This window comes from Meles meles, chromosome 20 (assembly GCF_922984935.1).
Source record: "Meles meles chromosome 20, mMelMel3.1 paternal haplotype, whole genome shotgun sequence".
NCBI lineage: Eukaryota > Metazoa > Chordata > Mammalia > Carnivora > Mustelidae > Meles > Meles meles.
The window spans coordinates 13,639,725-13,904,527 of record NC_060085.1 but is presented as its reverse complement, the minus strand read 5'-3'; the positions used below and the strand labels follow the sequence as shown (position 1 = coordinate 13,904,527).

Below are 264,803 nucleotides of genomic sequence, written 5' to 3'. Positions count from 1 at the left end.
GTCTGTCCATCCACCCATCCATCCATCCATTCATTCAATAAGCTTGGACTGCATGCCTACCACGCGCTCTGCAAGAACTTACCACATCACAGTGGACCCAGTCAGAACCAGGTCCCATACATGCTTATAGGTCCCTGGGTCAGGGCTTGAACAGAGAAAAGAAAGTTATCTTATAGCTAGGGCTTTAAGGGATGTGTAGGAGTTTGCCAGGTATGAGTGGCGGGGCAAGAGCATACGAAACAGAAGTTAGAGCATGTGTAGAATTTTAGAGGTAGGAAAGTACGTTTGTGTTTGCAACACATTCCGGAGCCCACTGGGTCCTGAAGCAGGGTAACATGTTTGCACTTATGTGCCAGACATTTTACTCCATTAGCTCATTGAATAAATCTATGAGGTAGATAATGTTATTATGGTCACTTCAGAGAGGAAACTGAGGCTTGGAGAAATGAGGTCATCAGCACCTTAAGTGGTAGAACAGAATTGAACCCAAGTAAGTCTGATTCTAGGTCCAGCCTGTGGCAGGCACTGACTGTCAGTCTCACATGGGTACCCCTCCTTCCCTAAACAATCTCATTCAACCCTTTTCTTTTTTAAACGATTTTATTTATTTATTTGAGAAAGAGAGAGTGTGTGTGCACAGGCAGGGGGAGGGGCAGAGGGAGAGGGAGAAGCAGACTCCCCACTGAGCAGGAACCCCCCTTGCCCCCCCACCAAGCAGGGCTGGATCCCAGAACCTGGGATCATGACCTGAGCCGAAGGCAGATGCTTAACTAACTGAGCCACCCACGCATCCCTCATTCAACCCTTTAAACTATGGTGGCCACTACTGTAAAAATTACATTGCATCAAACTTTTTGACGGTTGCCTGTGCCCAGGAAGGGCTGGGTTGTCTCTCTTGGTAGTGAGGTCTCCATCTCTGGAGGCATACCAGGCAGAAATGAAAAGTCCTGGGAAACAGGATTGGCCTCCTGCTATCCTTCATTATCTAGGGTTGTTCAGCCCAACTTCCTCCCCGGTCAGTTGCTGGCCACGTGCTGTCTAACGTCCTTGTACTCCACTTCCTCTCTCTCTTTTTAGCCCTGGCATTCTTCCTCTATCCCGGTCCCTCCTTCTTAGCTCCCTCCCCTGTGTCCTGGCTGCATGTGGTTTCTTGCATTATTGCTTTGAGCAATAATAGGATTGGGAGTGTCACTGTCAGGCTCTATCTCACTCATCAGGCTGGGAGCTCAGTTGGAGGCAGGGCCAGGCAGAGGCTTCTCTGGAGCCCTGACCTTTTGTAACACATGGCTGAGTATCCTGGAAATGCATGATAAAGGCTTCTGAAATGAGGGTGAAAAGCCCCTTCGTCCACCATTCATTTATTCATTGATTCTTTCATGTGTATTTATTGGTTGAGTTAGGACTTGAATCCAGGACCTTCTGACCAAAATCTGTGCTCTTCCTTCCTGCCCAAGGGTGTGAGTTATGATTGTGGCTATTAATTCTAGCTTGTCTTAAAGGGCCCTGAAGTGTGAGAATGTTCTCCACCAGGGTGTCTGATTTGGGAGGAAAGGTCATCCCCAAGGATTCTGGGGGCTGATGTTTTCAGTGTTCTGGAGTCCTGAGGTTTTTCTGTTCCAGAGTGTCACCCAGGTGGATGACCCCCAAATGGGAAATGTGAGGAGTGTCTCCCCAGCTGTGAAGCATCTGGGGCATCATTTCTGAAATCCCAGGCACCAGACTCAGGTCACTGTCCTTCTGCCTTTGTCTACACCCAGCTCCATGCCTCTTTCAAGGTCATCCATCCCTAGAGGGATCAGATGACAGCATTTGTGGGGGAAAACGGAAACCTTATCCCTCGAGACTGCTGGACACCCTTGTTTTCCTACCCTGGCAGTTCTTTTCTTTTCTTTCTCTCTTTTTTTAAAACGTGTTTCTGAAGGTTTAACATAAGGCATGGGCAAGTTCACAAATGTCTAACATGGAAATTGACAAGGATGATGACCCTTTGGTCAGGATCTAGGACATGCCCAGCTCCTGGCAGTTGCTTGGACTTCCCAGCTGATGCTCCCCTCCCTCAAGGCAGGCACTGCCCCAACCTCTATCATTATAGGTGAGTTTTACCTGGTTCTGAACTTCACATAAATGGGATCACAGAGGGTGTCCGTCCACCCTTGGATCCTGCTTCTCTTATGGCAAGGAGCAGGTGTTACTCCTTTTCATGGCTAGGTAGTAGTCTCTGGTCCCATTTTTTTATGTTGCAGTAAACTACATATAACACATAACTTATTTTAACCATTTTAAAGTATATAATTCAGTGACACATAGTACCTTCAGTTCACAATGTCTTGCCACCTTCACTGGTACTAGTTCTGGAACTCTTGCATTCCCATTAGCCATCACTCCCCATTCCCCTCCCTCCAGACCCTCGCAACCAGTATTCTACTTTCTGTCCCTATAAATCTGTCCTGGACATTTCATACACTATCTGGCCATTTCTATCAGGCTTCCATCACTCAGCATATTGTTTTCAAGGTGCAAGCATGTTGTATCCACGTACGACTATTTTACTCCTGACATTCCTGGTTTATCCATTCAACCACTGGTGGACTTTTGGGTGATTTGCACCTTTTTGCTATTGTGACTAGTGCTGCTGGGAACATTCGTGTACAATTTTTTGCTGAATACCAGCTCTCCATTCCCTTGCGTGTATGCCTAGGACTGGAATCTCTGAGTCACATGGTAATTCTATGTTTAGTTTTTTGAAGAGCTGCCAGACCCGTTTTCCACAGCGGCTGCACCATTTCACATTCCCGTCAGCAACGTATGAGGATTCCAATGCCTCCACGTCCTTGAAAAGACCTGGATTTTTATCGTCATTGTCGTTACTATTCTTGTTATTCAAAGCTCTGGGTACCAACTTTATACCGTTTGTCCCTTTCACCTGACAGTGGACATTGGGTTATTTCCGTTTGGGGCTATACTGGATGAAACTGTTTTGAGCCTTTTTTGGTACACGTCTTTTGGTGACTATACCTCATTCTCCCCCCTCCCCCCATAAATACCTAGGGGCGGGATGGCCGGGAGATGGGGTAAGAGATGGCTGGGCTGCTTTCCCAAGTGGTCTGTGAGGTCCATCCATCCTCAGCAACACTTTGATTTTAGCCTTTTCAATATTTGCTTTTTCCCCCTGCCCGTCCTCTACCCCTGTCACCAATGCAGTACAGCTATCAACATCCATTAAGCATGTGTATTGAGAACACTAGTTCTCAGTGCGGGGGAGGGGAACAAAACTGTTGGTCCTGCGTGTGCATCACTCCCAGTCTGGGATTGAAGGAGCCTGAGGTCCCCGGGGCTGTATGCTTTATATATTAGTTAATTTTACCCTTGCAACAATTTAGGACAAAATCTCTGAGTAAACACATTTAATAAGTGGGCAAGAGAGATTGGGAGAAGTCAAGGGGCCGATTCGGTGTTCAGTACCCTGGCCAGGATGTGAACCCAGGACGTCTGACTTCAGGCCCTGCAATACTTATTCATCATTCGTTTGTTCATTCATCCCCTCCGGAAACACTTCCTGATAACTCTCCTGTGCCCCTAAGAGGTCTCAGTCCTGGTTCCCAAGGAGACTTCAGTATGCAGGAGGAAGAGCTGTCCATGGATGTCCCCTAGCCCGGGGGAGTCAGGGTTGGGCTGGAGGGTGGGTTCGGGAGCTGGAAGAATTGCGAGTAGAGGACTGAAGGCTTTGACTGGGGAGAGAGAGAAGGTATCCTCAAAAAAGGGACATTGGAGCTAGGGTTTTGAAGAGTGCATAGGAGTTCATCAGGCAGATGATGTATTCATTAATTCAACAAACACCTCCAGCCAAATCCTCTTGTGCCAAACTCACCCTAGCCTGTTCCCAAGGAGTCCCCAGGCTGGGGGAGTCAGAACCACACAGATTCCCCAAAAAGTCATGGATGAGGGGCAAGGAGAGGTGGAGCATAAGTATGCCCTGGAGGAGAGGAATATGGGGCCAGCAGGAGTCTCCTGGGAAGAGCCTGTGGCTCCAATTCCCTCCCCCAGAGCGGAAGCAACAGGTGCTGAATAGTTTTTGCTTTGGAATGTATTCCTTGGGTTAAATGAGGCCACGATGGCTTGATTCTGCCTCAAAGAGATGCTTGGGCCTGGTCCAAGCCACTTCCCAGCAATGCAGTGTCAGTTTCCCCAGGTGATATATTTGGAAGGAAAAACAACTAACCCCTCCCTATGGGCCTGGTGGTGGAGTGGTGATGGAGGAGCACTGAATTGTTGCTTGTGGATGGAGATCCATGCAACTGAGACATTTGAGACCTGTGAATGAAGCAGGGAGGTCCCAACCAGATCTGGAGAGATCTAGGAGGACTTCCTGGGGGAAGCAGCACTTGAGGCAGGACTTGTGGGAGGAGAAGGAGTTGAGCACAAGTATGGGACAGGGAAAGGAGCACCTGGAGGAGGAAGAGCACTTCCTGTGGGGGAGAACAGCATGTGCAAAGGCTCTGAGGCCAGAATAGACTGGGTGTGTTGGAAGAGTACAAGCCCACAGAGTGGCTGGGTGGGGTGACTGGGAAAGGCAAGAGGGTGTAGCTGGGAAGGCTAGTGGGGGTTGGGCCACCCAGGCCTCCGGGTCACAGGAAAATTTGTGGATTTTAGACTGAGGGCCATGGGGGGGGGGGCATGGAGAGTGTGGGAGCAGAGGGGACATGGAACACAAACTATAAAAAATGACCATGAGCTGGTTCCAAGCATTTTATAAGATTAACGCAAGTCACTACCCCATTCCATTGTACAGCTCAGGAACCAGGAGTTGACAGGGTAAGTGACATGCCCTGGATCACACAGCACGTGGCAGACCAAGGATTTGAATCCAGATGCCCTCAGTTTTAGGGGCTGGGCTCGTGAGCACTTAGCCAAGAGCAGCCCGGTCCAGGTGGTGGCCAGCTTGCCATCAGCTCCTTCTGCAAAATCGTCAAGATGTGGCACGGGAAGGAGGGGAGTTGTGAGTGAGGGAGGCTGCATTTTGTTTGTGTTTAATCCAGTCCTCTGCGAGGACCCTCAGGCCCTCCAGCAACCCCACCCAATTAACGCAAAGACGCCAGAAATGGCGATATCCTCCCATCTACTCCCACCTGCACTGGATCCGCCTAAACCGCACCCCCAAGACGGATTGGACGGGACAGCGTTACCGACACCCAATGGTAGCTCAGGATACAAGTTCCCGCCCCTTCCTCTCCCTCAGGCCACTCCCCAACTCCGCCTCAGGGCAGTCCGTAGAGTGAGAGCCGGTGGAAGGGACGTGGCTGGTTGTACCGGTTTAGGTCCCTAGGTTTTGCAGAGGACCATGAAGTGGTACTTCGAGCCAATATTGAGCACCCCATCTTCTGAAATGACACGCGTCCCTTCCTTCCTCCCACACACGTGTGTGGAGTGCATACTGTATGCCAGACCCTGTCCCAGGCCAGCAGTGGTCCTGCCTTCAGGAGCTCCTAGCTCAGTATTCTCAAGAAGGTCAAGGGCTCCCTAAGTTTTAATACCAGAGTCATTCATTCATTATTCCGCTTGATATATGTTCTTGAGCAAGAGGTGACCTGTTCGGATGGCTTGCAGTCTCGGAAGCTGGCTAGAGGGGACAAAGATGGGTCCTAAGACAGCTTCCCAACCCCAGGCAGCGCCATGTCCTTAGGTCCAGACCTGAACCAAGTAAAGCAGGCATCATTGTACTCGCATCTCCTATCCCACTAATGACCGGGTCAGGAAATGCAAAGTCGAGGATGACACAAGGGTCAAGGTCACGGAACCCAAGTCTGGCAGTGTTAAATCCCAACTATGTCTCTTCCGAGTTGTGTGACTGCCATGTGCCTCAGTTTCCCCAATGTTTGAACCCCCTATCATAACAGCTTCCGCCCGATAGGGTCTCTGTGAGATTAAATGATTTACAGCATGAAGCAAAATTAAGCTCCGCCCGTGCTAAACTCTCACCTGGTTATCTATTCTTGTAACTTATCGTCTTACTTTGGAAATTGATTGGCCACAGGTAGCTCATTTGAGTAGACAGCTGGCAGTGACCCAGCTGGGGTCTTCCCATGGAGCCCACATCCAACCCCACAGACCTGTTTTCTGATGCATTGATTTTAACCCCAGTAAAGCTGACATCCTGTTCCTGAACATAATTAAACATTGATTCATTTGGGCTTTGCTGTTCTCCTTTTGCATTCCGAATCAGTGTGTGTATATCTGAGTCGCAACATTTTCATAGGACTCTGGAGTACTTGGGAGCTCTGGGCATGAGGAGTTGACACAGCCCTGCCTGAGAGTGCCTCAGTGGTAGTCCTAGAAGCATGAGAGGCCGAAGCCCTGAGTTCAAGTCCAGCTGTGCCATACACTGCCTGTATACCTTGGGCAAATACCTGGGCATCTTTGATCTGCAGTTTTCCCACTTGTAAAAGTGACAGCATGACGGTCCCCTGTCGAATGTTCTTAGACACCCATTACCACCACCCCACCCCGCCATGTCTGGGTTCGAGTCCACCGGTCTCCAGTCGAGCTGTAGCGGGGAAGCAAGATTCAAAGAGGTAGCATGAGTGAGGGTGCAGCCCTGGGCTGGCGCACAGCGAGGGACTTGTTTGAGGGCAGTGGGGGCAGCAAGAAACTGGAGGCTAGAGAGGGCAGAGGCGTTAGGTTCCTACTGATCCCTCCCCTGAGCTGGACCCAGGGTAAATAGCGGATGAGCCTCATGTACTCTTGGCTTTCTCACATTAGACATAAACTACCTTGGCTCCCAGAGTCATTTCTTTGTGCTTCCGTTTTCCTCATCTGTAAAATGGACACGATGGTACCTACCTGGTGGGATGGCATGTAAGGTACACAGGAAGAGCCCAATGATTATTGAGAAGGAGTTCTTGTTTTGTTTTAAACTATCATTGTAGGGGATTTGGGAGTACAGGGATTAAGGACCCCAGCGGGCTGCCAGAATTTGAATCCCAACTCTGCCATTCACCTGCTTGACCTTGGGCCCCTGGCTCACATTTTGACTCTGTTTCCCTCTCTGTAAAATCGGTTAAGAGGATTAAATGAGTGAGCATTTGTAGAATTCTGCGCAGTGCCAGGCTCCGCTAGAGAAGGTTCCTGCCTGCAAGTGGCCCTCAGCCTTGGGATTGCCCTTTGGCCCAGTGCTGCCACCTGCTGGTTACTCTGGAGACTTTGGACTGAGCTCCGCCTCCGAGCCTGGAGCCCTGACCCTACTCCCTCTGGACCTATCTCATCTCTCCTTACTTATTCCGGGTAGTCCCTCACTAAACCCCCCAGGTCAGGGCTGGGAACTTGCAAAGGGCCAGCACTGCCAGCGTCCCATTAGCTCTCTAGGAAGTAATTACCTTTTTAATCCCTGTTTTATGAGCGATAAACCAAGATTGTCCTCATTGACTTCTCTTTGTGATCACTGGCTTGAGGGCCCCAAGTAGGTCCGGCAATAGGTACAGCCTCACAGCATTTGCGCTCACCTTCTCCTCTGCCAGGAATGCCCTGGAAGAAGCTCTGCCCATTCCCCATTAAAAAGCTGAGTTCAGGGCGCCTGGGTGGCTCAGTGGTTTAAGCCGCTGCCTTCGGCTCAGGTCATGATCTCAGGGTCCTGGGATCGAGTCCCGCATCGGGCTCTCTGCTCGGCAGGGAGCCTGCTTCCCTCTCACTCTCTCTGCCTGCCTCTCTGCCTACTTGTGATCTCTATCTGTCAAATAAATAAATAAAATCTTTAAAAAAAAAAAAAGCTGAGTTCAGTAGGTGCTGTGGAGGGGGAGCTTTCTCATCTAAAGTCCTTGGCATAGGAGATGGGCAAGTTTGGTCCTTGGGAATTGCCAGGAGCTCATTGGCTGGGAGGGGTGTGTGTGTGTGTGTGTGTGTGTGTGCGCGCGCGCACGCGCGCGCAGGCACGCGCGCACATGCTCATGTTTGGTGTGTGGGGGTCTCTACCTGTCTGTGATGCATGGCAGGGAAGGACTTGTACTTCTCACCAGTCTGTGCACTATCTCCCATTATTTGTCTTTCAATGACTTCTTCGTGGATTACATAGGATGGTGAAGAGAGTGAAACATCAGAAGCCAAGTAAAGAGAGATGGAAAGACAGAGGGTGAGGATGAGTTTGCAGAAGACTTGAGTGCGGATGCATAGGAAGAGGAGCCGGGGAAAGAGGGAGCTGAAGAGAAGAGAGTGTAAGAGAAAGGTAGAAGCAGCATGGCGTAATTAAATGGAAGGCTGGGATAGCTCAAATAAATAGCTTTGGAATTAGTAGAGCCGTTGGTGGGGGGGCAAAATAGGACAGTGGGGCTTAAAAAATCATTGGATCTGAGTGATCAGTTTATCAGAGGCTTTGGCAGATAGAGGGAGATGACCTGTGGGTAAAAGAGAACAAGAGAGACCAATGCACATCAAATATTGAGAGACTGTAATTCACATCAACAGATTAAACAAGAAACTTTATATAGGCCTTCCAATTGATTCATGAAATGTAATTACTAAAATTTATCACCCATGTATGACACAAGCAAAAAATCCTATCAAACTGGAAATAGAAGTGGACCTCTTTGACGTGATTGTCCGTTAAAAACCTCCAGCAGGGGGCGCCTGGGTGGCCCAGTAGGTTAGGCATCTGACTCTTGCTTTTGGCTCTGTTGCTATCTCCCAGTCCTGGAATCAGAGCCCCCATCAGAGGGGCTCTGTGCTCAGTGCTAAGTCTGCTTCGGATTCTCTCTCCTTCTCCCTCTCACCCACGCTTTCACGCTCTCTCAAATAAATACATACATAAATAAAATCTTTAAAAACAAACAAACAAACAAACAAACAAACAAACCGGGGCGCCTGGGTGGCTTAGTGGATTAAGCCGCTGCCTTCGGCTCAGGTCATGATCTCAGGGTCCTGGGATCGAGCCCCGCGTCGGGCTCTCTGCTCCGCGGGGAGCCTGCTTCCTCCTCTCTCTCTGCCTGCTTCTCTGCTTACTTGTGATCTCTGCCTGTCAAATGGATAAATAAAATCTTAAAAAAAAAAAAAAAACAAAGAAACCAAAAATCTCCAGCATATATATTTAGTGGTGAATATTGCAATGTTCCCTTTAAGATGGGCAGACAAGGCCAGGATGTCAATTATCATGGTGTCTGAGATTGTACTGAAGGTTACTGGCCTGCAGCATAAGGCAGGAAAAGTAAATGAAAGGTCCAAGAATTGGTAAGGAGGAAATAAAAGCGTCTTATTTTTCTTTACTGTGAAGGGAAATTTAGATTAAGTTGAAGAATTTTAAATTAAATCCATAGACCCAGAAAGAAGATTGGTGGTTTCCAGGGGTTGGGGGAGAGGAGATGGAGAGTGACTGCCAAGGGGGACAGGTTTCCTTTAGGGGCGATGGAAGAGTTTTATTACTAGATAGAGCTAGTGGTTGCGGGGCGCCTGGGTATCTCAGTGTGTTAAAGCCTCTGCTTTGGGCTCTGGTCATGATCTCAGGGTCATGGGATCAAGCCCTGCATCCGGCTCTCTGCTCAGCAGGGAGCCTGCTTCCCTTCCTCTCTCTCTGCCTGCCTCTCTGCTCACTTGTGATCTGTCTGTGAAATAAATAAATAAATAAATCTTAAAAAAAAAGAACTAGTGGTTGCACAACATTGTGAATGTAAAAAATGCCACTGAATTGTACATTTTAAAATGGTTAAAATGGTAAATTTTGGTATGTGTATTTTGCAGAAATAAAAAAAGGATTTTAAAACTAAGAGGTTCCAAGATACTACTGCTCCTGGAGGTGGAGCATAATTCTCTTGTCTTGAGGGTGGGCTGGGCTTAGTGATTTGCTTATAAAGAACAGAGTAGGGAAGAAGAAAAAGAATACCTTGATAGTGGATAAACTTGGCAGACAGCATGTTACCCAGATGATCAAAGTTAAAAATCCCCTGTGATGTCACATGGGTATCAGGGACTTCTGGTGACAATAAGGAAACCCCATCTCTGTGATCTTCCCCCCAAAGCCCATAACCCCAGTCTAATAATGAGAAAATGTCAGATAACCCAAATCAAGGGACTTTCTGCAAAATACCTAATGAATACTCTTTAAATGTGTTGAGGTCAGGAATAAGGAAAGACTAAGAAACTCATGTTTATCAGTTTATCACAGTGTACTATCACATTGGTCTCACATTTAGGCAGAGACCAAGGAGATAAAATGACTAAATGCAGGGTAGGATCCTGGAGTGGATCATCGACTAGGAAGAGAACATTAGTGGAAAAACGAGTGGAATATAAAGTTTGCAATTTAGTTAATAATAAGTGCCAATGTAAATATTTTTCTTTTGAAATGTATATCTCGTAAGTAAGTACATGTTAGGTGTTAACATTAGGGCAAGCTAGGTGAAGAGTATATAAAAACACTCTGTACCTTTTTACAGCTCAGTTCCTCTACAACTTTCTGTATATCTAAAATTTTTTCAAAATAAAAAGTTTATTTAAAAAATTAAGAGATTCGGGGCGCCTGGGTGGCTCAGTGGATTAAGCCGCTGCCTTCAGCTCAGGTCATGATCTCAGGGTCCTGGGATCGAGCCCCGCATCGGGTTCTCTGCTCCGCAGGGAGCCTGCTTCCTCCTCTCTCTCTGCCTGCCTCTCTGCCTACTTGTGATCTCTGTCTGTCAAATAAATAAATAAAATCTTTAAAAAAAAATTAAGAGATTCTGTTCAGAAAATGATTCCTAAATAGAATGAAAACAAGCCACAAAATTGGAGATTTTTTAAAACAACACACATTAAACCAACAAAGGATTCATATTTAATATGGTTAAAGAGCCACACCAGTAGGAAATGACAGTCACATTTTATTTATTTATTTTTTTAAAGATTATTTATTTTAGAGAGAGAGAATGCATATGAAGGAGGAGGGGCAAAGGGAGAGGGAGAGAGAGAATGTCAAGTAGACTCCCTGCTTAACTCAGAGCCCAAAAATGCAGGGCTCAATCTCACGACCCTGAGGTCATGACCTGAGCCAAAATCAAGAATCAGATTCTTAACCAACTGAGCCACCCACGTACCCTTTTTTATTCTTTTTTTTTTATTTATGTGACAGACAGAGATCATGATTAGGCAGAGAGGCAGACAGAGAGAGAGGAAGGGAAGCAGGCTCCCTGCTGAGCAAAGAGCCCGATGCGGGGGCTCGATCCCAGAACCCTGGGATCCCAGGACCTGAGCTGAAGGTAGAGGCTTTAACCCACTGAGCCACCCAGGCGCCCCACCTTTTTTATTCATTTTTTTTTTAAATGTGACTATTGGGGCATCTGGGTGGCTCAGTTGGTTGGGTGTCCTACTTGTGATTTCAGCTCAGGTCATGATCTCAGGGTTGTGAGATGGAGCCCTATGTCACTGGGCTCCCTGCTCACTGGGGAATCTATTTGGGATTCTCTTTCTCCCTCTGCCCCTCTCCCCCTCACATGTGTGTGCTCTTTCTCTAAAATAAATAAATAAAATCTTTTAAAAAGCGGATAAAAAACTTGAAGCATTTCATCCTAAGAAGAAACCAATAATCACATGAGAAGTTCCCCCTCGTGAGCAGTAAGAAAGCAAATCAAAACAAAATGAGGCACGAGTTCTCCCCCTTCAGTTTGGCATGATTCAAAAACTGGGAGTTGTCCAAGCGTTGATCAGGGTGTGGAGCAACTGAATGCTTATATGGTGTGAGTGTGATAAAAATAGTTGGAGGCATGTCAAAAAACAATTTGATGTTATCTCGTGAAGCTGAGCATGTGGGTGTCCTACAATCCAGCCATCTTACCATGTGCACCAGCCTACATTTCTGAGAATGACTATAAAAGTTTGTGGGGTTTGTTTTTTTGGAATAAACTCAAAGTGGAAGCAATCTTAAGGTCCACCAACTGGAAAGTAGATAAATAATCAAAGGTATAGTAAACCAAGAGGATACTGTAGAGCTGTGAAAAATGCATCTATTTCAGCACACGCAGAAATGTAGGTGAATATCAGAATATCATCAGAATCAAGTTAACCAAACAAGTTAGTAAAATATGTGATCATTTTATTCTAGTTACATAAAGTCCCCAAACACACAAAATGAAACCGTGTATTGTTTGTTGATAAATATGTGGTAAAACTGGAAAGAAAAATAGGGGATGAAAAAGAACATTTAGGTAGTTCTTCTTTCTGAGGGGAGGGATGATGAGGTAGGGGAGAGGCCCATGGGGTCTTCCACTGTGGTGGTAATGGTCTTTACTCAAGCCTATCATTGCTGCCTTTTATTCCTTACCTAGAGCTGATCAGTATGTAATAAAAATTGGAAAAGCAATGAGAGTTACAACAATGGGTAATAATATACATTACTATTCCAAGTTCTTTCAGTTGTTAGCTTACATAACATCTGCAATTCTGTGAGGCAAGACCTGTTATTGTTCCCATTCTACAGATTGGGAAAATGAGGCATAGAGTGGTTACATGACTTGCCCAAGATCACACTTGGGATTAGAGGTTGAGATGGGTTTTAAGCACAGACCTCACTTGCAACTAACTCCATGTACATTCTGTGTTTATGAAAATCCTTCATGTGTGCTGGGGGCAGGGGATTCTGTGGGGCTCAGCTTCTAGTGCTGTTCTAGACACTGGAGATACAGAGTGAACAGGTTTGTAGGAACTTGACCCACAGGGAACTGCCCAGCTAGCTAAGTGGGGAGCCCTGGAGAGCAGAGATGTGTTGGAGTGAGGGCTGAGTCATGGGAAGAGTTGATGGCTGAGGAAGTTCAGAGGGTAGGGTCCATATGGGGAAGTCAGGGAAGTCTTCCTGGAAGAAGGGATGTTCAAACCGGGTATTGATGGATGAATAGGAGTTTGCCAGTTACACAAGGGAGTGAAGGATGGGATCCATTCTGAACGTGTGCAAAAATCCACAGGCTGAGTGGCTTAAAGAGTGAAACAGATACTCAGAAGGAGACCTAGACAGGGAGTGGCAAAGACACAGACTGGACAGAGAGAGGCTCAGAGGGAGACACATGACCAAAAGAGACAAGGAGATAAAGAGGTAAAGAGCGACACAGGGAGAGAAAGAGATAGAGAAACAGGCAATGAGAGACACAGACTTAGAGACAGAAGAATAGAGGGAAAGCAGAGAGACAGCAGAGGACTCAAGAGAGAGCCAGAGAACCCACAGAGCGACTCCAGGAGAGATGAAAACACGCAGAACCAGTAGGGAACCTGAGTGGGGCTGCTCTCTGTCCCTCTGGTCGGGAAGCCCTGGGGGCGGGGAACCCTCACCCGGCTCCGGCCCTTTAAAGCTCCCCCAAGCCTGCAGCGCCCCCGCCCCATCAGGCGTCCCTGGGCTCCGCCCGCCAGCCCCACATCAGCACCACGTCAGGAGCTGTCCGCACCCCCGGTGCTGAACCAAGATGGCCGGCGGCACAGGCCGGGCCCCGGCGTGAGCAGAGCGTGGGCTGCAGCCCCGGCCATGCCCTAGCCCAGTGGCCGCTAATCACTACCTAACAAAGCCGGCCCGCTGGCGACCTCGGAGACATGTCTCTACTTTGCGTTGGAGGTAAGAGGCAGGGCTACGGGGCTGGGGACCCGGACGAGACTCGGGGTCCGTGTGGATGCGGCTGGATTTCTAAGGGGGTGACTCGAGTACACGCGGCTTTGAGACTTTTGAGAGGGGAGCCAGCCCTTGTAGACACGTCAGGGCGGCTGAGGGGGTGATCCGTGCAGATGTAGCTGGGTTCTCAGGGGTTCCAGGTGGCCGCTGCTGGGGGTCGTACGGACGTGGCTGAACGCGGAGGCCCTTGTGGACGCCAGCAGGGACCTGAGGCTCTATCTGACTCCCTAATCTGGACTGGGGAGTCTGTGTAGACCAGGTCATTAGGTGTGGAAGGGGCTGGGCTGGGTAGTTCGAATGAATCGTATAAGGTACTTGGAAGGAGTCCTGTGCAGTGAACTGGCTGTGGGTTCTCAGGAACGTGAACTAGCCTCGGAATTCGAAAGGGAGTGCAGAGGGAGGGGTCTCCAAGACCTGAGCATGTAAGATTTGGGCAAGGGGGTTTAACTATCAGGACAACGGTGAGCTCTAGGAATCTCCCAACCTTGGGTGTAAAGAGTCCTGGGAAGAGGCTGGGGAAGACCCTTCCCTACGTCCTAGGAGGGTTGTGACTAGGGTCTGGGGGCGCTTTTCGCGTTAACTCTTTGGATTCCCGAGTTGGGGTTGGGGGAATCGCCTGAGGGCCTCCCCCACTCCCCACCCCCTCCAGCACTCCGAAACGCGAAACGCATAACCGTCCTTCCGCATAGGGAGCCGACCCCTCGAGGGTGCAGTGCAGGTCTGCACCCCTCCCAGCATCCTCACCTCACCCACTTTGCGCCGAAGCGAGGTAGAGAGAGGTGGGGTGGAGCTATTTTGGGGCCCGAACGCCATCTGCACCGAGGCCCACGCCCAGGCCCACGCTCTGGGTTGGGGTTGGGGCGGGGGGAGGGACACAGGAGGGACATGATCGTTGCCCCGGACTTCTGGGGTGGGGGCAGACCCAGCCCGTCAGGACTCGTGTGTCCCGAGCATTCCTGCTAAGAACTCAGGCTCTGGGAGACCTTGGGCGGCGGTGGTTATGACGAACAGGGGCTCAAGTCTTATAGAGGTCTCAACCTTGTGTTTCAAGGACTGGGGTCCACCCCCCTCACTCACACCTACTCCCTCCAAGAAGGCTGAGGTCAGGGAAGAAGTGTGTTGGTCAGGCCTGAGATGTCCTTAAGCTTCGAGAGACCTTAGGCAGCAGGGATTGTGCTGTGTATGTGAGAGAGAAAGAGACAGACCGCTGAACACCGGCTTCCGCCTGGACCCCAGTGAACAGGCCCAGATCTGGGAATCGCCCCCGCCGCCCCTCCCCCCTCTTCCCCTCCCCCTCTGTCGCTCCATTCACAAACCCTGCCCCGCCCGCTCCCTGCCGCGGGGCGACTTCCAGAGTGCTGTCGCGCGGGGCTGGGCAGGCGTGGACGCGGGTGTTCTTAAAGGGGCAGGGACCTGCTTTTTCTGAGCTCTTCCCCAGCTGTACCTGATGGTGACAGAAAGGCCCATAGATCAAAAGCCAACTACCCCCTGACCTAAGGAGTTAAGGGAGTGGGAAGGTGCAGGGGATCCCCTGGAACCGCCAGGGGCTAGGCCTAAAGGAAGGCGGAGGTGAATGTCCAAACCCCCTACTGGCCTCTTCCCCTCCTCTAAGTTGCCTAAAAGTGGGGGCCAGGAGGTGGGGGGCGGCATCTGGCACTGGAGGAGGGGGTCAGTGTGAGTGTTCCTGGCTGATTCTCTTCTCTACTCCTCCCACCCCCACCCTACCCTGCCTCACATCCTCCAAGTTGGGTTCCACGAGAAGGTTTGCCTAGTTGTGTGTGTGTGTGTGTGCGCGCGCGCGCGCGCGCACGCACGCGCGTGGAGGGGGGGAAATCTCACCATTAACTCTGACGCAAACTGGAGGCTGGACTGCGGAGGTGGTGTGAAGGGGGGCCAGTAAGAAGGGTGAGGCTTCCAGAAACAGAGGCCTGGGGGAAGAATTGTGTTGGATGATTCTGTGGAACTTACAGGAAGGGAATCACCAGCAGAGCAGAGGGGTGTTGGTGGGAGGGGCAGGGCTATGGGTGTGGTGGAAAGTAAAGCCCTGAGCTGTATGGTGGGTGGAATAACACTGAGAGGGAAAGGGAGAGGCAGAGGGGGAGACCAAGATAAATGGAGACAGAGTGAAATACTAGGGGGGAGTGATGCCCAGAGTGGGGAGGCCAGGGGGATGAGGGGCTGAATGGGAGGGGAGAGTGGGGAAGGGAAGCAGTGGAGCTGGGCTGGGAGGGCTTTCCATGGGTCTGAGCTCCTCCTTGGAGATAAGGAAATTCCTATACCTCCAACCAGAGGTCCACTCTGTACACACATGAACTGGAACGCTCATACACAGACAGTCTGTATCAACAGTAATGCCCAGGATCCATCAAAGCTCCATGAAGACCACATGCCTGTGAATGCACACGTATAGACACATGTGCACATTCACATGTGTGTGCGAACACACACACGTATATGGGACACAGCCATTCTGCCACATAGACATGGCCCCCGAAATATAGGCAAGTGTGTTCACATGCATGTACACAGACATGTGTGTATCCAAACATGCTTGATGCATGGTCACAACATCCATGTGACATAAAGATCCATTCATGCCCTGACATATAGGCACATACCTAGGCATACCTGTTAGGACCCCAATCTCAAGAAACACACATGTGGACGCATGAGCACATGCCAAGGCCTCATGCATACACACATGAAGACACTTGCCCGGACACTCAAAGCAGCCCCTTCCAGGAGGTGAATGCTGGTGAGTACACACAAGTAAACAAATACACATTCCATATTGTATACTCCATATACAAGTGTATAACACACACATCCATACACACACAACATATGTTTCTAATTGACATTATCACCTGCAAGTCCTCATATACCTAAACTCACACATACTAGCATGTCCCACATACAGTCACACTGTACTCCCTGACACATATGTACGGATCATCCCCTGCATTCAGATGGTACAAGTAAGCACATGTGTGCATGTATACACACCTGCCTGCCCTGTTAACACTAGCAGATACACATGCAAACACACACACATGCCAACTCTTGCATACATACCTGAAAGCAAGACATAGGACACCACCTAATATAAGTCTTGCCTCTGCTCCCTCTCATTTCTTTATCTTTGTGGAGTCCCAATGCCCCCCTTCCCCCCACCATCCACTTGCTAGGGCTTGGTAGAGTCCTGAGGCTGCAAATGCCACGTACTACCTGGTTCCTTCATGAATTCATTCATTTATTTAATCAGCAAGCATTAGCTGAGCACTTACTCTATGCCAGGCACTGTTCCTGGAGACCCAGCGTTACTCTGGCCTCATGCTGGTGGAGTCAGAGTGGGAGGAACAGGGAAGGGCTGAGGGAGACACGGAAGGTGGTATCCAGGGCTCTCTTCCTTTGGGAAGCCTGTCTTTACCTGCGGCCCCCCATCCAACATTTGCCTGGGTCTCCAAAGATAAGGGGGAGCTAAGCAGAAGGTAAATGGTGCTCTAGGTGGAGGGAACAGCACATGCAAAGTCATGGTCGTGAGTATTCAGGTCTAGAGCTTCTTATGTACCGTACAACATTTTGCCAGGCCACTCAATGTTTTTAAAGGCTCCCTAAATATTTCATGAATGAATATTGCATACAATTAGCAAATTCATATGAGGATGAGTTTGCCTCATAATTAATAATATCAACAACAAGCCTCACTTATCTGGCATTCTACAAGTATGGTGTCGAGGACTTTTTGCCCACTGCCTTCTCTAATCCTCATAGAAACCCACTTTACAGATGAGGCAAACCAAGCCTCAGGGAGGTTCAACAACTTGCTTAGTGCCACAGAGCCAGAAATGTAGCTGTCTGACTCCACAGCCTACTGGGATTTGGGGGTGAAAGTTGAGCCTCTTCTTGGAGGAAGGGAAGCCAAGTCCCTTTCATGGGATGAGAATCTGTCCTAGGATCACCTTCTTCCTTCAACCACTCAATAAAGAGATGTGTCATTTCTCCCTGATTCATTGTGGCTTTTCCTCTGCTCCTCTCCCAGGAAGCCTCCATAAATCCCTCTGCTCCTGTCTGCCTTGTTTCTGATACCATGTAGCCAGGCAAGTTTGTATCTGGGTCTTTGCTCTCACTGTACTCATAGGATGCTCTCCAGGGTTGGCTCTGATTCTTCTTCAGGACTGCAATCTTAGCCCCTTCCCTAACTTGTACCTCACTTTCCTCCCACATACAATGCAGTTCCTCTCTGAGGTGCCAACCAGGACATCCCTAGTTCACCAGGCCTGCGTTCGAATCCCTAAAACCACCACTTCCTGGCAAGCCCTTTATCCTCTTCATTCCTCAGTGTGCCCATCTGCAGAATGGACACATTAATAGTACCCACTGCCTAGGTTTGCTAGAACTCCAGTGATATGAGGCACGCAGAACCTTTGGCACAATGCCTCATCTGTGGAAAGGGTCTGTAAGTGTGAGCGGATGATAGGAAAAATCGATGATGGTGTTTTTATTAATGGGGACTAAAAGCTTTCCATGGGTGTAGGACATTTCCTGAGAGCTCACTGCGTTCTCAGGCCTGAGGAGGGCTCAGTAGTACACAGGATGTAAAAAGACGTACCAAGTTCATTGGAGGTAATTGGGCAGGGACAGGGGTTCAGCACCGTGGACAGAGCAGGAACAACGCCCTCCACACCATGGACAGCGCCCGCCTGTGCCGATGGGGCTGATCTAGGACAGGGCTGCTGGAGGAGGAAATTCTGTCAATACTTAATTGAGCACAATTTAATGAGCACCTACTATGTGTCAGGCTTAGTTCTAAGTGACAGCCCCTGGCAAAAATACAGACAGAAATCCCTGTTAAGGTTCTTGGTGTGTTTATGTTTTACACCGAAGTCTTCTGTCGGGCTCTGGCTTATTTCTGTCAATGGAGGGTAAAAGCCCTCTCTCCCAGTTGAAAGCCAGTGGGGCCAGTGTCCTTACCACAAGGTTCATGTAGGCCATCGACATTGCATATAAAACCACCAAACATCTTAAAATCGATTTCTGAATTCTCTGTTTCCCTTCCCTCTTTCTCCATCTTGTAGTGTCTTCTGACACCCAGTAAGCATGTCCCGAAGGCGGGTTTTCAGGCACTTCCCTTGGTGGTTGGCATCTACTCTTCACCTGCCCCCACTCCAGGCCTGGAAGGTCATGGAGGAGGTGCCCAAAGACTGCAATTTGTCTCAATTAGAATCCAGGTTCATCTAGACCTGCACACTTAGAACCCCACCAAATAATATAAATAGTAATGATATTGGTAATGGTAATTATAAAAATACTGGTCATGACAGTATAATAAGGCCGATTCTAATAATGATGAAAAAGAAAGGGGAGCAGGAAGAGAAGGGAATATGGGAGGAGGAGGAAGGGGAGAAGGCCCTACTTCGCTCCATTTTCCAGATGCAGAAACAGAGGCCCAGAGCCTGGTAGAGCCTATGGGAGTCCCCAACCTGAGCCCCGGCTCCCACCTCCACAGATTCAGCGCTGGCCAGCATCTGCCTATGTAACCACATTAATCAGTCAGGGCTGATGGGGCCCCCAAGGGCCATGCAGGCTGCTGACAGTTGTGAGGCAGTGTCTCCTGCTGGCTTGTCAGAGGGGAGGGCCGTGGGCACCTCCTCCACCCGCCACTCCCAGCTGTCGCATCGCCCACGCCCTCTGTGCCCACTTTATAAATAGCCTTGCGCGTGTGACTAGGAGCTGGTGGGAGAGGGGTGGTGCTTCCGCCCCGGTGACCCCGATACTGCAGCTCGGCTCCAGCTCGAGTTCCAGCAGTGCCAGTGAGCAGGGGGAAAGTGGCAGGGCAGAGATGTGATGACTGTGGTGGTGAAGGCGACAGTGACTCAGATCATTTACTGCCTGGAAAGACGGAAGGAGATGGACTTAGTCCCTTTTCAGAGCCCCAGCAGCCCCTGCCTGAGTCCCCTCCTCCTCGGAGCCCCACCTCTGATGACACCTGTTCCTCTGCCTTCCTGAGTCCCCTCCCCCACCAAGACCTTCCTTCAGCTCTGGAGGTTTCTTCCTTAGTCCTCTCTCTTCCACCCCCTGCCCCCTACCCCATATCCCCTCTGAGTGTGCCTCTCCACTCTGAGCCCATTCCTTGATTCCTCATTTCCTTCTGAGTTTACCCCTCCTCCCTCTGAGTTCCTAGTGATAAACACATATTGAGGTCTTCATTCTGGACTCGCTGAAGGGACCTGGGAGCCAGAGCCTGGCTTCAGGTAGAGCACCCTCCAATATCACTCCACTGCTGGTGGGCACCAACTGAGCTCTGGCCCAGGGAGGCTTAAGGAGGAGGAAAGTGGGTAATCTGAGGGAGTGGGGGATGAAAGAGACAGAGACAGATGGAGAAGGGAAGGAAGAGAAACAGAACCAAGAAGAGGGAAACAGACACACTCCATCCCCCACCAGGAAAAGAGGATGGAGGACAGACCTTAGATGATGAGCCTCCTCTCTGAGCTCTGTCCCTGGTCTGTAAAAAAGGATACAGAACAGGAGCTGCAGGCCAGGGCCCAGGCCAGGCCTGGCTAGACAACAATCAGCCCCTCATCTCTTCCTCCAACCGTTCCCTTCCAACTCTGCCTCTTCTTTTTGCTGGCCCTCCCCTGTGGACATCTGTGTGTCTCTCTTTTTCTGTGTCTCTGAGTTTCTGTCTCTGACTCTCATGACTTGTTGTCTAACCCCTCCTGTCTGCTTCTCTTTCTTTCCCCATGGTGATCCCTCCATGTGTGGGTGCCTTCCTCAGCCTGTCTGTGTCTCTTTCACCATTCTTCTTCCCTGTCCTGCCCCTGCCTCTGCATCGTCCCCACTCCCAGCTTCACAGTCGCCAGGTGTGCAAGCAGGAGCTCCCCTAGGAGGGAGGTCTGTAACTCCTGCTGGGTATATTCCTAAGTGTCCTGAGCTTCACTCAGCCCCAGGGGTGAGAGGGAGGAAGTTGAGTTCCCTGTGGGCTGAGTGAGGCGGAGGGTATGAGAGGGGGCCAGTGGGACAGAAGCTGAGCATGCCTTCAGGAGAGGGGCCTTTACATGTGAAGTTATGTGCCTTGAATGAGGAGGTGAGAAAGATAGCACACGGTCACGAATTTAGGGGTGTGGGAGAAAGGGAGACAGAGACACAAAGATAAAAGACAGAGAGAAAGCCAGATCTAGAAAAACAGAAAGAGAGAGATGGAGTGAGAGAGAGATGGAGGCCCAGAGAGGGGGATTCACTTGCCCAGGTTTACACAGCACTGTAAGCCGAACCTGGATTCACCTGACTCCATGCTGAAATGGTACCCATCGCTCCCAATGTTCAGCCAAGGGCTTTGTCTGCACTCTAACCTCCCAAACCCAAACCCAGGTGTGATAAGTACGATGCACAACCCATTTGCATTTAAAGTTTCGGTTTTCTTGGAGGCTTTGGCATTGGCATAGGAAGATAATCATTCTCTCTCTTGTTCTGTAACTCTAGGGAGCTCACTTAGTACTTCTGAGCTACAATCCCCCCCCCCGTCCCCCGCCCACCAGACACGTACACCGTCTGTCTACAATAGGAACAAACAGTATTTATGGCAAGTGTTTAGAACTACTCCACGTCCCTCACCCTTGATGGGAATTCTCTCTTCTCTGGTTTCATTCGGGTGCTTTTGCAAGACAGAAACTCAAGTGATGAGGACAGAGATATGAAGCCAAGATGGGAGGCCATGGCATTTTCCCAGAAAAGGGCTGAACTTGACTCTCAAAAGAAAAGAAAGGATAGAAACACAATTTTGTTTCTAGGAATTTATCCTTCAACTTACTGCATATACTCTTCAAGATGCACTGAGAAACAGAAAGTTTCTATAGAGGGTGTAGAATGCTGCCATTTGTGTAGAAAATAAAATAATGTACACACGCACACAATTGCTGAATCAGAAACCGTCTATCTCTAGCACTACAAGAAACTAGTAATATGGATTGCACCAGATGGGATCGTGAGGACTGGGGTAGAAAAGAGCCTTATTCTCATTGTATGCCATGGATTTTGTAAAATGTGCCTGTACTGCCTACACAAACAAAAATGTTCATTGAAAAGGAGAAAGGGAGAACGGGAGAACTGTAGAAAGCAGGGGAAAGAGCTCAGTTTGGGAGCTGGTTTTGGGTGGAGACAGAGAGTGAATGGTAGAGAAGGATGGTGGGGACAACTCCAGGGTACGAGTGATGTTGAAAGTAAGTTTAATATCCTGTGAGAAAAGCCAGTAAAGAGTGGAATTGCTTCAAGTCACTGTGAGTTGATGTGAAACATAAAGAGACTGAACCACATGGGACCCTGATGCATATTTGGGTTTCACCTTTCATAAACAAGTTGGGCTGGACAAGCTGTGTGGGCACTCTGGAGCCAACTCTCTGGACTGTTCTGTTCCATCTCACCCAGTCCATTTTGAATGTTAGACCTCAAACTCCTGGAGCACTTGGGAGGACAGACTGAGCTGGATAATTGGGGGAGAAGTCTCACTAGCCTGACAGGTGGAGGGGGTCATTGGAGATTGTCTTTCTCCTCTCTTTATCCCTCTCTCCTTCCCCAACTGGTCTCTCTCTGCTGCAATCCTGGAGGGCTTCCTGTGGGAGGCCCCTCTTATCCCCTGCTCAGCTCCTTCTTTGGAATCCTGTTCAATTGTGGGTAAAGGCACAGCTGGAGGTGGGGGAGCTTTGGGCGAGTTTGATGGGGAGGGATGAGGGACAGAAATTATGCCCAGGATCCAAATTTCTTTCAACCCCTAGGTCTGCCTGTACTCATCCATCTGATGGCTTCTTTCTCTCCCTCTCATCCCTGCCTCCCTCCTCTCCTTCCTGTTTCTCTTTGTCTCCTTATCTCTTTGTCTCTGTCTCTGATCTCATCTCTTGATCTTGCTATTGTTTCTGTTTTCTGTTTGGTCTCTTGATGTGTCTCTTTTGCTCTCTATCTTTGCCCTTCCTCTTTGGCTCTTTCTTTTTGTGTCTCTCTCCTCTCTGTCTCCCTTGTTACATTTCTATTTTGGTGTGTCTCTCTGTGTCTCGGTCTCTCTCTTCTCCCTACTCTCTACCCATCTCCCTTCCCTTTCTTTGTCTCTCTCCACAGTCAAAAAAGCCAAGTTTGATGGTGCTCAAGGTAAGTGGCCTCTATTCCTGCCCTGTCCTGTGTTGTCTGTCTGTGTCTTGGAGAGATAGCAGAGAGGGTCTGAGCCAGTGATAGGGGACTTGGGCTGCATGTCTGCTGAGCAAAACAGAGTGTCAGACTTGGCCTGCAATCCCAAAGTCTCCCCAGCCATCTCCTGGAGAATCCAATAGAGGTGGTGTTCACCTTGAGTCAGGGGCCCTTCCCATGATCCTAAGAGACAGGGTGGGGATACTTAGATCTGTCTACAGGTGGGAAAAGTGAGGCTCAGAGAAGTGAAGGGAGTTTCCTACTGTCAATTTTGTTCCACTATCTGGGGCCTCAGTCTTCCCAGCTAAAACCCCAAAGCTATTGTACCCATAATTTATAAGCAGCAAGATTAGGCATCCCAAAATTCCACATCTCCCTTTACCAAGGCCCTTCCCTTGGGCTCTACGGGACTGGCGGGGAGGGACTCTGGGGTTTAAGCACAGAAACAGCTCAATATATTTGACCTCGTTATTGGGCAGAAGCCCCAAGCACACAGAGACCCTGAGGGATCACAGCAGGGTCCTCTAGAGCTTGAGAATGGGCACAGAGGGTCCCCCAACCCCTGTGTTGACCCCCACTCTCACCACCACAGAGAAATTCAACACGTACGTGACCCTGAAGGTGCAGAATGTCAAGAGCACGACCATCGCTGTGCGGGGCAGCCAACCCAGCTGGGAGCAGGATTTCATGTTGTGAGTCTGCAGTGACTGGGCTAGCATGATCTGGCACCTCGCTGGTCCCACAGAGCAGAGCCGGACACTTGCATGTCGTCTGGGACTCCACTCCCTCCTCCCTCGGCCCCATGTCCAGCCATTAGCATTGCCTCCAAAGCACTTCCTAAATCCAGTTGCTTCCCTTTATCTCCATGGCCACCAGCCAAGTCCCTGCTGCCCGCCAGCCTCCGCCCCTGGCCTCCTGCTGCTGCCCGCCTCCTGCCTCCCAGCAATCTGTTCTCCTCCAGGCAGCCAGGGGGATATTTTTAAAACTGCAAATCACATCCTGTCACTCTCTAAACTTGCCCGTGGCTCATGGCTTGTGAACCTCAGGAAAAAACCACACTCCTCTCCACAACACCCTCTTTCCAGGCCTGGCCCCTGTGACCTGCCAGTATCTCCCTCCATCGATGACTCCTAGCTCATCTGCCCCAGCCACCTCCCCCTCTGGACCATTCCCCCAACATGGGTAGCTTTTCCCCATCCAGGACCTTTTCGCTTGCACTTCTTTCTTCCCCCCTCCCTCCAGCAGGGTCCTTCTCGTCCTTTGAATCTCCACTGAGTCACCTCCTTAGGGAAGCCCTCCTTGACCACCATCCCCAAGCTGCCATTGGAGAGTAATTTCAGTCCTAGCCACCAAATATCACTTTAGTCATTTGTGTGATTTCTCGACACATTTCTGGTCCCTGGTTCTGGACTGTGAGCTCTAGGAGGGTAGGGGCCAGTTGGTCTCTGTCTCCGCTGTGAGTCCGCTGTGAGTCCCGTGCCAAGGACAAGGCCTGGCACACAGCAGATGGCTCAATAAATATTTGCCTAACAACTGAATCAACTCAAGACCTGGACCCTCCCCTCAACCTGGAGCCACTCAGGGCCTCATATTACTTCCCATCTTCTCTGATGATGACCAACAAACATGTCCTATGCCCTCTTCTAAGGCTTTGATTAAATCCGTTTTCCCCACAGCCCTGGGAGAGAGAGTGCTAATCTAATCCTCATCTTACAGAAGAGGAAACAGAGGACCAGAAAGGCCAAACCACTTGTTCAGTGTCACACAGCCTATACTCGGCAGAGCTGAGATTTGGACACACACAGCCCTCAAATTCCTGGGCAGTGCTTGGCTGGGGACTAGCAGTGGTGGAGGTCATGAGAGAACTCAGAGTCAGGATCTTGAAACGGAGGAGTTTGGGGAAAGAGGGGAGGGGAAGAGCTGGCCCTACAATTCTAGGGAAGATGTGAAGGGAAAAGACAGTGTAGTCCCCCAATCCATGAAAGCCAGTTGCTGAATGACCAGGTCACTGCTATATGCCAGGAGAACATTCATTAAGATGAATCTTTGGTAAATTGGTAAATTCAGTGAGCTGGACATTCACCAAAGATTTCCCCCCAAATCTGCATATTTCAGGATGAGTCCTGCAAGGGAAGTGCCTAGAGATGGTATCATTCATGTTCTCATGGGTGTCCCCATATGATTGAATAGAGATGACCCCGGGAAGGATGGAGACATCATGAATACCCTCATCATGGGGTAATAGGGAGCCACGGAGGGTGTCTGAGCCAAGTACTCTTGGGGTCTTGAGGGCTCAAGGAAGGGCCAAGGGAGTTGGCGATACAAGAAATGTGTGATGTATTTCCTCACTCCTTCCTTCCCAACTTGTAATCCTGGTTCTGCTGTGATACCCTGAGCATGTAAATTAACCCTTTGCTCTCAGTTTCCCTTCTGTAAAACAAGAACCGCTGTGTTACCTTCCTGGTAGGACTCACCCAGGCCTGGGTTTGAATTTCACTTGGCTGTGTGTCCTAAGGCAGGTGAACTGAACTTTCTAAGACTTTACTCCGTCACTCTTACCCCGTCATGCCCCTCCCCTCTCTCCACAGCGAGATTAACCGCCTGGATTTGGGGCTGACAGTGGAGGTGTGGAACAAGGGTCTCATCTGGGACACCATGGTGGGCACCGTGTGGATTCCCCTGCGGACCATCCGCCAGTCCAACGAAGTGAGTGGAGGGCCGAGGGCTGGGGAGGAGGGCCTTGGAGGGGCCCAGAGGCCAGTGGCCTTCACAAGATGAACATGCATCTCTCTTCCCCAAGAACGTTTGTGATGGTGGTTCCAGAGTCACCAGGGTCTGAACTCCTTCCATCTTGTTGCTCTGCCTTTCTCCCTGAGCAGCCCAGGATGGCTGCTGGAGGATCCCCATTACATCTGCATTGCCATCAAGGGAAGAAAAGGTGGCAAGGGAAGGGCCTAACCTGGAAGCTGCTCACAGCACTTCACTCACATCCTATTGGCTAGAACTTAGTCACGTGGACACTTAGCTGCCTGGGAAATGTAGTCTTGAGCTGCACAGCCCTGGGCCCTGCTGAAAATGTATTTGTTTTCCTTTTTCTTTTTTTTTCTTAATATTTTATTTATTTATTTGGGAGAGAGAGAGAGATCACAAGCAGGTAGAGAGACAGGCGGTGGGGGGGGGCAAGCAGACTCCCTGCTGAGCAGAGAGCCCGATGTGCGGCTCTATCCAGGACCCTGGGTTCATGACCTGAGCCGAAGGCAGAGGCTTAACCCACTGAGCCACCCAGGAGCCCTGAAAATGTATTTCTATGGAAGAAAGGAGAAGGGTTATTGTGGGTAATTAGCACTTTGTGCTGGGAGAAGGCTACACCAGTCCTGAAGGTACTAGACAAAAACCTTTGCCTCCTCCCTCGCCTCCTGGCCTTACATCTCACTCCTTCCACTCAGACCTTTCATGCTGAGCCCACCGGGATTTTAACCACCCTAGGACTTTTCCTTGTCATCCCTGCTTATCTCCTTTGGGATGCCTTCTCGATGGCACTCGCTTACCTTGCCAGCCTCATCTCCCCTGCCCCCCTCCAACTTCCACCCCTTGTAGGCCCCAAAGATGGTCTCTGAACCTTCGCATGTGCTGTTCCCTGGGCTTCAAGTATCCCTTCCATCACCCTCTAAGCTCAGCCCTCATGGCCTCTCCTCCAGGAAACTTCCCTAACTTCCCTCTGAATACCCCAGCCCCATCCCACCCCACCCCACCCCTGGCTCTGCCCTGACCTCTCCAGGCTGGAGATGCGTGTGTCCTGCTCTGTCTCCTGTGACCGCAGGACTGGTTTGTTCACTTGGGGTGGGGGGTTTTCCCCTGGATGGGCACCAGGACTTTTATTTGAAACTAGGGCCACATATGCCCATGACAGATGAGGCATAGCTGTGCAAACTTGGGACCACCCCTGCCTGGCCCCACAGGGCCTTCTCTCTGGGTCCCTGCCTCTGGGTTTCTTGGACCCACCACGTTGCCTTGGACCGGAACCTTCTCTCTGAGTCTGTTTCCTTGTCTGTAACGTGTGGGCATGACCCTTGCTCTTGGGGTGAGGGTGAGATGAGGGGAAGGCATCTTCTGTGAGAGTCGGGGGACTGCTGGTCAGCATGTAGTGGACCCCTGCTCCACCCTGCATCACTTTGGACACTGTCACCCCCACCCCAACCCCAGGAGGGCCCTGGAGAGTGGCTGACATTGGACTCTCAGGTCATCATGGCGGACAGTGAGATCTGCGGCACCAAGGACCCCACGTTCCACCGCATCCTCCTTGACACCCGCTTCGAGCTGCCTTTAGGTGAGTGTGGGGTGGGGGGACACAGGATCCTCACCAGACCCAGGGGAATGGCCAGGGTTGGGTGGGTTCAGACTGCCCTTCCTTCTGAGGATGAAGTTTCCTGTCCCTGGAAGAGAGAGTGTCCCAGTTGCCGCGAATCAGAAGGGCAGGCACGTGCCACGTGCGGAGCACACCACAGCCCCCCCCCCCAGGTCACCAAGGGCCAGCAAATCTTCTGGACCCATAGGACTTGGGTCTGAACTGACCGGGGCTGGTCCTTGGTGAAGTCTTAGACTGCAGGGTGAGCTGGAGATAGGAGGAGAGACAAACAGAGACAAAGAGACATGTAGAGAAAAACAGCGGAGACGCAGAGAGGTCTCTCTTCTTCTCTTGGAAGCAGCTCAGTTCTCTCCACAGCATTTTGCCAAGAACCCATGGCTTCCTCACCCTTGGAATGCTAGGAGGCATCTCCTGTCTCATCTTCTGTTCATTCCCAAGGCAGCTCTGGGGCAGGGGAATGGGAAACCACCTTGTCTTCCCTTCCTCTTCCTCCACCCCCTTGAGACCAGCCCATAGACCAGCAGGCTGCCCTGGCTGGAGGCTGAGGGGCAGGGAGGGGTTCCAGACTCACAGCCAGGACTCTGCTCCCAGACATTCCCGAGGAGGAGGCGCGCTACTGGGCCAAGAAGCTGGAGCAGCTGAATGCCATGCGGGACCAGGATGAGGTGAGCATTGGCGGGGGGACTCTGTTCTCTTGGGCCTGTCCCTCCCTCTGTCTCCCACGTCCTCTCCTTCCTGTCTCTGTTCTGCTCTCCACTTGTCTGCCTCTGTGTCTCTAACTGGACAAAATCAGAGCCCCCTTTGGTGCCTTCTCAAAGCACGGAGGACATCAAAGAACACACAGTCCACCAACGATGAAATGCTTTCAATCCGCTGGAGTCCTGCCCTTGCCAGATACCCTCAAGGAGACACAGGGCCCCGCAGCAGCCCTCACCTCCGTTCTCTGCCCCACATCCCTCAACTGTTTGGTTCATACTTTTGGACTTTTCAAAGTTCTCCCCCACCAGTTTGGTCTCTGGGCCCCTGTTCTTCCATGGCAACCCCCTTCTTCTTGGCTTTGTATCATCACAGTGCAAAGACCCAGCGGGGATCAGAAGGCAGCCTTTGAAGGCGAAGCCTGGGAAGAAAAAGCAGGCGAGACCAGAGCTCTCTTTAGTGAGAGGTGGAGTGCCAAAAGGCAACCCCCACATTATAATAGTTTTTGTCCAACCTCATCCCTGACCTTTCTTCTGCTCCTTGCCTCAGTTTCCCCCACCGTTCTCTCTTTCTTCCACTTCTGTTTCTTTCCCTCGTCTGTGGTTTCTTTCTTTTTCTGTTCCTGTTTCTCGCTGTTTCTGTGTCTGTTTGTGTGTGTGTGTGTGCGTGTGTGCATGTGTCTTTTTTTGTGGACATCTGTATCCTTCTCCTGCAGACAGTGATTTGGGAGGCAGGGGTAGTCAGGATGGAACAGAGCAGAGGACCACCTTGGTCGTCTGGCTTCTGGCCCCTCCTGAGAACAACTCTCTCTCCTTCCCTCCCTCTCAGTATTCATTCCAAGATGAACAAGACAAGCCTCTCCCTGTCCCCAGCAACCAGTGTTGTAAGTACATTTCAATTCCTCCCTGGGCATCAGATGAAACCTCATCCCTTCCCCACCCATGGCTGTCTGTGTAACAGGCCACCCCCCACCCCCGAGGAACAGATCCTAAGAGCACACAGTATCTGCTCGCGGTGCAGTGGAAAGAAAAGATCTGGGGCTTGGATGTGAGTCCTGCCTTGCTCTGGGGTCACAGGCATGCCGGTGTCCCTTTCTGATCCGCAGAGTCCCTCTCTTTAAAAGAGGACATTTGACAGTGCCCTCACTCTGAGGGCTGTTGGAAGGGCACAAGAGAGTCCTACTAGAGATTTGAAAAACACTTTGCAGACTCTTTAATTCCATTCATCAGACCCTGAATGAGGACCTTTCCTGCGGCCCCCCACAGACCGCATCCCCCCAAGCAGCCCACAGTCTGGTGATGTGAACAGTCTTGCTAACACAAATACAACAGGCACACGTACAATGGATGAAGGCTGTTTCCTCTGCCCATTTTCTTAGATAGAGAAACTGAGGCCCAAGAGGAGAAGTGACTTGCCCAAGGTCACACACCCAGCAGGAGACAGAGCTAGGATTTGAACTCGAGGTCTGAGGGGCTCCAGCTTTGCTTTTCTTCCCACTGCTCTGCGTCTATGGATAATGCTGGTCACGTTCCTCTGACTACTGCCTCTCCACCACGGCTGAAATTCTCGGGAGTGTTTATCCTCCTTGGCCCTGTGGATACTCAGAAACATCCAGGCCAGTTCTGCATGGGCCAAGGAGATGTCTGTCCCCTAAAAGCGCCCTCTGAGTTCCCTGGAGTGGGGAGGAAGTGACAAATGGTACAGTCTCAGGGCAGAGCCCCACCTGACATTTGACCCCACCTTTTGACCTCTTTCTCTTTTTCCATCTGCTTGCCCCTCCCCCTTTCATCCCTTCTCACAGTCTCCCCTATATCCATTGTCGAACCCCCATATGCCCAGGATGGTAATGATGGAGCCCGGTGGGCGGAAGGGCTGGGGGACTGCAGTTGGGAACCCCATTTCCACACTAATTTGGGAGTGCTATTGAGAAAGTTCTCTGACTTCCCTACCTGGGAAGGGGTCATCGCTGCCCTAAGAAATTACTAACTCCCTCCCTGGTGAATGGGGTCCCTGGAGGGCTGGGGGGGGGCGGCGGACAGTGTCAGGCAAGTGGAGGCAGGCGCAGATGACGAAGAACAAACACTTGAGCAGTTGGACTGGCCCGAGGGTTGGGTTCAATTTGGGAATGGAGACCTACCCCCCTCACTTACCTCCAAGTTCTCTTGCAAATGTTTCGTCACCGCCATTTCTTGGAGGAGGCAGCCAAGTGTCAGAGGAGACAGGATTCTGGTCCAAGGCACTTTTCCAAGATGCCACGTGCTGAGGATGAGGGGATGAGGGAAGATGTGGTTCTCTTCCTGGTCCTCAGAAGCTGTGCGACTTTAGACTGCTCACTCTACCTCTCTGAGCCCTGTTTCTTCACCTGTAAAATGAGCAGAATGATTAAAACCCACCCATCAGTGGTGTTTCAAAGTTTAGGTTTCCAGTTCAGTGTTTCTTTCCTTGTATTCTAGAAGGGGGAGGGAAAGCGTGAGGAGTGCTCACTCCAGAGTTCAGAGTCAGAAAACTCTGGGCCAAAATGCCCCCTTTATTACTTCCTGGCTGAGCTTATGGCCTCTGTGAAAAATGGGGATATCCCACCTTCCTCCCAAAGTGATGATCGAAGGTGTCACAAATGTCAGTGGTTAAAGTGATATTCTGAGAAGATACTCAGGGCAGGAGGGGACCGGAGTCCTGGGGTGGGAGGGGGAGATGGGGAAAATGAGGAGGATGGGGGAGTCCCCTCCCCATGCCCCCCCTCCGCCTGCTCCCTTTTATTATCTCTGCCCCTTCTCTTTGTAGGCAACTGGAATTATTTTGGCTGGGGTGAGCAGCAGAGTAAGTACTCAGCTTGATGTTCTGGGAGGCCATGGGGAGGTGGGTGCCTTGGCCACCCTGAGGCCTCCGCCCCACCACCAAGGACGCAGGGAGCCTATGACGGACACACTGGGGCCTGAGGACTCGCAAGGCCCTTCCTGTGCCCTCCTGTCCCTTGACATTAACGTCTGTCTTGAGGGTCCTGCTCTGTTTGGTGGGGAGTGGGCACCATTATTGGGGTGGACGGACTCAGCTGGGAGGAGTGGGCCCTTAGACCAGAGACCTGCCTGTCTCCAGCTGGGCACTGTGACTCCTTCCCCCTGTCCCCCATGTATAATGTCATCTCCTCTCCTGTGACTCCTTCCTCTTTTTGTCTCCCCATCTTCCTCCTCCACCTGGGAATGGGCCCCAATGTCACTTGGCAGCGGTAGGTAGGGGTCAGAGGGTCTCAGAAGGAGCAGCTGGGCAGGGACCCCCAGGCACTTATCACTCCAGAGACCTCAGCTTCCAGAGTTCCCTGCCATCTTCCTCCAATTTAACTCCTGGTTGAAGGAAACAAGTAACCATCCCCGACTGCCCCGTAACTCGATGCTCGATGCTTGCCTCCCTGAGCAATAAGCTCATTTTCTCTATGTCCTGTCCCTTCCAGGGAAATCTAGTCTTCTAGCCTGAGTGTGAATCTACCTCCTTCCCCCTGCCCCACCCACTGGGTGCTCAGATCCTGATGGACAACTTCCACTATGTCCTCCCTTCAGGACCAGGGAAACTGCTTACAAATACTTTGATCCAAAACAACTTGTCAAAAGCCAACTTGGCCTAAATAGGCGTTTGGCAAACAAGAATTCTTGGTTAACAAACAGTTTACCACAAACAAACAATGCAGTCAAAAACAAGCACATTTTTGGCTGAAACCAATTTGGCAAAAGCTGATAATTATGACAGTTGGGTCATTTCGTTAAAACCAGAGTGGCTGGAAATGCCTATTGGGAATCAGGCAATTTGGTCAAGAACTATTTGGTAAAAAGCAGAGTCTGGGTGAAAGCAGAAAGAATCCAGTAGGAGGCAATTTGCCCCAAAGCAAGACAGTTCGTCAGAAAAAAATTAATAATTTGGTGAACACGCCCACAGCCCCATGCAATTTGGTTGGAAACATCTTGGCTCAGTCAAGGACAGTTTGGTGGAAAGAATGCCCATTTGGCTTAAGACTATCTACCCAGGTAATTGGGTAGAAAACGAGTTGGTCAAAGGAGCACTTTGGTGACACTGACGAATTGTCCAGAGTCCCCTTGGGGGATTGTCTGGGTTTCAGACCCCCCCCCACTTTCATGGCCTCACAGTTACACCCTGATGCTTGCAGATCTGAGCCGTGGAAATTCACATCTGCTTCTGCCTAAAATGGCAGCACCGGTGGCGTACAACACATCAATCGGATGGCAGCCACAGATGATGGGGACGGGATAAAAAGCCTGTAGGTCACAGTGGCCCAAGTCAGCTGAGAAACCAGGAAGTCAGAATTACTTTGGGAAGGCTGCCTTTGTTCGCTGAAAATGAAGTTAAGTTTTCTCAAAAGGCAAAACAGGTTTGGGAATGAATCCAATTAGTTTTCTATGTGAAGGGTGAAATTAACTTTTTCAACAGTTTACCACATTTTCAAAAATGGACCTATTTGTCAAATATATAGAAACGGACACGATTAGTTGGAAAAAAATTAGAAGGTTAAAATAATAAGGCAAGAAAACCATACAAACATCTGGGAAATAAGCAAAAAAACCTTATGAGGATAAAAAGGGACAAGCCACCCCTTTGGCAACTAAATTGATGTCACAGACAAGAGCCATAGGCCACCCAGTAAGGGGTTTGATTTAATTTTTTTTTTTTTTGCAGCCCATTTGTTTTCGAGTGTTGCTTTCTATTTTATTTTATTTTATTTTATTTTATTTTATTGAGAGAAGGAGAGAGAGCATACGCTAGTGTGCCTACATGCAGGCGGGGACGAGGAGGGGCAGAGGGAAAGAATCTTATGCAGACTCCCCACTGAGCGCAGAGCCAGACTGGGCTCCATCTCATGACCCCAAGTTCATGACCTGATCCAAAATCAAGGGTGAGACACTTAAGTGACTGAGCCACCCAGGTGACCCTCATGTTGCTTTCTAAATAAATTGAGTCTCTCCCATGCCACCACAATCTAACATCCTTCCACACTGTTCCCTTTTTATCAAGGAAAACAAACCAAATGAAAACGTCCTTCAATTCTTATAAAACACCTGAAGTTCAGCAATTCCACTCTGTTGCATTTTAGCGATAGATTCTGAGTGTGGTGATCTTGCTACCTAAGACTCTAACCCTTTCTGAGGGTTACAGTATCTGTCAGAGCCGCTTCTTTGTTCCTACACATGTGAGTTCAGATCTAGGATCCGCATCCTCGGACATCATGAAATCTCTGAGTGTTAAAGGAAATTTATACTCCACCTTGTCCTCCTGATCGCCCTCTAAACATCCCCTGGAGTGTTTGTGTGACTCACTGCCTGATGGAAAAACTCATCTTGTTTTAGCAAAGTCCATTTTCACATTTGAGCTGAAGGACATCCTCCAATTTGTCCTTGTCCTCCTCATATTGTAGGACCTACTTGGGACCCCCGACTATGAACCCAGTCTGACTGGCAAAGCAAGGTTTTCGCCTCCCTTATCCTAAAGCCTCTATTTCTATTAACATGGCCCAAGAGCCTTCATTCATTCTGGCAAAGATTCCTCTTTTTGGGTTGGCGGCCAGTGAAGACTCCTTAGTCTGAGAAGTCTGAGAGACTGCATTGGCTTCCATGGTGTACTCTCTCTCCCTCCCCTCCTCACTCTCTTCCCTCCCCTCCTCTCTCGTCTAGATGATGACCCTGACAGTGCAGTGGACGATCGTGACAGTGACTATCGCAGCGAGACAAGCAACAGCATCCCACCACCTTATTACACTACATCCCAGCCCAATGCCTCAGTCCACCAGTATTCTGTCCGTCCACCACCCCTGGGTTCCCGGGAATCCTACAGTGACTCCATGCACAGTTATGAGGAGTTCTCCGAGCCACGGGCCCTCAGGTGCGTGACCCTGGAGAAAGGGATCCGTGTGTGTGCATGTGCGTGTACGTGACTGTGTGCCCCAGAGTGGAGAGAGGAGTAGGGCACTTGGACGAACTGGAGGGGGAGATCAGTGGGTCTAGGAAAGCGGTGTCCGTACTTTCTTTTAGGTAATAGAGTCCTTTCTTTACCCTTGATCTTATAAGAAAATCTCCCAACCTGGTTAAAGGGGATCTGCTTGGGCTGAAGGAAGAGGGATACATCAGGAGGACCCTGAGAGGTGCCCCCGAAATATGGGGATGCCTTGGCGCTCCCTTTAAAGGCCCTGGTTTCTGTGTACTCTCTAACTGGGCAGGGGAACTGCGGGTAGGCGAAGAGACGAGAATTCATGGAGCGTGGTGAGGCATAGTGACATTGAAAGGACCCCAGCAAGCAGCCGGCTCATGGTCCTGCCATGGCACACCCGGTCCTTCCTAATGGCCCCACTCTGTGCTTCTGACTGGTGGCCACGGGCACGGTGACACAGGAGCTGTACCTTGAAAGTAGGCTGTCCCATATCTGTCCCCTAGGTGGGTCCCCTGGTCCTCACGGGCCATGCCACTGTCCTGTACAGGGGGCTGGTCCTCAAGCCTCAGAGGCTGACCTTCATGCCTGCTGTCCTTCCTCGCTGTCCCCATCACCCCAGCCCTGGTTTCCAAACAGAACAATAGCAAACACGGTATTAAACAGACTGAATATTTGTAAAGCGCTTAGAATGGTATCTGTAAGTGCTACACGGGGACTGTTAGATACAAGGCACATGGAGCTAACCATGCACCTGGCGCTGGACTGGCACCTTCTCTTCATCATCTCATTTTATTCTCTGGGTGAGAATACTATTGGTCCCATTTGGTAGACAGGGAACGAAAGCACAGAGAGGTTAAGTCACTTGTTTGGGGTCACACAGCTGGTAAGTCATACGGACTAGTGTTTATGGGGAACCTACTGGATACCAAGCAGTGGCCTGGTGTGATTTTTGGTTGTGGGTCTTTTCCCTAAATATTTGTTCCCGGAAGGATACATCTCCTTCATGAAAGTATCTCTTGCCTTCATTTGCATACTCAAGGTGGCTTCATGCGATTATGGGAACAAAGTTTCAATGTGTTGGAAACTGCTGAGAGTAAAAGATATCAAATATTAATAAACCATTAACTCTTTCAAAGAAGGAAAAGTCCTCTCTTGGAGAAAACGAGCTGGAGAGTGACCATAGCATCAGACCCAGAGAAAATGCCAGGAAGTGTTTGGTTGGAGGAATCTGTCTACTGTGAGCATTCCTGGAACAGAATGGAGTGGGGAATGTTGGAGAAAGAGGAGTCTCCTCCCCTCGTGCTGTGGTCAGGCCACGCAGGGGTGAGGGGAGACCTTTCAGAAGGAGGAGAGGACGCAGAAGCAGAAATGGCTGCATTCCCCGGAGAGTGACTCAAGCCACACTCCCTGAGCATCCTATGGCTATGCTGCCTAGTGCTGGGTGATCCAAAAGACTAGGGATACAGAGCCAGACACAGACATTCCATTCCACAGGTCGGGGCTTGGCTGTAAGGAGGGATTGGACTGGATACTCTAAGAGTGGGGAAGGGTAGGGAGGGCTTCCTGGAGGAAGGTGCCTGGGAGATGGCCCTTGAAGGATAAATGAGTCCAAGGCAGAGGAAATGGCTCAGCCACGGATTGGGGAGGTGCAAGGTGCCAGATCGTGCAGGAAGGCCCTCGGGTGGCTAACTCAGGGGCATGGGAGCCAGGGGAAGCATCTGAATGGGGTAAGAGTTGTGTTGGGACTCAGTATGTCAGAGCCAGGATGGGAGGATGGCCCCAAAGCCAAGCCTGTGACAATGTATGTGGTGCCTGAGTTTGCAGGTGGACACTTCCAGAGCCATGTTGGGATCCCAGTCCCAGGCTGTCCCCTTACCAGGGGCCCCAGAATGTGCTGGACTGGACTTCAGGGGTATTCATCAGCGGTGGGACTTTGGAGTCCTTTCCACCCAAGTAATACCTGCTGATCCCCCACCTGTCTCCTGCCATCTACAGGGATGAGCACCAAAAAGCAATCAACTAAAGTCATAAACCAGCAAACATTGGCTAGAGGGAGAAACCCCCACTTTGGTTGCTACAGCACCCCTGGAGCTGTCTGGGGAAAGGGGTTGCAGTCACTGAGAGTGGAGGAAGTATTTAAGGCAAGCAATGATGTTTGCTGGGTGACTGAGTGAATGATTATAAGGGGGATGAGGGGTGGCCCATGTGTCATGCTGCCCGCCCCCAAGTAGAGATAGAGATTTCTTCCTAGTCATGCCCAGCACGATCCGGGGAGGGGGGGCATTTTAGGAGCATATAAAGACCTGACTTGGCCAGAGGGTGGGGGAAACTCACTCAAAGAAGGGACATTTCAATGGGCACCAAAGGATTTTGCCCAGAGGTGGACAAGAGTATAGGATTTTGGGGGCACCTGGGTGGCTCAGTGGGTTAAAGCCTCTGCCTTCGGCTCAGGTCATGATCCCAGAGTCCTGGGATCGAGCCCCGCATCGAGCTCTCTGCTTGGCAGGGAGCCTGCTTTCCTTCCTCTCTCTCTGCCTGCCTCTCTGCCTCCTTGTGATCTCTGTCTGTAAAATAAATAAATAAAATCTTTAAAAAAAAAAGAGTATAGGATTTTGGAGGGACAATGAGAAAGCTAATGTGGCTGGAGCAGGGGGAGAGAAGGGAGCTTGGAGGGAGAGGAGGTGGGGAGGCTGGAGGGTTTGGGCCACGCTGGGTGTAGTCTGGGTGTGCCACATGGCACAGACTTTATTCCAAGGGCTTTAAAAAGCTATAGTAGGGTTTGGAACAGGGAGGTATGTGATCGCATTTATGACTTGAAGAAGTCCCTCTGTGGTTTCCATGGGAAGCAAGTAGGTTGGGGAAATGATGTTGGGGCTGCACTTGGTAGAGGCAGCGGAGCCTGGACTAGGGTGGAGCCCAGGGTGCAAGGAAATGGATGCATTTTGCACGAGTTTTCAAGGCAGAACTGGGGAGACCCACTGCAGGGCTGGCTGTGAATGGAGGTTGAAGCAAGGAGTGGAGGCAGAGAGGTGTGGGACCCGGGGACATCAAGAGCCAGGTGTGGCCATGTGCAAGTTTCAGGAGCACTGTCTCCAAAGGCTGGAGATAAGGGCACTAACTGGGGTCCCCAGCACATGAAAGGAGCATTTGCAGCCTCCACGGTGCATGGACAGGAGTGATGCACAGTAGGTCCTCAGTGAACACTAATGGCATCCATCGAGTTTCCTGCCTGTATCTCCAGACTGGAAATGGCCCGGAAAACTGAAATTTTTGTTTCTTCCATTCATGGCTGTGTTTCCTGGTCTCTAGGGCAGAACGTGATGCCCGGTAGGGGCTTAACTGATACTGGGTGAATGACTGGGTGTTGGAACCTGTGTGACTGGGGCTGGGTCCAGTGGTGGCTCTGTGCCTCCGCCGCTGAGCCCCGGCTGGTTCCCACAGCCCCACCGGCAGTAGCCGCTATGCCTCTTCGGGGGAACTGAGCCAGGGCAGCTCGCAGCTGAGCGAGGACTTCGACCCGGACGAGCAGAGTCTACAGGGCTCCGAGATGGAGGACGAGCGGGACCGGGACTCCTACCACTCCTGCCACAGCTCGGTCAGCTACCACAAGGACTCCCCACGCTGGGACCAGGATGAGGAGGAGCTGGACGAAGAACTAGATGAGGAGCTGGATGAGGACCTGGAGGACTTCCTGGAGGAGGAGGAGGAGCTGCCTGAGGAGGAGGAGGAGCTGGAGGAGGAGGAGGAAGTGCCTGATGACATTGGCAGCTACACCCAGCGGGAAGAGGTGGCAGTGGCTGAGCCCAAAGACTTTAAGCGTGTCAGCCTCCCTCCGGCCGCGTCGGAGAAGGAGGAGAAGGCTCCGGCTGTACCTGCTGAGGCCCATGACGTGGCCAAGGCAGCCCCTGAGCCAGCCGCCCCGGAGGAGGTGGCAACAGCCGAGCGGGCACCTGAGCCCGAGCCCTCCAAGTCTGAGGAGAGGTAAGGGGAAGGGACCAAGGGGCTGTCACGGGGTCAGTGGTGCCGTGATGGGGTCAGCATGGACCTGGGGAATGGAGGGGAGTTTGTCCCAGCGTCGTGGCTGGGGAAGCAGAAGGGACACTGATGCCGTCAGAACGGGTACGGATGGGCCGTTGTGTCTCTGAAGGGCCAGAGAGTCCACGGAGGGCCTGACGTCACTCCAAGGACTGGGGGTCAAGGGAGGGCCGGCCCTGGAGCCTCATGACATCCCTTGCCTCAGTTTCAGGCGACGAGAGGATGAGGAAGGCCAGGAGGGTCAGGACTCCATGTCCCGGGCCAAGGCCAACTGGCTTCGAGCCTTCAACAAAGTGCGGCTGCAGCTGCAGGAGGTGAGTGAAAACCGCCACCTGCCGGGTCAGGCCCATGCCCCGCCCACACCCGTGCGGGGACCAGACTGCTCGCCTCCCCGCCACTTCCGTTCAGCTCCCACCTGGGGCCAGTTCCCAGGCCCCGCCCACATGAGCCACGACACGCCCATGGACAGCTTGGCCACGCCCACTCCAGCGCCCCCTCTACCTTGTCTGCACCTCATACATCCTGGTCTTTTCATGGCTCCGCCCACACCAACCTGGCCCCACCCACACTCTTCTCTGTCCTCCCCCGCCGTTCCCCGCCCAGTCCCTGTCCAATCGGACCCCTCTGTGGCCCTAGCTACACCTTGGCTTCATCTGTCTCTGGAGGGGCCGTTCTGTGTTCTCACCCGTGCCTGCCTGTCCTCTTCCCCAACCAGCTGGCCCCACCAAGGCCCAGCCCAGTCTCCCCCATGCCAGCCCGGAATTTTGAGGGCTGGGGGAGAAGGAGAGGTGAGCCGGAAGATGGAGCTAGGTCATGGGTATAGCCATGTCAGGGGTCAAGTTCATGGGTAGGGGTAGAGGTTAGGGATGGGGATAGGGCTAGAGGTCAGAGTTAGGGCAGCAGTCAGAGGTCAGAGTTAAAATTGGTGTTGGGGGAGGAATCGATGCCTGGGATAGCATTGGGTACCAGTGTCAGGGCTGGGCAAAGTTCTGAGGTCTGGTCAGAGAAGAAATTAAGTGAAAGATAGGTTAGCATTAGGGTCAGGATGGCTGTTCAGATGGGCAGCAGGATTGAGGCCATTCATTTACCTCTTCAACTGCTCAGGCCACCCTAGGCTGGGGACAGAGCAGTGCCCTTATGCAAGTGGCCCTTCCAAACTGGTATGAGGCTGGCAATAGGAGATCCTAAACAAATTCCCAAAGTCCTAGACCATCACACATCACAGCCGCAGAAACTCCAAATCAAATTTCTTATGTTTTAAAACAGAATTCTATTTTATCTTTAACGAAGTACTCCACTCACATGGTTCTAAAGGCAAAGGGTAGAAAAAAATGTGCAGCATAATGTCTACTGAATAACTTTCACTAAGTCAGCAAATTCGATGAAAAAAAACCAAACCCAGTAGCTATTCTTATAATGGAACCAGCCATAGAACAAAAAATAAATAAATAAACATGGGCAGACTCTCTGGGTTTCATAGAAGGAGCATAAAACTAATGCAAGACAATCAGGAAGACTCCCTGGAGGAGGAGACGCTGAAGAAGTGCTATGCAAAATCCTTCAATAATACTTCCGAAGAGAGGGCTGGACTCTCTCCAATCTTTGCCCACCATGCCACCCTTTAGTTGCATTGGAGATGGGGGTGTCAACCCAGGGTCTGCCCTGAGAGCCAAATGACGAATGGAGGCTATTCGGGTGCAGTAGGTGGGAGGGCATACAACGAGCTCACACAGCTCAGGCAAAGGCCCTGGGGTACAAGATCAGATGAGCAGGTGAGGCTGGGTGAAGGACAGAACCTTACGAGGGTTTGAACCAGCCCGTGAAAATCCCAGGACTATAGAGCATGAACACAAAAGAGGTGGGGAGCCTACCCTGCCTTGGGGAGAGGCTCTCTCACAGTGACCGTATCTCTCTGTCTGTCCCACAGGCCCGAGGAGAGGGAGAGATGTCTAAATCCCTATGGTTCAAAGGCGGGTGAGTAACGGAATTGTAGGGGTAGGAGGAAGTTTTGAACATAGAGCTTGAGGCTGCTTTACATCATAGCCTCAGCCCCGTGAGGGAAGCAAGGGGTTCCATTTATTTATATATTTAAGATTTTATTTGTTTATTTGTCAGAGAGAGAGAGAGCGCTTGCACAAGCAGTGGGAATGGCAGGCAGAGGGAGAAGCGGACTCCTCCCCGAGCAGGGAGGCCTATGTGGGACTCAATCCCAGGACCCTGGGATCATGACTTGAGCCGAAGGCAGACACTTAACTGACTGAGCCACCCAGGTGCCCCCAGGGGATTCCACTTAGACGGGGGACAGAGCGAGTGACAGATCGGGTGAAATCATGTAACCCCAGACAGAAACCAGTAACACATGGAATCCTTACAACAAACTGGGGAGGCCTGCTAGCCCTATTTTACAGGTGGGGAAACGGAGTCCAAAGAGGTACATGCCTTGTCCCAGCTGCTTGCATTATTCAAGACCACTCCCCTCCCCCTGCACCCCCTCCCTCACTAGAAATAAATGCAGGATAAAGGAGAAGTCTATTTCCTGCAGTACACCTCTGTAATTCTGGAGTGAAATTTTTTTTTTGCTTTGATTCTGTTTTCATTGTATTTATTTATTTATTTTTAAAGATTTTATTTATCTGAGAGTGAGATAACGAGTGAGAGAGAGCACAAGTGGAGGGGAGAGGGAGGAAACAAGCTCCCCGTCAAGCAGGAGCCCAGTATGGGGCTCAGTCCCAGGATCCTGGGATCATGACCTGAGCTGAAGGCAGATGCTTTAACCGACTGAGCCACCCAAGCGCACCTCGATTCTGTTTTTAAATATCTCAGATTATTGCTGTGGCTGCTGGCTCTCTAATGATAATGATTTGGTCTTACATGGAGCAATTTGTCGTATCCAATTTCTTAAGTTTCAAATTTTCGGGGCTTTCTTTTCCTTCAGCGTCTGAGTGGTGAGGTTAGATGTAAAAGACATTTTTAAAATTCCACTAATGTTCTAAAAATAGCGGCAGGAAGGTGACTGCCTTCCCTTACACGTCCCTTGCACACAGAGGCATGAAGACAGAAGCTGTCGCTCCCAGATGAGCAGGTGTCCTGGGTGGGGAGCCTGGGATGCAGAGACTGACACGGGGGTGTACGCGTGCTTTATGCAGGAAGTGCCCTTAAGAGAAATCTGTGAGGCAGGCAGGGCCAGGCAGGGGAAGCAGCCAAGCACAGGTGTAGTTCAGTAATCAGCACACCTCTGCCTGATAGAGCGGGGAGCACTGGTGTATGAATAGCGTCCCAGGGCTTGTCCCGAGTCATTGATGCTGCCAGGCATCTCGCTCACTCGACAATGAGAAGCTTCTGGAGAGGAGCCACACCTGAATCCTCTTTGAGTTGAGAGCAGCTCTCAGTAAAGTGATTTTGTACAGGGCACAGATCTCGTTCAGATCCACCAGCCATGCCAACACTGCCAAGAGGCAGTAGCCTAGATCTCCAGTTCCCCTCTTCCCATCAGCTTTGACATCACTCCTTCCAGAATAGATTTTAAGAATTTATTTATTTATTTATTTAAGATTGTGTTTATTTATTTGACAGAGAGGGATATAGGAGAGAGGGAACACAAGCCAGGGGAGTGGGAGAAGGAGAAGCAGGCTTCCCGCTGAGCAAGGAGCCCGACGTGGGACTCGATCCCAGGATCCTGGGATCATGACTCAAGCCGAAGGCAGATACTTTTTTTTTTTTTTAAGATTTTATTTATTTGATATATAGAGAGAGATCACAAGTAGATAGAGAGGCAAGTAGAGAGAGAGGAGGAAGCAGGCTCCCTGCTGAGCAGAGAGCCTGATGCGGGACTCGATCCCAGGACCCTGAGATCGTGACCTGAGCCGAAGGCAGAGGCTTAACCCACTGAGCCACCCAGGTGGCCCCCCGAAGGCAGATACTTAATGACTGAGTCACCCAGGTGCCCCAAGACTTTATTTACTTATCTGAGAGAGAGAGAGCACAAGCAGGGAGAGAGGGACAAGCAGACTCTCTGCCAAGCAGGTACCCCGACATGGGGCTCGATTCTGGGACTCTAGGATCATGACCTGAGCTGAAGGCAGACAACTAACTGACTGAGCCACCCAGGTGCCCCATTCCAGAATAGATTTTATTTTTTTTTAAGATTTTATTTATTTGAGAGCGAGAGTGTGCACTAGTGGAGGGGACGGGCAGAGGGAGAAGCAGGCTCCTGGCTGAGCAAACCGGATCCCAGAGTCCGGGGATCATGACTGAGTCAAAGGCAGATGCTTAGCCGACTGAGCTATCTAGGCGTCCCCAGAATAGATTTTAAATATGCATATCTATTTCCAATTTTGAACAAAAGGAAAGGTTTCATGTTATTTAGTTTTGCTCAATTCAAATTTCCATTAAACGTAGGCAACAGCATCATCTCCCCATTTCCCAGATGAGGAAGCTGACATCTAGCATCTTCATTCCCCAGGGCCACTATAGCAACCTACCACAAACGGGTAGCTTAAAACAACAGAAATAGATTCTTCTACAGTTCTGGAGGTCAGAAGTCCAAAATCAAGTTGCTGGCTGGCCCCTAGTCCCTCCCATACCTGTAGGGGAGATCCTGTCCTTGCCTTGCTGGCTGCTGGTCGTTGCTGGCAATCCTCAGGATTCCTTGGTTTCTAGATGTGTCATTCTAAACTCTGCCTCTTGTCACATTGCTGTCACACTAGATTAGGTGTGACCTCATCTTAACTATTTATATTTGTGATGACCGTATTTCTTTCTTTTGTTCTTTTTTAAAAGATTTTATTTATCTACTCATTAGAGAGAGAGATCACAAGTAGGCAGAGAGGCAGGCAGAGAGAGAGGGGGAAGCAGGCTCCCTGCGGAGCAGAGAGTCCGATGCGGGGCTCGATCCCAGGACCCTGAGATCATGACCTGAGCCGAAGGCAGAGGCTTAACCCACTGAGCCACCCAGGCACCCCAATGACACTATTTCTAAATAAAGGCACATTCTGAGGTTCGAGGGGGCTAAGACTTAAATGTATCTTTTTGGGAAACAGAATTCAACCTTTAATACCCAGGGAGATCAAGTGTTGTCCGGGCCTCAAGTGATGTCTTTTGGAGGAAGGGGAGAAGCCTGGGCCCTTGACATCCCTGTGTGTGTCTTGCAGCCCTGGAGGTGGCCTCATCATCATTGACAGCATGCCAGACATCCGCAAGAGGAAGCCCATTCCACTCGTGAGCGACCTGGTGAGCGCCTGTGCCCTCTCCTCCCCCCGCAGAGCAGGTCTGCTATAAGCAGTGCTCAATCTGCACAACTGCCCATGGCAGACCTGGGACTGGGAGCTGGCAAGGTGTTCTCTGGGACTAATGTAATCTGATTTCTACCCTTCCTGCTGCATGGACACTTCAGGCCATGGTGAGTGATGGTAACCTGGGCCTCTAGTCTCCGTCTCTTCTCCAGGAACCCCCCCTCCCAACTAGGATCTTTCAACTGACCCCAACCCATGGGTTCTAGGGGGAGGGGGATGACCCTGCCATGTCCTGCAGTTTATGGATGGGGGAGAGAACAGGTGACTCCCAGCCTTGGTTCATGGAGTGGCTGGAGATCATGCCAAGTGCAGCTCCTGAGTCTGGTGTGTGTGTAGGGAGGTGAGTCAAGGGTGTGAGGCTGCACACCTTCCAGGGTCCTTTCTAACCCAGAGTCTCTGTCACTTTTCAATTCTTTGCTGGCTCTGCTCCTGCTGCTGTGACCTGTTTCCTATTCGTGGCTGTGGCTTCAATCCGTGGCTGGTGGCTGTGGATTCTGCTTGTGGTGACAACCCCATGGGTGTGAATCGACCCCTGTGACTCCCTGGGTGATTTCCCTGCCCCAGTCCCTGGTCCAGTCCAGAAAAGCAGGCATCACCTCGGCCTTGGCCTCCAGCACTTTGAACAACGAGGAGTTGGTGCGTGGGCCCCTCCCCTTCCACTGGTTGAGGGGTGGGCTGGGCTGGGCTGGGACTTCCTGGAGGAGGAGGAAGGGAGAGTGTGGCAGAGACAGGCATTCCTAGCTCCCCATAATCTGGTTTCCAGAACCGGGTTGTGCAACATCCTGCCGACATGATCTGTGCCCAGGAACCGTGGTCCCACGGTGTGTTATACTCAGCAAGGGGGTGAGGGGGGGGACAGGACAGCGCCCCATGCCTCCCCGCTCCCTCCCCTCAGAAAAACCACGTTTACAAGAAGACCCTGCAAGCCTTAATCTATCCCATCTCCTGCACGACGCCGCACAACTTCGAGGTGTGGACGGCCACCACGCCCACCTACTGCTACGAGTGCGAGGGGCTGCTGTGGGGCATCGCAAGGCAGGGCATGCGCTGCACCGAGTGCGGTGTCAAGTGCCACGAGAAGTGCCAGGACCTGCTCAATGCAGACTGCCTGCAGCGTGAGCGCGGGGCTGGAGGGGCGGGGCTCCGGGGTGGGGGTGGGGCTCCGCGGAGGTGGGGCGGGGCGCGGCGGGGCAAGAACCTAGGCTGGACTCCTTGGCGGGAGAGTTGGGGCGAGAGGAGGGGAAAGGAGATGTGAGAGGGTCAGGAAGGGGTGGCGAGGGACTAGCTGAACTGCGCAAGGGACTCTCTTACTGAGAGTCAGCGGTTCCCCTGGAGAAAAATGGGTTAGGACTAGGGTTAACTCGGGAGGGAGGGGGGCTCAGCGTTGGGGGGGGGGGAGTCAGAGAAGGGACGAGGTCTTGGCAGGAGGTGGGGCTTCAGAGGGGGAGGAGACTCACGTAGACTGATGGGGACTGATGGGTAAATGGGTAGGAGGATTCAGAGAGCAGGTAGAAAGTTCTTAACAGCTCTAGCTTTGGGTGGGTGGGGGGGGGATGAGTCACCTGAGTCCCCAAGGCTTCATGTACCCTTGGCCACAGCCGAGGAAGCTCTGGAATGGGAGTTGGGTTTCTCCCTGCGTGAGGGAGCGCGCTCTGGACAGTGACTGCTGTCTGCGTCCACAGGGGCCGCGGAGAAGAGCTCCAAGCACGGGGCAGAGGACCGGACGCAGAACATCATCATGGTGCTCAAGGACCGCATGAAGATCCGGGAGCGCAACAAACCCGAGATCTTCGAGCTCATCCAGGAGATCTTCGCCGTGACCAAGACCGCGCATACGCAGCAGATGAAGGCGGTCAAGCAGAGCGTGCTGGATGGCACATCCAAGTGGTCGGCCAAGATCAGCATCACTGGTGAGGCCGCAGGGATTCGGGGTGGCCACAGGGTCCCCCTTCTTCTCAGCCCCCCGTGTTTCCTTCTATGGCTCTTCCTTTTGCCGCGTGTACTTGTGTCCGTGTTTTTTCCATGTCCATGTGTGTATTGGTGCTCCCCAGGTGGCATGGATGCCTCCAAATGTGAGTGCATGACACTCTGTCTGGATGAGTCTTGGTTGGTGACGCCCGCCCCCAGAATCAGACTCCAAGAAGAGGAGTCGAGGGCACATTGTTTATTTGTGGGGTGATGCTACCCAGTTGAGAGTAGAGAAGTGGGAGTTGGGAAGTGAGAGTGGGAGGGAAGGAGCCCTACACAGGGGGCCAATGATCCTGCAGTGCTTGTGGACAGCTGGGGCTCAGGCCTGTGCGCCCCACCCCCACCCCCTGGGACCACTGGGGGACAGTGTTGAGCTCACACAGCAGAGTGGTCCTACCCAGGGGTGGGGGCCTTAGTGTGTTTATCCATGCCCAAACTCATTCAAGTTTCCCTGAAAGCAGACCCCAAGATGAGGATTTCAGGGCATAGGGTATCCAGGAGGTGGCCCCAGGAAGCCCCAGGGCAGGTGGAGACATGAGTCTGGGAGCAGGTAGGGAAGGAGCCCTGCAGGTGACTCCCTGAGCAACCGGAAGCTCAGTCCTGCTGAAGATTTCACAACAATGTATAGAATGTCCCTACCCAGGGGTGGCCCTGGGGCACCCTCCCGTTCTGAATCAGCTGAGGGCTCCCTGGGTGTTAACTCTCTAGCAAGCCCTTCATGTCTTTTCAGTGTCCCCAGGGGCTCCTGCGGTCAGCACAAAGCCCTCAGACCATGTCACAGGTGTCTCCAGCAAGAGTTACGTGGCAGTAACTCTTCTCAGCCACCTCACTCCTTGAGCCCCTATTTGTCTTTGTCTTTTTCTTACAGTGGTCTGTGCCCAGGGCTTGCAGGCAAAGGACAAGACGGGATCCAGTGACCCCTATGTCACTGTCCAGGTTGGGAAGACCAAGAAACGGACAAAAACCATCTATGGGAACCTGAACCCTGTGTGGGAGGAAAATTTCCACTTGTAAGTGCCTGGCTGAACCCCTGGGCCCCCGGGGGGAGCTTTCTGCTGGGCCAGCTGAAGGGGCTCCAAGACCAGCCTGTGGCTGCCACCTGACTCCAGCCTCCACCTCCTCCACACCCTGCAGTGAATGTCACAACTCCTCAGACCGAATCAAAGTGCGTGTCTGGGATGAGGATGATGACATCAAATCCCGTGTGAAGCAGCGGTTTAAGAGGGAATCTGATGACTTCCTGGGACAGACGATCATCGAGGTGCGGACACTCAGCGGCGAGATGGACGTGTGGTACAACCTGGGTGAGCAAGGGTGGTGTTCTGCAAGGGACAGGGAGGGTGCCCCAGGGAGCCAAATTGGGGAACGAGTGTCAGGAGGAGTTAGTCTAGGAGCCCAATCTGACGGGGAAGGCAGGGACTGTAAAGTCGTATCTGATGGGGGAGGCAGGGGCTGTAAGGCCCAATCTGATTGGGCAGGAAGCAAGACCTGGGGATCCTAGTTTGAGGAGAAAGGCACAGACCCAGGAATCCTGTCTAAGATGAATGGACTCTGGAGCTCTTGATCTGATGGGGGAAGCAGGGCCTGGGAGCCCAGTCTGGGGGAGAAGCAGGGCCTAGGGCTCCTGGTTAAAGAGGAAGATGCAGACTCAGGAATTTAACTGGAAGCAAGGTCTGGCGTTCTAGCTGAAGGAAGAGATACGACCTAGCAAATTCTAGGCTAATGGGAATGGCACAAGCTTAAAGAACCAATCTGAGAAGATACCCAGGTCTTAATCTCCGGGCGTCCAGGAGGGCTACAGTCATGCATACATTAAAATACCCCAGGCTGTATTGGAAAGTTCTGATACAGCCATCTGTTTCTGTTTTCCAGACAAGCGGACAGACAAATCTGCTGTATCAGGTGCCATCCGGCTACACATCAGTGTGGAGATCAAAGGCGAGGAAAAGGTGGCCCCATACCATGTCCAGTACACTTGTCTGCATGAGGTGAGGCCCGCTGCTCTTCCCTGCCTTCAGAGCTCACTGTGATCTCCCAAATTGCCTCTGCTTACCATTCCTGCCTGCCCTAGTTCTACCTTCCTCTTTCGGGCCACACCATCCACACTCCCTGGGCCTCTAAGACTGTCCCCCATGTCATTCGTTCTGCCTGGAAAACTCCTCCTTATCCAGCCAGCTTCAGGGTCCTGTCCTTTGGGAAGCCCTCCCTGACTTCCAGGCAGACTCTCACTACACAGCTCCAGGTCTCCCATCTGTTCCAGACCTGAACAGGGGGCTCCTGGAGATAATTCAGTTCATTGAGTGAGTAAATGATTGAACGGACAAATAGACAATGAGTGGATAAAAGCATGAGTGGACAAACAGATATGTGGTTGAACTATTGCAAGTAGAGATGAGTGGATGAGTAAATTTGGGGGCAGTTGGATAGGGGGATGGGTAGAAAGATGGATGATGGATGAATGGATGGATAAATTGATGGGCAGATAAATAGATAGGTGATGGATGGTTGGATGGGTGGATAGATGAATTGCTGTATGGACAGATTAAGTTGTGGGTAGTTATAGGGGATGGATGGATGTGTGGTTGGATTATTAGAAGGGAGGACTAGTGCCTGGATGAAATTTTGGGTAGATGAATGGGTGGGTGTGTGGATGAATGAATGAATGAATGAGCAGGCAGACAGATGGAAGGTTAGATAGATGGGTGGATGGATGGATGTCAGAAAGGATAGGGGAGTGGATAGGTGGATTTTGGGGTAGCTGGATCCATGAGTGAATGAGTAGATGGATAGGTAAATGGCTGGGTGGCCAGGTGGGTGAAGTGTCACAAGGATGCGTGATTTGCTAGGTGAAATTTTTGGTAGTTGAATGAATTGGTAGGTGGTGGATGGATGAAAGAATAGACAAATAAATGAATAAATAAATGGATGGATGATGTAAGCTTCCCCAGACCTGGGATCTCTGACCCCTTGTGTCTCGATGCACTTTTCATGATGCCTTCTCCATCTTGGTGGCAGAACCTGTTCCACTTCGTGACAGACGTGCAGAACAATGGGGTTGTGAAGATCCCAGATGCCAAGGGTGATGACGCCTGGAAGGTTTACTACGATGAGACAGCCCAGGAGATTGTGGACGAATTTGCCATGCGCTATGGTGTGGAGTCCATCTACCAAGCCATGACGTGAGGCTGCAGGCTGGGGTGGACGTGAGGGCAAGGTGCAGGAAACTGGGGTGAGAGGGCCACGAAGTGCACACAGGCAGATCTAGTAATGGAAGGGTTCTTGGGAGAAGGAGCCAAAGAGGATGTGGATGTGATGGGCATCCTGAAATCCCCTGGAGGTTGGAAAAGTGCCATTTCTAGGAGCTGAAGTGACGGGGTGAGAGTCAGAGTTAGAGCAGAGATAGGGCAACCCAGAGAGGAGACAGAGAGAAACTTGGAAGACACAATCAGCCAGAGAGAATGGTTTGAGGGTCAGAGGGAGCCACTCACAGATGCTGTCTTGGAGGCGTTCTGGGGGGAACACTGCCTCCCCTGGACACTGGATGCCAGGCCCAATTTCTCCCATTTCCTCCTACTAGCCACTTTGCCTGCCTCTCCTCCAAGTACATGTGTCCTGGGGTGCCCGCCGTCATGAGCACCCTGCTCGCCAACATCAATGCCTACTATGCGCACACCACCGCCTCCACCAACGTATCCGCCTCTGACCGCTTTGCTGCCTCCAACTTCGGGGTCAGTCCCAGGGACTGGGGATGGGGGAGGAAGGAGAGCCCAACCCTGTGCTGGTCAGACCCTGTGTGACTCCCTGGTCTCCAACCTGGTCCTGACTTGGTGTGTTACTTTGTACCAGTCACTTGCCCTCTCTAAGCCTCAGTTTACCCCTCTGTAATGGAAACGAATATTACGAGGGTTCAGATAGGGATGCACTTAGTGTATAGTAAGCACTTACCCAATATGGCAGCCAGCTTTATCTGCTACACTTGAACCCCATGTCCCTGCTTCCATTCATCCCCCTCTCTTCCCTCCTCAGAAAGAGCGCTTTGTCAAACTCCTGGACCAGCTGCACAACTCTCTGAGGATTGACCTCTCCATGTATCGGGTGAGAAGTACATGCATGATGACTTGTCTGCTCCTACACATGTGTGCCCATAGGGGGGAGCTCCCAGCCCATGTGCATGTGGGAGGACCCATCTTAACATGTGGAATGTGTGCCTTTGACATGAGTACACATATGTGGGCTGCACCTGCCCAATATGCATCCAACTAGAACCCCCTGGTTTCTTCAAGGTGTTCTCATGGACCCTCACATACTTCCTAAAACTTGGGGGGCTCTTGCCTTTCCCCTAAAACAGTCTTCCCCCCACCCAACCCTCTTCCATAACCCCACCTCTCTTCTCCTTTCCAACAGAATAACTTCCCAGCCAGCAGCCCAGAGAGACTCCAGGACCTCAAATCCACTGTGGACCTTCTCACCAGCATCACCTTCTTTCGGATGAAGGTAAGAAGGAGACCCAGTCCCATTAGTCTCCAACAGGCATTTTCTAACACTCTTAGATCCTAATCAAGTAACGTTTCTCCTAGAGAATAGTGCCCTTTCTCAATGACCCTCTGCTGTCATACTGGTACATTTCCTTGAACCTGTAACCACTTGTAGCCACTTACTGGGTACCTCCTGTTCCAGCTGTGCGGACTTGTGCCTCTCTCCCTCCCTCTAGGTGCAAGAACTCCAGAGCCCACCCCGAGCCAGCCAGGTGGTGAAAGACTGTGTGAAAGCCTGCCTCAACTCTACTTATGAGTACATCTTCAACAACTGTCATGAACTCTATAGTCGGGAGTACCAGACAGACCCGGTGAGGACCCCAAATAAAGCAGAATAGAATAGGGGATACCAACCTGACCTTGGCCTAAGTCCCAGGTCTGCCACTTATCAAGTGATTTAACTGAGTCTCAGTATTTCCCTCTGTAAAATGGGGTTATAAAACCTTATCTCAGAATTGAGGAGAAAATTTAACGAGATGCTATCTTTAGATAAAATGTAAGTAAGTGTTTAGCACCTGATATACAATAGATGTTCAATAAGTTCAGTTTTAATTAAATTTAGTTAAGTTTGGCATGCAGTTTGCCTGGGATAGAATCACGATTCAATAAATGTTGAGTTGAATTTAATTTCTTGAGTAGAATTGAGTTTGGGCCATTTCAATTCAATTTATTTGAGATCTTTCAACATGTGTTTGTTTATCTACACAGATAATGCCAGGATTGTCAGTAAGGTTTCAAGGAGTTCTTACCATTTTAGAAGGGAAAGATATATACACTGAAATTCATAACCTAGGGTGATCAGCTCTGGGATGGAGGAATTGCAGGAGACTGTGGGAGCTAAGGTGGCCCTTACCTCACCTTGGGCTTCTGATAGGTGATAACACAAAAGCTCACTCTAGTGATATTTTATTTCATTCTGTTTATTTACATTTAGTTGACTTCAAGTTGAAGTCAACCTGAGTTGAAATCAAGTCACTTTTAATTGAATTGGGTTGAGGCACTCTAGATTAAACTGGGCTGGGTTTAGTTCAACTATAAACAGTTTAGTTCCATTTATTTCTGTACAGGTGACTTAAAATTGCTCTTGGCTAGTTGATGAGTAGAACTGAGTTGGATTAAACTGGGTTTAATTTAATAAAAATCCATTTATTTATATTCAGTTGATTTGAATTGAAGTTATTCTTGACTGGGTTGATTTAGTTTGAGTGAGGATGAGCTGGGTTGTTGGGTTAGATATAGTTGAGTTCACATGAGTTGGGTTGAGTTGGGCTCATTTCAGTTGAATTTAGCTACATTTGTTTTCACTGATTGACTACAGTTGGATTGAACTGGCCTGAGTATGTTAGGTTCAGTTGAGTAGGTAGAGTTGGACTGGACTGTCGACTCAGTTGAGTTGAATTAGATTAAGTTAGGTTGGGTTGAGTTCAAGTCAATTTATTTCCATTATTTTGACTTAGGATAATGTTGATTTTGGATGAGTTGATTAGGTTCAATCCAATTGAATTCATTTGAGTTTAATTCAATCCAGTTAAGTTTAATTCCACTACATTCAGTATAATTGGCCCAAGTTCAGTTTCATTGAATTAATTCTGAGAATCTCCATCTGTTAAGCTAAATGGGCCTGATTGGCATTCATTTCAGTTCCATTTGGTTTAGTGGGCTTCAGTTTTTTTCAACTAAATTCAGGTCTATTCACTTTTATGAGCTGAGTCTAATTAAGCTTTATTGAGCTGCATGGACATGAGTTGTTTGGGCCAGTTTAATGAATTCAGTTCCTTTTCATATAGCTCTCTTACCTGAACCACCATGTGTTAATGGGACCCTTTTCTCACTAACCTCCTATAACTAACCCAATAATAAACTAACTGAGGCGCCCACCCATGGACACCATTGCCCAATGTTTTCATTTCCCCACTCTAGGCCAAGAAGGGAGAAGTTCCCCCAGAGGAACAGGGACCCAGCATCAAGAATCTTGACTTCTGGTCCAAGCTGATTACTCTCATAGTGTCCATCATTGAGGAAGACAAGAATTCCTACACTCCCTGCCTCAACCAGTGAGTTGTGTATCTGTGCTGTGAACTTATCTGGAGGTCATCATGTTTGTGTATGTGTGCACACTTTTGTGTTTTATGTGTAAAGGTGATCATATCTAATTACACATAAAATGATGTGTGTGTGTGGAGGCAACTATAGGTGTGGTTGTGCCAGAATGAAATAGGGCATAATTTGTAAACATAAACATAAAATTGTGTGTATGTATAAAATCACTGGTGTAATCAAACATGTATTTTGTATGTGTTGATTTGTGTGAATAACAATGTGTACATATGTATATAATTTTGTATATGTGTGTGGGCTCATAAATAACAATGGACACTGTTTCTCAAGTATTTACTATGTGCTAGATACTCTACTAAATGTTTTAGATTTAAATTGCATTATATATTTTGTGGGGGTATAATTCTGTGTATAGTTGTGGGCTTTGGGTTTAATTATATATTGCATATGCATACAACTGTGAAATGCACTTCAATATACAATATTGTATCTTGTGTAATTGTGTGTGAGTATGCACACTTTGGGTTTGTAGGTTTATACGTCTGTAGCATTTTCATCTGTGTTAACTGAATGAACTGTTGTATCTTATTTTTCCCTGAGTGCTAGAGGGGCTTCTAACTTGGGTGTGCCAGTATCTCTTGGTTAGTTAGATATTCAGTTAAGATCAGGGATTTGGGACAGATGGACTGAAGGGTGGATGGATGTACAGGCAGATGGATGGAGATGTGATTGAATGGGGAGATGAACAGATGGATGGGTAGATGGTTGGATGAATAGGTGGATGGATGGGTAGATTGGTGGAAGGATGAATGAGTAGTAAAGGAATGGACAGATGGCTGACTGGATGGAGAGATGGATGGATGGATGCATGGATGGATGGGGAGATGGGTGAGTGGATGAGTAGGTGGATGAATGGATAGATTGGTGGAAGGATGAATGGATAGATTGGTGGAAGGATGAATGGGTAAATAAAGGAATGGATGGATAGTTGGTTGGATGGAGAAATGGATGGATGGATAGATGGATAGACAGATGGGTGAATGAATGGATGGGTAGGAAGGTGAATGACTGGGTGAATGAATGGATGAAGGGATGGAGAGATAGACGGGTGGAGGCTCAAGGAGAAGCAAGGCTTCAGTTGAGTCACTCAGAAAGTCAGTGGCTTTGGGGGAGCTTGAATCCAGAACTGTCTGTCCCGTACTACCCTCTGGGCTAGGAAGGCCAAAGCAGCCTTTGCCATCCTGCTTCCTTTTGCAAAGGTTTCATACTTCCATGACTTTCACTAGGTTTCCCCAGGAGCTGAATGTGGGTAAAATCAGTGCCGAAGTGATGTGGAACCTGTTTGCCCAGGACATGAAGTATGCCATGGAGGGTAAGTACCCAAACACCCCCATGTTTGCTATCTTGGCTACAGCAGGTAGCTGTGCCTCAGTAGTATCCCCTGCAAGGCTGTGAGCATCCTGGAACCTCGAGCTTGAAGTTGGACACCTGTGATGGTGAGAGCTGGTGCTGCCAAGACAGAGGATGGAGACTTTCATTCTCCCCCTACCAGAGCATGACAAGCATCGCCTGTGCAAGAGTGCTGACTACATGAACCTACACTTCAAGGTCAAGTGGCTGTACAATGAGTATGTGGCAGAGCTTCCTGCCTTCAAGGACCGCGTGCCTGAGTACCCTGCGTAAGTCCCTTGCCCAAAGCCAGAACCGCAGCACTGACAGCTAGACTGATGCCCAGAGATGAGGGCTGACCTACTCAGAGTTCTCTGGGCACCAAGGGCATAGTGGGGTACAATCCTGGCATTCTCTATTTTCAGCCATTGGACTATGGGCTCCCATAGCCCAGACAATTAATATGTCTAAATATCAGGAACTGCACTGAGCAGTTATCCTTTGACAATTCTATAAGATGAGGGCATTATAATTTCCATTTTTGTGGATGAGAAAATGGAGAGTTTAATGCTGAAGGGCTTGCCCAAGGTAACATTTAATAAGTGATGGGGCCAGGATGAACTCTGGATGTCTGACTCATGAGCTGCATTGGAGAGCAGGATGGTGGTCACCATTGACCAAGGACCTACTATGTGTTGTGTCAATCACTGCTCACAGCAGCACTGTGAGATAGATTCTTCTCTGTTGTACAGGTAAATGGGATCCCAGAAAGGAAATCCAGTTGTCCATGGGTATTTTATCTGAACCACGAATCCTGCAAGTATGAGGCTTGCCGTGATAGTGTCACAAGGTCTATTTCATGGCTGAAGTAACTGAGACCTCGTGGGGTAGAAAAGCAGGGGGTACCCACCCAAAGGACACAGTGTGCATTCAAGGGAGAGAAGGACCTGCCCAAGTATCATTCAGAGCTAGGCAAAGCAGAGGGTTAGGGGACAAGAAGTGGCAAGACCCCCACCCATGCTCTCTATTCCAGGTGGTTTGAGCCCTTTGTCATACAGTGGTTGGACGAGAATGAGGAGGTGTCCCGGGACTTCCTGCACGGGGCCCTGGAACGAGACAAGAAGGATGGGGTGAGTAGACTGGCCCATGATCAAGCCACTAGTCTCTCACCGTGGTCTCCCTCCCTCTGGGGTCCATTGGGATCCAATATGGGGTCAAAGATTGCCCTTGAGATGAAGCCAGTCTCTGAAAGGTGGCCACCATCTTCGTCTTGTTCATAGTGTTGAAAGTGTTTTGTTCATTCAACAAATGAATGAATGTTCAAGTTCAAGCTGGGAGCCCCTCCTTCCTCGTCGCCTCTGTGTCTACCTCTTAGTCACCCTTGCACACTACTCACCTCACCCAGGGCAGTTAGTCTCTGGTTCTCCCCATGGAAAGCAGGAGGGTTGGATGTTGGGGACTGTCTGGTTCTGACCCCTCTCTTCCTTCCTGGCTTCTTTCTCACTGCAGTTCCAGCAGACCTCAGAGCATGCCCTATTCTCCTGCTCTGTGGTGGACGTCTTCTCCCAGCTCAACCAGAGCTTTGAGATCATCAAGAAACTCGAGTGCCCTGACCCCCAGATTGTGGGGCACTATATGAGGCGCTTTGCCAAGGTGCGGGAGTGCAGGTGGGGTTAGGGATGGAGTCCAGGTGAGGGATTGGGATAGGGTCAAGACTGGGGTTGCAGTTGAAACTGGGATTAGGGTCAACATCAGGATTGGATTAAATTTGGGATTGAGGTCAAAGTTGGGTTTGGTGATATCAGTGGGATTGGGGTTGGGGTTGAGAACAGTGTTGGATTGTGGTTGGGGATAGCATTTGGGTTGAGGTTGGAGTTGAGGTCAGGGTTGTGGTTAAAGTTGGAGATGAATTTAGAGCTGGAATCAAGGTTGAAGGTAGGGTTGCAATTGGGGTTGGGTTTAGGGTTACTATTAGAATTGAGATTCAGTTTGGCATGGAGGTCAGAGAGAGTGTTGGGATTTATGTAGAATTTGGGTAGGCTTTGGGGTGAGTTTGGAAGTTGGGACCATCTTACTGGGTGTGAGGGTTCCAGCTAATTGGCTTGAGGCTGGGTTGCAGTTAAGGACTGCAAGTAGGAATTGACATTCCATCTGGGGTTCAGTCATGCTTGTGTTTGGAGCTGGGCTCCTGTGACGGTTGGTTGCTCTGTGAAAGAGCTAGGTCTACATAAAATAATCATCTTTACCTGGTGGTATCTCCTGTTGGTTGTGAGGGTCATCCTGGGTGAATTCATCCATTCAAGTGGTCTATCTTGAGTACTCATAGGGATTCAGGTTCATTCCTGATCTCACTAGTGGCTCTTGATGGACCCACCCAGCCCTAGCCCCTGTTCTTACTCCCTATCTTTGTCCTCCCCAGACCATCAGTAATGTGCTCCTCCAGTATGCGGACATCATCTCCAAGGACTTCGCCTCCTACTGTTCCAAGGAGAAGGAGAAAGTGGTGACCTGTGGGGGACCCTATGCTGTCCCCTCCCAGCCCCACTCTGCACCCCCAAGTCTCCATCCTTCCCTGGGCCCTGATACTTATATCTGTGTGTGTCTAACTGTGTGTTTTCATGTACCTGACTACGTGTGTCGAGGTGGGTCTGGAGGTGAGGTCACATGCCTTCAGTGTGTCATTGTCTGATTGTTGTGAATGAAGCCTTCAGGGTGTATGGATGTAAGTGCGCAAAGCTTTGAGCTCATGTAGGAGAATATGGTTATGTGACAGGAACTCCCCCCTTCCTGCTATTCCCAGAAGCCCAGCCCACCCTGGAGAAGTTACTTGAGCCCTATTTCCCTCTGCTAATCTCCAGAAATCAGCCCTCCACCCCAACATTTCCAGGAATTGGGTCCCAAATGCAGTCTTCCATTTCCCAATGACCCTGTGGGGCCCTCCTCTGGACCCAGACCCTGAAACCATCCTGGGGTCCCTGGCAGTGGATGGGGAGGCTTTGAGGAGGGGTCCTGAGCCCTGACTCCCTGCTATGTTTGCATCCCTAGCCCTGCATCCTCATGAACAACACTCAGCAGCTCCGCGTGCAGCTAGAGAAGATGTTCGAAGCCATGGGAGGGAAGGAGGTGAGGCAAGCCATTTTCCCTCCATCCCTGCAGTCCCCTGATGAATTCCATCTCAGCAGTCCCTCTAATCCAAGCAAGCAGCTCTACCTTCTATGCCTATTCTTCCCTAGTCCCTTGGGATCTCTTTCCCTATGTTGGGTGGGGAAATGCCCCATTTATGTGGATGCTCTGTAAACCTAACCTGATGTCCTTTTTCCCTCCTCAGCTTGATGCTGAGGCCAGTGACATCTTGAAGGAGCTCCAGGTGAAACTCAACAATGTCTTGGATGAGCTCAGCCGGGTGTTTGCTACCAGGTGGGGACACCTCCAGGGCTGGGAGCAGACAGGAGGGGACAGCCCCGAGACCTGTGAGCCTGGGGCATCCAGAGACTCAGCAGATGTAGTGGTGAAGACATCAGGCTTGGAGTTAGACAGAGCTGAGTTCAATCCTGGCTTCACCACTTGCTAGCTATGTAGCCTTGGGTGAGTTATTTAACTTCTCTGAACCTTAGTTTACTCATCTGCAAAGTGGGGATGATGACAATAATAGCATCTGGGTAGGACTGTGCAGTGAAATAAACAGCACAAGTGAATGTCTCAGCTTTGTGCCCAATTCAGCTATTATACACCACTCCCTCCCCTGCTCAGTTATATGCCACGGCTCCTTGATGCTCAGGATAAAACACCAAGGTCCACGGTCAGCTTCTGAGGCCCCCTCTGGCCCTTTCTCTGGGAGGCCTGGAAAGTCTGGTCTGAGCTCCTCACTTCTGTGCCCCCAGCTTCCAGCCACACATTGAGGAGTGTGTCAAGCAGATGGGCGACATCCTTAGCCAGGTGAAGGGCACGGGCAATGTGCCAGCCAGTGCCTGCAGCAGCGTGGCCCAGGATGCTGACAATGTGCTACAACCCATTATGGACCTGCTGGACAGCAAGTAAGCCAGACTGGGTAGACTAGGACAACCAGAAGAGGTTAGGGATGGGGCTCTTAGAGACTGGCCTGGAGAGGACACTCAGGGCATGTTTGCTGGTCAGTGGTTAGATGGTTTGGATGGGTGGGTAGGTGGACGTATGAAGGGATGGAAAGATGGGTAGGTGAATGGTTGGATGGACTGGTGAGTCCTTTTGTATGAGTTAATGGGTGGTGGTTGGGTGGATAGATGATGTGAGAAATAGGTGGGAAGACTGATGGGTAGATTAAAACATAAATGTTTAGAAGGCTAGATGGAGGATAGATTGATAAAATGTGGGATGGATGGACAGATGGATGGGTAGATGAAGTTAGGTAAGTATTTGGATGGATGGATGGATGGATGGATGGATGGATGGATGGATGGATGGATGAATGGATGGATGGATCAACTGAAATATTGATAAATGGATGGAAATGTAGATGAGAGGATAGATGCATGGGTAAAAGGAAAGAAGGGAGAGAGGGGGGATGGAAGATGGACAGATGGATCGGTAGAACGATGGTTGGGAGGGAGGAAGCAGGGCAGGGGAAGCAAAAAGTTGGAGGGATCATTAAAGAAAGTTGGGGGAGGGATAGTTTGGTGGATGGGTGGGTCATTTGCTGGATGGATCATGGTGGATTACTCTGTCTCTGTCAACCCCCATGCATCCAATCATGAATTCTTTGTTGTTTACCCTCTCAAGTTTGCCCTCTTCCCACCATTCCCTTTCTTTTTGCCTGAACATGGCCTCAGTCCCCTCACAGTCCCTAGTCTCCAGCCTTCCTATTCCAGTTTACCTCTCACCCTATTCTTTTGAACAGGAAAGTCTGCCTGTGTCTCTCTCTTGAGCACTCCATGGCTCCCCACTGTCCTCACGCTAAGGCCCAGGCCTTCCTCCCAGGTGCTGAGTCCCCTTCCAGCCTGGGCCCTGCTGACCTGTCCAGCCATCATTTACTTTTAATGTGTGTCACAGATCATAGCCCCAGTAAACCATTCTGATCAATGGGGTCTCCTCAGACCCCATTTAGGGGTCTCTGTACAGGCTCTGTGCCCTCTTGTGTGTCCATGAAGCATTTGCCTGCCTTGCCCATTTGTTGAGGGAAAGGGAGTCTTCGGGTTAGGGCCAGCTGGGCTATCTCTCAGACCTGCCTCTTGCCTCCAGCCTGACTCTCTTTGCCAAAATCTGTGAGAAGACGGTGCTGAAAAGGGTGCTAAAGGAGTTATGGAAGCTGGTCATGAACACCATGGAGAAGACCATCGTCCTGCCGCCCCTCACTGACCAGACGGTGAGGCCCACAGGGGGCCACAGGGGATTCCTGGGCCACCTCCCCTGTGGGAGCCCAGAGAACTTGATGCCAAAGGCATTGGGGCTCAGAGGTCAGTGGGGCCATTCAAAGATCAGAAAGGTCGCATATGGGCCAAAAGTCATCAAAGAATCAAAGAACTACTTCATGGGTCAGATATGTAAATGTCAAAGAAGTCAAGTAGAGTTAAGAGGTGTCTAAGAGACATAGAGGTCAAATGTGGGTCAAGAGGTCATAGGAAGGTCAGAGATCACCCAGAAAATAAAGAGGTCAGATTGGGAATCACAGTGGTATCATCAGAGGGCTCTTAGGGTCTATCAAGAGAAAAGGAGGGGAGATACCATGGTCTTTGAAGATCAGAGACCAATAGAACAGAGGGCTCCTAGAGGTCAGCCAGAGGTCACAGAGAGCATCCAAAGTCAGAGAGGTCAAGCAGAGGTCAGCATTCATCCAGGGATCAGGACCATGCCTCTGGAACCCTTTTGGTAAAAGCTCAGAGATCCTGTTCCCCAGGGATCAGCCTTCCAGGTGGGATTGGGTGAACATCTGCGGAGGGGTGTGGCTGCGCTTGGGTTCCTCCAGGGAGGTGTGGGGGCCTGAGGACCGCAATGGCACACAGGCTGATGGCACAGCAGAGTGAGAAGACATTCCTGGGGATGGGATGGGGGAGGCTTGGGGAGGGTTGGTAGGGTGCCAGGAGGCAACCATGGTGGGGGAGGCCTTGGACCTCCGTCACCTGCCGGTCTCCTCTGGGCTGGGCAGGGGCACGGGGTCCCCCCCTCGGTGCCTTCTCCGCTCCCTCCCTGGCCTTCCTGGGAGACTCATGGTGACTTATTCCCCCCTCCCCACCACCCTGCCCCCATCGCGGCTGACAGATGATCGTAAGTAGAGGCCCTTCTGTCCGTCTGTCTGTCCGTCCGCTCTGTGTCTGGACTCGGCCCACCGCGTGGCTGCATCCACCCCACCCAGCGCCCCCTCCTCACCCACCGGCCCCCCACCCACTGTCCCACTTCCCGCCTAGATGTGCCTGTGTTTGTCTGGGACGGGGCATGGGGAGGGGGCGGGGCCGGGAGGGAGGGAGGCCACGCCCACCCACCCCGCCCCCCACCCCGCCCCATTGTAAGTGCCAAAGAGGTGCTTTCCTGCTCCCAAACCCCAAACCCTGAGCCCAGCACCCTCACATCTGACCTCGTCCTTTAGTTGGAATTCACCCTTACTCCCATGCTCAGACTCCACCAGGATATTGGTCTCTCCCCAAAGCTAGAAGGTTAAAAGTCAACGGAGTCCCTCTGCCTCCCCTCTGGGCTCTGAACTGTTAGCAACCATCCAAAATATAGGCTCTTACCACCCGGGTCCCCCTACTCAGCTGTTCAGCGCAGACCCCCCACCACCACCCCTGCCTTCCCACTCCCATCACAGGACCACATGAATCCCAGACACACACCCAGGCACCCAGGTGGGAAACAGTATTCGTGACTTTGGTGACAGGCAGACTTGGCGTCAAATCCCAGCCCAGCCACACTCTCTGTGACCTTGGGAAGTCACTCTTCCCAATAGAGTTCCAATCTCTATTTCCTTGTCTGGAAAAAGGGGTTAACTGCAGTAACTCTCGGAGGGTTGTTGTGAGAACCAAATGGGATGATGCATTAAAGTGCTCATCTCTATGACTACCTGTGGCAGTGCTCACTAAATTAGAGCTAATATTGTTGTTGGTGGTGGAAATATGTAAACACATACTAGGCAGAGATCAATAAAACCACTTCAGAGTCCCCCTTTGTGGACAAGACAGGCTATTATAAGATTTCACCTGTCAAAATTTCGTAAGTGCTCATCTCACTCCTTGGTAGCTGCAGCCTGCATCTGTGGCTGTAACCACTTGGTGGCAGCATACCCAACAACAGACAATGTGTTTGTGGGCAAGAAGCTAAAGGGATTCACATTATTGGTGATGCTTTGTATGCTAGACCTCGTAGTTGCTCTTATAGCCCACCTTCATAACAACCCTTTAAGTGAGGTGGATATTATTATTATTCCCATTTTGCAGATGAGGAAAACTGATGCTCAGAGAGGAGGAGTCACTTGCTCAAGGCCACATAGTAAACATATGCCAGAGTCAGGTTTCAAATTCAGGTTTGTCTGAATTTGAAGCCTGTTTGATCTCCTGTTGACCCAAGAAACAAGATCCTAATATATACAGTAAATGTAAATGGGTTATATTTTGGCAATGACTTCTCTTCTTTCTCTCTGGCTCTGTATTTCTATTTCTCCTCTCTCTCTTTTCTATCTCTCTGACTCTCTTATAGCTTTTTAAGAGTTGGTCATTAAGGTATGCACACATTCTCCCATGCAACCCAGCAATCAGCCCCCTGTGCAGTATAGATGCCCCTTACCTCCTGTCCCCATGAGTACATGTGTGATCACCCTGGGTTCCCACCCCACATGGCTTGCCAGGTTGATCACCCTGTGACATTGTCTCTGCAGGGCAACCTCTTGAGAAAACATGGCAAGGGATTAGAAAAGGTAATGAGGGCCTCATCTGTGCTGAGGTCCTGAGCTCTGGTGTCTGGTGCATGTGTGTGTTCATGTGCATGGGTAGGAAGGTTAGCTGGGGATCATAGGTAAAGGCAGGTGTCCTAACAAGTCCCACAAAGCCAGAAATCAGAATGAGTTGATTCTCCAGGGACATGGCTTGGAGTGTGTGTGCCTGTGTGAGCAAACATGTGTGCAAAGAGTTCCCACCCTCTCATAACAAAACCCAAAGCACTTATCTCAGCTCTGGGCTCAGCTGAATTCTGTGGCTTTGAGAAGGGCCCAGACACTGGACCACTGCCCTGGACTGAGATATGTGTTGTTTTTCACGTAGATTTTAATGTTATTTTTACTGTTCTAATGGGTGTTTGTTGTAAGGAGATGGAAGCTGTGGCAATACATGAACAGTTGCCCTTGCTGTGCATTCATGCAGGAACTATCATATCTATGAGCACACAAGGGGGGGTCTCTGCTTCATGAACATGGGTTGTAGGGCTTCCTTACTCACTCATCCAGCCCTTTGTGTGTGGGGGGGGGCACACTCACTGTTCCAGGCACCATACACCTGTAAGTGCATCCATGCGGAGGTGAGTGTGTGAGTTTATGTGTGTGATTGTGCACACATGTGCAAGTGTTTGGGAGTACATGTGTATATTTCAGTGTGTGAGTTCTGTGTGTACATGTGCTGATCCAGGTGTGTGTGTGTGTATAAACTTTCTGCACTTGTGTGGATATACTTGGGTGTGTGTCTCTACATTGAGGGAACTTGTGATACCTATAAGTACATTTCTTTTCGAGTCAAGCCTGCTGGGGAAAAGTCTTGGGGGTTGGGAGAGGAGAGAAACCCAAGTTCTTTCTCTTTTCTCCCCCTCCCCAAGGAACCCCATTCCTATACAGGCTGTTCCCCAGGTGATGGGCTGGTTGTAGCCTCTTGGGAGTCTGGTGTCTGGCCAGAGCCCCCAGTGGGAGACAAGGGAAGATGCCTAGCTGGGGAGGGGGCCCAATGTTAGACTCAGGACCTGGGGGGCAGCTTGTGGGCTGGGGAGTGGGACTGTGCTTTGAGGGGGCAGGGAAGCCCCAGTGAGCATCCTCCCAACAGCCACCCAAACTCTGACCTCCACCTGATTCTCTCCACAGGGCAGGGTGAAATTGCCAAGCCACTCAGATGTAAGACCAGCCTCTCACTGTCTGTCTGGCTCCCACCCCCAACCCCCTCCCCACCCCGTGCCTCCTTCCACCTCTGTGGTCTGTGCCGTCTGGGGGCGCACTGTGAACCCGTCTGTGGTCTCTTCTTCCTTTGTTTGTCTGGTTTGCTTGTGAGGGTTGGTGGATGGGAGGGAGGCAGGAGGGGAGGAGGGGTGGCAGGGAAAACCAAGGACCAGACAGCTGGGCTCCTAAGTAGCTATGCCTCAGGACAGCCTCAGGGAATCAGAGACACAGAATCGAAAGAGTAGCAACAGCCAGGATGATGGTAAGGATATTAGTAGCAGCAGGATAACCAGCTCCCACTGGCCAGCTGGTAGACCGTCAATGTGATTCCAAGCATCCCAGCTGTGAATGGCCCTCCTCCCTGCCTAGTCCTGCTTAGGACCCCAGACCACCCCAGGGCCCAGTAAATGCAGGACCTCACTGATACTTAGGCCTACCCTATGCCCTAAGCTAGTATAGGTGCCCCTGTTAACCAGGGAAGGAAACAGACCCAGAAAAATCCAAGGACACGCCTCAGGTCACCCAGCACAGTGATTGAGGGGGACAGGACTCATGGCTTCCAGGCCAACCATTGCTCCCAGCACTGCTCATGACCTTGAAACCAGATGATAATAACAGTGAACATTGAACAAAGACACATTTAGCTCCAGCTAAACCATGAAGTGGATATGATTTTCCCCAACTAGATAGGAAAGCTGAGGTTCAGAGAGGTTAAGTGACTTGCCCAGGGCCACACAGCAGAGCTGGGATTTGAACCCAGGCCCACTCGGCTCATTGGAGCCATAACCAGGATGCCATCTTGCTGGTGTCTGTTTTGGGTGGGGTGGGGGATGGGTACTGAGGTGTGTGTTGGTGGGGAGGATTCTTCCTTTTACAGGGTCAGACTAACAGCCACCCAGATGACTGGGGAAATTCTCCCACAGTGGCATGGGGCCCCAGGAGTTGTGGTGGTGGGGTCACCAGAGCCCATCCCATAGTTTTCTTAAAACCCCCTGACTTTGGGTTGGCAAACCTGTCCCAAACTGACAAACACCACCCAGGGCTCCCCGCACCCATGGCTCCTCGCTGCCCACTCTTTTTCTTCTCTGTCCCACAAACCTGGGGTCCTGGTGGAGGTGGGAGGGTGGGTAATGTGCCCACACTGGGATTTGCAGGGACAAAGTCACCACCTCCTCCTCAGCACTTCCTGAAGGGGAGCTCCAGACCTCTGTCCCTGGGACACAACCATTGCCTTGCCCAGAGCCTCTGGACAAGAACCAAGATGGTGTCCAAGGCTAAGGTGTCAGTAGGGCCGTGGGGATTTGTCTAGACGACCCCCACCCTCACTTTGGCTGTGACTGTTGTTACCTGCAGGGAACCCAGATGATCTTCAACGCAGCCAAAGAGCTGGGTCAGCTGTCTAAACTCAAGGTGAGGCCAAGGGTGGAAGATTGGGGTGGGGAAGCTTCCTAGGGGAAAGGTCGCAGAATGGTGACATGTTCAAGGGACAGAAACCCTACTCAGACCGATTTAAGCCCTATTTATTTGCTCCAGTGTGTTGGGAAGATCTGCAAAGCTCAATTCAGATACAGTTTGATCAAGAGTACAAATCATTTATTCAACAAATATTGAGCCCCTGCCATGTGCCAGTCATGTGTTAGGTACCAGGGACACAATGATGAAAAGACAGACCCACTACTGAACTGGTCAGGGTTTTACAGGGATGAGGCCCATAGCCAGGCAGATCTCTAAGGTGGGGCCTGTCTGCCTACCTGGGCCCTCTCTCCATCCATCCAGGACCACATGGTACGAGAAGAAGCCAAGAGCTTGACCCCGAAGCAGTGTGCAGTAGTTGAACTGGCCCTGGACACCATCAAGGTGAGAGGTCCCACCCCTGTCCCATCCCAGGTGGAGCAGGCAAAAGGTCTGACTGGTGTAGACATGGACCTAGGCTTGAACCCACCTTACTTCATCCAGTTTAGAAATACTCCCTGATGACTCCTTGATGCTTCCGTCAGTTCCAGGCTGGCTGATGGCAGGGCCCTGAGGAGCCCTGGGTTCAGGGGGCCAGCCAGATACAGACAACCCCAGCTCTGTGGGGCCAGGGTAAGGTAGAAGGAAGGATGGGAGCTGGAAGAGCCCAGGGAGGGAGAAGAGAGGGCTTTCAGAAAGAAGGCATGTGGGAGGTGGGTCTTGAGGAATGCACAGGAGTTTGCAAGGCAAAGCAAACAAAGCATCCTAGGCAGAGGACCAGCCCATGCAAGAACTCAGTGAAAGGCACCGTGGTGTCCATGAAATGAAAACTACTCTGAAGGGATTTTTTGCTGAAATAATTATAGTAAAACAGGAGGGTGGTCAAGGAAAGTTCCTTGAGATCTTAACCAAGGGAGGACAAGGAACCAGCTATGGCAAAATAAGGTGCTTGAAGTTGTGTAGGGGCTGGGGGCGTCCCACCAGGGAGCACAGTAAGTGCAAAGACCCTGAGGCAGGTACGTTCTAGGGAAGACCTTTGGAGAAAAGGCTGGGAGGTTGCAGGGTTGGGGCCACAAAGGGCTTGAGGAGAGGCTAGAAGCATAGGTATTATTTTGAGAGGGCCGGAAGCTCACCGTCGCCTTTGGGGCAGGGTTGGAAGTGGCAGAGTAGCAGAGCACGGCTGGGGTTTCTGAAGGAAACCCCCCCCCCAGCCCATCACCACTGAAGGGCAGCGGGGTTGGGAAGGGGGATTGGGGCTGCCTAAGTAGTCTCACCTCTCCCCACCTTGTCCTCCACAGCAATACTTCCACGCGGGTGGCGTGGGCCTCAAGAAGACCTTCCTGGAGAAAAGCCCAGACCTGCAGTCCCTGCGCTACGCCCTGTCCCTCTACACCCAGGCCACGGACCTGCTCATCAAGACCTTCGTGCAGACACAAGCGGCCCAGGGTAAGCGGCGGCCTGCCAGCCTGCGGCAACCCAGCCCCTGGCCAGCGAGGCTGCCACTGACTCACCTCCTCTGTGACGTGGGCCGGGGCAATTGACAGCTCCCGGGAGCGCCTGAGCTGCGTGATGGCACGTGGCCAATGAGTGAGACTACTCCTGGGGGCGGGACCTCTGACGTCATTGGGCCAGGAGGTGATTGGCATCTCCTGGGAAAAATCTGTGACACCGTGGGACCAGGAGGTGACTGAAAGCTGTGGGGCGGGACTTCTTTGAAGCGGGACCAGGGAGTGATTGACACTCCTAGGGGAGGGATTTTGAAGTATTGGATTCAGGGAGTGGTTGACATCTGGGGGCGGGGCATATGATGTCATGCAGCAAAGAAATGATTGACAGCCCCGGGGATGGGAGGGATCCCAACCTGGAGGCGTGGACCGAAAGGGAGTTTCCATTTCTCAAATTCTGTCTTTCTCTGTCTCTTCTCTTGCCTCTGTCTCCTGTCCCTCTCTGAGTTCACACACAGCAGCTGGGGCTGGGGAGAGCAGGACTCCAGGGTCCTCGTTCCCCTCCGTGAGGACCCCATACAAAACTGGTCCTAAGACAAGGGAAAGAAGTTTGGCCTCTGACCCAGCAGTGCGGTGGGAGGGAGAGCTGCCATCAAGCAGAAGCTGGGGGCAGGGGAGCGACCCCCTCCCCCCACAGACAGCCCAGGGCCTAGGGCCCTCCCTGGGCGTCGGGCCTCCAGTCCAAGCTGCTGCTTTTAGTGTCCCCGGTGTTCCCCCGGAGCGGGAGGCTGTCTGTCCGTCCGTCTGCAGCTGACGTTTCTCTCTCTCTTGTTTCTCCTCCCTCTCACTCGCTGCCCCCTCTCCGCGCCTCCCCTGCTCCCCGCCACGCACACTCACCCTCCATCCTCGCCTCTCGCTCGCTCGTCTCTCCCCTCACCCCTCCCTTCCCTCCTTTCTCCACCTTCCCCTGTGATTAGTCCATGGTGGAAAAGGGACTAGGTTTACCCTTAGTGAAGACATTTATCCTGAGAAGGGTACGTGCCTCCGCCGCCCGCCCGCCCGCCCGCGCCCGGTGCCCGGTGCCTGCGCCCCTCCCGGCCCCGGCTAGTAAAAGGCCCGTCCTTCCGCCTCCCCGGCCTGCCGGGCTCGGCCCAGGCCAGACTGGCTGTGGGGGCCTAGATGGATGAGGGGGAAGGACGGCTTGCTGGTTCCACGTGGGGAAGGAGAAGCGATTCCAGTCGAACCCGCTTCTTCCTGGGTGCATCTCAAGCCAGATCCCGGGTCCCCTGGACAGCGCCTGCACGGTTAAGAGTGGACTCAGATCCCAGTGGGCTCCGATCCCAGCTCTGCCACTCCGGTGGCTGGGCGTCTGCGGGATTATCTCATCTCCCTGAGTCTCAGCTTTCCCATCTGTAAAACTGGAACAGTCAAGGGCCTTAATTCATAAGATTATTTTTAGGATTAGATGAATTAAATTGGGAGCAGTTCTTGACCTGTAATACATGTAGTAGCTCCCAGGAAGTGTATTGTTGTTGTTACTTTATTATTATTAACTATTATTATTACTGATGTCATTCTTCCAAGCATAGAAAACTATCAGTTTTCAGGCTCTAACTCTGAGCCAGCGTTTGTACCAAGAAGCATTTCTTGGGGATTTTTGAAAAGATTTCTCCCAATTGCCCCACAGGGCGGTGCATCGTTATTCCACAGATGAGGAAGCTGAGTCTCAAAGGACATTAAGCCACTTGCCCAAGGAACCTTCCCCTACAGGGGCGCCAGGGACTTGGGGAGGGGTGGGATTGGGGTAAGTACAGAGAGGCCCAGGAAAGACCCTTCCCCTTGGAGCCAGCAAACCACGGGATGGGGGCGCCCAGCATTGCCCTCCTCCCCCTTCTTACTAGCTTTGGCCATGGTCTGACCCCTCACCCCACCCACCACTGTCCAACTCCCCCCCTGGCACCCTCAGTCTGGCCCGGATTGAGCTTGCTGAAGCATCAGCCTTGGGGTGGGGGGAGGTGAGGCTGAGCATGTGACTGGTTGGGGGGAGGGGGGATCCAGAGCCTGAGATGACAAGGAAGGTGGCCTGGGGTGGGCAGCGAGGTTGGGGGGTTGCACGCCCCAGTAGTGGGGTGATGGGGGTCTCCAGACCTCTCTGTCCCCTGAGCCTCAGTCACTTTCCACCCAGTGCCAGGTAACCCGGATTAACCTTGAACACCCACCCCTGACTCCCCCTCTTCCTCCCCCCCATGCATGGGGTGCTCAAGATGTGGGAGCTTCCTGAGGGGCAGGGAAGGAACCCGGGGGTGCTGGCGGTCACAGGTCCCCAGGCCCCACAGGATGCCCTTTCCAGAGCCACAGAGAGAGAGACAGGGACAGAGCTTTTCAGCTGCCCCATTCAGTGACCCCATCAGAACCCATCAATAAGGGCATTGTGGTGGCCACAAACAGAAGCACACCTTACCCAGAACCAAGCAGACAAGGGAATTTGTGGGCCTGGAACTGAAAGATTAAGCGCTGTGTTGACATCAATAATAGCTGGATCCAGAGTTTCTGACAATGTCCTTGGTCACTGGTCTCTGTTGAGACATCTGTGATGTAGGCTTTTCCCTCATTGGGCAGACAGCCTTGCCAGCTTAGCACCAGACTCTTTCCTCAGAGTTACAGCTAAAGTCCCAGAGCTAACTCTGATTGGCCCGGCATGGGTCACATGACCATTCCTGAGCCAATCTCTGCAGTTAAGGTCAGGGAATGCTCTGATTGGGCAGCCATGGTTCATGGTGCAAGATGGAGCCATGAGATCTGAGGTGGGCTTGGAGGCCATTTCTCAGTGGAAACTTGAGACTCTCTATTGAAACAGGAATAGAGTTGGGGCAGGGAAAATAAAGATAACCCTACAAGCTGTCACTTCAGAAGAAGTGAGGACTCTGGGTGAGGTTATTACCAGCGTTTTGGAGAAACAGTGAGGAACCCTGTGTGGCTGGAGCAGAGTGAGCGAGGGTGAGAGTGGACAGAAGTGAGGCAGGAGAGGAGAAATAGTGAGGACACATTGAGAGGGACATTGCAAAAGGACTTTGATTATTTCAGAGGGAGATGGAAACCATGGAAGTGTTTTGAGCAGAGGAGGGATTTGTGCTCACCTAATAGGATTACTCTAGCTGGTGTATGGAGAGAAACTTAGAGGAGGGTTCGGGAGACAGGGTGGGGGCTACTGCAATAGTCCAGGCATGTGATGATGGGGGATGGAACATGATGGAGCCAAGGAGGCAGGCCAGATTCTGTATGTATTTTTAAGATAGAATCAGTAGGATTTTCTAGTGTGTGAGTACTTCAAGAGGGAGTGAAGACAAAGAAGGGAGTCCCAACAGTCCGACCATTGAAAGAGAAGGAGGAAGTCACAAAAGAGTGAGAAGGAACAGCTAGTCTGTAGGAAGAGAACCTGAAGAGTGTGGCATTGGTGCAACCAAAAGGAGAAAATGAGACCCAGGAAGCCAGGGTGTGTACAGTGATGTGTAAGATGACGACTAAGTTTTGACAGACAGTGGAATGAGAAAAATCGAGGGCAGATGCATTAAGCTCAGAGAAGTTAAGAGATCTACCTGAGATCATGCAGCAAGGTAGTGAAAAGCCCGAACCCAGCATTCTTGGCTTCCTAAGGTCACTTGACATCACAGCCTCACCCTCAGTGCCACCCTGTTGGGGCTGATGACCTGGTGCCGCCAGCACATGGTTGATGGGAAGTGGTCCAGGTCCCTTAGAGTGGGTGGGAAGAATGGATCTCATGCCAGGCATCCTCCCCTACCCCGCCCAGGCTCGGGTGTGGAAGACCCTGTGGGTGAAGTTTCAGTCCACGTTGAGCTCTTCACTCATCCAGGAACTGGGGAACACAAGGTCACTGTGAAAGGTGAGTAGTCTGAGGTGGGAGAGGGAGTGCCTTTAGCCAGGACTCACTAGGTCCTATGATAGAAACCAAACTCAAACTAGCTTAAGCAAGAAAAAACATTTTTCATTTTAAAAAAAAAAGTTTCATGAAACTAAACATTCCAGAAATAATTCACCCTCAGGCATGGCTGGATCCAGGGACTCAGTGTTATGGGATTTAAATCCACCGTCTTCATCTCTCAGCTCTGCCTTCCTTTTGTTGGCTTTTTTTTTTTTTTAATTACAACACAGATTGAACTGTTTTAACCAAGACCTAAAATGACAGTGGCTTAAACAAGAGAGAATGAAATTTTCTCTGAGGTAACCAAGGACGATCAGCCCAGAGCTGACATTGGAGGCTTCACAGATTTGGGCACCCCTGCCATCTTTTGTTGCACTTTTTTTTTTAAGATTTTATTTATTTATTTGACACACACACAGAGAGAGAGAGATCACAAATAGGCAGAAAGGCAGGCAGAGTGAGAGGGAGGAAGCAGGCTCCCATCCGAGCAGAGAGCCTGATTCAGGGCTCAATCCCAGGACCCTGAGATCATGACCTGAGCCAAAGGCAGAGGCTTAACCCACTGAGCCACCCAGGCACCCCTTTTGTTGCACTTTCATCTCTAATAGGGTACCTTTCCTCCTCTATAGGGTACCAAAGAATTCAGTACCCAGCAGCATCCCAGCCTGCAGCTAGAAGGAGAAAGTTTAAGCCACAACCTGAAATTTGTCCACATCACTTCCTTTCACTAAATTTCATTGGCTGGAACTTAGTCATAAAGTGACACTTCACTATAGGAACGTGCTGGGAAATGTATTCTTTCAGACAGGCTTTGAAATCCACAGCTGTGTAGTAGGGGGCCTGATAGCCTTATCCTCTACTTCCCCTAACAGTCGTGGCTGCCAATGACCTCAAGTGGCAGACTTCTGGCATTTTCCGGCCGTTCATCGAGGTCAACATCATTGGGCCCCAGCTCAGCGACAAGAAACGCAAGTTTGCAACCAAATCCAAGAACAACAGCTGGGCCCCCAAGTACAACGAGAGCTTCCAGTTGTGAGTCTAAGAATGGTTTGGGGCACATGGGCAGGGGACATCTGCTAGGTGAACCTAAGGGTCCACTAGAAGAGGGATGTCTGGTGGGCCGGTGATTCCTTGGCACAGGGATGAGAGGGGTCACATCCTAGGAGAGGGAACTGGAAGGAAGGCACCTTAGTGCATGAGTGACATTGGTGAGGGGATGGGTGTGACCACTCTGGGAGACAAGGAGTTCCCAGGGGAGGCCATGAATGTAATATAACATGTTGATGAAGGCTTGTGAAGAAACGGGGAAGTCTGGGAAGAGGGGGCATGTTGGACAGGGCCATTTCCGGGGCTGTAGACTCAGGTCTAGTAAGGGCCATGAGGGGCCATGATGGGGCAAGGAATGTGTGGGTGAGGGTCTCAGGGGCAGGGGGCAGGTCTCCTGGAGTCAGCAGTGAGCCTTGTGAGGGCTGTCATGGCAGGGCTGGAGGAGTCACAGGTAGGGGACAGGAGCCGGGTGTGGTCCAGGGATGCCTGTCAAGTGAATGAGGGTGGGGTCCTATCCAGATGGGGCATCAGGGGTCCAGAGGGGCAGATGAGCTGGGAACCTCAAGTAAGTCTGATCAGGGTATTGCTTGCGGTGGGCACATATTTGGGTCAGGTGCAAACCTCACGGGGGCAGGATCATGTTGGGGGGGTGTTCTCGGGGGACAGAAGTACAGAGGGGTGAGGGAAGAGGACAAGAATAGGGCACTTGGTCAAGGACTTTGGAATGGCAAGGCACCTGAAGAAATAAATGCTTGGGAGCAGGGGCTTGGTCTAGTTGTGGGGCAGATGTTTCCTGGGGCGGGCAGTAGTACTTGAGGGCTGGGAAGTACAGTGAAGGAGGGTGTTTCTGGGGAGCAGTGTGGGCATGGCCCATCAGGGCAGGTCCCCTGGAGGCAGAAGCCCAGCCTTAGCCCAGCCCAAGCCTAGCTTGGGGGTAGGGGAGGCAAGCTGGAGTGTGTTGGGGGGGTCACTCATGGCGAGTCATGAGAGCAGGTCGTGTGGAGAGAGCCTTAGGGGTAAGAAGGAAGAGCTAGGGAATATGGGAGAAGGGACACGTCAAGGAGAGAACTTGGATTCAGGTGGGAGCCCCGTAAAGGGACTTCTGGGTGCGATATCTGGGACAGGATTGTGGGAACAGCAGCTCAGCTGGCCAAAGGTGTGGACGTAGATATCACAGGGTGGAAGCATGGTCTAACCAGGGAGTCTCGGGGAACTATCACCTGGGTGGGGACGTGGTTTGGCCCGGGGCTGGGAGTGGGATGTGGGGGGCGTTGTAGGTTAGAGGTGGGGTTGGGGGGAGAAGGGAGGAAGGAGAGACAGGACTGCGATTACTGGGGAACAGGGGTGTGGGTAAGGAAATGTGGGCGTGCCCCAGCTCTGGGGGCCTGGGGGCGTGGCCCGGCGCGGAGGCGGGGTCAGCTGTAGGGGCGTGGGAGCCGGCAGGCGGGGCTGTCCTTACGCCCAGCCCCCTCTCCCCCACCCCCTCACCCCTCGCCGCCCCGCAGCACGCTGAGCGCCGACGTGGGCCCGGAGTGCTACGAGCTGCAGGTGTGCGTCAAGGACTACTGCTTCGCGCGCGAGGACCGCACGGTGGGGCTGGCCGTACTGCAGCTGCGAGAGCTGGCCCAGCGCGGGAGTGCCGCCTGCTGGCTGCCACTGGGCCGTCGCATCCATATGGACGACACGGGCCTCACGGTGCTGCGCATCCTGTCACAGCGCAGCAATGACGAGGTCGCCAAGGAGTTCGTCAAGCTCAAGTCGGACACGCGCTCCGCCGAGGAGGGCGGTGCCGCGCCTGCGCTCTAGTGCGGGGCACGCGGGCGGGCAGCACTGCGCCTGCGCACGGGGCGAGGCGGCGTCTGCGCGCTGGGACCTCCTGGAGGGCGAGTCTTTGGGCTCTGTGCAGAGGGCTGGCTGCGCCTGCGCCCTTGACTTAGCTCGCCCCTCTAGGGAATTGTGAACGGATGACGCCCCGCCCCCTCAAGAGGCCACGCCCTAGGGCGCTATGAAGGAAGAAGCCACATCCCCTACTAGAAGCCAAGTCCCCAGCGCCTAGGGGACCTTTGGAGCTGGGATGGGAGGAAGTCCCGCCCCCTATGGAGGAGGCCAGATCCTGGGGCTCTGGTACGGGGAGGCCCTGCCTCCTGTCCCCTGGAAAAGCCATAAGATGGGTCCCCAAGCCCTGGGGCCCAAGACCAATTGCCAAGTATGGAACTCTCAGCTCCCTCAAGGGGCGGGCCCTGGGCAAGGGGCAGGGCTTCCTGGAGTGCCCCTGGGGTGGCCTAGGGGTTGGAGGCACTAGGATGTTCGTTGGAGGGCCCAGGTTGGACCAGAGTGTCTTTTCGTTTTGTGCAAAAAATACACAGGGACGGAGGGGAGGATGGGATTTCAAAAGCACATGCGCCCTCGGGCGCCCAAACCCTGGGGGCCGAGTGGACGGCTCTGAAGCACCCGCGCTGCCCCCACTTCCCTCTAGGGGTTTGCCTCTCCTTTTCCCCCAACATACCCCATTCTCATATCATAGCGTTCAACCCACCCATTTAAGAGATGGCAAAACTGAGGCCTAGAGAGCTGCTTGAGACTTTGCTGAAGATCCCAGTGCCACACCCTCTCCCTACTACTCTCTTTGGCCTGAGTGCCCCATTTAAGGGTGGGCTGAGATCGGATGACCCGACAAAGCTCCCCATTGCTGCTAACCCCTCTTCAGGGGACCTCCCCCAATTCTTACAAGGGATGGGGGTTCTGGGCCAAGACCCCCATTGCCCTCCCATGTCTGGCTGCCCAGCAAAATCCCTGCCCTTGACCCTTTCCACTGGGACCCTATGGGGAGATTCTGTGAGAACTCTAGATCTCCCACCCAAAAAAGAGAGGATTTGGGATTCCCTGGACCCAGGCACCCCCTGAACCCCTTTTTCCTCTCCCAGAATTCTCCAGGCAGGCAAGAAAGAGACCAGAAACTCTAGGGGTGTGTGTGTGTGTGTGTGTGTGTGTGTGTGTGTGTGTGTGTAAATATATAAACATACTTGGAGCTTAGTCTCCAAAACCTTATTCATTCATTCAAACATCGTGCTATAGGATACCTCCAGGTAGGGCCTCTACCCGCCTAAAGCTTTTCCTCCAGGAGGCAATAGTGGGGCAATCTGGCCAGAGTCAAGTTTCCCCATTGCAGTTCATGCAGGCAGAACGTTTTGGGAAAGTTTGTCTTGGCCTGTCTTTGCCCGCAGTCTGCTTTTCCATGTTGGATGGGTGCTTGTGTGCCATTTGTTTTGTTGTTGTTTTTTTTTTTCTGCCAGACTGACAAGTACAAGATTCTCTTGTACTAGGAAAAAATTAAAACAGGGGCAAGGTGAGGAGTAGCTGGACTCCTGGAGTGATGGGGCTTGTGTCAGACAGCAAAGTGAGGGAGGGCTTTCCGAAGAGGTGAAAAAGGAGAAGGAACCACCCATTAGAGAGAAAAAGCTCCAGGCGGAGGGAACAGTAGGTGCAAAGGCTGAGGTGGGTAGGCCTGAAGCACAGCGAGGTCAATGTGGCTGACGAGGGGGACAACAAGGAGGAGGTGTTGATGTCCGGGAGCCCTGTGGAGATGTCAGACCAGGCAGGGCCTTCTATGCTGCCCTGGGGAGATTTTATTTTATGCTAAGAGACTTGGGGAGCCCCAGGAGATTTAAAAGCTCAGGAGAGTCTGGAAGTCAGGTTTCAAAAGCTCCCTCTGGCCACCTCATGGAGAATGGACCAATGCAGTTTGAGGGAGAGGCAAAGTGCTTTGGGAACACTGAAACTAATACCTGAGAAGATTTTTGAAGGATACATTAAAAAGAAAAAACAAACTCACCCCTTAGATGAACCCCAGTCCACTGGGTACAGTTGTTCCACGTTGTGCACTGCCCAAGGGGTTTGGCATTTCTATGGAGGCCATGTGCAAACCGTAGGCATGAGAGTTGTATGTTTATATTGACGGTTTCCTGGTATGTGAACACGTCTGGAAGAAATGGCACTACTTTCTCAGAGAAGTTACCTGGAGGTGTTCTAATTTAGGCAGATTTTAGGCAGAATTCAGGTCCCAGAAGGTTCTGAATCAGAGGTTAAGATGCCAGTTTTCCAACAGGATGGTGGGGGAGGGGGCTGGGGCAGGTGGGGGTTGGCAAGGAGGGAGCTTAGACTCTATTGCATGGACTGAGAGATAGATTTTAAATTCAGACCACCTTCAGGGGTAGGTGGGAGTGAGGTGGATAGATGATTCAGGTTGAGAACACCAGCAACAGCCCTAAGGGGAGGTAATATGACCTGGAGTGAACCCAGAAATATTTATGGATGACCAGCAGGAAAAGGGGGAGCTGAGCTTCTGCCTGAGAGAGCCAACTTATTTCCCAAGAGTCCTTGGGAGTCTTTGGTCAAGGCCTGCCCATGTGTGTGAGTGAGTGTGTGTGAGTGTGTGTGTGTGTAAACTTCCCCAGCACCGCCCAGACACATGGGGGGAGCTTTAAGTAATATTTGTTGAACGACTTTTTCTGACTCCCAGGCTAGAACTGTTTTGGAAATTTACTCCCTCTTCTTTCCCCCAGAGAACTCCTATTTATCCCTCAAAACCCATCACAAATATCCTCTCCTGTAGAAAACCCTCCCTGATCCTCAGAACTTCCCCCCAGCCTCTGTCCCTGATGCCGGGGGGCTGGGAGTTGTCTGTGACATGCTTTATTTCCCCCAACTAGGGTCTGAGGCCTCTGGATAAGCCCAAATTCGCCAAGTACGGACTGGGCACAGGGGGATGACAGGGAGGGTATGCCTAGTAGAATTATGTCTTGGGGTGGGGGGTTCACATGCATGTCTATCATGTCTGTCCATACCAACCTTCCCCTCCCACATAGACCTGGGCACAACAGAACGTGCGCCAGCAAGACTGCTGCTGAGTCACATGACAGAGTGGAGAGAGGGTGAGAGCAGACAAGGAGGAGACAGGAAAGGAGTCTCAGGGCCTGGAAGCCTTTGGAACTAGAAAGTTCCTGTGTCGGAACAAGTGTCAGAGAGGAGCAGGGTTTCCCCAAGGCCATTCACCACCTCACCTGGGGTGCCCGAAGTTCTGAGCCCTGGTGGGCCCTCAGGGTTGTATCAGACCTCATTTCATGCCAGGAACATGCCCTAGATTATCACGGGTCTGGGAAAGGATAAAGTAGGGTTGGCTCGTTGTCGGGGAGGGGGAGTGTGACATTGAGGGGCGTTTTGGACAGAGCCTATCACTTCTTCCTGTGCCCCCCCCCCCAAGAGGGACAGTGTCCCAGAGTAAGGACACAATGAGAGAAGAGGGAAGGATAGAGAGAAAGAGAAGGGGAGAAATCAAGAGGGTGAGATCATGCCCAGGAAGATCTTGAGGGTCTCTAGGCAGTGGGGCAGCAACGGGGGGTAGGGGGGGAGACACAGAGCAACCTTGAGATGGAAAGAGACTCAGAGATGGGGAGAAAAGTAGGGGATCTAGAAGGAAGAGGAACCCACTGTTCTCTCTGGCTCTCACCAGCCCATCCTGGAAGGATTTATGTAAAATGAGCAGGTGCCTGGCCTTGACCCGCAATCCTTCCCAGGCCCCAGAGCCTGAAACCTCACCGTGCCCCCATCAGAGATGCAAAAAACTTAACACCCAACTAGAAATCTTTGGGACCTCAGAGACCTTGCTGTCCCCCACACCCTGCGCTGTTCATTTTGTAGATGGGGACACCGAGGGGCGGGGCAGAGCAGGGACAGCCCAGAGTCGCCCCTAAACTCTGCTGCCCCAGTAGAGTGGGAGGGGAGCTCACTGGGGGGTCGTTTCAGATCACGACACCGTCTGCCCCCTGAACATCCTTTCCTAAGAACTGTCAAGGACCAAAGTCGTCTTCGCTGACACGTGTTGCTTTTCTCTTTGCCTTTTATTTTCTTAAAGAGAGAAATCAAGTTGACGGTGTCGAGTAAGACCTCCCCCATTCCCCAACCCCCGCCTAACCATAGTGGCTCTCTTGAGGCACTGGTCACAGGCGGAGTGGGCACCCCCACCCCCATGCATCCCAGGCCATACAGCCAGGGGTACTTACTTCGCACCCCTGGCCCCGGCCCCCTGAGACCCCCCAAACCTGGCCACGCAGTCGAGGGGGGTTCTTCCTCCACACACCTTCTCTTAGCATGTGATTGCAAATGTGAATTCAAAATGCTGTTTGTTTGTTTGTTTTAATTCCATCCCGTTGGTCCGGTGTCTGCACAGACGCCACCCCCCTCCCCCATCTCTCTGTAAATATGTGACTTGGAACAAATGTTTAAAACCAACGAGAAGTGGTCATGAATGCATGGTGTTGAGATGTTTTGCACTATTCCGACTTTTTGGTCTCTGTAAAAATATTTTATTAACAGCAGACATTAAAAACGGCAAAAGCACCCAGCCTCAGACGCGCGGTGGCTTTCTTGGATTCCAATATCGGCAACAAACTCACGGACCCCTTAGTCCGCAGTTGAGTCCGAGTTGAGTCCCCTCAACTCGCAGATGCTGATGAACACACTTCCCGCCCACGAACGCAACTGGTCCACAGGTAGCTTTGGAGAAGGGAAAGTGAGGCCCAGAGTGGGGGGATATTGCAGAGCGGGGAGAGCCGGGATCTGATAGGGCTTTGGGCAGCTCCTGCTCTTAGCTCAAGTGACTTAGGACACGCTCATACTCACCCTACAGCCCCATGTGCGGCTGTTGTGCTGTGTTTTGTTTTGTCTTTCCCAGCTTAAGTAATAAAAATGTATTGAGAATTCCTGGGATGGTGGTGATCGCCTCCCAGCCTGGAGGGAGGAACCAACACTGCAAGAAATCCCTCAGAAATCACACTGTCCTGAGGCATGTGGGTGGCTCAGTCAGTTAAGCATCTGTGTTTGGCTCAAGTCATGATCCTGGAGTCCTGGGATTGAGCCCATGGTCTGAGCCCTGGGTCAGGCTCCCAATGCAGCAGGGAGTCTGCTTCTCCCTCTGCTCTTCATCTTGCTCATGCTCTCTCTCTCTCTAATAAGATTTTATTTATTTGTCAGAGAAAGAGAGAGAGTAGGGGGAGTGGAAGGCAGAGGGAGAAGCAGGCTCCCCACTGAGCAGGGAGCTAACGCAGGACTCGATCCCAGCACCCTGGGATCATGACCCGAGATGAAGACAGACACTTAACCAACGGAGCCACCCAGGTGCCCCTCTCTCAGATAAATCTTTTCTTTTTTAAAGATTTTCTTTATTCATTTGACAGAGAGAGAGCTTAAGTAGGCAGAACAGCAGGCAGAGGGAGAAGCAGGTTCTCCATAGAGCAGGGAGCCTGATACAGGGCTCGATCCCTAGACCCTGGGATCATGACCTGAGCCGAATGTAGCCGCTTAACCAACGGAGCCACCCAGGCACCCCTCAAATAAAATCTTTTTTTTTTAATATTTTATTTATTTGACAGAGAGAAATCACAAGTAGGCAGAGAGGCAGGCAGAGAGAGAGGAGGAAGCAGGCTCCCCGCTAAGCAGAGAGCCTGATGCAGGGCTGGATCCCAGGACCCTGGGATCATGACCTGAGCCGAAGGCAGCGGCTTTAACCCACTGAGCCACCCAGGCGCCCCCTCAAATAAAATCTTTAAAAAAAAAAAAAAGGAAGGAAAGAAGGAATCACACTGTTCCAACACCTCTGGCCAACATAGGAAGGCACAAAATCGTTCCCCAAAATTAGTCAGGCTTTGTTCATCCAAGAAGTGTAGGGAGGACAGATGCAGGAGGGACCATCACATGATACTGGGGGTGAGATGGGAGTGTGCTGGGCCCCCAAGCTGGTTCCTCAAAAACCAGGAGAGAAACCAATCTGCTTCTTCTCTGGGGGTGGAGTTCCCAGTCACCAGGCTCATTTCTTACCCTTGACAAGGCTGTCACTGCCCTGAGTAACACTTTCATCCTGTAAGTTCAGGTCAACGTCGTCAGCAAGGTTGTTGGCAGTGAGACAGACGCGGTTCTGTGATGTGAATATCGTCCTGGAGATGTTCTGGCTTGCCGGGTCTTACGCAGTTTGATAAATCAGGGTTCCTGCCTAGGCCTCCTCCAGGGGGAGCGGGTTAGGGCTAAGGATCCTAAGGATCTCACCCCCTCGCCCCAACCTTACCGCCAGCCTTTCTCTGGGCCATCAGTCCAAGGCTGTGCTCAGATAGCTCCTGCCCAGTCCCACTTTGGTCCCTACCTGTTTTGTTTTTTAAGATTTTATTTATTTATTTAACAGAGAGAGAGAGAGATCACAAGTAGGCAGAGCAGCAGGCAGAAAGGAAGGGAAGAAGGCTTCCTGCTGAGCAGAGAGCCCAATTTGGGGCTCGATCCCAGGACCCTGAGACCATGACCTGAGCCGAAGGCAGAGGCTTAACCCACTGAGCCAGCCACGTGTGCCTTGTTTTGTTTTTAAAATGTAGCAGGTGAGAATCTCATTTCATAAACACTCAAAGAACAAAACCTTATTTTTCTGCAGTTGAATTTAATTTTTTTTAAAGATTTGTGTATTTATTAAAGAGAGAGAGTGTGCAGAAGTGGGAGGGGCAGAGGGAAAAGAAGAGAGACTCTCAAGCGGACTCTGCACAGAGCCGGACATGGGGTTCGAACCCACGCCACCTGAGATCACAGCCCCAGCCAAAACCAAGAGTCAGACGCTTAACTGACTTAGCCACTCAGGGCATCCCTACAACTGAATTTAATTTCTGTTTTGCGCCCCCATCCCACCAGGGAGCAGAAATGGAACCTCACTCAGCTCAGGGTTTCCTCTCTCTCCTCTGAGACCAAGCAGTTTCCAGAGCTAGACGCATGGGCTACACAGCGCGACTTCTCCATCACGGCTCATTCCCTGACCCAGGGGACAGGCTTGTTTGCTGCTTGCGACCCCAGGGGCTCAGCCCTGGGTCCCGTGTCCCTCAGCCTGTGGTCTCCGTCATGTCACCCGCGAGGCTTAGGGAGAGAGGCTCAGTCCTGCTGCTTGGTGTGCTCCGAGAACCAAACAGGCTGGCTTTGGAACCGCTGAGGCTCGTGGCCAACGCTGCACCTGTGGGCATGGGACCTTCTCTCTGGAGTGAGGGCAGCTCTTCTCTGACAAAGGATGTGAATGAATGTTAGACGTGTGATGTTGACGGGGAAAAATCAGTCTTACACATCTTCACAGGGCATGACCATGGCAAGCAAGCCCAGCAACGAGTTACATATATTTACAAACACAGATCTAGTTTCAGGGTACATACGTGTGATTCATTTAAAAAAAAAAAAAAAAGCACAACATTAAGGATTTTTTTAAAAAGGAGGATTCTACCTCGTATCATCAAGGGGGCTACTACCAAAAACCCCAGAAGGCAGCAAGCTTTGAGGATGTGGGGAAATCAGAACCCTCGTGCCCTGTCAGTGAGCATGTAAAACGGAGCAGCCTGGGTGGAAAACAGGAGAGAGAGTCCCAAAGAGATTAAAAGTAGGGGCGCCTGGGAGGCTCAGTGGGTTAAAGCCTCTGCCTTCGGCTCAGGTCATGATCCCAGGGTCCTGGGATCCAGCCCTGCATCAGGCTCTCTGCTTAGCGGGGAGCCTGCTTCCTCCTCTCTCTCTGCCTGCCTCTCTGCCTACTTGTGATCTCTCTCTCTCTCTGTCAAATAAATAAATAAAATCTTTTTAAAAAAAAGAGAGAGAGAGAGAGAGAGAGATTAAAAATAGAATTACCATATGACCCGGCAATTCCACTTCTGGGAATATCCTCTAAAGAATTGAAAGCCGGGTCTGAAAGAGATATTTGGACACCCATGTTCAGAGCAGCATGGTTTACAAGAGCCGAAACATGGAAGCAAGCCAGTGTCCATCAGCGGAGGAATGGACCAGCCCGAGGTGGGTTATCCACAGCCTGCAAGACTCCTCAGCCTTGAACAGGAAGGAGGTTTTGACCCAGGTCTCAACACGGGTGAATCTCAAGGACCCCTGCTGAGTGAAAGCAGCTGGTCACCAAAGGATGAAGACTTTTGATCCCACTTGAGTAGCCAGATCCGAAGAGACAAAATGTAGGACAGTGGGTGGCAGGGGCTGGGCAGAGAGGGGAGCAGGAGTTTGTGTTTAATGGGGACAGAGTCCCAGTTGGGGAGGATGGAAATTTCTGATGACTGCGCAACACTGTGAATGTACTAAATGCTGTGCAATCGTCCACTTGCATACGGCTAAGTTCATAGTATCTGAATTTCGTCCCCATTTTAAAGATTTAAAAAGAAAAACAGTTGGCTGGATGGTCTTGGGCCCCTGGGCCAGAGGGTGCCAACCTCTGACCTAATCCATTATTCAACTCCCCACTCTTGCCTCTTTCTCTGCACCTCCCCTAGTCTGTGGCTAAACTCCAACACCATCCCCGTGCTCACCCCACCCTCCACTGTCCCTGAACCCCCAGCCTCAAACTCACCCTGTCCTCCTGCTCTCGCCCCCACCCTTTAATCTACTCTAATCTCACTCCCATCTCCCCACACCTCCTCATGCCACCTGCCAACACGGCACGATCACCCAGGGAACAAGATAAACAGTTTCCTGGAGGGCGTTACACATTTCTGTGATTCATGATCTATGTGCGATTACATTTCATTACATAATTTATTATATCGCATGGTAATTACTGTCTTCCTAATGCTGCAATTACATATAATAGGTTCCGTGATTATGCATCCTACAATTACACAGTCATTCTTCCCATCACCGTAAAGTACAGTAATAAACAAGGAGGAAGCGGTGGGTTGACTTCAGAACCCACCCCGATCCAACCCCTTTCCAGGCAGAGGCTACAAAGCTGCAGCCAGGCTCATAGTTTCCCACAGCTGGGCACGTGTTCAGGTCCGGCTATGGAGAAGCCCGGGGGCGTCTGAAAGGCAGAGGAGACCAGAGCTGTCTTGGTTTTTCCTTCCCCTTCTCTCTGCAGCAGCCAGCCATGGAAACACCTGTTGTTCTGGAATCTGCATTCCCTTCTCCAGTGACAAACTTGGTGGGGGTTGAAAAGCCGTCACGGCAGATACAAAGGTGGCATTCTATTTCTGGATTGCAGATACAGGGTGTGCGCCCAAAGTCAGAGGTTTCAAGGACCTCCGGCACCCTGCTTTGATTTGAGGGAGCCTTGGTTCCCCCCGGTGAGCAGGTTCTGCAGAGTCATTCCTGTAGGACCAGTCCTGGTCCTGCTCCCCTGCACCAGGAGTGGTAAACTCTGCCCCCTGGACCTCATCCAGCCCACTACCTGTTATTATAAATAACGTTGTACTGGCACAAGGCCATGCTTCATTCATTCAGCTCCATCTCCGCTGCTCTCATGCTACAACAGCAGAGTTGAGTAGTTGTGAATTTCCTATATGAAACCCTTTGTGTCAAAAGACCTCAAGGGTTTTTTGGGGGGTGCCTGGCTGGCTCAGTCAGTAGAGCATGAGACTCTTGATCTCCAAATCATGAGTTCAAGCCCTGTATTGGGCATACAGTTCGCTTAAAAAAACGAAAACACCTCAAGTGGTTTCTGTTTCCCACCCTTAATTCTGACTGCTATGCTACATTATGATACATAAGAAATTATGACGCATCCATAGACCCAGCCACAATTACAGCTGCTAAAAGGGTGAATATGGTAGACTAAATAAAGTCTCCATCAAAGATATCCACAGTCCATTGCCCAGACCCAGAATTTTTTTTAATTTTTTTTAAGATTTTATTTATTTATTTGACAGATAGAGATCACAAGTAGGCAGAGAGGCAGGCAGAGAGAGAGGGAGGGAAAGCAGGCTTCCTGCTGGGCAGAGACCCTGATGTGGGGCTCGATCCCAGGACCCTGAGATCATGACCTGAGCCGAAGGCAGAGGCTTAACCCACTGAGCCACCCAGGCACCCCCCAGACCCAGAATTTGTGAATGTTACTTTTTTTTTTTAAGTAGGCTCCACGACAGGGAGCTTGAACTCACAACCCTGAGATCAAGACCTGAGTGAGAACAAGAGTCCCATGCTTAACTGACTGAGCCACTAGGCGCCCCTGTGACTGTTACTTCCAATGACAAAAGGAGCGCTGGCTTTGGCCCCACATATGCTAAAAATTGGAAGGATATAGGGAAGCTTAGCATGGCCCCTGTGGAAGGACGCCTGGGAATGGCAAAACGAACATTGTAGAAGTGATTGAGAATCTTGAGATGATGGGAACATTATCCTGGATTATCCAAGTGGGCCCTAAGTGTAATCCAAGGGTCTTTGTAAGACGGATGGAAGACGGTCAGGTGAAGAAGTAGAAGATGCGATGACAGAAACAAGGGACTGGGGAGATACAGGAAGGGGCTGTGAGTCGAGGCATGCCAGCAATCTCCAGAAGCTGGAAAAAAACGAGAACATGGAATCTCTCCTAGATGCTCCAGGAGGAACCAACCCTGCTGACATCTTGACTATACCCAAGTGACACTGATTTCAGACTTCTGAATATAACTTGTGAGATTACATATATATATATATATATATATATCAGATGATATATGTATATAGATAAATAGATAGATGATATAGATATCTATCTATCTATCTACCTGTATATTCCAGAAGGAAGGATATGACTCTTCTGGAGATTTTATTTAGAATAAAATTGGGGGGGGGGGCACCCGGGTGGCTCAGTCATTAAGCATCCGCCTTCGGCTCAGGCCATGATCCCAGGGTCCTGGGATCAAGCCCCGCATCGGGCTCCCTGCTCGGCAGGAGGCCTGCTTCTCCCTCTCCCACTCCTCTTGCTTGTGTTCTCTCTCTCGCTGTGGCTCTCTCTGTCAAATAAATAAAATATTTTTTTTAAAAATAGAATAAAATTGGGATTTCCTGTCACCACCTCTAAGCTTCTAACCCCTTCAGTCCGGAAGCAGAGCCTGAGAATCTGTTTTAGAGAGAGTTTGTAGCACAGGAAGCTTCACCTCATGCCACAGACTCAGGTCCCCAAGAGGCTGAGTGGGACTGGTGCAGGATTCTCAACGAGAGCCCTGTGGACTCTGAGGCCAAATCAGTCTTTGTCAGGGGATTGCCCTGTGCCCTTGAGGACATGTAGGGGCAACCCTGCCCCCCCATTCTAATAGCACCACCCCCAGTCACCACAACCACAAACGTCTCCAAATGTCACCCAATGCTTCGAGGAACAAAAACACCCCAGGTGACATTCATTGGGTTAAAATAAGATTTAGAAACGTCCCACGTAACTGGAACAAATGAGAAATGACTCCGACGTTCCATGAGAGGTTAATAAACTGGCATCAGTCACCTCCGTAAACACACGAACAGACAGGATTGAGCAAAGAGGGTAAATACGGTAAGAAGGGTAAATACGGTAGCCGCATGAAATGAGCCATGCACACACGTGAATCCAGCATTTTCACGGCATCGACGCACCCAACGGAAATAACTCCAGCAGGAAGGATGGGACGTGTAACATGGCTCTCAGTCGGGCGGTGACTGTCTGGCGTCAGAACGGCCACATGAATGGCAGTCCGTCACCATCGCTGAACATTGTATGTGACAATCCATGAGGAATTCATAGGAGTCTGCCCTGATTAGAACGTCCACAATAAGTTGTTAAATTTAAAAAGAAAATTACTGAAAAACCGGGTGCCAGTGGACCCCGTTTATGGAATAAAAATGTGTAGAGTCGGGCGGGGGGATGGGGGGGAGTTAAATAGTATATGGAACATGATCCTCTTTTTTTTTTTTTTTTTAAGAATCTCTATGTTATTTCTGTAACTTTTTAAATATTTTATTTATTTATTTAACAGACAGAGATCACAAGTAGGCAGAGAGGCAGGCAGAGACAGAGAGAAGGAAGCAGGCTCCCTGACGAGCAGAGAGCCCAATGTTGGGCTCGATCCCAGGACACTGAGATCATGACCTGAGCCAAAAGCAGAAGCTTAACCCACTGAGCCACCCAGGCGCCCCAGAACATGATCCTCTTTTTGAATACGCGTGTATATTTGCACCCTGCACAAGGGTGAGACTGGAAGGTTTTTTCACCAAAGTGTTCATTGTTGTCTTCTCTGAGGATATAGGATTTACCCGGGCTTTTTCAGTTTGCTTAGCTGTATGTTCTAATTCTTCCACAAGGATCGCACGCCGTCTGTGTTATTTTGTAAAAGGCTTGGGTATGCACCCACACGCTCCAAGGGCTGAAGGATCTTGAGAACCTTCCAGGATTTGACGAAGAGCTGGGTGTGGCTAAATGCCCCGCCTCCATCGCCCCTGGGGTGGGACCCCTCAGAGGCTCATGCTCCTTGCTCTCTCCCGCGGTCCCCAGCGGCCCAGACTCAATTGTTCATGGGGCCCTCCTTCAGGGCTCCTTCCCTCCTCGTCTCACGTCCCCACCCACATCGTGGCTTCCTGGGGTCACGCCTGGGACAACTCAAATCCTCATCTTGGGAGTCTGCTTTCTGGAGACCCCAGAACAGGACAGCGTCTCTCCTCCTGTCATCGGAGACGATCCTGCAGTTGGCGCAGGGTGGGTCAGCTGTCCCTGGGCTATTTCAGGGAGGTTTTATGGGGCGGGGTAGGCCGGAAACGGGGCTCACACCATCCTCGCCCCACACTCCCTCCACCAGTGGGCTTCCCTCCAGCGCCTGGCTGGCCCTCACCTTCTCCCATGTCTTGGCCGGCAGTTGGGGTGTGGGAAGTGTGAGCGTGTGTTGGTGATGAGCAATGCAGTGAACCAAGAAAAGGACACACTGATGTGAAAACCAACCAGCAACGTTTAATAAAAAAATAAGCAAGTTATCCAGGACCCGACCCAGTGAGCAGGTGTCCCTAAGAGAGCAAAGCACTGCTGGCCGGCTTGGACATTCATTCTGGGCGGGAGACACAGCAAATCCCCCAGCCCAAGCCGGGGAGCACCGGCCCAGGCCCCGGGCAGTACCTTGGTGCAGCCGAGCCCCCGCAGGGACCCAAACACACAAGCCCACCAAAGGCTTGAACGCAGGAACCCCACGGAGCAGGCAGAGCCCACGCCTGAGACACAGGGCAGGGAGGTCAAGCAGATGGGATGACAAAACACGGGGGCAGGGGTGAGCACAGGAGACCCAGCCCCTGTCTTTATCCCTTGCCCCCACCAGGGGGGCTGGGTCCAGGGAAGCCTGCGAGTGGCCGTGTGTCGCTAGGACCTGGGGCTGTCCCTGGTGAGGGGAGAGCCACCCTCCCTCCTGAGTGGTGGTGGGGATTTTGTCTGCACACAGCTTGGGTGACCAGGCTGGGGTGGGGTGGCAGGCAGGGATCAAACTCTCAGCCAACAGTTCTCTAGTCTCACAGGGAGTCCACGAGGTCTGGTACACAGCAGGCGCTCCATCGATGCCTGCTGCAAGGAGAAGTAAGACTTGTCTTGTTCATTTGGGTGGCCCAGACCTTGGAACACAGCCCTGCAAGCAGGTGGGTCGTCTGATGTCCTGACCGAGCACAGGCTGTGCCATTTGGTATGGCTAATGCCGGCCCCCAGCGGGCGCCCTCTACACGTGTGCGGAAAAAGCCAATTGAAGAGTGAAAAGCACCTTGTTGATTTTCACCCCGGCACCAAGCTCAGTTCCCAGCACACAGTAGGCACTCAATAAATGCTCTGAGTTAATAAGAACTTGTCTTTGTGTCCCAAGTACCAGGCACATGGTGGGTGCTTCATAGGTATGCGGAGAAACGAATGAAAGTATCTTGATTATCCCAGTATTTCCAGAGCCCAGAATGGTTGGTGCCTGACATACAGCAGGCATTCAATAAATACTTCAATGCATTAAAACAATGACTGTGTATCACTAGTGCTGATTCTTGGGGTGGGGAGGGGGGGAAATCAACAAAAGCTTGATGGCCCAATCAGTCACTGGCTGAGGGAATAATTATGCCCCATCCACTGCCAAACGCGGAAGCCTGGTACCCGGTGAGGACTTCCAAGTGTTCGGCACCTGAAGACAGGAACGAGGTCTGGTTCCCTTCTGATGCCCTAGTGCCAAGCCCCATTCCCGGCACACAGTAGGCACTCCATTAAAGCTGCCTGCGTGCACGTGATTGCTGAGCCAGAGCCGAGCCAAGCCGGCTGCACACTGCCTCGAGGGGAGAGCCCTCTGCGGCCTACCGGGGGTCGGGCTGCGCCAGTGAGGCCGGCTTTGGCGGTTCGGCCCGAAGCGCTCAGAGCTCGTCGCGGGCCGCGCTGTCCAGCGGCGACTGCAGCACATCGGAGTTCTTGGCCTCGCGGCTCAGGGCCTGTTGCTCCCGCATCTTCTGGGACTTGGCGCGGTCCCAGTCGGTCTTCACGTGCTCGTTGTTCCACACCACTGAGGTCTCCGTGTCACTCACGTAGCCATCGTCCCCCGTATAGTGCGTGGGGTAGACGAGCAGGGGCTCCACCGAGAAGGCGCGCAGGTTGCGGGGCGAGAAGTGGGCCTTGTACTCGGACCTGGGGGGGAAAGAGAGGGGGGCCACCGTGGGTTGGGAGTCCTGACGGACCGAGGGGGAAGTGGGAGGGGACAGACTGAGACAGAAGTGGGCGGGGCGGGAGTGGGGCAGGCACGGAGGGAGGAGTGGGTGGAGGGAAAGCCACAGCTGGGGTGGGGGGGTCCACCCCGCCCACCGACCCAGGCCAGCCCCTCGGCCCGCCCCTCTCACACTGGGTGCTTGTCAAACATGACGGGCAGGAACTCGTCGACAGGCAGCATCTTGGAGAGCGGCTGGGCGGCCAGCAGCTTGCGGGCGCCCTGCAGGGAGATCACGTAGGCCAGCGTCCAGTAGGAGTAATCTGCCTCCACCAGGTTCCTCACGCGGGGCACGGCCTTCTCCGGGTGCTCCACCTGCATCCGCTTCCGGCCCACGTAGCTGCGGGTGCACAGTCAGGGACCTGTCACCCTCTTCGCGCCCGCGGAGAATGCTAACTGAGCGAGTCTGAGGTCAAGTGAGCCTCCCTCAGGCCCTGGGGTAGGAGCGGGCTGGGCGTGTTTGGAGGAGCAGCCAGGAGGCGGGGGTGGCTGCCGGACCACGGAGGACCACAGGGATCTGGGACGTGCAGGGAGGAGACTGCGTTTTTCCCAAGGGTACTAGGGAGCCATGGGAGGCTCTGGAGCTCAGAAGGGGAGGATGTCCTGGACACTCTCTGAAGTTGAACCACAGGAAGGATTGGGGCTAGGAGGGAAGCTGTTCTGAGTTCAGAAGGCTGTGGGGCAGCTGGGCAACGTGCAGGAACGTGGTGAGTGGCTGGGGAGGAAGGGGTATAGCTCCTAGTCCTATGACTAGCACAATCCAGAGTCTGGGGCCCAGCACCTGCATCAGGGCCCTGTACACCGTGGGGAGATTCCAAAGGACTGTCCAGAAATATGCTGGCCACATCCTACCTACTGCTGGTCTAAGACCCAGGCTTCCTGGCCACGCCCCCACGCCCTGCCATGCCCCCAGCTTCTGGGCACAGCCCCAAGCCCTGACCACACCCACCCCAGGCCACAGCCCAAGACCTTCAGCCCTGAGCACAGGCTTCCACCTCAAATCTCAGGCAAACCCCATTCCTTCCAGGACTCCTCAAGTCTCCAAGCCCTCTCAAGCCCCCTCCTCACAGGCCAGGTCCCTAGATTTCCAGGTCATCTTCACAAGCCACAGGCCCTACCCCCCAGCCCTCTGATCCAGCAGCCACAGGCTACACCCAAGTCCCCTCCCACCACATCCCTGAGAGTTGGTGTGACCTATTACCCTACAAAGGCCCTCAGACCTCCAGGCTCTAGGCCTCACTTCCCGGGTTCAGACTGCAGCTCCACCCACTCCAAACCAAGCCCCCCAGCCCTGCCCCCACCCCAGTGCCACCCAGGGGCCCAGGCCGCACCACCATCCCTGGCCCACGCTCACATGAGGTCCCAGTCCAGACCCTCCCGCTCCACGTCCCGCATGAGGTTGAGCAGGCGTCTCTTGAAGAAGATCTCAAAGCGCAGGTCGTCCTCGAAGACAAGCGACTTCCGCAACCCGCGGTCCACAACCTGAGGGAGGATGCCCTGCCCACATCAGATGGGGACCAAGGCCAGACCTGACCCAGAAGTCAGCTCTGCTTCAAGGCCCTGGGGCCACAGGACAGAAGCAAACACAAGCCTTCCTCACCGTCGTCTGGATTGACCTCTTGGCCATCAGCTCCTTGCACACTTGGCAACAGGTGCCCTGGCCTTGCCCTTGGCCTGGCTGCTCCTTCCCACTCCAGGGCCGGTGCCTGTGCTGACGCAGAGCACCCCCACCACCACCACCGTGGCACGGTGGCAGGCTGGCCCCCAGCCTTGAGGCCTGGGCTCAGAGGTCACCTAGGAGGCCCTCCCTGACCACTGGCTGCAGCTGTCAGCTGAGGACAATTTGTCCTCATGTGGGTGCGTCGCACTTCGATTACTGTGGTTTGCCATCAGAGTCCCCATCTCCCAGGGCCGTGAGTCCCCTGCCAGGACCCGCATCTGTCTGGGTAGCTGTCCCGCTCCCAGCACCAGGCCTGATGCACAGCAGGTACATGGGTGTTCCCAAAGGCACTTGAGAAGCCTCAAGACTGAGGAGGGTGACTGTCACCTGCAAGAACAAGGCGCCCTCCTCGCTCACAGAGCTCACCCCTCTGAGAGGCAGGGCTTGGCTTGAACCCGGGTCAGGCTGCCTGGATACAGGAACCTCCACCCCATGCCCTCCATGACAAATCTCACTCAGGAAGAGAGGACCCGTCACCTCAAACGCCTGGATGCCCTGTCTGGCCCCCGCCCAGTGGCTCCATGTTTGAATCTCGCCCTCTGAGAGTGGCCGAGACCCCGGTGCGGGGTTAGCATTGCTGACTGTCCCCGTGGCTGTCACTTCTACTGGTAAGTGTTGAGCACCGAGTCCAGGTTCCAAAGACCCGTGGCAGCAGCGGGGTGGGAAAAGGCCTCACTTGGAGGTCCTAGGCCTGAGACCCCACCTTCTTTTTTTTTTTTTTTTTTTTTATTTATTTGACAGAGAGAAATCACAACTAGGCAGAGAGGCAGGCAGAGAGAGAGGAGGAAGCAGGCTCCCTGCTGAGCAGAGAGCCCGATGCGGGGCTCGATCCCAGGACCCTGGAATCATGACCTGAGCTGAAGGCAGAGGCTTTAATCCACTGAGCCACCCAGGCGCCCCGAGACCCCACCTTCTATGGGAGCTGGGCACATTCCTCCCTCCCTCGTCGGTTTCCCCATCTGCACACCGGAAGGACAGCAGCTGCCCCATCCAGGCTGCTGTGACATCCAGGTGGACAGCTCTCTGAACCGAGGCCCTCTGTCCCGTTGAAATCCCAGAAGCCTGCAGGGGGCGCCAGCGAGTCCCTCCCTGGGTGGCCAGAAGCCTGAGGGCGTCCCTGCCCTCCTCGGCCAGACCTACCTCCTTCCAGATGTTGTAGTGGCTGAGGAAGCAGCCCAGCTCGCCCTTGGTGAGGGGCCGCCCGTGGTAGGGGTCCCGGTAGCCGGGCAGCATCTGGATGCCCAGCGCCTCCACCTGGCTGGTGTTCATGGCTCTGGAGACGGGGACAGGGAGGGGGAGGGGGTCAGAATAAGACGCACGCCTTAGGGCCCGCCTGGGAGCCGTCTACACCCAGGTGCCCACCGGCTCCAACAGCCACAACCCCGCCCCGCCCCCACCCCCATCCCCCACGCGGGACTCGGAACGCACTTGCCGTCCACAGCCTCCACCAGCCGGCACTCGATCTCCTGCGCCTGCAGAGCCCGCAGCATGCGCTCCCGCCGGTCCTGCCGCCGCTTCAGGTTGATCATGAAGACCTGCGGGCCCAGAGCTCTGGTCAGACCCTCCAGGCCGGGCCCCGTCTCCCGTCGTCCCCCACCACCACCTGCTGGGGTAAGCCTGGCTCACCTCGTCGAAGCCCATCTTGTCAGGCGTCTTGGGGGGCACAGAGATGAACCTGGAGGGCTCCGCCGGTGGGTGCTTCACTGTGAGGCAGACAGAAGCCAGGGTGTCAGTGGGGTCACCAGGGAAGGAGCTCCAGCCCCTTAACAGCGTCCCTTCCTTTCCCCAGCCCCTCTGGGAACCCTGTCCCCCCCAAGCTCCTTAGCCTGGAATCATTCACAATGTTGCACCTACTCACTCTGGCTGTTGGCACTGCACCCAAATGCACCCCCTCCTACCTCAGGGCCTTTGCACATGCTGGGCCTCTGCATGAAACACCTTCCTTCCTCCCCTCCTTCTCCTGAGTTCTCAGCTAAGATGCCCTCTTGATCTGGAGCAGGGTCCCTCCTCCTGGCTCCCACAGCATCTGGCCTTCCATCATCAAACCCCAATTCTGTGAGCCCACCTCTCTGGCTTTTATCTGTCTGCCACAAGCACTGTAGGATAGACACCACGTCTGTCCACTCACACTGAGTCCCCAGTGCCCAAAGCTTGGTACACAGCAGGCACTCAATAATTACTCAGAGAATGACCAAAAAAATGATGGCAAACTGTGTGACCTTAACCTACTGTGAGGCCTTGGCTTTCTTCATCTATAAAAAGGGACTGCAATTTCATTTTATTTATTCATTTTTTAAAGATGTGTATCTTTTTATTTTCTTAAAAAATAAAAGAGAGAGGGCGCCTGGGTGGCTCAGTGGATTAAGCCTCTGCCTTCAGCTCAGGTCATGATCCCAGGGTCCTGGGATCGAGTCCTGCATCGGGCTCTCTGCTCGGCAGGAGCCTGCTTCCTCCTCTCTCTCTCTGCCTGCCTCTCTGCCTGCTTGTGATCTCTCTCTGTCAAATAAATAAATAAATAAAATCTTTAAAAAAAATAAAAATAAAAAAAAATAAAAGAGAGAGATCACAAGTAGGCAGAGAGGCAGGCAGAGAGAGAGGGGAAAGCAGACTCCCTGCCGAGCAGAGAGCCCGATGCGGGGCTCGATCCCAAGATCCTGAGATCATGACCTGGGCCGAAGGCAGAGGCTTAACCCACTGAGCCACCCAGGCGCCCCTATTTTATTTTATTTTTAAAGATTTTATTTATTTGACAGAGATCACAAGTAGGCAGAGAGGCAGGCAGATAGAGAGAGGAAGGGAAGCAGGCTCCCCGCTGAGCAGAGAGCCCGATGCGGGGCTCGATCCCAGGACCCTGAGATCATGACCTGAGCTGAAGGCAGAGGCTTTAACCCACTGAGTCACCCAGGCACCCCTCCAATTTTATTTTATTGAAGATTTATTTATTTGAGAGAGAGAAAGTGTGCATGAGTGGGGGAGGGGTGGTGGTGAGGGACAGAGGGAGAGAGAGAATCTCAAGAAGACACCCTACAGAGCATGGATTCCCAACACGGGGCTCAATTTCAGGACCCTGAGATCATGACCTGAACTGAAACCAAGGTCTGATGCTCAACCGACTGAGCCACCCAGGTGCCTCAGGACTCCAATTTTAAAAACCTCCTCCTCGGGATTCCTGCGTAGCTTAATCATTGAGAGTCTGCCTTCGGCTTAGGTCATGATGCCAGGGTCCTGGTATCGAGTCCCACATCGGGCTCCTTGCTCGACGGGGAGCCTGCTTCTCCCTCTGCCTGCTCTGCCTGTTCTGCCCGTAGCTCTCCATGCTTCTGCTCTCTCTCTGACAAATAAATAAAAATCTTAAGATAAAATAAAATCTTAAAAAAAAAAAAAAAACAACTCCTCCCCCCAGAGGTTTCAGGAGATGTTATGAGACAATGCACATTATGGGCTGAATCGTGTCCTCCCCAACAGGATGGAATCGTAACCCCCAGTACCTCAGAACATGATCTTATTTGGAAATAAGGTCTTTACAGAGACAACCAAGTGAAAATAGTGACTGGGGTCCTTATCAAAATGGGCAACTTGGATCCAGCCACACACACAGAGGGGAGACCACAGAGATACACCTGCAGAAGGTGACCATGGGACGGGAGTGGCATGTCTATAAGCCAAAGTGTGGCAAGAATTTCAGAGTGGCCATGAGCTCCCCCCACCCTGCCAGCTGCGGTCAGCAGCGCTCAGACCACGTCTCCAGGGCCCTGTCCTGGCACAACCCTGGCAGCTTCCTTCAGAAGGATCAGCTCCATGGGTGGAAAGGAGACTGGGGAGGCTGGCCCAGAGGAGGCCAGCCTGAAGGTGAGTGCGCCGTCTGCTCCACGGAGAATAAAGGCCCCGTGTGAGCCAGAGGGAGAGACACAGGCCCCTCTGTCTGAGACAGGCTGGGGCACAGCCCAAAGCCAACCTGGGCCCCCCAGGAACACTGCATCCTGGGGTTTCCTCCTGCCTGGGGCTCTTCACAGCTCTGGCCACGCCCTGCCCCCACCCTCTTGAGGGAGCTGGAGACCGAGAGCAAGATGCTGGGATCTGAGCACCCAGGTTCAAACTCCAGATGCCTCTTCCCTTCTCCTTCCGTGCTTCTGCCCCTCCACGGCGGGGTGTGGAAGGCAACAAGGCCGCCTGTGGCGGGGAGGAGCGCCTCACTGTTGTCAGTTCTGGGGAAGACGGAGCACAGCAGGCATCCAGAATGAGCAAAGCAATGCAGCCTTTCCAGAAAAGTCACAGCACAGTGATTATAAAAACCAGACACCTCCAGACCCATCGCGGGGGTGAATAATCAAACCTGCCCAAAAAGAGGTCTGGCCTTTGTCCCCAGTGCCTGAGAGGTGGAAGCCCTCTGAACATTCTGCCTGACAGGACTATCTTTGTTTGCCTGGGCTCTCGGGCCACACTGGGTGGTTTATGCCAACAGTGTGATTTAGGGGAGGGGTCTTGGGCCACGTGGAATCAGCTCGCCCCCTGTAGGGCTAGAGAGGCAGTCAGCCAGGTCCATGTGAGTGAGTCCCAGTAAAAAGCCTGGACCCTGAGGCTCAGGGAGCATCCCCGGACGGCAGTACACCATGTGCGTGGCCATACAGGGCGCTGGGAGAAGTGAAAGCCGTCCACATGACTCCACATAGGGGACACCCGGAAGTTCATGCACAGAACTCTCCAGGACGCCACCCCAGACACCCCTTCCCTTTGCCAGTTGTAACCTGCATCCTTTTGCTTGTAATAAACCCTAACTGTGAGCGTAAGAGCAAGGGTTACCAGGTGATGGGCAAAGATGCTCCACTGTCCACGAGTGGGGTTGGGGGGGAGGGGAGGAAGCAGGCGGCAGGATCCCCCATCCCGGGGGACGTCACTGAGCCTTCCTGCAAGTCTGAAATTTCAGACTTCTGAACGCGTGAAAAATCACATGCACAGCCCGGGTCTGGGTACCCACACAGGGATAGAAAAACACAGCCTTCACTCACACCGGAAAGATACACAAATATCTGAAACCCTCAGACCCTCCTTCTGTCTGTTCTGTAGGCTTTGCTCTGGCCCTCGAGACACAGGAAAATATTCACCCCTCTGGTGGCTTCAGGTTCTAATAGTTTCTGACTGAGCCTGGGTGGCTCAACTGGTCGAGCATCTGAAGCTTGATTTCGGCTCAGGTCATGTTCTCATGAGAGCCCCACATCGGGCTATGCTGGGTGTGGAGACTATGTAAGATTCTCTCTCTCCCTCTCCCTCCATACCGCCCCTGCTCTCATGAGTGCTTTCTCGCTTGCTCTCAAAACATAAAAAATAATAAAAATAAAATTTATTAATAAATAAATAAAAATAACATTTTAAAAAATAATAAAATCAAGTAGGAAAACTCTGGCAGCCTGTGAGACATTTCTCAGGGGCCAGTCACTGGCCAGAGCTGGCGACAACAGAGACCCCCCCCCAACCTGTGACTGTGGCTTGGTGGGGCCGCTGGACCAGGCCTGGGCATGTGTGTGTGACAAACGCTCAGGTACTGCAGGGGTCTCCACCCTGGTGACCTTGCAACCTGAGGGGTCACCTCAAAGTACCTAAATGTCCTCCCAAAAACAGAGGGCAGGGTGCCATTCCACCTTCAGCCACCAGGGGGTGTCTTAGAACGTTCTAGAGAGAGATTTAACCGTGGGAAAGGTTAAAGGAGCAGGACTCCTCCCTGTCTGTGCAGTGGGAGGAAAGGCCACGCTGCTTCAGAGACCTTTTGGGGGCTGTGCGTGGCCAGCACTGGGCGAGGCCTCACAGGACACACTGTGTGGTGTCTCTGGAGAGCCCCAGCAGGAACAGGAGCCCCCTGTTCAAACAACCTTGGTGGCAGCTCAGCCCTGTGTGCTTGGCCCATCTCAGGGGCCCACTAGAGGAATGGCTAGGTGATTAGTTCATGGATTTATTTGTGTATATATATTAGAAAGGCACAAGCTTGCAACTATCTTAAAAGCACCTAGTTTCCGGGGCACCTGGGTGGCTCAATCATTAAGCATACGCCTTTGGCTCCGGTCATGATCCCAGGGTCCTGGGATCGAGCCCCAGGTCAGGTTCCTTGCTCAGCAGGAAGCCTGCTTCTCTCTCTCCCTCTGCCTCTCCCCCTGCCATGTTCCCTCTCTCACTGTCTGTCAAATAAATAAATAAAATCTTTTTTAAAAATTCCTAGTTTCCTTTTTTTAAAATTTTTTTTTTTTTAATTTGACAGACAGAGATCACAAGTAGACAGAGAAGCAGGCAAAGAGTGAGGAGGAAGCAGGCTCACTGCCGAGCAGAGAGCCTGATGCGGGGCTCGATCCCAGGACCCTGAGATCATGACCTGAGCTGAAGGCAGCGGCTTTAACCCACTGAGCCACCCAGGTGCCCCCCTAGTTTCCTTTTTAAATAAATGTATTTTTTAAATAAATGTATTCAAGTAGGGAAAAAAAGTGTCTGCTTAAGATAAGTATTAAATAATGCTGGGTCTGGGTTTGGCAGCGGCATGGATGAGGACACAGCTTGAAATGGTGGTGTCCCAGACACTGCCATGCACAGTGAAGGTCCATCCGTGAAAACCTGCTGCCCCTTCTGCTCTCACACCCTCTATAGCTCCCAGCTGCCTTTGGGGAAAAGCCCTGTTCCTCAGCTTGGTGTCAAAGGCCCCTGTGCTGGCCCTGCCTGTCAGCTCTGCCCAGCTCGTCACCTTTATTTCTGTCCCATCAATCTTGGCCGTTCTCTGAGCTCATGTCCCCCTCCAGCCTCCTGGCCTTTGCCAGTGCTGCTCCCTCCAGCTGTAATTCTCTTCCTGGCTAACTCCTACCCACCCTGCATCTTCATGCCACCTCTTCCCGGGAGCCCATCCTGACTGCTCTCAGGATGCTGTGCACAGGGACAACCATCCACCTTGTTCATGCCGAGGTGCCCTGCTCCCAGCCAAGGGACTGGCACGCAGCAGATGGGACAGAGGCAAGGTGGTAGAGAAAGGGAGGTGACTCAGCCCTCCGTGTCTGGGGACTCACCCATGACCTCCAGCCGCACATGCATGAAGCTCTCCGCCTCATCCTGCAGGGTGCTGTGCGACCGCAGTGGCACAGGTAGGAAGCCGTACACCTCCTTGTTGCAGACGTACATTTGGACCTCTGCGGCCGAGGGAACAACAATGCAAAGTGGAAAATGGTACAGGCAGCAGCGGCTCCCAGAAACCAGCCGCACCACCAAGGGTGAGCCTAGAACCTCGCCAGGTCCCCCCCTCGTTCCCGGCACCCGGCGGGGACTCCTCTGCTCCCCAGCTGCCAGGCCAGCCTGGGGAAAACTCCAGAGCTGTTAACGAGCGCCTCGCACAGCCACTGCCATGATCCCCCCGGCGGGGTTCCGAGACACCGCCAACCGCACCACCCCAGGGAGGGCAGCGCAGAGGCCCAGTGAGGCAGGAAAAGGGGAGACGCGGCTGACCCAGACAGAAGCAACAGCACCTCCGTCTGCATTTGCCCTTTCTGGCTGGTTTAAGGTTTCACGCATATCTTTTCTAAGTGAAAAACCCAATGAAAAATGATTTTCACTTGAACTGGTTAACTTTTTCTGTAAAGGGCCGGATGGTCAATATTTACACGTATGGGCCAGACGGTTCTGTCTCAATGACTCAGCTGCGGCTGGAATGCAGCAGCAGCCAGAAATGAGGTCGGTGAATGGGTGTGGCTGCGTGCTGATGAAACTTTCTTTATAGGCACTGAGATTCGAATCTTACACGATCTTCAGATGTCACAAAGTATTAGTCTTTTCGGGTCTTTTTTTCCCATTCAGATGGCCTAATATGGACTTGGCGTATATATTTGGTCTTCGTCCACAGGTCCAGGCTCAGTTCCCAAAACCCTTGGAATTTCCTAGATGTTGAGAGCTTAGAGGTGTCTCTCATGTTAATCAGTGACTTTTGAAAAGCACTTAAAGAGGAACCTCCCTCCCCCAGCACACACACTGGTTGCCAAGGGGAATCAGCCACGAACAGAGGGCTGGAACTTTCAGTCCTACCCCTCCGGTCTCAGGGGAGGGGAGAGGAGCTAGAGGTTGGATTGCTGAGGGCCAATGATCCAATCAATCACGTCTACGTAAAGCCTCCATAAAAACCCAAAAGGATGGAATTCCAAGCAGTTCCGTGTTGGTGAACGCGTGGGGTGTGGGGAGAGTAATGTACCTGGATCCTGGAGGGGGAAAGAAAGCTCTGCGCCCCTTCCCCCGGACCTCACGCACCCCACATACCGCATCTCTTCCCCAGGGCTGCTCCTGAGTTAGAGCCTTTTAGACTAAACCAAGGCATCTGGCGAGTAAATGGGGTTCCTGAATTCCGTGAGCTGCTCTTGCAAAGTAACAGGCCCCAAGGAGAGTGTCTTGGAAGCCTCAGGTTTATGGCCAGTTCCTCAGAAGCACGTGGGTTTGTGGCCAGCATCTGAAGTTGGGGGAGCAGACAGTCTTGTCCGACTAAGCACCCCCCAACCTGTGCGATCTGACACTATCTCTGGAAAGACTGTCAGAAGTGAATTGAATTGGAGGATACCCTGCTTGTCTTACAGAGACAATGGCTTGTTGGTGTGGGGAAGTCGCCCCCACCGACACACACACTCAAGATAGAATTAGGTCCAGAAACCCAAGTCATACTTGGCTTATGGCTACAGGAAAACAGATGGTGGGCCAGATTTGGGCCAGGGGCCATTGTTCACCGAACCACGGTTTAAAAAAAAATGAGAGGCCAGCTATGGCTGTGCTCTTTCTTTTTAAAATGTTTCCTCCCTAACTGTACAATTAGCAAATAATTATGCTCAACTATAGAAAACTGGGAGAACACAGGAGACTGTCAAGGTGAAAACAACCTCCAATAAAGAGGTCTTAAAGATAAGAGGAGCGAAGTGACCCGGCAAAGTGGGGACTAGAAGAAAGGGAGTCCTGGGGACATCACCTGAATACCTGGATACAGCCACACCTGAAACCATCCCTGCACCCTGCAGTTCTGGTTTCTGGGAACCTTCTGTGGGCTCACCTGCTTGCTTGCAGGAGAAGGCAAAAACGATGATGTCGTCAAAGGACCAGGTGTAGTCAGGGTGAGGAGGGTAGAACGCCAAGTTCCTGGACGCTGCCTTCCGCAGGTCAATGAGGAAGGTGGAGTGTACCATGGGAACAGCAAAGCAGCCCCGGCGGTCCCGCTTGCGAATGGGGATGTAGGCGGGGGTACGCTTGTAGTAGCCCTGTGGGGGGGGAGGGTGCAGCTCTATGGGGGGGAGATCCTAGAGGTAAGGCTGGAGGCCTGGGACAAGGGGAGGCATGAAACACTTAAGAGAGCAGGACCCAGATGCCAGCCTCTGGCTGTGGTGGGCTCTCCCTGAGTCCAGAACTCTGGGGGTGGTCAGGGCTCATCCCCCACACCCAGAGCCACAGGCAGTAGGGTGGGGGCCCAGGAGGGAAGGGCTGCAGCTGTGCGCCCACCTACAGACCTAGCTCAACACTTCAGATCAGAAAGGCAGCACTTGGAGGAAATGAGCAAGCTGAGAAAGGGACCAGATATTTGCGATTCCTTGATTTACACAGGACAGAACATCAGAAGTAGGACTTCAAGAAACACGGGGCAAAAACTTTTTAAAAAGAAGTTTTAACCATCTGAAGTTGGTCTCTCTCTTCATCATACCTTTACAAACTGGAATTGTTAGAATGTAATATTTAGATTTCCATGACATATTTTTTAAAATAGAAACTACTGAAATGTTCACTTTAAAGAGGGTGAGTTTCCTATTATGTGAATCACACATCAATTAAAGAGACAGGAGGGGGTCCTGGCTCTGGCATGCCCCCCACTCCAGCACCTACCCTTTCACTCCTCCTGGTGTTGCCTGCAATCCCAGCCTCAACCCTGGGGTGGGACTACCGGCCCAGGATCAGTCAATCAGAACCTGGCATTTTCCTGGCTTCAGGAATTGGCTCAGGTGTAGGAGAAGACTGGACAAGGCCCAAAGTGGACTTTGGCTGGATGGTGCTAGGATTGTGCTCCAGGAGTCTGACAATGAAGCCACCCAAAAGATGGAGGAAGATGGGAAAGTTGTTTGAACGCCTGGATCAAGCTGTGCCTGAAGTCCTACCTGGCACCATGGCTTCCTAGCTGTGATCTTAGGCAAGTCAAGTCCTCTTTCCCTGCATTTCTGTCTGTGCCTCAGTGACTGGGAAGGGAATGGGGAGGAGAGGGCACAATCACAGACCTTCCATCAAGGAGCTATTTAAGGATTACCATGATGGTGTTGTAAACGGCCTACCATGAGGTGGTAATGGGAAGTTAGGCTCCAGCCACAGTCCCCATTCGATCGCCCCCACCATTCCCGGCCCCCACCCTCCCCCAGCAGCCCCCTAACCTGGGAGGTCATCCCGCACCAGAAGTTGGAGTATGCGGCCCGCGAATCCAGCATGGGGGCCACCACCGTCTTATTCTCGGCAATGAGGAGGCTTAGTGTGTTCGGGTTGAGGATCAGGTTGTCTGCGTCCACAAACTGCAAAACACCCAGCAGAGCATCAGCAGGGCCCATGGGACTGACCCAGGCTGGCCCACGGCTCTGAACAGCTGTGGCAACGGCCAGCGTCCTGGAGGGGAGGGGGCGGCAGTCTGGGGATCCTAGAGTAGCAGATGGGGCCCTGGAAGCCAGCCGGTTCCTCCACCACCGGCTCTGCCCCTGGTGACAAGCCCAGTAATGCTCATACAACGAAATACACTCTGTAGCAAGAGAAAGGACAGACCACAATGCACAAAGCAACACAAATGGGGCCCAGACGTGGCGCTGGGGGCGGGGGGGGGGGGGGTGTGGGGGAACACATCAAACACGACAGCAAGTACACGTGGCGCCATTTATGGGAACTTCTCAAAAAGGCAGCCCCTGTCCATGAGTAGGACAGTCGGAGCAGAGGCCAACTCCGTGGGGAGTGGCGGGGAGGAACGCCCTCATATCTAATGTGAATTACGGGCTGACAGAGTGTGTACAAATCCGGTCTTTACGGAAGCCTTTGTTTTCCTGTAACACCTTACATGTCGGGATAAAAAGATGGTTACTTAGGGGCGCCTGGGTGGCTCAGTGAGTTAAAGCCTCTGGCTTCAGCTCAGGTCATGGTCTCAGGGTCCTGGGATCGAGCCCTGCATCGGGCTCTCTGCGCAGTAGGGAGCCTGCTTCCTCCTCTCTCTCTGCCTGACTCTGCCTACTTGTGATCCCTGTCTGTCAAATAAATAAATAAAATCTTAAAAAAAAAAAGATGGTAACTTGCTTGGTGCAGCATGGGATGAAATCCACCAACCCAGGAAAAGGGTCACCGTCGGGAGGAAGGTGCCTGCTGTTCCCCCCAAAACCATGTGTCACCAACACTCCCCAGAGAGGCCACACCCAGAGGCTCACTGCAGTGTTGCTGACCACACTAACTGGGGAACGACGCAGGAGTCTAGCCATGGAGAACCGGCTAGAGAAGTTCTGGCCCCATCCCACTGCAGAGTGAGCCCAGATAGCTAGGAATTGCGCCACGGGGTAGGATCAGGCGAGGGTGTCCCTGTCCACTGGGACGTGAAGACACCAGGTCATCATGCATCACGGAACTCTTAGGACTGATTGATTTGTTTTTAAATGCCTCTGGTCCACAGATAGGCTTTCTGTTGCCCACACAGGATTTTTTTTTTTTTAAGATTTTATTTATTTACTTGACAGACAGAGATCACAAGTAGGCAGAGAGGCAGGCAGAGAGAGAGGAGGAAGCAGGCCCCTGATGAGCAGAGAGACCGATGTGGGACTCGATCCCAGGACCCTGGGATCATGACCTGAGCTGAAGGCAGAGGCTTAACCCACTGAGCCACCCAGGCACCCACCCACACAGGATTTTTAAAACCTATAAATCACTTGCCACATGCAACACCAAGAACTAGAATCCGAGCCTTCCCTGGCAATTCCAGACTGGCACTCCCACAGGGCAACCCCCAGCTGGAGACGGAAGGCGGCTGCCCCTTGGGACAAGCCGCGGGGCTGTTCCCTGCCCGGCCCCCGAGAACATTTGTATGTGTGACCTTTGAATATATACACAATAAAAACAATCAGAAGGGTCTGGCGGTTCCTCCAAGAGTTACACAAAGAACTACCTAATGACTCAGCGAGTCCGCTCCTAGGTACGCACCGAGACAACTAGAAACGGGCACCTGCACACCCACATTCACAGCGGCATCGGCCACGAGAGCCAGACAGTGGAAATGACCCATGTGTCCATCAACGGGAGAATGGGTGAACAAAACGTAGTCCGTCCATACAATGGAACATCACTCAGCCATAACAAGGAACACAGCTTGGACACACGCTACAACAGATGAACCTTGAGAACATTGTGCTGAGTGAGAGAAGCCCGACATAGAAGGCCGCAGAGCGTATGATTCATTTATAAGAAACGTCCAGAAGAGGCACATCTACAGACACGGAAAGCACACTGGTGGCTGCCAGAGCCTGGGGGAGGGGCCGGGGAGAGGGAGCGACTGCTCCTGGGGACAGGGCATCCTTCTGGGGTGACGGAAACGTTCTGGAACTAGAGAGAGGTTGTGGTTGCACGACATAATGAATGTACTAAATGCCGCTGAGTTGTTCCCTTTGAAACAGTTAATTTTATGTTATGTGAATTGCACCTCAATTAGAAAACACGGAAACCAGCCAGAAAGGGAGTCTCTCTGGGAGGTAAGATTACAAGGTTTGCTTGTTTTTTTCTTCCCTAAGTTTCTTATTTTTCTTGTATATTTTCTTACAAGTAACACCCGGAGCATTTACAAAAAGAGAAAAAAAGTGGTCCTTTTTAAAATTTTTTTTTGCTTTTTCTTTTAAAAAGAGGTCTTTAAAAAAAGAAAAAAAGAAGTCCTTTTCCTAACGATTTTAAAACACCAGACAAATGATTTCACACCCCAATATGGATTTCCAAAGTCTCTAGTTACCAAAAGATACTGGTGTGTCAAAAGCTGCTTTGAGTTTTTTTTTGTTTTTGTTTTTTTTTTAAAGATTTTATTTATTTATTTGACAGAGAGAGAGATCACAAGTAGGCAGAGAGGCAGGCAGAGAGAGGAGGAAGCAGGATCCCTGCAGAGCAGAGAGCCCGATGCGGGGCTCGATCCCAGGACCCTGAGATCATGACCTGAGCCGAAGGCAGCGGCTTAATCCACTGAGCCACCCAGGCGCCCCTGCTTTGAGTTTTGAACTGACATGTAGAGTTCCACCCAAGTCTGCAGAGGGAAAAAAGTGAAAACCAACCAGCCTCAAACCCTGAAAGCAAAACCCAGGGAAGCAAATAAGGTGGCCTTGTGCTAGAGAGTTCCAGAAGGTTCCAGTCCCACCTCTGTGCCTCACTGGTTCTGAGACTCTACCAACGAGCACGTTGTCCCCTCCGTCTCTAGGTGTCCATTTTCCCATCTATAAAATGGTCTGATAAGGCATCAACCCATAGGGCTCCAAGGAGGAGCTTGTTCCATTCTTCCTCCTCTCTGCAGAGCTCAGGCCAGGGACACGGGGTCCTCCCGGCCCCCTCACATCCCGTCCCTGAGCAGGGTCTGTCCCCTCGGCCTATGAAGGCAACCTCAATCTACTTGCCTTTCTTCACAGCCCTGCTCCACACTGGCCTCCTTGCCCCAACAGGCCCTGCTCCCCACAACAGCCACGGAGCTTCTGAAAATCATAAATCAGAACACAACTCTCCCCTGCTCATCTACCTTCCATGGCTCCCCATTACCCTCAAAGTAAAAACCAAATCTCTGCCTTGGTCTGCATAGTCTGGCCCCCTCCCACCACTACAGGACCACCTCCATCACCTCCACAGGGGCCTCACCAGTCCCTGAAGGCCTCAAGCTTGCACGCTACTCTGCTCCCTCTGCCTCAGACACTTACCCCAGTTTCCTGAGGCTGGCTTCTTTGTTCCTTCAGGTCACAGCTAGGGTTCCCTCCTAAGAGAGGCACCCCCAACCCTACTCACTCATTACTACACCCTGACAGTGCCATCTGTTGTGGATTGAACGGTGGCCCCCAAAAAGGTTGAAGTCCTGACCCCCAGGACCCTGCGACCATTATCTTATCTGGAAATAGGGTCTTTGCAGACGTAACTAAGGTTAAGAGGGGGTCACACAGGAGTCGAGTGGGCCCTAAAGTCAATGACGGATAACGTGGTAAGAAGAGGAGAGACAGAGAGATAAGCCCAAGGGACCACAGAGGCAGACAACAGAGGAACACAGCCACAGGCCACAAGCCCAGGAGCACATGGAGCCCCAAGAGCTGGAAGAAGTGAGGAAGGATCCTCCCCTAGAGCCAGCGGAGGGGGCAGGGCCTGGCTGACACCTTAACTTCAGACTTCTGGCCTCCAAAACTGGGAGACAACGAACTTGCGCTGTTTGCAGCCCCCCCTTCCCCGCCAGCGCCGAGGCGTCCTTTGTCACAGCAGCCCCAGACACCGATCCACCAGCAGCCGCCTTTCCGCAATCACGGCACCGGCTGCTCCCAGTTCTTCCTCACTCGGTTTTGGTTTCTGGTCACGGCCCCCCTTCCTGGGACACTAGGAAGGCAGGGCTCAGCCCGGGCTCATCCTCACTGCATCCCCAGGCTCTGGCAGGTGGAAGAAAGTAGAGACCACAGCTCGGAGTGTGGCGCCTCAATGAAAACCGACCACGGGCTCTGTCGGGCTGGCATCAGGGGAGCCAGGCCCAGCAGCCCCAGTGCCATCCAGCCCCATCCATACCAGGGGAGGGGATCACGTCCCGATCAAGGGGACGGGCTCAAGGAGCTCACACAGGCCTGTGGGCAGGTACCTTTACATTACTGCGTTCCAGCCTGAACCGTCCCTTCCTCCAGAGGCAATGGCTGGCCCAGGAGAAGGAAGTGAAAGTCAGGCCTCAGCAACTTAGACTCTCCACCAGCCCCCAGACCCCCACCCCATCTTCCTGCTTCTCAGCTGTCACCCAGAGGATGTCACTGTGGGGTGCAAAGAGGTGGCGATAAAGCGGAGACAACCCCAGAGTGCAACCCCAGGGGACAGTCGGGGACACCACCTGATGTTACGAAGCCCGGCGGCCAGGGATCGAATCCCAGCTCCTCTGCTAACCAACTGTATCACATCTGACAACCCACTCCCCCCTCTCAGAGCCTGTTTCCTTCTGTAAACCGGCTTAAGGATGGTCTCCACATCCCACTGATCCCCCTTCCCTAGGCAGCCACCCAGATCTCCCCCACAATCTCAGAGTAGCTGGCTAAGAGACTCACCAGGATGTAATCAGCCCACATGTCCCGGGCAGATTTCAAGGCTGCCTGTCGCAACTTCATGACGTGCTCGTAGCGGGAGTCAGACCAGTGTTTGGGGCCCTCCTCATCCGGGTAGGACCTGCATAGAGAGACAGCTGTGATGTGCGAAGGAGGGAGGGCTATGGCAACCCCGAGGGCAGTGGTCAGAGAGGGCTTCCTGGAGGAGGGAATGTGTAGACAGACAGGTAAAGAAATAAACCCGGAAAGGCTGAATGAAACAAGTGGTCCGCACTGCCCAGGGGCTCATGGGGAAGCTAAGCATAGAGTGAGACTGGGAATAAAGCAGTAGGCGTCCACCAGGAAGACAAGGGAGTGACTGAACTCTAGGTGGAGGGACGGGTCGGGACAAAGGTCCAGCTGGAGGATTATGGCCCACTGAAACTGAGGGCGGGTCAGAGTAGCCAAGGCCAGCCCGTACAGCTGCAGAGTTGGGCCAGAGAGGCAGAGGCAGAAGGGCGGGGGTTCTGTCACAGGACAATAGGGAGTCATGAAAGGTGTGTGAATAGGGGTGCAGCCCAGTTGACTTGGGGAGGGGGGTCAGGGCAGAACCCGGAGCTCACCTGGGTTCCTCCGCCGGTCGCCACTCCACAGAGTGGTACAGACTCTTCACGGCCACCAGCCATTCCCGCAGCACAGCCGATGTGTTGTCTGAGTTGTGGTCTGTGGCCACCCTGAAAAGCAGAGCACGGCAGTCAGCGTGAGGCTGGGGAAACTGCGGCAGCCCCGGGTAGCAGTGAAGCAACATGGGCTCCACACCCCAAAGCTGGCCTTCCAACAGCTTATACAGCCCTGGGCAAGATGCTTCCCTCCTCCATGCCTGTTTCCTCATCTAAAACAGAGATGAGGACAGGACCTGCTGCACTGGGCTGCAGAAGGGATTAAACAAGCTAATTTTGGGAAAAATACAGCAGACACTGAGCACCCAGGATCTCATAACCACGTTAAGGACTAAATATGGTGACTTAATTTAAAAATGCATGTATCATCTACCACCCCACCATCCTCGATTGTCTCCTATTGACAACAGCACCTTAGAGTGGCCTGTGCTTACTGGTTAATTCAACAAACATTTCTTAAGCGCCAACTGTGTGCCCGCATTATCCAAGCTGGGGAATCTGGAATGGGGGCGGGGGTGAGGGACATTTAGGAGTCCACATCAAGAAGAGGGCTCTCCCCTCAAATAAGTTGTTATTAAGTTGCCAACAAGAGCAGCCATGACTAGTAAGGACAACATAACCATAACCACAGCTCTGGTCACCGAGCACCAAGCTAGAGATGCCAGGCTCAAGGCCTCACGTGCATTAACCTATTAATTTTCCGAGAGAAAGGCAACCAGAGTTATATTAACGCCCCCATTTTCCAGATGAGGAAACCGAAGCAGGAGGCGGGAAATCACCAGTTGCGATATGGCTCTGCCCACTCCCCCACCCTTGGCCACCTGGTCCCATAACCCACCCACCTACCCACCCACGCTGGTTAGAGATTACAGGATCTGACTCGGGCTGGATTCAGGATCCAATGCAGCAGAAGCTGAAAAGACTTCCTGTTAGTGGAAATGCAGTGTGGGCCGTGGGGGCTCCAGGCTCCCCTGATTGGAGCTGTGAGTGCCCCGAAGGCGGTTGGAGGGTTCGTCCCAGGCAGAGCGGCCCAGCCCTGGGCTGGGCACGAGTGGTCTCGGATCTGCCCCAACCGCGGGGCCAGAAGCCAGAGCGCGGTCCGTCAGTCCCACAGCGGCGGGACAGAGACAGGGAGGGAGGGACAGCAAGCGGAGGGCCAGCGGCTCTGGCCAGCCCGAAGAGGGAAGCAAGCAGGGGCCACGCGTGGGTCCCGCCCGCCTCGCCCGGTGCCAGGGCAGCAGGCAGCTCGCGGGGTGGAGCCGGCTGGATGGGGGAGGCAGGCCGGGAGCGGGGAAGGCGGGTGCCGCGCTCACCACAGCGCCGTGCGCTCCCGCGGGTGCCGCAGCCGCTCGAGCGCGCCCAGCGTGGCGGGCAGCGCGTGGGCCGCGTTGCGCGCGACCAGCGCGATGAGGACTCGGGGCGCCTGCAGCGGCGACTCGGGGCTCCAGCGCTCCTCCGGGAAGTAGGCGGCGGCGCCCGGCGGGCCGCCCAGGGGCGGCAGCGCCAGCAGTAGCAGCAGCAGCAGCAGCACCGGGCGCGGCCGCCAGCGCCGCCTGCACGCGCGTGGGGCCGCCGCCATCGCGCCACGCGTCGCCTTTAAGCCGCTTTTCTGCCGGCGGACGCGGACCGCGCCTTGAGCCAGCCACCGGGCCCCGCCCTGCCGCGCGCCTTAAAGGGGAGGAGAGTGCCTGACGTGAATCAGCCGTCTGGGCCCGCTTCCCGGACCCCTCCTCCCGAGGGCCTTAAAGGCTCAAAGTGCTGCGCACGCGGCTCCCACCGGGAGTCACGTCAGTCCCGCCCCGACGACCCGCCCCTCGCTCCCGCCTTAAAGTCACAGAGTGCTCCTAGCTTTCCGGTTTCACGTGACTCAGTGCCATAAAGGTGTCAGAACTCACCACGTCCCGTGCCTCCCGACACCCGCCCCCGCCTGGACCTTCGCCTGACGCGCAGTGCCACTTCCGTTTGCGTAGGACCGAGTCTCTGCCACCAGGCGGACCTGGCTGGTTAGGACCTGGTTTCAAAGGGCTGTTGGGTATTAAGCGTGAGGTTTCTGGCGTCCCCAGACCTGGCTTCAAATTCAGCCCCCACTGTGGGCTCCCAGTGAGAGCCTCAGTTTGTCCAACTGTAAAATAGGGTCTTACCAACACCGCAGGGTTGGCGTCAGATGGAGCCAGATGATACTTGTAAACGCTGAGCACGTGCTCCAGAGGTGGGGTGGGAATTTCCATAGAAATGCTACCAAGGGATTGTTTCCCAATGCTCCAATGTACTTTCTAATGGATTGTTTTTGGGTCGTTCTTAAAAACCAAGTTTTAAGGGGCGCCTGGGTGGCTCAGTGGGTTAAAGCCTCTGCCTTCGGCTCAGGTCATGATCCCAGAGTCCTGGGATCGAGCCCCGCATCGGGCTCTCTGCTCAGCAGGGAGCCTGCTTCCTCCTCTCTCTCTGCTTGCCTCTCTGCCTACTTGTAATTTCTGTCTGTCAATAAATAAATAAAATCTTAAAAAAAAAACCAACAACAAAAAACCAAGTTTTAAGAAGGATGCTCAGGTATACATTTGTTAATATGGTGGTGGGGGGAGAGATTCAGTACTGTTAAGTAAAATTCAGGGCACAGGTCCTGCGACCTTGTACTCAAAGGGACAGTAGGGCCTGAACTGAAGGAAGTATGACAGGGCGGTGGGCTTGACCCAATGCCTCAAATCTCCCAGCATGGCTAGAGGAGTCACATGATACTTGCCCTTCCTCCTCCCCATGTCCTTCTCCTTGTCCATCCCTCTCTTCGAATTTCATCTCTGCTTTGTTTCTGTTCTCCAGGTTTTTTTTCTACAAGTCATTTGTTCAAGTTCAGTTTTTAGCTGAATATTTTGGAAACGCACCCTAAAATATACTGGTTACATGATTGACTAAGGGGGTGAGGGATGGGAGTAGAGGAAAGTGATCTTGGTCACTGCAGAATCCGAGTGGGGGCACACAGGGGTGTGCTTTTGGGGTGTATTTGAAACTTTCTGTAATAAAATGGCAAAAAACAATTTTACAGTCTATAGGCCTGACAAGGAAAGATCACTCGTATTAAGTGAGAAAAACAGAGTGACAAGACACATCCCATACCCTGATCAACTGAGAAAAGACTGAAAGTTTTTGGAACCAAAAGCAAATAGTGATTTTTTTTGCTTGTTTGTTTGTTTGGTTAAAGATTTTATTTATTTATTTGACAGAGATCACAAGTAGGCAGAGAGGCAGGAAGGGGTGGGGGAAGCAGGCTCCCTGCTGAGCCAAGGACACTTACTTAGATCATGACCTGAGCTGAAGGCAGAGGCTTAACCCATTGAGCCATCCAGGCACCCCACAAATAGTGATCTTCTCAAAGAGGGCAGGATGACAAGTTCTTGTTGTTCCAATTTTGCATTACATTCTGGGCTAAAATTTAGAATTTAGAATTAGCATTACATTCTGGGCTAAAAATTAAAACAAAAACCAAAAAACCCACCCAGATGTACAAGGGCTGTGAAACACAAATGTATCTCAGAAGTTTGAGTTGGAGGGTAACATCAGGAAAAGTGAAGAAAATCTTTCTCTTTGGGAGGCTAAAAACTCCAGGGAGGAATGGGAAGAAACCATCTCCATGCAGCATGCGTATCCCCCTCTGAAAGCTGAACCAGAGAAGCACCCTGGGGAAATCCCTCCGGAATCTGCTCCGGAAGCAGCTGGAAGGCTTGTGATAGGGAGAAGCTGCCAAACCCCAAAGAGACAGATGACTCTTCTGGCAAGCAGAGGGAAGTCAGCAAATGCTTCACTCTCAGCTGGGAAACTTGATACCAAGTTAAAATTTGGAGCAAATAAACAAACCCAAAAGGTCTCCAGCAGGTTGAGAATAAAAGCACCTGTAACCTGTATAACAAAGCATTCATAGCTTTAATATAAAAAGAGTTATTAGAGATCAATAAGAAAAGGTAAAACCCCCTGAAGAAAAAAGTAGGGAAAAGTCATGAACAGGCAATTCACTTAAAAAAAAAAAAAAAAAAAACCACAAAACAAAACAAAAGCACAAACATAAAAATGGCCAATAAACATATTTTTAGGTTCAGTGCCACCATGAATGAAATTCAAACTAAACAATGAAATGCATGCGTGTGTCTCAAATTGACTTTTTTTATTTATGAAACTGTCTAGTGTTTGGAAAGGATATGGAGAATATGCAAAAATGCTGTTGATGGGAGTATAAGAAAGAGGCCAGCTTTTCTGGAGAGGAATGAAGTGGAGGTATGAGGGTTATAAAAGCCTCGAAATGGTGCATATGCTTGACTCTAAAATTCTACTAGTAGACATTTACCCAATGGGAACAAGGACCGAAGTGGCCAAAGATTCAACTGCAGAATGTTCTGGGAGGAGGCATTGGGCAGGGTGGCTGGACCTCGGTGCCAGAGCCTGGCTGCCCAGGGCGAGTTCCTCTCTGAGCCTCAGCTTCCTCATCTGTAAAATAGAAAGTATCATCAGGAGGCAAAAACATATCAAATGCCTGACACAAAATAAATGCTCTGGACATGGAAGCCTAGTAAAGAAACTGAGCAGAAAATGACAAGCACCCAGGAGATACGTGGGCCAAGGAGAGGAACAAAGTTTCACAGAAAAGAAGCTAAAATAGTTCTTAAACACACAAAAAGATGCTTAATCTCATCTCCAACAAGACATGCTTGTAAAAATGATGCCAAGACACCATTATTCACTCAGAAGATCTGAGAAATTCTCAGTCAGCTGGTAGCCTATGCTGCTGGGGAAATGGGCCACCTGCACATGGGTGAGGGGCACCAGGTGGGACCAGGCTGGTGGAGAGTGCTCTGGAAACTGCTGTTAAAATGCCAAACACAAAGGCTCGAAACTCTCTGAGATTTCACACTGGGGGATTTACCCACAGAGATCTGCGCATTCCTGGAAAGTATGTACAAGGTCATTCCCTGTAGCACTGACAGTTGGAAGACTAGAAGCAAAACAGCCATCATTGGTTACATTCTGGTTATATGGATTAAGGGGCCCGTTTTCAATCCTTCATTCTCGCTCATGAATCCCCAAATATTCTGACCCCAGAAGTCTTTCTAAAACAGTTTAATCTCCATTTATCCCCACACTTGTGTATACTCTTCAGTTTGTCTACAGTGATCGACTACGATCACTATGACTAGCCCAGATCAGCAATGTATGAGTGTATCAGTTAGCTATTGCTGTGTAACAAATGACCCCAAAATTTAGCAGCTAAAAACAACACACATTATCTCAGAGTTTCTGTGGGTGAAAAGTATGGGGGTGCTCAGCTGGGTGGGTTCAACAGCCACACTCAAGGGGACTGAGCTGTGAGCTGTTCCAGAATCCTGCACCTGCCCTGGGTTCTGAACATCCAGGTTACAGCTGTCCTGACCACTGGTCTGCTTCTAGGTGGACCAGTTGTTTTCTGCCTCATCTCAGGGAAGTCCCCATGATGCATTTCCATCTCACGACTGGAGCTGAGGATCCCTGCCCTGCCAGCAGCGTCAGCCACAGCCCTACATGCATTTCTTACTCCAACAAAGAGTTCGCTATAGGATCCTGCAGCAGGAGGCCAGGCTGCCCTGGCCCTGAGCCTGGCTCCCTATACCCATCTCCTAGTACAGCCCTTGCTTGCAGTGGCCCCAAGGCTCCCATCACCACAGTCTCCCCTCGCAGTGTTGAGAACTGGAAGAGACTCCATGAGTTTGGCCAGCCAGCTGGGTCAGGAGATAAGGTATATGTTGTTCCACCCAGGAATCCACACTTACAACCATCCCTCCCACCCCACGCCAAGCCCCCCTACTTCCCAACAATTCACTGGCATGATCCAAGAGCTTGTGACGTCCTCACCTACTCCTGTCTGGTCCCATGGGGCCTCCGAGCAGCCATCCGGAGTGTAGGACATGTCACTGGCGCCAAGGGCCTTTTTCAATTCTAAAGCAAGAGATAAACCCTTGGACCCACCTGGGGATTCCATGCATTCCCTCAGAGAGGTCACAAGAGGGCAAAGGATGGGAGGAAACATCTCAACCAGGAATCCAAAACAAGTGGTTCAAATAAGCCTCTCTGAGGCTTCTTTACTTCTCCGTACCTGTGCCCACAGCAGACAAGGCTAGCCGATCCCCACCCCTTCACTGAGCCCCCTACCAGTCCCACCTGCCAACACAGCATCCCAAGCAGACATTACAAGTCAATTAAGGATAGAATACCGCTACCTGTAAAACCTGTAGGACAGAAACTCTCTGAGGTTACCTGTTTCTGGATTTCCACCCCTCCCCCCCATTAGAGAATAGTTTTTCCTCCATTGAAAATGCCCCTTTCCAAAAAGAAAAGTAAGAAAGAAAAAAAGAAAAGTCCCTTTTCTAAGGGAACTTAGGGTTGTTTTTTTTTAAGATTTTATTTATTTATTTGACAGACACAGATCACAAGTAGGCAGAGAGGCAGGCAGAGAGAGAGGAGGAAGCAGGCTCCCCGCAGAGCAGAGAACCCGATGTGGGGCTCGATCCCAGGACCCCGGGATCATGACCTGAGCTGAAGGCAGAGGCTTTAACCCACTGAGCCACCCAGGCGCCCCTTAGGGGTTTTTTTTGTTTGGATGCCCAAGGACCAAAGACATCCTCACCTTTACCTACTGGTTCCCAGAACCCTACTGTCTTTGGCTTTCTCCCAAGAAAGGGGAGAATCCGTCCTTTGCCTCCAGGACTGTGCCCTCAGCCTCCTCCTTGGCTTCCGGTCTGGTCACTGTTGCCCTCTGTTCACACACCCTCCATGGCTCCCCATTGCCTGCTCAATAAAGCCTAACCTCCTGTGCCTGTTATTTCAAGCCCTGCACACCTGCCCCAGCAGCCTCCTCTCCTTCCGTTCTCCTTCATGCCCTCTGCATCAGCCACGTGGATGCCAAGCCAATCCCTCAGTCTCACATGGCTCATCGCAGCGCATGTTTCTGCAGTCTCAGGCACTGGCTCATGTGCAAACTGATGAAGCAAGAAGGAGAAGAGAGGGTTCTGGAGCCGCTGCCCAGCCCAGAAGATCCAAGAACTCTGGGGGCTTCAATGTCAGCCCGGAAAGAACAGGGAGTTGCTGAATAAATAAATATAAATGTCTACCCCCAGTTTCTGCATTTCGCCTCCTTCCCCCAATCCTGAGAACTCCTACACACTCCTCAGAGCCTTGTTCCAACGCCCCCTCCTTTAGGGAACTGCCATCACTCGCTCAGCCCAGTCCCCATCTGTCCCAGTCCTACCCTCCATCAAAGGGCTAGCATTGACAGGAATTAAGAGGTGATAGCGAATGTGGTAGAGGCTGCTACCCACAGCCAGGGGTCACCAGGCTTCCTTGAGGCATAGAGGAATGGGGCTTACCTCCATTGACCCTCTGCAGCAGGACCCCCTGGACAATGTCTTTATAGATGCCCTTGACAGTCAGGGCCGGGCTACCCACGGCAAGGACGTCTCCTTCGAACTCAAGCAGCTCCTGGAACAGAGGCGGCTGAGGGGCTAGTCTGGAGGGAGGGAGGCAACTTTGACCCTGCTTAGCTGGGGGGGCCTTGGGATTAAATTTTCTCATCTCTAAATTGGACTCCTTGATCCATATGCCCTCGGGCTATTGTGGGGATCAATGAAACAGCACATCACATCTTACTGAGCATAGGGCAGGCATCTCCGCTAGCCCTCCCACCCATCTTTCCCAGCGAGAGGATCTTGTCAGCCACTGAGGCAGACCCCTCCCTGATGCCCCTGTGTGACCAGGCCCCTGTGACCTTCTCTCTCACCCCCTTCCCATGCCCTCACTCACCAAGCTCCAGCCATGCGCGCCTCCTCACTATTCCTCCAACACACCAGACACTGACTGACCTCAGGGTCTTTGCACCTGCTGTGTCTTCTGCCTGGACCATGCTTCCCCAGGACATGGCTCATGCCCTCAGTTCCCTGCTTCTCAAGTGTCGTTCTCAGCGAGAGCCTCCCTGACCATCCGGCACACCCCCCAAGAGACACAAATTCCCTCTTTGCCTCTCCACTTCCCTAAGGCCCATGTCACCTGCTGATATGCAAAATGCCTGGGTGTGCCCACCCCCCCCCCAGCTCTCAAATGACAGACACTGAGCACTCTCATGGGATAAGCAGATGGCATTGTGGGAGCCCAAAGAGCCATACATCCCAACCACAGGGCTAGGGAACAAGAGTCTCTTATCGTCACAGTGACTCCGAGGGAGAGAGTACTCTGCCCGCTTCACAGAAAGACAGAGACCCTTGGCTGTCCTCTAGGACTGCGCATGCATGCCCTCTTACTCACCACTGTGCAGCTCCCCTCCAGCTGGCGTAACACAAAGGGCAAGAAGATGGAGAGCAGCCACCCACGGGTAAAATTTCTCTGCATTGAGCCACTGTCTGACTGGAACTTCTGCCGGACACACACAGCAGCCGGTCCAGGGGCCATCGGAGTACCCAGGCCATGGGAGTAGCCATGCCCACCCAGTGGACCTCACCTTCAGCACACGCCCCCGGACTTTCTCCAGCTGCTGGGCAGCCTGGGTGCAGTCCAGGGCTGTGGTCAGACACTGGTCCGCCAGTTGTAGGAAGGTGGCCACAGCGTCAGCCATAAGCTGCGGAAAGAGCATCTCATAAGCCCCCCGGGAGTCCATGCTCTGGCCTCTTGGGCCCTGTGCCTACCCGGCTGGCCCTTCTCAGCATGCAGACTAACCTGATCGGCCACTCCCCCCCCCCCCCCCCGCTTCCTTTTTGTCTCAACTTCTTCCTCCACTGAGGACCTGGGAGTCATGCAGTCAGTGGGAACCTATGTGTAATCTAGCAGAAAGTGCCCCCCCCTCTGGAGGATGGTGCCAGGGTGCTCAGTTTGGGGACTAGAGAGCTGGTCGGAGTTCCACCTCTTTAGCTGAGTGCTAAAGTGCTGAACTCTTGTGCAGTGTACAAATTGAACAACTGTACGAGACAGTGCTTGGTCTTCTCAATCCTTGTCTCCTTCACCCACCAGGTCAATTAGCAGGTCCCATTCCCTTGGCCTACAAATGCACCCCCCTTCTCTCCATCAACGGCACCCATTCTGGTTCAGGCCTCCTTCTTGCCTCCTCTAATCCTGCCCCCAACAGTCCCTCTTCCCCACATCAGGTAGGGCTTCCTAAATCTCGAATCTGGTCATGCCCCTCCCCTGCTAACACACCTGCTGGGGATCCCCACTGCCCTCAGGACAGAGCCAGGCCCCTTAGCCCCATATTCAAGTCCCTGACCCATCTGCCCACCCACCTTGCTGGCATAAATCCCTACCTTTCTGCTCTCACTTGAAACGTACAACCCAATATCTCCAATGGCTTCATTTTCCCCAAATGCAGATAGACTCCCTCACCTCCTGGTGCTGATTCACACTATTCCCTCTACCCAGGACACAGCCCATCCATTTCCCCCCCTGCTGCCTCAGTTCAGAAGTCCTCTCCTCCTGAAGTTCCTCCTAACACTGGAGATGAATCGCATACCTCCCCAGGGCTCCCACAGCACCCCATGTGTTCCCACCACAACTTTGCCCGCCAGTGAGCCCAGGGAGGGAGGCCAGGTCTGTTGGTCATCATGGTCTCCCCAGCACATTCTTGGCACCTGTTCAGTGGACGTGGCTGCCCCCGCCTCCCTCAGCCTCCCACTCCCCCCTCACCTGCTGGGCAAGATCCTGGGCCCCAAATATCAGGCTCCGTGTTCCAAAGAAGCCAAATGGCACCACCAGCTGCCTCAAGCGCCCCTGGCTTCTCTCAGCCTCACGGTAGCAGGTCTGCATCAGCTCTGGGTCCCATGGCATCTCCCCAAATGAGTAAACCTGGGCTCCCCAGGCAAGTGAGAAAAATACCATCAGTCAATGGAAAAAAAAGGCCAAGGATCTCACAGCCAATTCATAGTAGGAGAAACACAAATAAAAACACATCCCACCTCAGCCACCCAGAAAATGCATAATAAAAGTAACGGGTATGGTGTGATGAACATAAAATGGTAAAACCTGAAAAAATGGATAACATGCAGTGCTGGCATGACTGAGAGGAGATAGGCACAGCCCTTGTCACACCTATACCCACCACCTGATGCCCTCTCTGTGCTGGGGAGCTCTGCAGCTGCAGAAATGGAGTAATCCAATATGGTCTGTGTCCTCAAGGAGCTCGCAGAGAAGTTGGGGGAGATAAACTAGAGACAAACAACTACAGGGGTGTGTAAACCCATCTGTGAGGAGGGCCACACAAATAGCTGCGGATGCAGAGAGGGAGCAGGGAAAGTTCCTGGAAGGGATGATTATGAAATGGAAGCTTGATGAGTTCAAGTTTTCCTGGCACTTAGTCGGTTTTCATTTAATATCAGAAAAACTGAGGTGGCCTGCATGGAGCAGAATTCACTGGCTTAGGGGATGGGGTGGCCTCTGACAACAAAGGAATGGGAAAAGGAGGAATCTGAAGGTAGGTGGCTCCAAACTTATGTTGCTAAAATGCTACTCTTGTCATTTTACTCCTCTCTCCAACCATGTTTTAAACTGTGGCCCCAATGACCATAGCATAGTGGTCTACAATAAGTAAAAAGCAGCCTACAACAAAGTTAAGAAAAGGTTTTCAAAAGAGGTTTTCAAACAGAAAGCGGAAAGCGTTCACACGACTCTTCTGTAAAGCCAATAAACTGTCCATTGAATGAACACACACACACACACACACGCACACGCACACACACACAGAGGAGCTCACCTCCTTGCGCAGCTGCGTGCCAGAGGAGCTCCCACGCAGATGGCGAGACAGGCGGTCCATGCCCTGAACTAGGAGAGTCTGCACTGCCGAGAGCATGGCTTCCATGGTGCTCAGCAGCTTCTGCGTGACCAGGGACAGCTGTGTGTCCACCTTTCCGTGCAGGCACGACTCCAGGGGGCGCTGGACCTCGACTGGGAGTGGAGGACACTAGCCTGGGTCTCCTGCACAAAGTGCTCCGCAAAGGGCATGGAGGTGGCCCGGGCTCAGCACGAGGAGGAGGACAAGAACTCAGACTCTGAGCACCCTCTTTTACCATTTTATACAGGAGAAAGCTGAGGTTTGGAGTACGGCAGCAGTCACCGCAAAGTCCCACGGCCCAGAGGCAGAGCCCGGCCTCCAAGCCGGTTCTCTTGGTTACTGAGCGGAGTGGGAGCCTCCGCCATCTGGCCGGGATATCCCGAGTCAGGTTGGCCACTGCCTGTGCCTCCACCAGTCTCCCGACTGGGTGTCCCTCGCTCCATCCCTAACCCAACGCCTTTCCACCCGCGGACCTCCCTCTTGACCCCGCCCTTGTCTCGCATCTCGGAGCCTCGGCCACGCCCAGACTCCCACGAGGCCTAGTCCCTTGTGCTCACCCTTTCTCTCACCCTGTCTCCCACCCTGCCCTGCCCTGCTGGGTCTGGGGTCCGAATTCTTGGCCCCACCCCTTACACCCACCCTTACACCCGCCTGGTTCTCCTTCCACCTCTCAGGCTCCCGGCCCCCAGGCCTCACCCTGCAGCCTCCCCGCCAAGCGCTCCCGCTGCCGCAATATCTGGTCCACGTCGGGACGGATGGTTCTCTCCAGGGCCGCGAGCAGCTCGTCCTTTTCCGGCTGGAAGGCGCGGAGCCCGGCGGAGGCCTCCGCAAGGACGGCGGCGTGCACTGCGTCTAGGAGCTGCCCGGCCCGGCCGAGGGGACCCCACATGGGCCAGAGGACCAGGAGGGAACAGTGAGGGGGCGGGGGGTGAGAGAACAGAGAGATGAGACGGAGACGCAGAGAGACGCGGAAAGAGTTTAGGGGACAGACGAGAGGAGGGGGAAGATGGGCCCCGGGGTCGGGCCCCCATCCGCTTCCGCGACCCCTCGCGTGTCCCGGCCCCACCTCCGCGACCCCGCGCCTACCTCGGTCCAGTCCCAGGCACGGTCGCGCCTGCCTCCCCGCAGGCCGGGCAGGGTCTGCGCTCGCAGCGCTGGCAGCAGCTCCCGCATCAGCACCCCGGTCAGCACCTGCGGGAGAGGGGACCGTGAGCGCCGGGGTGGGCCTAGGGGGTCCCGGGAACGGCCTTGCTCGGCACTGACCTCGGCGTCCGAGCCCAGGGTCACGTCGTCGTCGCCAAAGTGGCCTTGGTGCTGCCGATAGAGTCTTACGGCGTCCAGGAAGGCACGAGCGGCGGGGGCCTGACTTCGCTGCAGGACTGAGGGGGCAGAGCCTCAGGGCAATCCCACTCCTCCCCTGCTCTCGCCTCCGCCTGGCTCCCCATCGCCCGGGAAGGAAGCCCTCCACCTCCTCACCGGGTCCCAGAACGCCCAGGCTCACCACCTCCAGACCTTTGCTTGAGCAGTGCCATTTGCAGGGAACACGGTGCCCCAGGACCATCACCAGCCCAGGCTGCACCGCCATCCCCCGCTACCCCTCCACAAAGGTACATTTGTGCACTCAACAACCTGCTCAATATATGTGTTGGTCCTGTTCCCCTTCTTCAGCCGGCTGGTTCCTTATCCTTGTCAGACCCAGTCTTGACATCCCTTCCTCCCCTCCTCTGTGTAGCCCTCCCTGATCTCCCAGGCTAAGCTGCCTCAGGGCTGCGTCCCCATTGCAGCCCTGGTTGCTTGTACCTGCCTGTTGTCGCTTCTGTCTCCCCCCACAATCCATTTCATAAGGAAACTAGAAGCTTCGAGGTGACCGCATAGCCAGCGGGGCAGAGCTCCTGACGGACTGCTGCCTGGCCTTTCCCAGGACCCACCTGTGCCACGAAGCCGGATGCCACCCTGGAGGGCTAGCCTCCAGGCTCGCTGTGCTTCTCCTGTGGCTACAGAGAAACACAGATGCCGGCGGAAGGGGTGCTGGAGGAACAGGGGGAAGTTCACCGGCATTTCCAGGAGGGGGTCAGACTCTTCCTGTGTATGCTCTCCTGCAAGTGGGCAGAGGAGATTGTCTTTATATATATTCATGCACTCACTCTACAATCACTCATTCACTAGAAGAAAACACCCGTGACGGGCTGAGAGGAGCCATGGGGTTGCGCAGTTGCTCGGTAAGGATGAGCCATGCCATCATAACTGCACTCTCCTTATTCTTGCTCAGTCCCAGGCAGAGGTGGGCCCACGATGGACATCAGCAATCCATCCCAGCATTGTTTCCCAGCCTCAGTATTGGCCTTAACCCAGAGGCCTGGGCAACCACCGCTAATGGAGCTGAGCTGGCATGTGATTTGAGCCAGGCTTGCCCCCGGGTCTCAGCCAGGTCCAGATTCAAACCCGGCCAAATCATTTGCTCATTCTATGTGTAGGGCGCAGTTTCTCTGTCTGAAACTCAAGTTTCTTGCCTCTAAAATGGGCTTAAAAGTGATACCAATGAGATATTGAGAGGACTGTTGGGGGCACCATTGTGGGGGCAAAATAAGTGAATTTCTTTTTGGTTAATTAATTTGGGGTGTCCTAAATCTTCAGTGTTTGGTTCTGATTTCCAGGGTGATACATGGGACCACACTAAGATGGAATAATCCAGAAGGTATAAATCCCTGGTCACCCCAGCCCTTCAACCTTAGCCCACCCACCAATGCCCATCTCCCCACATGCTCACTGACACCAGGTTTTACTGTTTTACCTTTGCTAATTGGATTCTTGTCCAAGGTTCTAACTCTCCTTCTCTCTCTGATGAGAGAGGATATTTTTCTTGCTAGAGCTGGGGTGTTCAGCCAAAGACAATGCTGCCCCAAGGGGACACCTGATAATGTCTGGAGATATCTTTGATTGTCATACCTCTCATGCGGGAGGGGGGGGAATGCTACTGGCATCAAGTGGGTAGAGTCCAGGGATGCTGTTCAACATGGTACAATGCACAGGGTGCCCCCCCCTCAAAGAATGATTTGGTCCCAACTGTCAACAATTCTAAGGTAAAGAAATCTGCTCTTGAGGACCCAGGAAACTTACCTGAGGAATCTGGGCAGAGAGTGTCCAATAGGCGGAGATATTCACGCTGGGAAGTCAGGACAGTATACCCTGTCAAGGTCGTGGAACCCAGGGGATGGCCCCCATTTTCATATTCCTATGAAAGTCATCCAGAGAACCAGCTTGGGACAGGTCTAAACTGGGCCTTCCATGTCCCAACTGTGGGATCAGGAGAAGGCTTGGGGTTCACTAGGGAAGTCCTCCACACCCCCTCCCTCCCTCCCTGTAGTCAAGCACCACCACCCACTGTGTGCTAGGCTAGTCCCAAATATTGTATAAGGATTATCTCCTTGACTCCTCACAGCCCCATGTGGCCTGGACCACCATCATCCCATTTCACAGAAGTGGAAACTGAGTCCCAGGGGCACAAGTGACTTGAATTCCCCAGCAGATGTGATGCACAAAGGACTCTCACAGTTTCAACCTCAGCTCTGCTGATGACCATGAGTAAATCCCTATTCCTGGCCTGGACCTCAGTTTACCTCCCCAACCCAGCAAGAGATGGCCACCCCTCCCAGGCCAATCTCACAGGGACCCTCAATTCATACTAGGTGACTGAAGAAAGGAAAGAGGACCATGTTGGGAGCTGCTGAGGGGAGTGGGATAGTGAGGCCAGAATGGAAGGGGCAAGAGCCACTTGCTTACCTCCCTGTGGCTGAACCACTCCAGGCGGCCGTCCCCACGCAGGACACAGAAGATCGGCTGCCACCGAGGCGGATGGCCCCCAAGCTGGGTCAGAGGCCCTTGGTGCTCACGGACTCGGGGAAGCTTCTGCAGGAGGAGGGACCAGTGGATGCCGGGGGCCCAGATCAGTGTCCGCACGTCCAGATCACTTAGAAAACACCTTCCACCCATCCCAGGCACCACCAAGTACAGGACTCAGGCACTGCTGTGATCGCACTGCTCTTCTTTCTCACGTGCTAAGACCATGCACTTGTTTGGAACACTTCCAAATACAAACTGTCTTAGTTCCCTCCCACAGCCCTGGGAAGCAGACGCTTTGTCATCCCCTCATCACTCGGAAGCAGGCCACTCCCCACTTGAGCCTCGGATGAGACCAGAGCCCCTGGCCAACATCTTTTTTTTCTTTTTTTAATTTTACTTATTTATTTATTTATTTGACAGAGAGGGAGAGGGAAAGAGATCACAAGTAGGCAAAGAGGCAGGCGGGGGTGGGGGAAGCAGGCTCCCTGCTGAGCAGAGAGCCCTATGAGGGGCTTGATCCTAGGACCCTGAGATCATGACCTGAGCTGAAGGCAGAGGCTTGACCCACTGAGCCACCCAGGCGCCCCCCACCAGCCAACATCTTGATTGCAGCCTGTGGGAGACCCTAAAAGAAAGAACTCAGGAGGCTGTCTAGATTCCTGACCCACAGCAACTGTAAGATAATACACGTGGGTTGTTTCCAGCTGCTGACAGTGTGACGTGTTGTTACATGGTGTTTGCTAACTAATACAAGAGGGATTGCTGGGTCATGGAGCAGGTGCAGTTGGCCTTCATGTGAAACAGCAAGTCCTCTGTCCACAGACCCCTCCCTGGGGCAGGGTGGGACATCACTTTGTTTTATTATCTTTGTTGCTCTTCTCACACTACCTGGCCACCTGAATTGTGTGTGTTTTGTTTCATCACTGGGTCCCAGAGCACAGATGGTGCCCAATAAATATTCAATGAATAAATTAACTGTATTTGTGATATTTTCATTCTTTGATGGGGTGGTAGAAACTCAGGTGTTTGTTGAATGGTTCTCCAAACTTTCTCTGAGGTCTGAGATTTTTCATAATAATATCATTAAAACATTGTTATAGAGGGCTGCCTGGGTGTCTCAGCCTGTTAGTATCTGCCTTTGGCTCAGATCATGATCCCAGGGTCCTGGGATCCAGCCCCGCATCAAGCTCTCTGCTCAGCAGAGAGCCTGCTTCTTCCCACTTGTTCTCTCTCTCCCTCCCCCTCTCTCGCCGTCTCTGCCTCTCTCTCAAATAAACAAAGAAAAAATTTTAAAACTTTAAAAAAAATAAAATCCTTAAAAAATATTATAGAAATGATGTATAAAATAAGTATATTATAAAATGTTCAAACTGAAGCAAGGGGAAATCCCCTCACACTGTTCGAACCCCGGTGTCAATTGTTCCCTGGGCCCAGTGGCCAGAACCTACAGGTGGCAAGAGATGCAGGTGGGGACGACACCTGGAGTCCTGTGATGCCCCAAGCAGGACAGTTAGAGCCCCAGGTGAGAGAAGGCTCTGTGTCCACAGGGCTGGGGAGCCTCCAGCCCAGGGCAGGTGCAACTGGGTGAAAGGCATCTGAGAAAGATGGGAAAACTTGGAGCCGTTGACTAGGGCAGGGACCCAATAACTAGCATGGACTTCAGGTTCAAATCACGCCTTGCCTCTTCCTGACAGGGTGACCTCAGACAGGTCACCTCACCTCTCTGTGCCTCAGTTTCTTCTCTGGTCAAAGACTCATTTCACAGGCTGGCAAGGACTGGGGGAGTGGGACAGGGCATGTGGAGCCATTCGTTGGCTCAGGAGACATCTGGAGCTGGACTGGGCAGCTCCACAGTCTTTTTTTTTTTTTTAAGATTTATTTTATTTAGGGGCACCTGGGTGGCTCAGTGGGTTAAAGCCTCTGCCTTCGGGCTCAGGTCATGATCTCGGGGTCCTGGGATCGAGCCTCACATTGGACTCTCTGCTCAGCGGGAAGCCTGCTTCCTCCCCTCTCTCTCTCTGCCTGCCTCTCTACCTATTTGTGATCTCTGTCTGTCAAGTACATAAATAAAATCTTAAAAAAAAAAAAAGATTTATTTTGGGCGCCTGGGTGGCTCAGTGGGTTGAGCCGCTGCCTTTGGCTCGGGTCGTGTCTCAGGGTCCTGGGATCGAGTCCCGCGTCGGGCTCTCTTTCAGCGGGGAGCCTGCTTCCCTCTCTCTCTCTGCCTGCCTCTCTGCCTACTTGTGATCTCTCTCTGTCAAATAAATAAAATCTTTAAAAAAAAAGATTTATTTTATTTATTTGAGAGAGATCACAAGTAGGCAGAGAGGCAGGTAGAGAGAGAGGTGGAAGCAGGGCTCCCTGCTGAGCAGAGCCCAAGGCAGGGCTCTATCCCAGGACCCTGAGATCATGACCTGAGCCGAAGGCAGAGGCTCAACCATTGAGCCACCCAGATGCCCCTCCACAGTCTTAAGTTCCATCAGCAAACTCTTCTTGACCTCCTTCTATGCGCAGTCATCACGTGGGCACAAGGGATATGGCCCCCGCTCTCACAGGGCAGACGAGTGAGGGAGGCAGATGTGTGACCCAAGGCTTCCCTGGAAAAGCATCAGGATGGGGATCCCAGAGGAAGCACCCAACCCAGGAAGGGGCTGTGGTGATCAAGGAAGGCTTCTTGGAAGAAGCATGGCTGGAGCATGAGAAACACCAGGAAGAGTGCCCTGGGCAGAGGGTACCATGTGTGTAAAGGCTTGAGGGTCCAGCGGGCGGGCTTCACGCCCCATCAACAAGGCAAGCCTTTTCCACCTTGAGAGCTTTTGCATGGACTGGGCCGCCTGCCTCGAATTCCCTTCCCACTCTGGCTTCCAGATCTGGTTCCTTCTCATCCTTTACATCTCAGCTCAGAGAAGCCCTCCCTGCACCCCAACTCCCCACCCCTCAACACTGCCTTTCATCTTGTCTTCAGAGCACCTATCAGAAGTCCTCCTGTACCATGACATGCTAACTTGTTTGCTCACTTCTCCCCCAGTCAGACTGTGAGCCTGGGGGGGGGCAGTGCAAAGCAGGATCCTTCCTCTACCAATGCTGTGCAACCCCCCCCCCCCCATATATCTATCCCAGGGCATGGTCTGCTGTAGGTGCCCAGTGAATGTTTGTTCAATGAATGAATTTTTAACAGTCTCCCCAGGTCTTGGTGTCTCCTATAGGATAAAGGTGGAAGGAAGGAGGGCCCGCAAGTGAACCAAAGCCCCCCGCAACTCCAGCCTCCCTCCCTCAGCAACCCCTCCCTCTGCGGCACCCACTTTACTGCGCATCAGCTGACATCCAGCTGGCTCCCTGGGTCCCAGCTCACGGGAGATCTGTCGCAGGACAGAAGCTGCCAGCTGCTCCCGGTAGCAGGGCAGGAAGTTCCTCAGTAGGGTGTCCACCTGGCCTGCAGCGACAAGGGCACAGTAAGGTGATAGAATAAGACCTCCTAGACCTGCCTGGGGAGGGCAGAACAGGCAGAGAAGCCACTGGTGAGCTCCTGCCCTTGCCCCAAAGCTGCCCAACAAGACGTGCTCCAGATTCCACTCACCATCCACAGATTGCTTGTAGCCACGTGGGGGTCAGGGGTGGGGGAATTGAGCGACTCAGGCTTAATTTATAACGATGCTCAATAAACTTTAATTACATAAAGCATACAATCTGATGAAATTTGACACCTTTACACACCCTAGAAACCATCACCATGATCAAGATAATGAACAGATCCATTCCACCCCAGTTTCCTCTAGCCCTTTCCTTGGGGAGAGTTTCTGAATATTTTAAAAGCCTCACCCCAGCACCAGGGAACTTTCTGCATCTTGACTAGGAAGTGATTGCACAAGTGTTAAAGTCCTTCAAGCTCTTCCCCTAAGATGTGTGCACTTGGTTGTATGTAAAACAAATCCATATCTGCTGCCTGGAATGCAGACCTAATGGCTGGAGCTTCAGCAGTCATTATGTGCTATGAGATGGCCTTAGGCACAGAAGCCATGCATGGTAGAACCATGATGTGGAAGGAGTTCAGGAGTCTGACTTATATGAGGCTGCCTGCCACTGTACGTTTCTATAGGCGAGAGAAGTAAATCTTTATCTTGTTTAAGCCACCATAGGAAAACAAAAAACAAAAACAACCAACATAGCAAAGAGTAACTTACTGAATCCTTACAATGGTTCCATGAGAGACATTGTTGCTATCCCTGCTTTACAAATAAGAGAATGAGACCTAGAGAGGCAAAGTCATTCACCCAAGGTCACACAGTGAGTGAGGGCAGGGCTATGGTGTGTACTTAGGTGGTCTGAGTCCCTTGCAAGACACACCACATGCCTGTGCACAGGCTATTCCCCCTACCTGGGATGCTCTTCCCACATCTTCTACCAACAAACTCCATCACAACCCTCCAGCCCTGGCTTGACCCTCAGCTCCTCAGTGGGCAGTTACCCACCCCTTCTTCTTGCCCTCAACTTGGAGAACCTATGGGTTTTCCCACAACACTTATCAGTCAACTGCCATCCTTGTAATTGTAACTTGATCTTCTTTCCTGGTCTAGGTCATGAGCCCAGGAGGGGAGAACCATTCTTAACCCCACTGTGTCCTCACCACCCAGCACACTCTAGGTGCTCAAGCACGTGAGGGCACCAGCCACTCTTAATCTTGAATTGGAATCTGAGCCCATTCCACCTAGTAAAACCATCCCAGGAGATTTGGCTGAGCCACCTCTCACCTGGTCCCTCGTCCTCATCCTGAACCCATGCCCTGAATAGGGTTACCAGATTTACCAAATAAAAATATAGGTCATTGGGGTGCCTGGGTGGCTCAGTGGGTTAAGCCTCTGCCTTCAGCTCGGGTCATGATCTCAGGGTCCTGGGATCGAGCCCCACATCGGGCTCCCTGCTCAGCGTGGACCCTGCTTCTCCCAGCCCTGCCTGCCTCTCTGCCTACTTGTGATCTCTGTCAAATAAATAAATAAAATCTTTAAAAAAAAATAGGTCAACAATTAAATTTGAATTCCAGATAAATTAGGTATCATCCTTTAGCACAAGTATGCTCCCATGCAAAATTTGGGACATACTTATACAAAACACAAATATTCATCCCATATCTGGAATTTACATTAGTAGGGCATCCTACTGTGTGTCTGACAACAGCCCTGACCCCCACCCACCCACTCCCACCCCACCCCATGCCGGCTCACCCCTCAAGTGCTGCTGCTGCCGCTTGTCCAGGGGGCTTGAGGGCCGCCCACCCATCCTGCTGCCGTTTCTAGGGTCTCCCTCGGGAGCAAAGCAGACACTCCTTCCCCTCCCACAACCCCCAGGTTTCTGGGTTCAGGGATACCCCGGGAGCAGGGTAGCCAATGAGGGGCTTGGATGCTGCTAAGACCAGCTGCCTGGGAAGCCAGAGCATGGCCACTGTGTGAAATGTGTCGGGGTGGGAGGGAATCCCCGCCCTACCCCTGCCCCGCCCCACCCTGCACCTGCGTCCTCCTGGTTCCCCTGGGGCCAAGGCCTTCAGAACTGCTGGTTTCTGCAGGGGCTGCTGGGGCAGCCCCAGGGATGGGTTGGGGGTATGGAAGCCTAGAATCCTAGCTTTGGAGGAAGGATGCAGGGCCCATGCCAGGCAGGACAAACAGCAGCTGTCAGGTGTGTGGGGCAGGGAAGGACGGTGGGCAGGGACAGGGTGTCTAAATCCTGGTGCCCACTTCCATTTGTCTCCCCCCAGTGGGTGATGCAGGGTTCTGAGAGGACCCAGCACTGACCCAGCAGTCCCCAGCAACCCCAGACTGGGGAGGCAGAGCTGGACAGACACCCCCAGTTCCTGGGATCTGTGCTGGGGCCAGGGAAGAGGATGGGCGGCTATTGGTGTACCATGGACTGGTGCAATGCGTCCCTTGTGCTCCTGTCTTGTCAGCCTGTCCTCCATCAATGCACATAGCACTGGACTGGGTCAGGCTAGTTCGACCTCCCTACCCCTTCACCTGTTTTTCCAGCACCTGGCAGAGAGCACCCCTAAGTCTGACGAAGGGAGGGAGGGAAGGAGCAGAATCTGTGCTCCAGGCTGAAAATATGATCAAATGGGAATCTCACAGGCTTTCAAATGAGGGGAGTGTTGAGTTCCAGTGGCCGGAAGGTGGATGTGATGGCTGGAGCATATGCAGTCCACCTTGGACCACAAGGTGAACCCCACATAGTGACAGTGGCACAACTATGATTTAGGAGCAGGGGGTCCCTGAAGAGTTCATGACATTGCTCCAACCCTGGGTGGCCTCCCTCCAGAGAAAGAGCTAACCCTCCATTTCACTTAAACCACCAGGAACATCTGACTGTAATCCTCACCCATGCCCCAGGATTCATTCCTCCTCTCAACAAACATCACTCCTTGCCAGTCCGAGTGTCATCCTTGAACTGTGTGCCAGGGATGCCGAAGTGGGCAACACAGACCATGGCTCCAGCCCCCATGAACTGTCAGTTGGCACACCAACAAAAGTGTCAGATAACAACAAAGGAAGGAAGAAAAATGGAGCTGGAAGAGGTAGAAAGTACTAGAGGTGGGGCAGGATCGCGGAGGAGATGTTGCACGGTGACCTAAAGCAAGTGAGGGCCCACACTGTACACAAAGCTGGAGGAAAGACTACTGGGTAGTGGGCAGAGCACACACAAAGGCCCTGAGGTGGGAATGTTGTTTGACGGGTTCCAGTAGAACACAGGTGGGAAGGTGAGTGAGGGGCAGGGAGAGCTGCGGCTACAGGGAGAGGAATGGAGAGGCGACACGCCCCAAAGGACCCCCATGTGGGGTCCCCATGCCTCTCATCACATCCCTCTGCTTCTTGGCACCCCCTGTCCTGGCTTCTGCCTGAAACACTGGGGGCACGGCCACCTGCTGTTGCCCAAGCCCATGGCTGGGCTGCTTTCTCCGCTTTTCTTCACGTTTCCGCCCCGGGGCCCTGTCCCACTTCCTCACTCACACATCTGAGTGACCAACCCAGACAAGATGTTGAAGGAAACTTCACTTTCTGTGGTTTTGGCTTCAGGGTTTCAACCCCCCACAGCCTGATCAGGTGCCTCTGTGGGATGTGCCCAGCCCCCAAACCTGGCAAAGCTCCACATGGCTGAGGGCTCTCATGCGCCCACCAGTCTCCCCAACAAGGCTGATGGGTGGGCCATAAGTACAGTCAGGCTCTGGGAAAATGCTGCAGCCCCAGTATATCACAGACTGAGCGGTCTCGGCCCATTCAACATTCAAGGCTCTGACAAGGCCCGCAGCAGAGCAGGACACAGAGGCTGCCACTCTCCTCTGTGCAGGGAGGGCTCAGTTAAGTGTGTAGTGAGCTGAACCGTGTACACCAAAAGGATATGTCCCCAGGCTACTTTCAAAACAAAACAAATGTTGGTGAGGCAGTGAAGAAGCCTTGGGCACCAGCAGCAGGAACAGAAAATGGTATAGCTGCTGTGCAAAACGGTCTGGAGGGTCCTCAAAATTCAAACATAGAATCGCCATAGAATCACCCTTTCCACGTCTAGGAATATCCCCGAAAGAACTGAGAGCAGGTCTTGAGATGTCCGTAGTAGCTGTCACAATGAGCAAAGTGTGGGAGCCGCCCAAGCGGCGGCTGGTGGATGGACGGAAACTACACGGCGTATGTGCACGCTGGAATGTTCTGCCGTAAGGAGGAAGGAGGTTCTGACCGGGGCTCCAACACGGATGAACCTTGAGGACGTTATACTGAGTGAAAGACACCAGCCACGGAAGCACAAATAATATGTAATTCCACATATGGGGGGCACCCAGAGCAGTCAGAAAGTCAAATTGTGGGTGCCAGGGGCTGGGGGAGAGGAGAATGGGGAGCTGTTTAATAGGTGTAGTTTCAGATTCCCAAGAGTTCTAGGGATGGACGGCAGTGAAGGCAGAGAGAATGTACTTAATGCCACAGATGGGACGCTTAAAAATGGTTAAGACAGTACATTTTGTTACTTTTTAAACACACACACACCCACACACATAGGACATGTACCCTGGAACCTCCGAGTGTGACCTTATTTGCAGCTTTAATTCTTAAGGATCTTGAGAACAGTTCACCCCGGATTTAGGGCTGTCCGATGTCCACTGGCAGGTGTCCTTACTAGAACAGGAGAGGACACAGAGACACAGGGGAGGACATGTGACAAGAGCGGAGAAGACCGGAGCGATGAGTCTACAAGCCAAGGATGGCCGAGGGCTGCCAGCAGCCACCAAACATCGGAAGAATGGCACAGGACACTCTCCTTCAGAGCCTCCAGAAGGATCCAACCCTGTGGACACCTTGATTTCAGACTTCTGACCCCCCCCCCACCCCTGAACTGAGCAACCATAAATTTTGTGGTCCTTTGCTCCAGCAACCCTGGGAAACTCACCCGGGGTACCCCATCCCTGCCCTCCCCTTGCTGGGCCAAGGGCTTTGGGTCACACACTCAGCTAGGGCATCCCCGCTCCCACCACCCACCAAGGACCACGAGACAGTGCAGACTTCAAGCAAATGCTCCCTTTAATCTGGTCCCCCAGAGCCCTGGCCGGTGGGCTGAGCACCCCCAGAGCAGGGCTGGCGGCCAGACCCTGGGGCCTTCCTGCGGCACCAAGCGGCTTTTTGAAAATGAAGCCTGGAGCGGTGGTGGCAGCAGACCCCAGCCCAGGAAGGTCCTGGCCCACGAGGGCCATTTGTGGTCCCTGCCATGGAGTCCCTCGAGGCCAGCTACAATGTGGAATGCTTCTCAAAGGGCACCGTCAGGAGTCCAGCCGCTGCCTCGTCCAGGAACCAGCAAAGTTTCCCAGTGTGGGGCTGCACCAATGCAGCGGGGAGGGGGTTCTCCTCCTTGTCTTCCAAAATGCGCTGCATAGAAAGGGCAGGAGCATGAGGCACCCCCCAGCACCCACATAGCCCCTCAGAGCTCCCAGTTCCCCGCATGGACAAGACTGTCCTACTCTCAAGATGTGATGTCGCCCTTCCAGCTGTCTTAGCCTCAGTCGGTCCCTGCCTTTTCTATCATCCGTGACTGCAGGACACAGGGGTTGGCACGCCTGCCCTGCACAGACCGGGGTCACACTTGCATTCTGCGGATCACGCCCTGTCTCTGTCACGAGTGCTCAGCTCTGTTCTCACATGGCAAAAGCAGCAGCAGATGACACATGAACAAACAGGCACGGCCTGTTCCCATGAAGCTTTATTCATGGCCACTGCAATGCAGATTCCGCAGAATTTTCATGGGTCAGAAAATATTCTGCTTTTGCTTTCTTTTCCCATCCACTTTAAAATCCTTCTTAGGGGCGCCTGGGTGCCTCAATGGGTTAAAGCCTCTGCCTTCAGCTCAGGTCATGATCTCAGGGTCCTGGGATTGAGCCCTGCATCGGGCTCTCTGCTCAGTGGGAAGCCTGCTTCCCCTGCCCCCCACCTGCCTCTCTACCTACTTGTGATCTCTGTCAAAAAAAAAAAAAAAAGAAATCCTTCTTAGCTAGCAGGATGTGGGCCCATGGGCTGTGGTGTGCTGATCCTCACACATGACCTCACGATTAGTGGAAATCATAAATGCCACTTTCTAATAGCTGGGCCTGCCCCTTTTTCACTCTGTGAGGTCACCTCTATTCCCAGCCCCATTTTACAGGTGGGGAAGCTGAGACTTGGGGGGCCTCAAGTGAAGGTACTCTGAGCTAAAACCACCTGGACTGACCCTCAGGAGGTCCACAGGGAGGAGCCCTCCCAACCCACCCTACAGATGGGAAAGTTGAGGCTTGGGGTGGGGGGTGTGAAGTGGCTGTGCAAGGCCATGCTAGGCATCATGGGCAGGGATCCTGGTCTGCTGGATTCCTTACAGTCTGCACCTTTAACCCCAACACCAAGCCACCCCATGAGGACATCTGGGCTCAACTGTTTGGGAGGACAAATTGTTATTTGTTAATTTTTAAAAAATATTTCCAGTTTAGGGGTTCCTGGGTGGCTCAGTGGGTTAAACCTCTGCCTTCGGCTCAGGTAATGATCTCAGGGTCCTGGGATCGAGCCCCACATCAGGCTCTCTGCTTCCCCCTCTCTCTCTTCCTGCCTCTCTGCCTACTTATAATCTCTCTCTCTGTCAAGTAAGTAAATAAAAAAATCTTTAAAAAAAAAAAATTTCCAGTTTCTTCCATAGTTGGTCTTTTCAACGATGGCAATTACAATGTTTTTTATTATTTAGTTTACTTTTAATAGCTTATGTATTCTATATTTTCCTAAAATATTATGTTTAACGATCTCTCTTTTTTTCCTTATTCCTCCTTTTTTACTTACTCCTCCTACATAATTTTCCTCCCTGAATAGTTTTGCCAGGGGTTTATCTTTGGGATCCATTACTACTAAGCTTTTAAGAATACTAATCAATTCATTAATTTCTTTTTTTTTTTTTAAGATTTTTTTTTCTTTTTTAGAGAGAGAGACACCACAAGGAGGACTGGGGGAGAAACAAAGGGACAGTGAGAGAGGCTCCAAAGAGGGCACAGCCAGGCGTGGGGGCTCAATCTCATGACCGTGAGATCACCACCCCAGCCAAAACCAAGAGTCAGACGCTTAACCCAGAGTCACCCTCCCCTTAACCAATTCACTGATTTCTGATTATAATGTCATGTACTCCTTCCACCGACTTTTTCTAGACTTACGTTATTGTTCATTTTAAGTCTAAAGTGGTCAATTCGTTTAACAATTTTTTTTAAGATTTTTTTTTTTAATGACTGAGCCACCCAGGCACCCACGATTTTATTTTTAAGTAACCTACATCCAATGTGGGGCTTTGAACTTACACTTCCAAGATGAAGACTCACAAGCTCTACTGACTGAGCCAGCCAGGCACCTCTATTTAATACCTTTTAAAACTGCCTTTTCAAAGCTATGAATTTGCCCGAGTGCAGTTTTGGCCTCACCTCATCAATATGATTTAATAATTGTTTATTCCTAACTAGCCTATAATTATAGCTTCCATCTCCCCTTCAGCCCAAGAATTATTCAAGTACCTTGGTACCTGGTGCTTCCAGCACTATAATATATGGGGCCATATTCCACCCCTGAGCCCACACGCCTTTGACCTTCTTGGGAATAGGGCCCTCAGCCATTACCTTCAGGACAGCTGCCTTGCCTTCTCCAGTAGCCACGAAGATGACGGTTCGGGCTGCGTTCAGCACAGGAAGTGTGAGGGTCACGCGCTGTGGTGGTGGCTTTGGGGAGTCACTAATGGGAGCTACAATCTTCTCCCGCTCCTGGGGGAGGGAGGCCGGGATGGAGACAGAAGGACAAGGTCACTTCAGCTTCATGAGCACTCACACACACCTGGCACGGTCTGTTGATCATTCCATCCCCTCCTACTGATCCTGCAGTACTTGATTTAAACCCTCATTTTAAGATGGGTGAACTGAGGCTCAAAAGGGTTAAGCACAGACAACTGGCAGAGGCTAACTCAGCCCTGCTGTGGGTACCTCCTGGCCCCCAAAAGTGGCCCTCCCTCTGGAAGCCCCAGTCAGCAGAGGCCCATGTGGGCACGCTCACCTGCAGGAGGGGGTGGTCTGGGAAGAGCGAGCAGGTGTGGCCATCAGGACCTACCCCGAGAATTAGCAGATCAAACACTGGAATGGAGTCCCCTTGGAAGGCCTGGATGGGGGAGAAGACAGTCCTGTGAGGTTGTGGGGGGGTACTCTAAGGCCACAAAGAGATAGTGTTCAGAAAAAGAATCCCAAGTGGTTCTAACAGGGAGCAACACTCAGCCTCACCTGCATGAAATGGTCTCTACGAGGTTCCACGTTTCATCCATTTGACTGGCAAGAGTCTGGGGACACAACTGTCCCCCAGATGTGAGAGCCCAAGCCCACTCCCAGAGGGTCAGAAGCGGGGCCACCCTGAGAGACCCAAAGGTGGGGCTGTGGCCTCTCAGAAGAAGGAACCTCCTGGCATCTGTCCAGGGTGGGGCGGGATTTGCCAACCACCCCTGGGGGCAGTTTTTGCTGGTGACAATCATGCAGCGCCACCTGCTGGGCCACTCCCCCACCGCCCTGTGGATCAGGCCTCTCTGGGGCCAAGTAGAGGGTGGGGGGCATGGGACGACCAGAAGATCAACCACGACTCACCTGTCTCAGTTTCTTGGCATAGTCTTCCGCCGCCTCCTCCACAGGCAGTTGGGGGTTAATGGTGATCACCTGGCTGTCAGGAATGGGCAGCCTGGAGAGCAAGTGGGTCTGCAGCAGACAGAGGGACAAAGTCACCAAACAGCAACATGCAGCTCCCAGAGGCACAAGGTTTGCATGGGTGACCGAATGCCCCTTGGGACAGGCCCATCATCGCACCCACCTTCTGTGTGTGTTGGGATCCCGGCGGTACTCCGCCAGGAGTCTTTCAAGTCCAGCCTGATTGGGGGCCTTCTGGCCCCAGCCGGCACCTGTGTGGCTGTAGCTGTTTCAAAGCCTCCAGAGTCCCTTGCACCTCAGGATAAAACCCAGCCCCTCTCTGCCCTGCACAAGGCTTTGCAGACCCTGCAATCCCAAACCACACATAAGCCACTGCCCTTGCCTGGAAGACTCCTATGCGTCCTTCAGAGCACCTCCTCTGAGCACCCACCCCCACCCGTGCCTCCCCTACACCGCATGTGACAGTGGTAAGCACTGACTTCTCTTCCGGCCACTACAGAGTGTCCCTGGTGCATATAGCACATGCCCCGGCCTCAGAAAGGTGGATTTAATTTCTTTGGAAGCACCTGGAGTCAGGCCCCCTGCAAGGTGGAGGGCTCTAGCCTTTTCTCTCATCTCCCCAGATCTGATCTGCTCCGGGAGGGACAATGGTGACCCCCACCTTGGTGACAGGATCTTGGAATCCTGTGCCAGGGAGGCAATGCCAAGCTGAGCCACAGTGGAAAAGCAGAAAGACACAAAAAATATTGTATGAGAAGGGGCAAGGGACAGGGACATGGAGTAAACATACTAGCCCAAACACTGGCCCGAGGAGCAAGAGCTCTCTCTGTATTACGGATAATGGAGAGCCAAGGAAGGTCTGTGAACCAAGGAGGACCAGGGTCAGACCCGTTGTTGGCAAGATCTCTCCGCTTTGTCCAAGATTCCCATCGATACACACCCTTAGGGATTACACTGAGCAAAGCCAGTGCAGGGTATCAGTGCCCTCTTTCTGTCACGTGATCCTCTCTTTAGCTGCCCTTCCCCACCAGGCTCAGAGCCATTCCTTCCTCCTCCTCCTCCGCCTGGGCTCCTGCCAGGGAGCCAAGGGCTGGAGTGTCAGGCAGGCAGGTTCCTGGAAGTGGAACAGCTGGCTGATCGGACTGTTTCTCTCTTAACATTCTGTGGGCATTAAAGAACCATTCCTAAGAAGGAGGCAGCCCCAGCTAATCCTCCCAGCCCAGAGGAAGCCCTAGCCTCAGCAGCAGCAGACAGACCCACAGCGCACACAGGGTAAGCAGGAGAACACTCCTGCTGACAGAGCCCCAAGGTATACCGGATCCATCCCTGAAGACAGAAGCAATCCTGTGCTCCTATACTGGGTTGACTCGTGGCCCCTAATATTCGTGTCCACCCAGAACCTCAGAATGAGACCTTATTCGGAAGGGGGTCTTTGCAGATGTCATTAGTTGACTTCAAGTAGAGTAGTGTGGGCCCTGAACCCAATGACTGGTCTCCTTATTAAGGAGAAGACACAGAAAGAATCAGAGAATGCCACGAAGAGGCAGATGCAGAGATTGGAGGCCAAGGAACACCAGGAGCCCCCAGAGGCTGGAAGAGACCAAGGATCCTCCTTGAGCCTCCAGAGGGAGTGTGACCTTGCTAACACCTGGACTTTGGGCTCTGACCTCCAGAACTAAGAAAATAAGTTCTTGTTGTTTTAAGCCACCCAAGTTGTGGTCCTTCATTAGGACAGCGCCAGGGAACTCGTGGGACTCCCCTCACAGGGGAACTGGCAGAAGGAGCAAATCTTTGCCCCACACTTGTTCCCAAGGCATCGCATTTGTCTTTGCCATACCCTCTGCCCCAGCTCTGCCCCTGGCCAGGACCTCACACCTCCAGGCCTCAGCTCAAACATCCCGGGCACTCACTCTCTCATGCTATTATCTTTGGTCCACACTGCATTACGTGAATGCTCTGAATGGACTTCCCTTATTTATTGCCCTGAGTGCTGGCGCCCGATGCCCCACTATGAGCTATGAGTCCCATGAGGGAACTGTCCAGCACCCCACTGCGTCCCCAGCGCTGCATACAGGGACACACAATGGACAACCCTGCAACATTTCTTTTTTACTGTTTTGTTAGGATTTTGTTACTTGAGGAAGTAGTTTTCCTTAAAAAAAAAAGAAAAGTAAAAGTTCTTCAAATTCATGCAAAGTAAAAAGAAAGAAATGTGAGCCCAGTTTTTTTGTTTGTTTGTTTTTAAGGAAGACACACTGGCAGGCCCCGGCCCTTGAGATGCGTCCCAGGTGCTGTCTGGGGGGGTCCGTTCAAACCCTAGCTCCCCTGCCGGTTAGCAGGAGACCCCGGCACACAAGCTCTCCTCTTCCAGCCCCCGTTTCTCCATCTATGAAATGGAGGAAATGACAGCCTCGACCTCATAGGTTATTATGAAATTACATGAGATGATGTGGAGAAAATGTGTGATAATCAGTAGACCCTTCCTTTCTATGACAAAACAAAACAACAGAAACCAGGAAATCGTCAGGTCAAGCTTCTACGCAAAGAGAAGGCAACACAACCAGGACCTAAGTGACCTGTAGCTTCTTCCGGCCAAGCCCGCCACTTCCACACCTCCCTGGGCGTGTTTTCCCCAGGAGGACTTAGATGCAGCCGGAGGATCCCAGGGCAGACCACGCCTCCTCCAAGCCTCAGTTTCCCTAATTTTGTGAGATCTGAGGCCACAAGCTAGATAACCAGCCTGGGAGGTGATCAGCACCGAGAGCAGTGTGTAGATCATCCTGAAGGCGTTCAGGTTGGAAATGAGAAAAGTGAGACCCAGGCTCCACACAAGATACCTCCTGCCTGGCCCTTCCCTAACTCTGCCCTTGCAAGCTACCCGGCTGGGGCGCCTGAACTTCTCTGGGTCCCTGGAATGGTCCACTGTTTCACCTCCACGCCCTCGCCCGGACTGTGTTTCTTCTACCTGGCCACCGGATAAAGCATAATGAGACTTCAAGGTCCCTACCGGCCCACTCGGGTGGCAGTGGAAGTGGGTGTTCAGGGCACCCAGATAGTGGCAGAACGCCGAGTGTGACCCTATGCGACCCCCGTGGCGGGGTTCAGGAGGTGGGCGCGGCCTTCTTCATATGACCCCTGGCGGCCCCCGTAGTCGGGTGCGGGCGGCGGGTGCGGCCCTCTAGGCGTGACCCCCGGCGGCCCCCGTAGCTCTCACCCGGTAGAGACCGTAAGTGCTCTCGGCGTGCTCGAAGGGCACGAGGCGCTCGTCACAGAAGCCCACGGTCCAGCGCGCGAGGCTGGCGGGGCCGGCGGGGGCAGCGGCGGCGGGCAGCTCACGGGCCAGCATGGAGACGAGGCTGCCGCCCGACAGGCCGAGCGCGAAGCGGGCGCGAGTCCCCGCCAGGCAGCACGCCGCCCGTTGCGCCACTAGTTGCGCTAGCGACGCGCCTAGCTCCTGCGGGCTCGAGAAGACCGAGATGAGGTCCGGGGCCGGCGCGGCCATGGCGACGGCGGCGGCGGGGAGGCGGAAGCGCTCCGGGCAGCCACCAGTGCGCCTGCGCGAAGGCCGGCCCTGCCGCACGGCTGTCAGTACCTACTGGCGGCCGCCTGTGGCACATGCGCAGTCCCACGAGTGAAGTCGCGGCAGGGCCTTGTGGTGGATCCGAAGGGGCTCATTGATTCTTGGCACGCTGCTCTGAGCTCTTCCTTGGGCTAGAGCAGGCAGAACTGGTAGGGTTGTTCTCAAGGCTCGTGGTGTCAGGGCGGGGCCGAAGAGAGGACCCTAGAGCTGGGGTCCCTAAGAAGGGATTGCGAGGTGGGATGGAGGGAGAAGATGGGAGATTTCCTGGAGGAAGGCACCTGGAGGAAGGTGGACTCTGAATTTCCTGAATCTAGTAATTATCTTGTTGCCCTTTTTTGTCTCCCTCTTTAATTAAAATATAAGCTACAGGAGGACAGGGTTGGTTTTGTTCTCTGATGCTTGGAAAGCCCCCTGAATCATGCCTGGCACAGAGTTGGGCCTGAAAAGATACTTGTTGAATTGCTTCTGCCAATGCTCCCTGAGGATCTCTGTGTCTGAGGACCCAGAGAGGCCTCCACCATTGTTCTTGCCTGGAGAGGCTCCCAGAATGGGGCAGATGTGTAATGGCTGATGAGAAGGGGTATTCCAGGGAATAGCATGGGTAGAGAAGTCTGGAAAGAAGAGAAGGCCTGGAGGGCCTGGGGAGCTGGGCCACTTATGGGAATGGGGGGATAATTCAGTAAGTGCAAAGAGACAGGCATAGGTCATACATCTTTAACATCAGTAGCAAAATGGGGCACCTGGGTGGCTCAGTAGGTTAAAGCCTCTGCCTTCCACTCAGGTCGTGATCCCAGGGTCCTGGGATCAAGACCCGAATCGGGCTCTCTGCTTCGCGGGGAGCCTGCTTCCTCCTCTCTCTCTGCCTGCCTCTCTGCCTACTTGTGATCCCTCTGTCAAATAAATAAATAAAATCTTTAAAAATAAATAAAAACAGGCAAAGATTCTGAATAGACATCTCCAGTAGATGAATAGACATCTCAAAGAAGATACAGAAATGTCCAACGACCACATGCAAAGATGTCCTGTCCACTAGCCACCAGAAATGCAAATCAAACTATGAGACACCACTTCACAGACCCACTAGGATGACCATGATACAAAAGGACAGATGGGGCGCCTGAGTGGCTCAGTCGGTTAAGCATTCGACTCCTGGTTTGGGCTCGGGTCATGACCTCATGGGTCATGAGATGGAGTCCCTAGTGGGCTCCATGCTCAGCAGGGAATCTGCTTGAATTTCTTTCCCCACCCCTGGCTCTCCCCCCATTCACCCTCTTTAAAATAAATAAATGAATTTTAAAAAAAAAGACATTAATACATAAGTGTGTACACATACCCCTTCTCATATTTTAAAGTTATCTAATTGCTTCTGTAATACGGCCCGTGTCGCAGCCAGCGCGGCAATATGACCAGGAACGTAAGGGTAAGAGGATGGTGAATAAAAGGCAAAGAAACAAAGAGATGGGGGCAGGAGGAGCACTGAGGAGGATGTCCAGAAATAATTACAAAGAAGTATCTATTTTTAACTAATTACGAAAGAATTTGTTACATGCGCATAAAACCCTCCAGGCTTCTCAAGGTCTAAATGCAGACCTTCCAAGGCCAGTGGTCTCTGTCTTCAGATAACTCCTTAACCGGCTGCACTGACTCCCAAGTGACTCAAGACGTAGTTTACAATGGTGCAGGTTATGGCTCGTGCAAGCACAGCACAAACCTACAATGATTTATTGCCCAGGCCCGTTTTGCCCACTCCAGATAAGCACCTGCAGGCAATGGCTGATGTTAGTACAATTGTTCCGTATTGATACAAGAAGTAACAACAGACCTGACAGTGATTTATGAGCTGTGCTGGAACAGCAAGGACCAGTTAAGAATTTAGGACCCCAACCAAACTGCTCTCTCATCTAACTAGTAAATGTGTGGGAAGTCACGTAGGCGAGCGCACAACACAGAGCACAGACCCTTTCTCAGTGCTAAGCAACTTTTCCGTCCTAAGCCTTTTGTTAGGCTATTCGGACTTTAAAGGAGACACAAGTCAGGGCCTGGTTTGGTCCTCGTCTCAAGCCTTATCGTGGCCTCCCACATCTCCCCCTTCCTTTTTAAATAAGTCAAGCAAATGTATTTGTGCTTGGGCACGTAGTCGTTGTTGTCCCGCACGAAACAAGGAAACACTCCGGCCAACAAGTAATACAGCTAACATTATAAAAATTACAACAAAAATCCAAAAGGAATACTTCATCATATTACCAGGATTGAACCCATGAAGACCATCCAAGATCTGAGATACTACAGTAGCAGGATTTTCTACATCTAACTGCGCATGCCCTATACTAGCAATTTCCCTTTGCAACTCCGCAGGACCCAGGCTTACATTATTATGAAACCACACCCCTTGCAGATGATGCTTCACGGCATCCCAGGAATAATTTAAGGCCTTTAAAGGAGTAACACAGATATGTTGAAACCCTCCATGGCATACTAGAGACATCTGTGTCCTTAATATAGATAACTGTCCTCCTAGATGCTCTATTGCTTCTTCCAGCCCTGCCAAGTGGCTTAATATCTTCTTTTTTTTTAATATTTTATTTATTTATTTGACAGAGATCACAAGTAGGCAGAGAGGCAGGCAGAGAGAGAGGGAGAAACTGGCTCCCCACTGAGCAGAGAGCCCGATGCGGGACTCGATCCCAGGACCCTGAGATCATGACCTGAGCCAAAGGCAGAGACTCAAACCACTGAGCCACCCAGGCGCCCCATGGCTTAATATCTTCTGATCTATGTTCTTGAGTAGCTAAGGCATGAGAGATACTTTTTGCCAGAGAATTAGCATGTTTAGCTGTCTGTACAGATTGCGAAAGGGCCACTGAGGAAACAGCAGCTGTAGCAATGAGAGAGACTAACGCAGCTATTCCTGCAATAAGTAACCCTAGAAAACGTTTGACTCTGTTAACTTCTGCCTGTAGCTCTAATGCCAACTGATACCCATAACTGGCACACCAAGGATCTTCCACTTCCACTGGAAGGAGCACATAAGGGGGTTGCATAACCAGAAAAACCATAGTAGGGAGATTCCCATGAATTGAAGAAGAAATAGGTACACAATCAGTTAACACACATCCATTACATACGATATGATAGGTGAGATACCGCCCTTTGGGCCCCTTAAATACATGTGGTGAAACAGTGCCGGGGGCCCGCAGTCAGGAGGAAAGGACGAGGAACACAGGCTTTTACAGAAAAGTCCACCCGAGTGGCTCGGGCAAAACTATTATCTCCCACCTTGACCATTGCAGGGCCCAAGGTGGCTACTAGCTTCCATAGTTCAGGGTGGATCGTTTCTTCCGTTGAGAAGAGTCCTCCTGGGATTGTTACGTTGTGTAGATGTAAGCGGGCCATTTGAGGATCTGAAGGATATGCAATGTGTCTTTCATATTGATCTCTCAGCACCTTGGACCAGTCAGTGATGGAGAACCCCCGAACACCAGGTGGCGATATAATCTGTGGCTTCTCCTGTATGCATTCACTCCAGATGGGACCTGGAATGGAAAGACTGAGTTCTCGGAGTACCTGGGTGGCTCAGTGGGTTAAAGCCTCTGCCTTTGGCTCAGGTCATAATCCCAGGGTCCTGGGATCGAGCCCCACGTCGAGCTCTCTGCTCAGCAGGGAGCCTGCTTCTCCCTCTGCCTCTGCCTGCTTCTCCGCCTGCTTGTGATCTCTGTCGAATAAATAAAAATTAAAAAAAAAAAAAAAGACTGAGTTCTCTAGGACAGGGTGGGTGACCTAGGGGACGCATGCCCAGTCCAAGAAAGGTAGGGACCTTGTCACCTATAATTTCATAGAGATCCCATTTTTCCATTCATTTAACAAAAGATCCAGTTTGTGATACTTCTTTAAGATAAGATACTATGTGTGGGACTTGCTTCAACCATTCATGGGAAGGGACTTGAAAGCAAATAGGGACCTGTACTGAAATTCCTGACCAACTCATATAATGTTCAGCATGTTCTATACCTTCAGAATTAATGCCTCCAAAATGTTCTGAGACATTAGTATGAACCCGGGGGGTAGGATCACCCGAGGTAACTGGGCGCACTGATGAAGGGTCGGGTAAATAGGCCCAATAACGCATAGCATGCACTCCAGAAGCATTGATCAAAGCCAATAAAGCATAGAGGATAGGTATTATAGTACTGTTTGAGGGGGGCTGTATAGCAATCTCAAGAGCCTGTTGGACAAGATTTCTCATTTGTCCTTGGCGAAGGTGGGGGGCAGGCGTCTTCTCGGTCTCCGCTGATTTCTCTGACTCAGGGCCAGCGTTGCAATCCGTTGCCGTAGGGGCTAGGAGTCGACACCATCTCTCTGGGAGCCAGCGTGGGGTGTCCTCATCCTGCGGGAAAATACAAACAAATCCTTGCCCTTGACAGAGCACTGGATCTGGACCTTTCCATACGCCGGTCAAGGGATCCTTCTACCAGGCGTATGGAAGCGGAGAAAAATCAGGATGCCAGAATCGCTCGGCAGCTGTCCCGCCTGTATCATCAACATTCCAAAAATTTAAAACATATAAGGTTAAATTTAAATGCATATGCAGGGAATATTTTACTTTCCCCTGTAGTATCTCCCCCTCTTTTAATTTTTTAAGGTAGGATTTAAGGGTGCTGTTTGCACGCTCCACAATAGCTTGACTTTGTGAATTATATGGAATACCTGTGGAATGTGCTATTTGGAAAATGGCACAGAAAGTCTGAAAAGCTTGGGACGTATAAGCAGTCCCATTATCTGTCTTAATAGCCTTTGGCATGCCCAGGGTGGTCAATGCTGAAAGTGAATGATTTTGAACATCAGTAAAAGATCCCCCAGGGTGTGCTGTAGCGCGTAGAAACCCAGAAAAGGTATCAATAGAAACATGGAGATATTTAAGTTTTCCAAAAGGGGGGAAGATAGTTACATCCATTTGCCATAAATGATTAGGCATTAGGCCTCGAGGATTCACAGCATAAGTTGGTTGAGGATGATGAATAGGACAAGCAGGACAATTTTTTACTAGTTGACGAGCCTCTTCCCTGGTTAAATGAAATTGTTTGCACAGGGCAGCTGCGTTCTGATGAAATCGGGCGTGACTCTGAGTAGCTTGTTCAAGTTTAGTGATCATTGCTAGCTGTATATGGGTTAAGGCATCCGCAAAAACATTGCCTTCAGTTAAGGGCCCAGGCAAATTAGTATGCGCCCGAATATGTGAAATATATATAGGATTAGTTCTCTTATTTAATAATTGTTGAATATTTGTGAAAAATAAGAGGAGGAGTTCATCATTAGTAAGAATGTAAGCAGTAGGTAACATCGGGATAGCGCGCGCCACGTAATGACTCACTATATAAATTACAGGGTTCAGGAAAAAATTCCAGGGCCATCAGTACTGCTTTTAACTCAGCCCTCTGTACTGATTGAGTAGCGTAAAATGCTTGAAAGGACTCGTGACCAAAGCAGGAGGATTTATAAATGCCAATATGTCCCCTTTTATCTGCATCCGCAAAGACATTAATAGCAGAAGTAAGGAGAGTTGTCTGAACAGGATTGTTAGCCAGAGTAGGGGCAGTGGAAAGAAATTGTAATAATTTATCCGCTGGCAAGTGATACTTGAGCTGCCCTGGATAATTAGAGAGAGCTATTTGCCAATTAAGATTAAAGCTGAACAACGTTTGCACACGGTCAGTAGTTAGCATTGGTAAAACTAAGAATTTGGGCTCCTTCCTTGTAATTTGAATAATTCTCTGGCGGCCCGGGGTAATTAGTTGTGTTAATAATTCCACCTGCCCAGCGATGGCATGTAGTTGGTGTAAAGCTAAGTGAATCCATTCCAAAGGCTCATGGATTTGCCATATAACTGCTAAGGGTAACCTAGATGGCATTATAAGATTAAATATACTGGCGTGGCAGGATCATATTGACAGAGCTGCGCCTGTGACCGCTTATCATCAACTAGCTGTAACGCTGTTTTAGTGATGAAGTTCTAGAACCTAGGTGAGGTTCGGTGGGCTGAGGTCCGGAGCCTATGACCAAGAAAGAATTCTTGAGACATCTTTGGTGCGAAATGGTGGTTTATTAAAGCACAGGGACAGGACCCATGGGCAGAAAGAGCTGCTGCCCCGTTATCTTGAGGAGTGGCTGATTATATACACAGAAGTTGGGCAGGGGAGAACAAGGGGGTGATGTTTGTTAGTCTCTAAGGAATTTTGGAAGCAAGGTCTCCAGGACCTTGAGGGGCTAAGTATTGTTGGGAGAAAGGTTATTTATTACTAGTAGTAAAAATCTTCTTGTGAGACCCTTTAGATGTATATCAGTGGGCCATATGCTTGGGAATGATCGCTGACACTATCTTGGAGACCTAGAGATAAAGTTTCACATTTCTCCTATCAAGTGTCCTTGTTAGTGAGATTTGGGTTTAGAAGAAATTTAACTTCATTTAGGGCTTGAGGAACTGAGTTACTTGCCTCTGGAAATTGTGCTATAGTTAGGATAGCTTCTTTGTTGTCAATCTCTAGGACATTGGTAAACCAAGGGAGACTCTGGTCTTGCAGGATTGTGATCTCTGCAAGTTAACCGTTTGTTTTTCTTTTAGGGCAGTTAGAGGTGCCTGAGGAATGTCACACAGATTACCGAGGGGAGCGGGTGGAGAAGGGGTGCAAGGTGCCAGCTTTTAATTTGTCCTCAGCCAGCTTCCTGCTTCCTCATCATTAGCACTCTTGGTTCAAGTTCAAGGAGAGGAGGGAGAGTTATCTCCTTTTAAAATATCAAATAAAGGTTTCATATCATCAGCCGTTAGATGTAAAAAGGGTCTAATCCAGTTAATAGCTCCTAATAATTTTTGAAAATCGTTTAAAGTACACAGGGACTGCGTTCGTAAAGAAATCTTTTGAGGACGAATTCTTTTATTTTCAATGATATACCCCAAATATTCAAAAGGCTCCATTTTCTGCACCTTTTTGGGGACGACTACTAAATTATATTGCTGTAATTGAGTAACTAAAAAGGCAAAGCCTTGTTGTAAAATTTCCTCCGTCTCAGCTGCTAAAAGAATATCATCCATATAATGTATACAGTAAACCATCGGTTCAAATCGTGCTCAAAACAGAGAAATTGCAGGAGAAACAAATTCCTGACATAATGTAGGACTATTAGCCATACCCTGAGGCAAAACCTGCCATTGATAACGCTTAGCAGGTTTTTTATGATTAAGTGCTGAGAATAGTAAAGGCAAATCGCTCACAATTTTGGGGGGCCAAAGGGATGGTTGTGGGAAGCCGTGGTAAGGCTCTAGAGGAGAGCCAAACCAGGCTCTGACTTATGCCTCCTCCAACGTCTAACTGCCTGATTTAAGGCAAAGGATAATGGAGTTGAGTTTGTACTGAGAAAGAGCCTGTGCCATGCGCTGCTTGCTCGCCTACGTGACCTCCTCTCACATGCTCCTCTAGATCGTTGACCTTCAAGGCAGCCCAGGTGCACTCATTAATCTTCCAGTGGTTCTTGCTGTCCTGTTAGAAACTACGAGATAATCTTTTGAGTGTTCTTATATTGGAGTGATGTTTACCATCCACTGTCTGGCGTTGGTATGTCTGTAGTGGAAAATATTATGGAGCTGGTATGTGAACCTTTAATCATGCAGCAACACTTAGATAAATCACCCTTTCACTGTAAGACTTCTATACAGTCCCATGGTTTTACTAAAAAAGAGGCATTGGTGGAAATCATCCCCTACGCTCCTCCTGCCCCCATCTCTTTGTCTCTTTAATTTCTTTTCACGATCCTCTTATCCTCACGCTTCCTGGTCGATTTGTCACGCGGGCCATGGCAGATGGTAAAAAAAAAATCCTTTAAATCTAATATAATTAGTTTATATTGAAGGGGGATGGCCGATGGTGTAGGTAGTCCAGGTTGAAGGGCCCCCTAGGCTTCCTAGTGGCATTTACTGCCCTCAGATCTTGTAAAAAAGTCTCCACTTTCCTGATTTCTTTTTAATTACAAATATAGGAGTATTCCAAGGGCTAAAGGATTCCTTCAAACGACCCAAAAGCAGCTGTTCCTCTGTTAAAGTCGCTGCTGCCACCAGTTTCTCTGCAGGCAAGGGCCACTGATCTACCCATACAGGGTCATTAGATTTCCATTCAATAGGCAGCGCATGAGGGACTTCAGTGGCCCTGAGGAAAACCCAAACCAGCCTTGGAATGCTGTGACTGTATCTGGAGCAGACTGGGTTCCCCCTGTAAAGTCTTTCCTAAACCCTTGCCCTGTATGTATCCCATTTTTTTCATAAGGGCCATAGCGACCAAAGGCTGTTTTGCCCCAGGAACAGCTGTAGTTAAAGAAACACCCATGTCGGTTGAAACATCAAGGCCCCACTAGTTAAGGTCAATTTGTAACACAAAAGGCTGGAATACTCCCTGATGGCCCTCAGCAGGGAACCAATTTAAAAAATCAGCACATAGCTTAGGAGCACAAGCTTGTCCCACACCCCTAATGGAAGTGTCCGAATCTACCAAAGGCCAATTTTTAGGCCAGTGTTGGGAAGTGATTACTGAAACGTCCGCTCCAGTATCAACCAACCCTAAGAAGGCTCGGTCCTGAATTATCAGAGTCAAATAGGGTTTATCTGTAGGAATTAATTGGGTCCAACATACATCAGTAGAGCCAAAACCTCCAGTTCCTCTTGCCTTTCACGGCTGGGTTATTGGTTTCCATTCGCGGCATAATTAATTGCGCAATGGGGACCCAATAATAAGAGCACTCCTTCCCTCAAAGTAGCCATAATTTTAATTTTTCCTGTATAATCTTCATCTATTACCCCAGGATGGATAGATAGTCCCTTCATCATCCAGCTAGATCTTCCCAAAAGTAAGCTCCAGGTCCCTTTTGGTAGTGGTCCCCAGACCCCAGTCTAATAGCCTTAGGAGGTTCCCCCGCCTCCATGGGTACAGGGGTATCAGGGGCTAAATCTAATCCTGCACTGGAGGGGGTACCTCGGTATAGTTTGTCAATGCCTGGGAGGTCAGAGGTATTGGCCCTGACACAGGCGACTGAGGAATCATTGCGGCTATTGTTTGTTGGGGCTGCAGCAAGCCCCGCTTCCAGTTTCCCTGAATGGGGTTCCCAAATCTATCTTTCTGGGAACGACATTCACTCGCCCAGTGAAATCCACGTTGACAACGAGGGCATAGGGAATTGGGCGCAGACCTTTTCCCATTGTTGGATGGGATAAGGGTCCCATGAGAGGCTGGATTACCTCCAAGCTGTGGGCATTGAGCCTTAAGATGCCCAGGCTGGCCACACTGAAAACAAAGACGTTTTTGCGATTGCCCTTTTGACATCATTCGCTTTTGCATTTCCATAGGAGATATACCTTTTAGCGCTGCCGGCAAGGTTAACCCCTGGATATAGGATGACCCAATATCAGCACACAGCCGAACGTAATCCTCTAAGGTGCCTGATTTTTCCCATGGGCGAATAGCAGCCTGACAAGCAGAATTAGCGTTTTCAAACGCTAATTGTTTAACAATAATTGTTCCGGCCTCCCCGTCAACTACGATCCTGCCTACTGCCTTTAATAACCTAGCCACAAAATCTTGATAAGGCTCATCCGGCCCCTGTCGTATTTTTGACAATTCTTCAGTTCTTACCCCGGAGGAGGGAAGACGCTTCCATGCCTTCAAGGCACATTGCGAGATCTGCTGATAAGCCATCTCCGGATACTCTATTTGTGCCAGAATTTCTGCATAAGCTCCATTTCCCGTTAACATTTCATATGAAATGGGAATTTTGGTTCTTCAATTGTACATTGCCAGTTCGTTAGCTCTTTCAAAGAACTCTGTTTTCCACAATAAATAATCCCCCCCCCCATAGACATTCTTGAGCAATGACCTTCCAATCTCCCGGGCATAAAGCCTCTAAACCCACACTGTCCAATAGAGATAGGGTATACGGTGCAGTGGGTCCAAATTGTGAAGTTGCAGTTTTTATTTCCTTTAACATTTTAAAAAATTAACACTATTATAGGCACACCAACCATTAGCCATTTGGGTGACTGTGTAGGCAGAAAAGGCAGAAGTATCCTCCCCAGCCTGCTGAGCTTGGTAAAGCGTCCGTTGAAGAGGTGTAATCTTTAAAGGCTCAGCTCCTTCGGGGAGCTGTTTTGGATAGACAGCAGAGTAAGGGCTTACTGGGAACATGCTCTCAGGCATGGGTTCCCCTTGGGGATGCTGCATTAAAGGGAATCCAGCAAGCGATCCCTTAGGGGCCCTAGGGGAGTTATTCATCCCAGATGTCTGGGTTTGACTATGCCTCATGGACAGTGTCTGGACTCCTGTAGATCTAACAAGTTTTTCAGAATAAGGTTGTCCAGGTTGACAAAAGGAATGGCCCAAATCTGGGGGGGCAGAGGCAAGAAATATCTCTTTATCATCATCCAAAAGTACCCCATCCTCGGGGGCGTCCAAAGGAACCGATCGGGAAGAAGGCCGTGAACCAGCCAGACTAGAGATTAACCCAGGAGAGGGAGAGGGAATGTCTGCATCTAAGTGCTCCTACACATCTTCCCGCTCATGTTACTAAATCATGGGGTGGGTCCCGAGAGGCTATAGATATTAAATCTATAGAGTGTTGCGGATCTAAGGCCTCCCGAATATCTTCCCAAATTTTCATAGTCTCTTCAGGGCAAGCACATGACCCCCTAATTTTTAATTGGTTTTTGATCTCCTGCCCTACTTTCTGCCAGGCTTGCAGATTCACTGTCCCTTCTTTGGGGAACCAAGGGCAGAGATCCAAAACCACACCAAAAAATTGATGTAAAGCCTTTTTAGAGACTTTTGACCCCTTCTGCTTTAAAAGGGCCTGCAGTACAGTGACAAAAAGATCCTGTTCTAAAGACTGAGAATGCCCCATGTTATTTTACTCCTGCTGTCTGTCACCCGTCAACCCGGGCTCCTCTTACCTGACTGTCGGTAACTACTTACCTGTATGTGCACTCCCTTGAAATGTTCTCAAGTCCCTGTTCTCGGGCGCCACTTGTCACGGCCAGGGCGGCAATACGCCAGGAACGTGAGAGTAAGAGGATGGTGAATAAAAGGCAAAGAAACAAAGAGATGGGGGCAGGAGGAGCACTGAGGAGGATGTCCAACAGTGCGGAGCTTATTCAGGGCAGTGAGGCCTGATAGAGCTAACAAAAATAATTGCAAAGAAGTATCTACCTTTAACTAATTACGAAAGAATTTGTTACATGTGCATAAAACCCTCCAGGCTTCCCCATTAACTGCTTCTCAAGGTCTAAATGCAGACCTTCCAAGGCCAGTGGTCTCTGTCTTCAGATAACTCCTAACCAGCTGCACCGACTCCCAAGTGACTCAAGACGTAGTTTACAATGGTGCAGTTTATGGCTCGTGCAAGCACAGCACAAACCTACAATGATTTATTGCCCAGGCCCGTTTTGCCCACTCCAGATAAGCACCTGCAGGCAATGGCTGATGTTAGTACAATTGTTCCGTATTGATACAAGAAGTAACAACAGACCTGACAGTGATTTATGAGCTGTGCTGGAACAGCAAGGACCAGTTAAGAAGTTAGGACCCCAACCAAACTGCTCTCTCATCTAACTAGTAAATGTGTGGGAAGTCACGTTGGCGAGCGCACAACACAGAGCACAGACCCTTTCTCAATGCTACTCAACTTTTCCGTCCTAAGCCTTTTGTTAGGCTATTCGGACTTTAAAGGAGACACAAGTCAGGGCCTGGTTTGGTCCTCCATGCAAGCCTTACCGTGGCCTCCCACAACCCCACCCTTTTAATCCTGAAAAATCACAAAAAGAAGCTCAGGTTCAAGACAGACTTGGAGCAAAGAACTGCTTTTATCTGCCAGACACCTCAGTAAAGCAGTACTACTCACTAGACTGGCGGCTCTGACTCCACTTGTTGGAAAGAGTCGTTGATGAGGGAGCAGGAGGCTGACTGAGGACAAAGCAAAAGCTGGCACCTTGCACCCCCTCTCCATCCATTCCCCTGGGTAATCTGTGTAGCATTCCTCCAGCACCCCTGACCGCCATAAGCAAGAAACAAATAGTTCCCCTTGGTTTACAATGTCCTAGAGATCTACAAAGAAGTTACCTTGTGCTATTGATAATTTCCAGAGGCAAATAACTCAGTTCCTCAAGCCCTCCCTCCATACACAAAACTGAGGGAGGTTGAGGTAGAAGGAAATGTAAATATAGTTAAATCTCTTCTGAACCTAAATCTCTCTAACAAAGACGCTTGACAGCAGGATTGTGACATTCCACCAGGAATCTCCCAAATATCTTGATGTTAATGGCTTGCCAAAAGACAACGTTGATCTAGCTGGAAGACCTCCGGGATACTCCCTGCACCTAGGCACCTTGCAGGCCCTCTTTAGCATATGAAAACTCCGTTGAAACCTCCCTTCCCCTCACCTTTTCCCAACCGCAGGGTACAGAACCTGCCATCCCTCACAACCCGGGGCAGCAGCTCTTTCTGCCCACGGGTCCTGTCCCCGTGCTTTAATAAACCACCATTTTGCACCAAAGATGTCTCAAGAATTCTTTCTTGGTCATCGGCTCCGGATCTCAGCCCACCGAACCTCACGTAGGTTCTAGAACTTCATCAGTCGTGACTGCCTGTAGTAGCTGGAAAGTAAAAATGAGGGGCTGAATCCAGGCTGGGGAAGGGAGGGGTAACTGCATTCATTCATTTCTGAGATGTTGAACACATTCTGTCTTTCAAGCTTCTAGGCAATTTTGGTCCTCAATTGTTAAGGGGTAGTCTTGGAGCGGAGGGCAGAAGGTTGGGATATCAGATTTGGAAGGGAAGGCAGGGCAGGCATACTTATTGCAGAAGGTATGGTCATGTGGACGCTGTGTTGTTAACCTAGTGGGGTGTAGGGGGGGTCCCTTAAACAGCACAGTTGGGGGCAGTGAATGAAGGTGCTATAGACAAATTATACAGGCCGACCCACAAAGTTGTTCAGGCAAGTTTTCTTATTTAGCACCCTTTGCTTCAGCAGAAATCGGGACCAGAGGTTTTCGCTCTGATGATGCCGATACTTTACACCTAAGATGAGCTGTCCTGCTCACTCACCATCACAATACACCTGAGCCTTCCCTCACCAGCTCCCATTTCACACTTGGAGAAAGAGAGGCTGGGGGAGTGCAATGGTTTCTTCATTCATTCATTCATTCATTCAGAAAACCATTTCCCAAGCTCCTCCTGTGCAGGGCTGCCCTTCATCTGAATGAGCCCCTGCTCTCTCCTAGCTCACACCCTCCTGGAGAAGTCAGACATGAGTGAACAGGTAAGTCACATAAACACAAGAAAAAAATCCAACGCAATAATGGAGATACCATAGAGTGACTGGGGGCTGTAGAGATCAGGAGGTGAAGGAAACGACATTTACATGGAAGCCTGAATGGCAGGAAGGACACGGTCGTGTATTTGGAGGAAGAGCGTCTCCAACAGAGTCCCAAGGAGACTAGAGCCCCAAGGCAGGAACTAGCAGAAGGCAGACACAGGTAACTGGAGGCTGACCACTCAGACCAGAGGGGAAAGATGAGACTGGAAAGACTGATCTTAGGGGAACCTCTGGAGGGCTTTGAGTAGAGGAGAGACTAGGGTCCGTTTTTAAAAAAATCACTGTGGCTACTCGGTGAAGGGACTGTAAAAGAAGGGATGGAAGCAGGGAGGCTGGCTAGGAGCCCGTTTAGTGGGCTGGAGAAATCTAGTGCTGGTTGGGTTCGGTGGGTTCAGGGTGTCTTGGAGGCAGGGCTCCTGGTCCTTTCCGGTCATGTGTGGAGGCCGAGAAAATTATGACCATCCCACCTCAGGTTTAGCTTTAGCATAAGTACAGCCATCTTGGCAAAGCAAAAGCTGGCACCGTGCACCCCCTCTCCACCCGCTCCCCTCTGCTCCCCTCCGCTGCTCCCCTCCCCTCGGTAGTCTGTGTGACATTCCTCAGCCATGCCTGGCTGCCCTGGGGGAAAAGCAAATAGTTAACTTGCTGAGATCACAATCCTGCAAGGCAGGAGTCTCCCTTGGTTTACCAATGTCCTAGAGCTTTACAACGAAGAAGCTATCTTAACAATAGCACAGTTTCCAGAGGCAAATAACTCAGTTCCTCAAGCCCTAAATAAAGTTAAATTTCTCCTAACCTAAATCTCACTAACAAGGACACTTGGTAGGAGAAATCTGAAACTTATCTCTAAACCTCCAAGATAGTGTCAGCGATCATTCCCAAGCATATGAACCACTGATATACATCTAAAGGGTCTCACGAGAAGATTTTTATTATTGGTAATGAATAACCTTTCTCCTAACAATAGCTAGCCCCTCAAGGTCCTGGAGACCTTGCTTCCAAAAGTCTTTGGAGACTTACATCATCCATAATCTCCCTTGTCCTCACCCACCACAGAGTCCACCCCTACTCTGCCTTTAAAAACTCTGACTGTAATCTGGTTCGGGGTCCAAGTCCCTACTCCGCTGCGTCGGGTATACTTGGACCCAAGCTTAAGCATGTCACTCGGGGTCCAAGTCCCTACTCTGCTGTGTCGGGTATACTTGGGCCCAAGCTTAAGCTTGTCAAATAAACCGAAGCTTAAGCTTGTCAAATAAACCCGCGTGTGATTGCATCGGTGCTTGGCTCCTTGGTGGTCTCTTAGACACAAAAACTCGGGTATAACACATGAGCCTTAGAGCATGACAAAAAAGAGGAATCAGTACTGACTCCGGAGTTTTTAGCTTAACAGGATGCACATGGAGCTTTAACTGAGCCAGAGAAGCTGGTTGGGGAGAAGACTCAGGTCCATGTGTTGGCCATGTCTTGTCTGAAATAGATATATTTCCCAAAAAGAATGCTGGCAAGGATGTGGGAAATTGCAACTTTGATACACTGTTGCTGGTGGGACCATAGAATGGTGCAGTCGCTTTGAACAACAGTCTGGCAGGTCCTCAAAATATTAAACAATTACCATATGACCTGGTATTTCCACGCCTTGGTTTATACCAGAAAGAATTAAAAACATACCTTCACACAAAGACTTGTATATGTGCCACGGCCCGCGTGACAAATCGACCAGGAAGCGCGAGGGTAAGAGGATGGTGAAAAGAAATTAAAGAGACAAAGAGATGGGGGCAGGAGGAGCCTAGGGGATGATTTCCACCAATGCCGAGTTTATTCAAGGCAGCAAGGCATTATATAGCCAACAATAACTATTTTTAACTGATTACAAAAGAATTTACTACATGCACAAAAAACCCTCCAGACTTCCCCATTATCTACGTCTCACCGTCTAAATGCAGACTCTCCAAGGCCAGTGGTCTCTGTCTTCAGATAATTTTTTAACCAGCTGCACTGACTCCAACGTAACTCAAAACATACAAGAAGTAACAACAAACCTGAGAGTGATTCGTAAGCTGTGCTGGAACAGCAAGGACCAGTTATGAATTTACGACCCCAACCAAATTGCTCTCATCTAACAAGTAAACGTGTGAGAAATCGCGTAGGTGAGCGCACAACACAGGGCACAGACTCTTTCTCAGTGCTACGCAACTTTTCCATCCTAAACCTTTTGTTAGGCTATTCGGACTTTAAAGGAGACGCAAGTCAGGGCCTGGTTTGGTCCTTGTCTCAAGCCTTTTCGCGGCCTCCCACATACATGAATGTTCTCAGCAGCCTTACTCACAATAGACAGTGTAAATGACTTAATGTCCATCACTGGGTAAATGGTCAACAAAACGTGGCCCATCCATTCAAAGGGGTATTATTTGGCCATAAAAAGGGACGAACCTGGATGAATCTTAAAATACGACGTTGAGTGGAAGAAGCCAGACACCAAAGACCACATGTTGTATGATCTCATTGACATGAAATGTCGGGAACAGACAAATCTAGAGACAGAAAGCCAGTTAGTGGCTGCCAGGGGCTGGGGGAGAGACTTTAATGGGTCTGAAGTTTCCTCTTGGGGGAATGAAAATGTTCTGGAACCAGACAGAGGCGACGGTTGCCCAACTTTGCGATCACTAAATGCCACCAAGTTGTACGATTTACAAGCGTGGATTATATGGCATGTGAATGACAGCTTAATTGAAAACAGATCAGCTGGAGTTGGCCAGGCATGCGGCATAGGAACAAGGGTTCAGGGACAAGGGACAGCAGGAGCTAAGGCATGGAAGCAAGACACAGGCTGGAAATGACCAATCACGGCAGAAGGAAAAGAGCCCTCAGGATGGCAGCACCAGGGAGACTGGACTCTTCCCCAGAGTGAGGGAGACCCTTGAAAGCTTAGAGGCCAGGTCCTAGCCTGAAGCCACCTCTCCTTGGAGCCTCTCAAGTCCTCAACTCTCCCACTTCCCCATGCCCTCTCCGGCACGCTTGTCCCTCCTTGTCCCTCACATGCCGCTCAAGCCCTGATGCTCCTGGCCCACGTGTTGATGCCAGGCTGGGGCGAGTTTCTCTTCCCACATCACAAGGACAAACATCCTCTCCGTACACATCCTTCCAGAACGCCTTCTGATTCTGGCTTTCCTCCCGACCTAATGATGGTCCTTGGGGGCAGGTCACAGAATTTCTCATTCCACAGAAAAAAACAAACAACAAACAACAACAACAACAAAAAAGTTCTTGGGGTGCCTGAGTGGCACAATTGGTTAAGCATCCAACTCTTGGTTTTGGCTCAGGTCACGATCTCAGGGTTTTGGGATCGAGCCCCATATCTGGCTCCATCCATGCTCAGCATGGAGTCTGCTTAAGACTCTCTCTCTCGGGGCGCCTGGGTGGCTCAGTGGATTAAGCCGCTGCCTTCGGCTCAGGTCATGATCTCAGGGTCCTGGGATCGAGCCCCACATCGGGCTCTCTGCTCCGCAGGGAGCCTGCTTCCTCCTCTCTCTCTGCCTGCCTCTCTGCCTACTTGTGATCTCTGTATGTCAAATAAATAAATAAAATTAAAAAAAAAAAAGACTCTCTCTCTCCCCCTCCCTCTGCCCCTCCCACTCCTGCTCTCTCTCTCTCTCTCTCTCTCTTTAAAATAAAATCTTAAAAAAGGGGCACCTGGGTGGCTCAGTGGGTTAAGCCGCTGCCTTCGGCTCAGGTCATGATCTCAGGGTCCTGGGATCGAGTCCCACATCGGGCTCTCTGCTCAGCGGGGAGCCTGCTTCCCTCTCTCTCTCTCTGCCTGCCTCTCTGTCTACTTGTGATCTCTCTCTGTCAAATAAATAAATAAAATCTTAAAAAAAAAAATCTTAAAAAAAAAAAAATACAAAGCTCTCAAGCCAGCCAAAGGCAAGGATCTTAAAGGCATCTTGCTTAGTCAAAGAAGCTGGTTTGAAAAGGCTGTACTTTGTGGGATTCCAAGTGCATGACCCGGAAAAAGCAAAGCTATGGAGACCATAAAAGATCCACAGGGGCCAGGGGTTGGGATAGGAAGGATGAAGAGACAGGAGCACAGGGGATTTTTAAGGCAGAGGAATGATGACACCATCACAGTGGACGCAGGTCAAAACCCAAGGAAGGTACAATACAGAGCAAACGCTGATGGAAGCCGTAGACTTCAGGTAATAATATTGCGTGAGCACAGACTCATCGGTTGTAACAAACACAGGTTGGTAATGCAGGACATAAATAGTAAGGGAAACAGTGGTGTGGGGTAGAGGGTATGGGAAGTCTGTACTTTCTGCTCGTTTTTTTTTATGAACCTGAAATTGCTCTAATACTTAAAGTCTGTTATTAATTAAAAAGACAAACACAGAGCCTGCTGCCAAGAATCACCATGATTATTTCCCTGCTAGCTCAGAGGGAGCCTCTTACCTTGCTGAGCGTCACAGGCTTTGGAACGGAAAAGGTCCCGCTGGCCTACTTTCTTGCCAGGAGCCGCCGACATTGACTTCGTTCCCCTCTTTATGCCTCAGTTTTCTTATCTGTATAATGGGGACCATGGCAGTTGCGAGGTCTCATGGGATGTCATATAGGATGCACTCGCTTTATCAGCATACTGGGGACGCTCCATCCCCAATGGCAGCGGATCCTTCTGCCTCCCTCTCCTTGTGGACGGTGGGCATCCAAGGACCAGCCCCAGCCAACTAGGGCTTCATCCATCCCCCACCCCCCCCATCCATCCCCAGGGCTGCCCCCTCCCAGCAAATGCTCAGGCATCACAACCCTTTCCTCCTCTGTCCCCTGCAGTGGAGACAAGATGAGACAGACGTTGTAATACTGAAGGGGAAACAGCAGAAGTTAGGATTGAGTGTCTTAGACTCTGGAGCTGGGAGTCCTGGATTGGAAAGCCAGTTCCAAAGGCCCCCTTTGCAGCTCGCACCCAGAGCTATGGCCACACTGAGTCGCCTGCCAGAATCCACAGGCAGATCAACCGTACCTTCCCTGGGACTGAGGCTGGTGCAGAACTCTGTTGAGGCCCCAGAGGCTGCTGGGAGGTAGGGAGGATGCTAACCACCCCTCCGCACCCCCAAACCCCCCATCTCCCACCCCTCCTCACTCCTGGACCTCCCCTCCCCTCACCCCCACCCCCATATACAGCCAGTCTCCAGACCCCAAAGGCCCTGCAGCTGCACTTACAGGCCACTGGGGGGCAGCAAATGACCTTGAGTTCCCCAGCAAAAAGTCCTGCCATCTGAAATTCAGAAAGTGTTCCATGCCACATGGAGACAGAGAGTAAATAACCGGGATTTGGGCACCAGACACTCTGCAGGTTTATTTCTTGAATTCAACCAGGAAACAAAACCTTGGTGCTTGGAAAGGCCCACATGCAACAGCGCCGACCCCAGTGTTCGTGGGGCTGGATGCCGCTGCGGGAGAAGAGCAGGACGGACAGTCTGGGTGGCCAGTCCCAACCACGGGAGTCCAGGATGAGCCACCAACAAGGCCAATGGGGACGTCTGAGCCATCCTGGCTGTGTCGTCCGGGATGTCACCAACACTGGGTCACCGTCACCAACGAGGCCAGCGGGGATATTCAACAGGCTGGAACCCCCAAGGCCCAAAAGTCCATCTTGGACACCACCCCCCAGGCACGAGCCCTCCTCTGACACCACCGCTGCCACTCCTATGGGTCCCCGCAGTAGCCATAACAAATGGGGACACCAAGAGGCCTCTGCCAGGGTAAGCATCTGAACGGTGAGCCAAACAGCCACCCAATGTAATCTTTAAGGCCCCTCTAACAGGAGCTCCGTGTAGATGCCTAAAAGGAGACAGCTGGGCAGGGGCAATGTCCAAGGGGTAAGAGTTGATTCTGGAACCTTCTGGGCAACAGGAAGGGCAGACAGTGTATGGGAGACCCAGCAAAGATGGTCAAGTGCAAAGGGCAACTGGCCCAGCCTAGGAGATCTCTAGCTGGCCTGGACGTCCCTTAACAATGCCCCACTACATCCAGGTGAGTGAGGCGGACCACCCGTGGCTCCTCTGCTCAGAGGGGAGGATGGAGGGTCTGCCTGGCACTCACACAGGGCGAGGATGCCCTGGAGTCCGGCAGCCTGGGGAGGCCTGGACAGAGGCTCCTTAAGGCACAGCTGAGAGGGAGGCCAGGAGGCTCCACTCTGGGTCCAGGACCCAGCAGAGATGACCAGCAGAGGCCTCGAGGGCAACGAGACCCTGCACGTGTATAGATCTCAGGAGAGAGCAGGGGAGGAGAGAAGGAAGAGGTGAGGGCAGACGGACCGGGGAGGAGAAGCAGGGAGAGGACACACACACACACACACACACACACACACACACACACACACACAGGAGCCAGAATTCAGGCAGGAGAGAGCCTAGAGGAGAAAAGAGGAGAGCAAGACAGGAGAGCCATGGGCTCCTGCTGGGGTCCAGCTGCTCGGCACTAGGATGTCCCCACCTGGAGCATCTGGGCCAGTCCCTCCCCAGGCAGGGCTGTCTGGCTCAAGCCTGCCTCACTGGCAGGGCCCAGCTGGCAGCCTCTAGCAAGCAGAGGAGGAGCGTCAGAGGGCAAAGGCACCCGAGCAGATGCGGGTGTAGACACCCTGGTCCAGCGGCAGGTAGTGACCCTGCTTCAGGTCCAGGAAGAAGAGCCTGTCCGAGGTCTGGCGTGGGTCGAAGCCCTCGTGCTGCAGTCGAGTCTTCTGGATCTTGAAGGTGCCTGTGGGGGTGGGCATGGGGTTTCTCAGCTGTTGGGGGGAAGGTTCTGGGATCCCCAAACTCACCATCCTGTCCTACACCTCCAGGCTTCTGCATAGGCCATCCCCTCAGCTAGAAACATGCTTCCCTGTTTTGCTGGCCTGTTTCCCCCCTTGTCCTTCAGATCCTAACTTCATGTCCCCTCCTCCAGGGAGACCTCCCTGCCCACTACCCCATCACAATCCCAGACACTGTGGATTCCCTGCCTGGGCACGTGTCCACTCCCCATGAGGCCAAGGCAGGGCTGAATCTGCCACAAAGTAGGTCAGAGGTCAGCAACCCAGAGCTGAGGGCCAAATGCAGCCCATCACCTGTTTTGTAAAGTTTTTACTGGCACCAAGTGACACCCACTCATCTACACACCATCCGATGCAGCTTTTGCACAACAGAGGCAGAGGTAAGTCGTTGGCACAGAGACTGCATGGCCCCAAAAGACCTGAGAATATTTACCATCTGGTCCTTTAAGAAACAGTTTCCACTCCCTGTGGTGGACAATTAAAGAAAAGTTTCACGAAAATTAAGGCTCAGGGGGAGGGTGAGTAGGAAAAGACCAAGGCAGGAGACCTGTGTGCATTAGAGTTGAGAAGGCTTCTTGTTTTAAACAAAACTTCAAAAACACAAACCTTAAGATTTAAAAAAAAAAAAAAAAAAGGTAAGTTTGTATCAAAATGAAGGGGCTTCTTTTCAACAAAGGCCCCGTTAACAAGGTTGACAGTTAAGACTCCCCAAAAGAGGGGCGCCTGGGAGGCTCAGTAGGTTAAAGCCTCTGCCTTCGGCTCGGGTCATGATCCCAGGGTGCTGGGATCGAGCCTCACATCTGGCTCTCTGCTCAGCAGGGAGCCTGCTTCCTCCTCTCTCTGTCTGCCTCCCTGCCTACCTGTGATCTCTCTCTCTCTGTCAAATAAATAAATAAAATCTTAAAAAAAAAAAAAAAGACTCCCAAAAAGAAGACTCCTGACGTCCGAAACCGCTAAGGAATTAACATTGGGACTATTAACATTGGGACTATTAGGAGAAACTTCTGGTCAAGAAGAAAAAGAGAGCAAGGCTATAAAAGATGGACAAAAATTACAAACAGGTGACTTACAGGAGCAGGAACCTCCTAGTTCTGGGAACCTCCGAGGTACTAATATGATTTGCTCAAATTTCCTAGTCATCAGAAAAATATGGGAAATGGAAGAAAGGCACCAAACACTGCAGAATGCCTAGGGGGGCTGGGATCAAGGATGGGAATAAATAATGATGCAGAGAAAACAAGATAAGGTCCCTACATGAGCCCACGGTACCCGGTGGCCATGGACCATTGCAGTCAGACTTGGCAGGGGGGCCTAAACCAGGACAAACAAGCAAGTGGTTGCTGAATCAACAGACAGGTGGACAGACAGACAGAGACGCAGGAGACCGCACCTGTGGTGTCCACCTGGGGCAGGAGGCGTAGGAAGATGGGCCGGGCATAGGGTGCCAGAACCTTCTGTAGCTCTTGGTACAGCGCATTGGGGCTCAGCTGGCCGTGGGGGTCCGCGATGGCTGCCATGCCTGCTTTTCCCTCCACTCCTGGAGACAGAGGTTTTGCTAAGAACACCCCACCTTTTGTCCCACCACAGGACTGGATGTACCCTTGGAGGCCCCTGGCCTCTGATGTCCAGTCCCTGCCATCTGAGATAACATTTGCTGGAACAGTCACCGTGTTACTGAGCTCCTGCAGCACTCCCTGCAACAGTGAAACAGTAGCTTTCCTGATCCCATTTTCCGGATAAGGAAACCAAGGCTGATTATCATCCATGAGGGGTGACTCCAGATCCAGGGCCCCTATCCCGGCTGCCATGTGCAGTTACCCAGGTTGAGCACTGCCCAAGGGCACCTGTGCCTTCAAGCTCATGCAGGTTTGGCTCCTCTGGGGCTGCCATACCCTAGGACCAACCCCAGAACCCCAGCTTGCCTGGCACAGCCACCCCGTACACAGCCACGTCTGTCTGGCCCAGCAGGCGGCTCAGCACACTCTCCACCTCTGTAGTGGAGACATTCTCCCCACGCCAGCGGAAGGTGTCCCCGCCGCGGTCCCGGAAGTACATGTAGCCCAGCTCATCCATCACCAGCACGTCACCTGGCAGAGGGGAGAAGGAGAAGTGAGACGGTGGCCCACCATCCCCACAGCCAGCACCCCACCCCCGGGGTCTTCGCACCTGAGAGGTAGGCACTGTCGCCCTTGCGGAAGACACTGTGGGCAATCTTCTTGCTGGTGGCACTCTCGCTGATGTAGCCATCGAAGCGACGCAGTGGGTCCTGCTGGTTGATCTGGCCCACAAGGAGGCCGGGCTCCCCTGGGGAGGAGGCCACCCTCAGGCTGTGCTGGGTGGACAGGGGGTGGGGGCCCCAGTTCCCCAGGGGACTGGGCAGGGCCTGGCTCACCGGCCTGACATGGGATACAGAGGCCCTGGGCATCCCGCAGTAGTTCCATGGTGTCCTCATTGACTTTCACCAGCCGGATGGGGTACACATGGGGTAAGATACGGCTGTTAAAGCCACAGGAGCCAACCTGAGACAGAGCAATCTGAGTTGGTGAGAAGCCCCAGGGGATGGTGGGGGACACAGCGTCCTCCCCACAGACACCTTGCCTCTCCTGCCCAGGGGCTGGAATGAACACCCCTTCATTGCCTGAACTCTGTGACTTTGGGTGATCTGAAAAAAGGGGTCTTTTTTTTTTTTAAGATTTTATTTATTCTTTTGACAGACAGAGATCACAAGTAGGCAGAGAGGCAGGCAGAGAGAGAGGAGGAAGCAGGCTCCTGGCCAAGCAGAGAACCCGATGTGGGGCTCGATCCCAGGACGCTGGGATCATGACCTGAGCTGAAGGCAGAGGCTTTAACCCACTGAGCCACCCAGGCGCCCCTGAAAAAAGGGGTCTTAAGGGCAGTGCCTCCTTCCTGGGACTAAGGCTCCCTCTTCCCTGCCTTCCCAGCCACCTTTGCAATCATATGAAGAAACCTGCTGACTGGTCACCACTTCCTGGTCCATAAAACCCTCTGTGCTCGCAGGAAGGAAATGCCTAGAAGGACCCTGAAGCCCGCTGCCCACCTGGCTCAATCCAATGAATAGAAATGCCTGTCTCTATGCTGTTGGGTATGTTTTTTACAGCAGCAAGTTCCATGAACGTGGCCAGGGTACCTTCCGGGGCTGTCTATTCAACAGATATGCAGGGGGCGGGGGTTTGGGGTGGCTGGCTCTCAGGTACTGGGGCCCCAACACAGAGACAGACCAAAAAGGAATCCCTGCTCCCAGATGCTTGCTTTATCATGATTCTCCTGATCTATGCCTGGCTTGGTAGGGCTGCATAAGAGAGGAGGGCCCCGCTCAAAGCATCTGCAGAGAGCCTGCTCCCTGAGGGTGCTGTGCTGAGCTCACGGTTTGCTGGGGATCCAACAAACCCAGGGAGCTGTCATCCCCATTTACAGATGACTAAACCAAAGCCCAAGGAGTCTGAGTGACTTCCCCGGTAGGAGGAGACGGGCACGCCAACCCGGGGCCAGGACCCCCCAGGTCCCTGCTCACCCCTGACACCCCCACAGGTGGGACCTGAAGCTCTGGAAGGCTGAGGCCCTGGCCCAAGGGACACCACCTGACAGAGGACTTGAACTCTGGGGGCAGAGACCCAGGACTGTGTGTGGCCCTGCCAGTCCCAGGAGCTCCCCCTTCCCCCCACCCTGTGCGCCTGGCAGGGCCCTTCCAGCAGATGAGGCTGTCCTGCGAGAACCCAGGGGGCTGGGGAAGTCAAGGTGGCAGCGATCCCCGAATGTGATAAACTGTCCACGCCCAAGCCCACGTCCATCCCCACCCACCTTGCCATCCATGTTGGCTATACTGCAGTTGCACTCGGTGGCTCCGTAGAACTCGCCGATCTGGCGCACGCCGAAGCGCTCGGTGAACTCCTCCCAGATGTTGGGCCGCAGCCCATTGCCCACCGCCAGGCGCACGCGATGCCGCCCCTCGGCCTCGCGCACCGGCTGCTTCAGCAGGTAGCGGCAGATCTCCCCGATGTACTGGACCACCTGGGGCGGGGTGGGGAAGCGAGGGGTGGGCTCGAGGGGAGTCAACCCTCTGACCTGGGTGCTAAAAACAAACTGTCTTAAAGGCGTTGTTAACAACCCCCAACCCGGGGCTGTTTGTGCCTACCCCTTGCTGGATGGGGGTGGGGGGCAGAAGGATGCATTCAGCGACCCTCATGCCCCTCCCCCGCCCTTCTGCTCCCCACGCTGTCTCCAGGGACAGGGGCTTGTGCCACAGGCAGTGCAGGAAGGCGGGGCGCACCGCTGACACCCCACCAGCCACCTTCAGCCCAGAGCCCCAGCTCCGGGGGCACGCTCCACGCCAACTCTATGAGCACCGATTGCCCACGGGGTCCCCTGCTCCTTGGCGCCCCCTGCAGGGCTCCTTCCCTTCCTGTCTCAAGGCCCCACTCCTGGTGGGGAGGGGTGCATCTCCCAGGTACCTCAGGCGCCTTCCAGTCCTCATCTCTGGGTTGACTTTGAATGATTACCACCAACATCCCCAATTTTACTGAGGGTCACCAACAGTAAGTACCTGGACCAAAGCTGATAAACGGCAGAGGTTGATTTGAAGCTGGACAGCCTGACCCAGGAGTCTGAATGAAGCAGTTACACGATCGGGATTAACTGCCAAGCTGATCATCACAGCCTCCAAGCGCTCACACCTTCCCCTCACACACAGGACAAAGTCCAAATTTCTGCCAGTGGCCAATTCCCTTTGGCCCTACCATCCTCACTGCCTCCTCTCCTTTCATTTCCCAGTAACACCCGCTGCCACGCAGGGCTCCTCCTCAGGGCCTTTGCACATGCTTTGCCCTGCCCACTGCCTGGGGCATTCTTCCCTGGGATGCATCTGGGCTCTCCCGTTTTGGGACAAAGGTAACTGCTGCGGACAGACTGTAGCTGAACACTGCTTGCTAAGTCTCTGATGAGAAAACAAATGTGCTGAGTACTTTCTCCCGCCAAGCACAGAGTTCATTTAATTCTCCCAACACCCCGTGTTGGACACGAAGGCCTGAGATCCACAGAGGGAAACAGCGTGCCCAAGATCTAACCAGGGGGCAAGCAGGGATGGGGCAAGATTGGAACCCGGTGGTGCTAAGTCCTCTCCCTGGGCCCCTAGGCTCAGGTCCCTGATTTTGCCTGTGGCCCAGCCCACCCCATCTCCAGGGCAGAACATCGGACAGGGTCTGGTCAATCAGCCCAGTACAACCTCAGCTACTAAGTGGTTCAAGCCTAACCAGAATTAGGCCAATGAGAATTAGCCCTGGGACTTCTGATAAACCAAAAGGAAGAGAAAGGCTCTTTATCTCCAGGAGCTGCTAGGAACCTTCCCAGAGAAGCAGGGCTGGGAAGGAAGCTGCCACGAAAGAGAAAGACAAGAAATGGAGAAGGACTGAGGCACTCCTGGATCAGGCTGTGCCTGAAGCCGTCCCCATGTGAAATCTTCAGGTCCATGAGCTAATAAATCCCCTTCTTCAGGAAGCCAGGGTTTAGGTTAGGCTTTTGGCTCCTGTCAAATGATGCAAAGTCCTGGCCAAGCACTGCCCTCCAAAGTGTCACCAGATAGTCCCAGCCCCGCCCTGAGCAGCTGTTCTCTTCAGGCTGGGGGAAGGATGCCAGCCATGATTGAGGCAGCTGAGGGGGTAATGACCCCTCCCTGTGGCCCTGAGGCTGTGTCCCTGCACTGAGAGCAAACACTTTATCTTTACCTCCGGTCTGGACCCTCAGACAGACCTAGGGCTCAAGGAAAGACAACTCACATCAGTTCAGAGAGCCATACATCAGTGGGCCTATGCTAAGACCTCCAGTCTACAGGGTGGCAACTGGATAGAAACTGGGAGCTGGGGGGCTCAGTTAAGCATCTGCCTTCAGCTCAGGTCATGATCCCGGGGTCCCAGGATCAAGCCCTATATTGGGTTCCCTGCTCAGCGGGGAGTCTGCTTCTCCCTCTCCCTCTGTCCCTCCCCCCACCCCCGCTGTGCACTCTCTCTCTCTCTCATAAATAAGTAAAATCTTTTTTAAAAAGAGGGGTGGAAAAAAATTTAAAAATAAAATAAAAAGGGGGGTGGGAGGATGGGATAACCAGGTGATGGGCATTAAGGAGAGCACATGATGGAATGAGCACTGGGTATTATATGGGACTGACAAATCACTGAACTCTAACTCTGAAACGAGTTAAGACAGTATACGTTAATTAATTGAATTTAAATTTAAAAAAAAGAGATTGGATGAATAGGAAAAAAGAAAGATTCTGGGAGGAGATCGTTGACCAGGGACCCTGCCATGACTCCTATGTCAGGATGATTTTGTACTTCAAGTGCACACACCCCGGTGGGTATGGAAGGATAAAGGCACCACATACTCAGTCCCCCAGGGATGAGAAGGGGTCCAGCCCTGTCTCCTGCCTGTCTGTTGCTATGTAGCTAAGAAACTGGGGTTCTAAATGACAGCCTGCTGTCTCCGGTAAGCATAGGTGTACTGTAGTTTGGGGCCGTGGCCACCGTTTCCCCATCCAACAGCCAGAGGATGGGATTTCTGAACCCAAATGCATGCGCTTGATTTAGCAACATTCTTGTTAAACTTGACCTTTGAGGATTTTGTCCTCTATTCCTTAAAGGAGCCCTAGGGTTTCCTGGGTACCTTCTCTTGACACAGAAATTTCCCTTCTTAGAAACAGAATAGACTATCAAGGGTCTGGAGAAAGTGACCAGTGCCCAATGGGAGTATGGCACGTCAAGGACAAAGAGAGGGACCACCACACAGTGCCGGCCTTCCAGGAAAAAAAGCTGAACTTGAAGCTGATCAATTATCTAGACCCAAGTTCTCAACCACCAGCAACTCTGTCCTCCCAGAACCCTTGGCAACATCTGGGTACAATTTTAATGCTCACAACCTGTGGGTGGGGGGGTCCTAGTGATTTGGGGTCAGGAATGCTGCTGAATATCCTATAGTGCACAGGGTGCCCCTGCCAAATGATCCAGCCCCAGATATCCCTAGCATCATGGCTGAGAAACTGCATTGTACCCAACAACTCCCAATGGACAGGAAACACTGGGGATGGAGGAACATGTTAAGAGACTCCCAGCAATGTCCAGACTGGGAAAATACTACAGGACACACAGCCCTTCAGTAAATACAAGGCAGAAAAAAAAAAAAGAGAGACAAGGGGCTCCTACAGATGAAGGGATTCTCATGAGCCACGTCGACTGGTCAAAATGTGTGGGTTTCCTCTAAAACCAGATTTTTTTCAAATTACAGAAACAGGGGGGGAAAAGTCACATTTTGACCCAGTGAGACACAGGGGATGGAACCACTGCCCAGGGAGAGGGCGGTGGGGTTATGGACATTGGGGACGGTATGTGCTATGGTGAGTGCTGTGAAGTGTGTAAACCTGGCGATTCACAGACCTGTACCCCTGGGGCTAAAAATACATTATATGTTAATAAAAAATTAAAAAATTTTAAAAATATATCCCTTCCAGACCCTGCTTTCAATTTTTTTGTTTTAACAACAGTCCTTACCAGACACAAAGGACCATGCACTGTGTAAGTCCCACTTACAAGAGATGTCCAGAACAGGCCAATCCGTGAAGACAGAAAGCAAATTAGTGGTTGCCCAGTTTGGGGTGGGGGGTGCTGGGGGTGAGGGGACAGGGATGGGGAGTGACTGCTAACAGGTCTTCCCTCTGGTGTGATAGAAATGTTCTGGAACGAGACAGAGGTGATGGTTACACAACATTGTGAATATAGCAAACACCACTGAACTGTTCGCTTTAAAAATGGTTTCTTGGGGCACCTGGGTGGCTCAGTGGGTTAAAGCCTCTGCCTTCGGCTCTCTACTCAGCAGGGAGCCTGCTTCCTCCTCTCTCTCTCTCACACTGCCTACCTCTCTGCCTGCTTGTAATCTCTGTCATATAAATAAATAACAAATCTTTAAAAAAATTAAAAAATAAAAATGGTTTCTTTTACATGCATTTTGCCCCCATAACAAAGTCATTCTCATCTTTCGGAGGTTTTCCGGAAGCATTTCTGTGAAGGACACACACTTCTCTCTGGGGGCTGCTTCAAAGGACGCAGAAGGAGGGAGGTGGGTGGGGCTTGAGGGGGTGGGAATGGGGTGTCTGAAGGTCCCCTGGGGCCAGTGATAGGTGCTTGGGGATGACCTGTATCTTCTTCTGTCCATGTTCATGTACACAGCCTTTGCCCACAACCCGAAAACAGAGCATTCCTAGGAAAGCTTTCATAAGCTGGAACAGTGTCAAGCATTTCCCCTGATATCGAAAAGTACGAATTACACTTCACTTTTACGAAAGATATACATCAGTACTAGAATGTGTGTTGGGTTTTTTTGTCGTAAAAGAGAAAATCCTCTTTGGAGTTCTATCGGTTAGCGAAATCAGGGACTGATGTAGGTCTTGCCCCACAGCGAAGCCGTAACCGGAACTTTCAGAGAGCGTGGACTATCTGCATTCACGACTCTTGATCATCAAGTTAATAAAATAGACTTCTGCATTTCAAGACTTGGTTTAACGATGTTCCTCGAGAGTTCCCCATGAGCAAAACGGAAAATCCTCAAAAGTGGAGCTGATCCCAGCCTCTGCCCCCAGGGGTCCCCAGAATGCCAGCCCAGAGCCCCCACCCTGCCCAGCTGTGTGACCTGGGCAGCCAGCCTGACCTCTCTGGTCTCCACCTGTCCAAGGCAAGGAAGGCACCTGCCAACTTGCCAGTCCCTGGCCACACCCCTTTCTCTCCTCTCTTCACCCCTTCTTCCTGGAGGAAGGTGCTAGAACCTGTATATAAACCCCCATCAGGGCACTGAGATCCTCAGGCTGGTTTCCTCTCACCGTGGAGGGGAAAAGAGAGGAGAGGACAGGACCTAGTCCCCCTTATCCTCCCCCCACTCCAGGACCGTGGATATCCTCCACCTCTATGTCATGCTCACCCCGCCTGGAAGCCCCACACCTTGTGGCCCTAACCAGCCCAGAGCGGGGACTGGATGCACTGGTCTCATTTCCTGATTTCCTGGGGCCACCAGCAGGGAAGACTCCTGGGGCACAGGGCGGACTCCTTAGAGAACTCAGGCGGCCTGGGCCCCACCCCGTCTGTAGTATAGGGCTGTTTCCCGGCCTGCAAAATGGTCTTGGTGATGCCTCTGCCCACTCTCACGCAGTCATGCGGATCCACTGAGTTTACACAAGAGAAGGTTTAGCCTGGGGCAGGCCACCCTCCTGTCCCTCTCCAGAGCAGCCACGGTGGGGCGGGGTGGGGGTGGTGCTTGGAGGGTGGGTGGGGGAGTGGCTGCACCGCGGAGGCAGCCTGGCAGGTGGAAGGTGGGGCCACGTGGGAGGGGCGGGGCCTGACCGTGCAGTTGTACTTGACGCAGTCATCCCAGAAGCGGCTGGCGGAGAACTTCTTGCGGAGGACCACCGTCAGCCCGTAGATGAGACACTGCCCCACGCCCATGATGTTCCCTGCAGAGGGCGGGCTCGGTGAGGAGTCCCCAGTCCCTGCCCCCCACCCCACCCCCACCTGCCCGCGGTACCTGCCGTGTGGTACAGGGGCAGGCAGTCATAGAGCACGTCCGCCACCCGCATGCTGTAGGCATGGTGGCCGAAGGCTGCGATGCGGTAGTACCTGCGGGGGCGGGGAGTGCAGGGGCTGCGACTTACATCCTCCAGGGCATGGGAGTGGGGGGAACGTGCAGGAGAGGGGGGCAGCAAGGGGGGGGGCGAGGGGGGAGGGGAGGTGGCAGAACACCGTAGGGACCCAGACAGAGCCAGCCCAGCTCACAGAGGTGCTGGCTGGAGAGGAACATGCCGCCAGTAACTGTCAATGGTGCTAGGGGCCATGAAAAAGAGGAGAGCAGAGAAACGGAGAGGGGCTGAAGGTGACTCAGCCAGAGAGGCTGGGGGATCCTGTGTGGGGAGGTGACACCTGAGCTGAGACCTGGTGAGAAGGAGCCATGGTGGGGGCCCGGGGAGGGCCGGGGAAGAGCGGCCAGGTGGAGGGCACAGCATGTGCAAAGGCCCTGAGGCCAGAAGGACACTGGTGGATCTGAGGAAGTGTAAGGAGCTGAAAGGCTAGGAGTGAGGGGTGGAGAGAAGGAAGAGGACAGCAGAGAGAATTGGCAGGCGTTGCACAACGCGACCATGGATTTTACTCTGAGGGCCAAGGCAGGTACAGGGAAGTCTGGCATAGGGGGGGTCTGGTTTAGGATTTTAAACCCTGCTGTGACCACTGAGGGGAACAGGGCCATTAGGGGCAGGAGCAGGAGCAAGAGACCAAGGAGGGACACAGAGCACCACTGTCCCAAGATGGGCTGCGGGTTTTACTGGGTTGAGACAGAAATCTTCCCAAGATCCCAACAAGATTGAGGGAAGGGGTCAGCCATAGAGGCGACCTGGAGTCACTCCCCAAAGCTGGGATAAGGCCCATGGGCCCCTTACCTGCTGTGCACTACAATGGCAGCCTTGGGCAGCCCTGTGGTCCCCGAGGTGTAGATATAGAAGAGGCGATCTGCAGGAGATGCGTGTGTTGGGCACCGGAGACTGGATGGGTGCAAGGAGGGGACAGGGTAGCTAGGCACTGGCAGAAGAAGGGAGTCCCACCCTGGCCTCACCGTCCATGCCCTTGTCAGGGGGCTGTGCCGGGGGGGCTGTGGAGGCCTCCTTCAGCAACGGGTCCAGGAGCTGGGTGTCTGGCAAGATGCCCTCAGGCCCCAGTTCTCCGGAGCAGAACTTGACCAGGCTCTTCCCCAGCTGTCCGCTCACCTCGGCCACCGCTGCAGCCCAGAACACACATCACGGTCAAGGATGGCCAGGGCCCCGCCCAAGGCCTGGGATGCACCACACCATCTCCCAGCCCTGGAAACCCGGGAGTCCTGACCCAAGATGATGCGTGCACCCAACCTCACCTGCCGCCAGCTCCCCTCCGAAGATGAGGGCCTTGGCCCCTGAGGTGCCCAGGCAGAAGGCCAGGGGCTCGCGCCGTAGGTTAACGTTGAGCAGAGCGGCTTCCACGCCCACCTTGGCCAGGCCCAGCCAGAGCCCCACGAACTCCGGCCGGCCCTCCAAGAAGATGGCCACCACGTCACCTGGTGCGAAGCCCAGCTGGCAGAAGAGGTTGGCCACAGCATTGGAGTAGGCGTCCAGCTGCGCGAAGGTCCAGCACACGTCACCGCCTGCGTCCACCAGTGCCAGGCGATCCGGCTGCCGCCGTGCCACCACCTGGAAGATCCGCGGGATGGTGTGGCGGGCGCGTTGGTGCCTCTGCAGCTCCAGACGGACACGGATCAGCACGAAGAGGCCGCTGGGGGGACGGGGGATGGAGGGGATGGGGTCACTGGGTGCCCTGCTTGGCCTCCAGGAGACCTCTCCAAGCCTCAGCATCTCCATCTGGAGAAAGCAGAGGGAAAAGTCCCTGCACCCCCAAGGAAGGCAAAGGTTCAATAAGGACCTTGTGGTCACTGTGTCTCTTGGGGGTACTACGGGCATAGAAAGGGCAATTTGCCAGCCAACCCTGAAGTACACAGATGGTCAAAGCTGGCCATGCCATGCCATGAAAATCAGAGTGACTCTGTCCTTCTCCACCCCGGCTAGCTCAGTGACTCTGAGGGAACCAGGGTCTAGTCCTGTCCTTTTTCTCTCCTGGAACATCCAGAGCCTCCCATGGACCCCACCACCACCTTTAGCCTAGATTCCTCATGCTGCATCCACCCCAACCTGGTGTCCTTATCTCCTCCTCCAGGAAGACTTCCAGGGCTCAGCCCCTGCACATGCCTACTGCTCCCCCATCAAGTATAGAGTCCCCCAAATGGGGCCAAACTGGGGCAGGTGCTGGCTCAGCTCAGAAAACTCTCTCTTGCCCACCTTGGAAGCTCTCCCTATCCCCTATTCTCCATCAAAGCCTCTATGCAAAGCCATTCGATAACGGGTGTTCTCCGTACCCCTAGATCATGAGCACCCAAGGGGAAGTCACATCTGGTTTGGCTGAGGAGCCTGGCCCGTACTAGGTGCCCAATAAACAGGCCGGACTGTGCTCATGTCCCCAAGCCTGGACCTCAGTGTGCCCTCCATCCCTGGAGGTAGCAGCCAGCACAGAGTCAGACTCTTTCATTCATCTCCCAAATCATGAGCATCTCCTGTGTGCCAGGCCCCCAACGGGCAAGACCCAGTGGTGACCCCCACATGACCCTTCTCCCCCTCCAACTTTCTCCTGCTCTACCTCCCTGTCCATCCTGCTTCCCCTACCAGCTCCCCCTTGCTCACTCACTCCAGCCACGGGGCCTCCTTGTTGTTCCTTGAGCACTCCCGGCACACTCCTACCTCAGGGCCTTTGCACAGGCCATGCTCTCTGCCTAGACCACTCTTCCACCAACATCCACATAGCTCCTACCCCACTTCCATCAGGTCTTAGCTCAAATGCCATCCTCTTCAGGTGGCCATTCCCGGACACCCATCTGTTACGGTACCACCACCACCACCCCCGGTTCCCTGCTTTGTTTATTATTTATTTTGGCACTTACACTGTCAAATGCCCTGTGCAGTTTACTGACCTACCATCTTGCTGCTGGGCTATCTCTCCCTGCTCTGGATGACAGGCACTTGTGTCTATTTTTGTTCTAAGCCCTGGAGAGACAGCCGTGGAGACAGACCAAGGCCCCACTCTCCTGGAGCGCAGTGAGCCTGCCACAAATAATCCCACAGGACATCGTTGGAGGGAGAGAGAGAGAGGCATTAGAGCTCTCGTGCCAGACCTGAACCCCACAGCCCAAAAAAAAAGCAGCCACCTCTTTACGGCTGGCCAGATCTTTGGTGAGAGGAGGGACAAGGTCCCAGGCCAAGACCTCTGTGAAGAGGGGCAGGACAGGCAGGGGGACAGCTGTGAGGACCAAAAGCAAAGGGTCTTGAGCAAGTTACCGCCCACCAGTCCCCTCTGGGTGCCTGCTCTATTACTCTCAGGGTGACTGATGGCCTCTAACCACAGAGTTCTGCTCATTCAAGCCCCTGTTTGCAGTGACCAGGGGAAGGAACGCCTGCCTCCCACCAGGAGCCTGGCACACAGTAGACGCTTAGCAAAAAGAGGTTGAACGACTCCTTTCAAGACCCTGAATCTGGAGCCCAGGAGCCCGCCCCTCCCTGGTGACCAGCGCAGAGGCACAGATTCCTTCATGCCCACATAGCAAGCACCTGCTTTGCGCAAGTGAAGCTGATCAGGTGGGAGACGCAGATCGGTGGGGGCGGGAGGCCAGACTGAGCGCTAAGGGGCTGAGAATCTGATGGCAAAGGGGCAGGAGGAGTCTTGTGGGGAGACGGGGACACTCTGTTTCTTGATAGTGGTAGTCACCTAGATCGAAAACTGCAAACGTACACTTAGCACGGGTATATTTCATTTTATGTGATACCTCAAAAACAACCCATGGAAACAGAGCCGATTGGCAGTTGCCAGGGGCTGCGGGGAGGGGAAATGACTGCTAATGGGATTGGGGTTTCCTTTTAGGGTGATGGAAATGTTCTGGAACCAGATGGAGGTGGTGGTTACTAACTGTGAATGTGCTCGATGTCACTAAGGTAGATTTTATACACACTTCACTACAATAAAAATGAACAGGACAACTCAGGAAGAATATCTTGCAGCAAGGTTAAAAGGGGAAGTCTTGGGGCTCCTGGGTGGCTCACTGGGTTAAGCGTCTGCCTTCCGCTCAGGTCATGATCTCAGGGTCCTGGGATCGAGCCCCGCATCGGGCTCTCTGCTCAGCAGGGAGCCTGCTTCCCCCTCTCCCTGCCTGCCTCTCTGCCTACTTGTGATCTCCATCTGTCAAATAAATAAATAAAATCTTTTTAAAAAAGGGGGAGGAGTCTTTGCTTTCCAGAGATAGACTCTAGAAAACTAACAGGTGAAAGGATGTGCCAGTGGGACTCCGAGAGCAGAGGAAGAGTAAGTGAAGGTCATGGATGTTGGGGAATGGACACATGGGCTCAAAACATTACTCTTTCCACTTCCGTAGGCAGGAAATCTTCCATAATAAAATCTTTTATTTATTTTTATTTTTTATTGTTAAGAGGGAGGGGCAAGGGGCAGAGGGAGACAGAGAAAGAGAATTTTAAGCAGGCTCCATGCTGAGACATGGGACTCGATCTCACCACCCTGAGATCGTGACCTGAGCTGAAAACAGGAGACGGATGCTTAACCAGCTGCACCATCCAGGCACCCTCTCCCCACAAAAATGTTTTAACCCTCCAAAGGGCCTGTGAAGCCCCGCCTGCCCCAGCCCCGACCTGTCTGCCCACTTCATCCTGCCCTCTATTCCTCTAGCTTCCTCTCACCTCCTTCCCTGATTTCAGCCTAGCAAAGGTTCCTGCCCCTGGGCCTTTGCCCATGCAGTTGCCACTGCTAGAATATTCTGCCCCAGACGTCTCATCAGGCTTCCTTCACATCCTTTACCTCTCAGCTCATGTCTCCTGCCTGGAGAGGTCTTCCTTGCCCTGCCCAGCTTGGATCACTATGGCTGTTTGAGAACCTGCCTGCAAATTCCTTGACAGTCTTCGCTTCAAAAGGCAGGTCCTAATCCCTGCCCCTTGGGAAGGGGCAGACACAGGGACTCCCTTCTAATGAAGAAAACATAAGATCAGTGATGCTGTGTGACTTCCGAGATGGGGGCACAGAGACAGCACCCCCTTCCTCTAAGCACACTCATGTTCTCACACTCTCTGGGGACAGTGGCCCTCAAAACCCAGCACCAAGTTGCAAAGAAGCCCAGACCATGTGGAGAGCCCATGTACAGGTGTTCTAACAACATGTCTGAGTGAACAAAACTTCGGGTAATTCCGGTCCCGGATTCTGAGTCAGCCAGCAGAAGCCCCAGACTTGGCAGAGCAGACAAAATGGTGACATCTTGGTGACATCTGACTTCCTTACCCAGAGAAGCCACAGGAAATAATGCTGGGCCTTGTGTTAAGCCTCTAGGTTCTGGGGTAATTTGTTACGCAGCCATGAAACTGATGGGTAACTGCTAGGTTTCCAGCCCATTTTATCCCTTCAGAGCGATTGGAAATGACCAGCTTCCTTTATGGGTTTCCTGGCATTTTAAGTTGATTTCTATGAGAGCAAGCATCCTATCTATTGTGTCTGGGGATACAGTGCTGGCACGAAACACAGGATGATGCTGGTGTCCTACCACGCTACGCAAACACAGTCCCACCCCCCACCCTCCGTCTGTACGCAACTGTGGCTGTTGAAGAGTATCCCTGAAAATTCACGTCCACCTGAAACCTCAGACGTGACCTCATCCTGAAGTAGGATCTTTATAGATGTAACTGAGGTGCGTATGAGATGAGGTCATCCCGATTCCCCAGGCCGGACCTAAGTCCAATGACAGGTGTCTTTTTAAGGAGAACACAGAAACACAGGGGAGGAGACAGGAGTGAGGCGTCCATGAGCCTCACAATACCTGGAGCTCTCAGAAGCTGTTAGAGGCAAGAGAGGATTCCCTCTAGAGCCCTCCAAGGGAGCACACATGCCAACACCTCCATGGCTGGCTTCTGGTCGCCAGAACTTAGAAGAAGACAAATTTCTGTGGTTTTAAGCCACAAGTTTGTGGTCAGTTACAGCAGTCCCAGGACATGGCAAATGGGGACAATAAGAAAAGAGGCCAGAGGTAGATCGCTGAAGATGGGGCCTGGCACATCCTATATTCCCAACCAACTCTGTTGCTATCCTTTCCCCCACGGAAGGAAGCACGGTGAGTAAGAAATCAGAACGGAATTAGCACTTTATCTAGCCAGCAAATTCACTCGTATTCACCCTGCAAGGAAAAAAGAGAGGAACAAGCAAGTTGTAAGAGCAGGGATCAGGGGGCGCCTGGGTGGCTCAGTGGGTTAAGCCGCTGCCTTAGGCTCAGGTCATGATCTCAGGGTCCTCGGATCGAGTCCCGCATCGGGCTCTCTGCTCAGCGGCGAGCCTGCTTCCCTCTCTCTCTCTCTCTGCCTGCCTCTCTGTCTACTTGTGATCTCTCTCTGTCAAATAAATAAATAAAATCTTAAAAAAAAAAAAAAAAAAAAGAGCAGGGATCAGCCGGGGAAGTCCCCAGTGGAAACGGTCCAAGGAGGAGTCGGAGCTGATTCTCAAGCATCTGGCCAGGAGCTCTGAGCCCCAGCACAGCCCAGGAAAAAAAGTGCCCTAGAGTTCACGGTCTTAGTTCAAAGCCTCCTTGACTGCCTACAAGCTGTGGGGGCCTGGGCAGACCCTGCCCTCCCTACAGGCCTCAGTTTCCTTACTTGGAATGTCCAAAGACTGGACCACACGACCTCCAAGGTGTTCTCCAGCTCAGCAAAGTGTAGGTCCTGCCACTGCCCTATTTACAAACAGGAAGTGGGGCCCAGAGCAGCCACCCAAACAATGCAATTCTCAGCCTAATACCTGCCAAGCATGTTAAGTGCCCAGCCAAGAAGAAGGGTTGAATAAGAGGGATCCGTTGTTCCTCTGCCCAGCGGGATCCTGCCTCTGCGCTTTGCACCTGCTCTTCCCTCTTCCTTTCCCCAGATCTTTGCAAGGTTGCTTCCTCTCATCTGCCTACTTGCCCCAGAGGCCCTGCCGTGATCACCTTCGCTGAAGTCTGAAGTTGCCACCAGTGATCCCTGCCCCACCCCCAACACGTTCAAGCCTTTTTGTCAATTTCGGATGTTTTACTAGGTCCTCATTGCCTTTTTTTTTTTTTAAGATTTTTTTTTTTTTTTTTGACAGACAGAGATCACAAGTAGGCAGAGAGGCAGGCAGAGAGAGAGGGAAGCAGGCTCCCCGCTGAGCAGAGAGCCCGATGTGGGGCTCGATCCCAGGACCCTGAGATCATGACCTGAGCCGAAGGCAGAGGCTTAACCCTCTGAGCCACCCAGGTGCCCCCCTCATTGCCTTTTTGATTATTCTCACTAGACTGTGAGCTCCACTGGACAGGAGGAGTACTTAAGACACATTCACAGCATGTCACACTGAACATGGCGTCCCCTAAACCCAGATGGGGTGTGGCACCTAGGAGGTCCTCAGGGATGGAGAGAACAAATGACTTTCTCCAATGCAGACTAGCCAGAATCTGACCATCTTGGCAGCCCAGCCCGGGCCCCATCATGACTCAATGGGACCAGCACCGTAGTCAGTCTTCCTGGTCTCCTGGCTCTGCTCTGGGCCAGGCCCCACTCCCTGCACAGCAGGGTGAATGGTAGTCCCCAAAAGATATGTCCAAGTCCTGGCCTCCAGAGCTTGTGAAAGAAACCGTATGTAGGAAAAGGGTCTTTGTAGATCTTAATTAGTTGAGGATCTTAAAGAGATCGTCTTGGGCTAAGTAAGGTAAGTACTAAAGCTGATGGCAAATGTCCTTATAAAGAAGAGGAGACACAGACACGGAGAAGAAGACCACGTGAGAACGGAGGCAGAGATCAGGGTAGATCTAACTTCAAACCAAGGGACTGCCACGGAGCACCAGCCGTCAGTGGAAGCCAGAAGACAGGCATGGGGGAGTCTCCCCCAGACCTCCAGAAAGATCCAGCCCTGCCCACAGCCCGACTCTGGCCTCTATAGCTATAGTAGAATTAATTTCGGGTGTCTTAGGTCAGCCAGTTTGTGCCACGGGAAGCGAGCACAGGCATACCTCAGAAATATTGTGGGTTTGGTTCCAGACCACCACAATACAGCAAACAGCACCACAAAGCAAATCAAATGAATTTGTTTCCTATGGCATATAAAAGTTATGTTTACGCTATACTCTAATTTATTAAGTGTGCGATAGATAGCATTATGTCTAAAAGACCAATGTATGTATCTTAATCAGAAAAATACTTCAGAGGCACCTGGGTGGCTCAGTGGGTTAAAGCCTCTGCCTTCAGCTCAGGGTCCTGGGATCGAGCCCCGCATCGGGCTCTCTGCTCAGCAGGAAGCCTATTTCCTCCTCTCTCTGCCTGCCTCTCTGCCTACTTGTGATCTCTGTCTGTCAAATAAATAAAATCTTTAAAAAAAATTAAAAAGAAAAGAAAAATACTTCATTTAGGGACGCCAGGGTAGCTCAGTTGGCTAAGCACTTGCCTTCAGCTCACGTTGTGATCCCATGGTTCTGGGATCGAGTCCCACACTGGGCTCCCTGCTCCTCAGGGAGGCTGCTTCTCCCTCTGCCGCTCTTTCTTACTCTCTCTCTCTCTCTCATGAATAAACAAATAACATCTTTTATTTTTTTTAGAGATTTTATTTATTTGGTGTGGGGGTGGGGGGAAGGACAGAGGGAGAAGGACAAGCAGGCTCCCCGCTGAGCAGGGAGCCCGACATGGGACTCGATCCCAGGACCCCAGGACCACGACCAGAGCCCAAGGCAGTTACTTAATGAACTGAGCCACCCAGGTGCCCAACAAATAAAATCTTTTAAAAAAATATTTTATTTAGAGGTGCCTGGGTAGCTCAGGGGGTTAAAGCCTCTGCCTTTGGCTCAGGTCATGATCTCAGGGTCCTAGGATCGAGCCCCACATTGGGCTCTCTGCTCAGCAGGGAGACTGCTTCCCCCCACCACGCCTACTTGTGATCTCTCTGTCAAATAGATAAATAAAATCTTAAAAAAAAAAAGTAAAGGGGCGCCTGGGTGGCTCAGTGGGTTAAAGCCTCTGCCTTCGGCTCAGGTCATGGTCTCAGGGTCCTGGGATCGAGCCCCGCATCGGGCTCTCTGCTCAGCAGGGAGCCTGCTTCCTCCTCTCTGTCTTTCAAATAAATAAATAAAATCTTAAAAAAAAAGTAAACACCAATTACTGACCTGACCAAATTATGATAATGGGTAATAGTCAATTCTCATTATTCACAGATTTCTTCATTGCAAATCTGCCTGCTCACTGAAATACACTTGTAACCCCGAAATCAACATTCGCATTACTTTCACAGCCATTCGAGGACACACACAGAGTGGCAAATAAGTTGCATTGCCAATGTGCACATTCCCAGGTTAGGTCTAACAAGGCAACACTCGGCCTTCTTGTTTCAGCTCATGTTGTAAACAAGCATCCTTTTGGCAGTCTATTTGGCGCCACATTTTTTGCATTTTTGTCCTTTTTCCTGGTGATTTTGCTGTTTAAAAGGGCCTCCAGGCATAATGCTAAAGTGCTCTCTCGTCTTTCTAAGGGCAAGAAGGCTGGGATGTGCCTTACTTAGAAAGTTTTGTTCAGATGTGAGTTTTAATGCTGCTGGCCATAAGTTCACTGGTAATGAGTCAAGAATATATGTTTCTTTTAAAAGACTATGGTGCTGAGCACCTGGGTGGCTCAGTGGGTTAAGCCTCTGCCTTTGGCTCAGGTCATGATCTCAGGGTCCTGGGATCGAGTCCCGCATTGCGCTCTCTCCTCGGCAGGGAGCCTGCTTCCTCCTCTCTCTTTCTCTCTGCCTGCCTCTCTTCCTACTTGCGATCTCGCTCTGTCAAATAAATAAATAAAATCTTTAAAAATAAATAAAATAAAATAAAATAAAATAAAATAAAATAAAATAAAATAAAATAAAATAAAAGACTATGGTGTGGGGGTAGGGGGGCGGGGGCGCCTGGGTGGCTCAGTCATTAAGTATCCACCTTCAGCTCAGGTCATGATCCCAGGATCCTGGGATCGAGCCCCACATCAGACTCCCTGCTTGGTGGGGAGCCTGCTTCTCTCTCTGCCTGCTGATCCCTCTGCTTGTGCTCTATCTCTGTCAAATAAATCAATAAAATCTTTTTTTAAAAATAGATAAATAAAAAGACTATGGGGGTACCTGGCTGGCTCAGGCAGTAGAAAATGTAACTCTGAATCTTGGGATCATGAGTTCAAGCCCCACACTGGGCACAGAGCTTGCTTTGGAAAAAAAAAAAAAAAAAGGAATATATATAAAATAAAGTGTCTATATATTTTTTTAAAGATTTTATATATTTATTTGACAGACAGAAATCACAAGTAGGCAGAGAGGCAGGCAGAGAGGGGGTGGGGAAGCAGGCTCCTGACTGAGCAGAGAGCCCAATTCGGGGCTCGATCCCAGGACCCTGAGATCATGACCTGAGCCCAAGGCAGAGGCTTAACCCACTGAGCCACCCAGGCGCCCCGGGAGGTGTCTCTAAATAGAACAAACATAAAACAAGGTTATGTATTGCTTGGTTGATAAAAATGCTATGACCAAAGGTTTGCAGAACCCTAACCCTGTACTTGCCCCAGGAATGATGGTTCAGTATTAGTTAATCCAATGTTTGCAGTGACTTTATAAAACTAAATTACCGCAGATAATGAGAATCGACTGTAATAATATTGGGACATGAAGGTATGGAAAACCACGTGTCTGTTGGGCAGTGGGGCGTACACGCATGTAGAGGGACAGGAAGAGCGTGAGGACAAGAGGGATAAAGGGGTGCCACATCCTTGTCTTCCACGGAGCGAGACGACTGATCAAGTGTCCAAATGAAAAATGCAGATATCATCACATAACCCATTTAGAGACACGGAGTTAAAACCCAAAAGAGTCAGACAAGACATAAGAGTCATTCCAGGTGGGGAAGGAAAAGTGTGGGTGTGGCCGGAAAAATGGGGCACGCAGCTGCCCCTAGAGGTAGAAGGCTCAGAGGCTTTCCTCTCAAAGCTCGGGTGACTTTATTTTTTTTTTTTTTTAAGATTTTATTTATTTATTTGACAGAGAGAGATCACAAGTAGGTAGAGACGCAGGCAGAGAGAGAGGCAGAGAGAGAGGAGGAAGCAGGCTCCCCGCGGAGCAGAGAGCCCGATGCGGGGCTCGATCCCAGGACCTTGAGATCATGACCTGAGCCGAAGGCAGCGGCTTAATCCACTGAGCCACCCAGGCGCCCCTCGGGTGACTTTAATAAAATTAAAAATTACAAGTAAAAATGGAAAGAAAGCACCAGGTGAGAAATAGGACAGAGAACATGAGGGCATCTGTAGGCACGAAGAACAGGTGGGTCTGTGCAGAGTTTTCTAACTGTATCTTGGCAAAGTGGCAGGAGATGCCTCTGAGGAAGGAAACTGCAGGGCTGGGGGCAGCAGAGAGGACAACATTCACTGCAAATCTCTCTCTAAAATTTGAATTTTGTGCCACGGGTTATATATTGACTATTACACAAAACAAGTAAACACAGAATATTAAAAGACACCTGTCGGGACGCCTGGGTGACTCAGTCGGTTAAGTGTCTGCCTTCGGCTCAAGTCATGATCCTGCCGTCCTGGGATCGAGTCCCGTACCCAGATCCTTGCTCAGCAGGGAGTCTGCTTCTCCCTCTGCCTCCCGCTCCCCCTGCCGGTATGTGCACACGCAGGCGCGCGCGCGCGCGCTCTCTCTCTCTCTCTCTCTCTCTCTGACAAATAAATAGATAAAATCTTTAAAAAATGAAATAAAATAAAACAAAAATAAAAAATAAAAAAAAACAAAATAAGACAAAATAATAAAACAAACAAAACAAAACACAAAAAGTAAAATAAAACAAAATAAAAAACAAACAAAATAAAACAAAATTAAAAAAAAAAATTCACCCACCTCCCTGGTCAGATCCTGATATCTCACCCATTCAACAGTGAACAGAGTAGCTAAGATGAGCAGCCTTGGCATTTATTGAGCACCTACTGTGCACCAGGTACTGAGCTAACCTCATGGGCACCCTCCAAAGTAGGGTCCTAAGATTTCCACGTGACAGGTGATGGGATGAGGTGGGTGCTCAGAGAGGTGAATTCACCTGTGCAAGGTCAGCCAGCAAGTCAAGACAGAGTAGCCCAGAACCAGGCCCCAGCAGGGGGAGCCCGCTGCTCCTCCACAGGCTTGCCACAAAGCATTAATAAAGCGTTCACCACGTACCATGAGGCAGGTCAAGTGCCCGTGTTGCACGCAGGTGTTCAACGCATGCTTCTTGAAGAGACAGTACCACACAACGACTATTTTTACAGAGGGAGGCAGTGAGACTCAGAGGGTACGACTCCTGGGGCCAGCAAGGGGCACAGCTGAGGTCCGCAGCTAGACACGCTGGCTCTGGCCACCCAGCCCCCAACCATCCAACCCACAGAGCCGCCAAGGCCCTCCCGACCAACTTCCAATTTTAGTATATGTGCTGTCGAAGCGAGCACCCTCCCGACCAACTGATGGCAGCCAGCACAAACGCATCTGGGTGCCTACTGGGTACCCAGCTCTCCTCTGAGAGTTTGCCATGAATAAACCTGACAGAGCACCCCAAGAACCCCAGGAGCTGGCACTACTTTTATAGCCATGGGGAAAGGACCACCAGCAAGGCTGGGAACCAGAGCAAGCAGCTCCTGCCTAGAAGCGCCCCTGCCGCCCCTATCCATAGGTGACACTCCAGGAAACAGGCACTGAGGCCGGAGCTAGTGATGATCAGGGTACGTGAGCCCTCAGGGCGAGGCCCAGCCCTCACCACCACCTGTCCCGTCCTGCCCTGGCCCCTGTTTTCTCCGGAGCACGCCTGTGTGGGCAGGCAGTGGACTCCAGTGCTCTTAGCTCCAGCCGCTTGCCTGGGCCGCCCCACCTGGCAGCAGCCCAAGCCACCCCTACCCCGAAACAAAGAAGCCACTGTCCACCTCTGAGCCCTTCCTGAGACCTCTTCTCACCCTTCTATTCCTTCTGCCCCCTCATGTGTTCACCCCAAGCCCTGGAGCACCAGAACAGAAAGAAACCAACTCGATAAATGGGATCAGATTTCAGGCCACAAATACAGGACATGGGATGAGGTGGGATAAGATTCCCGGGTCTCAGTGCAGGTCCCCCCCCACCCCGCAGCACAGCACAGTAGCTAGGAAAGTGGACCCCAGTGCCCTGAGTCCTCCTTGGCTGTGCATTCTAGGTCAGTGACCTCATCTCTCTGTGCCTTGGTACACCAGCCTGTAAAGTGAGGTTAGTAGGCATTCCTTCTTTCTAGGACTGTGACCCGGGTCCCTAGAGAGGGCTACACAAGCTGCATCAGTTAGCTATTGCTGTGTAACAAATCACCTCCGCAATTACCAGTTGGAAACATTTCTCATCTCCCAGTTTCTGAGGGTCAGGAAGCCAGGAGGGGCTTAGCTGTGTGGTTCTGGCTCCAGGTGTGTTGGGAGGCTGCAATCAATGTGCTGGCTGGGGCTGGAGTCATCTCAAGGTTTCACTGGGACAGAATCCACTTCCAAGTTCACTCACAAGGGCTGCCTCGCATCAGGGAAGCCAGCTTTTCCTGGAGGGGGCGATCTGAGAGAGCACTGCTGATGGAAACCACATTCGTTTTTGTTACTAATCTTGGGTATAATATCCTAGGACTTTTGCTGTATTCTATCCATGGCAAGCAAGTCACTAGATCCAGCCCACACTCAAAGCAGGGGGGAGGATCCTATGAAATTGAAGACCAAGTGGTTGGGCCATCTTTGAGGCTGTCTCCTACAGAAAAGTGTGTCAAGCCCAAGGTCAGGGAGTTGTAGTTGGCCCAGCTCTTACTCCATCCCGGGGGGCGGGGAACACAGCCAGGCACAGATACTCAGGATCAGTGAGGCACAGCTGGGGCCTGGACAAGCCCACGGTAGCCAGGGAAGGGCTGCCAGCCAACACACACAGCCCCTGTTCCTGCCATGTGCCACCCTATGTGGAAGCCAGTTCATCCAAGGTGGCATGAAGACCCCACACAGCTTCCCTTGTGCCCCCACAGGGCCCCCCGCCTGGCCGGGAGAAAGAGACTCAAGAATTAAAAGGCAAGAAATCAGACACATAAGAAAATTACAAATGATGGGGCAGCCTGAGAGGCTCGGTTAGTTAAGCGGCTGCCTTCGGCTCAGGTCCTCATCTCGAAGTCCTGGGATCGAGCCTCGCATTGGGCTCCCTGCTCGGCAGGGAGTCTGCTCCTCCCTCTGCCTCTCCCCCTGCTCAAGCTCTCTCTCAGATAAATAAATAAAATCTTTTTTTGGAAAGCATTTAAAAACAGATAATTACAAATGACAGATGCTACTAGTGGCACCAAGTCAAGCTTTGGAGCCATGCTGCCTACGTTCTAATCCTGTCCCCACTACTTGTCCCCTGTGAGACTCTGGGCAAGGGACCAGACTGTGCTGTGCCTCAGTTTGCTCATCAGTTAGATGGGGACAAGAGAGTACCCACATCACAGGGTTGCTGGGAGCGTTTAAAGAAGTCATGTTTAGCCTTGGTATGGAGGGAGCACTGTGGCCATTCTGCCAAAAAGCCAACAAGGTGGGAGGGCATACAGGGACACAGTGTCAGGAAAGGGCTCTTGGGGTGACATTCAGGCCACGCCATGATGAAAAGGAAGAACAGAGAAAGAGTGATCCAGGCAGAGACAGCAGCAAGTACAAGGGTCCTGGGGCTGTACATGTTGAGGGCCAGCAAGGAGGCCAGTGTAGCAACATCATAAAGCATCACCGGGCAAAAGGAGGCTCGGCATGTTCCAGGCAGAGGGGGAACATCCTGAGCCTGACAAGGCATGCTGATGTGAGGGTCAGGTAAATCTAGGAAGGTGGGGAGTGGCGAGTGGGCAGATCCTGGCATAGGTCACAGAACCTAGTGTCCAGCTGAAGGCTGAGTCTTTCCCCTGCAGAGGATAGGGGTTGTGGAGGATGTGTGAACAGAGAGCATGGTCAAATCTGGTCAGAAAGACCAAAGGCAGAGGCAGGGGCCAGGGCATGGAGAGCAAAGGATGAGTTCTAGAAGGTTCGGAACCAGTCAATTGGCGGTGGAACTTTCCCCAACTCACCCCATCCCTGCTGCTCACAGAGCCTGTTTCTTTACCCTCACAGTGGGTTAGTTCCCCCACCTCATCTGAGAGGATCAGCTCCACAGACCCACAGCAGGTGCTCAGGCATTCCCATGTGGGGGTTGTTATTAAGATTCATTCTGATGGGAACCCCCTATTTTACCCCAGGAGGATCCCCAAAAGCTTCTTCAAGCATGCTCCTTGGAGACACCCCAAAGATCTCCAAGGAAACCCGCATAGGACACCAAAATTCCCTCGTGAGAGATCACTCTCTTGGAGATCCCCAAACAAGTCTTTGAATATGCAGCAACTTCTCCACAAACTCTGAACCCCTCAAATCCTGTACAGATCCCAAACTTTCAAAGAGCACCCCGGGCCACAGAGAAACCGGTAAATGGCGCCCAGGAGACACACACCCTTCAGAAACCCTGAAAGTCTCTTACAGATGTCTCAAGAAGCTCCTTCATCCCTCGCCCACCAAGAAAGCCCTAAAAAACTCCAAAGTATCTTTGAAGCCCCCAAAGACCACTGGGTCGCCACCGTGGGCCCCTAGGGACCTACGAAAATCCCTGAAGAGCCCCTAGAAGCCTCTCACCGTCACCAAGTCCCCACAGAGACCCCCAAATAACCAAGCCTCCCAATCAGCCCCAGCTCTCTGGAACCCCTACCAGCTGCCCACAGATCCCCAAGTTATCGCCCAGCCCCCTGAAGTCTCCCAAACAGCCTCTAGAATCTTGAAACTTACTCTCTCCCTCCAGAGACCCTCTAGCTGTTCCCTCCAGTTCCTCTCAGAGACCCCTGATCCGTCATTCTTTCAGATCCCGGCCCCGCCCCTAGCCCTGCCCTCATCTAAGCCTCGCCCCCAGTCTCCAAAACCCCTCTCCCCAAGCCCTCTGAGCCCCCGACTCCGCCCCTGCAACACCCCCGCTCTGATCACCCCTGAAGACGCGCAGCTGGTCGGGGGCCAGGCCCCGACTGCACTCACAAGAGGTCCCGCCTTGCGGTCTTGCAGACGATGCGCAGGAAACGCCAGCCGCCACCGCCCACGTACACGCCGAGCGCCGCCGCTGCGCTCCAGGTCCACGGGAGCCCCAACAGCCACAGCAGCACGAGCGAGACCACGGAGGCCGACCCTGCACCGGGAGCTTGCATCCTGGGGAGGCGCAGAGCTCTCAGGCCGAGGACGGCTGGGGCCCCGCCCCCAGAATGAGCTCCTCCCCCGGCCCCCGGCTCCGCCTCCTCGGAAAGCCCAGGCCGCCCCCTTCGAGCCCCGCCCTCATGCCTGGAACAGGCCGGGTCCCGACAGACTCCGCCCCCGGATCAGGGCTCCGCCCCGTCCCATGCTGGGCGCAGGCCTCCCTCCTCCTCTTAGACCGACTCGAGCGTCTTTGCCAATTCTTAGCACAGGCCACGCCCTCAGACGCTCTTAGACTCCGCCAGTCACTGTCAAGCCCTACCCCACGTCTTGACCTAGCGGCTGGGCTCCGAACCCAAGCTCCAGCCTCACGACTTGGCCCCAAACATGGGCTCCACCTCGTCCCTACCACAGACACAGGCCCTTCCCAGACACTTGATCAGCCTTCCTCCATTGCCGTGATCTAACGCCGTCCTCGGTTACAGGATCCAACCCAGTACCCACAGGTCTGGGGCCCGCTTCTATCTCTACTCCGCCACTCATTGGGCCCCGCCCCCAGATTGGCCTCTGGTCCCGCCCACAACCTACACCCTGCCCACTCCCAATTAGGCTCCTCCCCTGGTCCGCCCCTAACCCTGGCCCAGGTTCCATCCCTGGCCGCTGGCCCCGCCCTCGGGCTTTGGCCCAATCGTCACCCTCTGGACCTCCGTCTGGCCCACCTAGAGCCTTAGGCCCCTCCCCATCTGCCAGCCCAGGCCCGCCCCAAGGCTATCTTCCGACCTGTCCTGCTCCGAGCTCCGCAGCCGCTTAGCCAAGGCCCGCCCCTTTCGGAAGGCCACGACCATAGAGAGGGGCCCCAGGCCAGAGAGACGACGGCCAACGAGACCAGAGGCTAGAACGGCCCAGAGAGGGCGGCCGCTGTCTTGGAGACGCCCAAACTGCTCCCCCCTTTCGCCCCCGAGCGGCCTTTAGAAAACACGTGCTCCAGCAGCCTAGGGGCGTGGCTCAGGGCTGAGCACTAGATGGCAAACGGATTCCTAGCCCGGGGGACCAGAAAGTCTCGGTTCACATCCAGGGCCTGTGTGTACTGGGTTCTCGCCCAGTTTGTCCTAAGTCTAGGCAGCGACGCCTCTTGGGTCTTACACAGTCCAGGGATCCGGAGAGTCTTAAACTCATAGTCTAGGAGCCTCAGGAGCTTCCAAATCCAAACCCCACCTCAGTCTTAATTACACCTTTCAAGGACTCAACTAATCCCCAATCCATAACGCAAAGTCTTGTCAGTTAAATCTCAGTGTAACACCCCAGGAGCCCAGGGAGGGCAAAAGCTACACGCCAGGTTCCCACCCGCCACACCCGAAGTCCTAAATGCCCACCCAGAGACCCAAAAGCCCTCCTCATCAGGCACGGGCCAGCGCTGGCCTAGCTGCCCACCACCCTGGACCCTGGCTGACCTGGAGCGGTTCACAGACCCTCAGTCTTAGCCGCTTCCTCGTAGGTTCCCAGAAGCTGAGGCAGGGACGATGAGGCCAAGACAGAGGACTCCAAACCTAGCCTGAGAGTGTAGGCCCTCTGGAACCACTATTTCTGCAGCCTCCCGGACCCGGCTGTGCCTGTGCTGTGCCCATGCAGGCCACCGCCTTGGATCCCTCCCTCCAAGCTCCCCCTCCTTTGCCCCCCTGCCCACTCCACCCCAGCTTGTTTTCTGCCTTGCTTTGGCCGACCTTCTCAGCGCTCTCCTTGGGAGGCGACCTTCTCAGCGCTCTCCTTGGGAGGCGGCCAGGGCCTGCTTCCAGCACCATTTGGAGGACAGGGCTGGGCAGGCTCCCACCCCTCCCACATGCTACCATTGGTCCCTGTAGTTGCCCAGGGTTGGTGGAATGGGGGGCAAGGGGGCAGATCTGGAGGACAGGCCCAGAGCCAGCCACTGGATGGCTACTTTCTTGGCCAGGGATCAGCAGAGTCAGCAATGACCAGTAAGCACAGCTGCGCTCTTGTGCTCACCCCATTTTACAGGTAAAGAAACAGAGGACCGGAGCTGTCACAAGAGCTGGAGCTGAAATTCACTCATTCACAAATGTGGGCTGGAGGCTTGCTCTCCCACCTCCCTCCACCTACCCCCCCCTTCCTCCCTAAACTTCTCCTCCACCTCCCCCCTCTGACCTCGATTCCTCCATTCTTCCCCACTTCCTCCCCCTCCTCCTTCCCTTCTCCTCCCCGCCTTTAGCTTTCTTCCTCCCCTCCCCCTTTCCTCCACTTTCCCCTTTCTTTGCTCCTCCCCCCACCTACTTCCTTCCACTTCTCTTCCGCTTTATCCCTCCTCCTCTTCACCCCTCCTCTTACCCCCACCCCTGCCCTCCTGGCTTCCCTCCTCCTCTCGGTTTCTTCCTCTTCTCTCCTCCTCCTACCCCTACCCCCTTTCTTCCCTCCCCACTTCCATCCTACCAAGTTTACTGAGACCTCCCTAAATAGTGCCCATGAACTCTGAGAACCAAACCGAAGGTTTGGGAGGGGAAGGGGGTGGGAGGTTGGGTGAGCCTGGTGGTGGGTATTAAGGAGGGCATGTATTGCATGGAGCACTGGGTGTGGTGCATAAATAATGACTTCTGGAACACTGAAAAGAAATTTTTTTTTTTTCATGTAAAATAAATAAATAAATAAATTGTGCCCATGACCATCACTCTCCAATTCCGCCCACAGCTCTTCAAGATACTGTTATGGGTCCTCGGTCTGAAATCCCCAAATCCAAAGCTCTGGATACCCAACTTTTTCTTCAGGTGGTACCAGAACTCCAAGTTTAGGTGTAGGCAGGTAGGGTGAGGGGTTCCCAAAAAAGAAAGACGAGCCATAGCTTTCTTAACGTAAGAGAAGTCATTTTAGGTTCCCAGCCACTTTGTGATCTACACCTGAAGGGCCCTCGCTGCCCAAGCACATTGTCACGTCCAGTTGCAGAACTTCTGGGATATGTTCAAATTGCAGAAAAATAGGACTCAATAGTTAATGACTTTAAAGAAACAAAAGACCGTGGGGGCGCCTGGGTGGCTCAGTCGCTAAGCATCTGCCTTCGGCTCAGGTCATGATCCCAGGGTCCTGGAATCAAGCCCCTCATTGGGCTCCTAGTTCGGCGGGAAGTCTGCTTCTCCCTTTCCCACTCCCCCTGCTTGTGTTCCCTTTCTCCTCTCTCTCTCTCTGTGCCAAATAAATAAATAAAACCTTAAAAAAAAAGAAACAAAAGAACTTGAAAACTAACATCCACTACCAGGCCAGGGGCGAGTCTTACCATCTCAGACAATAAATCAGGGGTCAAACTCCCAGCGCTTTTTTAGAAGTAAAGGTTGACCCAACACACAGTCTTGAGTCATTGCAGAATTTAAACCCCTTTGAGCTCTCAAACACTGATGACTTTTGCCCCAGTTCTCTACTGATCTTTCCTTTGCCAAGCCCCTTCATAAATATGCATGCATCCTTAGCTTAAAACTTCCCCAGTTTTATTGTAGGAAGGAGGGAGAGAACACTGCTTTGGGAAATATCCTCTGTGGTCTCCCTACTTGTTGCGAATAAAACCCTTCCTTTTCCCACTCTTTGGCTTGGTTGTCTTCTAGCCAGACTCACACCAGGAGGAGAACCCAGTTTCCGGTGCAGAAGAACCACCTCCCCCTGAGCTGACCCTGTCCATTTCAGTGGTCAATTACCCCTTTGTATCCCTGTTTATCCATTATTTATGCCTTTGCTTAAAGGCTGTTCCTAGACCCCCAGGGGCATCACACAATATACAGCAACTTTTACACTCGATTACTTTCGTAAGACACCAAAAAAACCTCCCAATTCTGAAATGCAACTGTCCTCCGGTTTTCTGGATGAAGCACAGTCTTATCCCCACTTCATAGACATGATAACTGAGGCCTGGACACCGAGGCGTGGGGGGGGGGGAGGGGGGCATTCAAGTTCTACCCTCCAGGTGGTGGCCTTGGGCAGGTCCCCTCTCCCCTCTGTACCTTGGTTGCCTTCTGGGTGGTCCTGCTCACCTCCTAGAGCACTGTGCAACAAATATTTCTTGATCACCACTGCGCCACGGTTGACAAGAGAATTCGCATCTGCAGAATGAATGGGCCAGGCACATGCTAGGAATAAGGGCACAGGCAGTCATGCATCTCCCTCCCCAGGGCAACCACAAGGGGCAGGAGGCCACAGCAAAGGGAGTTCTTAGGACTTTCCGGAAGGAGAAAAATGAAGCATACATTAAAAGTAAAATAGAGGATGATCATAGCTTGGGGATTTCACTGTAAAGAGAGCATGAGCCCCGTGGGAGTGAACAAGTGATCAGTGTCTCTCTGGCCAAGTCATGTGCCTGCCACAAGCAGGGGTGAGTTTCCTCTGCTGCCCTAAGGAAGTACCACAAACCAGCTGCCTTAAAACAACAGAAATTTATTCTCTCACAATTCTGGTGGCCAGAAGTCTGAAATTCAAGTGTGAACAGCCATAGTCCTTCTGTAATTCTAGGGGAGGATCCACGTGTTCCTTGGCTACGGCCACATTACTCCGGTGTCTGCTTCCATGTCCACATGGCCTTCTGTCTCTGTGTGTCTCCTCTTCGGTCTCTCTCTCTCTCTCTTTTTTTTTTTTTGAGATTTTATTTATTTGATAGAGACAGACACAGCAAGAGAGGAACACAAGCAGTGGGAGAGGGAGAGGGAGAAGCAGGCTCCCCACCAAGCAGGGAGCCCGATGTGGGGCTCAATCCCAGGACCCCGGGATCATGAACTAAGCCAAAGGCAGATGCTTAAGGACTGAGCCACCCAGATGCCCCATCTTTTGTCCCTTATAAGGACACTGTCATTGGATTGAAGACCTACCTAGATAATCCAGGATGACCTCGTCTGGAGATTCCTAATTACATCCGCAAAGGCCCTGTTTCCAAATAAGGTCACAGTCACATGTTCTGGGTTTAGGACTTGGACATATCTCTTTGGGGGCCACCACTCAATCCACTACAACAAAACAAAGGGTTAGAGTAGTAGCTCTCATCTGCCCCCTGGGGGCACCGGGCCATGTCTGGAGTCATATTTAATTGTCACAGTTGGAAGAAGGGTTGCTGCTGGCATCTTGCAGATCAAGGCTGGGGTGTTCCTAAGCATCCCATAATACACAGGACAGCCTGCACCACAAACAATGATCTAGCCCCAAATGTCAAGGATGCGGCAGTTTGGAAATGCTTGGAGAAACAAAAGCCCCAATCAAGTTGGACTTGGCTCCGCAGCACCCAACCCCACCTCCGCAGCACCCCACCCACCCCACACACATCACTCATTGGGTGACTTCCCCCGCCCCGCCCCCGCCACACACCATTCACTGGGTGACTTGGCTTTGAGAATCGGTTTCTCTGAGGCTCTATGCTGCACCTGTACAATGGAATCAAATCGCACAAACCTGGTAGGGCTGTTCTGAGAACAGGAGCCTGGCACCCCATAAAGATTAGAGGAGAGTCCCCCCTTATTGAGATCACTATGCTCCCAGGGCATCTTGCATTCACAACATGGCAGGACTTCCTGGGGTTCTGGTAGGCTGAGGAAAATCTGACCCGGAAATCATTTCTAAGTAGAATGTAACAAGGACACATTAGGAATGAGCCCATTCACAAAATCTTGACAACATGAATTAAATCTGGAGAACAAGGATTTTGTGATTTCCTTTTTATTTTATTTATTTTTATTTTTATTTATTTATTTATTTTTAAAGATTTTATTTATTTATTTGACACAGAGAGAGCACAAGAAGGCAGAGAGGCAGGCAGAGAGAGGGGAAAGGAAGCAGGCTCTCCGCTGAGCAGAGAGCCCGATGCGGGACTCGATCCCAGGACCCTGAGATCATGACCCGAGCTGAAGGCAGCAGCTTAACCCACTGAGCCACCCAGGCGCCCCTTATTTATTTTTTTTAAGATTTTATTTATTTATTTGACAGAGAGAGAGATCACAAGTAGGCAGAGAGGCAGGCAGAGAGAGAGGAGGAAGCAGGCTCCCTGCGGAGCAGAGAGCCCGATGCGGGACTCGATCCCAGGACCCCGAGATCATGACCTGAGCCGAAGGCAGCGGCTTAATCCACTGAGTCACCCAGGCGCCCCTATTTTTATTTTTTACTTATTTTTTGGAGAGAGAGAGCAAGAGCATGCATGCATGAGCAGGAGGGGCAGAGGAAGAGAAAAAGAGAGAGACCCCTAAATGGGGCTCAGTCTCACCACCGTGAGATCAAAACCTGAATTGAAATCAAGAGTCAGATGCCTAACCTACTGAGCCATCTGGGAGCCCCATTCTTTCTTATTGTTTAAAGCCAACGTGAAGTTTCTTTCAGAGTCTCTCATGTTTTCCTAGGCCTGGAAAAAATCCTCTAGACCTGGTGTACTAGTTAGCTATTGCTGTGTAACAAATCATAATAAATCACCCCAAACTGGAGTGGGTATACAACAGGGATCAACTGTTTTGGGGACCCCATAGGTTGCCTGGGCAGTCCCTCTGCTGGACTTGGCTGGCTCAGGCAATCTGCTACAATCTGCCAGTGGCTGGACTGGAAGATCAGGTGTGTAGCAGTTGGTGCTGGCTGTCCTGCGAGCATCTAGCTCACCTTGGTGAAAATTAATGAAGGGAAGTCTTCCTGAAATGCAGCTGAAGGCCAGAAGGGGGAGCTCTCCTGCGGATACCACCGCATTTCAATTACAGGAAGAAATGTCAATTACAGACCCTAAACAGAGATATCAACAGGAAGGAATTATCATTTATAAGACCCACCAGAAAAGGTGGACATTGTATCTCCTATAAGACATTGACTATCCAAGCATCAGCCAATGAGAAATCATCATCAGCCCAAACTCCTGGTTCCCCCCAGCAGACTTCCCTTCAAAACAACCCTTCCCAACTTCCTCTTTCTCCATAAAATCCTCTCTTTTGTTTGTTGGACAAGCCTATGGTTTTTACCATAATTTGCTTGCCCTGAATTGCAATTCTCTGCTATTCCTGAACAAGCCCCTTTTTGTTGGTAAAATAATTGACTGTTCTAATTTTTTTTTAATATTTTATTTATTTGACAGAGAGAAATCACAACTAGGCAGAGAGGCAGGCAGAGAGAGAGGAGGAAGCAGACTCCCCACAGAGCAGAGAGCCCGACGTGGGGCTCGATTCCAGGACCCTGGGATCATGACCTGAGCGGAAGGCAGAGGCTTTTAACCCGCTGAGCCACCCAGGAGCCCCTGACTGTTCTAATTTAAAGGTCAAAGGTGCCTCGTTAGCGCAGTAGGTAGCGCGTCAGTCTCATAATTTAAAGGTCAACACCTCCATGTGGCTTATCCAATAGGCTAGAACAGAGGTCTGCAAATGCAACTCACTGGCCAGATCTGGCTTGCCAGAAGCTGAGAATAGTTTTTACATTTGGGAATGGTTGAAGGAAATCAAGAGTAATATTTCATGACCTGTGAAAATTTTATGAAATTCAAACTTCAGTGTCTATAAATAGAGTTTTATTGGAATCCAGACACACAAATTCATATACATATCGTCCAGAGCTACTTTTGCAAGACAGTGGCAGAATTCGAAATTGCAAGAGACCCTATGGCCCACAAATCCAAAAGTATTTATTACCTGACCCTTTATAGAAAAGCTTTGTCAACCCCTGGGCTAGGTCAGCTTCCTTACACAGGGCTTTTGGAGGCAGCCTTCTAAGAGAATGAAAATGAGAGGCGAGGTTAAGACTCATCCTCCAAACTCAAACCTCGCACCACATTCTCTTGGTCAAAGCAAGTCACGAGGCCGGCCCAGATTCAAGGAAAGGGGAGCTAGTTTCGAATTCTTGATGAGAGGGGACTGCAAATGCTTGTGGCCATGATTTTCAACCTTACACACCGAGGGATCTTAAGGTGGGCTCTCCCCCACTGAATTCAGGAGGGTGTAGGGAAAAAACCCCACACATTTATTTTCATTAACTTCTATTGACCTTAAAAATAAAGTCAGCTAGGGCACCTGGGTGGCTCAGTGGGTTAAGTCGCTGCCTTCGGCTCAGGTCATGATCTCGGGGTCCTGGGATCGAGTCCCGCATCGGGCTCTCTGCTGAGCAGAGCCTGCTTCCGAACTCTCTCTCTCTCTCTCTCCCCGCCTCTCTATCTACTTGTGATCTCTCTCTGTCAAATAAATAAATAAAATCTTAAAATAAAATAAAATAAAGTCAGCTAGCAAAAATAGGTTTATTTGGAAATGGTAGAGAATTGTGATTCGGGAAAAGCAAAGTACAGCAAAAACCGTAGGCTCTTTCAATAAAGAAGATGAAGGTTATTTTATGGAGAAGAAGGGAGGAAGTTGGGAGGGGTTGTTTTGAAGGAAAGTCCAATAGAGAAAAGCAGTTCAGGGTGATGATGGCTAATTGGCTGAATTGCAGGGCTGGTTGACTTGTTGTAGGAGATGCAATGTCCCTCTTTCCCTGTTGGGAGCTGCAATTGATTGTTCTTTCCTCTGGATTCTTCTACTGAAGTTCTGCAACTGACCCCTCTTCCTGTAACTGACAGCTGATATGGTGAGAGCTCCCCCTCCTGGCCTCCCACGCCCATTTTAGCAAGCTTCCCATTAACTTTTACACTTAACTGGAAGGTAGGGTGTTTTTCATGTCCTGTCAAAGCAGGTATCAGCCAGCCCTGTGACTTTGACTCCTGTGGAAATCAAAGATAATTTCACATCACATCCTGGCCATTGCAGGCAGACACCTCAAAATACCATTTATCACAGTAGAAATCACAATCATTTGTAGAGCCCTGGTGAACCACAATTACTTAACACATGGAATTCATGAAGAAGCTCGTATATTTGACATCACAACTTAATAAGATATTTTCACACCCATATGTCAGGATTATTGTTTTCCTTTGCAATCCTGTACTTTTTCTTAATGGATTTCTAGCTGTCTTCCTTCCAGGAAGGAGCCCTCAGAGGCAGCACAGAATCAGGTCGCGGTTTAAGCAGATTAGTGAGGTCCTAAACTGGCCTCCTAAAGATACCTAATCCTGGGCCAGCCACCAGCCAGCAGACCCAGGGCCACACAAAGTCCCTCCGCCGTGTCCCCAGCTCCCAGCCAAGGCTGCCATGGCCTCCCTGTTCTCCGGCCGCGTCCTGATTCGCAACAACAGTGACCAGGACGAGCTGGACACAGAGGCTGAGCTCAGTCGCAGGCTGGAGAACCGGCTGGTGCTTCTCTTCTTCGGCTCTGGGTCCTGCCCACAATGTCAAGCCTTTGCACCTATCCTCAGGGACTTCTTCGTAAAGCTCACAGATGAGTTCTATGTGCTGCGGGCAGCCCAGCTGGCTCTGGTGTACGTGTCCCAGGACCCCACAGAGGAGCAGCAGGATCTGTTCCTCAGGGACATGCCGAAGAAGTGGCTCTTCCTGCCCTTCGAGGATGACCTAAGGAGGTGAGGTGGGAGAAGAGGTCAGGGAGGGCTTCCTGGAGGAGGAGATATTTCTGCTGAAAGTGAAGTTTTTGTTTATTGCTCCCTCTGTTCCAGCTGGAATTAATGAGCATGTCCTGTGTGCCAGTCTGTCCCCAGATGGGGTGGGAGGGGACCACCCAAGGGGCTTTGTATGCCCATTTCTATTTAGCTTCCAAGGAGCTTACAACCTAATTGGGGAGACAGATGTGACACAAAGACTCAAATACATATATAATAAGAAACTGCAGTAATGGTCCAGAGGACAAAGGGAGGATGCCGTGTGGAAATATAATGGGGAGACTTTGCTGAGGTTTGGGGTCAGGGAATGGTTCCCTGAAGAATTGGTTTTAAAGAGAGACCCCCAAGGCCAGGGAGGATAGGAAAGAGTGAGGAGAGGGAAGGATTTCCAGGCAGAGAGCACAGCACAGATAAAGGCTGGGAGGCCATCAGAGAAAAAGCAGCAGTTCAGGGAACTGAAAGCAATCACAGATGGGAGGGATGCCTGCGTGGCTCAGCAGGTTAAACGTCTGCCTTTGGCTGGGGTCACGATCCCAGGGTCCTAGGATCAAGTCCCATGCTGGGCTCTGTGCTCAGCCGGGAGTCTGCTTCTCGCTCTCCCTGCTTGTGCTCTCTCTCTCTCTCTCTCTCTGACAAATAAATAAATAAAATCTTTAAAAAAAAATAAGCGATGGGAGAGGTCTGCAAGCACTATGCGGAGCAGCACCATGGTCACCATCTTAACGGGAGTGGATATCCTCAGAGTAGCTGGGAGCCAGGCAGGAGGGCGTCGGAGCTGAGAGAGAGGTGGTGTACCCAGTTGCCCAATGGACAATGCTACAGCTCGTGGCTATCTTAGAACCCTCCCCTTTTCTGCAGGAAGGTGTCCTTTTTTTTTTTTTTTTTTTAGTTTTTAAAAAAATTTTTTTTTAAAGATTTATTTATTTGACAGATAGAGATTACAAGTAGGCAGAGAGGCAGGCAGAGAGAGAGAGAGGAGGAAGCAGGCTCCCAGCTAAGCAGAGAGCCCGATGCGGGGCTCGATCCCAGGACCCTGGGATCATGACCTGAGCTGAAGGCAGAGGCTTTAACCCGCTGAGCCACCCAGGCGCCCCTAGATTTTAAATTTTTTTTATCATTTTATTTTTAAGTAATCTCTACACCCAGCATGGGGCTCGAACTCACAACCCCGAAATCAAGAGTCACACGCTCCTCCGACTGAGCCAGCCAGGTGCCCTGGCTTTCCTTCTTTTTAAATTTCAACTTTTCGTGATCAAGATTTCCAAGATCTCTCAAGTTGGAAGAAGCATGCAATGAAATCCACAGCAATCGTTGGCACCAGGCCATGTTTTTGCTTTATCTACACACATGGGAAGTTTGCAAGGAACCATTTGAAAGCGAGTCACAGGCTTCTGACACTTTTCTGACTTCATTAATTTTGCTCCCCAAGTTGGAAGTTTCTAGAGACCTTCATTCTCCACCCAACATTATCAGTTAGGACACTTGCTCCCTCCTTCTGCCCTCTCTGCCGCTGAGGGGGATCTTTCCTGCAAAGTGGCAACATTTTCCTTCCTGGGGTAGAAATGTCAGCTGTGAGGGTGTCAGAGCCAAACTCGGACCTGCTGACCTCGTTTGACACAGGGTCCTCTGGACAAAGCCTACTCAGGGTGGCTTAGGTGTCTGGACAAAGAGTGAGCGATTTCCTACCCCCCTTCTTGCCACCCTATACACACAGGAACACACACACACACACACACACACACACACACACACACACACACAGAGTTCCCAGATAAAATACACAATGCCCAGTTAAAAACAAATTTTGCATCAAAAATGAGTCATTTTTTAGTATATGTTTTTCTTTTTTTATCTTTTTAAAAAGATTTTATTTATTTATTTGACAGAGAGAGGGAACATAAGCAGGGAGAATGGGAGAGGGAGAAGCAGGCGTCGCTGAGCAGGGAGCCCAACGCTGGGCACTGGGCTGGATCCCAGTGGGATCGTGACCTGAGCCGAAGGCAGACGCTTAACCAACTGAACCACCCAGGCGCCCCAGTATACGTTTTTAGCATAAGTATGTTCCACATAGTGCATGTTGTGATGTGTTATAACATATATAATATGACATGATATGACATGACATATATGAGGCGGTAGCTTGTCTGAGGTACTGGAGACATAGCGCAGAGGCCACTGCGGCCTGGCCAGGTCCCCGGGCACCCCCAGCGCACACCGGGCACACGGAAGGCGCTCCGTGAGTCCTGGGAGGAGGGGTGTGTGACTCCCCAGCTCGGGATCGGGGACCGGCTTCCGACCGGACTGACGCGCCCGCCCCGCAGGGACCTCGGGCGCCGCTTCTCCGTGGAGCGCCTGCCGGCTGTCGTGGTGCTCAAGCCCGGCGGGGACGTCCTCACCCGCGACGCCACCGACGAGATCCGGCGCCTGGGCCCGGCCTGCTTCGCCAACTGGCAGGAGGCGGCGGAGCTGCTGGACCGCAGCTTCCTGCAGCCGGAAGACCAGGACGACCCCGCGCCGCGGAGCCTCACCGAGCCGCTGCGCCGCTGCAAGTACCGCCCGGGGCAAGCACGGCCCCAGGAGCGGGAGCCCGCCGGAGCCGGAGGGCGGGGCGGAGGGTGGCGGCGCCGGGGAGCTCTTCTGACCCCCGCGGGGAACTCGCGCGTAGGGATTCGGGGCTGCGACCTCCCGAGGAGTTACCGCCCCAGACTCTAAGGCGTCACAGAAGGGGACACTCGAGGCGGACATCGCGGCGTCCGGGAGCAGCGCCAGCCCCCAGCAGGGGGCCCTCGGACTCACCAGCAGGGCTTCAAGAGATGTAAAGTGCAGCGGGGCGGGAGGCGGGGGCGGACGGCAAGAAGACAGGCAACCCATTCAAAACTAGGCAAAGGACCTGAAGAGGCATTTCTCCAAAGAAGATGCACAAACGACCAACAAACCCACGAAAAGATGCTCAGCCTCCTTAGCACTTAGGGAAATGCAAATCAAAAGCACGGTGAGGGGCGCCTGGTGGCTCAGTGGGTTAAGCCTTTGCCTTGGCTCAGGTCCCAGGGTCCTGGGATCGAGCCCCGCATCGGGCTCTGTGCTCGGCAGGGATCCTGCTTCCTGCCCCCACCCCCACCGCCTGCCTCTCTGCCTACTTGTGATCTCTGTCTGTCAAATAAATAAATAAAATCTTAAAAAAGAGAGAGAGAGAGAAAAGCACGGTGAGATCCCACTTCATGCCCAGCGGGATGGCTATAATCAAAACCCAGCGCCTAATGAGTGTTAGCAGGGAACTGAGGAGAGTGGAGCCCTCGGGCATTGCTGGTGGGACGGTAAAAGGGAGCAGGTTGCTCTGGAAAGCAATCTGAGGTTCCTCCCTAAGATAAATACAGAATAACGGTAATTACCAGCAATTCCACTCCAGGTATAAACCCCAAAAGAAATAGGGACTCAAACAAATAACCGTGTGCGTGTTCACAGCAACACTATTCACAACAGCTAAAAGATGGGAAAAAACCCAAATGCCCCTCAACAGACAAACGCATAAACACAATGTGGTCCATCCATCAGTGGGATACTCTTCAGACCCTAAAAGGAACGGAGAACTGATACACGGTACAATGTAGATGAACGTCAGTGAAAGAAACGGGACACAGGAAGTCATATAGGTTCTGGCTCCATTTATATAAAATGTCCAGAACAGGCAAATCCAGAGACAGAAAGCAGATCAGTGAGCGGTTGCCAGGGCTTAGGGGAGGAGGATGGGGTCTCCTTTGGGGATGATGAAAATGTTCCAGAACCAGACAAAGATGCTGTTTGCACAACACTATGTATGTACTAAATACCACTGGACTGTTCACGTCGGGATGGTTTCTTTTAGGTCATGTAAGTCTCACCTCAATGTTTAAAATTTAAAAAAAGAATAGGTAATAACCAAAAATATGGGCCATGGGAAGAACAAAGTCAAACAGCAAAAGACAGGGGTGTCTGCTCAAGCCGGGGCCGCCAAAGGTCCTCGCCCAGGAGGCGACATTTCGGCAAAGCTTTAAAAGAAGGTCCAACGGAGGGGGGAAATCGCAGCCAACTGCAAGGTCCACAGGTAAAGAGACCGAGTATCAAAGTGAATTATTTAAAAATTGGTTCAAGTTTTTTTTTTTTTTTTTTTTTTGTTTTTTTAGCAATGAAACAGGTGCTTCGGGCAGTGGGCGGTGTGGCGGTCCCTTTAATGAGTTTAGGGGCTTGTGGGGCTCCCCGGATCCAGCCACCGAGCCCATTCCTGTCTTGGGGCCGCCTCTGTCCCTTCTTTGCCCCGCTCCGCGTCGGCCCCGCCCGGCCAGGACCTGGAGGCCGGGAGGGGGCGCCCGCAGGGTCCCTGGAGGGAGGAGAAAGACTTTGACCCAAGTTTTCGCAGAGTTTCCTCATCCCCACGGCGATCTGCACACCAATCCCTCTACGGCCCCTCAACTTTCAGATACCCCTTGCGGTCCCGCCCCCTTCGGAACTCCTGGGGACCTTTGGACGCCCGCCCAACACTCCTGCCCTGCTAAAATCTCTTTTATTCCTCGACCGCCCCCCACCCCCACCCGGCTCACAGACCCCCAGTCATGGCCCGGTCGTACGGCGGCCGGGTCCTGGCCGCGATGACCTTGCTGGGCATCCCGGCGGCCGTGCTGGCGGCGCTGGGAGCGCAGCTGCTGTTCCAGCTGCAGGCGGGCCGCGCCGAGCTTCGGGGACTGCGCGCCGACGGGGAGCTGGGCGCCGGTCCCGGGCTGCCCGAGGACGCGGCCGGGGCGCTGCTGCCGCTGGCCGCCGCGCTCGCCGCGCTCGCCCTGGTGTTTGGCCTCACCTGCCTTCTGCTCGCGGCGCTCTGCGGCCACCTGGGCGCCGAGCTGGCGCGGGGGCCCGGCCCCGGCAGGTAGGACAGGCCCCTCCGCCCCGAGGCCCGGCTGGGGGCTGGGCAAGCCCAGGCGAGCCGCTGCCCCTGTCGGGACCTCAGGTTGGGGGAGAGCGTCCCCTCTCCCTTCTTCCTTGCTTCCTTCCCGTCCTCTCTTCCTCCCCTCTCCATCCCCCTACTCCCGTTATCATCTCTCCCTCCCTCCATCCCTCCCTCCACCGGGAGTGCACCGACTGCCGCACAACCCCCCCTCCCCCAAACCCACCGTTTTACAGAGGTGGAAACTGCAGTCATTGGGGACCCAGGGCCGGGTGGCCCTGGTGTTGACAGCGCTTTTCATTGAGGGAACCCTAAGCTCTATGTGCTTTTCGCATTCTGTGGACTAACCAAGTGAAGGCCCGCGACCCCTGTGAGGCTGGTGTTCCTGCCTCCCTTACACAGGGGAGGCTGATCTCTTTTAGACTGCCTGGTTTGGAAGAGGGTGGAGGAGATTTGAACTTCCTTCTGGTAGAGCCAGAGCCTGTGCTCTGGTCCTGGGTGGGGATCCTTCCTCAGGCAGCTGAGCTCAGGAACATGGACACTGGGGGAAGCAGGTGTCAGGCGACAGGGAATGGAGCGAAGAACCTTCCCAGTGTTCCCCTTCAGGATGCTGGGAGAGGGGAGCCAGAATCAGGGTCCCTGATTCCTTGATTTTGAATGGATAGGAATTTCCACCACTGGGGTTGATCTCACCTAAAGTGTGCGCTATCCATTCCATAGCTCAAGGGGAGGCTGAAATGCACTTATGTATCAGTCAACAAATATGTGTTGGGTGTCTTCAGGGGGCTGAGCCCAGCACCAGGAGTAGAAGACACAGCAGGAACCAGGTGGACCCAGACCTGTCCTCATGGGGTAGACAATAGAGACAAGACAAATAACGTTAAGTGAGGTTGAATGCTGGGAAAGGAGGAAAATGGGGTGATGCCAAGAAAGAGGGCAGAATGGGGCTTGAAATGGGACCATCAGCAGAGGCTTGAGCGGAGACTTGAAGAAGGGAAGGAGGCGGAAGATCTGGAGGACTGTGATCCAGGCAGGAGGAACACCATATGCAAAGGACCTGGGGCAGGAATGAGCTTGGGGTGTTAGAGGGAGATCAAGGTGATTGATGTGGCCGCAGGGAGACATCAGGGAGATAAGGGCAGAGAAATCAGGAACTGGACCATGTAGCTCTTCTTGTGCTGTGGTGAACACTTTGGGGGTTACTCTGCCTGAGAGAGTTGTGAGAAAGGAGGGGAATGATCTGACTTCAGTTTGGAATAACCCCTCCGGCCACTGTGGGAAAAGGAGGCATGAGGTCAGGTGGTGGAGAAACTGGGGAGGAGGCCACTTCTGCTGTACCAGTGGGAGATGAGCAGTAATGGAAGCTCTCAGAGCCTCTGTTTCTTAAGCCTCCAGGAGGGGGGAAGGGAGAGCGCACACAACAGAAGCACTCAGCATGGTGCCAGGCTCAAAAGGAAGACTTCAGTCAGTCTCAGCTCTTGGGAATCTCTGTTTCTACCATGTCTGATAAACAAGTTAGCCCTGGTTTCTTTACTTCCCAAATGAGCTTATGGTCTGTAAAATAATGGAAGTCAGGTGCACAGCTAGTGTCTGGGCATAATAGCTGCCTCATGAGTGTTGCATGTTTGAATGGACTGATGTATACAGATGGGCCATAGAAGAGGGGGAAAGGATGGTGGGTGGAGGAGCGGTGAATGAGGAATGGATGAATGGACAGATGGATAGTTGGTTGGATCAATGGATGGTGAGGGGGAGATGGGCGGTGGATGGATGGGTGGGTGAAGGATGAAAGGGCGGATGGAAGGACGGATGGGTAGATGGTGGTGAATGGCAAATGGATGGATGGACAGATGGTGGCTGTTTCAGTAAGTGGTTGGATGGATGAATAGGGTCCGGTTGAATGGATGGATGGCTGTATGGTTGAATAATCGATGGGGATGTGTAGATGGTAGACAGTAGTGGTACCTGGAAGGATGGATGAATGGGTAGATAGATAGAGAGATGGATGGATGGGTGGATGGGTGGATGGATGCATGGATGCATGGATGGATGGATGGATGCATGGACGGGTCCTTACATAGATCTCGGGCCTCCCTGGCCTTCCCCCACCAGCTCCAACCCCTGAGCCCATTCTCTTCCTGCTGCCCCCTCAGGTCTGACTGGTTTCTCTATGACTGCCGCCTCCTCAGACACGTGGCCCTTGGCCTTTTCTGCTGTGGGGTCTCTGTCTACTTAGCAGGTGCGTGCTGGGGGCTAGAATGTTGGGTGTAGAGCCCTGGGCTGGGGTGGCCAAGGGTCATGGCCCCGTCACGGAAGTCAGCTCCACCGCCAGTCTGCCCGTGTTCAACTCTTGGCTCTGACACTTTCTTGCTCTGGGACCTTGGGCAGATGCCCTTTGTGTCCCGGTTTCCTCATCAGTACAGAGGGGTTACATAGTTCCCTGCCTTCTGGAGTTACTAAGGGGATTCCAGGTTAATCCCTGAGAAAGCCTGTGAATGACATCTGACCTCAGTAGGGGTTTCATAAGTCGTAGTGGTCTTCAGAACATTTTTGATTCTTCAGTTTCCTACCTTTGGTTTGAACAAAAGTTTTCATGTCCTTGGTGGTTTTTTGGAGATAGTGTTTCATGGGTTGGTCTTAGTAAAAAGCTGCTGGTTACAAATATCAGAACCTCCAGCTCAAGAATGGCTTAGGTTAAAAAAAAAAATGCTTTATAAACCAGAAATGCAGTTGTAAATCCCAAAACATGAAACAGAACAAAAACTAAAAATGTGGGTGCCAGAAGGACACAGCTCATGGTCTTTCCTTCCCTGACTCGTGACAACTTTTCTTAGATCAACATCCTCTCACCCACACTTGCCAGTAAAGTAATCAAAGCATCAAGCATCCTAACATCTTATATATCATTCTAATCTTGGAAAATGCATTGATGGTGCTGAAGGCTCAGGGCTGAAACATACACAGACCACTGGCAGTCCTATAAACAGCCTGTTTTACTAGAAGAAAAAAATATTCAGCTGAATGAAAAACAAGGGGTTTGCTATTACTGTCTGTTTGTGGTTTTTTTTTTTTTTCATTCCTACAACAGAGAAATAGAAGTTTAGAAGATACATTTAAATTATTTATTTGTGAGATGTGAGCCTAGGATCATTATGGAACTGTAAGGGTATATATGGATATATAAAGTGCAGGGAACTCTGCATAACTTTTGCTGTTAGACTTAATAAAATGCTCCAGCTGTGAGTTTTTTAAAAAGGAGAGTGGAGGGGGTGACGCAGGTAACTGTAAAGATTGGGGCTGGTTTGCGTCAGGTGCAGCTGGATCTAGGTGCTCCACAAGGTAATCAGAAACACCTCTTGTTTCACCTCTTCACCTGCTATCCCCTGGGAAAGATGCCTGTATCTGTAAGTGCTTTCAACACAAGGCCTACAACCTTGAGTCCTTTTCCAGGCTGGCTAAAAAAAAAAAAGAAAAAAAATTGTTGGAGACTTGGAGAATAAGATATCCTCATTCTAATACACAAGAAAACTCACAAAGAGGGAAAAAAGGTAACTGTGTCAGCCTCACTAAGTGTTAAATTAAGAATTTGTTGAGCTCCCATTTAGATTCCTTTTGAGGTTAGATTACCTCACTCAGCAAGAATGCCCGAGCACATCCAGCCAATCATCCAATCATCCATTTGTTGCTAGCCGGAGCCAAAAGAATAATTTAAAAAACCTTTTCAAAAATGTTTAGAGCAAAAGAAGTCATTGGCCTCACTTTAATATGTCGAACATGATGCTATGTGGCATCTTAAAAGCAAACAGTACAGAGCCGGAGAAAGCATAAAGACAGACAGCAAAGTGCCAAGAAGGCTTCCAGCCCACTCTGGGCTTCTCCTGGACCAATTCCCCCACTGCAGCAGTAAGAAAATTCCTCCCTACCCACAGCCCAGTCAAAAGCCCCAGGGCTCGCTCTGATTGGTTGGGTCATGTGATAGCCCTGCACCAATCAGTACAACCAGGGGAAGGAATGCTCTGATTGGCCAAGCCTAGCACCGTACCCATCAATGATGTCAGAGAGGCGGGTCAGTGCTCCTACATTAACGATCTGGGTGAAGGTAGGGACTGGGCTGGTGGTTCTAAATGGGAACAGGTTCTGCTGATCCAGGGGACATTTGCCAATATCTGGAGACATTTTTGGTTGTCATGACAGGGAAGGGGGAGAATGCTACTGCATCAAGTGGGTAGAAGCTGCTAAATATCCTACAGTCCACAGGGCAGTCCTCATCAAAAAGAATGGTGCCAACTGGGTGCTGGACAAGTCAACAAGCTAGTGCAGATCGGTCCTCAAGGTCAGGTCACAAACCATCTTGTTGAGACCAGCAAACAGGCCAGAGAGGGACTGTGATTCACTCAAAGTTAAATCATAGGATTCAGAAAGCCTGAGATCTGGGTTGTTTTAGTTGTGGTCAAGTACATATAACATAAAATTCACCATTTTACAGTAAAATGCATGTGATGATGGTGTAAGAGAATTAGATAGTTAAGCTATGTGTCTATCATGTACAAGTTTCTGTGACTGCCTTCTGTTTAGGGGAGCTCTCCCAGAGCTTGGGGAGCAAACATTTGTTGACTAAGTAAATGAGAGCCATTTCTTTCCCCAGCACTGTCCATCTACGCCCTGCTGCTCTTTGAGATCGAGACAGGTGCAGCAGCCGCCTCCATCCTCGGAGTGGGTGCTCTGGTCCTGGTGGCGGCGCTGACCCACACTCTGCTCCGAGCTGCCCGGGCCACCCGCCGTGGCCTCCATGAACTGTCCCCACCACACTTTGAAGACGACCCTGTCCGCCCTGCTGAAGTCTCCAAGGCCAGCCCCAGGGCTCAGCCCCAGCAGGGTACCCACCACCAGACCCCCTACTCATCCTGCCCAGAACCTGGGGACCCCCTCAGACCCACAGTCACTGCTACAGCACCTGCAGCCATGGGGGGAGGCCAGGAGAGCAGACTGCCTTTATCCCGCTTGCACCGAACACTGTCGGCTGGTAGGGGCCACTGGGAAGGGGTCACCCATGAGATGCGTAGCATGCTGGGCCACCGGTCACGGGGCTCAGGGAAGGACTCTACACTGGTGTGAACCCAGGGATCAGGGATAGAGACCTGCTGTCAGGCAGCAGGAAGAGGACTCTGTAAAGATAGGTCCAGGCTCAGCCACAGTAGCAGTATGACTTGATTTCTCAGCATCCGTGCCTTGTGTCTTCAAGGTGGCTTCATGTCACAAAATGGCTGCCACGGCTCCAGCCTTCACCTCCTCTCTCAGAGGGAAAGGCAGAGACCAGGGGGCACTCAGCACCTGGAAATCTTCCTGGGAGGCCTTGGGACCCTCCTGCTTATACCTCACTGGCGAGAACAGAGTCACATGGCCACATCTCTGGGCAAAGGAGGCTGGAAAATGTAGCTGTCCAGATGTTAGATGCAGGAGGGGAGGGGAGGGCTTAAACAGTGGTTCTCTAAATGTCTCCATCCATTTTACAGATGAGGAAACCGAGATCCAAAGAAGGGCAGTGACTCACCAGGAGTCCCATGGCCAGTACTGAGCATCAGAGTCAGGATTCGAACCGGGTTTCTGTAACCCTCATGCTGCTGACAGTGCAAGTCTCAGACTCTGCAACTTCTTCCAGGCTGTGAGCATTTGAAATCTGTGTGTGCTGAGCTCAGAGCACCCTAGGGCCCCAGGTGCACATGGACGACTGGATCCAGCCTTCTGGCTGTGGGCTTCGCTGCTCGGTGTCTCAGTTTCCTTGTTTATAAAATGTGGCCAGAAGCAGTTCCCCCTCCTAGGGCTCCTGTGAGACTCGGTGTAAGCCAGTCCAGGTGCCTGTGCACAGTAGATCCTCGGTGCATGTCAACCTGTACCGTCGTCAGTCGGGTGCCCTGGTGTCAGGAGAAGGTGGGCTGATGGCCACTTTCTGGGGCTCACAAAACTGCCAAGGCTTAGAGTGGATGACTCAGAGCCCCAGGGATCTCCGGCGGCCCTGGCCCCACTCCCATCTCATGCAGCCCTCAAATAAACTCTGACCCTCGCTATCTCCCTTGTCACTCGAGTTGCATCCAAACATGTTGTGTGGTCAAGCCCAGGCCTGGGGTGATGGGTGGGATGACAGGAGTGGGGTGGGGAGGCAGAAGTGGGGGGCAAGGGTCTATTCCTTGTAGACCCTAGTTGGGGAGCCATGTCCCAAAAATCTTCATGCGCATAAATTTCACTGGGGGTGGGGATGCCTGGCCTCCACTCTCACCCCAAATGGACAGATGTCCCCAGAATTCTCCTAGTGTGTCCCTTCCTGAGCCACACAGGCACTCTGAGGCCCAGGGAGAGGAGACTGCTCAGCCACAAAGTGATTTCAAGCCCCCCTAGGACCCTTTCCAACAGAGAGGTGACAGCATTCGGGGAGGGGGGGGCTGGTCCCTCAAGCCTGACCCTGGCAGGGATCCTGCTGATCTGATACACCCAGACCTGAGTGGCCCACCAACTCCAACTCCAGCTGCCTCCTCCCAGAGCTGCTGGGAAGCTGCATAGACCTCCTGGCTGGTGGAATGGAGTGAAGACAGAACACACATGAAGGTCCCACATGGCGCCTGACATGTGGGGGCACCCAGTAAGCATGGGTTCTCGGGGACCACAATAAATATCAATGAAAAAGATCAAATAAGAATAAATATCAGGGGGGGCACCTGGGTGGCTCAGTGGGTTAAAGCCTCTGCCTTCAGCTCAGGTCATGATCCCAGAGTCCTGGGATCGAGCCCTGCATCGGGCTCTCTGCTCTGCAGGGAGCTTGCTTCCTCCTCTCTCTCTGCCTGCCTCTCTGCCTACTTGTGATCTCTGTCTGTCAAATAAATAAATAAAATCTTAAAAAAAAAAAGAATAAATGTCAGGGGACCTGGCTGGCTCAGACAGTAGAGCGTGTGACTCTTGACCTCAGTCAGGGCCATGAGTTCAAGCCCCATGTTGGGTGTAGAACTTACTTTTAGAAATAAATAAGTAAAAAAAAAAAAAGAAAGAAAGAAAGAAGTAAATAAGTGTTACATCATTATCATATGCCTGGTTCTGCAGGCACGTGCCAGGCACTTTCCTAGCCTCGGTTTATCTTTGGGACAGCCCCACTTATAGTGGGGAAACTGAGACCCAGGAAATAAGGCCACATGGTGGCCATGGCTGGAACCTCATTACCCCACCACAGAGGGTTCTAGGACACAGCAGGTGCCGGAGAAACACTGGGAATTGTCATTTCTGAGACTCCCCTGGAACAGGGCAGTCCCCTGGGACTCTGGGGTGTGGGAGAGGAGAATGAGGAGGAAGGACCATGGCTGTCTGCCAGCGAGCAGCACCTCGTCTCCTGGACTGGGCAGGGAAACCAGAAGCTGGACCCCTCAGCCTCATCTCCAGGGCCAGGCCTAGGGTGCAGGTACAAAATTGGAGACCTAGAAGAATTGAAAACAGGTCTTCAAACAAATTCGTCGACAGACATGTTCGTAGCAGCACTAGTCACACCCGCCAAAAGGTGGAAACAACCCAAATGGCCATCAACAGGTAAGCGGATAAAAAATGTGATGAATCGGGGTGCCTGGGTGGCTCAGTGGGTTAAAGCCTCTGCCTTCGGCTCAGGTCATGATCCCAGGGTCCTGGGATCGAGTCCCGCATCGGGCTCTCTGCTCAGCAGGAAGCCTGCTTCCTCCTCTCTCTCTGCCTGCCTCTCTGCCTACTTGTGATCTCTGTCTGTCAAATAAATAAATAAAATCTTTTTAAAAATGTGATGAATCCATACAATAGGAATATTAACTCAGCCATGAGAAGGGACAAAGCACTGACCTACGCTACATATGGATGAAGTTCGAAAACATCATGCCGAGTGAAAGAAGTCACACACAAAAGGCCACATAGTGTGTGATTCCACGTATAAGAAACGTCCAGAACAGGTCGATCCATAGAGAAGGGGCAGATCAGTGGCTGCCAGGGGTTGGGGTGGGGGGGGGGATGGGGGGATGGGAAGTGACTGCTCATGAGGACGGGCTTTCCTTTCTGGGTGATAGAAACGTTCTGGAATTAGACAGGAGTAATGTTTGCACCACATTGTCAGTGCACTAAATGCTGCTGAATTGTGCACTTTAAAGTGGTGAATTCTGTGTTATGTGAATTTCACCTTAATCAAGACAAGTTTAAGGAGGCACTTGTTCTCAGGCTCCTGCAGGTACAGATGGGCTCCTGAACTAGAATGAGCTCCTTAAATGTTGTACCTCTCAAGCTCACTAGCCTCACTCTCATCTGACCCTTGCTCATCCTCGTGGGACCCAGGACAGGAGCCCTGAAAACTATGCAAGGTTCCAGCTTGGAAGGCCAGCTGAGAGTGCTGCCCATAGCTCAGTCGAAACCTGCCCCGCCTTGCTGGCTCTGCCCTGGAAGGGACACCGAGCATCCTCATATCTCGGCCAGAATCAGGTGAGAGGGGATGAGGCTGATCCTGGGGCTGGAGCCAAAGGCTCAGGTCGCTCTGTGTTCTCCAGGAGTTGGGACAGACCTGGCTCAGGAAACAGTCATGTGACCTGCCACTTTAGTTTCCTTTACAAAATAAGGTAACCTCCCCCACTCCACCAAACACAGCTATGAGGACCAAATCAGAAAGGATATCGACGTCTCCATTAATTCCATGAGCCATGCAAAAACCAGCAGCTGTCAGCGATTAGAGAGTGGACGACATCTCTCAAAGATGTTGCCTTGGATTGGGATCATCAGAACTAGACCTTGAGGGGCACCTGGGTGGCTCAGGGGGTTGAGCTTCTGCCTTTGGCTCGGGTCATGATCTCAGGGTCCTGGGATCAAGCCCTGCCTCTGGATCTCTGCTCGGTAGGGAGCCTGCTTCCCCCCTCTCTCTCTGTCTGCCTCTTGTGATCTTTCTCACTGTCAAAGAAATAAATAAAATCTTTAAAAAAAAAAAGAAAAAAGAAAAGAAGAGCTAGACCTTGAGACGATTTGAGGGATGTGGTTTGTCTATATGCAGATTACCCCAGGAACCCCAGAGCCCTTCAGGGACACCAATGAGCAGATAGTACTGTGGGCAACTGAGGCTCCATGCTGTTGGGGACCTCTGGGAAACAGCATAAAGCACACACAGCAGAGTGGTCCCCACACAGGGGCTTGGGCCTGGGGTGTTTATCCTCTGAACCCCATCAGGTATTGGCTGAGAGCTGCTTCTAGAGAGATTAACCCCTCACACTTCTGGTCTTCCCTGTGCACCAGCTGGATGCACTCTTGTGGCCAAAGGAGGGCCCAGGAAGGGTTGAAGGTATTTTCTGTGAACGACATTCATCAGGGAGAGATAAACATGAAGAGGGTGAAGGGGAATGGGGGGCAGACGGTGTCTGTTCCAGCTGTGTTGCATTTTTGCAACAGCAGGCATAGTGGGGGATACTGAAAACACTTAACCACACTATTTCTGGTTGAGAAGAACGATTGAGTTTTGGCTGCCCACCATGGCTCAGATACCCTGACTAACTCACACAAACATCACTGTTGTTGTCCCCTTGATCCAACTGGTTTCTCTTTAGTTCTGCACATGCAATCTACTAAAAGTGGCAGGACAGAGCTGGGGTCCTCTGTGCTTGTGACATTTAGAATGGAAAGCCAGATGCCACCTTGAAGGAAATTGCTCTGCATGACAAGGGGCATATTCCCCACACACACACACTCCCCAGAGAAACACTTTATGAACACACTTTAAAACATATTTTGGGTGAAATAAGAGTGGTTTTTTTAAAATTTTATTTATTTATTTGACAGTCAGAGATCACAAGTAGGCAGAGAGGCAGGCAGAGAGAGGGGGGAAGCAGCCTCCCCACTGAGCAGAGAGCTGATGTGGGGCTAGATCCCAGGACCCTGAGATCATGACCTGAGCCGAAGGCAGAGGCTTAACCCACTGAGCCACCCAGGCGCCCCTGAAATAAGAGTTTTGAAAAGACCTCATGAGCCCTCCATCTCAGCACGGTTCTAGGTACAGTGCAAATTGGACCTTAGGCTCAGAAGAGTTCAGAAGGCTCAGAAGACCACCCAAGATGCAAAACTGAGTTTATTGGGATAAATGGAGCAATAATCACAAAAATACTTTCTGAAAATCCAGCACTCTTTCGTTCTAACTTCAATATCCCTTGAGTTTGTATCTGTTAGCTCTTGCTGCAAATCATCCTCCAAAGTTAGCTGCTCAAAAGGACACACATTTACTATCTGACAGTTTCTGGGGGTCAGGAATCTGGGCATGGCTCAACTGAGACCTCCCCTTCAGACTGCAATCTGGGTTCAACAGGGGTGGAATCTGCTTCCAAGCCCACTTCGGGGTTGTTGGCAGGGGTCCATCCATTCCCTACAAGCTGCGGAACTGAGGGCCTTGGTTCCTTTCTGGCTGTTGGTAAGAGGCTGCCCTCAGTTCCAGGATACATGGGCCTCATTATAAGCCAGTCTGCTTTAGCAAAACCAGCAAGAGAGTCTGCAACCAGACGGAAGCCACCCTTGCTGGGTTCGGTAGGTTAGAAGTGAGTTGCTAGGTCCAGCCCATACCCAAGGGAGGGGATTACAGGGGTCTGAACACCAGGACACTATGGTCTTTGGGGACCAACTCAGAAGCTACTGAATGTCTCGTAAATCTCTTCAGGCTCTGCCCGAAGACAATTAAAAAGGGCAGGTGTCTGAGCAAGATGAGAAAGGGGTGTTTTCCATACAGCACAAATCCGCTGTTTTCAGTTAGGATCTCTAAGCCGCCAAGACTACAGAACAGCTAAGGAATTCAAACTCTGGTGAGACCAATGGCCAGAATTAACACAATTGCGATGCCAAGTGTTGGTGAAGACACATAGTCGCTGAAACTCATTCACTGGGGGCGGGAGCGTAAACTGGTATAACAGCCTTGGAAATCTGCTTGGCTACAACTCTGAGAGCTGAACACAGGCCTTGCCTGCTACCCACAATCGCCACTCGGGGCATTTACACAACAGGAGCGGGTGCGTGTTCCTCCAAAGACATGTACAAGAGTGCCCAGAGTGGCTTTGTTCAGTGGTCGCGGATGGAAGACATCCCAGATGTTTATCAGCAGGGGTGCAGGGGAACAGACTGGTACATCCATGCAATAGACTCAGTCAATGGAAAAAAAGAAATGACTCATACAGGCGACACCCTAGATAAATGTCAGAGACGGAATATTGAACAGAATTAGCCAGACTCAGAAGAGAACTCAGGAGGGCATTACAATTCTCTCAAGTTCAAGAGCCGGTAGGATGACTGATGAGGTAGAACCCAGTAGCTTCAGAGGGCTTCAAGGCGGGTGGCAAAGGGGTGTTTGAATCTGGCCCAGGTGGGTGCTCTGATGGGGTGGAGAGAGCAGTAGGGGCCACAGCTGAGCTCAGCAACATTTGAATACAGGAAGCATGGATTTTGCACTAGCAGAGGCTGCTGGGGGTTGCATCCCTCCTGCACCTGCTTGGACTTTGCGCTCCAGAAACCGTTCAGCTGGGCAGAACTTTTGAAGCTGCGAAGTGTTTCTGCAAGTCAGTAGAGCCATGGAGGGATGCATGCGTTCTCCCTCAGAGCTGCACTGAGGTAAGGTCCATTGAGATTCCCATTATAAAGATGAAGAAACTGAGGTATGGAGAGGCTAAGCCACAGCTCAGGGTCACCGGTGAGTTAGCAGGGGAGGTGGGACCTCATCTCGCTCTATGACACCTGTCTCAGGTGGGAGCAAGCCAAAGGCAGGAGGGACAAAGCTTTGGCCCCTCCTCTGTAGCCCAAGGTGGTGTAAAAGCCACAGGAGTCAGGGTTGATGTGGCCCAGGACGGGGGTGCGTGAGTGGGCTCCAAGGTGACCCTCACGCACTTCCCTACGCTGTCCTCAGGCCCCGGGGGGCTCAGAGGGTTGGGATTTTGCTGGGTCATCAGCCTAGCAATACCAGCAAGTCCAGTCAGATCCGGGGCCAGGACGGTTCATCTGGGGGCCCCTGGTCACCCACGGATGCCCTGGAAAGTGATCCAGAGCTGGTTTCAGGGTGGCCAAAAGGGTGACCAGGGAGAACAAACAGCCTTTGCTTCTCAGCCAGATCAGATTCCATGGCCGGCGCCAGAGCAGCCTGGGCGGGACCCAACAGGCACCCAGAGAGCGGAGAGGTGGGGAGATGTCTCAGCACCAAAGGCCTAGTTTTCCCGAGGCAGCTGAGCTATATGGGGGAGGGGGCATATTTTCAGTTTCCCCTTGCCCCCTCCCCGCCGTCCAGGACAGCTTGCTGTCTCTCCCCTCAGACTTCCAGGACAGGACCATTCTGTTTCCCTCTGATCCCTGACCAGGACAGGCCACAAGTGGCTGGGTGGGTGGTACACCCCTGCGGGGGACCGAGTGGGGCGAGTTCTGGCCGGTGATCTGTGAGCAGAGCTGTGACGAGGCATTTCTGATCCAGGGTATCTCACTGATAGGGCAAGAGCTTCCTGAGTCTGGCCCTGCTGTCACAGCAGAGAAGGGGCAGCCCCTTTGGGTGGGTCCCAGAGACCCACCAACAGCCTGTTGCTGCCCCACCATGGGCACCCAGTACAAAAGAGAAAGAAGCCTTAGCCTTTCTAAGCCACAGAGATATGGGGATGTTCCTGACATTAGCAGAACCTGGGCCACCCTGACGCTAGGGGGACCTACGGCAGACAGAGCAGGAAAGGAAGAAATGCAGGTGTGGGAGAAAAATGGTGTGAGCCTGGGATCATTCATTTACAAATCGGCCCACCCCATTATGCGCAGATCCCATTTGTTAAGTTCTGCTGGCCGAGACTGATTTGCCACCTTCAAACCAAGGCTTGTAGCACTTCCTGGTCGCTCAGGGACACGCACAGAGCAGGGTTCCGGAAATGTGAATCACCGAGGAACATGGCCCCTGTTGAAGTGGGACGCCATCTTGCTTCTACTTGGACTGTGAACAGGTGACTTTTTTACGGTCCATCTAGCAGCACATTTTCCACATTTTTGCATGGCAGTTTTCCTACTTAAAAAGGTTTCCGGGGGCACCTAGGTGGCTCAGCGGGTTAGGCCTCTGCCTTCGCCCAGGTCATAATCTCGGGGTCCTGGGATCGAGCCCGCTTTCCCATCTCTCTGCCTGCCTCTCTGCCTACCTGTGACCTCTGTCTGTCAAATAAATAAAATCTTTTTTTAAAAAAAGGTCTCCAGGCACACCTGGGTGGCTCAACTGGTTGAGCAACTGTCTTTGGCTCGGGTCGTGGTCCCGGAGTCCTGGGATCAAGTCCCACGTGCGGCTCCCAGCTGCACGGGGAGTCTGCTTCTCCCTCTGACCTTCTCTCCTCTCATGCTCTCTCTCACTGTCTCTTTCTCAAATAAATAAAATCTTAAAAAAAAAAAAAAAAAAGGTCTCCAGGGGCATGTGGGTGGCTCAGTCAATTGAGCAGCTGCCTTTGGCCTGGGTCATGGTCTCAACTGAGCAGCTGCCTTTGGCCTGGGTCGTGGTCTCAGGGTCCTGGGATAGAGCACCACGTTGGGCTCCCTGCTCAGCAGGGAGTCTGCTTCTCCCTTTCCCTCTGCCCCTCTCCCCTGCTGGTGCGCACGCTCTCTCTCTCAAGTAAATAAATAAAATCTAAAAAAAAAAAAAAAGAAAGAAAGAAAAACGTCTCCAAGCACAGTGCTTAGTGCTGTCTAGTGTCCCCAAATGCAAGAGGGCTGGGATGTGCCTCCTGGAGAAAATGTGTGTTAGACGACTTTGTTCAGGCTTGAGTTAGAGCGTGGACAGGTGGGAGTTCAATGTTAACCAGTTAGCTGAATGTATTAAACACGGTGTCTTGAAACACACACCAAACAAGGTCACGTACTGATTGCTCAACAAAAAGGTGACTAAAGGCTTGCAGGAACCTACCTCTGTATTCGCTGTGGAATCCAGTATTCCCTAACTCAGTGTTCACTGCAATGTTACAGAACGTAACTACCGCGAATCAGGAGAATTGACTGAATGGATCCACCGCAGAGCAGAGCAAAAAGACACACAGAAGAGCTTGAAGATGAGGACAGTAGGCTCTGGGTTCAAATCTCAGCTGTGCGGGCGCCTGTGTGGCTCGGTTGGTTAAGCATATGCCTTCGGCTGAGATCCAGGTCAGGATCTCAGGGTCCTGGGATCGAGCCCTGCATCCAGCTCTGTGCTCTGAAGAGAGTCTGCTTGCCCCTTTGCCCCTGCCCGCTCTCTCTCCAATAAAATCTTTAAAAAAAGAACATCTCAGCTGTGACCTCAGCTGCCCCGGCCTCAGTTTCCCTATCTGTAAGATGCCAAAACTAGGGCTTCCTCTTGGGGTGTGGGAACACCAAATGAGACACTGTACATCGGGTGTTTGGGATCTGATCTCCTCCCCACGATCCAGACGTAACTCAAACTGTTACTCCTGCTACGCGCAGTGTCAGAGGGGCGGATCGGGCCTTCTCTGATCTACAGGCCCCGCTCAGTCACTCGCTAAGCCTGTTCCCCGCCCCTGTGGAATATTCTGGCCGTGGCAGCGGTGCTGCTGCCTCTCCTCGATTTTGCTTACTGAGTGGGCATCTGCCCTGTCTTGTGCTGGGTGCGCATGGCAAAGACGGTGAGCCACAGAGGACCGGCAGCCAGGATCGGGACTCCAGACGGTGGGCACGGGGTGGTGTTTATTGCCGGGAGGATGCCCGCATGGCCTCCAGGCGCCAGAGAGTTTTGACACAAATGACTTGAAGGCACTGGTTTCCGTCCAGCCCCCACACCTGCCCAGCAGGGCCCAGGGGTCGAGAGAGCCCATCACCAAGCAGACCCGTCTTGCTCCTTCTCCAGGGCTGTGGCTCCCCTGGGTGGCTGAGGGTCTAGAACGCCCTGCCAAGGTTCCCAAGATGCTGTGGGGCAGGGCGGCGGCCGGTCCTGGGGTGGCGGGCGGGGGGGGGGGGGGCTCTGTCCTGGGGCTGACCGAGAGCTACGAGACGCTGGGGGGCAGGCGTGCGGCCGCAGTCTTCTCTACCACAAAGCCGTAGTTATACTGGGGGGCAGCAGAGCAGGGGGAAAGGGAGAACAGAGTGAGTGAGGGGGGCATAGTGGTGCCTGAGGAATGGTGAGGGGGTGAAGACAATTAGGGGCTTAGTGAGCTCCAGCTCTCAGGAGATGGGGTGACTGGGGGAAACTGAGGTAGCAGGAAGGCGGGGGTCCCCCAGCACCCCATCCTGGGCCCCACACCCACCTCCTCTTCAATATCCGCCAGCGACTTGATTGTCAGATCAGCAAAGGCAGAGAAGGCCTGGTGGGCAGACGTGGGTCAGTCTTGCGGGAGGGACCCTAACCTCCTGGAATCCCATTCCCTCATCCTCAAGGAGGGCCGCCCCCCAGTATTTGCCTGAACATCCCCTCATCCTTCCTGCCACAGCCTCCTGCCACCAGCATCCAGTTGTCCCACTTGATTCCCCATTCTGGGACTAAGACCCTCTGGCTTCCAGCCTCCTCCAACCCAGAAACACGGGCCTCTGTGCTGGGCCACTGCGTACACAGATGACCCTCCTTCCCTCCCTGCATCCTGAATCCCTAGGAAGGCAACTGGCAGGCGCAGACCCAGGATCCCCCAGCAGAGACTCACCAGGGGGCCACAGCTCTTGCCCTCAAACCGGGGGTGCAGGGTGAAGGGAACACCATCCATGGCTGAGGAAGGCAGGTAAGGGTAGGGGCTGAGACACGAGGAGGGTGCGGCCTGCCTGTGGTCCACCCCCAGCCAGAGAGGCCCTTTCCCAAGCCCCAGGCTCTCTGCAGTCTTTGCAAAAAACTGTGGAGGCCCAAGCCGGCTTCCCACCCTGACCCCACCCCCGCCCGGCTAGCCCACCTCGAGCCAGTCTTACCCCGCCCCAGTGCCTCGGTTTCTTGCACGGCGCTCACCTGAGATCCCGTAGAGGTTGGAGGCCTCATAGATGGAGTCGCTCCGCCGCAGTGTAGATGTCCGAGAGCCTAACCTGGAGAGGGTCCGCTCTGGAAAGCCACTCTTACTGATGGGGGCAGGACAGCACAGGTCAGCTCTAATTCCCCCCATGGCCACCCCATCCCCAAGCCTGAGGACTCACCTGGGCTGGGCAGGTGGGTCCAGGGAGAGGCCCCGCATGTCCTGGCTGAGAGCTCGGGGCTTGGGCACCGGCCTAGGGGCCTTGGCCTTCCTGCACCAAATGGCAAAGCCCCCCATGTCCCTAGAAGGAGAGAGAAGTAGGGAGGGGTCCTGGCCCAAGAGGATGACCCCAGACCTTTGGGGGATTTGCCTTCTGTCTTAGCCCACACCCTGAGCAACATTCCAAATTAATATTGCTCGGTCTGAGCACGTACTATGAGCTTTAGACTCATCAACTCACCCCTCACAAGAACCCTACAAGACTGATACAATTAGCCCGGATTTAACCTGTGGAAACTGAGGCACACGGAAGTGACGGAAGGCACAGGAAGTCTCAGGAGAGTTCCTGAGGGTCAGCAGGGCAGATATGGGAGCTGGAGGGCAAAGGAGGCCAGAGGCTAGGGGTGGCCGTACCCTACTCGCAGGTATCCAGGCACCGTCTTGGTCTTCCCGCTCAGCCGGACATCGAACACAGCCATGTCTGCAGCCCCCAGTGGCACCAGCTTCACACACATGCGTTTCTTCTTGGACACAGAGGCCTCTGGGAGTGGGGGGGGGCAAGGGTGTAAGAAGAGAGAAGAAGCAGTGAAGGGGGTCCAAAGATGGCTCCAGGATGATGCTAGCCAGGGCACTGTTAAAGGCAGCTCCTTGGAGAGCTTTAGGACAATGGTTAAATCATGAAGGGTACAGCCAAAGGAGGGGACTCCATGTAGCCTCTAGGAGCTGGTGACATGGAGAAGCATTCATGGGGTGACCATGGGCACCTACAGCAAGGGTGGACAGCTATGAAATCAGACAGAACTGAATGCCCATCCTGGCCTGCAAACCTCACTTTTCCTTCGTCCTCTAATCCAGGGGTCAGCAAACTCCAGCCCATGAGCCAAAAGACATCCAAAATCTGCTTTTACAGGGCTTATGAGCTAAGAATGGTTTTCATGTTTTTAAAGGATTAGGGAGAGGGAGCGGGGAGGCAACAGCACTATCTGGCCTGCAAAGCCTAAAATATCTACTATCTCCACCTGAACAGAAAAAGTTTGCCAACTCCAATATCCATAGATACATCCTGAGAGTCAAATACACGTGACAAGTCACAGCGAGAGGCAGGGGGAGCCAGGTGGTTGGAAAGCAGCAGAGGGTCAGGGCTGGGAGGACAGCCCCAGCTATAGGAGCCAGAGGAGAGGGGTGGGGAGAGCTAACCAAAGACCTGGGGGAGAACCAAGTATTAGCTAGGGAGAAGAGTCCCAGAAGGGTGCTCCAGGCAGAGGAAACCGTGTGCAAAAGCCTGGAAAGGAAAAGGCTTGGCAATGACCTGTGGTTCGGCTTGACTAAGGTGTAAGATGTAGCAGAAACAGTAATGAAACGGGTCACAATTCTTGGTCTAGGTCAGAGGCTGTGCCAACCGCACATTTTTACGCAGGGCAGGGCATGTGGCCCCGCCCCAGAACAGGGCTCGACTCCACAGCGAGCCCTGTCTGTCATCACCCAGTGCGCGGTCGTGGCTCGGAAAACAAGCACCTGTCGTCCCTCCACCCTTCCCTGGTCCTACCCACGGGGACCCGAACGCGGCCCCCCATCCCACCCCCAGCCTCGGACGCGGGCCTCACTGGAGTCCAGGGGGTCGCAGACCGGGGAAAAGCCCGGTGGGAGGGGGCTCTTGTCCACCAGGACCTGGATATCGGCCACCACATTCTCCTGCGGATTCTGAGGGGGAGGAAGGGGGAGGACACAGCGACAGTCACTCTGCAGCGGGGACAGCGCGCCTGGCGTAGGGCCCCGCAAGAGGACGGGGGAGTGGGCGTACCCGGGGGATGCCGAAGGACGGCGCCCCTTACCTCTAGGCTGCCCAAAGAACTGAGGCACAGAAAGTAGCCAGATTTCTGCGCGAAGCTCTTGCCAAAGCTGGCGGGCGTCCCTTCCGCGGTGCAGGAGATCTACGGCGGGGACCGGAGTCAGCATCAGGCTCCTACCCCGACTCGGCCGCCTCTGCCCCCACGAATCCCCGGGCCCCCGACGTAGCTCACCGCACTGAATCCCCGCGGGGGAGGCGCGGAGGCCGACGACCAGGCCAGTCCAGTCAGCGGCGCCGTATCGGTCCCGGGTCCTGGATCCATCCTCCCAGACAAGAGCCGAAGGCGGGGACGACTTCTCAACTCCCAGCGGCCGAACCGCCGCGGAATTCAGGTAGGAGTCTGAACTACAAATCCCAGACTACCGTAAGGAAGGCGGGGTCAAAAGAGCCGATTGCGCGTGCCCGGAAGACAGCTGGCCAATCGTGTGGGAAAGTGCAGCCACGTCCCCGTGCGTCGCGCAGGCGCGCCCGTGAGCGACGTTTACGGAAAATTGCGTAGCTTCCTTCTCTCCCCCAGCGACTTCCGCCAGAAATATAGCAGCTCTGCGCCAGAAGTCTAGGCTTACCCTAAACCGGAACTACGCTCCCCAGACACCCTTGCGGCATCAGCCCCTCCAGAGACACGCGCGGACTTTTAGGGGAGAAAAGTGAAAAAAAGCAATTCTAATTCTAGAAAGTCATCCTAAAGTAAACTTTTATGGGTTATGCAGCGATTACTTTAAATAACAAAAAATACAGACCACCATTAGCCAATAAATCGAAGACTTGTTCATGCTACCGGGTGGCGGGGGTGAGGGACCGCGTTGTGTGAATGGAGGTCTCGGTTCTTGGATTCCCCACCAAAGATTTAACCGAGGACCCGCGCTGGAGTGAAGACAGCCAAAAGGAAGGTAGCAAGCACAGCAATTTGTTAAGAACCGCACACTCGACGTGGGAGAGCGGCCAGGTCCAGGGATCGCGACCTGAGGCTAGGGGCGTCTTTCCTTTTATGTCTAGGAGCATAGCTACGGTGGTCTGCCATTGAGGTTTCCAACTAAGGGATTCCTCCTACCGGTTGGGAAGGGGAGTTTTTTTTGTTTTTGTTTTTAAAGATTTTATTTATTTGTTTGACAGAGAGAGATCACAAGTAGATAGAGAGGCAGGCAGAGAGAGAGAGAGGGAAGCAGGCTCCCTGCCGAGCAGAGAGCCCGACGCGGGACTCGATCCCAGGACCCTGAGATCATGACCTGAGCCGAAGGCAGCGGCTTAACCCACTGAGCCACCCAGGCGCCCCGGGAAGGGGAGTTTTTGACTCTTCTGGGTCTTGCCGGAAGTGTCGTGGCCATCTTCCCCCACAGTGGGGTAGGAGGTGGGGGTCAAAGCCACAATGTAAATATATTATAATGAACCCAGGCAGTCACCCTGAAGCACGGATTGGAGAGGAGACCACAGGTTCTGCACCCGTGGTTCTCGGTCGACTAGCCTGCTGCCACAAAGCCACAAAGAAAGCCACCGGGCTGCTAGTGTGTGACTTATTTGTCGCCACCCTTGCCTCCAGCTCAGGTCTAATAGCTGCCTACTCCATCATTCTCAGACACGGTTTTTTAAAATGAGATAGAAAGTACTTAAGGGGCGCCTGGGTGGCTCAGTGGATTGAGCCGCTGCCTTCGGCTCAGGTCATGATCTCAGGGTCCTGGGATCGAGCCCCGCATCGGGCTCTCTGCTCCACAGGGAGCCTGCTTCCTCCTCTCTCTCTGCCTGCCTCTCTGCCTACTTGTGATCTCTCTCTGTCAAATAAATAAATAAAATCTTTAAAAAAAAAAAAAAAAAAAAAAAAAAAAAAAAAAAAAAAAAAAAAAAAGAAAGTACTTAATATGGTAACATGCTTTTATACCCCACAGGGGAAAATACGAAAAATTAGGGAACAGAGTATTGTCTACTCGTCTATATTTTTCCATTTTCTGTAATATCCTGGATTGGCCTACTGTCTGGCTTTTATACAACCTGTGACCTAAAAAAAGGTTATTATATGTGTCAATGGTTGAAAGGGGCAGGGAATCAAAAGGGTTCTTAGTGACATGTGAAAAGTATAGAACATTCAAATATCAATGGCTATAAGATGTCCCGGGACGCCTGGGTGGCTCAGTTGGTGAAGTGTCTGCCTGAATTCAGCTCAGGTCATGATCCCAGGATCCTGGGATCCAGCCGGTCGGACTCCCTGCTCAGCAGGAAGCCTGCTTCTCCCTCTGCCTGCTGCTCCCCCTGCTTGTGCTCTCCCTCTCTCTTTCTCTCTCTGACAAATAAATAAAATCTTAAAAAAAAAAAGAAAAAGAAAAGAAAAAGAAACAAACGTCCTGGAAAAGATGAACCAAAAAGAGAAGGGGGTTTCAGTTAGCATGGAGGTGGCCTGCTTCGTGGCTGTCCGGCTACACTGGAGGCAGATGCCACAGCAGCATTCTAAGCACATGCAAGACAAAACACAAATTGAGGGGCGCCTGGGTGGCTAAGTGGGTTAAGCCTCGACCTTTGGCTCAGGTCATGATCCCAGGATCCTGGGATCGAGTCCCACATCAGACTCTATGCTCAGCAGGGAGCCTGCTTCCTCCTCTCTCTCTGCCTGTCTCTCTGCCTACCTGTGATGTCTGTCAAATAAATAAAATCTTAAAAAAAAAAAACCACACAAATTGAGATAATGACTCCCAAAATAAGTAACCATTTTTTTCTACCAGGACTCCCATGATCCAAACTGCTCATTTATTAAGTCCTTAGGCCGGGGGTGGGATCACTCAGGACATTCACTTGTGTCCTCCTGTGCTTTAATGAAGATGACACATCAGCAGACTCACCAGGAATGAACTTAGTTAATGGGGCATGTGCTTCCATGCAAGGCGGTCATAAATCCAAGTCCATCCTAATTTGGCAGACTGCTTTTCTCATTAGAGATATTTCAGGGTTTAGTAGGACAGGCTTTGTTAGTTATCATTTAAGGCTTTACAAGGTGAACTTAGTAAGGGCATCTCTGTGCGCTATAACTTCCTCCAGCCCAATGGAGGGAACAAACATGGTGGCCCAGCGATCATACCAGTGGAAAACGTGCCCATCTGGCCTCAAGGAGAGGGAGATGGTCAACCTTTGTTACTACAGAGAAGATTGCTGCGAGAACCCAGGGTGAACTGGCCCAACAACCCACGTGGAAGACAAGCCAAAGATTTGAGCCACACCATCATTAGGTCCCATTTAGATTTACGTTACAGTGACATCGTCCCATATCCCTGGTGTACCTGGGTTGGTTCCATTTAGAGCGTTTTGTTTTGTTTTTTTTTCTGTTCCCCACATTGAGGTACGTGCGTCCTCTACTGTCTGTAATCCAGGGAAAGCCACATGAACCCATCCCAAATTGGAGTGAAGCCACCTATGGCTCTGATAGTGGTAGTTTTAGGACCTTTGGATGGGCTGCCTGTTTTATTCAATCAACAGAAAAAGAATACCAAGTGCCCAATGTTTTGTTGTTTTTTAAGATTTTATTTATTTATTTGACAGAGAGAGACATGGCGAGAGAGGGAACACAAGCAGAAGGAGTGGGAGAGGGAGAAGCAGGCTTCCTGCTGAATAGGGAGCCCAATGCGGGGCTCAATCCTAGGACCCTGGGATCATGACCTGCGCTGAAAGCAGACGCCCAACGACTGAACCACCTGGGCGCCTCCCCCCATGCTCAGTGTTATTGAGAGATGTGCCATAGGCCAGATTTCTGGATCAGTATTGGTAATATCCGATGAATTAGGAGCACCTGTCCTAGCTCCCTCCTTGGAGGAGTGGTACCCACCACAGCAATCCTGACAAGCTAAAGAGGGACGGCTGCCCGAATCCCCACCAGTGTGGCTTGACTCCTTTGCCAGGCACACAAGGGGGTCCTCAGTAGAAAGGTAGTTCCCTCGGGTGCCCATCCCATGACCAGACACCCCCCGGGGCAGCCGAAGTCTAAGGCCAAAAAGACAGCTATGTAGTAGAAACTTGTACAGGGAAGTCTTGTTAATGTGGCTGCCGCCTTAGGAACCTGGCCGGGTTGTACGTACTAGACCTGACCTGTTGGCCGGGGGAGATGTGAAGAGACAGCATGAGGGGCAGGACAGGCTCAGGATCTGTGTGTTCTCCCCTCTTTCTGGGGTGTGTGGTCCATTCCAGGTTTAGTGGGATTCCACAGATTGGGCTTAATAGCAGGACAACAGGATCCCAGTGGAGACTGAAGACTGAAGTAACTCACCCATCGCAGCGGGAAGTCCCATTATCAGTTCCAGTAGATAACGCCTCTCTCCAGTGGGATGGGGCTTAGGGTCCTCAACAGCACAGCAGCGAGAATCAGGGCCATCGCTGTCTCCGGAGACTCCCAACAGCTTTGAGGGATTGGGTGCCTTGCCACGGGTCCCCAGGCTGGCAGATGGGGTGGTGGGTTGATCATTCCAATGCCTTAAGCCTGCGACAGTCCCTTTGTCCACCCTGCCAAGCTGGCTTTACCTGTTAGCAATTTAACCTGCTGCTTTAATAGTCCATTCTTCCTTTCTCCCAACCGGGCTGCTCATGGCTGAGCGGGGAGATGGAGCCTCCATTCCCTGTTCTTCTGCCCCGTCTTGCACACCACGACCCTTAAAACGTGACCCCAATCACTGTCCGCTTGATGAGGATTTCCATACATCATACTCAGTGTCTCTAATCCCTTAATGGAGGCAGCCTGCTTTGCACCTCAGTGACAGGGGAAAGCTTGGGTGGGGCCAGATGCATGGACCTCACAAACCAAACCATAATTAGAGCCCTCGCTCAGGGGTGCCTCAGTGGCTCAGTCAGTACAGCGTGTGACTTTGGATCTCAGGGTCGTGAATTCAAGTCCCGCTCTGGGTGTGGAGATGACTTAATAAATGAACTTAAAAAAAAAAAAAAAAGAACCGTCAGTGGGAAAGAGACAACATAATAAACTTGGCAACGCCTTGCTGGTTGGGAACTCCGGTGGATGGCCCCCAACGACTCCTTTGGCAGTTACCTGGGGTGTTGTTCTAGACCATAGAGGACGTGGTATCCCATTAATCAAGCCACTGGATTTCAAGGACAGTCCTTGGCATACACCGCCCCGCCCTGGTGCCACAGCGGCCACTCTTCCTATGTAGCCAGTCTGTGGTATCTGCTGAAAGAATGGCAGCCAGGCCTCCTCCCCGGGCTGGGGCATCAGCTCTCTGAATTCTGGGAGCCCGGGGTTCAGCACCTGGAAGGTAATGAGGACACCTCTGTCTCCTGCAGGTGAACTTGCAAATGTCCTCCCACATACCCTGACCTCACAAAGGCTTGTCCATGATCGCCCACCTCTCAGCTTTCGTTGTCTAAGCCCTGGGGTTCATCCTTTTAAAACAGCCCAACTATCAGTGCAAAGGGTTAACCTGGCTTCTGAGTGATAGGCCAAACCAGCTCTGAGCAGAACCCACTGGAGGCTGTGGTTTGTTCCTTTTTCCGTCCAGATGGTGTCAGTGTGAAACTGCCTAACGATGGTAGCTCACAAGGGTAGGCTACCTCGACTAGAACATTCTGCGCGCCAGGCATCAGCAGAAAAGTGCCCCTGGCTCTCTGTGGGCCACGGAGGCTCCCCACTGGAATAGGGGCAGGGATCTTTGGAGGCTCTACCTTTCTAGATGCCGTGGGCTGGTAGGTAGGGTGTCCCATTGCCACAAGTCAGCACGCCTTAGTCAAAGTGGGATTTCGAACCAGGGCAGGGGTGAGTCAATGGGACAGGCTCTCAACCCACCCCTTGCCCCCGCAGAGAAGTTCTTACCAGGATATGTATGCCCTCCCTTCGTGAGCGGCTCAACCTGCATGGCGGTGCCTGGGTCTTGAGTCTGCCGCAGGTTCACCGCACACCCTCCCACCCCCAGACATCCCAGCAAAGTCTGCAGAGCGTCCCTGAACAGAGACAGGTCTTTACATGTCGGCATCATGTCATCGGTGTAATGGGCCCATGTTACGGATGTGGGGGGGGGGGGAGGACGGGGGCCAGTCTTGGGCTACCATCCATTCACGTGACATACAGTGGGGCTGGCAGGTAGCCTTGGGAAGCAGTTGAGAGGTCCACTGGGGTCCCCCCCACATGAAGGCAAATTGCGCTTGCGTCTTGTGGCCAGGGGTGTATTGGAAAAGGCATTTGCCAAGTCCTGCCCAGCATGATACGCTCCTCGGGCCACGGGCAGGGTATGCAAGATGGTGGCAGTGTTGAGCGCCGCCACGTGGTTGGGGACCACAATTTGTTCAAGTCTCAGTCATCCGCCAGGAGCCATCTCTTTTCTCTACAGGCCATACTGAGCTGTTGAAAGCACCAGGGGCAAAAGGTGTCCCATACCAACTTGGTGCAGTGCTTGACTCATCTCTCCTCTTTCTTTAGACCCCTTGGGCAATTATAACATTTTTTTTCTTATTTTTTTTATTAATTTGACAGAGAGAAATCACAACTAGGCAGAGAGGCAGGCAGAGAGAGAGGAGGAAGCAGGCTCCCCGCGGAGCAGAGAGCCCGATGCGGGGCTCGATCCCAGGACCCTGGGATCACGACCCGAGCCGAAGGTAGAGGCCTCAACCCACCGAGCCACCCAGGCGCCCCGGGCAATTATAACATTTGACAGTACCCTTCTTTCGTGGCAATGACTGGGCTCCAGAATTCACCATTAGAGGTTTGCAGACTTAGGCCTCGTAGGATGTCTGTGCCCAGCATGTTCTCTGGTACTGGAGAAGGAAAACCCTCCAATTCTCCATATTCTTGGGGCGCCTGGGCAGCTCAGTTGGTTAAGCATCTGCCTTCGGCTCAGGGTATGTCCACAGGGTCCTGGGATCGAGCCCCATATCAGGGCCCCCTGCTCAGAGGGGAGCCTGCTTCTCCCTCTCCTCCCTGCTCCTGCTCTATCTCTGTCTCTCTCTCTAATAAATAAAATCTTTAAAAGGAAGAATTTGCTGTACCTTTTCTATCGATTTCCAGGGCCGCGTGCTCAGGGGTCCTCCTCATTGGACCAAGCCTCCCTGAAGGCTAGAAGAATCCACTCTATAAGGCAGCGAATACCTTGAGGCCCACGCAGGTGCTCTCAGAGGGTGGGTTGTGCGCTGGTGCTGCTCATTTTCTCGGCCTCCTGCCCAGGAAGAGAAACAACATCGTCTGGATCCCATAGGGGGCACTGCGCTTGCCTGGATAATTTCCCTGGCCTTTCGCGGGGACTTGGCCCCCCATATTGATAAGCTCAGCAGGAACAGATTTTCTTATCTTGTGCATTTCTGGAACGGGGGGCTGCCCCTGCTTTCCTTGGTACTTGAGATTCCCTCTTCCCCTCTTGTTTGTGCTCTCTCTCTCAAATAAGTAAGTAAATTGTTAAAATGAAGGGAAGGGAAGGGAAGGGAAAGGAAAGAAAGAAGGAAGGATGGAAGGAAGAAAGCGAGGAAGGAAGCTCTCTCCAGATATTCCCTGTGGACAGAGAAAGAGGAAAGGGGAAAGGAGGGGAGGGGAGGAAAGAGGAAGGGAAGGGAAGGAGAGGGAAGGGAAGGAAAGAGGGAGGGAGAGAGGGAAGGAAGGAAGGGGAAGGGAGGAAGGAGGGAGAGAAAGAGGGAGGAAGGAAGGGAGAGAGAGAAAGGGAGAAAGAAAGGGAGGGAGGGAGAGAAAAAGAAAGAAAGGGAGGGAGGGAGAAAGAAAAAAGGAAAGAGAGAAGGAAGGAAGAAAAAGGAAGGGAAGGAGGGAGGGAGGAAGGGAGGGAAAGAAAGGAAGGAAGAAAGAAAGAAAGAGAAAGAAGGAAAGAAAGAAAGAGGGAGGGAAGGAAGAAGGAAGGGAGGGAAGGAGAGAGACGGGCGGGAAGGAAGGGAAGAAAGGAAGGAAGGAAGCTGTCTCCAGGTATCTCCTGGGGACAGAACCACCCCTGACTGAGAACCCTCGCTCCAGCGCCTTCCTACAAGCCTGGAGATGACCTCTGTCACCCACCCAGGGCCATGCACTACTGAAAACATCTCAGGAGTAAGACATTACACAACAAGGCGTTTGGTCAACACAACGAAATGCGTGTGTAGTTTAACAACAAGAAACAGATAAAAGACCTGAGTGAAGGGAGCAGGATTGTGGGTGACATTTTGAACTTTAAGAAGTTTCTGTGGTGTCCCTACATTATCCTCTCAAGATGAACCACAAAAGGAAAAAGCCCCGAGCGTGCTCTTCCTGTCCTGCCCCAGATGTAGGCTGAGGTGTGGCTGCGCCCACTGACTTCCTTCCCCAGCGCACCCCACCGAACCGACCGGGGGAGGAGAGTGACTTCTGGTGGAGACACCCGACAGAGCCCATCTCAGCCAGGTGATCCAGGTCAACACCACTGTGAAATGCCACGCTGATGGCATGTGCCCTGGACCCCATGTGCCGAGCCGGTCGCTTCACCTCTGTGGTCTTCCCCCAAAACCTGTCACCCCCAATCCATCCTTGGAAAAACACCAGAGAAGTCACAGCTGGGCAATTTCCCACAACACACCTGACCAGTTCTCCTCAACACTGCCCAGGTTATCAACAGCAAGAAAGTCCGAGAAACTGTCTCCTCCCAGAAGGGCCCAAGGAGATGTGACCACCAAAAGTAACGCGGGGTCCTCGGTCATAAAAAGGACATTAAGAAAAACTGATAGGGGGGCGCCTGGGTGGCTCAGTGGGTTAAAGACTCTGCCTTTCGCTCAGGTCATGATCCCAGAGTCCTGGGATCGAGCCCCGCATCGGGCTCTCTGCTTGGCAGGGAGCCTGCTTCCTCCTCTCTCTCTCTGCCTGCCTCTCTCCCTACTTGTGATCTCTATCTGTCAAATAAATAAATAAAATCTTAAAAAAAGAAAAAGAAAAACTGACAGGGGCGCCTGGATGGCTCAGTGGCTTAAAGCCTCTGCCTTCAGCTTGGGTCATGGTCTTGGGGTCCTGGGATCAGGTCCCGCATCAGACTCTCTGTTCAGCAGAGAACCTGCTTCCCCTCTCTCTCTGCCTGTCTCTCTGCCTACTTGTGATCTCTCTCTCTCTCTCTCTCTGTGTGTGTGTCAAATAAATAAATAAATAAAATCTTTGGGAAAAAAAAAGAAAAAGAAAAACTGACGGGGGCACCTGGGTGGCTCAGTTGGTTAAGCCTCTGCCTTCAGCTCAGGTCATGATCCCAGGGTTCTGGGCTCGAATCTGGCTCTCTGCACAGCAGGGAGTCTGCTTCTCCCTCTGCCTCCGCCCCGCTCCCTGCTTGTGCTCGCTCTTGCTCAAATAAATAAGTAAAATCTTACAGAAAAACTTTTTGTTTGCAGGGCTGGGACTAGAGCGAGGTTGAGTAAGGCACTCTCTGCAGTGGCAGAATTTGGGGGTGCACCGGTTTCATTTTTATCATCCCCAATTTACAGCTCCAGAAACCGAGGCTGAGAGGAAACTTCTCATCCAGGTCCTACAAGAGGGAGGGCTATTCGTACACAGCCTTGGCCTCTGACCTGCAACTGTGGGCCCAAACGCACCCCAAAGTTTGAAGGCCAGTACAGGGCGAAGTCAGCTTTGCCGACAGTCTTGTGTTTGCCCCTGGGGTCCTGGCTAGGGAGGGAGGGCTCTTCTCTAGGGACACACAGTCTCCCCCACCCCCGGCCTCTTCAGCGCGGGCATCCCTCATCCCTTGTACTTTGGGAGCTGAGTGGCTTTTGTGGGGACTTCTAGGTGGAGCATGTCCAACTGGGTGCCTAGAGATGCTTCTCCAGGCCTTCTGGGAGGCCTGGGCCTCTGACTGTGGCCCTGCCCGCCCTCTGGCCCAGCTCACCACAAATCCTAGAAATGGCCGACCCAACAGAACCTGGGTTGGAGTCTGGGCTGTGGGGACGCTGGAGCTGAAGAAGCCACAGGACACGCACATGACAACCTTCCAGCCGTCCCAGGCAGCCTGGTGGGAGCCTCTCGTCAGACTGATGTCCAGCAGGAAGCTCTGGCTCCCTTGGCCACATTGCAGAGGAGGCCGGGGCAGTCTGAGTCCTCTCGGGCCTCCCTCCAGGGTTCAGCCCCGTTCTGAGGCCTCTTCCTGGGCACTCCCCAGGCTCTTTGGGTCCAGCGTATCCCAAATGGACTGGAGTGTCTTTCCTCAAAATGTGCTCCTCTCTCCATGACAGTATTTCTGTGTTTTTTGCCTTTCCTCCGTCCTGCCCTGGCCCGCGCATCTGTTGAGCGCCTACTGGATGCCAAAGCCCTTTCCTAGAAACTCACCAGCACCCTCTCCCCCTTGAGGCTGCGCCTGCTATTGCCCCCACTTTGCAGGTGGGAAAACTGAGGTTCAGAGGGTTTGCTTGGGGTCCTGGTGATGAGGGAGCAGAAGGCTGACTGAGGACAAAGCAAAAGGATGACACCTCGCAGTCTCCCCCTCACCCCCACCACTCCCAGGTGGGACAAATGTGACATTCTTTGGGAATCTCCCCCAGTATCTTCATGTTAATGCCTTGCCCAAAGGGAAAAGACAACATGGATCAAGCCGCAAGACCTCCAGTACCCCGGTACCTTGTAGGCCCTCTTTAGCATATGAAAGCTCCGTTGAAACCTCCCTTCCCCTCATCTTCCCCCAGCCGCAGGGTACAGAACCTGCCATTCCTCACAACCCCGGGGCAGCAGCTCTTTCTGCCCACGGGTCCTGTCCCCGTGCTTTAATAAACCACCATTTTGCACCAGAGATGTCTCAAGAATTCTTTCTTGGTCATCGGCTCCGGACCTCACCCCACCGAACCTCACCTAGGTTCTAGAACTTCATCACTGGGATGGCAGAGGCAGATTCTAGAAGTAAGAGCCTATTCCCTGCGGGAGCCAGGACCGGATCTGGGAGACCGTATTTTGAGGGCTAGGGTGGCCCTGGTGGCCAAGTGGGGGAACTGCAGCCTGCGTCCTGGGGTCCCAAGCAGAGCTTCTCCAGCCTTCAGTCCCTCCTCAGACATCCTCCATGGTCCCCTGTGTGGGTGCAGGGATGCTACGTGACCACCATGGAGAACCTTAAACACAAAACCTGGCCTCTGGGGTTCGAGTCAGGCCCCGCCCCCCAGTCCACCACTCCCCCTCTCAGCCTCAGTTTCCCCAGCTTGGAGCTGAGCCAACGACAGCCACGATCTCTTCAGGTCCTGGAACCCACGAACATGAGGCTGACCAGCATGAGACGTTCAGTAACAGCAGCTGTCACCCTCAGTTCCAAGCGGGAGAGGGGCGGGAACTTCAGTGGCCAGACCCAGGCTGCTCCAGCTCCCCTCCCCCCAGACCCCTGCCAAACCGGAAAAGCTCAAGGTTTCAATTGACAGCAAACAACCCACCTTTTTCCTGGGAAATCGAAACTGAAAGCCCAAACTGGTTTTTGCCTACAGATGCCCCCATTCAAGCCTCTAGGTCGGAGGATCGTGTCCGAACTTGTCATTAGTCAGGACGGCCCCTATGCTAATAAGGGGGTAGCCCCAGCCAGCAGAAGGTCCCAACGTCCTACTTCCTGCGGGCAGATCTATCTGTGCTGCCGAAGCGAGCACCCTGCGGGCAGATCTAGATGGCACCGACTTTTTACCATCGTTGGCCGGAGCCCGTGACTGAAAAATCAGGGTCAATGGTGCAAAGTCAGTGTTGGGGGTGGAAGTGTCTGAGCTTTGGCCTGATCTTGGTGGTGCTGGGTCTGCTTGTGCCCCTGATCATCTTTGCTGTCCGAGCCAACAGCAAAGCCTGCAAGGAGGGCCTCCTGGCAGAGCAGGAGTGTCGTACTGTCACCCGCCTCTTGGAGCTCCAGCTAGCCCAAACCCGGCAAGACTTAGTAGGGGCGATGGGCGAGGCTGCCACCTGCAACCAGACTGTGGTAAGCGGCCGGGACTTCGGGAGAGGGCCCTGTGGTTGCACGGCCCCCACAGGTCTAGATGGGGATGGAGAAATTCTGGGCCCCCGTGTCGGAAGTTGGGTTTTGCCGCTAGGGTTTGGGGGACCTCTAAACTTTCTCAGCGGTGCTGGTCTAGAGCAGGGCTTTAAACACCCCCAGAGCACCCAAATCCCCACTAAAATGTGGGAAGAGTCTCCAACCTGTTTTGGGAGAGCTAGCGGCTGCTCTCTGCACCAGTCTTGGGCAGCAGAAATCCCATCTAAGGTTGGGATGGAGACTTCACCGCGTCCAAAAGAAGGGTGGGGCTCCGAATACACCCACCCCATCCCTGGGAGACTTTGAAATGTTCACGCGGGTCCTGATATGGGGGACCTTGAAACTCCCCATGACATCTAACTTGGGCTCGGAAATCCCTATGTTCTGGGTTTAGGGGAGGACATCTAAGTCTTGGGCAAGAGCCCATGAGGTCTGAGAGTTTCCTCGAGGGCTTGAGCATAGGATCCTCCAAATTCCCATGTGGGGAGCCTCAAATCCTCTATTTCAGGGATCACATCCTTAGGTGCCCTGGGAGGGTGGGAGGTTGTGGCCATTCTTAGAGGCGGGAGACCAGAGTGCAGGGAGGGTTGGAGGGAAACCTGAAAGGGCTTTGGACCCGGGCCCCTCTGACCACAGGGCCTGGGGGAGAGGTCCAGGGCCCCCCAGCAGCCGCTACCCCCACTCCGCAGGCCAGAAGACCAGTCTCTGACCCTCCCCTCTGTCCCAGGTGAACCTTTCCACTTCCCTGGAAATGGAGAAGGCCCGGGGTCTGGAGCATCTCACCAGAAGAGAGGAGCTTCAGAGTAAGAAAGCATAAAGCCAGGGTTCTTCGGAGGGGGACTGGGAGGAGCAGGTCAAGAGCTGAACCCCAGAGGAGGAGGGGCGGGGGAGGGAGGAAGGGGCAGGGAACAAGGGGGGGCGGGGGGGGCGGGAGGAAGTCCCAGGTTGGGGTCACCAGGGAGTGGTCAGAATCCAGTGAAGGGTGGGAAAGTAGTACCCCAGGTTTCCAAGGTGGGGTGGCGTGAGGATAGGACTGAAGGTGGTGTCGGATCCCGGGATGGAGCCAGGCAGAAAATGTGGCCACTTGTCACGCCTTGTCCGGCCACCGTACCACTGTGCTGACACGGCCCCGATTCTCCCCCACCTTAGGAGAGGTTGAGAAATTGAAGGAGAAGCTGCAGAAGGCTTCGGAGGAGGCAGAGCGACTAAGGTCTGAACCCCAGCCCCTGATTGTGCCCCTTTCACCACACCTGTCCCATCCCAAGACCCAGGACGCCCTTTGCCTGCAAAGTTCCCATTGCTCAGGGCACAGAGTTTGAATCCCAGCCTTGTCCCTCTGGTCACGCGAGCCTTGAGAGGCCACAGCCCCACTCTCTTCCCCACTGACTTGGTCGGGGAGGAGGGGAGATTCTGAAGGGCGACAAGGCCAGACCCGGTGCAGGCCCTGGCAGCTGCCTCAGGTGTTCCCGCATCTTCCCCCAGAAAAGAGAAGGAGGCCTGGAGCAAGCAAGGGGAAACCAGCTTCGGCAGCTCCTCGAAATTGCTCAGCCCCTTGATGGTCCCCGTGTGCCTGTTCCTGGGCCTCACTGCTCTGCTGGCCTGAGGACTGCTGGTAAGAAAGATGGCCTGGGGTAGAAGAAAGCTGGGGTCGGGAGGGAGGGAGGGATTCTAGGATAGGTCAGGGTCTGGGGGGGGGGGACCTGCCTACAGGGTAGTTGGCAGGGCACAGAGAGGGAGAGCGGAGGGAGAGAGGGCTCCCTGAGTGGGGAGCCGGCCTGGAATGGGGCAGGGCCATCTTCCATTCCCCTCCAGGCCACCCTAAGTCCCCCTTAGGATGTCTCCTTAGCTCACAGCCTGGACTTTCCCCTTCAAGGCTTCCCTGACCAGACCAGTTCTGAGGGAGCCACATGGCTGCATGGTTAGGGGGAGGTGGGCAAGACAGTGGTGTGTGGGGACGGGGAAGGACAAGGAGCCTCCTCTGGGATGGAGCAACAGGGCACTTGGCCCAGGGCTGCCTCCTCCCCCACCCCCGCGCCTGACTTCGCCTGCCCCCAGAGCAGGGCAGGGCATGGGGTGGGGAGTACCTATTTCTTGGTTTCTTGGTTTCCAGAAGCTCACTGGCTTCTGAAGCCTTTGAACTCCAAAAAGTAGACACCCCTTGGTGGGGGGGAGACCATACTCTTAAGTTCCTGGAGTGAATGCCATTGTGTCATCTCCGTGCACCCGGGGCCTCCCCTGCAGCTGGGGGCAGACTGACTGACATCCACACCCAAGCTTCCCCGCTCCAGAGTGTTCCCAGGGACCCTTGGGGTTTGGGCGGGAACCATCCTTCTGCCTCTCTGGCCCTCTTCACTGGGCTCATCACACAGGACTCTACACCCTCCTTCAGCACTCACCGTGTGCCAAGCATTCTAGTCATGTACTCTCATCTCCTGTCCTCACTGCATCCCCTGATGCCTGGTCCAGTGGGGGGAAACCCAGGCTATGGCAGGGGGGACATCCCATCGTAGTTCCCAATTCCATCCCACAGACCATTTGGGACTGGGATTCAAACCTGGATCTGCAGACACACACAGGCCAGGCCCTTGTCAGGGTGTTCCTCCCCACCCCAGCCCAAACTCATTCCTCCCGTGGTACCCCAGCTCTGGGAACCCCTTCTCCCAAGAGTCTCTCTGCTTCTTCAAAATTCAGAGCTGCTGTCTCGATAGACACTAGGTCGACTTTCACGGATCCTCCCAGCCTCCATCAATCCTTCCTCCTCTGTTATCTCTCTTTCTCCAAGCCGTTCTGGAATCCCAGCTATTGTCCAGGCTACTTCCTGCTGGCTATTGTCCAGGCTACTTCCTGCTGTCGCCCTGGGGTGGGGACCATAGTGTTTGTTGGTACTGTTGACTTGTGAGTGGGATTGGGCTCTAGGAGGACGAGGACATTCTGCCCTGGGTGCTACAGGATCCTGAGCAACTTCCCTGGCCTCAGGGCACCTGATGCCTGTATACTGCCCCACCACCACATTGTGACAATTAAAAAAAAAAACCACAGACATTACCAAGTCTGCCATGGGGGGGGGGAGGGGCAGCAGGTTCACTTCCTGTGAGAACCTCTGCTCTCCAGGCAGAGCTTCCCAGTTTTCCTCACTTTCCCCAGTTTGCCAGAGCGCTCAGGAGGAGTTCGTGGGGCTGCTTTAGGATGACAGAGTCATTTCACCCCCTAGGAACAGCCCCCCTCTTCTCCCCGCCCTGCCTCACCAATAGGGAAACTGAAATCCAGAAAAGTTCCTGGACTTAATCAGGGCTTCTGAGCTGCTCAGGGAATTGAAACTTCTGATTCCCAGAAACAAACCCTTCTCACGTGACCTCCCTCAGTCCGGCCCCGCACCCCCCATCCTGGCCCCCCAACCTGTTCCTTGAAGCTGGAAAGGCAGGTATTCCAGAGCTGGGTTCTGACTGGAAAGGAACAGGAGCTCTGTTCAGGAGGCTGGCCACCTGGGGAGAAGGCGGACTCTCTTCCAAGAGCCAGCTCCAAGGTTTCTGGCTGGCCCAGAGATTTTTCAAGGGATCTAGGGCAGTTAATCAGTTAGGGGAGGCAGTGGCCTGAGATAATTCTTGATTACATGCAGTCTTGATGGTGCCCACTATGGACGTAATTATGGCGCTCACAGCTCGTGTACGGGATTCTGGGTCCTTCGTGCCCCCCCCCCCCTCCCCGGCATGCTCTGTTCTTTCCAGGAAAGAATGCAGGATCCATAAATACACAAAGAAAGGTTTAGTGCATCAATCACTCGGGGTAAAGGTGCTTGCTAAAACTTAGCGACTGCTAGACCGGTCAGAGGGGCCAAGGGGGCTTCACCTCCCCCACCATCCTCAACCCCCTCTCCCAGCTCGGCTACCAGACTGTCCCAAACAGTGCTGCCCCCCCCAACCCGTCACGCCCCTACCCCCCCCCCACCCCTGGCCCATGCCTAGGCTGTGTTCCCATGGTGATGGGGGACAGGTTTGCCCAATATGATGGATTCAAACTGTTTAGCTTCTCTTCCCAAGCCCCCACACTTAGCTGAGTAGAAACTTCTCTCCTTTCTAGAAATGCCCCTGTAGGGGCCAAGGATGGGCCGCTTTGGCATGAAGACTATAATGAGTAAAAAAGACAGTCAAGGGGCACCTGGATGGCTCAGTCTGTAGAGCATGTGACTTTTGATCTCAGGATCATGAGTTCAAGCCCCACGTTGGGCATAGAGCCTACTTTAAAAAAATCAAATATTCTGATTAAAAAAATAAAACAAGGGCGCCTGGCTGGCTCAGTTGGTTAAACGTCTGCTTGCCTTCGGCTCAAGTCATAATCCCAAAGTCCTGGGATGAGGGCTCCCTGCTCAGCAGAGAGTCTCCCTGTCCCTCTCCCTCTGCCCCTCCCCTCCACTCAGGCTCTCTCTCTCTTTTACAAATAAATAAATAAAATCTTTTTAAGAATTAAAACCTTAAATTTAAAAATTTAAGATCTTAAAATTAAAGATTTTAATTAAGATTAAAATTAATCTTAATTAAAAATTAAGATCTAAAATTAAAGATCTTAAAGATCTTAAAATTTAAAATCTTAAGATTTTATTTATTTATGACAGAGAGAGATAGCAAGAGAGGGAACACAACCACGGGAAACTGGAGAGAGAGAAGCAGGCTCCCCGCTGAGCAGGGAGCCCAATGCGGGGGCTCAAACCCCGGACCCTGGGATCATGACCTGAGCAGAAGGCAGATGCTTAACAACGTTGCCACCCAGACGCCCCAAATAAATAAAATCTTTAAAAAAATTTAAAAAATTTTAATAAGCCACCAAAAATTAGCATGTCTAAAGGAGGAGGAGACTCCTAAAGTGAAAGTGTTTTATTCAAAGCCCCTCTCCAGCCAAGCTCACAGAGAAAACTCACAGGCTTCTGACCTGGCCCTGACTCTCTCCTTTTCTAGGTCATGGTGCCCCTCATTTTCAGAAAAGAGACCACCACGGGATGCCTGCGTGGCTCAATCGGTGAGGCGGTGAGGCGAAGCGTCTACCTTGAGCTCAGGTCATGATCGTGGGATCCTGGAATTGAGCCCCCACATGGCTCTGCTCAGCAGGAAGCCCGCTTCTCCCTCTCCCTCTCCTTGCGGCTCCCCCGCTCCCCCTTCTCGTGCTTTCTCTCTCTGATAAATAAATAAAATCTTTAAAAAAGAAAAAATAGACCACCACCACGAAGCATGTTCTTTTCTAACAACGAAGCATATTCTTTTCTAACGACAAATCACATTCTTTTCTAGTGGGAACCCACATCCCGGATGAGCCCCAGAAAGAAACTTGTCACTTCCTGCCCTATGGGGCCAAGCAAACATCGACATCCCCTCTCCCCACTCACCCTCCCCCAGAGGCTCAGCTGCAACCCTCTCACACCCTTAAAAGCCTTTAAAAGGCCCAGCCTTACGGAAACTCACCCAACAGACATCTCTCTTGATGTCTGGCCCCTCTCCTCCTTTGGAGAGTGAGTAAATTCTGTCCTGCTTAGGGCTCTAATCTCTGTGTAATTCTTTGCCACCCAGCACACCGGCCACCTTAACATCATTTCAAAGCTTTCTTTGAACTTACTGGTCATCCTGGGCTTCCCACTATTTGCCCTATACTCCTATCTCCCCAGAGACCCCCTCCCTCTCCCCAGTTCTCCCCACTCAGATTTCAGCTCTGCTGACCGGCCTCTGCCTTCCCACCCACCCGCAGGTGATCCTCCCTTGGCTCCTCCCCAGCCCCCTCTCCTTCTCCTCAAGACCCCGTCCCCTTCAGCGCTTGCCTCCAGGTCTGGATCCTTCCGCCCACACTTGTTCTGGCCGCCCTTCCCAACCCCCCCCCCCCAATTCCCTCAGAGGGCATGCCATGGTTCGGGTCTATCTTCCCTTCTGCTCACCAGATCTTTCTCTTATAAGATGTAAGCTTGGCTCTTTTTCAACCCATCCTGCCAGGTTCACTAAGGAATCTGAATAATTCACTCTCTCCTCCGGATGTATCGTAGAGGGACCTATACAATTAGGAATGGGACAGGGAGACCACCCAGAGATCAGATAAAAATCCTGCTCTTTTCCTTTTTTCCTCACTGAGGCTCTTCAAAAACTCACCGACCTTGAACCTAATAACTCTCATGCAGGAAAACTGAACCTAGCTATGCATTTCATCTCCCAGTCAGCCCCAGATACTAGAAAAACAAAACAAGACAAAATTAGATAAAGCCCACAAACACCTCAATCCAAAGCACTAGACCCAGCCTGCAAAGTTTTTAACAGCAGAGAGGAGGAAATCAAAGAGGAAATGAGGAAGGGATTAAAAAAACGATCTCAGGTTTATCAACTCCTGCCTACTGCCCTTACTGGAGCTATTCTAGAAAAGTCTTACTCTGCTGGCTTGACCCAAACATTCAGCAAGTCCCCTCCAGGAGCTTGTTACACTTGCGGTAAGCCTGGCCACTGGTCCAAACCATGTCCCAATTAAAAAAAAAAAAAAAAAAAAAGCAAAAGCAGAAAAGGGCCACCCAAAACTTCTTGCCCTGCCTGAAGAGTGATGACCCCATCCTCAAAGTAGGGGGTGGGCACCTCCCAAAACCTGTCTTCAGATCCCAAACAGGGGAGAGGGTCAGCCCCATCCCTGGCGATCTCTTGGGACTTCTTTAGGATATGGACCAACACCCCCCAGGATCTCCCTGGATTTTCAGGACCCTCTTCTCCCTCCCCCATCTCTGTTGCTGGGGCTCATGGTGTTCTTTCTCACCCTTTCAGCTACCCAGCTCTTGCCATGTGCCCTGGGAGATCAAATCTCCTCTCCCCCATCCAGGATGAGACATCATGACCAAACTAGAGACTCGCTTTTCTCTGCACCCCGCACACACCCAATCCCAATTCTTGGGAGTCCTTACTGAACCTACACATCCCTTCCACTTCATTCTCTCCAGTTATGACTCCCAGTCCCTCATCCATACAGGACACCTCCCAACCTGTCAAGGCTACTCACCTCACCCCCATCACCATACACCTCAAGGAGCCTACTTTTTCCCCTTCCAAACCCCAGTATCCTCTCAAACCTCAGGCTTGCAGCCCCTCGTTTCCAAATTCCTTTCCTCAAATGTATTTTTTAAAAGATTTTATTTATTTGTTTGTTTGTTTGTTTGTTTGACAGAGACAGCAAGAGAGGGAACACAAGCAGGGGGAGTGGGAGAGGGAGAAGCAGGCTTCCCGCCGAGCAGGGAGCCCCCCCTCAGGGCTCAGATCCCAGGACTCTGGGATCACGACCAACCGACCAACCGGAGCCAAAGGCAGAGGCCTAAGGACTGAGCCAACCAGGCGCCTGTCTTTCCTCAAATGTATTAAAGCCTACTAACTCTCCTTACAATACTCCAATCCCTTCTGACAAAAAACCAGTGCTAGAGACTAGTTCAGGATCTCAGAACTGTCAATGAGACAGTCCTCCCTCCCCAAGCCAGTCCTTTCCCCACCATGCCACCCTCCTTCACGTACTTCACTGTCTTAGATCTTAAAGATGCGTTTTTCAGTATTTCCATCTCCCCTAGGACCCCGAGACCTTTTCGCCTTAGCATGAAACAGTTAACTTGGACGCTTCTCCCACGGGTCTCAGGGCTAGCCCCCACTTCCACAGACCAGCTCCGGCATCAGATCTCTGCAACCTCTCCCTTCCAATTCGCAGCCCTCTCCCACCTGTGGATGGCCTCCTCTTCAGTCCTGCTGAGTCCACCTTCTATTTCTGACACCATCACCGTCCTCGCCTTCCTAAACAACAACGGTTATGGAGTCTCCCTTTCCAAAGCCCATCCTAATCAACAATCTGTCCCACACCTAGGATTTTTGCTCACACGGGGACAACTCACCATATCGCCCTGCACGGAGCCTAACTCTCGAACCTACTTCCTCTTTGGCAAACCCCCCACTTAGAAGGGGCACTGTGCCATCATGTACCTAATTCCTGACCAACACCTTCCCGACTCACCAGCCCTCCCACCCCTAACACGGACTGTGCTCTCTCTCTGTCAAATAAATAAATAAAATCTTAAAAAAAAAAAAAAAGGAAGAATGACCTTTTCCCATTTCCCCAAATCAAGAATAATTTCAAATAAAGAGAGGAAGGAATGAAAGAGTCTTATTCAAAGCCCCCTCCCCAGCCAAGTTTACAGACAAAGCTCACAGGTGTCTGTATTTGGCCCTGACTCTGTCTTTCCAGGGTGCCCCTCATTCCCGGAAAACAGACCACCACTACAAAACACATTCTTCTCTAGCAAGACCACAACCCACATCCTAGACAAGCCTGCACAGAGCCCGCCCCCCCACACACACAGCCCCCAGAAACTTGTCACCTTCTGCTCTACGGGACCAAGCGTCGACCCCCTCCTCACACACCCTCCCCCATGCGCACAACTGCAAAGCTCTCACATCCTTAAAAGCCCCTAAAAGGCCCAGCTGGACAGAAACTCGGGAGGACATCTCTCTTGACGTCGGGCCCCTCTCCCCACTTGGAGCATGAATGAACTCTGTCCTGCTTGTTGCTCTACTCTTTGTGCAATTCTCAGAGGCCAGCAAGGAGTCACCCTAACGCAAGGGAAAGAGGAAGAGGAGGGGGAAGTAGGGGGAGAGGGAACAGAAGGGAAGGAGAAGAAAAGGGCAGAAGTAGAAAGAAGGAAGAGGGGGAAGAAGGGGAGAAGGAAATGGAGGAGGGCCTGGAGGAGATGAAAAGAGGAGGAGGAGGAAGGGAAGGGGGAAGAGAAGGGAGAGGAAGGGGAGGATGGGAGGAAGAAGAGCAGGGGGAGGAGGAAGGGGGAGGAGGAGATTCACTTCCGAGCGGTAGGGAAATCGCGAGTCTAGACTGACCTGGATCTGATTCGCGATGTAAGTTCGCCCCCTGGCGGCGTAGTGGAGAACGGGCAGGGAGACGGGACCGATCCGTTCCCGCGTCTGCCCACTGACCCTCACGGCCAGTCACAGGAAGCGTGACAGCCTTAGCTAGGCCGACCTCTGTCGGTCGGTAGCCTCCTGTCTTGTAGTCTCAGTTTTTCCATGAACACAATGAGGGGCCTTGGCGAGTACCCCCAAGGCAGATGGGTGCTTTGCAAAGTTGTGCTCACATGGTTCCCACTCCACTTCACAGTGGGGGAGACCCTGAGGCTAGGAGGACAGAACATGGGGTGTAGAGGCAGGGGTGGAACCAAGGACCACCCCCCAACACACACACACACACACACACACAATCCTGTCCTGGCCTCCTGTAGCCTAGGCTGGCCTCTGGCGGGGGTCCAGCCCCTCCCAACGGACTCGGGAAGCCACGGCGGGCGGGGCGGAACCGTGGGTGTCCCTGGCGCCCCAAGGTGCCAATTAAATACTCGTGGCTGTCTGGGGCCAGAGCTGTGGACGGCGGCATGGCCGAGCTGGGGCCAGAGCCGGGACGCGCGTGGCGGGTGCTAGCCCTGTGCGGGGCTGCGGTGTTCCTGGCGGCAGCAGCAGCTGGGGCGGCCCTGCTGGCCTGGAACTTGGCCTCCTCGACCTCCCGGGGACCTCGCTGCCCAGAGCCAGGGGCCAATGCCACGGCGCCCCCCGAGGACCTGGCGCCTGAGCTCGAAGAACTGCGGCGACGGCTGGCAGAGGCTATCCAGCACAAGGAGGCTCTGGCGAGACAGCTGGACCAGGCCAACCGAGTCGGACGGGAGCTGGAGGAGGCACTAAGGGCCTGTCAGGGCCGTCAGGTAGGTGGGCAGGATGGTGGGCTGGGGAATCCAGAATTGGGAGAGGGCATGCACTCACATCCCTAGGGCTGCCCCCCACCCCCCCACCCCGTGCATTGGTTTCCCTAATTCTTCAACTGAGGGGGGCAAATGACAATAGCACCATAGTCCCTTCCAAATCTATAATACCAGTTCCCCCTGGAGTCCACCTTCTGACCAAGAAGGTCCCCACGGTTCTCTCTGCCTAATAGCTGGTGATGCTTAGGGAAGCCCCAGACCCCTGAGCCCACCTGGGGAGGCCCTGTGCTAACCCTCTCCTTCGGGTGCCCACACAATCTCCCCCAGCCAGTGTCCAGCGGCCCTATTTCGAGAGGGGACATTCACGTCACCTGTAATTAGGAGGCTAAAGTTGGCCTCTTGGGGGAGGTACTGGCCAGGTCCTCCCTTTTCCTCTGGCCACCCCTTCAAACTCTTTCTTAACCCTTCCCAGCCCTGGGCCTTGCAAAAGAACCATCCTCAAAGTCCCAATCTTTCATTTAGCAACTATTCTCTATCTCTGTGTACCAGGCCCAGCAGGGGCTGAGCGGTGTGAATTTTAGAACCAAAACAGACCTCTACCCTTTACGTGCCTGCCTAAGAGAAGGGCCTGAGGCCACTGAGGTTAAGAGTAGCCTGCTCTGGGTTCAAATTCTGACTCTGCCCTTCCGTGGAAGATATTCTGAGGCCAGGCCCATTGTTTTGAACCATGTCTCCCATAGCTGAGGGAGCATACTTCTGAAACGCAATCATTGCCAACCACCAAACTGGCCTGTATTGGTCTGAAACCCTAGTCAGTGAGTATAGACGTAGCTGGAATTGGAACCGCAGTCTGACCGCAGAGCTAAACCGTTTCCACATCCGGTGGCTTGGAGTAGGGGGCAGCGGTCACCGCTGGGTACGGCAGGCCACTTGTGTGCTTTCCAACCACAGGACTCCCAAAGGCCATTCCAAATAAAGTTAAGGGAAAGAGGGGAGACTTCACTTCTTCTCTCCCCGCCCCTTCCCACCCCTCTACACTCCTCACTTCCCCTCCGCTTCTCAGAGCCGGCTTCAAACCCAACTGATGACCCTGAAGACTGAGATTGAAGAGGCCAAGGCAGAGGGGACCCAGATGGGGGCTGAGAACGGGGCGCTCACAGGTGCGTTGGGGAGCAAGACGGGACCAGAGCTGGGGTGGGAGGAGCCTAAAATGTTCCTGGTTATGCAAATGACACGCTTGGGTGCAAACGTAAAGGACATGCCAATAAACGCGAAAAGTTATGAAAGAAATGCACGTAACACTCAAAGACCAAGCAAATGTCACACAAACAACGCAAATACAACAAAATATGCAAACGCCACGTACAAGACTCCTGAAAGCAATACAAACCTATGAAAAGCTCTGCAAATGACACGTAAAGGTCTTGCAAACAGCACACAATTTTAATTCAAATAAGGCAAAGCTGCAAATAGTATGCAGACTATAAACTGTTAGTGGGGTAGGGGCGAGGTCTCGAGGCGTCAGAGCTGACCCCGCTCCCGGCGCCCGCAGAAGCCCTGGCGCACTGGGAGGCTGCAGCCGTGGAGTCTGCGCGGAGGCTGGAGGAGGCACAGCAACGCGCACGCGCGGCCGAGGCCGAAGCCGAAGCCTGCGCAGCCCGGGAGGCAACGCTGAGCGAACGCGCGTGAGTGAAGGGCGGGGCCTGGGGATGGAGAAGGGGTGGGGCCTTGTGGGCGGGGCTTTGGAAAGTTGAGATGAGAGGGTCAAAGAGGCGATCCTAGAGTTGGAACCTAGGGGTGGAGAAGGATGTAGCTCTCTGGGGGCGAGAATCTCCTCGTGGGGGCGGGTACTCTGGATACCTTTGTCCCTGGGGTCGGACTTACATGGAGGGCCCTGGGGAAGGGCAAGGAGCGGGAAAGGATGTAAGGAAAAGGTATTGAGAGAGAGGACGGGATCTGGAGGTGGAGCTCCTAGAAAAGGAGCTGGGAGTCGCTGAGGAGGAGTCCCAGGAATGGCTGGGGGTAAGAAAGGACAGGGGATCCTGGGGAGTGGGGGTTCTCAGGAAAGATGGAAGAGTACTGGGGGGAGGGGAGGGAGGACGGAGGTCCAGGTGCTGAGGCGCTTCTCCCCACCTTTGTCAGGAAAGCCCTGGAAGCCGAGTTGGGCCCCCAGCGCAAAGTGCCGCAACCCCGATCCCGCTCGGTGTTACGACCCCGACCCAGCCCCCGTTCGCGCTCTCGCCCAGGACCTTCTGGGGGCTGCCGGAGGCCAGCGCGGCGCGCACGAGGGTGAGTCGGCCCCCAGCAGGATGAGGGCTCTGAGGCCAGGAGGGCGCACACTGTGGCTGGAACATGTAGAGAGGTGCCCCCGCTGGATAAGATGCCCCGTCGACACCCATCAACGCTCAGCTTTAGATCCAGAAACCACTCTGAACGGAAACTACAGAAAGGAGACTCGACCCTCTCTCCCCAACCTTCTAGTGTGTATTTTACAGGCGGGGAACTGAGACCCATTTGCTAACACAATAAGATAAGTGTTTTGGGACTTAAAGCCCCTTCTAACGACAGCGTTGATTCATCCCACAGACATGAAGACTTAGGGTCCAGCCCTGGCTCAAGAGTGACCTGGAAGGGTCACTTCTCCTCTGTGGGCCTCAGTTTACCTTGTCTGTAAATTGAGTGTTTGGAATCATATTTAGCAAGCCAGCCTATCTTTGACAACAAAAACTGACCAAGATGGCATGACGGGAAAACTACAGAGTCCTCTTCCTATGAGGAGGGTATGAAACTCCCAAATGAAATTTTAGCAAAAAGAATTAAGCAACAGATTTTTAAAATACATCACAACAGAGGGGACTTAGGTCTGAGATGCAGGGATGACTCAATATTCACAAGTCTGCTAATAGATTTCACCACACTAATGGATCAATAAGAAAAGTTCTGGGGGCGCCTGGGTGGCTCAGTCAGTTAAGCGGCTGCCTTCAGCTCAGGTCATGATCCCAGGGTTCTGGGATCGAGTCCCACAAGGGGCTCCTGTTCAGCAGAGAGCCTGCTTCTCTCTCTCCCTCTGCCTGCCGCTCTGCCTACTTGTGCTCTCTGTCTCTCTGTCAAATAAATAAAGAAAAGAAAAGAAAAGTTCTGAAAAGGCCATCAAAATGAGGGCCAAGGTGAGGATGACCACTGTCAAGTATTTAATATTGTTCTAGAGGTAGTAGCCTATGCACTTAGACAAGGAAAAGAAAGAAGAGGTATGAATATTAGGAAAGCAGTAGGGAATTTATAGTTTGGATCATATGTAAGCACTGTTTATGTAGGTAAAAAATAATAGAAATCCCAACAATTTCATATGGCTCAATTTCACATTAATTTTGTCTTTTAACTTATATTTGACATAACTTCAGATTTACAGAAAAGTTGGAAGATTAGTACAAAGAATTCCTGGATACTCTTCCTCCAGAGTCCACAAATTTTACCTCCTTTGCTTTATTCTTTCTCTCTCTCTCTCCTTCTCTGAACCTTTTATGAAAAACTTGCTGAAATGATGTCTTGTTACCCATAACATGTGAGTATGCATTTCCTAAAAACAAGGGCATTCTCCTACATAATTATAGTACAATCACGAACATCAGAAAATGGACATTGAGGGGCGCCTGGGTGGCTCAGTGGGTTAAGCCTCTGCCTTCAGCTCAGGTCACGATCTCAGGGTCCTGGGATCGAGTCCCGCATCGGGCTCTCTGCTCAGCAGGGAGCCTGCTTCCTCCTCTCTCTCTCTCTGCCTGCCTCTCTGCCTACTTGTGATCTCTCTGTCAAATAAATAAATAAAATCTAAAAAAAAAAAAGGACATTGATTGATAAAACACTACTATCTCATCTACAGACTTTAATCAGACTTTGCCAACTGTTCTCATAATATCTTTTATAACAAAAGAACATCCCGGAAGAACATCCCGGCTCATACATTGTATTTGGCAAGCCTTTCATCTTTTTTAATCTGGAACATTTCTCAGTCTGTCTTTGCCTTTCATAACATTGGCATTTTTTAGAGGCCTGGGACAGTCATTTTTTGGAATCCAAGTCTGGGTTTGTGTGTTATTTCTGTAAGGTTAGTTTTAAGTTGGCATTTTGGGCAGGAAAGCCTCATAAACAATTCAGCCTAATGTTATGATCTTCTGGCAGTATGATTTTATATATAGAAAACCCAGAAGAATTAACCGAAGCTTTCCTAAATTGATTTCATATAAATAGTTATACCCAGGAATAAATTAATTTCCTTATTACATAAGGAGATCTTATAAATTAATTTTTCAAAAAACAGTTCGAGGGGTGTCTGAGTGGCTCATCAGGTTAAGCCTCTGCCTTCGGCTTAGGTCATGATCCCAGGGTCCTGGGATCAAGCCCCAAATCCAGCTCTCTGCTTGGTAGGGAGCCGGCTTCCCTCTCTCTCTCTGCCTGCCTCTCTGCCTACTTGTGATCTCTCTCTCTCTGTCAAATAAATAAATAAAATCTTTAAAAACAAAAACAGTTTGGTAGAAAAAAATGAGCAATGAATGTAGACAGTCAACTCATAGAAATATAAGAAAAAAATATGCCCAACCTCACTCCTCAAAAAGAAATGCTAATTGAATCAATGTGATACCACTTTGTACCCATGAGTCCAGCCAAGATAAAAACAAAAACAAATCACAATGTATGCTGTGCTGGCAATACCATGGCGAAAAAAGTAATCCCACAGGGTGCTGGTGAAACTGCTCCTTGGTACGACCACTTGGAAGGGCAATTTTCTAGAAAATTGAAAGTGCATATATCCTTTGCTTCATCAATTCCTCTTCTATAATTTTCCTACAACCACATTTACATGTGTACAAAATGATGGACCAGGGATGCCTGGCTGGCTCAGTCCATAGTGTATGCAACTCTTGATGTCAAGGTGGCAATTTCAAGATCCACATGGGTGGGGGGGCAGGGCCTACATAAAACTAAATAAATAGGAGTTGGTGGGTGGCTCATTAAGCACCCAACTCTTGATTTCAATTCAGGTCATGATCTCGGGGTCCTGAGATCGAGCCCCACGTGGGGCTCTGCACTCAGTGCAGTCTGCTTGTCGCTCTCCCTCTGCTCCTCCCCCTGCTCTCTCTCTGAAATAAATAAATAAAATTGTGAGAAAAAAAAAAGAGGGGCACCTGGATGGCTCAGGTGGTTAAGCAGCCGCCTTCAGCTGGGATCCAGCTGGCATCCAGGCTCCCTGCTCTGTGGGGAGCTTGCTTCTCTCTCTCCCTCTGCCTGCTTTTGCTCTCTCTTGCACGCTCTCTCTCTCAAATACACTTAAAAAAAAAAAAAAAAAGATGGGGCACCTGGGTGGCTCAGTTGGTTAAGCATCTGCTTTCAGCTCAGGTCATGATCTGAGGGTCCTGGGATGGAGCCTAGAATCCCTGCTCCATGGGAAGCCTGCTTCTCCCTCTCCCTCTGCTGCTCCCTCTGCTTGTGCTTTCTCTTGCTTTCTGTCAAATAAATAAATAACATATTTTTAAAAAGAAAGAAACAAAACAAAACAAAACGATGGACCAAATGCAATGCGGAACCCTGGGTTGGATCCTGGAACAGAGAACCCCTTAGTAAGAAGATCGCGTGCAGTCCCGAGTATAATTAATTTAAGGTACTGCAGTTAGTTTCTTAGTTTTGACGAGTGAGCCACGGTGGAAAAGAGCTTAACCATGGAAGAAGGTGGATGAGGGCTATTCAAGGCCCCTGTGCTATTTCTGCAACTTTTCTCTAAATCTACAATTATTCCAAAATAAAAAGTTTACTTCTAAAAAAGAGGCAAAGGGTAAGGGGAGGGGAGAGGATGAGATTTATTATCACATCGCGTTAAGTACGAAAAACTGGAAACCACCTCAGTGTCCTCCACTTGGGGACTGTTTCAGTGAGTGTCCATCTGTCCCCACAGTATCTGTCCCCACGGCGGAAATACCCACATGACTGTTAAAGGGGCCAAAGCAAATTTCTCTGAGAACATTAATGTAAAAAGCAGGAAAGTGATGATTTGTGTGCATTTTTCAAAATGCAGGGACGGAAGAGACTTTTACCCAAATGTCTCTGAAGGAAACACTGGTCAGGGCTGTGGCTTCCGGGGCAGGAACTGGGGGGGTGGGGTGGGGTGCTGTCTCATGTTTGTATATCGTTTTGTAAAGTCTGCATTTTAAATCATGCTTATGTATTACCTTTAAAATAATTAAAATTTGTTTCTAAAAATTCCTAAGAAGCTGGTGTTTGAGGGCAGTGGAAGCCCCCTTGGACCTCTTTCCCACACCTCATCCAGTCCTGTTCAACATCCCCACTAACACTCCCCCACCCCCTCACCCCAGGCCTTGGAGGCACCAGATCTAGGCCTTTACCTGGGAGGGACCCACCTGGAGGGGGAACTGGAGGGCCAACTCCCAAGGAGTAAGTGAGGCTGAGGGGAGGAATGTCTAACTGCTTAGTTCTCCTGACAGCCACCAGGGGTCGCCCCAACTTGCCACCCGGTTGCCGCCGGTTAAGGGCTCACTCAGAGCTGGAAAGGTTAAGCGTTTGTGTGAAACCTACCCCCACCCCTACCCCCAACTCTGGCGTCAATCCAGAAGTGAGCAGGAAGTGGCTTCTCCTTCTTGGAGTCAGCCAAAGCTGGAGACCAAGAGACTGACCCTGCTTTGTCTGACTTAAGACCTCTTGGAGGGCGCCTGGGTGGCGCTGTCTTAAATGTCTGCCTTTGGCTGGGGTCATGATGCCAGCATCGGGGGATCAATCCCTGCATCAGGCTCTCTGCTCAGTGGCGAGTCTGCTTCTTCCCCTGCTGTGTTCCCTCTCTTGCTGTCTTTCTCTCTGTCAAATAAATAAAATAAAATCTTAAAAACAAAACAAACAAAAAAAGACCTCTTGGGGTCCGAGGGTAAAAGGGCTGGGCTCAGGGTTGTAAATGCGATGTAAAACATTATCATTATCCATTCACTCTGGTGGCTTCATCTTGGCCATACCACCGTACCCCTGAAAATCAATTTTGGGGTTGGAGGGAAAAAGGAAGCCAAGGCAGGTGTGTGAGCAGGAGGGGCACAGTTAGATCTGGTGTCAGAAAGAATTAGGAAGAGAGGGCACAGACTGAGGGCTTTGATCCTCCAGGGAGACCATAGGACAGGTAGTAAGTAGGTGGGGACTGAGGGTGACCTACAGAGAACAAGAGCAGGTGCCCCCCCCACATCACCCCCCACATTCCCCTCCCCCCTTTGCTCTGAGGTTCCCTCAGCTGCTCAGGGAAGTAAATAGCACTCCTTGGTGGGACCTCCTCCTGGACCCCGCCTGTTCCCACCTCATAGGGCCAGCCTTTGGCCTGCCCTTACTCTGTTCTGTCTCCCACTCTCTATTACTCAAAGTCTCTGTCTCTCTCTAAGTCTCTGTCTCTCTTTATCTGTCTCCACCCCGACCCCCGCCATACCCTCCTAGGTCCCTGCCCTGGTTTCCCCTATCCTTGTCACCCTGTCGCCCCCATCCCATGGCTGCAGTAACAAAAGGAGGGACAGAAATGGGAAGTACGTGGGGCGCCTGGGTGGCTCAGTGGGTTGAGCCTCTGACTTCGTCTTGGGTCATGATCTCAGGGTCCTGGGATCCAGCCCCGCATCAGACTCTCTGCTGGGTGGAGAACCTGCTTTTCTGCCTCTCTCTCTGCCTGCCTCTCTGCCTACTTGTGATCTCTCTCTCTCTGTCAAATAGATGAATAAAATCTTTAAAAAGGGGGGGGGGGAGGAAGGATGGGAGGGAGGGAGGGAGGAAGGAAGAAAGAGAGAGAGAGAGAGAAAGAAAGAAAGAAACAGAGAAAGAAAGAAAGGGGAAGTGTGACACAGTTGTAGCCAGAGAGCACCTGGGACAGCGGCAGCCTGAGCCCGCCAGCACCCCCAATCTCAAGTAAGGAAATGGTTTGCCAGACAGGCACTTGGGTGGCTCAGTCCTTAAGTGTCTGCCTTCAGCTTGGCTGGGGTCCCAATCCCAAGCTTGGCTTTGGGCTCCCTGCCAAGTGGGGAACTGCTTCTCCCTCTGCCCCTCCCTCCCTGCCCTGACTGTGCGCTCTTTCTCTTTCTCTCGCTCACTCAAATGGATAAATAAAATCTTTAAAAATAAATAAATAAATGTTTAAAGATTTTATTTATTTATTTTAGATAGAGAGCTAGGCTCCATCCCAGGACCCTGCGATCATGACCTGACCCAAAGGCAAACATTTAACTGCACTGAGGCAGCCGGGCGCCCCTCTGTGAGAGCTTTTAAAAATCTTATGTCTTCTTACTATCATATGATCTCCCTGATATGAGGACGTGGAGATGCAACATGGGGGGTTAGGGGGATAGGAGAAGAATAAATGAAACAAGATGGGATTGGGAGGGAGACAAACCATAAGTGACTCTTAATCTCACAAAACAAACTGAGGGTTGCTGGGGGGAGGGGGGGTTGGGAGAGGGGGAGTGGGGTTATGGACATTGGGGAGGGTATGTGCTATGGTGAGTGCTGTGAAGTGTGTAAACCTGGCGATTCACAGACCTGTACCCCTGGGGATAAAAATACATTATATGTTTATAAAAAAATAAGAAATAAAAAAATCTTATGTCTTCTTGAGAATTTCAGTGTCAGTTTTAGGGAGTGACACAAAGTTAACTTCCTCATAATACTTTTCCCTTCTCTGTACAAACAAACAAATAAAACCAAACTGATGGTTTTTAATTTAGAGAACATACCAACACAAAAAAGTTTAAAATCAAAGCCTGATTTTGTGATCACCCTCCAAGGGAATTCAGAGGGGTTCATGTGCAAAATTTCCTGTGACCATGACAAACAGTTTTCAGGAAAAACCCAAGTGCTCACATCAGGACCAATGCATTTGACCTCATGTGAATCCAAAGACCTGTCATTGGCTTCCTCCCTCAGGGATTTTTGTGGCCAGGGACACAGGCAAAATGTGATCGGAAAGTCTGTTTTTAGAGATTTTAGACACTGCTGGCAGGAGTGTTGAAGGAAACCACCTCTGGAGGACAAACTGGTGACCAGCTGTCAAAATCTAAGATAAAAATGCTTTGGAACCCAGCGGTTTCATTTGTGGGGATTTCATATCAACTCTGATTTTATTCAGCGAAACAAAACATTTAGAAACTGTCTAAATGCCCACTGATAATTGTTGCGGTAATGTCTGTGGTGAAAACCTCAGCATCAGGCAAAAGGAATCAACAAATCTTAAAGACATCATGTTAAGCAAAAAGACAAAGTTTCATTATTTTTTCCATTAAAAAAAACTAGCTAATAAAACAAATTATTCAAAAAAGAAACACTGCTAATCTAAGATATGAGATCAAATTACCAAAAAGAGATAGAATGTTGCTTTTGAGCTTGATATGAACGATGTTAGGCTGTATATTCAAACCCCTGCTTCTAGGGCACCTGTGTGGCTCAGTCCTTTAAAGGTCTGATTCTTGATTTCAGCTCAGGTCATGATCTCAGGATCATGAGATTTAGCCCCACACGTGGAGCCTGTGATTCTCTCTCTCCTTCTCTCTCTGCCCCATCCAGCCCCCGACCCCCACTCAGGCAAATGAACTCTCTCTAATTAATTAATTCATTAAAAAATAAGGAGCACCTGGGTGGCTCAGTCGGTTAAGCTTCTGCCTTTGGCTCAGGTCATGATCTCAGGGTCCTGGGATCAAGCCCCGTGTTGGGCTCCTGGCTCAGCAGGGAGCCTGCTTCCTCTGCTTTCTCTGCCTGCCTCTCTGCCTACTTGTGATCTCTACCTGTCAAATGAATAAATAAAATCTTAAAAAAAAAAAGAAAGCTTATACTTTAAATAAATAAAATAGGACCACACAGGTGGCTCAGTCAGTTGACCATCTACCTGGGGCTCAGGGCATGATCTCAGGATTCTGGGATCAAGCCATGCCTCCCATTAAGCTCCCTGCTCAGCAGGGAGACTGCTTCTCCCAATCTCTCTGTGTGTGCATGCTCTCTCTCACTCTCTCTCTCTCAAATAAATCTTTTATCAAATAAATAAATCTTTTTAAAATAAATAATAAAACTGTTCCTTACACTGTGACACTCAAAATTTTACTATTGGATCTAGGGTGGCTTTTTGATTTTCTGGGAATTTATGGTTGCCTTTCTTTTTCCTTGACAGCAGATGTCATGCTCACATACACATACATGCAACACCTTCGATATATCGTGAAGAACAGCCAGGATCTTAAGTGCAAACCAAGATGTCACACCTACCGGTGCTGGCCCAGGCACTGCCCCTGTGTCTGTGTGTCTCCACTGGACCCAGGTTATCCATGGGCCCCAAGCACACTACTTGGAAGCAGTGTCCCTCCCCCGTATATCGATTTCTCATCCTGGCATCAGAAGCCACACATGATCCAGCCTCTCTCACCTTAAAAAATTGTCCTCATTTACGAAGGCTAAGTGTGTGCCAGCCGCCGTGACAAGTGTTTCACGACCGGCTATGTCGCCTCCACTTCCGACAAAAGAAAACTGTGGCTTAGTTAAGGAAGGAAAATCATTTGTCTGAGATCACCCAGGGGTTGGTAACACAGCCAGAGCTTAAATCCAGAGCCTATGTTGAAATTATGTATTCACTCTGCCTGCGCGGCCCCCGTTAACAAAGATGCAAGATGTCCTCCCCCCACCCTGCTCTGGGGACGCTGGGTGGGCCTGGCCAACCTAGAGAAATAGCTGGTTGGGCACCACTTGCAGCCCCCAACCCTCCTCCCTGCAACAAGCCTCTGGGAAGGGTCCGGAATCAGGAATCGGCTGGGTAGCTGCAAAGGCCAAAGGTCAGACAGGGGTTTCCTGCCTACCCCTGGGAACTTCCTCCTTCCCAACCCAACTCCTGCCCCTGTGATGAACGCCATCCTAGAGGACCCCCTCCCCGCTGTCAACCACCCCCCACTCCATTACCCTGGTTGAGGGGGGGGGGTGAGTCCCCAAGCAGCACCCTTCACCCTGCTGTGCCCCACACAAGCAGTGTACAGTAATGGTGTTCTCGTCCAGCATCATTTCCATCTGCTGGGCCCTTTCCCCTTAGCTCCCTTTCCCCCTTAGCCCCCATTCCTCCCAGCCTTGACCTCATGGAGCTGGGGGCTGTGTCCCACTCTGTCTCCCTAAGACTAAGGGTCCCTTATGGCCAGGTCTGAGGCTGACACCTCATCCAGCATGGAGGGTTTTTCTGGTGCTCCTGGTTCTCAGGGGATAGGCAGAAGAGGGTGCACCCAAAATCCTTTGCTCTTTGGTCCCCAAAATCCCTTCACACCCACCTGGGTGTGACCCAACGTGCAGTTCAACCCCACCATCTAGCACTTCCCATTCACCATCTCACAGAGTCCCAAAATAACACTTCCAGCAGGAAATGATAGTAATAACAAACCGCAAACCCTCTCTTACGGGCCCCCTCCCTGGCCCTGTCCCGGGAACAGCACAGGGATACCCATCTCACGGAATGGGAAACTGAGAACAGACAGGAGAATCCTCTCTCTTGGGGCGCCTGGGTGGCTCAGTAGGTTAAAGCCTCTGCCTTCAGCTCAGGTCATGATCTCAGGGTCCTGGGATCAAGCCCCACATCGCACTCTCTGCTTAGTGGGGAGCCTGCTTCCTCCTCTCTCTCTGCCTGCCTCTCTGCCTACTTGTGATCTCTGTCTGTCAAATAAATAAAATCTTAAAAAAAAAAAAAAGAATCCCCTCCCTTGAGCTCAGCTGGGTCAAGCCCGCTAGGCCAGCTCCAAGTTCACGGCCGCCTACACTGCTCCCGGAGTACTTACGCAGCACCTGTGTGAGCAGGGCCGCGGGTGGCAGCTCAGAGAGCCTGGGCCATGGCCATCCACAGGTCAGCCCTCTGGGAAGCCCTGATGAGCACCTACTGTATGCCCAGCTCTGGGCCAAGCACTCCACCTGATTTAGCTCATTAGGCGGATGCACATCCGTAGCCAGTCCACCGAGAGGGAAGCCCGGCTCTGTGAACTCACAGCGAGAGACCCAGGGACGGTCCCTTCGCCTCCCTATGCCTCAGTTTCCTCCTCCACACCACAGGGGTCGATGACAGGAGACAGTATGCAGCCAGTGCTGAGAATAGGGAGGATAGTGCTTGGCACGGAGCAAGGGCAGGTGGGGAAACTGAGGCTCCGAGGGGCCAAAGAAGCCTCCCAACCCCGTCACCCAGCGGGTGCCCCACCCAGGGACTATCAGAAACCCAGCAGCGCCACAGCCCCTCCCTTCACAGCCAGGGTGGGAGTGTTGTGATAACCCACAGCCCCCATTTCCTCCTGGTCAGGAAGGAGCCAGGCAGAGGAAGTATTAAGAGGAGTAATATAAACACTCCCCCCGCTCCGTGGCAGGGGAGCGCAGGGGCAGCGGCCGCCACCCAGCACAGGCCAACCAGCGGAACAGCGCCGCGGGCCGGGGCAGAGATGGGCTTGGCAATGGACCACGGAGGAGCCTACTCGCGGGCAGGGGGCAGCCCGAGGGGCTGCTGGTACTACCTGCGCTACTTCTTCCTCTTTGTGTCACTCATCCAGTTTCTGATCATCCTGGGCCTCGTCCTCTTCATGGTCTACGGCAACGTGCACGTGAGCACGGAATCCAACCTACAGGCCACCGAGCGCCGGGCCGAGGGCCTGTACAACCAGGTCGTGGGGCTCACGGCCTCCCAGGCCAACCTGTCCAAGGAGCTCAACCTGACCTCCCGCGCCAAGGACACCATCATGCAGATGCTGCTGCACGCCCGCCGCGACCTGGACAGGATCAACGCCAGCTTCCGCCAGTGCCAGGCTGACCTGGTAAGGCCGCGGGCCAGACGCCTGCCCTGGGCGCTCTGGGCAGGTCCCCCTCCCCAGTCTGAGCTCTGGTCCCTTCGTTCGGGAGCCAGAGACAGTCATAGACTCTCTATGTCATGTGAGGAGCCCATGTGGATAGGCCATGCGTAGTTCGTTAGTACAAGTATGTCCCATTCGATATTGGGGATACACTTATCCTAAAAGAATGTAGTTACTATCTTTTTTTTTTAAGGTTTTATTTATTTATTTGATAGAGAGAGAGAGAGAGCACAAGCAGGAGGGAGAGAGAGAAGCAGACTTCCCTCTGAACAGGGAGCCCAATGCAGGGCTTGATCTCAGGACCCTGGGATCGTGACCTGAGCTGAAGGCAGAGGCTTAACCCGCTGAGCCACCCAGGCACCCCTGTATTCACTATCTATCTGCAACTTATTTTTTTAAAGATTTTATTTATTTATTTGACAGAGAGAGATCACAAGTAGGCAGAGAGGCAGGCAGAAAGGGGGGGGGAGCAGGCTCCCCGCTGAGCAGAGAGCCCGATGCGGGGCTCGATCCCAGGACCCCAAGTCCATGACCTGAGCCGAAGGCAGAGGCTTAACCCACTGAGCCACCCAGGCGCCCCTCTATCTGGAACTTAAGTTTCACTGGGCATCCTGGCTGTGGATTGGCAGCACCCCTGGGCCCATGACCTCATACACATAAAGCGTTCAGAATGTGCCCGCACATCCAGCAAGATTAAGAACCAGCTAAACAAAAACTCAGCACTTTCGGTGCTTACTGAGTAAGAAGTATGAACAGTTCCCATTTGCCTTACGCTGGGTGTCCGCTTTAGAAATATCTCATCATTGAGTCCCTTGAGGTAAGGAGAAGTTCCAAACCCTTTTGAGGAGGGGGAAGTGAAAGCCTGAGTTGGGGAAGGCAGCTTGGGGGGGGGGGCAGGGCAGAGACGGGCAGCCCCAGGGAAGGGTCCTGGTGGCACTCCTGGGCATCTAGAGGAGACTGCCACCTTTTTGCTCCCCCAGCTCATGCCCTATGCCCCTGGCAAGACAATCTCCCGCTTTCTCACACGTGTGCTTCCTCCGGGAGACCTTGGGCTGGGGCCACATTCCTTGGGCCTCAGCAGAATGGGGTGAGCTATGCGAGGGCCAGAGGGGGAAGACTGGATGGAGGCAGCCTCAGTTTCCCCCACAGGCTGGCTGAGGTGGAGGGTAGGGGGCCATGGAAGGAAGAAAAAGCCTCTGCTGGGGCCTCAGACCACTCAGCCCTCCCTACTGTCCAGGAAAGATGTGCTCAGACCCCTCACACCTGCCCAGAGAAAGTCTATGTCTCCCTATCTCAGATCCCAGGGCAAGGTGGGTCCCCCTCAGGTCCCCAGAATGAGTCAGGTCCCCCCTTGGCTCCCAGGACGGAGCTGTGTATCCCTGTGAACCAGCCTCCAGGCCAGGACGTGCCCCTCAGACTTCCCAGTTCCCCAGGAATTGGCCCATTTGTATCTTCCAGGAGACACACAGGGGTCTGGTCCAGGGGCTATCAGGAATTCTAGGATCATAAAGTTTTAGATACTCACACACATCCCAGGACCCTAAACTCTCCCCATCATAGAATTTTAGAAACCCAAGAATCTGCATCTTTACAAATACAGCATTTGAAAATCACAGTTTGTTTGTTTGTTTGTTGTTTTTTCTCCTTCGTGTTGACAAATTTCTCTGGGCTGGAACCTCTTGGGATTTTCTCCAAGGCCGCTGGGAGTTCTCTAGTTTCAGGGTGCATGCTCCCCACCCGGGGAGTACCCCCTACTCCTGCCCGCGCCATGGCAGCCCCAAGTGTCCAAAGGTAGCCGGTGAATCTTGGTCTTCCCCGGTCCTGGCCATGCTAAGAAAAGTGATTTTTCTTAAATTCTGTGCTGGGGCAACTGCACTTCTGGTCCCGAGATCCTGGAAGTGAAAAGAGAATTTAACTCAGTGATTTTTTTTTAAAGATTTTATTTATTTATTTGACAGAGAGACACAGTGAGAGAGGGAACACAAGCAGGGGGAGTGGGAGAGGGAGAAGCAGGCTTCCCACTGAGCAGGGAGCCTGATGTGGGGCTTGATCCCAGGACCCTAGGATCATGACCCAAGCCGAAGGCAGATGCTTAATGACTGAGCCACCCAGGCGCCTCTAACTCAGTGATATTTTTATTTAAAAAAATTTTTTTTTAGATTTTTATTTATTTATTTGACAAAGAGAGATCACAAGTAGGCAGAGAGGCAGGCAGAGAGAGAGAGGAAGAAGCAGGCTTCCTGCCGAGCAGAGAGCCCGATGTGGGACTCAATCCCAGGACTCTGAGATCATGACCTGAGCCAAAGGCAGAGGCTTAACCCACTGAGCCACCCAGGCGCCCCAAACTCAGTGATATTTTTAGGGTCTGGCCCACCCTGCCTGGGTCAAGCTGCTGGGACCCTCACCTGGCACTTGGGGTCCGGAAGTAGCACCCGGAGACCTCCTCTTTTCACTTCCTCCAACTGGAAGAAAGCCTCTTTCTCATTTCATTTTTGGATCCAACGCATGTTGTCAAAACCTCCAGATCTTCTTCTTCTGTGGCTTTTTGAAAGCAAAAGTCACTAGAACGTCCAGAGCTATTCCTCCCTTCCCCCTGAGCCCAGCGCATTAGCACACAACCAGCTTCCAAAGGAATAAGGACAAGGAATGCCAGAAAGACAAACCCTCCACATTCTTCACTGCTTTACCTGTTATATTTCTGCAGAGGGTTTTTGCTTTTGTTTTGAAGATATTAATTAATGAATGAATTAATTTGACAGAGAAAGAGAGAGAGCACAACCAGGGGGAGCGGCAGGCAGAGGGAAAAGCAGGTTCCCAGCTGAGCAAGGATCCTGATGTGGGACGCAATCCCAGGACCCTGGGATCATGACCTGAGCCTAAGGCAGACACTTAACTGACTGAGCCACCCAGAGGCCCACTGCAGAACAGAACAGGTTCTGTTCCAAAGCTTGGAAAGCACACCTTGTTGCATTGCAAGAGCTTCCTTAAAAAAACAGCTTTATTGAGGGACACCTGGGTGGCTCAATCAGTCAAGCCCAGGGAAGACACAAGGGCACCTGGGTGGCTGAGTTGTTACGCGTCTGCCTTTGGCTTGCTTCATGAACCCAGGGTCCTGGGATCAAGCCCCAAGTCGGGTTTCCTGCTCAGTGGAGAGTCTGCTTCTCTCTCTACCTCTGTTCCTCTCCCCACTCGTATTCTCTCTCTCATTCACTCTCTCTGTCAAATAAATAAATAAAATCTTTAAAGGAAAAACAGCTTTATGGAGATATAATTCATATGCTCTACAGCTCACCCAATTAAAAGGGTATAGTTCAATAATTTTGAGCACCTTCACAGAGTGATTCACAGTTGATTTTAGAACATTCCTTCACTCTGGAAAAGAAACCCCGTCCCCATGAGCAGTCACTCCCTAGCCTCCCCCTTCCCCAGCCTCTGGTAACCACTGTTTTCTGTCTTTATGAATTTGCCTGTTGTGGACGTTTCATATAAATGGAATCCTACAACAGGAGTCATACTAAATGACGTTTTTTGTTTTGTTGTGTTTTTTAACTTAATTTTTTATTTATATTAACATATAATGTATTATTAGCCCCAGGGGTACAGGTCTGTGAATCACCAGGTTTACACACTTCACAGCACTCACCATAGCACATACCGTCCCCAATGTCCATAACCCCACCACCCTCTTCCTACCCCCTCCTTCCAACAACCCTCAGTTTGTTTTGTGAGATTAAGAGTCTCTTAGAGTTTGTCCCCCTCCTGATCCCATCTTGTTTCTAAATGACATTTTGAAGGTTTGCCCACATTGTAGCATGTGTCAGGGGTTTGTTCCTTTTTATGGCTGAGTAATATTCCATTCTGTGGATAGACCTCATTTTGTTCATTCATCCGTTGATGGACCGTTGATTGTTTCTACCCCTCAGTGATTGCTATAAACGTGCATATGAAAGTTTTTGTGTGGACCCGTGCTTCAATTTCTCTCAGGTCGCCACCCAAGAGTGGAATTGCTAGGTCACATAAGAATTCTATGCGTGACATTTTGAGGAACTGCCAGACTGCTCTCCAAAGTGGCTGCCCATTTTACATTCCAACCAGTACCATCTGGGATTTCTCATTTCTCTTCATCCCCACCAACGCTTGTTACTCTCTGCTCTTGTTTCCTCCCTTCATTTATAACCATCCTAATGGTCAGAAGGCAGTATCTCCTGATGGTTTTTGTTTGCATTTCCCTGATGTGTAGTGATGATGAATACTTTTTGATGTGCTTGTCAACAGCGTGTGTATCTTCTTTGAAGAAATGTTTCAGATGCAAAAAAAAAAAAAGAAATGTTTCAGATGCTTTGACCTTTTTCCAATTAAGTTATCTCTTTTTTAAAAAGATTTTATTTACTTATTCATTTGACAGAAAGAGAGAGAGAGAGAGAAAGCATGCACAAGCAGGGGGAGTGGGAGAGGGAGAAGCAGGCTCCCCGCTGAGCAGGGAGCCCCATGCAGGGCTTGATCCCAGGACCCTGGAATCATGACCTGAGCCGAGGGCAGATGTTTAACCAACTGAGCCACCCAGGTGCCCCAAGTTATCTCTTTATATTGATCAATAAGAATTTACTTTTATGGGGCGCCTGGGTGGCTCAGTGGATTAAGCCGCTGCCTTCGGCTCAGGTCATGATCTCAGGGTCCTGGGATCGAGCCCCGCATCGGGCTCTCTGCTCAGCAGGGAGCTTGCTTCCCTCCCTCTCTCTCTCTCTCTCTCTCTGCCTGCCTCTCTGCCTACTTGTGATCTCTCTCTCTGTCAAATAAATAAATAAAATCTTTAAAAAAAAAAGAATTTACTTTTATATATTCTGGATACTAGTCCTATCATCAAATACATTCTTTGCAAATATTTTCTCCCATCTATGGGTTGTCTTTTCCCTGTAATTTCCCTGTAATTTCTGAGTAAATTTTTCGTATATGGTGTGAGGTAGGGGTCCAAATTCATTCCTTAACATGTGGCAGTCTAGCTATGCCAGCACCATTTGTTGAAAAGACTCTTTATGGGGCGCCTGGGTGGCTCAGTGGGTTAAGCCGCTGCCTTCGGCTCAGGTCATGATCTCAGGGTCCTGGGATCGAGTCCCGCATCGGGCTCTCTGCTCAGCAGGGAGCCTGCTTCCCTCCCTCTCTCTCTCTCTCTCTCTCTGCCTGCCTCTCTATCTACTTGCGATCTCTGTCTGTCAAATAAATAAATAAAATCTTTAAAAAAAAAAAAAAAGAAAAGACTCTTTATTTCCCCCATGGAATGATTTTGCAACCTCTGTTAATTTTCTAGGGCTGCCTTATTAACAAAGTACCACAAATTGGGTGGCTGAAACAATGGAAATTTATTTTTGCACATAAATGAGGTCAAGATGTGAATTCCTTTGGAGGGTTAGGAGGGAAGAATTGGTTCTAGGAGTGGCACTCCCTGCCTTACAGATGGCCACCTTCTCACTGTGTCTTTGTGTCATCTTCCCTCTGTGGATTTCTGGGTGTCCAAATGTCCTCCTATAAGGACACCGGTCATATTGGATGAGGGCCCACCCTAATGACCTATGTTAACTTATTCACATCGTTAAAGATGCTATCTCCAAATACAGTCATATTCTGAGGTACCAGGGGTTGGTGCTTCCATTTATGAATGGGGAGACACAATTCAGTTCCTAACAGCATCCTTGTCAAAAAGAAGTTGACCAGGGACGCCTGGGTAGCTCAGTTGGTAATGCATCTGCCTTCAGTTCAGGTCATGATCCCAGGGTCTTGGGATCAAGCCCCGCATCTGTTTCCCTGCTCAACAGAGAGCCGCTTCTCCCTCTCCCTCTGTCCTTCCCCCTGTTTGGGCTCTCTCTCTCTGTCAAATAAATAAATAAAATCTTTAAAAATTAAAAAAAATAAAGTATTATTAATATATAGTATTGACTATAACAACTTTTAAAGATCCAACCAGCGTCCCCTATATAGGAGTCATGCCCTTGTAAACTGGGCCAACCCAGGCCAACCGGGTGGGATCTGGGGCCCCAGCCCAGAGGGTCTGGGCAAACCAGGAGCAAGGGGGACCCACGGGTGCTGGACGGTGAGCTCTGTCTTATATCCCATTCCGTTAGATGACCTATGTGAGCAACCAGCCATACATGGCGGCCATCATCTTGAGCGAGAAGCAATGCCAAGAGCAACTTAAGGAGACTAACAAGAGCTGCGATGGTGAGTGGTCTGGTCTGGGTAGTAGGGCGCCAGTGTGCCAAGTCTCCTGGCAACCCCCAACCTTTCAGAGATGTCTTGTCATGTCCCTGTAGCTTTGCTCCTCATGCTGAACCATAAGGCCAAGACGCTGGAGGTAGAGTTGGCCAAGGAGAAGGAAGTATGCACCAAAGACAAGCAGGGTCTGGCGATGAGCAAGGGAGTGGTGGAGGAGAAGCTGGCTGAGTGTGGCAAGATCCAGAAGCAGCAGCAGCAGGAGCGACAGCTGGCCGAGGACCGCCTGCAGAAGGTGCAGGCCCTCTGCCTCCCGCTGGACAAGGACAAGTTTGAGATCGAGCTGCGTAACCTCTGGAGGGACTCCATTATCCCCCGCACCCTGGACTCGATGGGCTATAACCTGTACCATCCCCTCGGCTCGGAAATAGCCTCCGCCCGGAGAAGCTGCGACCACATGCCCGCCCTCATGAGCACCAAGGTGGAGGAGCTGGCCCGGAGCCTGCGGGCCGGCATAGAGCGCGTGGCCCGCGAGAACTCGGACATCCAGCGCCAGAAGCTGGAGGTCGAGGAGGCCCTGCGGGCCAGTCAGGAGGCCAAGGAGAAGGTGCAGAAGGAGGCCCAGGCCCGGGAGGCCAAGCTCCAGGCCGAATGCGCCCGGCAGACACAGCTCGCCCTGGAGGAGAAGGCAGCACTGCGGAAGGAGCGGGACAACCTGGCCAAGGAGCTGGAGGAGAAGAAACGGGAGGCAGAGCAGCTCAAAATGCAGCTGGCCGTCAGCAACTCCGCCCTGGACACCTGCATCAAGGCCAAGGTGGGCTAGAGGGCCCCGGACTCAGGTTGCACTGGGGTCAGGTCTGGGGGCCGTGTTGGTGGCGATGTCTCAGGGCGTTGAGGTGAGCTTCCCAGTCTAGGTCTGGTCACTTACCGCACTTGAGAGCGTCACTGACACAGGATTGGGGTGGAGTTTGGAAGAACATGGAGAAAGGATTAAGGATTGGGATTGAGTTTAGGGTGCCTAGTGGGCCTCCAGATTGGTTCTGAGTAAGGACGGGGCATTCACGGAGGGTTGGTGTTGGGTTGGGGATGTGTCTGAGTTGACAGATCAGGGGCCATGGAGTGGGGGTTGGCAGTGAGGCTGAAGAGTAAGGCTGGTCTAGAGGAAGGCGTGAGGTGGATCAGGGCTTGTGTTTAGGTGAAGGTGAGTTCTTAGGGACCACCGTGTTCAGGGTTGGTTTGAGTTAACTCAGGGTGACCCTGAGTTAGGGTAGGGAGACCTGGGGAGGGGGGAGGGTCAGGGCTGGGTGTAGAGTAGAAACTGCACAGGGGCTAATCTTGGAGTGGGGCTGGGTCCAGTGTTGGGTGGATGGATTCAGTTGGGGTCATGAATTGGGGTCGAGTTGGAACTAAGATTGTAGGGGAGACCGAGGCAGGCCCCAGCAAGCTCTCTGGGAGGCTTCCAAGGAAAGCCAGCTTCCAGAGTTCCCAGTCCCTTAAGGGCAGGTGGGTGCACGTAATTGTGCATGCGTTAATACGGGTGTCTGTCTCCCGGGTCTGTTTCCCCACCCTGGAAGGAACTCTGACCCAGGCATCCGAGGGCATAAAGGAGCAGGAGCCTTCATGGGACTCTGGTTCAGGGATCCTGACTTCTGCCAACCTCCCTCCATCTTCCTTCCCACAGTCGCAGCCGATGCCTATGCCAAGACCTGTGGCCCCTGCCCCCAACCGCCAGCCCATCGGTGAGTGACAGAAAGCAGGGCCAGGAAGGCGATCGATCGGGGATGGTCCTTTCTGCTTCTTCTCCCATCTCAGCCCCGCTATTGGGGCTGCTGCGCCACCCCTAGCCCAGGGTTGGGGCGGTTGGTTGGACCTGACCCCTCCCTCTCGCCGCAGACCCAGCTGTGCTGGAGGAGTTCAAGAGAAGGATCCTAGAATCCCAGAGGCCCGCAGGCAACGCTGTAGCCCCACCCAGGTAAGGCACGGAGCAGACTGAGACGGTTCAGTCTCAGGGCTTCCAAGGAGGCTGGGAAGGCGACTAGGGGTGGAGGGAGGCTCATCTCGCACTAGGTGCTTCCTTGATGGAGTGCTGGCTGTCTACCAGGCCCCATGCTGGGTCCTGGGGACACAGTCATGACTAAGACCCATGCAGACCCATTCACGGAACTCCCTCATTAAGGGGTGAAAGAAACAGTGAAGGAGCCGTGAAAAGAGAAACCGAGAGCCTATAGTTATGAGCCGGCTGACTGTGAGTTCGGCACAGTCGGAAGCACTTTGCCAGCTTAACTCGCTGAACCCTCACAACCCTAATCAGGGAGCGAGCCGCTGTTATCGCCTCCCGCTTTCCAGGCGAGGAAAATGAGGCACAGAGAAGGTGTGCGCCGTGGCCCGGGTAACACAGCCGGGGAGTGGCAGAGCTGGGGACTCGAACCCAGGCTCTTGGACTCCCGGCCTGGCAAGAGAGGGCTTCAGTGAGGAGGAGGCCTTTGAGCTGGAGGCCGGCGCCGAGCGGGTCTGGGAAAGGGCAGAAGGTACAGCGCTCTGGACGACGAGAAGAGCCAGGGTAAAGGCTCAGAGGCCAGGCTGGGGGATGGGGGGGTGGCTGGAGCTAAGGAAGGGAGGAGGGAGAGCAGCAGCAGCGCGGAGACCCCTCTGAGCCTTTCTTTCCGCTACAAAAACGGAGGTCTCTGAAACCAAGGGCATGGAAACTCTTTGCTTACTGTGAAGTGCTGTCCACTGACGCGTAAAGCCAGGGGCTGGGGTTTGCAGTGGGGCGCATCAAGGCACCTGTGCACACACTCAGGTCAGGGCTCCGTGTCTGTACCCTGCCCCCCCCGCCCCCCTCCCAGAGTACACCCTGTGCATCACAGGGAAGGTGACTCAGGCCACCGGCTCGAGAACATCCTGTTCTTCCCTCCCAGGTGGTGGCTACGGTCCCCGCGCAGGACCATATCGCTGGGCAAGGAGTCTGGGATGGGCACTGCCATTCACAGTTTAGGACCCAGGGCTCTGGGCGACACTGGGAATTTTAAGTCAAATTCCGCCGACCCCAAGCCTGTGCCTCTCCCATGGCTCTGCCAGCAAGGCTGTGGACAGCCTGGTCTATCTCAGCCTGGGGACAAATTGACTTCCAGAGGGTTGTCTTCAAATCCCGGGGAGGGGCGGTCCTCCACATCCAGCTCCATTTCCTCTATGGCTCCTCTTACATACGCCCTCTGACGGGGAGCTCACCTCCTCACAGCACTTGTCCCTTCCGTTCTGGATGGCTCTGTCTGGGAGAAATCCCTCCGCCTCAGGCAGCCCGCAGGGAGGGAAGCAGGAGGGTGGAGAGAAGACCCTGCTCCAAGCAGTTTTCCTCTCTCCATCTTGGCCCAAAGCCAACATGGCAAGGAAGGAGGTTCTATTATTATCCCCACTTTTCAGAGGAGGGAACTGAGGCCCCAGGGAAGTGACCAGCCTGGGGTCATGCGTCAGTGAGTCAGGGCCAGAGCCAGGCTCCCAGCCCAGACCAGTCCCAGGCGGAGAAAGGGGAAGCTCTTGACATTGTTTACCCCCAAAGACGTCCCTCCACAGAGAAAACAATGAGTACTTAAAGCAGGGCCACTCCTGTTTCTCTCTGCCAGGTCTCAGGAAGGGGCTCTGACCCTCTGTGCTCCAGCCTTGATTCAGTTTCCCCCTGAGAAAGCGGCCATCAGCTCTGGCTTGGAGTCCCAGCGAGGCCAACTCCTGGATGGGCTATAGCCTAGGCAAACCACAGGCTGCAGAATCACCACATCGGAATTTTACATGCCTCCGGTCAGGGGCCAGGGCTGAGGTCCAGCCCCAATCACTCAGCAACCCCCACACCCTCTGATCAGGAGACGGCCTTCCTTTTCCACTCTTACTCCTTCTGGACCTTGACACAGTCTCTGAGCTGCTAACACGCTCCCACTTGCAGCTGTCGCCGCGATCTCAAAGCCAGGACCAGGGCCAACCCAGAACCCTCCCATCAGCTGGACCAGAACACAAAGTCTTGGTTTTCCCGTGGACCCTTTTAAGTCATTTTTTCTTTTCTTTTCCTTTTTTTTAAGATTTTATTTATTTATTTGACAGATAGAGATCACAAGTAGGCAGAGAGGCAGGCAGAGAGAGAGGAGGAAGCAGGCTCCCTGCTGAGCGGAGAGCCCGATGTGGGGCTCAATCCCAGGATCCTGGGATCATGACCTGAGCTGAAGGCAGAGGCTTTAACCCACTGAGCCACCCAGGTGCCCCTAAGTCATTTTTTCTTGATGGCAAGTGCACTAGATTTCCTTTTTCCCTGACAAGACCGTGTCCTGTGGATATCCATTTCTTTAAGTTAAACACACACAATTAACGTAAAGACAAATAAGGAAATACTGGTTTCGGGGCCTGGGGGCTGGATAAGGCAAAAGTTGTGAGGCAGTTTTGGAATATAGGTGAGGTTCTTCGGTGGAGTGAGGTCCGGAGCCGCCAGCCAAGAAAGAATTCTTTTTTTTTTTTTTTAAAGATTTATTTATTTGACAGAAGAGATCCCAAGTAGGCAGAGAGGCAGGCAGAGGGAGAGGGGAAGCAGGCAGCCCCGCCAGGCAGAGAGGCCGATGCGGGGCTTGATCCGGGGACCCCGGGATCCCGGGACCATAACCCGAGCCAAAGGTAGATGGACCCACTGATCCATCCGGGCACCCCAAAGAAAGAATTCTTGAGATGTCTTTGGTGCAAAATGGTGGTTTTATTAAAACAGGGGGACAGGGGTGCCTGGGTAGCTCAATGGGTTAAAGCCTCTGCCTTCAGCTCAGGTCATAATCCCAGGGTCCTGGGATCGAGCCCTGCATCCGAGCTCTCTGCTCAGCAGGGAGCCTGCTTCCCCCTCTCTCTGCCTGCCTCTCTGCCTAGTTGTAATCTCTATCAAATAAATTAAATAAATAAATAAATAATTTAAAAATTAAAAAAAAAAAAAACAGGGAGACAGGATCCCCGAGCAGAAATAGCGGCTGTACCAGGATGGAGAGGGGTGGCTGGTCATATACTTGACAGCTGGGGGAGGTCAGGAAAAGGGAGGTTTCAGGAGGATTTTCATGTGCTAGAGAGGACCCCAGGATCCCGGAGGCCTGGCCATTATCACGCCAAGGTTGACTTTCCCTGTGGCAAAGCATTCACATTTAGAGAGCTGGGCAGCTTTCTGGAAGAAGGTCCCACAGGCTCCACCCAGGAGCTGGGGGGCAGGGGCGGTGGCAGGGTGTCCCGCTGGTACTTTGTCCTCAGCCAGCCTTCTCTCAACAGCTGCAGTGGGGAAGTTTGCAGATGGGGAGTCCGGCCCTGACTCTGAGCCGGGCACACAGCGAGTGTCACTCAAGCTCATTGCCACCACGATTGTGATTTGGTTCCTTTATTCATCCCATTTGTGTCTGGAGCAGCTGCTGGGTGCTGAGGACAGCAGGAGGAATGGGCAGAGGTCTAGTGGGGCTCCTGGTCTAGTGGGGCAGACGGAGGGTAGACCAGATGCCTGAGCTCTTGTTGTAGGGCCCCTTGCCGGTGGGCGAAGCAGAAAAGGGATGAGGCAGTGTGAGGAGGATAGAATTTTCCACAGGCGTCCAGGCAGGCTTCTCTGTCCTGCATGAGGGTGACACGGGGCTGGGGCAGAGAACTAGAGGGAGGGGTTGTGGGGCTGGGGTGTCCCTGGAAGGGCGTACCAGGTGGAGAGCACAGCCCAAGCCAAGGCCCTGAGACAGGGCCTGCCTTGTGAGGAGGCAGTGTGGCTTGGGCAGAGCGATCCAGGGGGTGAGTAGGAAGTGGGGGTTCCCGGGGGGGTGCGGGTCACACAGGGCCTGTGGCTACGGTGACCACTTTGGGAGCTTTGGGACAGCAGTGAGCAGGGAAGGACATGAAGGACTCAGGGCACCCTCTAGTCGCTGTTGGGGGGTGAAGGCCACAGCCAAAGACTAGGCCGAGGGCAACTGTGCTGGTCCAGGCAGATGATGATGGGGCCTTAGGAGCCTGGTCTCTGAGAACCGGCCAGGGACCACTCTCCCTTGTCTGGCGGGCAGGAGTGGGTGCAGGATGGATATACGACAGGGCAGGAGCCGGGTGAGTCCTGGTCTGGAGGCTGGAGCCGGCAACGGGGGACCAGAGCCAGGCAAGGGGGGGCCAGAGCCAGCCAAGGAACGTGAGGCCGCTCGGCCCCAGGGAAGAGCCGGGGAAGGAAGGGAGGGGGCCGGCGGAAGCAGCGCTTGGCTGAGGCCCCCTCCTCCCCACCAGGAAACAGCGTCTGAGCCAACCCCTGACCCCTCACGGGAACCTTTGCGAGGCCAAGGAGGGGGAAGGGCATTCCAGACGGCCCGCTGGCTCCTGCAGAGACTGGGGGGAGGCGGGAAGCCAAGCGAGGCCTCCCGAAGTCCTGGAGGACTCTGGCAGGACTTGAGTCTCTGATGAGGAGGACTGGTAGCGACAGAGCCGGTGGAGCCTTGCACGCCTGGTAGAATGGATCTGGCTTGTCTGAAGGGCACTGGGGAGCCAGGGAGAGTGTGTGAGGAGAGACAGACTCCTTGGAAAAACCCTCCTGGAAATGAGTGAGGGGCTAGCCCTGGGCGGGGGGGGGGGGGTGTGGGGGGGTGGCTAGTTCTGTGGAGACAAAGGAGGGAAACTGAGGCCCTGTCTGAGAGGTGGGGGTGGGGGTATGGACAGGGGCTTTGGGGCAAGCTCCCAGGATCCCCAGGGCTTGGGGAAGCAAAGGTAAAAGTTGGACAGGCTGCAGCCAAGGTCTGGAACATAGCAGGTGGCCACTCTGACCACTGTCTCTTCATCTGTGTACCGAGGAGGCCCACATCTCAGTCCCACCCTCACAGGGAGGTTCAACAAGTAGGAGTCTAAGGGGAAGGCTGCCCCCAAAAGAGCCAAAGAGTCCTCGGTGGCAACAAGGGGCGTGGGGTGGGAGGAAGCAGGCCCAGGCAAGTTTTGTCCTTTCGTCTGTCTGACTGACCATTACCATCTCCTTCCTGCCCTAGTGGCTGAGGAGGCTCCAGGCCCTGAGGACCGAGGTGTGGCCCCGACCGGCCAGTCTGCCGACACGGTGTGGACAAGACGCCCATGGCGCGGACCAGCAGCCAGGGCCATGGCCACGGCCGGCCAAACTCCCACACACTCGCCAAAGTGGGTGCCCTTGGCCTGCACCCCACACTCGTCCTTCCCCGCATCCCACCACCCCCTCTGATGCTCTCTCACAGGCCCACACCTGCACCATGCAATCCCTCATCCACAGACACCGCAGTGATGTCCCCTGTGGACGCAGTGACGTCCCACAGACATAGCCGTGACGTCACACACGGATGAGGCGATGGCATTTCACAAAAACATGGCGGTGATGCTACACTGCGCCGGGAACATGTCGTCCACAGATACCGAGCACCGACATCACGCACACACACGGACACACCCTCTGCCCAGCCCTTGCCCGACGTCACAGTCCTCCTGCACGCAGGGGCCGGGGCGCTCACAGCATCCCACCCATCCGCCCAACCCATGCCCCCGCCACAACCGCCCTCCAATCTTCTGATCTTCCGACTCCTCATCTCCATCTGGGGCCTAGGGAAGTGGAAACGGGAAGACATTAGCCTCCATCGCCCATCCCCCCCGGCCCCCAGGAGAGTCTCCAGGCTCCCCAGCCAGACCGCACCCAAACCAGGGCAAATGTCACCCACTGACCCCAGCATAGCCGGTGAGGGCGGCAGCCCCTGGCCCTCTCCCCCACACCCAGCCCTGCCTGTGGCCTGTATTAATGTTAGTGGCACTGAATAAATACTGAATCCTTTCAAAGACTCCAGAGTGGTGATTTCTTTTTTTTTTTTTTTTAAGTTTTTTTTTTTTTAATTTGACAGACAGATCACAAGTAGGCAGAGAGGGAAGCAGAGAGAGAGACGGGGGAAACGGGCTCCATGCTGAGCAGAGAGCGCGATGTGGGGCTCGATCCCAGGACCCTGGGATCATGACCTGAGCTGAAGGCAGAGGCTTTAACCCACTGAGCCACCCAGGCGCCCCAAGAGTGGTGATTTCTGCTTTGAAAAGACAGGTCCTCGCAGTGCGGGAGAGAGGACCTTAAAAGCTAAGACCCTTCCCCCTACCCCCAGCATGCCCCTGGGGCCAGAAGAGCCTGCAGCCTGGACAGAGCCCTCAGAGACACCAGCTTCCCTCAAAGCTCTGAAACCACTTTTTATTTTTTTATTTTTATTTATTTTTTTAAAAGATTTTATTTATTTATTTGACAGAGAGACAGATCACAAGTAGGCAGAGAGGCAGACGGGGGGGGGGGGGGGGAGCAGGTTCCCTGCTGAGCAGAGAGCGTGATGCAGGGCTCCATCCCAGGACCCTGGGATCATGACCTGAGCTGAAGGCAGAGGCTTTAACCCACTGAGCCACCCAGGCACCCCTGAAACCACTTTTTAAATAACTGCTATTTGGGGCACCTGGATGGCTCCTTCTGTTAAGAGGTTACCTTCGGCCCAGGTCGTGATCCCAGGGTCCTGGGATCAAGTCCCACATCGGGCTCCTTACTCAGTGGGGAGCCTGCTTCTCCCTCTGCCTCTGTTGCTCCCCCTGCTTGTGCTCTCTCTCGGACAAATAAATAAAATCTTAAAAAAAAAAAAAAAAGCAGTTTCTTAGAAAACAGGTTGTCCATCTGTGGCTTTCATCTTCCTAAGGTTTGCGACGATTTCCCCCCAGCACTTGCTGAGGCAAGACAGCCTGTCATGGACTAGAGGAACACCTCCTCTCCAGAACGGCTCCAGGAACAGTGTCACTAAAGGCTCGGGGCACTTGTTTTGTCTTCTTTTGTTTTGTGGTGAGATGAGATGTCAGAAAGGGCACCAGGGTCCAGCTGGGAACTGCTTCAACATACTGATCACTAAATTTGTGGGGAAAAACAGGAAAAAGTGCATTAGAGGAATACAGGAAAATCCCATTAAACCCATTAGACCAGGAAAAAGAAAAAAGTTTAAAAAGCCATAATACCTACTGCTGGTGAAGATGTAGAGAAAGGGCATTTTCCTACAGGACTGGTAAAAACACAAATCTCATCGTAACCCTTCTGGAAATTAGTTTGGTGATATTTCATTAAAGTAAATGTGCACAAATCCTTCAACTCAGCAACCCCATTTCTGGGATTTTATTCCTGAGAAGTAAGAACTCCAAGAAATAAAGCAAATGCCCATCAGTAGAAAAGTGGCCTAAAAATTATTATCTAGAATTTTAGCTTGTCATTTGCTGTCTCCACCCCAAACCCCTCACCTTCCCCACTGCCCCAGCCTTGATTCCCTTCCAGCCCATCCCCCGGGACCCTAGACAGGCAGGGGATGACTCACAAGGATCCAGGGCTGGCAACGCCACGCTTAAAGCAGGCTAGTCAGGAGGGACAAAGGAGCGATATTTCCTGGATACGGAAACTCGGGTGAGAGACGCCTGCTGCAGGAAACACTCGGCTGGGGCCCCGCCAAGCCAGGGCAAGGGGGTCAGCCAGGCCAGGCCGCCCAGACGGACCAGTCTGCAGGCCCCAAGGAAGCAAGGACATCCCTGACCCTCAGCCTACTGGCTGGGCAACTGGAGATTTGGAAAGCAGGATGACACCAGTGCGTCCCAGCAACCACAGGATGTCTGAGTTTTGGGTTCAGGAGACAAACCTCTCTGAATCCAAATCTTGACTCAGTTGGTTTCAGCCTCCATTTTCTCATCCGAGAAATAATCGTTCTACACTTTCTGGACTCGTGGGCATGGGTGTGACTTTTGGTTGGTCTCTTCCTTTCAGAGTGTCCCAGGATATCATCCCTCCAGCTGCCCCCCATGACCAGCCCTGCTGGCCCAGGAAGACCTTTCCATCATAGGATCTGACCATGTCCCTCTCTGGTTCACACACCCGCTGTGGCTCCCCATTACCCTGGAAACAAAGTCCAGTTCCTCAGCTCTCTTGTGTCCGCCTGCTGCCACCCCCCCCCCACCCTGCTGCCCCACCTCCAGTGCAGCTCTTGCCTCCAGCTGTCTTGGACCTTTAAATCTCTGGCTAAAAACTATCTCTTAATTTGTGCTCTCAGACTAGAATGCCTTTTTCTTCTTCCTCCAAGGCCCGACCCCAGAGATCCCTCCTCCAGGCAGCCCTCTTGATTGCCCCAGATATTGTCCTTGCTCCTGCAGGGGGCATCCCCATCTCCACCCCTGACCACGTATCTCTGACTCCCCCAGATTGGTGGCTCCCCTGGGGGCAAGCAGGGACTGAGTACCTGTCCAGGGGGCAATTGACAGACCACCTCCCTGACCTTGTGGCCCAGCCACCGGGTGAGGTCTGACTCTTTAGGGATTTCCTGTGACCTCTATAAATAATCCCCATGGCTGCTTCCCACAAACCACCTCACCCTTCTTGGAAAAAAGGGAACTTAGCCAAGGACCTCAGTCCAGCTGTGGGCCAAGGCCCAGGGGAGGCGGATGGGGCCCAGGCATCCTACCCCAAGAGCGTCTCTCTCCCCACCCAGACGCTCCTCACCCCTCCCCAAAGCCCTCTGAACCCTCCTGATGTGGAGAACAACTGGACAGCCAGCCCCACTAAACCTATGGAATTGCGTCTCTCCTCTGGGCCTGTTTGTATTCCCGAGAAATAGATATAATAACAATGTTCATGGGCTCAGCTCACCGAGTGACCCTTTCCCTCCAGGAGCCCTCCATGCTGCATCAGCCCCAGCTGCTGAACAAGCAGTGATTTATCGGTAGTGATTTATTGCAATGAGGTCCTTGAAGACGCAGGCTCAGGAGCCCCCCTTTGGTTCGGGGGGGGGTGGTATTCTAGATGCCTCCTGAACATTCTCTTCATACCTTTTGTTGGCTCTGGATACCTCCTAGCCTCTGCTCACAGGTGCCCTAAAACCTGAGAGCTTGTATCTTTGATCATTGGAGGTAGGACTCTTTTTCTGGGAGGGATTCTGACCCTATTTAAGATTGTTTCTGGGGGTGCCTGAGTGGCTCAGTCCGTTAAGCATCTGCCTTCGGTTTGGGTCATGATCTTGCGGTCTTGGGATCAAGACCCGCATAGGC

General features: G+C 52.2%; 11 protein-coding genes and 1 long non-coding RNA gene across 24 annotated transcripts; 7 read left to right on the top strand and 5 right to left on the bottom strand.

Annotated features, from left to right (window-relative positions):
• The first annotated feature begins 13,396 nt into the window (after positions 1–13,396).
• On the top strand, positions 13,397–76,412 carry UNC13A (unc-13 homolog A). 7 transcript variants are annotated; one of them, XM_045991646.1, is made up of 45 exons: positions 13,397–13,543; positions 22,706–22,735; positions 23,364–23,463; positions 25,360–25,477; positions 26,975–27,098; positions 27,729–27,802; positions 28,662–28,716; positions 30,615–30,650; positions 33,506–33,713; positions 37,200–37,739; positions 37,999–38,107; positions 39,721–39,767; positions 42,944–43,022; positions 43,186–43,191; positions 43,649–43,720; positions 43,980–44,199; positions 44,767–44,994; positions 45,921–46,062; positions 46,187–46,356; positions 46,925–47,040; positions 48,068–48,231; positions 48,630–48,780; positions 49,079–49,147; positions 49,457–49,546; positions 49,764–49,898; positions 51,508–51,641; positions 52,932–53,017; positions 53,198–53,324; positions 54,068–54,164; positions 54,544–54,687; positions 55,454–55,534; positions 56,080–56,157; positions 56,363–56,451; positions 56,916–57,068; positions 58,249–58,372; positions 59,266–59,271; positions 60,872–60,910; positions 62,057–62,086; positions 63,482–63,538; positions 63,905–63,985; positions 64,879–65,026; positions 66,003–66,059; positions 68,834–68,926; positions 69,838–69,997; positions 71,518–76,412. In XM_045991646.1, exons 1-45 carry the CDS (start codon positions 13,522–13,524, stop codon positions 71,816–71,818), a joined length of 5,190 nt encoding a protein of 1,729 aa, XP_045847602.1. In that variant the 5' UTR covers positions 13,397–13,521; the 3' UTR covers positions 71,819–76,412. The 7 variants fall into 7 exon arrangements, with proteins under 7 accessions (XP_045847602.1, XP_045847601.1, XP_045847603.1 ...); XM_045991645.1 differs by having other exon boundaries at positions 55,454–55,537; XM_045991647.1 differs by lacking the exon at positions 30,615–30,650 and having other exon boundaries at positions 55,454–55,537.
• Positions 76,413–84,720: 8,308 nt separating this feature from the next.
• On the bottom strand, positions 84,721–105,867 carry COLGALT1 (collagen beta(1-O)galactosyltransferase 1). Its single transcript, XM_045991171.1, has 12 exons — positions 105,479–105,867; positions 104,109–104,219; positions 103,510–103,627; positions 98,620–98,754; positions 97,263–97,467; positions 95,254–95,373; positions 89,843–89,919; positions 89,645–89,751; positions 89,357–89,489; positions 87,851–87,978; positions 86,630–86,836; positions 84,721–86,420 (listed from the first exon to the last, which is right to left on the bottom strand). The coding sequence occupies exons 1-12, from the start codon at positions 105,742–105,744 to the stop codon at positions 86,153–86,155; spliced, it is 1,875 nt and encodes a 624-aa protein (XP_045847127.1). The 5' UTR covers positions 105,745–105,867; the 3' UTR covers positions 84,721–86,152.
• A 2,372-nt stretch (positions 105,868–108,239) lies between these two features.
• NIBAN3 (niban apoptosis regulator 3) lies at positions 108,240–124,586 on the bottom strand. 3 transcript variants are annotated; one of them, XM_045991440.1, is made up of 15 exons: positions 124,044–124,586; positions 122,127–122,257; positions 118,765–118,890; positions 118,102–118,216; positions 116,913–117,080; positions 116,248–116,363; positions 116,071–116,175; positions 115,681–115,843; positions 114,907–115,097; positions 113,844–114,002; positions 112,669–112,785; positions 112,476–112,583; positions 111,545–111,656; positions 110,034–110,117; positions 108,240–108,635 (listed from the first exon to the last, which is right to left on the bottom strand). In XM_045991440.1, exons 1-15 carry the CDS (start codon positions 124,096–124,098, stop codon positions 108,529–108,531), a joined length of 1,857 nt encoding a protein of 618 aa, XP_045847396.1. In that variant the 5' UTR covers positions 124,099–124,586; the 3' UTR covers positions 108,240–108,528. The 3 variants fall into 3 exon arrangements, with proteins under 3 accessions (XP_045847396.1, XP_045847397.1, XP_045847398.1); XM_045991441.1 differs by lacking the exon at positions 110,034–110,117; XM_045991442.1 differs by lacking the exons at positions 110,034–110,117; positions 111,545–111,656.
• A 2,766-nt stretch (positions 124,587–127,352) lies between these two features.
• On the bottom strand, positions 127,353–134,587 carry PGLS (6-phosphogluconolactonase). The gene is made up of 5 exons (XM_045992336.1): positions 134,232–134,587; positions 130,961–131,068; positions 130,386–130,487; positions 129,959–130,099; positions 127,353–127,712 (listed from the first exon to the last, which is right to left on the bottom strand). The coding sequence occupies exons 1-5, from the start codon at positions 134,517–134,519 to the stop codon at positions 127,575–127,577; spliced, it is 777 nt and encodes a 258-aa protein (XP_045848292.1). The 5' UTR covers positions 134,520–134,587; the 3' UTR covers positions 127,353–127,574.
• An 18,647-nt stretch (positions 134,588–153,234) lies between these two features.
• Positions 153,235–182,307, bottom strand: SLC27A1 (solute carrier family 27 member 1). Of its 4 annotated transcripts, none has more exons than XM_045990991.1 (13): positions 182,128–182,307; positions 180,527–180,694; positions 165,739–166,133; positions 165,445–165,606; positions 165,272–165,341; positions 164,368–164,459; positions 164,187–164,296; positions 158,617–158,826; positions 157,190–157,316; positions 156,964–157,101; positions 156,720–156,884; positions 156,188–156,334; positions 153,235–154,742 (listed from the first exon to the last, which is right to left on the bottom strand). In XM_045990991.1, the coding sequence occupies exons 2-13, from the start codon at positions 180,691–180,693 to the stop codon at positions 154,585–154,587; spliced, it is 1,941 nt and encodes a 646-aa protein (XP_045846947.1). In that variant the 5' UTR covers position 180,694; positions 182,128–182,307; the 3' UTR covers positions 153,235–154,584. The 4 variants fall into 4 exon arrangements, with proteins under 4 accessions (XP_045846947.1, XP_045846948.1, XP_045846949.1 ...); XM_045990992.1 differs by lacking the exon at positions 182,128–182,307 and adding an exon at positions 181,086–181,215; XM_045990993.1 differs by lacking the exon at positions 182,128–182,307 and adding an exon at positions 177,816–178,020 and having other exon boundaries at positions 180,527–180,664.
• Positions 182,308–189,786: 7,479 nt separating this feature from the next.
• Positions 189,787–192,860, top strand: NXNL1 (nucleoredoxin like 1). Its single transcript, XM_045989955.1, has 2 exons — positions 189,787–190,112; positions 192,470–192,860. Exons 1-2 carry the CDS (start codon positions 189,787–189,789, stop codon positions 192,858–192,860), a joined length of 717 nt encoding a protein of 238 aa, XP_045845911.1.
• A 1,874-nt stretch (positions 192,861–194,734) lies between these two features.
• Positions 194,735–200,178, top strand: TMEM221 (transmembrane protein 221). Its single transcript, XM_045992214.1, has 3 exons — positions 194,735–195,045; positions 197,217–197,302; positions 199,709–200,178. The coding sequence occupies exons 1-3, from the start codon at positions 194,735–194,737 to the stop codon at positions 200,176–200,178; spliced, it is 867 nt and encodes a 288-aa protein (XP_045848170.1).
• A 4,799-nt stretch (positions 200,179–204,977) lies between these two features.
• LOC123933154 lies at positions 204,978–209,496 on the top strand. Its single transcript, XR_006816522.1, has 3 exons — positions 204,978–206,679; positions 207,856–208,034; positions 209,035–209,496. It is a non-coding gene; the product is annotated as an uncharacterized LOC123933154 (long non-coding RNA).
• A 231-nt stretch (positions 209,497–209,727) lies between these two features.
• MVB12A (multivesicular body subunit 12A) lies at positions 209,728–213,422 on the bottom strand. Of its 2 annotated transcripts, XM_045992135.1 has the most exons (9): positions 213,227–213,418; positions 213,038–213,136; positions 212,810–212,906; positions 211,620–211,746; positions 211,168–211,287; positions 210,986–211,092; positions 210,693–210,754; positions 210,303–210,359; positions 209,728–210,104 (listed from the first exon to the last, which is right to left on the bottom strand). In XM_045992135.1, the coding sequence occupies exons 1-9, from the start codon at positions 213,314–213,316 to the stop codon at positions 210,042–210,044; spliced, it is 822 nt and encodes a 273-aa protein (XP_045848091.1). In that variant the 5' UTR covers positions 213,317–213,418; the 3' UTR covers positions 209,728–210,041. The 2 variants fall into 2 exon arrangements, with proteins under 2 accessions (XP_045848091.1, XP_045848092.1); XM_045992136.1 differs by lacking the exon at positions 210,693–210,754 and having other exon boundaries at positions 213,227–213,422.
• A 10,980-nt stretch (positions 213,423–224,402) lies between these two features.
• On the top strand, positions 224,403–230,088 carry BST2 (bone marrow stromal cell antigen 2). The gene is made up of 5 exons (XM_045989875.1): positions 224,403–224,882; positions 225,664–225,739; positions 226,086–226,146; positions 226,419–226,548; positions 229,886–230,088. Exons 1-4 carry the CDS (start codon positions 224,583–224,585, stop codon positions 226,537–226,539), a joined length of 558 nt encoding a protein of 185 aa, XP_045845831.1. The 5' UTR covers positions 224,403–224,582; the 3' UTR covers positions 226,540–226,548; positions 229,886–230,088.
• Positions 230,089–234,354: 4,266 nt separating this feature from the next.
• On the top strand, positions 234,355–237,202 carry CCDC194 (coiled-coil domain containing 194). The gene is made up of 4 exons (XM_045992319.1): positions 234,355–234,678; positions 235,739–235,835; positions 236,228–236,360; positions 236,818–237,202. The coding sequence occupies exons 1-4, from the start codon at positions 234,355–234,357 to the stop codon at positions 236,966–236,968; spliced, it is 705 nt and encodes a 234-aa protein (XP_045848275.1). The 3' UTR covers positions 236,969–237,202.
• Positions 237,203–247,051: 9,849 nt separating this feature from the next.
• On the top strand, positions 247,052–261,550 carry LOC123933176 (plasmalemma vesicle associated protein). The gene is made up of 6 exons (XM_045992186.1): positions 247,052–247,502; positions 253,655–253,751; positions 253,844–254,556; positions 255,424–255,481; positions 255,636–255,714; positions 260,741–261,550. The coding sequence occupies exons 1-6, from the start codon at positions 247,134–247,136 to the stop codon at positions 260,745–260,747; spliced, it is 1,323 nt and encodes a 440-aa protein (XP_045848142.1). The 5' UTR covers positions 247,052–247,133; the 3' UTR covers positions 260,748–261,550.
• The last annotated feature ends 3,253 nt before the right edge of the window (positions 261,551–264,803 follow it).

Coding starts and splice junctions, on each gene's coding strand:
- PGLS (XM_045992336.1), bottom strand. CDS start 134,519: ATGGCCGCGCCGGCCCCGGACCTCATCTCGGTCTTCTCGAGCCCGCAG. Junction 130,488..130,960: donor ATGCCAAGAAACTGAGACAG/GTGAGTCGTGGT, acceptor TCCCCCATCCAG/GCCTTCCAAGGGGACTCCAT. Junction 127,713..129,958: donor GCAAGGCAGCTGTCCTGAAG/GTAATGGCTGAG, acceptor CTTTCTATGCAG/CGCATTTTGGAAGACAAGGA.
- COLGALT1 (XM_045991171.1), bottom strand. CDS start 105,744: ATGGCGGCGGCCCCACGCGCGTGCAGGCGGCGCTGGCGGCCGCGCCCG. Junction 98,755..103,509: donor TGTGGGCTGATTACATCCTG/GTGAGTCTCTTA, acceptor GGTGTTTTGCAG/TTTGTGGACGCAGACAACCT. Junction 89,752..89,842: donor ACAAGATGGGCTTCGACGAG/GTGAGCCAGGCT, acceptor CTGGGCCCGCAG/GTCTTCATGATCAACCTGAA.
- SLC27A1 (XM_045990991.1), bottom strand. CDS start 180,693: ATGCAAGCTCCCGGTGCAGGGTCGGCCTCCGTGGTCTCGCTCGTGCTG. Junction 157,317..158,616: donor TAGCCAACATGGATGGCAAG/GTGGGTGGGGAT, acceptor GCTCTGTCTCAG/GTTGGCTCCTGTGGCTTTAA. Junction 154,743..156,187: donor GCCCCAGGTGGACACCACAG/GTGCGGTCTCCT, acceptor CCACCCCCACAG/GCACCTTCAAGATCCAGAAG.
- CCDC194 (XM_045992319.1), top strand. CDS start 234,355: ATGGCCGAGCTGGGGCCAGAGCCGGGACGCGCGTGGCGGGTGCTAGCC. Junction 235,836..236,227: donor TGAGAACGGGGCGCTCACAG/GTGCGTTGGGGA, acceptor CGGCGCCCGCAG/AAGCCCTGGCGCACTGGGAG. Junction 236,361..236,817: donor GCAACGCTGAGCGAACGCGC/GTGAGTGAAGGG, acceptor CACCTTTGTCAG/GAAAGCCCTGGAAGCCGAGT.
- LOC123933176 (XM_045992186.1), top strand. CDS start 247,134: ATGGGCTTGGCAATGGACCACGGAGGAGCCTACTCGCGGGCAGGGGGC. Junction 253,752..253,843: donor GACTAACAAGAGCTGCGATG/GTGAGTGGTCTG, acceptor ATGTCCCTGTAG/CTTTGCTCCTCATGCTGAAC. Junction 255,482..255,635: donor CCCCAACCGCCAGCCCATCG/GTGAGTGACAGA, acceptor CTCTCGCCGCAG/ACCCAGCTGTGCTGGAGGAG.
- BST2 (XM_045989875.1), top strand. CDS start 224,583: ATGGCACCGACTTTTTACCATCGTTGGCCGGAGCCCGTGACTGAAAAA. Junction 224,883..225,663: donor CCACCTGCAACCAGACTGTG/GTAAGCGGCCGG, acceptor CCTCTGTCCCAG/GTGAACCTTTCCACTTCCCT. Junction 226,147..226,418: donor GAGGAGGCAGAGCGACTAAG/GTCTGAACCCCA, acceptor ATCTTCCCCCAG/AAAAGAGAAGGAGGCCTGGA.
- NXNL1 (XM_045989955.1), top strand. CDS start 189,787: ATGGCCTCCCTGTTCTCCGGCCGCGTCCTGATTCGCAACAACAGTGAC. Junction 190,113..192,469: donor TTCGAGGATGACCTAAGGAG/GTGAGGTGGGAG, acceptor CCCGCCCCGCAG/GGACCTCGGGCGCCGCTTCT.
- MVB12A (XM_045992135.1), bottom strand. CDS start 213,316: ATGGATCCAGGACCCGGGACCGATACGGCGCCGCTGACTGGACTGGCC. Junction 211,093..211,167: donor GACCCACCTGCCCAGCCCAG/GTGAGTCCTCAG, acceptor TGCCCCCATCAG/TAAGAGTGGCTTTCCAGAGC. Junction 210,105..210,302: donor TGGCGGATATTGAAGAGGAG/GTGGGTGTGGGG, acceptor GCTGCCCCCCAG/TATAACTACGGCTTTGTGGT.
- NIBAN3 (XM_045991440.1), bottom strand. CDS start 124,098: ATGGGTGGGCGGCCCTCAAGCCCCCTGGACAAGCGGCAGCAGCAGCAC. Junction 116,364..116,912: donor CATCCGGCTTCGTGGCACAG/GTGGGTCCTGGG, acceptor CTGCCCCCTCAG/TCCTGCAGCGAAGTCAGGCC. Junction 114,003..114,906: donor GCACGCAGCTGCGCAAGGAG/GTGAGCTCCTCT, acceptor TGGGGAGCCCAG/GTTTACTCATTTGGGGAGAT.
- UNC13A (XM_045991645.1), top strand. CDS start 13,522: ATGTCTCTACTTTGCGTTGGAG. Junction 27,803..28,661: donor CCATGCGGGACCAGGATGAG/GTGAGCATTGGC, acceptor CCTCCCTCTCAG/TATTCATTCCAAGATGAACA. Junction 48,232..48,629: donor TCCATCTACCAAGCCATGAC/GTGAGGCTGCAG, acceptor TCCTCCTACTAG/CCACTTTGCCTGCCTCTCCT.
- TMEM221 (XM_045992214.1), top strand. CDS start 194,735: ATGGCCCGGTCGTACGGCGGCCGGGTCCTGGCCGCGATGACCTTGCTG. Junction 195,046..197,216: donor CGGGGGCCCGGCCCCGGCAG/GTAGGACAGGCC, acceptor CTGCCCCCTCAG/GTCTGACTGGTTTCTCTATG. Junction 197,303..199,708: donor GGTCTCTGTCTACTTAGCAG/GTGCGTGCTGGG, acceptor TTCTTTCCCCAG/CACTGTCCATCTACGCCCTG.